Below are 278,131 nucleotides of genomic sequence, written 5' to 3' on the forward strand. Positions count from 1 at the left end.
GAAGCAGGGCTCAGCGATGCTGGCTAAATCAAGCGCCCACCCATGCGGGCACTCACCCCTTTCCTTCAGTTAAATATTTCAGTCAATCAGGGCACAGTATCTAAGAACAGCTTTTCAAATAAAAAGTAAGAATTAAAAAAACCTAAAGGTGAGTGAGAATCCAGAGGAGATTCTTTTACTGACTAATGAAATCAAGCTATGAGGTCAGAAGCAAGGTGGAAAGGTGGACAAGGCCAGAAGATGGTGGAAACCTGGCTGGGTGGCAAGAAAAATGCCACTAGGTCCACGCCTTATAATTAAACAAAGGTCTTCTTTTATCTTCCCCCTCTTTTCCCCTTCCTTCCTCCCTCCCTCTTTCTCTCTCTCCCTCTCTTTCTCCCTCCTTTTATGTTTGAGGCCAGCATTATGTTTGGTTCAGCATCATGAAGACCAGGCTGGCCTCAAGCTCACAGTGATCCACCTGCCTCTGCCTCCTATCTTATTTTCTTTTTCAATAAATTAGCAAAAATGTGGTGCTTTAGAAGAACACGAATTTGTTATCATACCCATTCTAGAAAACAAACACAGGCTGGTTGAGCGAGAATCAAAATGTCATCAGGGTTCTACATTTTGAGGGATTTTTCTTCCAGCCCCCAGACACTGCATTCGTCCCTTCCTCCTACAGAATTCATCATTCTGTCATTGTGTCTCCTTTTTCTCTGGCTCTCCTACCACCCTCTTCTGTGGCCTTGTGACTGGGGCCAGTCAGATGTCTCCCGGGAAAGCTCTGCTGCCTGAGGTGGATCCCAACAACCAAACGGTAGAAGGGAAGAGCTGCTGTGAGCCCCTGACGGCCACACACTAGCTGGAGAATGCCTCTGTGTGTGCCACACAGTGAAGTGGAAAAAGTGGAAATCCTTACTCTAACCACATCTCCCAAGTCCCTGTCTCCACTTAGGGCTTCATAGACATTTGGGCAGGGCCCATTATTTACCTGTCACAAATCCCCTTTCCAGTCTTGTGCGTGACTTAGGCTGAGGGAGTCGGATGGGCAGAGCTGGCGCTGGCACCAACAAGGTGGGAGTTCTCTGCTCGTCTCTCGTAATCACCTGACACTGAGTCTGAAACCAGGGGACTCAGGGTGGTGATGAAGCTTGCAGAAGTGCTAGAGGGTGTGGCTCAGTGGGAGAGCCCTGGCCAGCAGGCATGAAATCCTAGGATCAGCCCCCTCCTCCCACCCCACCCCCAAGCCTGCAAACCTATAGTCCTCTCCATGGCAGGGTCCTGATGAGCCAATTGGAGCCACAGAGCCTAGGGATTCCAAAAATAGTTTAAACATCAGGGCTCAATTTAATGAAAAACAAGATGGCAACAAGAGGAATGCTAATAGAACTCAGTGGACAAGTGGATTGCGATGTGGAAAACAACACACACCACAGAACATTCCAGAAGGCTGGAAGAGCTAAATATTGTAAAGGGATCCCAGAAAAGACAAGAAGAAAGAGTGGAGAAGGAAACCATTTGTCCCAGTTCTAGGGAACAACATGGATTGTTTCAAGGTGTCTGCCCCACACATGGACTCGTCCTTCCCTGAGGGGGCTTCTAAGATCTGGTCCCCTGGGCATGAAGGACTGGGTCATGCTGGATACTGCATTGGTTTTCTAAATCTGCCACCACAAAATGCCAAAACACATTGCTTTGGGCACGGACACTGCTGCTTTCTGACCGTGGAGGCCAGAAACCTTTCAGGCAAACCTGAAAGCGAGGTTTGCCTGGGTCATGTACCCCCAGAGCTCCTGAGGCAAGAACCTTCCTGCCTCTTCCAGCTTCAGCATCTCAAACACTGTGCATCCTTGAGGGCCATTTTCCCATCTGCATCTGTGTTCCGGTTTTCCTCTCCCTCACATGGACACTAGACCAAGGTGGTGTGTCCTCATTGCATCTGCAATGACCTTTTCCAAGAAAGGTCGCATTGTGCATTGGGGAGGTAGGATGTCTTTTTAGAGAGGACTACTTTATGCCGTATCAGATACCTTGTACAAATAGTCCCAGAGTCTGTTTCCTCTTCTCCTGGGACTTTGGCTCTGAGGATGAGATTCTAGTCTTAAAGGGAAATTGAAGGCCAGCCCTCTGACAGCTCATGGACTAAACAGAAGAGAACATGGATTTGCCAAGAGAACGGAGCTGAGTGAGGCCTGTGGGGAGGCAGAGGTGGAAGGTGGAGCGAGGAGCCCCTGGAGCAGCTTCCTCCAAGCTGCCTTTTTGTGGCTCTTCTGCTTTTCTACCGTGGGTCCCTGAGGTGCCCTGTGTGTTCACAGAAGGCCTGTTTCCTTTGCTCCGGTGTGGGAAATAAAATTGGTGTTAGCAGATGGGAAGAGAAGGAGGAGGAGGACTCCATGATGGGTTAGTGTGGAGAAAAAAAACACATGGGCCAAGAGGAAGGACTCCAATAATGGTGTGAAAAGGCCCAGATGAAGAATAAAAGCAAGTATTTATAAGATTATAGATGGAAGGTAGCCCACATGAGGAAGGTTAAGGAGGATGGCATTGGATGGGGGCTGAGAGGTGGATGGTGATGATACTGAGACAGAGTAGGTAAAATATCTGCTCTCCCCAGGTTAATAAGGCAATTATAAATCTAACAGGCATCTGTGTCTTATTATTTGTGACAGCGGGTTAGATAATACAGCCGTGATAATCTTAGGGCTGATAATAAACGTTATATAGCCCAACACTCATTTTTAATTACAACACTCAAGGAAGCTCAACTTGGTTCTTCTCGCTTATAAACAAAAATAATTTTTTAAAAACACTAGAAACAAACGAAAGGCCTGTGATTACTCCCTTTGGATGTTCCAGTACTTTTTCATGGACTTCATGCAAAAGATACCCAAAGCTTTTGCCTTGCAGTTTGGGAGGGCAGAATTCTGACAGGTCTCACTGGGCAGAAATCAATGTGTCAACAGGGTTACTGTCCTTTCTGGAGTCCTGACTACGGGGCAGAATCTGAGTCCTGGTCTCTTCAGTTTCCGCAGGCACCTGCATTCCTTGGCGGGTAGCACCTCCTCCATCCTCAGAGCCAGCACCGGTGGCCTGGGTCCTTGTAGTCCTCTGGCTCTGCAGCTAAGAGAAGTTTAAAGTTTTCCATTTTTAAAGGCTCATATGATTACCTTGGGCCCACGTGTATAACCCGGTCCTTTCGCTCTCAGAATCTCAGCTACTCTTCATCCCACTGACAGGGTCCCTTTTGCCGTGGTTGCTTGTGTGTGGTAGGTGGAGATTTGTAGGGTTATTTTGTCAAGCCTATGAGTACAATGAAACATAGCAAGAGCATTTGTTGTGAGCTGGAAGGCCAATGTTTTCACCATTTTACTGTTCATCCCGACAGACAGAACTGCTTCCCTCGTTGAACTGCTCAGTCTGAAGCTCTTTCTGAGGAACACAGGGCCAGCTCCATCAGAGTCCAGGACCTTTATTTCGCTGCCTTCGCAGACCTGAAGTTTCAGAAAGACATTAAATGAAGGCATATTCGCAAACAGCCTGGTTAGAGGCAGGGGAAATGGAAAAGAATGGGATGAGATTTGTCCCCCTACCGAGATGTGAATAGTTTAGCTGTCACTCGGCATAGAACCACCTGGGAAAGAAACTGACCTGCTTTTTGGTCACCTTATTGGGTTCTTACATTTATCACCCTTCTCCACCCCAATCCTTTCCAACACCCCAACACTGGGTGAGAGATAGGTAGAGGGGAGAAAGGTAGCCATCCTTTGACCACTTCCTGCTGATTAGGGCCCTCGAGTTCTTGGGCAGCGTGGATCTTCACACCGTCTCCCTGTCTTCTCCTGTCTTTGCATAGGGCCGCCTGACAAACCACAGCAAACAGCAACCAACCAGCGAAGGCCCAACCACAGCAGCCTCACCTTAGCACTTACACAGCCTCAGAAAAGCTCCCAGCATTCCATACGTCACACATCGCAGGCCTCAGAGCCCAGAACAGTGTGCAGCTGGCAGAACCCTGGCCCTCCCGTTCACTGCTCTGCGTTCTGAGCACTAGCACGCATGTGCATGCACGCCCCTGCCCTCCTAAGTCCCTGGAATTGTGAAACAAATGAACTCCATCTCCCTCCAGCTGCTTTTATCTCAGTCTTTTGTCACAGCCGAGGGAAAGGAAGCTTAAGACATTCACTAACAAATTGCGTTTATCAGGATGAAATCACTGAAGGGAAGCAATTTGCACAGAAATTAAAATCTAAGCCCAGCAAATCTCCACACTGAGGATACAGGATTTCAAAGGCATCTGCAGCTACATAGTGAGTTTGAGGCTAGCCTGGGCTACCTGAGACCTTGCCTTAAAAAACAAACAAGAGATGGTAAACATCCTCTGAGCTAAATCTCGAGGGGGATCTTCATCACGGCTGAGTGGGCCTCGAACGCGGTGCTGACTCAGCAAACACGACCGGCCAGGTGTCCTTGGAGTGCTAGGGAGCCACCAGGACAAGCCTCGCCCTGTTAACTTCATACTCAGCCAGAGGAGACAGATTTATTCAGCCCTGTGTCACAGCTCCCGTCCTCAACACACCGCAAAGCTAGAGATGGAGGCTCTGGACAAGACCAGCGAGGCTAAGAATGCACTGAAGGGCACTGTTCTTCACAAGGCTTTGAGGAAACGCTGGTGAGCCCAGCAGCTGGAAGGCTGAGGTCGGAGGAAAACAGTCTGAAGCTGGCCTAGCTCAGGGTAGCGGATGCCAGGCCAGCCAGGACTACCCCAGTCTTCACAAACCGGGAGGAAAGCTTGCTGATTGGTTGCCTCCACACATGCCTGGTGACCTGCAAGCTGTACCAGCCACTTTGCTCTCTCCTTTCCTGATGTCAGAACCCAGCTTCTCTGGGCTTCCACACAGCAAAGACCAATGGTGTGCAGGAAGCCACCAGACCCTCCACACCAGGCTGGCTGTGCTGCGGCATCCAGCCCTGTGGCCTCAGCACACACACACACACACACACACACACACACACACGTGCACACAAAATTTAAAAAGCTGTTTCAGCAGCTAAGATCATGTCCTGGCTTTTCCCTAGGACCAGAGTTTGGTTCCAGGACCAGCACGGAGCTGCTCGCAACCATCTGTAGCTCCGGCTTCAGGGCATCTACCTGATGCTCTCTTCTGGCTTTCAAAGGCATCAGTGAGCATTTCCACAGACATACACATAGAAATAAATAATAAAATATGTGTTTATTTATCGTGTGGCCTTTTGTTTTTTGAGACATGGTTTCTCTGTGTAGCCCTGGCTGTCCTGGAATTCGCTCTGTAGACCAGGCTGGCCTCCTGCCTGCCTTTGACTCCACGGGCTGGGATTAAAGACATGTGCCAGCACTGCCCAGTTTGTTTTGTGTCTTTTCAAAATGCCTCTGTTTGCCATGTGCTCGTGGGTGGCCACAGAAGCCTGAAGAGCTCCCTGGGTGCCTTGGGGTGGGAGCTACAGGCATTTCCAGGACCAAGCGAGGTGCTCGAGGAGAGCAGCGGTGCTCCCAACCGTGGACTCAGCTCTCCATCCCCCACGCATGTTTAATTAAAAGAGGAAGGCAATCGTGGTGTTGGTGGCGCAGTTGAGTGGCACACGAGTATGCAGGCGTCTAGGTACCTTTCCAGCCCTGGAAGAGACACAGCAGCAGCAAGAAAAACACCTCAACTGTGTCATCACCCAAGACACACGGGTGTTGCCCTTTTCTGGCCACACCCTTCTCTCCCTGCCATCACCAACCCCCGGCAACCACTAATCTGTTCTCCATCTCTGTAATTACGCTATTCCACAATGATGCAGAAACAGAACAAGCCGGGAAGCCAGCCCGATCCCTGTGAGACTTGGTTACCCTCTATAGTTTCTTTACCATCTACCCAAGCTGTTGCTTGTATCAATAATATTGTCCTTTTAGGTACTGAGTGCTATACGGTAAGGACAGACAAATCCCAGCTCACTTAGCCATTCATCCATTACAGGGTGTTTGGCTGGTTTCCAGTTTGAAGCTATTACGAACAAAATTGCTATGAACCTTTGTATACAAGTTCCTGCACGCAAATAAATCTTCATATCTCTTGGATAAATGCCCAGGAGTATATTGGGCATTTTTGTTTGTTTGTGTTATTTGATTTGGGGAGCAGACATACTGTTTTCCAGACAGTATCCTGTTATCTATATATCATGTGAGGGACCCAGTTTCCCTGCAGCTTTGCTAGCATTTGGTGCTAAACACGAGGTGCGTGTGTGTGTGTGTGTGTGTGTGTGTGTGTGTGTGTGTATGTGTGTGTGTGTTGGGAAACCCAGGGCCTCATATATGCAAAGCAGACACTCTACACATTTTGATAAGTGTGTGCTGGTGCCTTGTTATGCCTTCATTTGCATTTCCCTAATTGCTACTGGTGCTGAATTTTTGTATATCTGCCGTCTAGAAGTTCTTAATCTCCCCCCTCACCCTTTCTTCTGCTCCTCTCTCCCCCTTACTTCCCCCTCCTTCCTCTACCCCGTTAGGATCTTGCTATGTTGGCCAGGCTGCATTTGTGAGATGGTCCTCATCCTCCCAAGCGACAGGGACCTCACCTTCACACCCGCCTGCTACTTACTCTCTTGCATCAATGTGCTTCTTTGAATTTGTAATTGAGTTGTTTCATTCTGTTGTGATTTTGTTTTGTTTTATTGTGTGACAAGGACCCACACTAGCCTCAGATTTGATGTATGGCCAAGGATAACCTTGAACGATCTTCCTGCCTGAACCTCCTGAGGGCTAGGATTTCATATGGATATCCACTCTGTTTTAGAATTGCTGGCCTTTAAAAAAAAAATTTCCCCTTTTGTTTTGTTTTTTAAGACAGGGTTTCTCTGTGTAGCCCTGTCTGTCCAGGAATTCACTCTGAAGATCAGGCTGGCCTTGAACTCACAGAGATCTGCCTGCCTCTAATTGCTGGACTTTTTAATGTCATTTTGTAAGTTCTTTATATGTAGCTCAAATACAAGGCTTTATTGAACATGTAATGTATAAATATTTCCTCTTAGCATATAATTTGTCTTCTCATTTGGGTTTTTTGTTTGTTTTGTTGTCGTTACTTTGTTGGTTTTTGTTGTTACTTTGTTGTTTGTTTTTGTTTATTGTTTTTAAGACAGGGTTTCTCTAGGTAAGCCTGGCTATCCTCAAACTTGCTCTCTGTAAATCAGGCTTCAAATTCAGAATCCACCTGCCTCTGCCTCCCAAGAGCTGTGATTTATTTTATTTTTATTCTTTTTAAGAGCTGTGATTTAAAGTGTGTGTCACTATGCCTGATTTAAGCCAGAGGAGGTCCCAGTGCTGAGAGGAGAAACGTGCACAATCTTTATCCCTAACCCAGAAGCCATTCACTGATAACCACTCATAAAGAAAAAATTAGTTTTCTCCAACGGAGTCTCCTGGGTATTCAAACCACATTTAAGGGCAGGCCCCAGGCACTGCAGGAGATAATCAACACAAATGAACTCAATGTTGTTCTTAAAGGCTTTTTGTTTTGTTTTGTCTCATAATGAATGCTTTTTCCCACCTTACAGTTCTTTTGATATATATTATGGTTTCTGATTTTGTGTCTTTGTGGGATTTCTGTGTGTGCTAATGTGTATTTCTGTGCCAATATGTGTTTCTTGTGCTTTTTCTTTGACTCCCTTTCTCCTATTTCTTTGTTCTGTCCTATTCAGATTTATTTGTTTTCATTTTATCTTATTTTCTTTTAGATGTGTTTCTTTTCTAATGAGAGAGGGGACAAGAAAGGAAGTGGATTTGGGAGGGTGGGGAAGTAGGAAGGAAGACTCTGGCAAGAGGAAACCACAATCAAAATACATTGTTTGAAAAAAAAATCTTTTTTTCTTTTTTGGTTTTTTGAGACAAGATTTCTCTTGGCTATCCAGGAATTAGTTTTGTAGACCAGGCTAGCCTCGAACTCAAAGCAATCCACCTGCTGGGATTAAAGGCATGTGCCACCACTACCTGGCCTACCAAAAATCTATTTTTTAATAATAATAATAATAAGACAACGAAGAAGAACTCTGCCAGCAAAAGTCCTAAATATTTTCTTTTATGTTCCTTTTTAAAAGTTTTGTAGGTTCTCCAGGCCACAGAGAAAGAGGACCCAGGCAGTCCTGATGAGACTTGATAGGTTATGGTCAGAGAGTTGGGGAGGAGAATTCTCCCTTTCATTGGACTAGGGGAGGTAGGGGGGGAGGGGGAAACCTGGAGAAGATGAGGGAAGGGACTACAATCAGGATATAAACTGAATAAATTGTAAAAAATAAAAAATAAATTGGAAAAAAAAGTTTTGTAGGGGCTGGAGAGATGGCTCAGAGGTTAAGAGCGATGGCTGTTCCTCCCAAGGGCATGAGTTCAATTCTCAGCACCCACATGGTGGCTCCCAACCATCTATAATAGGATCGGGTTCCCTCTTCTGGTGTGAAGACACACATGCAGTCAGAATATGACATACATAATAAATTAAATAAAATAAGAAGAAGTTGTTGCCAGGGGTGGTGGCACACGCCTGTGATCCCAGCACTGGGGAGGCAGAGGCAGGTAGATCACTGTGAGTTCAAGGCCAGCCTGGTCTACGAAGTGAGTCTGGGCTACATAGCCAAAGCTACACAGAGAAACCCTGTCTTGAAAAAAACAAAAAAAGGGGGGGGGGCTGGAGAGGTGGCTCAGAGGTTAAGAGCACTGGCTGTTCTTCCAGAGATCCTGAGTTCAATTCCCAGCACACACAGGGTGGCTCCCAACCATCTATAGTGAGATCTGGTGCCCTCTTCTGGCGTGCAGGCGTACATGCAGGCAGAACATTATGTAGACAATAAATAAATCTTAAGAAAAAGAGTAGTTTGGTACCTGGGGGCTGGAGGGATGGCTCAGCGTTTAAGAGAGTCCTTACTTCTCCTGCAGAAGACCAGGTTTGGTGTCCAGCACCCACAAAACGTGGCTCAAGAGCACCCGTAACTCTGGTTCCAGGAGACCCAGCACCCGGCCTCTATGGACTGCTGCAAAGATGCGATTCACCTGAACTCAGGGGCACACCCACCTATCCATAAAATAATAATAATAATAATAATAATAATAATAATAATAAAGCCTGAAATGTTTGGTGGTTTTAAATCTATGGTTCTTTTGGAATTTATTTTTGTTTGAGCTATGGTAGTTAGGTCCAGTTTCTCGTCCTTTGACCTCTGGGTGCCTATTGTCAGAGCAATCATTTTTTGTTAAGAGCCTCCTTCCACCATTGCTCTTGCTACTTCATAAAAACAAACAAACAAAGAAGAAAAGAAAACAAACTGGAAGGCTGGAGAGAGGAGTCCACTCTCTTAAGATTAAGAGTCCACTCTCTTAAGATTAAGAGCACTGGTTGCTCTTCCGGAGGACCCAGCCTTGATTATCAGCCCCCACACGGCAGCTCACAACTTACCTGCAACTCCAATCCCAAGGCATGCAAAGCCTCCTCTGACCTCCGCAGGCACCACGCAAAACTTTGAAAAAATTAACCAGAGAGCAGCCAGACAGATGTGGTGGCGCATGCCTTTGATCCCAGTGCTCTGGAGACGGAAGCAGAAGGAGCTCTCTGAGTTTGAGGCCAGCTTGGCCTACATAGCGAATTCCAGGCCAACGGACAGGAGGGGCCAGGAAGCTAGCCTATCAGGCAGCGGTGCTTGCTGTAAGACTGATGAGCCGAGCTTGGTGGGGGACCCAGGTGGGGGAAGGCAAGACTGACTTCTGAAAGTTGTCCTCTGCCCTCCACACGTGGGCTGTGGCATGTGTGCATGCACACACTCACACACACACACACACACACACACACACACACAGTTTCTGTTGCACGGAGGTATTCATCTGCCTCCAGCCCGTGCTGCACTGCCTGGTGCCTTTTGTGTTCAGACAGGATCTCACTAGGTTGTCTTAGGACTTGTTACCAAAGATGTCCTTGAACTCAGCCCCTGATCTTCCTGCCTCTGCGCCCCAGCGCCCCCAGGCTTTGTGTGAAGCAGTCAAGCCCTCTGCCAGTGAGCTGCAGTCCTCTTCCTGCACTGTCCTGATGATTTATTTGCATTAATTTTTATTGTGCATTTTGTCAGATATAGACCACCTTCAAAACACAGCGGCCTGTCCGGGAACAGTGCGACTTCCTTCTTTTGCATATGCCTATTCAGCACTATTTGCTGAAAAGACTCTTTTCTCCTTAGCTGGTATCGGTACCGTTGTTACAACAAAGTGACAAAGCAGGTCACGCAGCACACACCTCCAAAACCAGCATTGGGGAGGAAGAGGCAAGCAGATCTGTGAGTTTAAAGGCACCTAGTTTACATGGAGAGCCAACCCCGATGTACATTGAGATCCTGTCTCAAAACACCCCCCCAAAAACAAAACCTTAAAGAAAAACAACTGGCTATAGATAAAAATAAACCATAAAGAAATGGTTTTATTTTTAAGCTTTCTGTTCTAGTCTGTCTTATTCTAATACTTTTTTTCCCTTCATTTGTTTGTTTAGTTTGGTTTGGTTTTTCAGGATAGGATTGCTCTGTGTAGCCCTGGCTGTCCTAAAACTTGCTGAGATCCACCTGCCTCTGCCTCTCAAGTGCTGAGATTGAAGGCATGCACCCCACCACCCAGCCTGATACCACTTACAAACAAACAAACCCATTTACTTATTTTGGGCTAGAGAAATGGCTCAGTGGTCAGGAGCGGCTTCTCCTCTCCAGGGCCCTGAGTTCTGTTCTCAGCCACACAGTGGCTCATTACTGCCTGTAACTCTAGTTCCAGTGAATTCGTGTTTCTCTCTGGCTCTGAAGCACCAGGAATGTACACAGTACACAAAACACACACAGGCAAAAGCCCGTACATGTAAAATTCAGAAACAATTGTAAAAAGATGTATTTGCACTTACTATTTTTAGGCATGTAAGAGTTTGCCTGGATGTGTGCAGGCGCCATGTTCACGCCAGGTGTCCGAGGACTTCGCATGAGGGACTCACGTCCCCAGGGGCTGCAGTTCGGGGAGGTTGTTAGCCACCGGGTGGGCTAACTCTTGAGCTACCTGCACCCTCCGTCTCCACTTCATTTTAACCAGAAGAGCTCTGTATCACACTTCGGTGGCACGTTTTCAAGTTGAGAAGGGCGAACCCCCCAATCTGGCTGCTCGGAGCCCCCCAAAAGTCAATGAGGATTTGAAGTCTGGCTTTTCTGTCTCTGTGAAAGACACTGTTGGGTTTTAGTCAGTTACTTTTCAGTACTGGGGATTCTGGGCAGAGCCTTCCAGGTGCCAGGCAAGCACCACTGAGCTAGTCAGTAGACCTTAAGGAGCGTCTTTTAAGATAAAGTCTTTCCCTTGGCCTGAAGTTACTCCGGAGCCCAGGCAGACCTTGTCCCTCTGCTCCTCACACCTCAGTCCCCTGCGGAGCTGACATCTGCAGCCCACGCAGGGAAGGCTGTTGGGCTTTCGACAAGGGAGAATGTCAAATCTGCACCTCAGGTTACGCAGTATTGACACAGCAACCATGTTGACATTTCCCAGGCTCCACACGGATCTAAGGCTCTTTTAATTCCTTTCACTGGCATTTTAGGTTTTCCAATATTTATTTTTTGTGTGTGCATGCATGTCAGAGTGTATATGTGTATATCATGTGTGTGTCATAGCTCAAGGGAATCAGATGAATGAACTGACTTTTCTGGAACTGGAATTTCACCATGTGGGTGCTGGGATTGAACCTGGGTCTCTGCCAAACTGCTGAGGTAACGCTCTCAGCAAGTTCTCCATTTTGTGGTTCTGTATGCACAGGTCTTTCACTTTCCTTGGTCAGTATTACTCAAAAGTATTTAATTCTTTTTAAAATTAATTTTATGTATGAGAGTGCACTATCTGCATGTACACCTGCAGGCCAGAAGAGGGCACCAGATCTCACCATAGAGGGTTGTGAACCACGGTGGGGTGCTGGGAAACTCAGAACTTTAGGAGGAACAGACCATGCTCTTAACCTCTGAGCCATCTCTCCAGCCCCAAAGTATTTGGTTCAAATGGAATCAGTGTCTTAAATTCCTTTTAGGGTCGTCTGTTGCTGCTTTATGGAAACACAACTGACCATTTCTTTATTTTTGGAAAGGCACAAAGGGAGCTGCAACTGGGGCTCAGTGAGTAAGGGCAAGTTTCAGGTTCGCATCTATGCTGCAAAGGCCTGAGGCTGCTTCCTCCGCCTGGGTGCATTTCCCCTTTCCTTTGCTCAGTGCTCTCATTTGAAAAACAAGAAACACTAGGGAGCCAGAGAACTGGAGGCTGCAGCCGTTATGCTCCAGGGTCTGGCCAGCGCAGCAACTGAGCTGTGAGGACGGGTCCCACGGAGATCTGAGCTGTGAGGAGGTCCCATGGTCCCAGGATGCCCACGGAGATATGATAGCTTTCATGTCAGCCCTCCCGAGCGAAGGGCCCAAAGGCAAATCCCGCGAGTCAACAGTGATTATGTGACCTCAGAATGCCAAGATATTTGAAGAGAATGACTCAGAAATCAAGAAGCTGCATGTAGCAAACCGAGTCCTGTAATGCCTGTTGCCCCGAGGAGGCGTCTCACGGCCCCTGACAGCGGAATTGTGCCAGGACACTCAGACGTGCTAAGACTCTGGAGCTGGCATCCTAGCCAGCCAGGGGCCGGAAGCACACGGAGCCTCGCTGCTGGGCCTTCCCCAGACTTTGGCAGTCTTGGCCGTCTGCAGGAAGGGATGGGCCGGCTCAGGCAGACTGAGCGCCCCAAGGACCGCCGGAAGTCTCCTCCGCCGTCCTCCATGAGCACCGCCTTTCCCACAGCCACTTTCCGCTTCCTTCTGTCTAGCTGCAGCTTTGCCTGGCGAGAGAACTCGGTCGCGGAGCCGTGGACACGCAGCAGTGCCTTCCCACTCGCGTTTGTTAGGCCCGCAGAGTCCCCCCAAACGAACGAACACTGAAGTTTGGGGAATAGAATCGCTCACACCCAGAATGGCTGATAAGGGAAAGCATCTTGCACCTCTCCCTGTGGAGAAGGACGTCTGGCTCAGAGGAACATGTCAAGGCTTTAAGAAGAGAAAGCCTCTATTATTTAATGTGTACGGCTGTTTTGCTCACGTGTGTGTCTGCGCGCCACCTGTGCCTGGAGAGGCCGGAAAAGGGGGTTTGACCCCTGGGACTGGAGTTGCAGATGGCTGCGAGACTCTGGGGAGTGCCGGGAACTGAACACCTGTCCTCTGGAAGGACAGCCAGCACTCTGCTGAACCACCTTCCCACCTGTCCTTAAGCTCTGCTCAATTCCTTCCTCTAGCTGCGCCTGCAATCCCAGCTCTCAGGAGGCTGAGGCAGGGGAGATGCCAATGTTCAAGGCCAATCAGGGCCAACTAGCAAGACTATCAATAACAACCTGAAACAAAACACCCATCTTTGATTTCTGGTGTAAAGGGACTACAGCATCTTCCTGTGGTTTGAGACAGGGTTTCTCTGTGTCTCCCAGGCTGGCCTTGAAGGCATAGAGATCTGCCTGCCTCTGCCTCCTGAGTGCCAGGATTAAAGGCGTGTGCCACCACTGCCCGGGCTCACCTCTAACTCATTATAAAGTCTAGGATGACTTTGAACTGCTGACCTTCCCACCTTCACTTCCGGTACTGGTATCACAGGTCTGTGCCACCTTGCTTAACCAGGAATTCTCCGTCCCTACCAAGAAATCGCAGGCAAGGAAAGGTAGAGCCTTCCTTCATAACTTGAAGAATTGCCTTTGGGAATTTTTATGGTGTGGGGAGGGGGTGAAGAGGGCATCTGCAGAGGCCAGGAGGTGTTTAACCCACTGGCCTGCCTGACATTTCAATGCAGAGACAGGGGTGTGCAATGTATGGACACTGAGTATTCCACAAGGAAATGCCACCAGCCTCAAAGCTGCCATGGTGCTGGGTGTGCCGGCAGCTTTGATCCCAGCACTTGGGAGGCCGAGGCAGGCAGATCTATGAGTTCGAGGCCAGCCTGGTCTAAGCAGCAAGTTCAGGCCACGCAGAGATACACAGTAAAAGCCTGTCCCCAAACCAAAATGACCCACGTAACAACCAGCCGGAAAAGAAGTGGGGGAAATTGACGGAGTGTGGGTGTGAGTTAGGCTTTGGGATAGTTTCTAGTTTCTGTGTAGCACAGACAGGATGGGCTATGACAGCTGCTTCATTTCATCGCAGAGTAAAAGAGACCCTGGAGAGGATCATTACGTCTTAGATGAGATTTTTCCTGTGGGGATGTTACGTCCTGATGACACAGTCTATTTTACTTTTTCCATAAATCTCAAATGACTTCTTTCCAAGTGGCTCCTTGCTCCGGCTTCTTACCTTCATGCTCCCGTCACATCACCGTGTTACGTAGGAATGATTAATGTCACTCCCCAGATCATCTGCACTTTTTATTACCAAGAGAAGTAAGTATTAACTTCTCTCCACCTGAGGCTTTTTATTAAAAAGTTTCCTTGTTTGTTCTCAACTGCATCCGGTTCCCAGGCCGACCCTGCCCTGGGTTGCTGTCATGGTTTCCCCATGTTCCGTCTTTGTTTCTCTGGTCCCTGCTGGCCACACCCCACTCCTCATACTGCTTTCTCTCTGCTGTGAACTCCCAGGACACACTCAAGTAGTCCTCATCTTTAGCAGCTAATCATGTGATTAACATGTATATACAACTGAAATAACGGCTATGTGGATACAAAGAGTATAAGAAGAAAGGTCGCGGTACTGGAGGAGAATATTTTGCTGCTTCGCCATGAATGTGGCTGACAGGCGGGCCTTGTCAGCACAGTAAGCAAACAAACAAACAAACACCGCTCAAGTTCTACAAGGATGCCATCCCCCCATCTCAGGGCACTTCTGTTGATAGTTTTAATTGTCAACTTGATACGGTCTGGAATCCTCTGGAAAGAGTCTCAGTGCTGCCCATCGGTGTGTCTGGGTGTGTCTGTGGGGTCGTCTTGAGCACACTAATTGAAAGAGGCAGCCCCGCCTGCCAAGGGTGTCCCTCACCGTGTAAGCACAGAGGTGAAGCAAACCAGTAACCAGCAAGGCACGCCCGGATTCTTTTCTCTGTGCTCTTGATTGTGGGTGCAATCAGCTGCTTTAATTTCTTGCCCAAATTTCTCCACAGTGGTGGACTGACCTGGAATTGTGAGCCCAGAACGAGTCCCTTCTCCCTTAAAGCCACGTCAGGGAGCAACAGGAATGAAACTGAAACACAAAGCAAGCCCCCAAACTGACTTAAATCCCCGGTAGAACTCCGGGGACTCAGGTGCCCAGGAAGGGCGCATCTGAAGATGAGTAGCTGATTTGCCCCGAAACGGCTGAGCTGACAGAGCCCACCTACTTCTGCGGGCTGGGCTGTGAGTGCTGCGCTCTTCTCCCGTCACAAGGGAAAGTACTCAAGGTCTCCTCGCCTACCCCTGCTGGAGGCAGCTGTGGCTTAAAGGGTCTGCCTCAGTGGTGAGGAAAGCAAGCGGCGCGGGCGGAACCGCCGGAACTCCATGGAGCAGCCGACAACCAGGATTCCTCCAAGATGGACCAAAGCCGAAGGTGCCCGGGAGAGAGCGGTGGAAATCAGGCCAGACTTGACACATTTGAGCGATAAAGGCTGTTGACATCTGTTCCCACAGGTAACGGCAGCTGCTCTGGGTGGCTCAGAGCTCATTTCCCCACGTTTCTAGAGATTTAAAAAAATAAAAATATTTTTTTTTTCTTTGAAGAAGCAGAAACCCCAAACTCCGGTTCGTCTTCACCAGGGCTCTAGGTTAAGCTGAGCGACCTAACAAGAAGCAGGAAAGGTTGGCGGGGCGGGGGACCTGGGTAGGGACGGAGTGAAAACTGGCGCCTGCCACGCTACGCCGGGAGGAAAGTCTCCCCCGAACATCACCACGTCGAACGACGGAGTGGCCCGGCGCCTGGCGGCAGCTCTCGCACGACCTGCACGCACCCCCGTCCGCTCGGCGCTGTCGACGGCGGGGGAAGCTCCTTCCAAACGCCCGGATCCCGACCCTGAGGGCGCGTAGGCCGCCGGAGCTCGGCTCCTCCTCCCGGCCCCACTCGCCCCGCTCCCCCTCGCGCAGGCCCTCCCCCGGCCTCGGCGGAGGGGGCCGGGCTTGGCTGCTCCGGGCCGAGCATTCCAGAGAGCGGGGCAGCGCGAGCAACAAAGGAGCCGTCGGCGGGGAGAGCTGGGCGCGCGGAGGGGGCGGAGCCGGCCGCGTCCCGCACCCCGGCCGGCGCCTGGGCTCGGGCGAGGGGCTCGGGGGCTGCTGCGAGCGGCGGGAGCGGGGATGGCGCCGCGGGCCGGGACCCCGGGGGCCGCCCGGGGCTGAGGAGCGCGCCGCCCGCCGGGCGAGGGGGCCGGGCCCGCGCCTCGCCGCCGGGGCCTGCGCCGCCCAGCATGGGGCCCGGGCTCCGAAGTTTGCAGAGTTGCGAGCCGAGGGGCCCGGGCGCGCGCGCCGCCCGCCGAGAGCCCGGCCCGGACGCGCGGGGCGCGCCGCTCGCCTGAGCCGCCCCCGGGGCCGCGCGCGCCTGCGGCCGGGGGCTCCGGGCACCGCGGGGGGGCGCCCCGGCGCCCGCCGAGCTGGCGGGCCGGGCCATGGCCGCCGTGCGCCCCGCGCTGCTGCTGCCGCCGCTGCTGCTGCTGCTGGGGGCCCCGGGCCGGGGGGCGGCCCCGGGCGGGAACGCCACGGCCGGCGGCAGCGCGCGGGCCGCCGTGCCGCCCACCAGCCCGCCGGCGCTGAGCCGCTGCGGCCGCGCCGCCCCCTGCGAGCCGCTGCGCTTCAACGTGTGCCTGGGCTCGGCGCTGCCCTACGGGGCCACGTCCACGCTGCTGGCCGGGGACTCGGAGTCGCAGGAGGAGGCGCACGGCAAGCTCGTGCTCTGGTCGGGTAAGCGCGGGCGCTCGCGGGGCGCAGGCTCGGGCCTGGCCCGCCGGCGGGGAGGGACGGGCCGGGGCTCGGGGGCAGGCCGCGTGCGGGAAGGGGCCTCGGGGACGCAGAAGGGGCGGGAGGGCCACAAAGGGCCTGGGCACGCGGCGCCTGCGAGGAGGGAGAAGTGCTCCCGAGGGTCCCAGGGGCCCCGGGCCGTGTCCAGACCCTGGGGAAGGCCGAGTAGGCGAGAAGAAAGGCGAGGGGGAAGGAAGACATTTAAGGATTTGGAGGGGAACGGTGAGGAAGAACTTGCGAAGTTTGTGAAGGAGAAAAACAAAGCCCCGCTGTCGTAACTGCGCTAAAGGAACATCGGTAAACCTGCTTCAGGTCGCTCCAGGGAACCAGTGATTTTGTCGTGCCTTTACACGTCTCGTTTTCCCTATCTGAAAAATAATGGAAACTCTGACCCACTCGGGCTAAGAAGGAAGGAGACGGTTTTAGCAGCTGTTGGTGGCTCTTTGGAAGCGTGGAGCCTCGGGCCCGAGTGCTGTGGAAGAGCGCTGAATGTGGGCTGTGGAGAGGCGGTGGCGCCAGGCTGCAGTCCCGCGCTCCTTTCCTTGGGGTAGGGTTGTGGCAGAGCCCGGAGTGCAGGCTGTGCCCCCCCCCCGCCCCCAGGTTATTCGGGATGGCTATCTATGGCCACCTGTCTGTCACCCATTTCAACTGAGAGCCTGGAGGGTGCTGGGGAGGGAAACCGGCTAGTCATCTCCCCATCCATCATCCCCACCCCACCCCCACCTTAGTGCGACATGAAAGCTGTCCTTGATGGGAAAGGAAAATAGGGAGCCAGGAGCAAACCAGAGGCCTGACAGGCCTGCAGCGCGCCCACCTCTGCAGGCCGAGGGCGGTGCAGGCTGCCTGTCAGCTGTAGCTGAGGGTTCTCGGCTTGGTGCAGATGTGGGAGGAGGAGGAATTTACCCAGGAGGTGGAACCGCATCCCACGGAGATAAGGTTCTAAAGCAGCAGTTCGAGACCCCGTGGGTCGCGACCCCGATCCCAAGGCCATCGCAAAACACCGATGTTTACATTACACTTCCTAACAGTAGCAATGTCACAGTTATGAAGCAGCGATGAAAAATCATGAGGAACTGTACTAAAGGGTCACAGCGTTAGGAAGGTTGAGAACCTTAGACTCAGAATCCATGGTAGAAGCTGTATGTAATGAACAGTAGCTTTGAAAAAAAATCCATAAATTACTATAATGTAAGGTCTGTGTGATTTCACACATACACACTTATGATAATATGTTTGCATAAATGTAGTATAGAAAATATAAGAATGGATGTACAGAGGGATATAATTGTAGTCTTTAAAGCTATATCTGTGCAGAAGACTGACGGAATGAAAAAGGAACATGAAAGAAAGATTAACAGGCAGGCAGGCTCCAGTAGAGGGGCCTGCTGTGCAAACCTGTGATCTGAGCCCCATCCCCAGAACCAAGATGGAAGAAGAGACTGAGTCCTGAAAACTGTTGTCTGACTCACGTATGTGCGCCATGGCACCCATGTTCCTTCTCTTTCACCGATAAATTAAAAAAAAAAAAAAAAAGCTTATAAAGATGTTCAGATGGGCATGATGGTTCTCTTAATCCCAGCACTCGGGAGGCAGACGCAGGAGGGTCTCTGTGAGTTTGAGGACGGCCTAGTCTACAAAGTGAGTTCCAGGACAGCCAGGGTTCCATAATGAGACCCTGTCTCAAAACAAAACAAAAAGAATAAAAAAGAAAAGAAATACTCAACAAGGCATCTCTGAATACCATCTGAAGTGACTTGAGTTTCGGAGGCACCCATATAAAAAATCCAGATCTTTCAGCGCCAGATGATCATCAAGCTTTGTGTTGCTGAAAGGATGCGCCCGCTCTCTCTCTCTCTGACTCTCTGTGTATCATAGTAATTTATTTGTGGGGCTTATGATTGAATTCTCCCACGTGGTATGTGACGTTGCCCTCTGAAGTCGCCATCAGATCAAGGAGGAGAGAGCACACCTAGTCCCTGCCCATGTGCCCAAGAGTGGCTGTGAGCTGCCGAGTGCTCGTGAGTTAGAACCAGCTGCTGCTTGGTCAGGCTCGTCTCACTAGCTGCCTGGCAGGGTCGCACAGAGGTGCAAGCTCTGAGCCCAGAGCGGCTGTCACACTGAACGCTCCTGCTGCTGCTCACTGTCCGTTTACAGCTTATGTCTTCTCTGTGTGAGGACCAGAAGCTGGGCGGGCACAGGCTGGCGATGGGGAGGTGGGAGTGAGGCAAGTGTGAGGATCCCGGGCAGGTTTGAGCCGGGACTAGTGTTTGTTCTGTCTGGAATTACTGGTGATTTAGCGTTAGGCGGTGGTTGTGTGGGTGATGAAGATGTGCTAGCTTATGCTCGGCATACACGTTTGAGGACAGAGGTCTGATCTGGTGCTCTTCAGGCCTCTCAGGGCCGAGCACACAGCCATCCACGTGTTCACTCTGTTCTTCACTGAATACACCACATCCCGGGGCGGGGGCTGGGGTGTAGCAAGATGGAGATTACAGAAGTGAGCGCTCTGAGGTCAGGAGGAAAAAGGCCAATTAGGCAGCTGTCGCCGTACCTGTGAAAAGTGTGGTGACGTCGTAGGGTTTGATGGTCCATGGAGAGCTGTGGGAAGCAAGCGAAGAAACCCAAGAAACTGACCTGAGGAAGCAGGAAGGCCAACGGAGGCTTGGCAGAAGGGGCAGAAGAGCTTTAGAGGAAGACAGCGTGGCACTTAGAAATACAGTAACAGCACAGACCTGAACCAAGATTCATTAGAAGCAGAGCTGGGACTGAGCAAAGGCTTCTCACCCCTTAGTGAGTTGGGATGCCAAGCCATCAAAAGACATCAAGGAGAAAGAAGGTGTTTGGGCAAGGGAGAAGTGAAAGCGCATCTGCAGTTTTGAAAGATTTGTTTGGGCTGGGTGTGTATAATTCCAGCTCTGGGGGGCAGGGAGGCTGAGACAGGAGGAGTGCTAGGTCAGTCTGTGTAGATAGTGGGTAACAGACAGGTAAAGCTCAAGGCCCTGTTTCCAAAACCAACAGCAAACACAGGGACAGGGGAGGACTGGGTTGCTCAATGGTTAAGAGCCTGGCTGTGCTCCCCACCACCTTCACCTGTAAGTCACTGCAGTCTTAGCTCCGCTTCCGGGGGATCCAGCGCCCTCTCCCGGTCGCAGCGGGCACCTGCGTTTGCGGCGCACACGTAGGCGTCTGAGGGCCGGGCGTGCCCTAGGCCAGCCGAGAGCGGGGAGAACCTGGCGCGTGGTGACCTGTCCAGGACGTGGACGCGATGGGGGGAGAGGGCGGGCGGGATGGCGGTGAGGAGCGAAGGCTGGACGGCTCCGGTGCTGGAGGCAGGCGGGCTGACGAGGTGGATGGCGGCCCCAGCAGGAGCAGGCGTGAGGTGCGGTGAATGTCCGTCCCCGCCTGCCTGCCGCCAGGGGAGGAAGCTGAGGGAGAGCGCCGGGTCGGCCCTGTTAGCTCTCGGTGCAGGTCCAGGTGGAGATTTCCAGCAGACCCGGGAAGAAACGTTGCCATGGGGAACAGGCCGCTCTGTGCTTCCTTTGCCCACACCGCCAAATCCAGGGATGACGCTTAGAGCGAGGTCGCTCTGCTTCCTGGGTGTGTGCTTTTCACCCCGTCGGACTTGGGCTTCTTTACTCGCTTACTGTCTCTGCCGTCACAGCCGGAAATGCCTCTTCCACGTATTCCAAGGTGACCAGACGAACATAATGTCCAGGCCGTCGCCCACCTTGGCCAAGTCCGCTTTAGTAAGTGGGGCAGGAAAGCAAGAAAGACTCGCCTGCGGCTGGTGAGGGGACAGGTCCCTGAGAGCCTGCACAGGTTCCTGAGAGCCGGCACGTAGGCGCTGTGTCTGTGTGTGCGCTGTGGCCTAGCCAGGGTCCAGCCAGCAGGGAAAAGGCCGAAAAACAAAGAAGAAATTCTTACTGGTCTCTCAGACCTCAGGCTGGGACGTCACTGGGCATGGTGGTAATTGCAAGGACAGTTCAGGAAGAATTTTGTTCGGGCTGTTTCTAAAACAGGTTGATCCTGAAGGCAATTAAAAACTGTGTGTGTGTGTGTGTGTGTGTGTGTGTGTGTGTGTGTGTAGAGTATGCAAATACAGAAAACATACCATAGGCCAGAGTTTTCAGTTTTGCTTCACTTTTTAATTTTTCTTTAATGGTTTTTGGAGACAGGGTTCCTCTGTGTGGCCCTGGATGTCTTGGAACTTACTCTGTAGACCAGGCTGGCTTCAAACTCAAAAAGATTTGCCCACCTCTGCCCCCAAGTGCTGGGATTAAAGGCTAGCTTTGCCTTACATTTTATTCTGTTAATTGTAAAATGTTCTAGGCATACAAAAAAGTACGGAGAACACAAAGATACTGAATAAAAAATAATTACAAAGCGACCCCTCAGGGCTGAAGCCAGGACTGGATGGAGTCTGCTGTGAAATGCTCTGCAGCTGAGCTGTGACCTTCATGTTTGCTTCCCCATCCGACCCCCTTTAATAAGCTGGAGATCAAACCCAGGGTCTGGCGTGCCCCGGTTCCCAAGCCTTGCCAGCTGCCTAGCCTTTTCTTTGATAGCTAGGCTTATTTTGTAGCTCTGGCCTCAGACTCACGGTGATCCACTTGCCTCAGCCTCCCAGATGCTGGACTACAGGTGTTAGTCCATGCCCAGATGCCTTCCTTCTTTCACTTCACTGTGTTACCTGAGGTTCACCCATGTTGTTAGAGCTTTTTCACTGCTCAACAGTGTTGCGTTGTTTCATTGTAGGAGCACACTGCAATCTATTTGTCCGTTTTGTTTGTTTGTTTTGTTGCTGTTGTTGTTTGAGACGTGGTTTCTTTGTGTAGTCCTGGCTGTCCTGGAACTCACTCTGTAAACAGACCGGGCTGGCTGCAAACTCACCGAGATCTTCCTTCCTCTGCCTCCCAGCAGTTGGGAGGAAAGCCCTGCTAATGGGGTTTTAATTTTGAGTTTTCTTGCCATGCTGGAATTCGAACCTACACCATTAGTCCTTATTACTTTAATTTGCATTTCCTTGATTGTTTGTAAGAATAAATGCCTTTGTAAATGATTGTAGACCATTTGGATTTCTCTTGTGAGGGATCTTTTTCCAGAGGGCTATCATCTTTGTTAGAATGATGAAAATTATTCATATATGCTGGATAGGGCCCTTTGTTTATTGTGTTAAAAATGTTTCCATTGCTTACTTTCACATGCTCATCTTCGTGTTGTCTCCAGCTGAACAGAATATTTGAACTTTAATGTAGTCATTTATCAAACATTTTATGACTTGTTCATTTTTGTGTCTTGTTTAGAAAAAAATCCTTTCCTCTCCCCAAGTCATTAATTTACTCTTATGAGAAAACTTTATAGATTTCCTGCTCACTTTTAGGTATATAATTCACCTTTCTCTAAGGAGCTTTAGTTTCACTTATAGTGACTCAATATCATTTGTTAAAATCAATTTCTGGTCTCTACTGCTCTACCATAAATCAAATGTATGTGCGGCTGTTTCTGGTCTTTGCTCTGTTCAGATATCACACGTCTTAGTTGCCATGTCTATACCAGAGTCTCCACCCTTCTGACAGCTGGTAAACCCACACTCTCAACCTAGTATTTTTAAATCTATAAAGTAAAACACGTGGGATTTAAATTTTAGAGTAGGATCATATATCCGGAATATACTAAGAGCTTCAAAATGCATTACATGTGATAGAAAAACCAAATGAAAATAACCCAGCGTACGCAGGCTGTCTTGAGAAGGCGGTGGTAGATCTAGGCAGACACGCCTTAAAAGAAACGAAAGAAGACACAGGCGGTAACCAGGGCAGGACGCCCGGACCACGCTCGCTCGGAACCACAGGGCGCTGTCACTTCACCCGAGTAAGAATGGCTGATTAAGAAATATGAGACGGCACGGTGCTGGCGAGAGTGCGGAGGAAAGGACAGGAACCCTTCCACACGCTGTGTGCCTGTTTGTGTGTGCGCGCGTGTGTGCATGTATGTGTGAGTTCGTTTTGCCCTTCGTGGAAATCACTGTGGAGGTTCCTCCAAAGACTGAGAACATCCCGCGCGCAGATACCCCCGTACGACACTCGGGCCGGGAGCGAGCTGAGGAGACAGCTTCCCGCCCCCGCTCATTCACACAGCTAAGACTGCAAACCAAAGCGGCCACAGCTGACGAATGGAAAAAGAAACTGCCCTGTGTGGTGACGCCTGGAACCCCCGAGCTCTGGAGACAGGCAGGTGGGCCTCCATGGGTTCAAGTCCAGCCTGGTCTACATAGTGACACCCTACGTTGGAAACAAGCCAAAGCATGATGCAGAGTCAGAATGAAATTCTCTTCAGTCCTGGGGAGAATGAGACCCTGTCATGTGAAAACACGGATACGTTGGCGATGACAGGAAGGCAAGTGGTGTGTGATCTCACGCCTGTGTGGAATATGAAAGTTGGTTGGATACAAGTTGAGAGTGGAGCTGGGTGGCACAGGCCTTTAATCCCAGTACTCAGGAGGCCGAGGCAGGAGGAGCTCTGAGTTCAAGGCCAGCCTGGTCTACAGAATGAGTTCCAGGACAGCCAAGGCTACACAGAGAAACCCTGTCTTGGGGGGAAAAACTTACAAGTGGAATTGTGGTTAGCAGAGGCTAGGGACCTCGTTGGCGTAGGAGGGACGGGTGCTAAGTTACAGTTAGGAAACACAGCTCTGCTCGTCTGAGAACACTTAACTACCGTGGATTTCAAAACAAACAAACAGAAGAAAGGATTCTGAAAGTTCTCCCACAAAGAAACGGCAAAGGTTTCAGGAGAGAAGTGTGTTTAACCAGATTTAACCAGTGTATGCACGTCTCAGGTTACGTTTCCTGATGGATACACATATTTGTGGGGTTTGTGTACCAATTAAGATTCTACAAAACTGCTGGGACCCGGGGCTGGAGAGATGGCTCAGTGGTTAAGAGCACTGTCTGCCCTTCCAGAGGACCCGGGTTCAACTTCCAGCACCCACATGGCAGCTCACAACTGTCTGTAACTCCAGTTCCAGGTGGTCTGACACCCTTACGCCAATGCACATAAATGAAATTAAATCACTTTTAAAAGACTTAAAAAAAATTGTTGGGGCCCAGAGAGAATGCTCAGAGGTTAAGACACTGGCTGCCCTTGCAGAGGCCCCAGGTTGGGTTCCCAGTGCCCATCCACAGCTCCAGTCTTGGGGGATCTGACCCCCTCTCCTGACCTCTACATGTAAAATGAGTGAATAAAAGTAAAAACAGGGCTGGAGAGATGGCTCAGTGGTTAAGAGCACTGTCTGCTCTTCCAGAGGTTCTGAGTTCAATTCCCAGCGTCCACATGGTGGCTCACAACCATCTATAGTGAGATCTGCTGCCCTCTGCTGGCCGCAGGTGTACATACAGATAGAGTACTCATAAAGTTAACTTTAACTTAAGTTAAAAATAAATATATTTTTTAACTTAAAATAAAATAGACTTACAAAATTAGTGAGGCATGTGGGACCACGGAGAGAATGCATGATGTCAAGGTCCAGGGCTGGAGCTGGAACGCAATGGAATGGTGCCCATATGAGGCCCCAGCTTCAGTTGCCAGCATGTGGGAGTGCGGAGCTTGCTTGCGCTCGCGCACACACACAAGTATAAAGAAAAGGGTTTGTGAGCTAATGCGGGTGTGCTGTATCAGCACACTAAGTAAGACCTGGACGGTAGACTAGCCGCCGTGACGCCCAGGGGGTGAGCTGATGCTGATGGTGTCTGAGGCCCCCGGAGCAGCCAATTCCACTGTGGTGAGGCTCAGCTGCCAGCATTACTGGGGTCCCCGGCGAAACACAAGTCTCCTGCGCAGCTCTCTGTCAGGTATGCCCGAGGGTGGACAGCCGGGGCATTCTTGACTCTCTCTCCTTCCTTCCCCCTTCCTCTCCCTCCCTCTCCCTGTGTGTGTGTGTGTGTGTGTGTGTGTGTGTGTGTGTGTGTGCACGCGTGCATGTGTGGTGTTTGAGACAAGGTCTCGTGTCCCCCGTGTTGTCTGGGAGCTCTCTCTCGTGTAGTGTGGAGTCACCGTGTAGCCCAGGCTTGCCTTGAACTCTTGGCAGTCCTAACACAGCCTTCTGGGCTCTGGATGACTGGTGTGGGCTGCCACTGTTAGCTGATACAGACACTCACATGCACGCACAAATACTGCAAGATGAATTCTCTTATTATCTTTAATACTCGTTTATTTACTGTGGAGCGCGCCTGTGTGCGGCACACTGAGTGACCTGAGTTCTGTCCCCAGGAAAACCAAGCGACCCTCCCAGCTTTTCCGCCAACCTCCACAGGTGCACGGTAAAATGCACACAAGAAGTGATGAACGTCTGAATCAAGTCGTAGAAAATATTATTTTAAAATTCTGTCTTGGACATGGTAACAGCCTCTTAAGCCCGGTGCTTGGGAGGCGAAGGTAGAGGAATTTCCATGAGTTCAAAGCCAGCCTGCTGTATGCAGTGAATTCCGAGTGAACCAGGACTGGTCCTGTCTCAGTAACTAAATAAAAGTAAACTTCAAAATTCCATGAATATAAAGACTTTCATGTGCTAATATTGTTATTATAGTACTGTGTTCTTATTTTTCTTTTTGTTTCATATTTTACTAAAGTATAAGAGAACCACGTATGGTAATAATGCTTGTAATTCCAGTTATTCTGGGGAATAAAACGGGAGGATCCCGAGTTGATCGCCAGCCTGGGAGGCATAGCGAGACTCCCACCCATAAATAAATGATAAGTAAAGCAAGTACAGAACATGGCTTTGGTGGTGGCTGGGGTAGAGCCGCTTGGGCCCAAGCCTGGTGATTCCGTTTCCAGAAGCCACGAAGTGGCAAAGAGACAGCCAATCCTGTGAGTTTTCCTCCGGCCACACACATACACACACACACACACACACACACACACACACACACACACGTATTACAACTTCTAAAAATAAAAGTTAAAAAATTAATAGATAAAACTTTTCTCTTTCTGGATTCCTTTCCTTCTCTGGGAAGTTTTCCTCATCTTAGTAATTTATGTATGTATTTATTTTTAAGCTTATTTGCCGAAAACAAAAAGGAAAAAAAACAAACAAACAAAGCCAAAAGCCAGACCTGGCACCGGACAGCTGTGATCTCAGCGTCTGGGGGAGAGGGAGCATGCGGAGCAAGGTCATCCTTGGCTACTTGAGACTCTTGCCCAAAATGCCAAAAATATATACAATTTAAAAACAAATAAAACCAAACTGAAGCTGGCTGTGTGACGGGGCTTGTCTGGCCTGAACTTCCTGTGCACGGCTGGCTGGGGGCGGGGGGGGGGGGGAAAGGAGCTGCCTCTGCCTCCTGAGTGCTGAGATTAGGGCTGTGTGTCCCATGCGTTGGGTTTAAGGCGGTACATACCTGTGGCGTGGAATTGAAGAGAACAAAGAAAACCTCACTTCCCAGCACCCTTCTCCCGCAGAGGCGGCCACTCATACTGGCTTTTTGTGTCCTTTTAGCAATGCCCGACGTATTTCTGGATGTCCTTCATCTGTGCTCAGTTTCCCCAACAGCTTCCAGTCAGCTGTGTTCATTTAACAATGTGTGCTGGGCCACACTGGCCATCGGCCCATTTCAGTGTACATGGTTCAGTTCTGAGTTGAGTTCTCCTGTGTGCACGCGTGCGTGCGTTATGGATATGCCTGAGTTACTTTCCTGTTGCCGTGAAGAGACACCACGAACAAGGTATAAAAGAAAGTGTTTCCCTGGGGTAAAGTTTCAGGAGGTGAGTCTGTGGTCACACAGCAGAGAGCACTGGCAGGCAGTGTGCCGCTGGACAGCTGGACAGTAGCTGAGCGGTGGGGCCACCACGCGAGCATGGACACGCCTCCAGATCCTTCCCAAACACTTCCACCAAGGCAGCCTCCAGCAGCCATTCTCACTTAAAGCACCACAGCGTGTTTTGCCTGTGAGCAAGTCCTGTGCGCTGTGAGATGCTTGTGCACTGCCATGTGGGTCCTCGGACTCAAACACTGTCATCTGGAAAAGAAGCCTGTGCTTTTCACTGCGGATCCGCCTTCCCAGGCCTGTGCTGCAGTATAGTGCTCGTGTGTGTGTGTGTGTGTGTGTGTGTGTGTGTGTGTGTGTGTGGGATAACGCTAAGTGTTCTCCCCAGGGTGTAGCGATGTCTGTTCCTTTGACAATACACAGAAGTGCTTCACACACACACACACACGCACACACGCACACACGTACACACGTACACACGCACACACGCACACACACGCACACACGCCTGATGAGTCAGCATTCTCATGTGTTTGTTTTCATTCCTCTAAAGGACTAATTTACTCTGTTAGAGCAAGACTGAAGACTCATGCTCTCAAAGGCCACACATTCCTCTCTGTGATTTACTCGGCCTTTGCCCGTTATTCCACAGAACTATGCATTTCTTGTTGATTTGGAAATCTTTCCGAGTTTAAGATGATTAACCTCTTTACCATTGATACTGGAAATATACTTCCTCAGCAAGCCACTTCTCTTATAACTTAAAAAAGTATTTATGTGTGTTTACATGTTTGTGCACACATGTGTATTGGTGCTGGGAGGCAGGAGGGAGTCGACTGTCCAGGAGTTGGAGCTACAGGCTGTTCTTAGTTTGCTGATGTGGGCGCTGGAAATATAATTTGGGTTTCTCCTGTCAGCTGATCTGTCTCTCTGGCCCCAGGGTTTTGGATTTTACTCTATTGAATCGATCAGATTTTTTTAGTTTCTTTCATAGCTTCAAGTTTTTGTGTGTATATCATGCTTCAAAAGGTCATTCTCTCTCTCAGCTTTGAAAAAAAAATTTCCCCAAAGCTAGACTTGATGATTTTAAAATCCCACCTTGGGAGGTTGACTGGTGTGGATTGTCATAAATCTGAGGTCAGGTTCGTCTCTTTAGAGTTGTAGACCAGAAAAGACTAGATAAAGAGATGCTGTCATAAAAACGAGCAAACAAAGCAGGGCCGGTGTCATAGTTGCTGTCCTATTGCTGTTCAGACGCCAAGACCAAGGCAGCTCATGGAAGAAATTTATTTTGGGCTCATAGTTTCAGGGTGTTGGGGTCCATGACTATCGTGGGTGGCCTGGCAGTAGCTGAGAGTTTACATCTTGATTGTGAGGAAGAGGCTCACTGGTGAGGACTTGTTTCAAAGCCTGTCCCCAGTGACACACTCCTCCACCAAGGCCACGCCTCCCAGTCCTTCCCAAGCAGTTCCACCAGCTGGGGAACAGGTATTCAAACATGAGCCTAGAGGGCCGTTCTCACCCAGACCAGCACAGGTAGAGAAATAGCTCGGTGGGTAAGGGGCTGTGCAGCCACGAGGGCTTCGTCATCTAGGTCAAAGTCGAGTCATGGAGGGGCACGGCTGGAACCCCGGCTCTGGAGACCTTCAAGAGCAATTTGCCCTCTCAGCCGCTGAACTGTCTCTCCAGCCCAGTGAATTCTCCTTTATGTAGGAATTGGTGTTAAAAAAATTTCCCCTAGGTGGCACCTCAATTGTTTTTAAGATTTTTAAGATTTATTATCGTTTGCTAAACATATTGGCACACGCCTTTAATCCCAGCACTTGGGACACAGAGAAAGGTGGATTGGACCAGCCTGATCTAATATCGAGTGTAAGACTACGTAGTAAGTCTTTAAAAAGCAAAACCTTTTCTTTTTTGTTTTTTTGAGACAGGGTTTCTCTGTGTAGTCTGGCTGTCCTGGACTCAGTAGAGAAGGCTGGCCCAGAACTCAGAGATCTGCCTGCCTCTGCCTCCCAAGTGCTGAGGTTAAAGCTGTGTACCAAAACAAAAACTTAATTAGTTTTCCTTGGAGAATTTGTTTTTAAAGTATGAAATAAAATATTTAAAATTACAAAAAAGGGAAAAATGCCACAAAATCCAGAAAAAGTAACTGTTTTAGGAACTCTTGACGCTTCTTAGATGCTCCAGGTAGCTTTCCCTGTTGTGTTTACATGGATGGTTTAATAAGCATTGAATACACTCCACCCTCCTCTGAGGCAGGGTTCTCGTGTATCCAGCCGAGCTGGAACTTTCTGTCCGGGTGAGCATGAGCCTCTGGCCACCCAGCCTCTGTCCCGCAGGCAGGGAGTTCAGGCGAGCTCCGAGGCTGGGCTTTGAGCTGCCGAGGCCAGACTTCGGACTTGGCCTGAGCAGGCGGGCAGCCTACGAGCTGAGCGGCAGCCCCGGCGCCGTGCTCCTCTTCTTGTACAGCTCTGTGAACTTAGACAAAAGCAGAGCGTTCTATGTTATAAAACACTTCCCTTATAAAGAGCACAGGGTGGTGGAAGTAACCAGCCGCCATGTTCAAGATGGAGGATAGTCCCCTCTGCTTTAGTTTTTTAAACAAGTTTTATTACGTCGTTTGTGTGTGTTTGCGTGCGTGCACATGTACGGGTCACGGTAGACATGCGGCAATCAGGTGACTTCTGGGAGTTGGCTCTCCTTTCCCCACGAGGCCCCAGAACTCACTCAGGTTGTCGGGCTCGGTGGCAAGCCCTCTACCTACCGAGCCACTCAGTGTCCCCGTCAGCACTTGCGGGGTTCGGCTTCAACAGTTCTGCTGCTGTCGTCTTAAAGGTGGTGCAGAAGTGACGGGCGTTAAACAGAAATCACACCGCGGCTCCTGAATTTGGAGCCTTGCCCGGGCTAGCGGTGTGCGGCCTGCCTCTCCTCTCTAGGTGCGGGGCAGCCCCCACACAGCCAGTTGCTTGCTGGGAAACATCCAACATGCTGTAAACAGCACAGTGTGTTCAACCAGACTGCTCGGGGGTTCTGAGTGCGTCTGCTTCTTAGAGTGTCCTTAGTGAGGACACATCCTCCTCGCTGCGCAGCTCACAGTGGCCTCCCAGCCCTCCTTCACTTAAAACCCACAGGCTGAGAATTGCCAGGGCCAGGCCCTCCCTCTAGGGGATGGAGGTTCCCGGTGACTCTGCTGGCGCCGGAGCAGGAGCTGTTTCCTGGGATATTGCGTCATAACAGACAGGAACTTTTTGGCACTTTGGAGTATTCTTGGAGCTGTGAAGCCTGAGGCTAGGCCTTAGCCTAGTAAGGGTCTTCAGCGCCTGAAACGTGCTGTGCCAAACATGTATGTTGTACCATTTCTCACTCTGCCCCGTGTTCCAGGGGGTGACTGTCACCTCTATTTTCTAGACGGGGAGACGGAGGCTAGAGATAAAGTTCAAGACCACGGCCGGGTATGGTGGGCCAGGATGGGGCCCAGGCAGGCTGAGCACAGTGTCCTTCTGCCTGTCCTCTGTAGCCAAGTTACCTGCCCACCAGACAGCGGCGCAGCCGTCCAGAGCGGCGCCCACATCCTCAGCAGGTTCTCCCATACGGCGTGCCTGGAATGTGGGTGTTCTCAGAGTGTGGCTGAGTTTAGAAGGGCCGCAGAGCAGGAAGCAGAGCTCCGGGCTGAGCAAGGGTAGACATCGGCTGGGCTGGGGCCTGGGAAGACGTCTGTCTGTACTGACGGGTCTTGTCTTTCCTCTCTCTGCACTGGACAGCCTCTTCTGTTTCTCTCCATCTGACCTGTTTCCTCCTCTGGTTTTCGAGTTCCTGGCTCCTCTGGTACCTCCTCTTATGCTCCCATCTCTCCTCTCTCTGCCTCAGCTTGGTAAGAGGAAAAGGACCCTGGGGGTGGGGGTAGGGAACCTCTCTTGGTCCTCGGGAATGGGTCCCTCCTGCATTAGGAGACAGAGGCCTGAAGACGGGTTTAGGAAACGCCCTGAAGAGCTAACCCCAACCCCAGGCCCTCAGCAGGGTATCCAAGGGGCAGCTGCTTTTAAGGATGGTAACTGAGGTGCAGCAGCGCACACCGGCTAGTGAACGGACCACACATTGGCTTGCACATGTGACCAAGAGCTAGACAGTGTGGGGCTGGAGAGATGGCTCCCGCAGGGATTAGAATCCCAGCCCCCACGTGGCCGTCTGTGGCTCCATTTCCGGGGCTGCGATACCTTCCCTGGCCGCTGAGGACCACAGGCGTGCACAGGTGTGTGCAGGCAGGCAGAGCATCCTCACGCGAAATACAACATGGAAATCTAACAATCCCTTTCGGAAGGGTAGACTGCCCAGCGATTCTGGCCCTCCCCTTCCAGCCTCTTAGAGCCGACGTTTCTGGGGTTCGGGGTGCAAACTTTCGGCTGTCACGGTGACTTTAGGGTTCTGCTGGCAGGGTCTAGGGGTGCGAGTGTCCTGAACGCATGGGGCGGCCCTGTAGCACAGACTGCCCTGTCCAGTGTTCTCCTGGCGGGGCTGCGGCTCTGTCGGGGCCTTTGCCGCAGCGGGTGTGCCGTGCTGTCCCCCAGGCCTCCGGAACGCCCCCCGCTGCTGGGCCGTGATCCAGCCCCTGCTGTGCGCTGTCTACATGCCCAAGTGTGAGAATGACCGGGTGGAGCTGCCCAGCCGCACCCTGTGCCAGGCCACGCGCGGCCCCTGCGCCATCGTGGAGCGGGAGCGGGGCTGGCCTGACTTCCTGCGCTGCACGCCGGACCGCTTCCCCGAAGGCTGCCCGGTAAGTGCTCTGGGCGAGCGGAGGCTACTCTCCCAGGAGCCCCTGCCGTCACGGGACGGTGAGGCACACATCCACGCGGCGACCCCGGCCTGGGTCTGTGGACCTGAGGAGCAGGTTCAGCAAACGGTTTCTGAGTGCTCACGGTTAGGGTGTGCTGTCCAGGGGTCCCGAGTGACGGATTTTTGTCGGCTGTAGCAGGAGAAGCAGAACCCTGAGGAGTGTGAGCTAGCGGGGTTGGGAAAGAGCCACCTGCGGGGAGCAGAGTGACTGAGCCCGTGACCGTTGACACCCACAGGTCCGTAGAGGTTGAGCCTTTTTGGTCCCGGCCTGAGGGGGCTGCTCTCTCAGCAGGGAGCCGCAGAGGTCACGGAGAGGTCACGTTCGCCCCACTGCCGAGGCAGGGCCCAGCCCGGCCAGCCCACTGGCGCTTCGCCTCGTTACCCACGGTTTCTCCTCTGCTTCCCCGCCAGAACGAGGTGCACAACATCCGGTTCAACAGCTCGGGCCAGTGTGAGGCGCCGCTGGTGCGGACGGACAACCCCAAGAGCTGGTACGAGGACGTGGAGGGCTGCGGCATCCAGTGCCAGAACCCGCTCTTCACGGAGGCGGAGCACCAGGACATGCACGGCTACATCGCGGCCTTCGGCGCCGTCACGGGCCTCTGCACGCTCTTCACGCTGGTGAGCCGGGCCGGGGCGGCGCGCGCCCGAGCGGGGGGCCCGGGGGAGCCGGGGCGGCGCGCGCCCGAGCGGGGGGCCCGGGGGAGCCGGGGCCGGCCCGCCCCAACGAGCCCTCGCCTCTCCCGCAGGCCACCTTCGTGGCCGACTGGCGGAACTCCAACCGCTACCCCGCCGTCATCCTCTTCTACGTCAACGCCTGCTTCTTCGTGGGCAGCCTGGGCTGGCTGGCGCAGTTCATGGACGGCGCCCGCCGCGAGATCGTCTGCCGGGCGGACGGCACCATGAGGTTCGGGGAGCCCACGTAAGTGCCGTGGGGACCCGGCGGCGAGGGCGGGAGGAAGAGGTGGCGCGTGGTTTCCCCGAGAGGAGGGGGCGGCTGCAGGCCAGCGTGCTGGGCGTGCAGAGCGCAGGCCCTGCCCCTCCCCAGGCGGAGGCGGCGCGGTGGAGCAGCCTCCCCCGTGACAGCCACGTCTCCACAGCTCCAGCGAGACCCTGTCCTGTGTCATCATCTTCGTCATCGTGTACTATGCCCTGATGGCCGGCGTGGTCTGGTTCGTGGTCCTCACCTACGCCTGGCACACCTCCTTCAAGGCCCTGGGCACCACCTACCAGCCGCTCTCGGGCAAGACGTCCTACTTCCACCTGCTCACGTGGTCGCTGCCCTTCGTCCTCACCGTGGCGATCCTCGCTGTGGCGCAGGTGCGGCGGCTGGGGGGTGGGACCCGATGGGGCGAGCCTGGAGGAGGGGCCGGACGTGACCGCCCCCCCCATGCACACCCGTCTCTGCCGCAGGTGGACGGAGACTCCGTGAGCGGCATCTGCTTCGTGGGCTACAAGAACTACCGCTACCGTGCCGGCTTCGTGCTGGCTCCCATCGGCCTGGTGCTCCTCGTGGGGGGCTACTTCCTCATCCGGGGTGAGTGACGGCGGGGGCACCGGGCGCCCGCTCCACGGTTGAATCCTGACAGTGTAGGAGCCGCCCCCGTGAGCGGGACAGCACTTGTGTGAGGACGGAAAAGCGTGCCTCTTCCTCCAGAGCCGAGCCCTGGGCTCTTTTGAGGGAACCTGGGCTGGGTTCCAGACCCTCCCACCCCTCGCCAGGGTCTCCTTGTGTGATGAATTCCCCGGGACACCCACCTGGTTCTGCGTGGATGGGGTTGGGGCCATCGCGTGTGTGTTCACGCTGGTTTTCTATATGCTGTTCACTCCAAACCCTAACATACACAAACAGTGTTCTCGGCATGTACAGATTTCCCGGCCCCTCGTTTCCCCGTCTCGGTGTGATTCGCCTTGGTTTCTAGCTCGTTTTCCTGGTCAGCTTTGCTCTCTTCCCACTGAGCTGTCAGCGTTCTGTGGCTCTCCCCCTCGCCTCTCTGGCAGCGCACCCAGGCCTCTGGTGTACATTTCACGCCTGTGCCTCCCAGACGGTAAAGTAGCCATGGGTGTGGCAGCGAGAACACAGTGCGTTTGACCCAACATGAAAGAGAGAGGGAAAAAACGGATATGAATTATATTGCTAACACTTTGTTGTAGGGGATGTAGAGGGGGTTCGATTTTGGATATATTTGCTTTACAAGATACAGTAAAACCGTAGTTTCTTTTTAACGTGGCTACTAGGAATTTTAGCTTTTCTTATATGTCACGCGATGGATTTCTCCTGGGCAGCACTGCCGTGGATTCCTTCAGAACAGCTTTGAGCTGGTTTCCTCTCTGTCCTTGACTGTGGTCTAGGCTCTGCCCCAGTTACTGCAGTACATGGCAAGTTTGCTCACAGCCGCCCTCTCACTCGCTGGCTGCCCGAGCTTTAGCTCAGGACGGGCACAATAAGTCGTAGGACTCCAGTGCTGGGGGACCTCCCTCCCTGCCCCCCATGGCCTCTCCCCTGCCAATGCCTGAGCTCTCTCTGTCCAGGGGTCATGACGCTGTTCTCCATCAAGAGCAACCACCCTGGGCTTCTGAGTGAGAAGGCCGCCAGCAAGATCAATGAGACGATGCTACGCCTGGGTGAGTGCTCGCAGACGCTGGGTCCCCGGGGCCTCCAGGATGCAGAAGGGTGGGGAGAGTCGAGAATTCAGGGGTCAAAGCGAGGGTGCGGGTGATAGGAGCCAAGACTCCTCCACAGGCCCTTCCCTCACTGCAGCCTCCCATAGCTGGCTCCAGGACCTGGGTTTGTTCGGAGGATGCAGTTCTTGGCCTGAGCTGAGCGTGTGCCACCCTGGGCCCAGCTGTCTTCAGGGCTCCGTCGGGGGCAGCTGGGCCCTGCTCCACTTCCCCCCTGTCTGTCCTGGTGACGGTCCTGCCTGAACCCCGCAGGCATTTTTGGCTTCCTGGCCTTTGGCTTTGTGCTCATCACCTTTAGCTGCCACTTCTATGACTTCTTCAACCAGGCTGAGTGGGAGAGGAGCTTCCGGGACTACGTGCTGTGAGTGAGGGGCCCTGGGCTGGGTCGTGGGAGTGGTCAGAACCGCATCACCAGCTCTAAGGCAGCGTTCGCATACCTGCCTGTGGCCTCCCAGGGCCCTGCCTCGGCCATGAGCAGCTTTCAAACTGCTATTCAGCTCCACATGTCTGTTGGCACCCCTGGGCAGGATGTCCACACCTGCTCAGAGGCCAACCCATGCTCCTCTGCCTGGTTCTGATCTGTGTGCCCCTGCCTTGTGTGGCTCCTCTGAGTCAGTGCTCAGGGGCACCGACCGTCCGGTGACCTGTCAAGGCTGTCAGTTTCGCTTGAGCTTTTTTGTATCCCAGTGAAGGTGAGCCAGAGCGAGCAAGGCATCACTGCTAACAGGATGCCTGCTGCTGTGGGGGTTAAAATGTCCCTTATGAGGGAGGCGCTGGCTGGAGGGTGGCCCTGCCTCAGGCGTGCTTGCTACTCTCCGTAGGACCCAAGGTCAGTTCGCAGCATCTGCTCCTGTAGCTCACTCCAGACCCCAACACCCTCTCCTGGGCGCTGCAAGCACCCAGACATAAGTGGCGTACACACACAGGACACAGACAGACACATAAATACAGACAAATCTGAAGAAAGTGCTGGTAGAGCGAGAGGCAGGCATGCCCTGCTTCTGGCTCAGTCTGAAGGTTTCCCCTTTCAGCCTGAGAAGCCGTAACCACCCTGCTGCCTTCCTGTTCCGGGGGTTTGACGTGAGACTCAGACTCCGTCGTTTATAAAAGCTCCCTAGATGGTTCCAAGGAGTGTCTGTGGGGCTAGCGGTGTAGCTCAGTGGGGCTCAGCACTCTGCTGTAGGGGTGTACGTTTGGGGGCCTGCTTCCTGGATTCCGGTGGCCTCAGCTGTTGACTGTCCCTCACCGTAGATGCCAGGCCAACGTGACCATCGGGCTGCCTACCAAGAAGCCCATTCCTGACTGCGAGATCAAGAACCGGCCTAGCCTCCTGGTGGAGAAGATCAACCTATTTGCCATGTTTGGCACGGGCATTGCCATGAGCACCTGGGTGTGGACCAAGGCCACCCTGCTCATCTGGAGGCGGACCTGGTGCAGGTGGGGCCGGCAGCTGTCTGATCTCGTCCTTCCCGTCCTCCTGTCAGCCTCAGGTCCTCACTGGAGGCTTTGTCTAACTTCCAAAACACTGGCCGGGTCTGTGTGGGCAAGAGTGTGGCTCGGAGCTCACCGCTGCCCTCTAGTGACAGCGTCTGTCCCCACGCGGCCTAGGCTGCGTCTGAGAGCAAGGCAATTGGCCAGGAGGGCCTCCCTGTGCCAGCCAGCCCCACCCTTGTCTTCTCAGGTTGACGGGGCAGAGTGATGATGAGCCGAAGCGGATCAAGAAGAGCAAGATGATCGCCAAGGCCTTCTCTAAGCGGCGTGAGCTGCTGCAGAACCCGGGTCAGGAGCTGTCCTTCAGCATGCACACCGTCTCCCACGATGGACCCGTGGGTGAGCCTCCGTCCGTCCTGCCGAGACACTGACCTGCACAGCACAGGGCCCAGTGCAGTCCGGTCACGTGGGCTCTTGGCAAACTGCGGAACAGGGCATTCCTGCTCACTTTCACTCTGAGGCCTTGTCTTGGGTACCGAGGCCCCCGCAGCCCTTTGCCCGCCCCGTCTTCCCTCTGCCTTCCTCCGGGCCAGAGTAAGCCAGGGTGTTGGCGCTGCCCTTAGGGTCTTGCTGTGTCTTTGGGGGATCGGAGGCTGCTTCCCTCGGATTTCCCTGCTTCCTTCTGCCGCTGGCTGGGAAAGACAAACAGTGCTCCATCAAGGGGGACTCACTCTTCTTTCTTTCCTTTCACCCCCAAAGCGGGTTTGGCTTTTGACCTCAATGAACCATCAGCTGATGTCTCCTCGGCCTGGGCCCAGCACGTCACCAAAATGGTAGCTCGGAGAGGAGCCATACTGCCCCAGGACGTGTCTGTCACGCCTGTGGCGACTCCGGGTATGCGGGCTCTGTCTCCTGCAGGAGGTGGGAGGGGGTGACACAGACGTTCAGAGCTCCTGGACCAGAGCATATGGGGCCAGAGGGCCTGAAGGGGGTGCCAAGGCATGGGGAGCCCGAGAGTGGGGCTGTGGGGAGGGAAGGGTGGCGCACACAGAGCTCAAGCCCCCTCGGCTGTGTGCTTCCTCCTGACAGTGCCACCGGAACAACAAGCCAGTCTGTGGCTGGTTGAGGCAGAGACCTCCCCAGAGCGAGAGAAGCGCTTGGGCCGGAGGAAGAAGCGGAGGAAGAGGAAGAAGGAGGTGTGCCCCTTGGGGCCCGCCCCGGAGCTTCACCACCTCAGCCCTGGCCCCGGCCCTGCCCCCAGTGCGGTTCCCCGGCTGCCCCAGCTGCCCCAGCAGAAGTGCCTGGTCGCCGCCAACGCCTGGGGAGCGGGGGAGCCCTGCCGACAGGGAGCCTGGACACTCGTCTCCAGCCCCTTCTGCCCGGAGCCCAGTCCCCGACAAGACGCTTTTCTCCCTGGTGCCTCGGCCCCGAGGGCCTGGGCTCAGGGCCGCCTCCAGGGCCTGGGGTCCATTCATTCCCGCACTAACCTGATGGAGGCTGAGCTCCTGGATGCAGACTCGGACTTCTGAGCCCGCAGGGCAGGGCAGATGAATACACACCTTTCTGCGGTTCTTCTGAGAGCTCACCTGGGGTCTCGTCTGACTGTGGCCCAGCGCCTGCCCATGGGAGTTGTGTGTGTCCGGCTAGAAGCAGCCCGACTGTGGGAAGCTGTATCAATGGATAGAACGGTGCTCGCTCCCGTCAGGAGGCCTGCAGCTCAGGACCCTTGCTTCTGCCCACCAGCTAGAGTCTGGCTGGCAGTGCCGGTCTCCAGCAGAGCTTGCACCAGGGCAGGAATGGCAGAGGCAGGGGGGACGGCTGGCAGGTGAGGGCTGGCTGCCCTTCTCTCTGCCAGGATTTCCGACGAGTGTTTGCTGTGTCTTTTGTTCTTTGTCTAAGTGGGGACAGGACTGTTCTTCCTCTTTTGGGTAGTTGTAAGGACCACTCCCATAAGGGCTATAACTGCCTTCCACAGGAAACACATCCCGTTTTCCTGTGCTAGCTCCCACAGTCGCATCTCAGTTCCAAGCTCTTCCTTCTAGCACCCTAAAACTGCGGCGAACACGCACGCACACACACACACACACACACACACACACACACACGTCCCTTACTGCTGAGCTTGGTCTCCAGGTAAGAGACTGGTTCAGTTCCAGGCCTCTGAGAACATGTCCGCTCTTCCTCACAGCCATGCGGTGGGGACTTACGGGGCTCCCTTGGGAGGCTTCTGTTGCTTCAGCCTGGCAAGGAAGCTCCCTCCAACTTCTGTATCTGGTGGGAGGGGTACCCCCCACTTTTTACAATGTCTGGTCACATTCCTAGTGCCCCACATCAGGAGCCAGGCAGAGGGTGCCTTAGAAGCTGGCTGGGTTCCAGGTCGGGACTGGTATGAAAAGAACTATAAACAGCAAATAAAACATTTTTGTATAAGCTCATGTATGTTTCTTCCCCGGCTCTGGCTTCTGTACCTGCCCAGGAACTGCGTGTGCTCCTGAGGCTTTTTTTTTTTTTGCTTTTTTTTTTTTTAACCAGCGGAGAGCTTGCTGATGAGCTCAGGCAGGCAGAGCCAGGGCTGAGTCAGCTAGTGTGCTGGCTGCCCTCCCAGCCCCTTGGCTGTAAATGGACAAAGGTTCCCAGTGGCCACGGTCACATCCCTGAGCCCCCAACATTAGAGTCCAGGACAGACATGCAGGAGGGAGTGGCAGTGGGAAGTGAGAGTTTTCCTGGGGTGTAGAGGTGGCCCAGGTCCTGGCCGTCCGGGTTCCAACACGTGGTGCGCCCTGCCTTCCCCCGGAGGTGTTAGGTCAGGTGCATTCTGACTTGCAGCTTCCCTTCTGAGCTGTCAAAGAAACAAACACGGGACACTTACTGGTTTTGCGTCTTCGCAATTTCAGAAGATTGGGGACTGTATCAGGGGCCTCTAGACTCTGAAGCAGGGAGGTCTGCGGAGGTGGGCAGGGAGGGGGTGCCAAGGCATGGGGAGCCCGAGAGTGGGGCTGTGGGGAGGCTGCTGTGGAGGCTGACCTGGGTAACGGGAGCTGCCCTTCTCCAGCTGCCTGTGCGATGGGGAGAACAGGGTTTTGACCAGAGTCCAGGGAGGGGGAAGGGCATGTTGATTTTACCCTTGGTACCTTGTAGACATGTTACCCCACTGACGGGGACACCGAGTGCTGGCTTGGCACTCCTGTGAGCCCCTACAGGATCAGCTCACAGAATCTCGCCGCCCTGCAAGACAAAAGGCTTAACAGGCTGCTCCAAACTGTCCGGCTACCCTACCGGCAACCCTGGCATTCAAGCCGAGCCTTCTGGTTTCAGTGTGGTAGGGAGACACCCAGAGCCGCTCTCTGCACGGAAACAAGCTCAGCAAAGCAGAGCCATGTGCATAGCACCTCACAGCTGGAAAGGTGCAGATGCCGCCCGGCGTTTCTGATTCTCAAGTCCCAGCCTTCCAGCTCAGCGGAAATGCGTTCCCAGCTGTCCACTTCACGTCCTTCCAGGCCAGCCCGTCCTCTGCACGTACACGCCATGTTCACGCTTGACCTTACAGCCCTGTGCGGAAACGTGGCTCAAAAAGTTGTCGACAGCATTTAAAACAACACCTGTCAGTGTTGGGTAATGTTTTCTAAAATAAAAATTGCTATGGTTTTCTTCATTTTATGTCCACGAACACTTAACTGTCTCTCTCCTCTCTCTCTTTCCCTCTCTCCCCTTTAGAAAGATTGCTTTTGTGACAGAAGGAGTATTGAGTTCAGTCTGGCTGGGCCTTCAGAAAGCCGAGAAACCTCTGTAGCTGCAGTGACAGATTGTGGGCACTAGAGGGCAGTAATAACTAGATTTATTTTATTTATTTAATTTTCTGTGTATGTGGACTCAAGCTGGAGCTGATGTCCAGGGACGTGACACCCAGGCAAACAGGCAACCTCACAGGACTTCTGTTCACGCGGTAGAAGTCCTGCTGGACAACAGCGACCACCATTCTGTCAAAAAGTCTTGAATCCCATTCCTAAGAGAACGCAAAAGGTGCTCTTCAACTCTGAGCCATCCGTCCAGCCTGAGACAGGGTCTTTTCTCTTTCTTTTCTTTCTTGATTTATTTATTACATATATAATGCCTGTCTGCATGGACACCTGCATGCCAGGAGAGGGCACCAGATCTCATTATAGATGGCTGTGAGCCACCATGTGGGCGCGGGGAACTGAACTCAGGACCTCTGCACGAGCAGACAGTGCTTTTAACCTCTGAGTCGTCTCTCCGGCCCCACTAGCAGTCCTAGAACTTGCTTTGTAGACCAGGCTAGCCTCCAACTCTGAGTCCCAAGTGCTGAGTTTAAAGGTGTGTGCCACTGGGCAGCTCAGGTCTTGTTACATAGCTCAAAGTGGCTCATAATCCCTGTGTACCTCACACTGGCCTTGAACTCTCAGCTCTGCTTCAGCCTGCTGATGAGTGTGACTACAGGCAGGAGAATTCTCCAAGGAATTCTTGTACTTCGGCTGTTACAAAACGTGAGTGTGTGTGTGTGTGTGTGTGTGTGTGTGTGTGTATACGTGTACGAAAGCCTGTGTGGGTGCCACGTGGAGGTGCACAGTTCTCTTTCGACCCGGGGCTTGAGCTCAGGTCGCCGGGCTTCGTGGTAAGTGCCTGGACCTGCTGTTGTGCTTTGTCTCACCAGCTCCTTTTCTGTTTTTGAGACAGGGTCATGCTGTGTGGCCAGAATGAACTCACATTCTCTGTGTGACTCCAGACATTTGAAAGACATTCTTTTGTCCACAGTATCTTGAAATTCCACAGTGACACAAATTAACAGGTCTTATTTTCACATGCTGTGTTAGGCTCATAGTGGCTCCTTCCATTCTCACACTCGTGTTCTTATCCAGGGTTTTTGTTTGTTTTTCAAGGGTTTCTCGGGGTAAAGCTGGTTGGTGGTGGCACACACCTCTAATCCCAGCACTCGGGAGGCAGAGGCAGGCAGATCTCTGTGAGTTTGCAGCCAGCCTGATCTACAAAGGGAGTCCAGGATACCCAAGGGCACACAGAGAAACTCTGTCTCAAAAAACCAAAAAGAGAGGGGAAAAAAAAGGAAAAAAAAATGGTTCATCTGAAAAATTATTCCTTTTCCAGAACACTGCAGCTATTCAATGCATTGTCTGTATTATACTAAAATATACATTAAAATGCATGCAATGCATAGGCGCTCCCGTCTCAGCATCTGAGCAAAAGCTAGAAAGCGTCTTGTCCATAGAGGAGTGCACAGAGCATGACCGCAGCACCCTTAGGAGGCAGAGCAGGGGGCTTGCTGAAGTTCGGGACCAGCTTGGTCTAAATGGGAAGTTCTAGGCCAGCCGGGCTGCACAGGAAGATCCTACCTCAACAAATAGCAACCACAAACAACCACAACAAAACTTTTTTGCTTAAAAATTTCTGAGGAAAAGTATTCTGCTAGCAGGCTTTCATGTAAAATGTTTTTGTTTTCTGGAAGTTTAGTCCTTGAAACCGTACGCTCCTTCACAAACACGGTATTGTAAGTCTCCCAGCGTACTGGTGATTTGGCGGTCGAGGGGCTCGGTCTACACAGCCTGGGCAGGCTTTGAACCTTCCCCGTAGCTCAGGCCAGCCTTGAGCTCACAGTCCTTCTTCCTCAGCCTCCTGTGTACTGGGATGTGTACCCCACCAGTTGATTTATGGTTTAAGAACTCCGGCAGCCGCTGCCTCTTTAGCTGTGTTGCTGGAGCAGGAGCGCAGGGCCTCACAGAACTCTAGAGCGTCGCTTTGCCGTCCTGCTGTCGTTGGAGGCTGACGTCACAAGGCTAGTGGTTTGTCTGCTTGTGGTGCGGCGCTGCCCATTTCACAGCGCCGTCACTGTGTGCTGTAGCTAGCCGAGTCCCTTGACTTCAGTGGTAGCATTTTCATCTTCTCTCTGGAACTGGTCAGACACCTCAGGAAGATTATTACTGCCTGCCAGGCTTCTGGAGGCTGAACGACCCAGGCGAAGGAAAAAGTCCTGCAGGCTTAAAATGTCCTTAACTATAAGTGAACAGACTCCCTGCTTCCGGTGTGGCAACCCCCCTCCGCCTGTGCTGGGTTTGCCTCAGCTCTGCCCCAGAACCAGCAGGTGGATAGGAGGAGCCGGAAGGGGTGAAGAATATGATCTGATTGTTGGTTCCAAGTACTGGCAGGACCTGGACAAACAGCGGCTAAATTTCTGCCTTTCAGGGCTCAAGCTCCTCATGTTTCCTTACCGCATTCCGCCGAAGGACTGGTTCTTCCACTCAGTAATCAGTTCCAGCGGCGGCCAGGTAGGCAGCTGCTGGGCGTGTGTGCCAGGTGGCTGTGCTAAAGTTCCCTTGTGCATTAGCGGGAAGAAGGAAATCAGTTCTCAAGCGTCGGCCTGTGCGAGCAGCTGGAGGACGAAGCTCTGGGTCATTCCTTCCTAGCAGGAAGGAAATTGTCAGAGCCGACACGTGGCAAGAAAGCCGAATAGGCTGTGTCTGGCAGGCTCTGGAACAGCAGGGCTCAGGTGCCTTCCCGCACAGATTTGGAGCCGGGGAAACAAAAGCTCCCTCACGCAGAGACTCCCACGGAGCCAGGAGGAGGTGCAAGCTGGGCCTCCCTTTGTCTTCTGTCGCCCAGGAACAAGGAGCTTCTCCAATGACCGGCTGGCCGGCGGCCCACTTGAGCAGTCAGGGCTGCTGTCGTTTTCTGAGCAGCCACAGAGTGTGATCTCTCTCTCATGTAAGAAAAGCCTACCTCACAATGTGTTAAGCGTCAACTGCATTTTAACACATTTCCCCTTTAGGTAATATCTACATGAAAGGTTAAAGAATGTGCAGTTAAGAATAATTTTTAGGTCCATGTGTATGTGTGTGTCTGTAGGGCCAGAAGAGGGCATCAGAGCCCCCGGAGCTGGAGTTGCAAGCACTTGTGAGCTGCCCAGCTAGGCTGTTGGGAACGAGCTCCAGCAAGGGCCCCTGGTCTGAGCCAGCGCTCTAACCCCGAGGACGTGGACCGTTAGCTTCTGCTTTTTAGTCTAATTGTTTTTGTTATTGTTGTCCTTTGCTTGTTTTCAAAACAGGGTCACCCTGTGTAGCCCTGGCTGTCCTGGAACTTGCTTTGTGAAGAGATCCACCTGCCTCTGCCTCCTGAGAGCTGGATTAAGGGTATTTGCCACCTCTGCCTGGCTTTTAGTCTAAGTTTTTAATCATGAAAACTTCCTTTTATCTTTAAAAGATTATTGGAGGGGTTGGGGATTTAGCTCAGTGGTAGAGCGCTTGCCTAGCAAGCGCAAGGCCCTGGGTTCAATCCTCAGCTCTGAGAGAAAAAAAAAAAAAAAAAAAAGACAAAATATAATTCTATTGTCCACAGAACATTAGTTTCAGGTAAGTTTCTTACTTTTGAGGCAGGGTTTGCTAAGCAGTCAAGGCCAACCTTGACAAATTCCTGATTCTCAGGTCTCAGTTTCCCGAGTGCTGGGATTACCACTACAGCCTGCCCAATAGTTTTATTTTTTGTATTAAAATTTTTTGTATTAAAAATAAAACTGCCCAATAGTTTTATTTTTTGTATTAAAAATAAAACTGAGAGGCCAGGCATGGTGGCACACACCTTGTTCCCAGCACCCGGGAGGCAGAGACAGGTGGATCTCTATGAGTTCAAGGCCAGCCTGGTCTACAAATTGAGTCCAGGACAACCAGGGAGACACAGAGAAACCCTGTTTTAGAAAGAAAAGAAAACAAAACAAACAAAAGACCCTGGAAGCTGGTGACCTGGCTTAATGGTTAAGAGAATTCATTGCTCTTTCACAGGACCCAGGTTCGCTTCCCAGGGCCCACACACCATCTCACAGCAGTGTGTAAATTTAGTCCTACAGGACACAGTGCCTTCTGACCTCAGCCGGCACCAGGTACCCACGTGTGCACGGTGTGTGTGCAAGCAAAACACCAACACCCATAAAACAATAAGTAAATCTAAAGAAATGTTCAATAAAAAAATGAGCCTGGGCCAGCAAAATGGCTTGGTCATTAAAAGCACTCCCCTCCAGGTGTGCTGACTTACACTGAATCTCTGGAGCTCACACGTCAGGAAAAGAATGAACTCCACAGCGTCTACGACTTCCGTATGTGCACCGTGGCAGAAGCTGCACACGCATCCCACGCACGCACACAGCACCCAAGCTTTCCCATAGCTGGGGTGCCTCCAGCACTCGGGAGGCGCGGCAGGCAGGTCGCTGTGAACTCAAAGCCAGCCTAACCCACAGCGAGAGCTCTAGGCAGCCGGAGACACGCAGTGAGACCTTGCCTCACTAAGTAGAACTTGTACTCATGTTTTTAGAAAGTAAATCAGTTTGTATCACTTAGGGAGATCAGTATTCCTATTCCGCCATGCTGCACGTGTGCCCGTGGCTCGGAGTGTCCGATTATTTCTATACAATTAATAGGTCAAGAGATTTGGCCTCATTTAAAAGCTATGTGTTAACTCTCAGCATGGTAATTTCAAACTAGTGGAAACTAACTTTTTGTTTGTTTTTTCAGACAGGGTTTCTTCTGTGTAGCCTGGCTGTCTTGGACTCACTCTGCAGGCCAGGCTGGCCTCGAACTCACAGGTCTGCCTGCCTCTGCCTCTTGTGTGCTCGGCTCAAGGGCATGCCCGGCTTTTTTTTTTTTTTTAAGACAGGGTTTTGCTGCAGGTTCAGCTGGCCTTGAACTTCTAGAGACGCATCCGCTGCGGATGTTCAAGGGCGACGGTGTACTCCACTGTACCCTGACGGAATTTCTTTCCTTTGAGGTTTGACTTTAGTTTAACTCGGATTATGGCAGGAAACGGCGTCCCTCACTTCTTCTGGAGATCAACCCGCCGCAGACAGGTTTCGGGGAGCCCGCTCCAAACCGGGACGGCCCACGCCTTCCAGCCCGCAGCCGGCGGTCGGCTCACGCGGCGCGCCGCGTTCCCTTTAAAGGCCGCCCACGTGACCGCACGCATGCGCGCAGCGCGGAGGACGGTCACGCCGTCAAGGGAGCGAGCCGGGAGCTCTTCCCCCGCTTTCCCTTCCGGAAACCGCAGCCCCTCTGGAGACGTTTTCCTTCTCTATTCCGTCGCGTCATGCGTTTCCATACTTTTCCGTTAGTCGCTGTCCGGGGAGCTCCCTCTCCCCAGAAAACTTCTTTCCGGAGGAAGGCCGACGGGACTACAAGGTCCAGGGTGCTCTGCGGCCTGCCCCGTCGCGCGCAGTGCATCCTGGGTGCTGAGGTCCCACAGTCGTCCGGCCGCGCGCAGCCCGGGGCAGGCGCACTACAGGTTCCGTGGCACCGCGCGCGGGAGTCCGACGGGAGCGGGGCGGGGCTGGCGAGGCCAGGCTGGCGGCGAGCGAGCGGGCGGGCGGGCGGAGGAAGGGGGTGGGAGCGGAGGCGATGGAGGGGAGGAGAGGGGGCATGGGGGAGGGCAGGGGCAGGGAGGCGGGAGGCGGGGCCGGGCGGGAGCCGGAGCCGGCGGTCGCAGCGCAGGCGGTGATGTCGGTGCAGGTCGTGTCGGCGGCGGCGGCAGCCAAGGTGCCTGAGGTGGAGCTGAAGGACCTGAGCCCCTCCGAGGCGGAGCCCCAGCTGGCACTGAGCGCCGCGGCCGTGGGCGCCATGGTCCCCCCGGCGGGCGGCGGGGACCCGGAGGCTCCGGCGCCGGCTCCCGCGGCGGAGCGGCCCCCGGCCCCCGGCCCGGGCTCGGGGCCCACGGCGGCCCTCAGCCCCGCGGCCGGGAAGGTGCCGCAGGCGTCGGCCATGAAGCGGAGCGACCCTCACCACCAGCACCAGCGGCATCGCGACGGCGGCGAGGCCCTGGTCAGCCCCGACGGCACGGTCACCGAGGCGCCGCGCACGGTCAAGAAGGTACGGGGTCGGGGCGGGCGGCGGAGCGGCGGCCCCGCGGGAGTGGGGCGCGGACCGAGCGGAGCCCCCGGGGCCGCGGCGCCCGCCCGGCTGGCCTGCGGGCAGCGCGCTTCGCCTCCGCTGGACGCGGCCGGGAGGACCGGCGCCCGGGGCTGCGCCCTCCGCCCCCGGCGCCCTCCCGCGTGGGATCCCGGGCTCGGCGGCTGGAACACCTTCCCCGCGGCGATCGGGCAGGACGGGAGGCGCCCGGCCTCCGCTCGGAAGGTGACTCGGGGCCTCTCGTGGCCCACGGCGCCCCGCGGGCGAGCCGACGCCGTGCCCTTCCTCTCTGGCCGGCGCACCCCCTTGCACCGTGGCTGTGGAAGGGTGGGGAGACGCTTCCTTCGCTCCCGGGTCTCCGGGAACTCCAGGTCGTACACGAGAGAGTAGTTAGTTCATTCATAGCTTCATTGTGAGCAGCGAGTCGGGCAGGCGAGCGAGTGCGGGCTGTCTCAGCTCCCAGCTTCCCTCACACATAGTAACGAGTGAAGCGCGCACCCGCGACACTTGAGTGCTGGCGAGCCTTTACCCCTCTCGTCGGTTTTTCTCCCCTCTGTCGACGCTAAGTCAGCACAGGAGGAAAAAGACGAGATGTGGATCAGCTAAAAAGAATCATTTCCTAAACACGACATGAACACCGTGATTTACGTACTTTAATGATTTTTTTTTCCCTGTCAGGACAACAATTAAAAAGGACGTGGAGTATACACTGGGTTTGCTGTGTAGGGTTTAGGTGAACCTTGAATCCAGCAAAACATTTTGTTGTAGCTACCTCATAACTTAGGCCAGTTAACTTTTTCATTCCAACTTCCCAAATGTCGTGATAATGATGTCAGGGGCAAGACTGAAGGAATTTCACAGGGCTTTAGGACGCGTTTTGTCTGTCTTTCATGCTTTGTTGTCGTCATCTCCCCCTCACTCCCCGCAATTATAGGTAAGTGGAGAAATTACAGTTAAAAGAGGTAAAAGAGGCAGCCAGGCCAGCTAGGGCTGGAAGTACTTAGGTAAAAGTTAGGAAATCCAAAGCATATTTCTCCCTAGTTAAAACGCTTTGTAACTTTGGGCAAGTCTTTTTCTTGTGATTATTTTTTTCTGAAGTTTCTAGTTCAGTTTTTTTAAGGGTAAAATTTTAATAAATTACTTTTAGAGTGTGAAGTTTATACTCAGGCATAGTCCTGGTTTGAAGATAGTGCCCCTTCCATAAACTTTTACATAATTTGCAAATTCTGCAGGTAATTTCTTCTATAAAATGAGGGTAGTAGTTATGGTTAAGGATTAAAAATGTTTGTGATTTTCACATAGAACATGGTACCTGTAGTAGAGTCTTAAATAATAGCTTTTATTAGAATTTATTATTTCTCTCTTCCTGGCGTAAGGATATGTCATTGTGACCCCCTCTGAAAGGTGCACATGTTAGGTAATGGTTCAATAGATTCTTCAATATAAAGAAGTTAAAAACAAAAAGCACAGAGCAGTACCTTAGAATCTGTTACTTAATTCTAAATGTGCTTCTTGGACTATTTCCTTGTTGCTGAGCCACCTTCCTGCTTTCTTCAGTATCAAAATCATGGTCCATGATTCTAGATTTACTCAGCAGCCTCGAGGCCACGGAGACAGGGCTGAGCTTGCCTTACAGTGCTAATTACACCAAACCATCTCTTTGCTGAAAGTTAAGCAGGTGAAGCCTTGGGCAAGGACACGGCTGCATGTCATAAGTGAGGACACAGCTGAGCTTAGCTTGTCTTCCTTTCTCTCACTCCTCCTCCCCCTCCTCTGTTCTTGTGAGGGTCTCAAAGTATAGCCCAAGCTGCCTAGAACTGTGTAGCTGAGGCTGGCTTGTATAACCTCCCTGTTTCAGCCTCCTGAGTACTGAGATCACAGGTGTGTGCTACCACACCTGCCTGAACTTTTTTTTCTTTTCTCTCTTTCTCTTTCCTTTTTTGAGACAAGGTTTTTCTGTGTAGCCTTGGCTGTCCTGAACTTCCTTTGTTGACCAGGTTGGCCTTGAACTCACAGAGATCCACCTGCCTCTGCCTCCCCAAGTATTTTTTGTTGTTTGTTTGTTTTTTTTTAAGACAAGGTCTCAGGGGCTGTATATGTGGTTCAGTTGGTTGAGTGTTAGCCAAGAAGGCAAGAAGCTCTGGATTTGATCCACAGTAACACATAAACCAGGCATGGTGGTGCTTGCCTGTAATCCCAATGCTGGGGACCTGGAGACAGGAGGATCAGAAGTTCAAGGTCATTCTTGGCTACATAGTGAGTTTGAGGCCAGCCAAACAAGCTGGCTTTGAACTTGTGATTCTTCTGCCTCAACTTCCTGTGTGCTGGGATTTGAAGTATATACCACCACATTTGGCTTGCAGTGTTTTGTTTTGTTTTCCCTCAGACAAGGTTTTTCTGTGTAGTCCTGGCTGTCTTGAACTGTAGATCAGGCTGGCCTGGAACTCACAGAGATCTACCTGCCTCTGCCTCCAAAGAGCTGGGATTAAAGCCATGTGCCACCACGCTGGTGGCTTGCTGTTTTTAAAGAGCACAATCTTTAGCTTTCTTAGTGAATTGACTAAATTTTCTCTGAGTAGAATGTCACCCCACGAGGAAGGACCGAGTGATGTTTTGATTTGCTGAACCTTTCTTGCTTTTAGATTGTCTAGTTAAGTCATTCTGTCCTTGATTCCCTTTTGCTTTATGAAAAGTGTGTAGAGGACTGGGTATACTAGGATGAAAACAATCGCCTTTAGCTATGTAAAAGGTGACTGTTGACTTTTATTTATTTTATTTTTTACATTTACTTATTGATTATGTATACAGTGCCTGCAGGGCAGATCTCATTACAGGTGGTTGTGAGTCACCATGTGGGTGCTGGGAATTGAATTCAGGACCTCTGGAAGAGCAGCCAGGCCGCTTAATCTCTGAGCCATCTCTCCAGCTCGACTGTTGATTTTATTTTGTAACTACCAGACAGTCTTCATGTTATCACTTTTCCATTGATGGCTTCCCTTTTTTTATTTGTGTATCATGGTTCTTACTCTGCTCAGCCGCACAAGGGAAGTACACAAGAGTCCCACAAAAGAAGTACATAGGTTCAGTAGTCACAAAATGAACACAGTGGGGTGCAGGTTACTTGGCCACATTTTCCCTTTGGCCCTGCCTTCATCTTGTACCTTGTGGTATGATAGATTCATATTTAAAGTTCTTAAGACTGCTTTCAGGGAACTCGGTAACTATCTCAGCAGTAGTAGTTTATAAGATGGGAAAATAAGTTCCACCAGGAGGGAATGTGGCAGCAGTTAAGAGCACTTCTTCCGTGTGTCCTTAGAAATGGGTGCTAGCGCTGCGGAGAAAACACGGCTGAAGAGGGTTTTCAAAAGTTAAAACGCTCTGACGGTAAGGCTACAAGCCTAAGAACTTCAGCTAGTGTGTGCTTGCGTTACTATTGGTAATGACCATGTTCAGACAGACTCCATATTGTTCTTGGCACACATGTCTGCATTGTACTTGCTTGGTTGCTGTCAGGAGAGAATGAGTTGAGCCATGTTAGTGCCTTCTTGCCCTGAATTGTTTAAGCTCTTGATTTGGTTAATTATAGATTACTGAAACTGCATGTTTTGGATAGAGGCATGGGAATGGGAGAGCAGTGTGGATCCCTTGCCAGTCAGAAGAGTACAGCTGGCAACATGTTCAGTGAGGCAATTGGCAGCTGGGCCCTAATAATAGTTACTATTAATTGGTCTTTTATGTGCCAGGAATTGTCCTAGGTATCTCTGTAATCCTGACAGGAACATTATGAAATGGAGATGGCATTATCCGAGTTTCCCTGATGAGGAAGTGTGGTTCAGAGAGGCTGTGTGCCATGCCCAAGGTTATCCATCTAAAAGGTAGCAGAGGGAGTATCTAAACTGTCTCCAGAGCCCGCGTCTTTTCCACTGTGCCACAGACTCTTTCTGAGCTCGTACATCTTTGCCTCTGGTCTTCTCCCAGAAGTCTGGAGATTTCTGAGGGAGCTCTAGGGCGTGTCTGCCTGGCTGAGGCTTAGGTCATTCCAAGACCGAAGTGAGGGGAGTGAGTCAGGCTTTAGGAAAAGGATGGGGGAATACTGTTGAAATGTTGAACCTCAAAGAATCAAAGATAGGAACCTCAAAGAGAAGATAGGAAGAGCGTTTTCTACAGGGAAGCATTTTCAGATCAATGGTACTAGCCTCCTATTTGCAATTAGCCTGTAACCCTGCCTGCTTTTGTTTGTTTAGTTTTGTTTTGAGATAGGGACTTACTGTTGATCCTAGGTTGGCCCCATAGTTCCATTTGTCGCCCAGGCTAGCCTCAGACTCGATCTGTTTATCTCCACTTCCTAAGGTTAGGAGTATGTGCCATCATGCCTGGCTTTATCCTTATTTTTAAAGTTATGAATCTGGTTCGTTTTTTGTTGAGCTAACAGTTTCCTCTGATCGTTAAGTCCCTCCTCTCTGAATCAATCTTTGGCTAACCCTTTGAGAATGAGAAAGGGAGGTATACTGTTCAATTATATTTATGTATATAGGTGTTTTGCCTACATTTATGACTGTGTACCACTTGTGTGCCTGATACTGAAGGAGACCAGAAGGGGGCAGTAGATTGCCTGGAACTGGAGTTGCAACTGGTCTCTTGAGCCACCCTGCAGGTGCTGGGAATGAAAGCCTCTGGAAAGCCCCCAGACCACTGGGCCGTCTCTCCAGCCCCCTTGGCAGATGTTTTCACTCTGTCCCAGGCCTTGTACTTACAGCTTGATATGTACTATTTCATTTAATCGTTTTAAGAGCTCTTAGGATAGTGTTATCCTTGTTTTATTGAGGAAGCAGAGATTAAGAAATTTGTCTCAAAGTAACACAGTAATGTACTAGATGGAACAGTATTCTAATCTCTTTGGCTTTGGAGACCAAATTGTGTAGGTTTTCACTTGCATGAGGTCTAGGCTGAAGTTCCAGGTGTGTATTCATTCCTTGTGGAAGACACCCAGATTAAAAGTTTTCAGCTAATTGAAGAAGTTAACAAATGCAAGTGCTCCAGTTTCTCTTAATGAGAAAGAGGGAAATAAAGTTTGCCGTCTTTTTTCAGAGTCTTTGCTGAGTTGAATTTCTAAAATACTCTTCTGTTTTCATGGTAGGACTTTAAAAAAAATGAATGGTGTGTGTGTGTGTGATGGAGAGGCAGGTGTGTGTGCAATGGGGTGAATGCAGAGGCAGTGGCCCACCTCATGGAACTGGCTCTCTTTTTCCACTTTTGTGTGGATTCTAGATACCAAATTCAGGTTCCCAGGCTGGCACAGCAAGTGCTTTTACCTGCTGAGCTATAGTATTGGCCCTTAATTTTTTTAAAATACTGTCTTAGGTGAGTGCTGTATATTTGCATGTTTATTGTGTGCATGCTTGGTACCCATGGAAGCAGAAGAGAGAGTCAGCTCTAGAACTGAATGGAGTTATAGGCTATTGTGAGTCACCATGTAGGTGCTGGGAACTGGACCCGAGTCCTGCAAGAGCAGGAAATGCTCAGCTATGGAGCATTTCTGCAGCACCATAATTAGCTTATTTTTAAGACAAGTCTCCTTTATGTTTAAATCTGACTTTAACCTTGGTCCTGCCTTAGTCTTCACAAGTGCAGGGATTATAGCATCATGCCTGCTTGGCTTATAGTAGTTCTTATTAAATATTCAGAGAGGATAACTGAGATGCTTGGGCGGAGAGCCTTCTTGGCTGTTGCCTAGACCCTTCAGCTTGCCCTGCGTTCATGTGGTAGACACGCCAGAGGACCTAACGTCCACTCACCAGGGAGTGGTTTCAGGCAGCCCGACAAGAGCTTTACAAAACTTGCAGGAGCTTTTTATAGTCTTAGCATTTATGGCTAGAAACTTGATGAGAACAGAACAAAGGAGAAAGTTTCTTCTGTCGGTTCTTAACTCTAAACATTCTGTTTTTAACTGTATATTACATGTATATCTTGTGTGTAGTCATGTGCGTTTGGGCATGTATGGAAGTCAGAGGACAGCTGGCTGGAGTTGATTCATAATGTATGTTCCTGGGATCAAACTCAGGTGTCAAAGGTGGCAAACACCTTTACTCACTGAGCCATCCTGCTGATCCCTCTAATTGGCTTAAGACGGGCATTATTTTTACTTCTTCTTGCACAGCTGAACAATTACCTAGTTTCTTCTTTTTGGATACTTGTATTAATATCTAGTGATTTTTAAAGTTTGTTTTCAAGGCTCTGTCAATCAGAACTGTCATTTTGGGCCCTGAGTTCTTAGCACTTATGTAAACAAGGATGCTAGGATTCTAGTTGAGTTAGACTTTCCTTAAGATCTTTCTGAATATTGCGTATCTGAGTCCCAAACTGGCTTCTCTAATACCCTCAGTGCTCCAGTGTGGCCTTTTGATTAAAAGATGAAGGCTGGAGAGATAGCTCAGCAGTAAAGAGGTCTCTGCTCTTCCATAGTGCTGAGTTCAATTCCCAGCACCCACATGGTGGCTTACAATCATCTGTACTAGGATCTGATGCCCTCTTCTGGCACACAGGTGTACGTGCAGATAGCGCCCTCATATAGGTAAAATAAATAAATCTTTAAAAAACAAAACAAAAAATGAACAGACCAGCAAGATGGCGCCATAGGGCAAGGCTCCTGCTGTGAACCCTGACGACCATATGCAGGAACCACATGGGAAGAGAGCCAAGTCCCCAAAGAAGGTACTCTCTGACCTGCACAGGAATCTCTCTGTCTCTCTGTCACACACACACATACTCACACACACACAATCAATTAATAAATGCGATTTTCAAAGATTAAAGGAGAAAGAAAATCTTAACTATTAAAACAAAAGCTGTAAAAATGTTCTTGGAAATTCCCTTCTCTGTCTTTGTGATGTCTACAATTTACTTAGTACACACTCCACGCCAGCTCTGTCTTGTCTATTAATCTTCATAATAACCTTTATCAGGTGAGTAGCATTAGCTTTATTTTACAGACGAGAAAATGCAGGCTGAAAGAGAGTAATTAACGTGCCTGAGGCTTGGCTAGGCTGTGATGCCTTTGGGATCAGTGAGATGAAACATTACCCATAGCAACAGTGGGCGGCGTTGTCACATTGCCAACCCCTACTGCTCTGATGACTCCCATGTGATGTCTGTGTGAGCGTCTGCTGAGACTGCCCTGTGTGACCCTCTGGACAGTAGCGTCTGTCCTGCACTGGAGGAGGCAGAGACCCCATGCTCGCTCACATCCTTGTTGACTGCTCTCTGAGGTCTCATCATCATAGATGCCACCGCTGTTGACTGTCGTCTTCTTCCTTTGTGCTGACTCAGCTCCCCAAGTCTTCCTGCTTTATTTTTCTCGGCATCCATAATCAGCAAATCCCCATGTAGCAGCAGCCTTGAGGCAGTAAGGTCAGGTCCTGGGCTGACAGTGGCAGTGTTGTTGGTGTTGGCACATGGTGTCCCCAACTGTGACATGCGTCAAGCTGTAGTGCCTCTTGCTTGTCACCATCACCCATAATATCTTTCACAAACTAATTTTATAATTCTGGGTGGGGTGTGTGTGTGTGTGTGTTTGATTGCTTGTTTTTAAGCTGTGTATCCTTGAAACAAGTTTTCCACCTTGGAAGCTACTCCGTAATCTTTCTGTAATTCCCTTCCTGTTTATTTCAGTCCAGATTGACTTTCAGTGCTTGTGAAACTGGGGATTGGACCATTTATACTAACCCTTCTCCCTTCCTTGTTGCCTCAACCCATGGAGCTGAAAGCTCTGAGGAAAACCTGAGAGCCAGACAGCTCAGTGTCAGGGTGAGTCTGTAAGCAGCAGGCTTGTGGGAGATTGGTGTGTCTAGCAGTGTGAGGCCTGTAAGTCACCTTCCCAGCACAAGTGACTTTCGTACTGGATTTCTGTTCTCCATGTGCTCTTCTGTTTAAACCAGCTGCATGCTTTCTCTTTCACTACAAACCAGAAGACACCCCCCCCACCCCTGCCCCATGGAACTTGTGTCTACAAACCTGCTTGTGTGGGAGTCATCCTTTTCTTCATACCGTTAAAGTAGATGTCCTCTTTCTTCTAAGACAGGTCTTGCCATGCTCTTTTCAGTAGTGTTAGAGAGGTGTTCTTCTGCTCGTTTCCTCCTTCTCCAGCTCTTTGTTAGTTTTCAGACTTGCTTTGCCTTTTTCATTTTGGTAACTCTATTCTTCAACCTGGTGACTTCCTTTCTGGATTCCTTTCAGAATCCAGCTTTGTAAAGAATTTTTCTGTGTGTACATTTTTAGTCCTTACAAATGAACTCCTTAGCCCATTGTGATATTCTGACAGAAAAAAAAAAAACTTATTGCTAATGTCTCTTAGGTTGGGAAGCAGTGCTTTCTGTTTTGTTTGGTTTCCTCGTCTCCTGAGACTTGGCAGCGTTGGTAGTCCTCAGGCATTTAGGACACTGCTCTTTTGTGTGGTTTGGAGGCAGCTCTTCTGGAGCCTAGCAGTTTTTACAGAGCCAAGGCTGCCCTTGAGCTTCTGCTCCTTCCATCTCCGGCCTCTACCTCCCTAATGCTGGGATTACAGGTGTGCCACCACACCCAGCTTTACAACACCATTGTCTCTTTACTAGTTTCCATTTCACTTTTTTGGCTGCACCTCAATCTTTGTTGACACTTCGTTCTTGGTCTTGGGACCTCTGTTCTAGTCATTGCTTTTACCCCAGGCTCTCATAGCCTCACTGTGTCTGTTAGTGTCATCTATTCCAATAACTCCCAAAAGGATTCCTTTAGCCAAGATCCTCTTCTGAACACTAGTCTTAGATTTGTACAACTGCCCATTTGCAATGAAACACAATGGTTTTGTGTAAACGTGGATCTTGTCTGCTTTATTTATTTTATATGTATAATGTCTTATGTGCACCATGTGCTTTTGTGGTGTTTGTGGAGGCCCTTGGAATTAGAGTTAAGGATGGCTCTGAGTGACCGTGTGGGTGCCGGAATTGAATCTGGGACCTCTGCAAGAGCTTCCTTGTTGTTACTGTGTTGTTGAGACAGGGTTTCTCTGTGTAGCCTTGGCTGTCCTGGGCTCACGCTGTAGACCAGTCTGGCCTTGAACTCAGTTATGGACACCTGTGTGTTGCCGTGTGCAAGAACTGCTTTAACCATCTTGCCAGCGCTTTTCTCCCCTGATAAAGTGCTGGAGTACTTACGTGCGCGCACTCTTTGTGCTCGTGTAGCGCTGTCTCTCTAGGACAGTTACCTAAAAGGAGCATTTGGGTCACAATGCCTGTTAGAGCTGGAAGGTTCACACATAACCTGCAGTGTGGACCAGGGTCTTGGTGTGCCCTTCCTGCCTCAGCCCCTTGCGTACTCAGGTCACACTGTGCGTTACCATGCCTAGCTAGGCAGCCGGAGCCCAGTGTTTGGCAAGTGTGCAAAGGTCCACAATGTAAGTACCATTGCTGCAGATCTGCTAACTCTGACAGGACAGCTACTACCGTTAGTCTCCAACAGCACCAGGGTTATTTTTATAAAATTGTTCAAAACTCTTGCTGATTTGCAGTCTTCTCTCAGAGTAAGGTTGAGAATGTTTTCATGTGTGTATCGACAGTTTGGATCCCTTTTCTTGTCAGTGCTTGCTGATAATCATTAATAACGTGTTTACAGCGTGACTAGCTGCTCTGTGCTGGCTCCTGAGGACGCAGCTCTGATTCAGATGGGTGAAACTCTCTGTACTTCAGGTGGATGATCTTTTTCATTTTTTAGGTATTTATTCTTTTTGTTTATGCTGCAAATATTTTCCCTTTTGTGTGTTTGTGTGTGTGGTGTGGAGATCAGATGTGTTAGGCAAGCTTTGTGTCACTGTTACTAAGCGGTAAACCCCAATTTTCCTCTTCTGTTTGTTACTGGCTTGTAACTATAGTTTTTAACTATAATCTTCATGTGCCTTAAACATTTTATGTCTGAGTTGACCTTTTCCATTCATGATTGTATTTGTTGTATTTTGCTTTCTCGTCCTTCTAAAACCTTTGTTTATGATATAAGTCAAGGACTATTTGTAATACAAGATGGCATTATTGGTCCCCAAATAAAAATCTGTATTTTACCTACTTTTAGGTAGTTCTGGTGTTTCTTTTCCTTTAATTTATCTTTTTTAGCTAGATTTTTGTTTGGCTTTTGAAGTAATCTTATGTAATCCAGGCAGCCTGAAACTTGATGAGCTGCTGAGCTGTCTTTGAGGTCCTGGTCGCCCCACGTCTGCCCCCGGGTGCTGCGGTTACAGCGAGCCAGCGCGCTCAGCACTTTTCCCTTCAGCTGTCAGCGGGATGCGCTGTAGTGCTGGAGAGCGTGCCGGCGTGGACTCGGGAACGGCGCTTCCTGAGGGCTTGGTTATTCTTACAGACATCTTAGCAAGTTGCCCTTGTTTGTTTGATAGTGTATTTTTTCTTTTAGAAGATTTGTGTATTAGATGCAGTCATGTTTTTATGAGTGTTTGCTTGTGTGTTTGCATATGCCCCACGTGCGTGTTTGATGCTCACAGAGGTCAGCAGAGGGCATCAGAGCCCTGCAACTGGATTGCAGATGGCTGTGAACCGTCATGCAGGTGCTGGGAATCGAACCCCCGGCTCCTGTACAAGAGCAACGAGTGCTCTGTACCTCTGAGCCGCTTCTCAGCCCCATAGTTGTTTGGATGGAAATTGGAGCCTCAGCGGCTCCTCAGGTGCAGTAAGACCCTGTGCACTGGTGCTCGTCCCCAGAGAACCCTCCCCTGTGCACTCTGACAATCTGGAAGAGTGGCCCTGCCTGACCTTCTCCCAAAGCATCATCTCTTTTTTAAAGGCATGACCAAGACTTGAGTATGTGTGATAAAAGTGTAGGAAAAAACTTTGGTTTTCCCTGGTTACGTGGTGGTGCGTGTATCTGCCTTTCAAAGTTGACATTATACGCTCCAGGTTTAAAGAGGGGCTTCTTTCCCTAGAACATAAATGAAGATTTGTCTTCCAACAGAGCTGTATTTGCTAAAGCTTAATAGAGTTCAAGGTTACTTTATGCTTCGGGACATAGAAGTAGAACAGAACTTACATGATTTCACATTCTTTATAAAAATAAAGGGCAGAATATGGTAGCTCATGTCTATAATTTCAGCATTTAGAAGGATGAGGCAGGAGGATGGTTTTAAATCAAGGTCAGCCTAAGTTGCAGTGTGAGTTTGAGGCCGGTTTGGAATAAAGGGCATATACCAGACCGGGGATAAAGGTCTTCTACCCTGTCCCTGTGGTGTGTGGCCCTCTCTGGGTGTGTTACAACTCTTGCTTTCCAATACAGTGAGCTACTTTTTGCAAACCCATTTATTGTGTGCTAAGCCCTGCTTACACCCAGGGTGATAACATCAGGAAGTCGCCATTCTTGCCCTAGGAAAGAGGGTAGGAAGTGTATGCAGGGAAGCGAGTGAGTATGATTTAGTTTGCTGTGGGCAACAGTGAAAGCAGGAATTGGGGATTTTGAGGAGGGCAGCGGAAAGCAGTTGGAAGCACAGTGATGTTTTCCTTGTTCTAGCTTTGAAAGTCCGGACACTCACACTCTGTATTTAGAAGCCTTTTGCCTCGTAGGGCTTGTGCATGCAAACCAAACTCACTCCAGGCTTCTTCCAAATAAACTGGTAACTTGTAGTGTACGGTTAGATCGTGATGTGCCCTGAAGCACAGGTGTGGCAGGGAGCACTCGGGTTTACAAAGTTTGGAGTCATCAGGACGGACTCCCGCTGCTCAGCTGACTTGCTTCTCAGACAGGCAACTCTGTTTTGTACGAGGAACGCTTGCCAGAATCCCAGGTTGTGACTCACTGCTGACTTGATAGTTCTCTTTATAAAACTTTTAGAGAGGCAAGAAAACTCATTTTACAGTTTTGAGGAAGGGTGGAAACATTGTAAGAAAAGTAATAGAACATTTTACAGACACAGATGTAGAAACTAGGCCTGGGTACCCAAAGAGATGAGATCCAGAGTGAACTGGACACACAGACTGAGAGACGATCACACACGCATTTTCCGTGTGTGCACAGATGCGAACCCTCTGCTGAGCCAGTTCTCTGACAGAACTCCGTGTATATCCACAGTCTTGTGTGCACTAACAGTCGTCACACCCGCACATCCGCACCCTGATCCCTGCCCTTTGACACCCAACAGGTGTTGCTTAAAACAGACTTTTATGGAACTTCAGAGTGTTCTCCATACTCCATATTCACAGTTATTTTGAGAGGGAACAAATGTTTTCTCTAAGGTACTTTTAACTGAGCCAGAAAATGAAGCAAAAACAGCAGGGCTGGCTGCGGGTCTGTAGAACAGTGAATTCAACGAAGCCAGTTCTATTTGAGTTCCTGTCTCTAGAACCTCTTGTTCCTGGGTACCATTTTCAGTTTGATGAACTCTTCCTCTCTCAGGAGCGTGTATCCTAGGTTGCTGGTTAAGTGGTGTTCCGAGCTCAGTTTGCCTTGGTGCACATTAACATTCTTCCACGGGGCTGGAGCTTCACGGCGTACCTGTGTGGGGAGCCTGCAGTGAGATCCCTGTGGATGTGCAGAACTGAGGAGTGTGCACGGGAGGCTGTAGAAAGACCTGCAACTCTGATAGAGTTCTGTTGCCGTGGTATGCATGGTGCACACATAGTAGGTCTGCCTGAGATTTAAGGGTAACTGAAGGAAGCTGGTTGTGCTGGTGCCTGCGCGTAATCCTCGCACTGAAAGTAGGTCCAGGAGGGTCAGGATAGTTCCTGGTCATCCTCGTCTGCATAGCAAATTCCAGGCCAGCCTGGGCTACAAAAACCCTATTCATAACAACACAGGGCTGGAGAGATGGCTCAGAGGTTAAGAGCACTGGCTGCTCTTCCGAAAGTCCTGAGTTCAATTCCCAGCAACCACATGGTGGCTCACAACCATCTGTAGTGAGATCTGGTGCCCTCTGCTGGCATGCAGGGGTACATAAAGGCAGAACACTGTACACAGAATAAATACATAAGTCTTTAAAAAAAAAAAACAGACAACAGAACTGAAGGAAATTAATACTAATTTAAAAATGTTTCAACCACTGTGATGTGTGGGAGTGGCACATGGGATTGTATTGATTAAGCTGAGCCTGGTGGTATAGATCAGTAATTCCAGCCATTGGGTGGCTGAGGCAGGAGGATCAGAAATTCAGGGCCTGCTGTCCTTTAGAGGATGGTATGAATTGATAGATAACCGGCAGTACCTAGCTAGATTTTGTTGTGAGTGTCTCTGGCAGCATTCTGTGGGAAGTATTTTACTAGTAAGAAGGAAGCCTGGCACCCCGGCTTCTTGGGTGGCGCACTGCTTGAGGCTCTCCGTCACGCTGAGGGTGTTGGGGTAGGGACATGGATAGTTTTACAAATCCAGCTTCTCAGACGAGGTGGATTTTAAATGGTTGCTTGACAGCTGGCTATCCATTTCAACCAGGCGGCGGTGGCACAGGCCTGTGCCCAGCATTTAATCCTAGGCAAAGGAAGGCAGCTCTCCAGGCCAGCCTGTTCTACAGCACAATGAGCGCCGGGACAGCCAGGGCTACACAGAGAAACCTTGTCTTGGAAAGATAGATGTATCTCAGATAGAGAAGATATGGAGAAACTTGTACTTTTTACTTTTTCCAGACAGGCTCTCCTGTAGTCCAGATTAGCTAGCTGTGAATTTACTGAACTAAAGAGGACTTTGTCTCTTTTTTCCAAGCTGCTGCACAGGCTGTACATTTTTCTTACATTAAAACAAAATCAGGACAGCCAGGGCTACACACAGAGAAACCCTGCCATAAACAAACAAACACACAAACAAACAAATACCCATATAAAAATAAATAGTGTTTTTGGTAGTAGAGATTCATGACCTTATGTAGAGAAGCCTCCAAAGGCCTCCAAAGACTGCTGGAGCGTGGTCAGTGGTAAGAGATGCTTCAGCATGCACAATCAACACAAAGGTCATCATAGCTTTTCTGCATAGCAACAGTGAGCTATCTGAAAACACAGCCGAGGAAGGACTTCAGTTTACAGTAGGAAAAAAGGGTCTAGGGATACATTTAAAAAGGGGATAGACTGCTTCACTATTAAACACTAATGAAAAAATGGAAAAGGACATTCAAAAGAGGAAAAATTTGTATGTTCATAATATGTTGAAAGAATAAATATTGGGTTTTTTGTTTCTTTTTTAAAAACTTTTTTAAAGGTCTATTTATTTTATATGCAATGGTATTTTTCCTTCATGTATGTGTGTGTGAAGTTGTCAGATCCCCTGGAACTGGAGTTGTGAGCCACCATGTGGGTGCTGGGAATTGAACCAGCGTCCTCTGGAAGAGCAGTCAGTCCTCTTAACCACCGAGCCATCTCTCCAGCCCCTAAATATTGTTAAAATATCTATATCATCCAAAGTTATCTGAAAAAAATCAAGCAAAAGCCAAAGTGGTTTATAGATTTCTGCAGTCCTTATCAAAATACCAGGGATATTCACAGATACAGAAAAAGAAATCCTTGTAAAATCTACATAGAGCCATGAAAGACCATTGAATAGCCAAAGGATGAGGCTCAAAGAAAGCTGGAATTATTACAGTGTCTTTGTAGAATATACTACAAAATTAAAGTAACCAAAACAGTATTTTACTGGTGTACAAAAAGACATGAGCCCGGTGGAACAGGACAGAGAAACCGGAAATAAGCCTTGTCTGTGCACAGCTAATTGGTTTTCAGAAAAGGTAGCAAGAGTATTTTTTGGCGAAAGGACAGTCTCCAGCAGTCTTAAGCCGTGCTGGGAAAACTGGGTGTCCCTATCTAGAAAAATGAAATGGGACTTTTAACAATATGTGCAGAAGCCACCTTAGAAGTAAGTCCCCCACACTGTGAATCTACTAGAAGAAAACACTGAGCAAATATTTCAGACCTTTGTTTGGCTGAAGATGTTTCATGACTCCAAAAGCCAGACAACAGCAACAACAAAAAAAGCAAATTAACAAGTAGGATCTTTAGACTAAAATTTTTCTCCATAACAAAACCATCAACAAAGATGACAGCTTATAGAATGGGAGGAACTCCTTACAGATGATTCATCTAACCAGGGAAAATACGTAGAATTTATAAGAAATTCCGTCAACAGTGAAAACAAAGTAAAGAGCAAGTGGGCAAAAGGTGAGTAGGCGGTTCTCATGAGAAGATGCGTAAGTGGTGAGGAAGGGTGGGAGGACGGCCAGCTCAGTGTCATGGTGAGAGAAACGCCAACCACGAGGACCATCTCACCTTAGCCTGAGTGGTTACCAAGCGCTGGAGTAACGGTGCTGGCCCAGATGTGGAGGAAAGACACTGCTGTAGTGTTGATGGGGATGTAAACTAATACAGTCACCACAGACAAGAAACCAACTTCCTCAGGAAACCGAAAATAGGACCAGATTTGGTCAAGTAGCCCACTGGTGAGTGCACACCAGAGCTGGTGAAGGCCAGTGCAGCCGTGATGTGCTGTGGAGCCAGTCAGGGAGTCTGTCAGTGGGTCAAATTGATAGACCGCCATCTAAACACATCCTGCACTCTATGATGTGTGCTAACTACAAAAAAATCCTGTTGTTGATGGCGACGTTGAAAGAAAGAAAAGCAGACAGGCACAGAAGGAAAAGCCCTGTATGTTCTCACACGTGGGAGCGCTGGGTTCACGCCTGTAGTCGCAGCATGTGAAAGGCCGAGATGAGAGGGGCTGGAGTTCTCGGCCAGCTGTGCTGCACTGTGAAACCCCAGCTTAAAGCCGGCGCTCAGTGTGGAGCGTGTGCCAGGCTGTGCAAGTCCTGTGTCTGCTCCTTAGCCCCAGCCTAGGGAGCGAGGTCCAGGGCAGCTGCACAGACAGACCCTCTCTGTAAACTTACTGCTTCTCACATCCCCATCACAAACGCACACCACCGCTACGCAGCCTTTTCTGGCGGTGAGTTCTTGCTATGGTGGATTAACAATTGCAGTTTGGTTGTTTCTAAGTTGTGTGTAAGGCAGTAAAGACTCTTAGACAGCCTGCGTTTCCCTCTGCTTTCGGACCAGCATGGAGGACTGTCTGGATTTTCTCAGGACTTCAACTGGGGCTTGGCCTGCAGTCTTCTCTGTCCTTCACCTTAGTGATGCTGCAGTGAGCTTGTGGTTACATTTTCTCATACTGCTTGGTGACAGCAACTCACATCATGTGATTACTTCACACACACAACACGCCATTGCTTCCTGCACACCCCATAGTATGCTCAGCGAGGCTATATTTTTTTCTATTGTACTAGCTTTGAGTTATAGTGACTTATATAAATTTATAATCTTTAGAACATTTTGGGGTTAGGGTTAGAAATAATTTATTGAATTTTTCTCTTACGTTGGGTGGTATGTTTTATTGTTATAATTTTTCACTGTTTTTCATTTGTTCTTTTATTTTGAGAAAGTCTTTCTCTGTGGCCCAGGCTGGCTTTAAAGTCAAGCGATCCTCCTACCTCAACACCAAGTTGAGAGAACAAGTGTGTTGTGTCATGCCCGGTTTAACAGTGTGTTTGCATGTCTTGTGTCTGGATGAACTGTTGGGTGTGCTCAGCAGGCTTGTGGGTGGTAGACTGCGTATCACTTTACACTTGCACATAATAAACACTTGATGCTTGCGATTTTGGAGTGAGTTAGCTATGAGCTGTTGATTGATAGCACAGCTTTCTCCTCTTAGGAAACTGGCCTCTCTGTCCCTTGGATGTGGTATGTGATGCAGTCACATCTGTGGACGTTTTAGTTTAGTATTTGGTTTTCAGCTGTTTTAAAAAGACAAGTCCTACATTTCCCAGAGCCAACTTTAAACAGCTATGTAACCAAAGATGACCTTAAACTTTAAAAAATAATTTATTTATTACGTGTGTGTAGGTCAGAGGCAGCACATGTGTGTAGAAGTCATGACAACTTGTGGGAGTGAAGTTCTCATTTTGTGGATTCCAAGGATGGAACTCAAGTATCTAGTCAGTGCCCTGACCAGGTCTTGGCCTGACCCTTGAACTTTTGACCCTCCTGCCCACATCTCTGGATTGCTGGCATTGTAGGTGTGCATCTTCATACCTGTTTCATGAACACAGGGCATTATCAAAGGCAAGACAGGTATTTCACCAGCTCAGCTGTATCCCAGCCTTTTCTTGTGTATCACATTCTTTGGTTGCCTCTGGCTCAGAACAGCACTGATAACTACACTTTGGAAAGAGCCCATGTGCTCCCTGGCTAGGCATTAGCAACAGAACAGGGATATATGTGGAGTGTGTGTGTGTGTGTATTAAATATATAGAGATATATGATATAGGTAAATATCCATGGATATATGTATCTATAGATACACACACTATATCATACATACACAGTGATATATATGTTATATAATACATTACGATCATACTACATGTACCAATGTAAGGATAGATTCTTGACAGTTCTATATCAACAGTGGTTTTACTGAGGAGCACCCGGTGACTAGTTAAGATATTCTGCATTTTTAAAGTTACTTTTAGATAGTACTCTTGCCTTAGACTACTTTGTAGATGTATTTTTTTTTCTTCAAAATGGTTATGAAATGTGTGGTAGCTCTGTATCTCCACTTGAAGTCACAGAATATTCAGGGTCTGTTAACTTTGAAAGGCAGTGAAGCGATAGGGTAGTGTTTGGGATCCACCGTTGGGTTTTCCAGGCGTCTGTCCTCTTGCTGAGGAGAAGTGGGCTTGCGGGTGGCTCAGCAGTTAAGAGCACATGGCTGCTCTTTCAGTGGACCCAGGACTGGTTCTCAGCACCCACACAGTGGCTCATAACTGTCAGTGACTCCAGTTCCAGGGGACCTGACAGCCTCCTCTGGGCTCACATATGTACCTACACACAGGCACCCTTGCACGCACACAGCAAAGAGCACAAGAAGTCTTAAAGAAACCAGCCTGGGTGTGGTGGCCGGATCTGTAAGCTCAGCGTGTGTACAGTTATGTTGGAGGTGGAGACAGACTGGAAATGTGTGGCCAGCCAGCATGGCAGAAACAAGGGAGGTCACCTTTCCAAGGAGAAAAGAGAAAATCCATCTGATTCCCTCATCTTCTGATTTTCACACATGTGACGTGGCCTCAGTGTCCTCCATTGTGAGTCTTTCGTAATTGCAGGACCAGTTGCTCGTGGTGTCAGCTTTGCCTTCTTGAGCTCTTGTCAGCAACACAGAAGGTTGTGTGAGAAGCCTGGACCGCAGCTCGGTGGAGAGCGCTTGCCTAATGTGCGGAGTTGATCTTTGACATCAGGAAAAAGGATCTTGTGGGCATTGTGCCTTTGCCACTGGGTCCTTTCTCTGGAGTAGAAACCTACATCACACTTGAGAGTTGGAAAAGCTCACACACTGTCTCCAGAAAACGTACTGTATTAATTTATTTTATTTCTCATGTTACTTCTTATCAAGTGTCTGCACGTTCCTGCCATCCTTACAATGTTCCTTTTGGAAAAAACAAGTCTCTATTTTACTTAATTTTGAGACAGTTTAACTATGTGGCCCCAACTGATGACTGGCTCGGTAGATCAGGCTGACTTTTTTTTTTTTTTGCTTTTCTAGACAGGGTTTCTCTGTGTAGCCCTGGCTGTCCTGGACTCACTTTGCAGATCAGGCTGGCCTTAAACTCAAAGAGATTCACCTGCCCCTGCTTCCCTGAGTCCTGGGATTACAGGCGTGCTGGTGTGTACATGCCAGTGCAGGTGCTCAAGGGGCCTCAAGGGAAGGGCATTGGGTCTCCCTGGTACAGATGAGTGTTCGATGCCGAGTGTGGGTGCTGAGATGTGGACTCTTCTGGGCTGTTTGGGCAGTGCTTTGCTATTACTAACGATTCCGTGCTGCTCGCGTTGCCAGAAGGATGTGTGTTGTAAGTGACAATTCATATCTACTATTGGTTTGTCTTTTTAAAGCTGCTGTTAATCCTAAACAGCTGTATAACCAAATCACACAGAGACTATGATTTATTTAATTAACCTAGAACACAATGCTGGGCAATAGTTAGGCCATCCTAAATCTCCAAGCCCTCATAGTTTCCTAACATTCAGATTTCCCACATTATATTTGGTTTTAGTGAAATCTTAGGTCTGGTTCATTCTCCACATTGTTCCAGGACCTCTCCTGCCTCTGTTCTCCCAGCTCTGCCCCCCCCCTTTTGCCTCCCACTCTTTTCCTGTCCTCTGGCTCCTCCCTTCTTTCCTGTCCTCTGGCTCCTCCCCTCTCCTGCCTACTCCTCTATTGCTCAGCACTGGGCTCCTTGTTTTATTTTGGCATGTTTACACAAAGTTGAGACAGGTGATGCTTAGAATAAATATCACAATGCAATGTCCGGATTGAAACCAGAGAGTGAGGGAGAGAAATCAGCATTGAATGAACAAGGGTAAAGTGTATACATTTCAAAAGAACATTATACCAACATATATGCTACCACTTTTAGAAAATAATACCGACAGTTTATGTAAGAGACTTGATTTTTGGTGTTGCTGTTTGTTTTTTTGATAATGATGCCTTTTCTTAGTAAAGCCTAGGTTAGTAAATACTTGGAATCAGCGATTACTCCTTTGATTCATTCCCTTAATAACACACATTATTTACTTTGTTGTTGTTCAAGAAACTATTATGACAGATAAAAATAATGACTCCCAGAGAGTTCCCTGGGCTAACAGTAAAATCTTGGGTAGAATAGACTATAGAAAATAAGCCTGTACCTTTCGGCAGTTTTTGTTGCAAGCACAAAATCCTTTGGTAGGTCGTAAATTTATGAGTAGGCTGAGTTTTGAGTTAGCCTCAATTAAGATTTTTGGTTTTTAACTTGTACCACCCAAACTCCAGATTAGCAATTAGAGAGAGACACTGTGATGGAATTAATGTAACCATGGCAACCATTATCATGTAAATGTGTCTTCTTGGGAGAAAATAGCGTGGGCACTGGTTAGGGTATTCCTTTATCACATTACAGCCGGAGTGGACTAGGATTTTGCTGTTTTCAAATAATGGTGTAGCTGATCTTTGGACATTTTGAATCATGTGTTATCTCAGTCTTCAAAGTTTTACCAGCATTGTAGCACCTTGTTTTAATATGTGCGGGAAAGAGAGGATACAGGTCTAACTTTGGTTCTTCTGCTCCCTTTACTGACAGTACCCTTCTCCCTGTTCTCTGGCACTGATACTGTTCTGCACCAGCTCTCTCAAGAGACAAAGGAAACCACTCAGGTTTCCAGAGAAGCAGCTTCCTGGCTGATGATGACCAATGTCTCGTTTATGGTAGAACTGTTAATCCCAAAGATTTGCGAAGACCACCGATCTTCATGGCCAAATTAATTACAACAAGCAGTTTATTAAAGCAGTAGTGTGTGTGTGTGTGTGTGTGTGTGTGTGTGTATGTGTATGTACGTACATACGTGGGCTGTCTCTTAAGAGCAGGTTTCAAGAGATCAGCATTTGCCATGTGGAAGATAAGGGCTTTATAGATCAGGAGTCAGAGGTTTCCAAATGCGGGATTTGGCAGACAAGTAGGTGGGGTTACAGAAGCAGACCATGAGCATGGCAAGTGGTCAGAGCAACCTGAAACATGGTCATAACGAGGTGGTCATGATAACCTTTTGGAACAAAGGCATGCTTGCTGTTTCCTGGAATGGGCAGAACAAAACCATTTGTAGTTATGCTCAGTCCTTGAGAAACAGGTTTAGTAATAAACAGGACTGAATCTAGTTTATCTTTACTGTAAGACGGCTGTTAAGCCTAAGATGGAGACAGGCTGGTTCTGATTGTGCCAAGTCACAAGAGCAACAGCTTTACTTTCAGGTCTTCTTTCTTTGTTTTAGTCTTTCAGATTTAAGAAATAAAGTGTCCTGTTCTATAATTTTAATGAAGATATTCTTTCCATAATAATCTTTCTAGATATTATATGACTTGAAGAGAAGATAAAACATGAAGCCAGAGTAGTTGCAGACAGGCTGAGTTGCTAAGTTGAGTTCTGTGCTTGTTTCCCCGGGAGCCCAGTGGCTTTCAAAAAGGGCTTGTTAGTGAACAGTTTAAGGTTCTTACCCAAGGTTAGTGGCTGGCATGACGGCGGTGGCAAGATAAGTGGTTTCCCGCAGCCTGGTTTTCCTCTTGGCAGAAGAAGAATGAAGATTCTGTTGCAGGGAATGCAGGTCTTTCTCATCATGAGCTCTTCCTGTGTCCTGAGGGAACAGGACTGAGAAGATTCCCTGATAGGCAGACAGAGATCCACCTGCCGGGACCACAGGCGTGTGCCGAGGAGTGGTGAGCCTATGACCTGACTAGCAGAAGAAACATTATTTAGGTTCAACAATATGTATTTGATCTTTTCTACATTACTTCTCAGTCACACATGTGTCAGAAAAGTAAAGTTAGGTTTAGCATGGTTTATTTATTAATTTACTTGTAGTGAGTCATTTTCACTTCTGGTTCTTTTCCTTATCTGCCTCATCATAGGCCAATGTAGGACTTTTCTGTAAAACTCTTTTAATGTATGCTAAATAGTACAGTCGTCGGGCACTGTAGTGCATGCAGAGGCAGGCGGATCTCTGAGTTCAAGGTCAGCCTGGTCTACTAAGTGAGTCCTGGACAGCCAAGGCCTCACAGAGAAACCCTGTCTCAAAACAAAAACAAAAACCAACCAAACAAACAAAATTTTAAGTGGAATGTTGTTATTTTCAGTTCTGTAACTTCGTTTCTTTGGAGCTCTCGGCGCTTGAGGTGTGGTTATCTGGACCCAGGGGCCTGCCAAACTTCCCAGAAGCTACCGCCTGTTCTTTTTGCTCTTCTGTTGTCTTTTTTTCCCTCTAATTCATGGTCTAGTTTGTTCTTAACCATGTATATTCTTTTTCATTCTAGAATTTAAAGTTTATTTTTAAGCTCCCCTCTTCCTCAGACAGGGTCAGGGTCCCATTGTGTAGCCCACGTTGACCCCCTCTCCAGTGCTGCGGTTATTACATATGTGCTGCTAAGCCTGTCCGGAAATTATTCCCAATAAAGAAAATAAAAGCAAGAGCTGGGCGTGGTGGCACACTGCTTTCATTCTAGCAGAGGCAGGCGGATCTCTGTGAGTTCAAGGCCAGCCTGGTCTACAAAGTGAGTCCAGGACAGCCAAAGCTACACAGAGAAACAACAACAACAATAAAAAGAAGCAAACTGAGAGTTAAATAGGTTAAATTTTCTGTAATTTTTTTAACACAATAAAAAGATACGTCTTATATTTTTGTATACAACTTTGGAAAAAATACAATTTGGATTTTAGATATTTGGACTCCAGAGATGAGCAAGACATATTCTGCTCTCAAGGAGGTAGAGTAGAGCTGGAGAGATAAAGTGTGGACTCTAGAGCAAGGGAAGGCATGGAAGAGGGTCCCGGGCATTCTGTGATGAGGCTGAGGAAAGACTAGGGGAGTAGGACTCCTTGTGTGGACTTAAGTAATCCTCTGCAGAACTCTGTTGACCGTCCTTTCTTAGGCCAGTCGTGATGGCATATGTTTGTAGTTCCAGCACTTAACGGAGCAGCAGATGGTTGGAGAATTTGGGGTCATCTGGACTGTAAGAAAAAAAAGATTTTTGATAGTATACAGTTAAGTTTTAGGGTGAGATTGGAGGTGCAGGAATTATACTTGTCGGATTATAAACAGGAAATAGAATTAAAACCAAACTAACCTAGTCTTTGTTACGTTGTGGTCATAAGCAGCTCCCAGATTTCAGTACTTACTAAACATGGTTTGTATTTTTGCTCAGGCTGATGTCTTTCATGTAATTTTGTTCCAGAATTCATGCTGGAGATATACCTTTGGTTTGAGGTGTTTCTTTTGTGCCAGAAGGAAATGAGTCTGTTTGCCCTGATCTCAGCCATTTCCTCCCCTCTTCCCTTTCCTCCTCCTCCCCCTCTCTTTCACTTTCCAGTGTACGTTTATTTTTGAGACAGGGTTTTGTTACATAGGTTTGGCTCCGTGGAACTTCTTATGTAACCCAGGCTGGCCTTGACCTTGTAGCAGTGCTCCTGTCTCAGCCTCCCAAGTGCAGGGATTACAAGCGTGAGTGACTGCGTCCAACATTCATTTAACAGTGTATCATTGACTGAGAAAGTGTAGGCAAGCTGACCGCAAGGTTTTAGAGCTGCTCTAACCCCCACCAGGGAGGAACAGGGAGGAATTTGAATAACAAGTAATCTGTGCGTACGCGGCAATGCTTCCGTCCTCTTGGGTTAGGCTGGGGGTCTGATCGACGGCACGCTGTACGCGTTATCCCAGTGTGCTGCTGCAATAGCGTGTGAGGGGACGAGGGACCAGAAGTTACCCTGGGCTGCTCCAGTCCTGAAACTCCTGCTTGTGTCTGGTGCTAAAAGGAGCATGCCGTGGTTTACAGTGTGAATCTGCAATGGCCCTGTAGGCTCATGCGTTGAATTCCTGCTCCCTAGCTTGTGCTGCTACTTTGGGAGACTATGGGACCTTTAGGAGGTAGGACTTTGCTATTGGGAGGTTTTGTTTAGACCTTTGAACGTTTACCTGGCCCTTGGTTCCTGCCTTACTCTGCTGTCTGCTCTGCTGTGGTATAATAGCCTCCGCTCACCTTCCTGCCGCCACAGCCGGGCTCTGCCTGCCTTTTGGGCCCTGATGTGCTGTGAAAGCCTCTCAAACCGTGAATCAAGATAATCTTTCCTCTCTCAGGTTGTTTCTGTCAAGTACTTTGTCACTTTGCAAGTCGCACAGGGACTGGGGAGAATGAGCGAGTAGGAGCGGTGGGCTCCTTCATGCAGAGAGAGATTTTTTGTCACTCTGGGGTCTGAGAGTGGGCATGGAAAGGTGGAGATGGGTTGCTTTTGAGTTACTTCAGGTGTTTGTTCAAGTCCTAGTTCATTGTGAGTAGGAATAAAAGAAAGGGAAGATGGAAAGAAATACACAGTTGTCTACCATGTGAGAGAGTGGTGAATTGGTCAACATAGGAAGTATCAGTAATAGAAGATATTAAAATGCCTTACTTTCGACATGCTGACTTTGGGTGTTTGTGGGCATCTAAATGGAGAAGACTAGTAAGCAAATTGGATAAAGGGAGTAAAGCTCACAGGATGTAGAAAGTATTATTAAAATGGTTGAATAGTAGGGCTGGGACTATAGATCATTAGTAGATAGCTTGCTTGTCATGTGCAAAACCTTGGGGTTTGATCTCCAGCATTACCAAAAAAAAAAAAAAAAGAAAAAAAATCATGGAATGTATGGGCAAGAAATCACGGATAAACAAAAAAAGCTAAAGAGGAGAAGGCTAAGGCCAAAAGTGAGAAAGTAAAGATTGAGCTATAGCCAGTGAGGTCACTGCATAGGTGACAGATTAAGCAAGCAAGCTGAAAGCAGCAGTCAGAAAGGAGGACACTTAATGCTGTGTTGGAGATGGAGATCTGAAATGTATGACCTTGGGAGTGGTTAGCTGACCTAGAGTGGAAGAGAATATCATTAGAACTGAGATCTAGGAAGTCAAGGCTAAAGCTTCATGAGCTGCTTGAATCATCCAGTATGACAGAAAGTCCTAGCTGTTGGATCTGTGTTCAGCAATATTCACTGAAAAAACTGTTTAGAATTAAATTCACCTTTGCTTAACAGTAACCATCAATATTATGATTTTTCTTTGTATGTGGATTTTTCATAAACTGTGCTTCATTGTTCAGATAAAGTAATCTTTATTTTAAATAAAAATAACATTTCACATAATTTACAGCACTTGTTGCATTTATTTTGTTCTAATTTAAGTAAGATATGATTTATTGATCCTCAGTTGTAAACCTTGGACTGTATATATTACATTTGATTTATGAAGAGAGCTACAGAGATAAAGCTATAAGATTGATGTAGTAGATTCACAAAGAGGACTGAGTGGCCAGGATTCTTAACCACAGCTCATGTTAAATATATCTCCACGATTAGGGGCTTTCATGTTTCTTCATGACTGTTGGCGCTCAGGGGTGGTATTTCTTATATGGACCAGCCAGGAAGGACAGAGAGTAAAGGACAAAAACAGTCATCCCTAGATGCTCCACCCAACTTTCTCATGCATAGACTTGGGTGGAATTTAGGGTAACAAGGATCTAAGAGGGGTTCGGATATGTGGTAGCAGCTGGGAGGAGAGATGGCTGAGTGGTGTGACCTTGAGAGGAGCTGCTCTTTATGAGACCGAAGAAATCTGTCAGACAATACAACAAGCAAAGGTTCTCAGTGTGTCACAGCACTTGTGAGGCATTTTAAAGAGCTAGCAAGGAGCAGTGTGGTTGGAGAAGAGTACATGGGGGCTGAATTGTCCAGACGAGACCAGTAGGTGGAAAGGAGCCGGGTACCATATGTGATCTTGATGGGTCATAGCGAGGACTTCAAGCTTTGGCGTCTGCCAGATTAGATGGGAATTTCTGAAAGATTTTAGACAGATCCTAAGTTTTAAGTGTATTGACTGCAAGGTTGAGAACAGACTAAAGGGGTCAAGGGTGGTAGTAAGGAGATCACATAAGAGATTTTTGCAGCCACCAGATTAAAGTCAATGACACTTTGGACCAGATAATTGCAGGGAAGATGGGGAAAGTAGATTCTTTCTTGAGTGTGGACTAAGTAGGATATGCTATGTGCCCTGTGGATTTGAAATAGAAAAAGAGCAGGTTTAGATGTTCTGGCCGTAATAATTGGAAAGATGAGTACGGAGGGGAGCAGCTGTCCAAAATGTATATTGGTGTAGGGCCCTCCACTGCAGCGGTCGGATCTGTATTCATTTCCTTTCTCTCAGTGTGTGTTTAGCTGACTTTCAGAGCATGCATTCAGTTTTGCTCAAGAAATGATTGTTTAACAACTAACTAAGTACAGTTAATTTCAGCAGCTTAGCCATTGTCAGATAAGATTATTTGGTTACAGAGCAAACCAAAATAGATTTTGCTTAATTTGCTGTTACAGAGAGAAAGAAAGTGTGTGAGCAGGTTAGAGAAGACATTGTAAGGATGATGGGATGCTCACAGGTTCTAAGGAAGAGGCATGAATTGTCTAAGGTCTAGTGGCCATGGTGTCTCTGTCAGGGCCGTGCTGGGGTGTCTGATTTAGCAGGTATGGGAGACGGGGGTAGGCCAAAGTGGAGCACCTTAGAGTGCGCACAGTTCAGAAGAGCGTTAGCACACCAGTGAATGACAAACATTCTTCTTGCTGTCCTGTCTTCCAGTCCCAACTTCTTGACTTTCTTTCTGGGTTGTGTTTGTGTGAGTGTGCGTGTGTTTTGAGATTGGGATTCTCAATGTAGCTCTGGCTGTCCTGGAACTTGCTAAATAGACCAGGCTGGCCTCAAACACAGAGAGCTCTTGAGTGCTGGGATTAAAGGCGTGCACCACAGCTCCTGGCTTTGTATTCTATGTTTTTAAAATTTAAGTTTACAGTCTTTGTACCCATCTTGCCTGATAATTTTACATGGTTAACTTTTTTTTTTCTGAGTAATATTTGGTGCTAATGGAAAGTCTTTGAGTTAAGCTCATTTTATTCTGGTAGACTTATAATATACACTATTTGGTACAAGGTCAAAGCTTACTGCAGCAGAACTCTGTGCATGCTGCCATAGTCTGGAATCTGTTGACTCTGGGGTTATGGTCGTTGAAGATGAACAGGCCTCAGAATGCCGAGTGAAGGCTCGGAGCACAGTGAGGAAGGGGTTACTGAAGGCCCGAGAGAAGGAGCCTTTACCATGCCGTTTGTACATGGTGTATCTTCTTTATTGACACCGACACGTGTGGCCGGGAACATGGAGGTGACAGTGTAACGAAATGCCTTGGAGGGAAAGGGCTTGGTGATCCGGGTTCCATCTGGAGCTCGTGGGAAGAGCTGCCCCACACCCATCCGAATCCCAGCTCCCCCGTGGGACGGGAGGGGCACAGTCACCTGGAGGGCCCTGGGTCAGCTAGTCGACAGTGTGGTGGAGACTGTGAGAGAGATGTGCCTCAGCAAGGTGGAAAGAGAGCATCGACCCCCAAAAGTTGTCCTCTGACCACACCCTGCCAATGGCCCTGCCCCTGTGTATGTCACACACTCATGTAGGCAGAATGTTGGAAAGTGCTGTCTGCCTTCTGCTAGTTGCCTATAAGGTATAAAAATAGAGATAAGCAAAAATGAGCCAATAGAAGGAACTATTTCTGTTGACTTACTTGTTTATTGTGAGACAGTTCTGCAGTCCACTCTGGCCTTGAGCGCTCGCTCCTTCTGCTTTGCACCCAGCACTGGGACCGCAGGAGTTAGCGCACACCCAACTACTATTTGTTTGAGGGAGTCTGCAGTCCAGGCCTGCCGTGGATCATGGCAGTTCTCCTGCCTTAGCCTCCCAAATGCTAGCCTCACTGGCATGAGCTTCCGTTCCGTATTGGAGTAAATATTTCCAATTCAAGACTGGTTGTGTTAGAAAAGAAAACTTTCTCATTCCTAGTAGCTCCAGGTGAGCAATAACTTAAAAACACGGCTTCAAAGCACAGATAAAACTCAAGGTGTTGTGAGTAAATCCTTTTTTTGAAACTTTCCTAAGATTTAGGCAATACCACATAGACCCTTTCCTTAGAGGAGAGCAAGTCTAAAGGCCTTCAGAGAGTATCTCTTAGCCCTGTCCTTAGACAGGGGGACACTTGAAGATCGAGGTTATTTTTTCAACATTAGCTTCACTTGACATTTATTTAGCATCACATTTATTTGAGAAAATTAATATATTGTGTATTATAATATTATGTAGATAAATGTCATACACCCACATATACTAGGTCTCTGTCTACATAGAATTTCTTGGAGAGTATACAAGGCTTTTAAGAAATTGCACACTAACCATCTGTTCTGTAACAGTAACCCGGAGGCTGGAGCCAAGAAGTTAGAGAATAGTTACCGGGGCGGGGCTTCGTCACCACCGAGGGACTGGGGAACTAAATATCAGAACTGAAGGGCCAACTCCGTGCTTTCCCCACTTGGCCTCACGTTTGAATGGGAATGTCTGCTGTGGTTACCCTAGCCAGGCTCGGTACCCTGTGTGTGTCGAGTGTGTGGGAGCAGATAATTTGTCTCTTTAATTCAGATCAAGAGGAACTAGAGTGCAGTAGCTGTACAGAGGAACTGCATCTGAGGAGCTCCAGCCACACCTGGACCTGACTTAGATATGGACAGACTGACGTCAAGCTGGTGCCACAATGAGAGGAGAATTTGGAAGGTCTTAGGAAAGGGTGAGTGTATTTTGCATGTGGGAGGAGTTGTTGGGCCAAGGGGTGGTGTGTGGCAGTTAGACTCCAAAGTGGCCTCCGCACTCCAGAGTGACCCTCCTGCCCTCCAGGGGTAGTCTTCTGTCCTTGCTTTGAACGGGGGCTGGCGGCAGCGAGCCGGTTAACTAACAGAGTGTCATTTGTTGGGCTGCTGGGATAGATCCTGGGAAGCAGCACAGCCTCTCTGTGTGGTACCTGGGATTCTTCTTGGAGTAACTCACTCTTGGAACATGGCTAACACGCTGTGAGAAACCGCAGCCAGCGGGAGAAGTCCTTACTGACACCCCAGTGAACGACTAGCGAGCAGCCAGTGCCAGCTGCGCCTGCGCCAGAGTGCGTGAGTGAAGAGTGGTGTGCAAAGTCTGTCAGTCTCAGTTGGACCTCTCCCGGGACCAGAGGCCAGCGTGTGAGTAAGGCTGTTCTTGGAGAGGACCTGGCTTTGAGTCCCAGCAGCACGTGTGGGCTCACAACTGTTTGTGACTCCAGTTCCAGGCGAGCCCACTTCTTTTTTCCTTCCGGGAACACTAGGCAGTCACAGAGCACAGGAATATTTATAGGAAACACCTAAGTTTTAAATGTAAGTTTGTGTTGAAGAGTCTAGTCTTAGCCGTTCAGGTCGGCCCAGCTGGGGCTTCATTCATCGTTAGGAGGAAGCCGGCCCTGCAGTACCTTGACCCAGTGTCCTCCAGATCAGTAGAGCAGCAGGGCGATACTCACTGAACGCCGCTGCATTTGGGGAGTTGTTGTTAAGAATTTATTTTTATTTCATTCGCATTGGTGTGAGGGTGTCAGATCCCCTAGTACTGGAGTTACAGACAGTTTTGAGCTGCCATGAGGGCTGGGAACTGGACCTACGTCTTCTGGAAGAGCAGCCAGTGCTCTTAATCACTGAGCCATTTCTTCAGCCCCTGTTTTTTTTTTTTTTTTTTTTTGTTTTTTTGTTTTTTTGTTTGTTTGTTTGGTTGGTTGGTTGGTTGGTTTTTGAGACAAGGTCTTACTATGTAGCCCTGCCTGTCCTGGAACTCACTATGTAGACCAGGCTGGCCTAGAACTCACAGAGAAATGCCTGCCTCTGCCTCTTGAGTGCTGGGATTAAAGCTATGTGCCACCACACCTGGCTCACTGGACTTTTTTTTTTAATATCAGTAAATAACTGGAATGTTGTTGGACAATCAGAAAATAATCTAGCTCTATGCAGTCTGTGAGAGAGATCTCTGTGTGAAAGGAGGGGGCATAAGGAGTCAGAGAGATTGGAGGTAAAGGTGTGGACAAACCTAGTCTTACAAGTATTGCTAAAGCCTACTAGTTGTAGATAAAATTCATTTGAAGGCAAAAGTCATTATTACAGTTAAAATAATGAGGAGAAATCTAAAGAGATGATGAGATGAGCATGACATATAGACAGGCTCCAGGTAGACTTGAGAATACATAGATGAGCTAGAGGAGTCTCAGCTGCACAGGAGAATGAGGCAGGAGGAGTGCCTGAGCCTGCATGTGCGCCTGCGCACCAGCAGAGGGCAGCAGATCTCACTGTGGATGGTTGGGAGCCACCATGTGGGTGCTGGGCATTGAACTCAGGACCTCTGGAAGAACAGCCAGTGCTCGTAATCCCTGCGCCATCTCTCCAGCCTGTAGTTTGGTTTTTGATTTTTGTAACTCTAGCTGTCCTGGCACTTGGTAGTAGATCAGGTCTGCCTTATTTCTGCTTCTGCCTCTTTCAGTGCCGCCATGTCTGACTAAGATATCAGTCTGTTAGAAAGTGAAGGGGAGGAGACGGGGTCGTGGTGAGAGAACAGGCGCACATAATACAGGAGGACGTGTGCGTGTAGCTCTGGGAGTAGTTTGGTAGTTCTGACTTTTTTCTGCCAACCTATGGTCATGTGGGCAAAAATTTTTTTCTGAGCATATGCTAAAAATTGAATAACCAGCAAGCTTCATTTGATAGGCATGCACAGAGTCTTAACAGATGAAGACACTTAAAAACGTTTAAAAATACTAAATATGCTAAGGTCAGGGTAAGCCCCAGCAACACCAGTGAGTGGATTTAAGCCCATTACAGCCCATAAACGCAGGTAGGGTTAAAACAGCAAAAGAACAATCAAATAACCTCACTGTGACCTTAAAGGCACACAGCTAAGAAACTGGTAGGTGAAAGAGGAGAAAATAACCAAAACTGGAAGTACAGCTGAATTCCAATAGAAACAGTTTGTGGGCTATCTGAGAGCAGTACCCATAGGGAGATTACAGCCTTTTCTACTTTGTTTCTTGGAAGTTTGATTTGAGCCCTTAAACATATCTTTTATCATAGCCGGGCTCTGTGGCGCACACCTGTGATCCCAGCACTCGGGAGGCAGAAGCAGGTGGATCTCTGTGGGTTCGAGGCCAGCCTGGTTTACAGAGTGAGTTCAGGACGCCCAGGGCTGTACAGAGAAACCCTGTCTCAAAAACCAAATATCAACGAAAAATGTCTTTTGTCTTTTGGTTTTTGAATAAGATATGTTGTAGTGCCCTTATTTGAACATTCCAACATTTATCTGTTGTTGTTGGTTGTAGCTGTGCGTCTTCTTGTCTGTGTGGGGCATCACCTTCCCACGTGTGGTAAATGTGTTAAGATTACAAACAGGAGTTGTACTCTCCTGAGCACGTTGGTCTTTCCCTTTGTTGCACACAAAGCCGAGGCACCAGCACTCTGGGGCCTTCCTCCGCTCTCTTCACGTGGCCAGAGCAGCTGTCCCCAGATGCGTTGGGCTACTCTGCCAGTGCCACGTGGCTGTGCTCTTGAGTGGGGGAGACGGTTGTCCTGCGCCGAGGGCCGCTTCATGTGCCTGTTTCAGTCCTCTGCTGAGCACTGAGGTTCTCCGCAGAATCTCAGATGCTGCTGTGCAGCCCTCCGCTCCCTGCTCACCATCCTGCAGGCTGTTTGCCTCGGTTTCCCCAGACTCTCAACTCAAGGTGACGGGAGACAGTAGCTTTCTTTCACCTTGCTTCCTTTCTCTCAGAGCCCACTGTTCTGTGTTGCTGGGTGTGCCTTGTTTCTGTGTGCTTGTTTCAGGTATGGCCTGGAACTGTCTTTGTAGCTCACGCTGGCCTTGAACTTGTGGCAGTGTACTTGCCTCATTCGACCTCTTGAATGCTGGCATTGTAGATGTGAGCCACTGTGCCTGATTGGTTTGTTTTTAAATGTCCTTAAACTGCTTCACGAAAGATATATCTGTCAGTTGTGCAGGCCTGCCAGGGGAACAGCATGAGTTGACGTTTTCTACACATAAGTTTCTTCAGGCACTTTGACAGATTGTTTTACATTTTGTTGTAAGCGGTGATTAATACTTACTATTGATTTATCTTCTGGTAATGCTGCTGTTAATCCTAAGCAGCTGTATACCCAAATCACCACCCAGAGACTGGGTTTATTTAGTTAACCTAGAACACAATGCTGGGCAATAGCTACTCCATCCTAAACCTCCAAGCCCTCATAGTTTCCTAACATTTAGATTTCCCACATTATACTTGCTATTAGTGATATCGTGGGTCCAGTCCATTTCTCCACGCTGTTCCAAGATCTCTCCTCCAGCTCTCCCCTAGCTCTCCTCTCGAACCCCTCCCTGCATCTGGCACCTCCACGCCTTAAGCCTGTGGCGGGACGGGCGCAAAGGACACATCTGACCGCAGGCAGGGGGATTGGCAGCATTGGGGGAGCAGGGACATCAGAGCGGATATGAAGTTCATCTGGTGAGCTGGATGTCTGCTGGTCCCTGCCTCACCTGGTGTCAGGACAGTACACACTTGCAGCTCCTGCTCCCAGGGCCACTCTCATCAGGTGGGTTCAACTTCCTCAGTTTATGCTGCCAAACCTCACATACTAACGAGTAGAAAGCATCCTCCACACCCTGTCGGGTCTTAGCTGATGTTTCAGTGTATGGGACGCCATAGCTGTGAGCAAGGTCCCGGGCCTGCCCAGACTCAACTGTGCTAGCGGCAAGGTGACACTTGTTCCCCACCAGCACCATTGGCACGTTGTCTGAGTTCTTCACCCGCTTGATCTGCTCCCTGTACTGATGGATCTCTTCAAGTTTGGTGTTGTCGATGGCAACCACACAGAGGAAGCCCTCCCCTCCACACAGAGGAAGCCCTCCCCTGTGCGTATGTACTGGTCCCACATGGCACTGTAGTCTTCTTGACCTGCTGTGTCTAAGAGGTCCAGCAGACATGTCTCCGCATCAGTGACCACCTGTTTCCGATAGGAGTCCTCTATGGTGGGTCATACTTGTCCACAAAATGGTTTCGGATCAGCTGGGCAGTCAGGCACTCTTTCCCACGCTCCTGCGCCCACCACCACAAGCTTGTACTCTGTCATTGCTTCTCCAGGGGCTGCCACTCCAGGGGCTCCTGCCCCACCGCTTGCTGGCCGGACTGCCCCTGGGGCCAGGGCCGGGGCCGGGGCCGGGGCAGGGGCAGGGGCAGGGGCAGGGGCAGGGGCAGGGGCAGGGGCAGGGGCGCGGATGGGCGCCGGCTAGGCCCGTGCATGGGCTCCGTCCACTGCGGGTGCAGCTTGGCCTTGCACTCTCGCTGATGTTGGATCACTGATGTGCTTTCCTTTGGCCCAGTAGACGTCCTAAGTCACAGCGGTCCTCAGCAGGTCCCTTGGGTTTCGGCACCACCTGTAGTCACCCGCGACCACCAATAGAAACGGCCTGCACAAGGGAATTAAAAGAGACAGAGAACACGAAGAAGTTATGCCAAGACAGTGCTCTGATCAAGGCGCCATCTTTATTACAGAGTAAAGCACTTATATAGGTTTCCAAGTAAACATATCCAAGCAAAACAGGAGACTTAACCAGGCAAAACAGGAGACTTAACTGAGCAAAACAGGAGACTTAACCAGGCAAAACAGGAGACTTAACCAGGCAAAACAGGAGACTTAACCAGGCAAAACAGGAGACTTAACCAGGCAAAACAGGAGACTTAACCAGGCAAAACAGGAGGCTTAACTGAGCAAAACAGGAGGCTTAACTGAGCAAAACAGGAGGCTTAACCAGGCAAAACAGGAGACTTAACCAGGCAAAACAGGAGACTTAACCAGGCAAAACAGGAGACTTAACCAGGCAAAACAGGAGGCTTAACTGAGCAAAACAGGAGGCTTAACCAGGCAAAACAGGAGACTTAACCAGGCAAAACAGGAGACTTAACCAGGCAAAACAGGAGACTTAACTGAGCAAAACAGGAGACTTAACCAGGCAAAACAGGAGGCTTAACTGAGCAAAACAGGAGGCATAACCAGGCAAAACAGGAGGTGTCTGCTGAAAACAACAGGAATAGTGAGCCAGCAGGACTTGCACCCTCGTGACCATCTCGGGTCCAATGGAATGGCTACCTCAACATTTCTAGTATTTTAAAGCCTCGAATGGTGGTACACAGCTTTATCCCAGCACTCAGGAGCAGAGGTAGGTATCTGGTCTGTCTAGCAAGTTCCAGGCCACCTAGGGCTACACAATGAGACCCTGCCTTTAAAACATTTTTAAAAGCGTTTCCAGTTAATTCCTCTTGTTGTGATTTTTATTTGCAAAACAAAGATATTTAGTTTGTTCTATGGTTATGTAAGTAGAGAAATACTTTAGCAGCACAGGCCTGGGGTCGAAACTAAGTATCACAACCTCCTTTCTCGTATTAGTTTCCACACAGCATCAGGTGGTCATTTTTGTTTTTCTCTTTAAGAGTAATCCATCTCTCTAGTTTGACTTGATCTTGTGACTGTAGGGAAGAAACCTCCTAGGAACAGAATAAAGAAACTTTTTATGTTCTGAGGCTTTTAAAAACAAAATGAAGATACAAATATTTTTTTTTACATTTCGTATCTTTATGCACTTCCACAATGCAGCCATTTTTCCTTAACAAAAATGAAACACTGTCCTGTAGTCTAGTTAATGTTTTTTTAAATAAATAATTGATTCCTAAGATTTCCTATTAAGACTGTGTTCTGGATGAATAATTTAAGGGAAAGTGATGAGGCTATCAATTCTCTCAGTAAAATAATGAAGGAAAGAGAGATGTGGGGTTGGTTTTAAGGAGAGTGATCATGTGGGTGCAGATGAGGGAGTTGGCCGGTCTCAGGCTCATCTGACCAGCATTAAGAAAGCCATCTGATGAAACCATCCTGAGATAGTGTGAGTCCTACTTTTGGTGTGAAAGGTCATTGACGGATTCTACCTTGGGACGCTTACACTTACTTTCTCTCTTCCCTCCCTGTGTTCAGTATACAGTTGTTGATTAACTGGAAAGCAGAGTGAGGGGCTGGAGAGAAGGGCGCAGAAGACCTGGGGGGCTCACAAATGCATGGAACTCCAGTTGCAGAGGCCTCGGCACCTTCCTTTGGCCACGGGGCTGCACACATGTGCTCACAAACCCAGCAGGTGCGCACACACACACACAGTTACCTCCTTAAAAACAGAGAAGGAGAGACAGTCCCCTTCAAAATAGAAAAATCCAACTTAGGAGTTTCTAGAGCTGTATTTTTTGCAAACTGGAAGACTTTTATGGTGCCATTTACAGGATTGTATACTTAGGAGAGTCTGAAATTTTGCATTTCTGACATTATGTGGAAGAGATCCAGTTTAAATGCCCTGCAAAGTGAAAGTTGGAAGATGCGCCACAGGGCCATAGGGGCCTGGTGAGGATTGTGCACGCGTGTGCGTGTGTGCATGTGTCCAAGTGTGCGTGCAAGCTTGCTCACGTGCCCATGGCTAATATCATCTCCTTACAGCTCCACTCTTTGGTCACAGCCTCCCTCATGTCTCTGTGGCTCATAGTTTTCTGATTTTGCATGTATATATTTATAGGATCAGCTCTGGTTAGGACCATATTATTTTCTCTCCCTCCTAGCTAAGGCTCCCTGAGTCATCCTTGTAGGAGCTCACCCAAGTTTGTTAAGCTGAACTAATCTACAGGTCTGTTTGGCAAACTGGACAAAAATCAGAGCACAAACACACCTAATGGAGAATCTGCGAGGCAAGGAAATGGACAGATCTCTGTGTCCTGGAATGACCAGCTAGCTTCTCCTGCCCAGATCAGGAAGGCATGCTTGCACAGTCTTCCTGTTCTGTCAGGGTGTGGGGCTTTGGGACTCAGAAGATCCAGGTTTGGCAAGTTTTAATGAAAAGGAGAAAAGATCATCAGAGAAAGAACTTAAGTCCTTGGGCTTGCTGCCAACCTCCGTCCGGACCGTAGAGCCACAGATAGAGTATGTCAGGCGCCCATCAGCGACAGCAGGCCACATACATGAAGATGCTCAGGAGTCCAGCTGTCTGAAGCTTTCAAAACAGTTTCTTTGTCAGTTTCTGGAGTCTAAAGGAGGGGGAGGAACTGATTAAGGACATACATGCATTGAGTGCTTGTCTATCTTGATAGAGTTATTTACTACTTTAATCTACTGTGTATGCTCTTTCCCATAATGACTGACTTCAATCATATACATAAGGCATAAGATGGAAAATAAGGGTTTATTTCTAAAAATTGACTTTGGGAATCCAGTTTTTTTTGTTTGTTTTCTGTTTTTTTGTTTTGTTTTTCATTTTTGTTTGTTTGCTCTTTGGTTTTTGTTTTGTTGCTGTTGTGTTTTTTTTTTTTTTTTTTTTTAAGACAGAGTTTCTCTGTGTAGTACTGGCTGTCCTAGAACCTGCTCAGTAGACCAGGCTGGCCTCAAACTCGAGAGCTCTGCCTGCCTCTGCCTCCTGAGCACTGGGATTACAGGCGTGCCCCACCACCTTTAATCCACGGGGAGTCCAGTTTTACTTTACCATGCATGCGCCCAGCCTGGGCTGGCTCCATCTTTCTTCTTTTGTACTGGACGTTTGAAGAGTGTGATTGAGTAGAGCCTGTCTAAATTGGAGAGCTGTTAAGTTGTTGGGAGTCTCTTGTTTGGAGTGGGGGGTGCACACACGGTACATGCAGGTTAGGGCCTACTCTGCTACGTGTGTCAGCACCAGAGTGTGCACATAGCCCAGTCAAGGGCCCCAGTGACTCAGGTACTCCTGTAATGGGGAGACTCACAAATCCCTCTGTCTCGCCTCCCAAGAGATAGCTGGGATTGGATCCGTAGCCTTTGCCATCCCACCCCGTTGAAGGTAACTTTATACAGTATTTAAACAATTTATTCACGTGTGCCTATGTGCACACGCGTGACATGCTACACGTAAAGGTCCCAGGACATGTTTGTGAAGTTGCTTCTTTGCTTCTACCTTAATATGGGTTCTGGAGCTCAAGCTCAGATTCCCAGGCTTGTGTGGAAAATGTGTTTACCCACTATGCCATCCCACCAACTCTTTAACGGGGCTTTAAAAAAAATAATCCTATATATGAAATAAAAGTTCCGTGGTATAGAATCTTCCACTTGTGCCATTGTGTCCAGGCCTTTTCAGATCAGGGATAGTAAACTTGTGTTGAAGGAGCTAGGGAGGATACTTCAGGGTTGGTGTCTTACAACTATTGCCCGACTAATTGTATATGGCAAAGAGAAACACAGCTGTTACTACACACATGTGACTGCCCACGTTTGCAGCCTGTTTAACCGGATTAAGCAACATCCAGACTCCAGACGTGAAGTGGGTGGTACAGCTGATCTCTCCAAGCCCTGAAGTAGGAGTTAGTCCTGGCTCGTGTGCTTTTTCAAAGCATTTGCTGTTCAGCCTTAAAAGTTGTTTGTTTGTTTGTTTTAACATTTACTTTCTCGGTGTGTGGGTAACACAGCTCGTGTGTGGAAGGCGGGGGACAGCTTTCAGGGGTGCATGCTTGTCTCCCTTCACGTGGGTGGCAGTAGTAGGCCCGGGCAGAGCTCGGGCCGTGAGCTAGGCAGCGAGCACCTTCACCCGTGGAGCCGCCTCCCCAGCCCCCACTAGCAGTTTCTGGAGACCATGGCTAATCTCCAGGAGAGTTCAGGCCTGGGAAGAGAGCTTCAGAGGCAAAAATGACCTTTGAAGAGAGTTGAGTCTTAGAATTGGGGACTTTAGGATTTGGAAAGTACTTAGCACCATCTAAGCTGGCAAGATACTGATGACTCGTGTGTGTAAGGAACAGCCCTCCGTGGCCTGTTGGGGTCTCTGCCGCCACTTCTCTCCTTTATCTCCGCCTCTGTTTTTATTCTTTCTGTGTCTGCCCTATTGATCTTTATTGGTTTTTCTTTTTAAAATTCATTAATGACTGTGTGTGTGGGTGCACATGCTGACGTGTGGAGCTCAGAGAACAACTCTGAGGGATAGGTTCTTCCGGTGTGTGGGTCCCAGGGATAGAACCCTTACGTTATCTGCCCAGACACAAGCCCAGTGTAATGAACATGGCTGTAAAGTAGAGTTTGACATAAGTCATGTTGCCTTAGACACTCACAGTGCAGGGGATGGAGAAAAGACTGGTAAGAAAACGTGCTGCTCTTGCAGGGGACCCAAGTTCAATTCCAGCACCCACATCAGACAGCTCCAGGAAATCCAACATCCTCTTCTGGCCTCCAAGGGCACCTGCATCATATGTGCACACACACACACACACACACACACACACTTAAAAAATAAAAATAAATTTTAAAAAGAAACACTCAGTAGAGGCCAAATATCAGAGCCATAAGGGCATATTATGACCACAAGACATCTTTCTGCACTTCCCAAATAGTGTTATATTTTAGCTATGAAATCAGTTTCTACAGCCCAAGTTTTTTATTTTTAAGGCCAAAAGAATTTGGTAGATTTATTTTTCAAAAATGAGTTGTTAAAAATTGTATTATAACAAAGCAGTTATAGATTTGGATGGCAAGTAACATTTAATAAAGTAAAAATAACTGATAAAATTTCTCTCACCTATTAAATGTAAACATATATATAATTTTTATGTGCATTAGTGTTATGCCTACATGTATGTCTGTGTGAGCCTGTCAGATCTCCTAGAACTGGAGTTCCAGGCAGTTGGAAATTGAACTTGGGTCCCCTGGAAGAACAGCCAGTGCTTTTAACTGCTAAGCCATTGCTCCCAAAAAACATTTTTTTTTAAATTGGAATAGTGTTATATCACTTTCTCTCCCTCTCTTTCTCTAGCCCGTCCCATGTCCTGTACTCTCAAATTGATAGTCCCCTTTTCTTTGGCTATTATTGTTACATACATACACATGCATGTATCTGTGTATACACAAACATACACAAATATAGCCTGCTTCGTTAGTTTTTGTTGTTTGTTGCATATGGTTTCAGGCTAAACACTTTGCATTGGACAGTCAATAAAAGGCTCATCCCCAGGCAAGGCTAGTTCTGGAACAGGCATTAGTTGTCTGTAGGGCATTGCCTAGGACCCCAAAAACCTTCCCCTTCCACAGTGACATCTTCATCGACACGGCCATTGTTCTGTCTTGCGCTTGCAGCTTTTTCTTGGAGAGACTGTTTAACAGCCAACTTCCTGGCACTCTGATTTTACAGTCTTTCTGCCCCTCTTCAGAGATGTTCCTTGATGCTGGCGCTGGGGTGGCTGGACTCCCACAGTCTTTTGAATGAGGAAGGAATGAGGTTGTTGATAAAGCCTTAAGGAACCATGTGCTTTTTTTAAAGATTTATTTATTTTATACATGTGAGCACTCTATTTGCTCGTATGCCTGCATGCCAGAAGAGAGCATCAGACCCCATTATAGATGGTGGTGAGCCACCATGTGGGTGCTGGGAATTGAACTCAAGGACCTGTGGGGAAGAGTAGACAGTGCTCTTAACCACTGAGCCATCTCTCCAGCCCGAATTATATGATGTTGTATTTACTAAAGTTACACACAATGCATGTAAGTAGTATGTATAAAATATTTAACAGATGCATAAAAGAAGGTAAGCTACTTGGGCAACCAGTGCTCTCCACAAGAACTATTAACTAACAAAACCCCTGTACCAAGCATGAGAAACCTCCTTCTGAATGGCTGATAAGGATAGTCCAAATGATTTCCCAAACAGTGTAGACTGTGGATATAGCCCTTGGTTGTCTTTCAGGGGCCAAGAGGGCCGTATTGCTGAAGACATAGGAGTCTTTTTAAGAAAATCCTTTAGCCTTTATTTTATGAGCATGAGTGTTTTGCCTGCTTCATGTCTGTGTACCATGTGATGCAGTGCCCGTGGTGGCCAGAAGAGGCCATTGGATTCTCCAAGACTAGATTACGTACAGTTGTGAGCATTTTGTGGGTGCTGGTAATCAACCTTAGTCCTCTGCAAGAGTAGCCAGTGGTCTTGAATGCTAAGATATCTCTTCAGCTCCATAACCTGTTCTTTTAAAAAGATTTGTTTGCTTTGATTTTATCTTTATAGTTATTTTGCCTACATACATGTTTGCACTACTTGTGTACCTGGTTTCTGTGGAGGCCAGAGGAGGGTGTTGGATCCTATGGAGATGGAGTTACGGATGACTGTGAGCTGCAGTGGGTGCTGGGAATTGAACCTGGGTCCCCGGGTCCCCGGCTAGAGCAGTTAAAGCCAGTGCTTTTAACTGCTGAGCCATTTCTCCACACACCTTAACTAACCTTGTTTTTAACAAGTAGAATTTTTATGTACATTTGATTAGTCTTTGGGCCAATAATTTGCAGGTAGGAGAAATGATAACCAGGTTTTTCAGGTCCTGAGTTCACATGTGATTTTTGGTCTTCGTGCGCTGTCCGGCTTCTTTAAGATAAGCGAAGGGCCGCACAGCGCAGCCGTGTCTGTGTGGAAGAAAGGGCATCCTCTTCCTTCTTCGGTTTCACCTTGTCCTTAGCCAGCCTCAGCACAAGGCGTTGATTTACAGCACTGGGGCTCGGCCTCAGCAGCTTGGAGCTGCTGCCCCCTGCTTTCCCACCACAAGTCCCTGGATTATTGACATGAAGTCAAGGATTTTACAAATTCATCTGTAAACATACCACTCTCAACTTCATCGTTTCACTAAAAAGTCATAGCTCTTTAGTAATATTAAAACAATGTATGTAATTTCTCTAGTGCCATTCATATTTTTTTGGTATATTTGAATCAGGATGCAAATATATTTCAGTTATTTGATTTGTTTCTTTACCAATTACATTTTTTGCAAAGTGAGTCATTTGCCTTTAATTTCCCTGAGTCTGAATTATATTGATTACATCTCTAGTGTTTTTCTTTGTTTTAAACAAAAAATGGTACTTTTATTTAGAGCTTGCTTGACTTTCTGCATCCTTTCTTCCGTTAAAAGTACATGATGTGTCCTCTCTGTCCTTGTGACATTAGTAGCTATTGATCTTTGCACTCATCCATTAAATCGTTAAGGCTACAAAATGGCACCGTTCCACCTCTGCAAAGGTAGCTCTGTAGTGGGAGTCTCCTTGTGCTGCTCTTTGAACACCCAGGGCAGGCCCAGGGTCAGGGCAGGTGAGCACTTCCCTCTTTGTTCCTTTCGGCAGTTTTCGGGCTAGCGACTTCACCAGCTTTCTCTGGCAGTGACCGGTCAGCGCTGTTTTGTTAGGAGGGTTGGGTATCGCTGTAAACTCCTGGTTTAAACAACCGTGAGTAGCTTTCAGCCCAGCGCTGTTATCTTCACACTTTATTTTCTCTCTTACAACTTAATGTCTTGTCTGCTAGTAGAGTAGGCTTGAAAATGAGGACATGTCTCACTGCTTTTGTGTCCCCAGAGCTTAGTCTTCAATCATTTTGTTTGTTTGTTTTTGTTTTTTTTTTGAGACAGGGTTTCTCTGTGTGTAACCCTGGCTGTCCTAGAATCCGTAGACCAAACTGGCTTCCAACTCTAGAGATATCTGCCTGTCTCAGCCTCCCTAGTGCTGAGATTAAAGCCATGTACCACTACCGCCTGGCTCGAAACAGATTCTTGTGAGAGAGTCCAGGCTAGCTGTAGATCCTCTGTACAGCCATACTGGCCTCGAACTCAGCGTCCCCCTGCCTTAGCCTCCAGAGCAGTTACAGACATGTGCACACTCTTAGCACAAGTACAGATTCTTAATTCTTGTTTCAATCAGTCAGATGTGTTTAACAATGACGCTGTCTGATGAACTATAGGGTTAGTATCTTACAAAAAACCGCTTGGAGCCAGGCATGGCGGTGCGTGCCTTTAATGCCAGCATGTTGGAGGCAAAAGGAGGCGGGGAGTTCAGTGCCAGCTTGATTTCTTTAATGAGTTACCGGCCCAAACCTGAGAGCGTACTGAGCGTTGTGTCGGTGGTTAGAAGCCGTGAGGTTTCAGACCTTTCTTTTGAGTTCAGGTTGCTCAGCCTGGCTAGTGTGATTTCAGAAAAGAGATGGTTTGGTGTGAGTTTTTATATGGTATTGAGGTTACACCTCCAATGTGACCTTATCTAAGTTAAGAGAATTAGTTCACTTGTAGGAATGCGAGACCTTGTCAGCGTGACTCACTGTTCCCCTGTTTATGGAAGCCGAGAAGCCGTGATTTTACAGTGCTGTTGAGGAGTAGTGGAGAAGGAGTACTTTCATTGTAAGGATCTAGCCAGTCGTTTTGTAAGAAAAGAATGCTTAATTCTTTTCGGGAAACTGAATAGTTTGTTCTAGCTGAATTCAAATAGATGTTTAGTTGGTAGAACAATTACTTTGTGTGCACACGGTAAATGTTATTTATTTGGACACATTTGCTTTTTTCTCTTTTATTCTTAATTGGTTTGACTGCATCCCTCAAAGCTGCTCTTTCGACTGGCAGCCAAAAATCCCACATGTCTGAGAGAAGTGCCAGGAAAGCATTCATGCTCCAGTTTCCCTAATCTAATCCTTAATTTTTAGAGGTCATTGAAATCACCATTATCTAGAGGGTGGTAGTGTGTTTGTACTGTGGCATGGGAAAAAAATTAACACTTTAGTTGTCACTCCCATACCACCCCCACCCCCACCTGTAGCTGATGCTAACCAGCAGCCTAAGAGGGAGAATGAGGCAGGACCATGGGGAACAGAGCCCTCAGGTGGAGAGCAGACCCTCAGCTGAGGGGACAAAGGCTACTGAAACCTTTGGGGAGTGGGTAGAGGCTCTGGTCAGGCCCAGGTGCTGGGAACGCCTTATTTGCATGAGGAGGAATTCCAAGTGCTTGATAGCCATGACCTTATCAGGAAAGAGGAAGTTTAACCTGTAGCCTGGCCACTAGGCTCTGTGTGTGGCAACACGAAGGCCCAGGGCAGGGAGGGAGCAAGCCTACTCCTGCAGGACTCAAGATGGGGTCTGGACACACCTCCGCCTCACTCTTGCTCCAGGCCATCTCCCCTAGTCACGGGGTTCCTCGGCCCCATGGTTAGGGACTTATGTGTGAACTAACTTAGTTTCTAGAATTCTGTGAGGTGGAAAGCCTATTGGTTTTATACACAAAAACTGAGGTTAATTAGCCTGTCTCAGATTTTCAGTGTCAAGACTGAGCTGAAGCCATCTTCATGTCCATGCCTTATTTTCCCCATTACACCACGTGGATCTCTTGTCCACAGTACATTGCAGCTGTTAAACCGAGCAAGGTAACCCTGTCGGGTCTCAGGGAGATGAGGCAGGTGACCGGGAAGTGGCGTGCTGAGAAGACTGCACTTGACAGGCCTTAGCGAGCTAAGTGTGTGGATCTGTGAGTGTGTGACAGCTCACACGCTGTCTTTTTTGTAGTTTCCCAGGCTGTAAATGAAGATCATGTTTGTTCCACATTTCCAGTGGTGTGCGTTTGTCTGTGTGAGCTCAGAAACTGAGAAAATTTATTAGTGTAAGGAATTACACATTATGATTGTGGCACATCCTGTGGCTGGGTGAGTAGTACCGTTCTTTTAACCAAGAAACCCTTAGTTGATCTTGGCCGTAGGCCGTTGAGACCGAGAGAGGCAGAATCTGTCAGTCACAGTCATTTCTTGGAAGGAAGCATTGAAAATGGCACAGCAGTTACTCTCCTTGACCTCTTTCTCTGAAAGGGAATTGGATTGGGCAAGCTGGTTTCATAATAGGGTAGAGCTTCTCTCTTGTCCCTGGGGAATTGAAGCTGAGCGCCAGCTGTGAAGCCAGTACAATCAGGTTTTAAAGGATTTGACTGAATTCACTGTGATTAAGGTTTTATGAGGGATGCACGTTGCAGAGAAGCAGCTTTAAAAATGCTGCACATGAGTCAGTACGTGTCTGTAGATGGAGAACAATGAGGAAGTTCAGGGAATGGTCCTCAACAGCTCCATGCTGTCTTACGGAGAAGCCTCCATTTTGAAGCTGAAAACAGGCAGAAGGGGCCTGAGTCCTCGTGGAGGCAAGGCTTGAGGGTGCTCTGGGTCCTAGCTCACTTTGTAAGCTGACCGAAGGACTTCATTTCACTGTACGGAGAGAGAAAGCCATGTTGGGCATAGTGGCACATGCCTGTATTCCAGTGAGCAGCAAGAAGCAGGAACATTACTGCCAGTTTGAGGTCAGCCTGGTCTACATAGTAGCCCCAGGCCAGTCGGGACTACATAGCATGACCTTGTCATGAAAAAAATATGACCAACCTAAAGGTAAAACACACACACACAGCAGGAAAACAGTATGTATATGAATAAGGACCCACCTGTAATCTCAGGTCCTGCGACACAGAGGCAGTTGAATCTCTGTTAGTTCAAAGCCAGCCTGGTTTATGTAGAAAATTCCAGGCCAGACAAGAGTGGGTACACAGTGAGACCCTGCTTTAGAGAAAAATAGCAGTGTTTCAACAATTGCCTTCAAAATGAAGGCAGATACTGTCAGAGGAACTACTTTAATTGGCTGTTGTACTTACCAGCCTGCTGGAGAGGCCTGTCTACTAGAGGTGGAATCAGCATTCTCTTTGAAAGGCTTATCTTCCTTAGTTCCTTTTACAAACAGTGGCTGGTTTTGCCAGGAGTTGTATACAATGCAAAGCCTTCGTGATTATCTTTAAGTGGTTATTAATTAGACTGGCATCCTGGTCCAACCCTTAACTCTCAGCTTGCAGGTAGCTAGGGCAGAATGATTGAAGTGAGTTTGAGGTCACACAGTGTGACCCTGTTTCAAGAACAAACTAGGGCTGAGGAGATGGGGTAGTGGTTGAGAATGCTTGCTCTGTAAGCATGAGTTCCTGTCTTTAAATCCTGAGTACTCGCTTAAAAAGCTGGGGTACTTAGCTTAAAAAGCCTTCAGATGCCTGCGGCCCCTCCTGGCACTGCGGGGCAGGAGCAGGCAGGGTCTGAGCCAGCCAGTCAGCTTAGCCTGAGACCCCGGGCTTCCAGCTCTGTGAGAGGCCCCGTCCTAAGACCCTGGGCGGCCTTTTCCGGCCTCATGCTCACATAGGGCGGTGCACCCTCACACTTTAAGGAACCACATGAACACGCACACCTGCACAAGCACGCACAAACACTAGCAACAACAAGGAAAAATGCTGATTATCCTAAATTGGTTATTTAAGACCCTTTATAGCTGGGCGCAGTGGCACATGCCTGTAATCCCAGCGCGCAGAGAGTCAGGTGACCTCTGAATTTGAGGCCAGCCTCGTCTAAAAGCGAGTCCAGGACAACCAAGGGTACGAAGAGAAACCCTGTCTCAGGAGAAGAAAAAAAGGAAGACCCTTTTGTAGTGATTTATCACCACACTTCGGAGACAACAGTTGGGACTCCAGGTGCGGCATGCCTTTATGTTTTTAAAAGATGAGAAAACTATTTAGGAAAGATGTTTTTATGCATGAAAGTATTTGGTGCTTGATTAAGTGATTTGGAGCTATTACAACCAGTAATAGGTGCTGAGCAGTCTGTCAGTCCTTTCCCGTGCGTAATTAGAGAAGAGCAAGAAGAAAGCCTTAGTTTTGATTGATAGGAAAGATGGTAATCTCACTGAGAAAAAAAATGGTTTGAATCTTTTCTAGTGGCAAGAGAAGAAAAACTTGAATACACACACTGTCTCTCTCAAGAGGGAATGGAGAGAGTTCACCAATAGGACACTGTTTTTATTGGTGAGTTCTGATTTAGGAAATATAAGATCTTTTCTTTTTAAGGCTTTTGTGAGGGTGGGGGAGGGATAAATCATTCTGTTCTATCTATTTAAGTAAATACTTGAAGAAAAGGCTCAGGAACACAGGGCAAATTCCCACGAATGTCTGGGAGTTTAGTACTCTGGCTTGGCTCGGAGCGGTCTCCATGTCCTGGTCATGGAGGACTGCGGCTGTGTGCAGCTTGGTACTTTCCCCTTCTTCCCTTCTGTGTGGCCGGCGCTCAGTGATGCGGCTTTAGAAGCTCTAGACCAGGAGAGAGTGCTTGCCAAAACTGAGAGCAGTGAAAGGCCTTCAAGAAATAAACCAAAAAGTTGAACTCTGATTAGTCCTTCATTTGTGTTATACATTTGGTGTTTGTCAATTAAGTCTAATTTATGAATTAAATGACTTAAGTGTCGCCAGTTCTATTTGGCCAAGGGAATCAGTTCCCAAAGTGCTGTTGGTCCGATTTCTTATGTCCCTTTAGAAAGGGTTGTCACTGTCATTACCAAAGTACACAATTTAAAGAGAGAGGGATATGCTGGGCGTGGTGGCATGAAGCTGTAATTCTGCCATCCCAGAGGTCAAGGCAGGAGTAGGAGCTAGCTTTCAGTTATTAGTGAGCTTAAAGATGGCCAGGGCTGCATAAGATATTCTCTCAAATTAAACAAACAAAACTGACTATGGACAAAGGTCAGCAAAGTTATTTTAGGTGTTTCAGGCTACATGGTTTTCATTGTAGATGTTCAACTAGTGACATACTAATGTAGCCATAGGTAATACACAAATACTAAGTATAGTGCTCTTCTAAAAATACATTTAATCATGGAATCTGAAATTTGTTTGCCATAATTGCCATGTACCAGATACATTGTTCCTTTGTATTTTCAGCTATTTAAAAAAAAAAATTAAACATACACTATTTTTTTCTCTTGTTTTTCTTTCCCTCCTCCAAACACACATACATATATATATGTAGGAACTTGTCTTAGTTTTTGGGTTATGGGGGAAAAAAATGCAGGGGTGGAGAGATGGCTCAGAAGTTAGGAGCACTGGCTGCTCATTGAGATGGCCCAGTTTGGTTCCCAACACCCACCTGGAGGCTTGAAGCATTTCATAGCTCCAGTTCCAAGGAAATTGAGCATCCTCTTCTGACTGAGGCACCAGGCACACATGGTACACAGATACACGTGCAGCCAAGATCCGACACATACACGTAGTGAAATGGTTCAGGTTCACCAGGGCCAGGAAGATGGCTGCGAGTGCTTGCTGTGCAAGCTCAGTCATGAGTCTGCGGCTCAGAACCCAAGGTGGAGAAAGAGAACTGAAGCTTGGAAGTTGTCTCTCGACTTCCACACGACGCTAAAAATCAGGGTTGGCAGTTGTCACCACAGTTAAGGGACCTCACTCATTGTAAGGAATACTTCTGTTTTCCCAGTTTTAATATCTCTGAGATTGGGATGTCAGTTTAACTGGTGTGACTTTTCCTCGTGTGGATCTTACTCTTGTTCTTTCTCCAGATCCTTCTCTACATTTATAAATGAACTGTCACCCCTCTTCTTTGATCCAGCCCTGTGACCTCCTCTCATTATTTACACACTAGCTTAGCATTCCAGCATCTTCGCTGATTTCCAGCACTAAGATCCTGCTGTATCTCCTGGCCTTGCCTGTATGCTTCAGTGTGGCTATGTCACGAGTTTCCCACCACAATGGTATATCCCCTACTCATTATTACACCGTGTTGTAAATGTGCATTTTTAAGTGTCGGGCCAGGGAGCTGGCCAAAGGCACCTTGCTGCCCAAACTGACGAGCTGAGTTCCGTCCTTAGGATTCACAAGCTGGAAGGAGAGAGCTGACTCCTGCAAGTTGTGTTTGGACCTCCACATGCATGCCTGGGAGTGTGTGTGCACACGCATGCCGCACATTCTCATGCATGCACACTCTACATAAAGTGCAATAAATCAAAAGTCTTTCAGATAAAATTATTAGTTGCTTAAGAGTGCTTAATAAAAGTTTATTAAACTAAAGGAACTATGAAGATTAATGTGGTCTAAATTAGTATAGTTATGGAAGAAGGAGATAAAGTTTGAAGGAAGGTTTAGCAAAGAAATATCTTAGGTAGTAGTTCAATAGAGGGGAAAACACCTGTCAATCATGAAAGTTATCAGCAAGCTATTTAAGTTCTTGGCAGGGTAAGACATGTACAATATTAATCTGTCTGAAAAATTAGCATTGAGACATAATTCTACCTTTGTTTCAGTGGTTGAAGAGGAGATACAAGAGATCTGGCAGGAGAAAAATAATTAAGTGAAACCCCAGAGGGCAAGAGAGAGACAGTAATGGCAGGTAAAGTTGGCTTGAGCTTAAGTGTGATCTGGTAGTCCAAGAAAAGCTAGTACTGTTCAGCGCAGCTAACAAAGAGGAACCCCGTTGCAGGGTAGGGAGCAGCTCTGACCCACTGGGAACGCACGCACGACAGAGGCAGAAGGTGCCGGTTCTGAGTGCCGACCGTCCAGGAAGGTAAGTTAGATTTCGGAGCACACACTGCTGGCTGCACTCTCTTCAGGTCCAGGAGAGGACGCGCCCAAATATCTGGAATGTTAACATTAGAGCAGGAGAAACAGTATTTAGCCTAGACTGGAAAACTTTTTTTTTTTTTGACACAGGGCTCACTCTGCAGCCGTGGTCTGGAACTCACTATGACAGACTATTCTGTCCTTGACCTTGTAGAGATCTGCTGGCCTCAGCCTCTCTCACGTGCAGGCATTAAAGGTGTGCACCATCACACCTGCCCTAACAGGTTTATAAGAAGATGAAGCTAAGGACAAGTAAGGAGACGCCCCCTGCCGTTGCCTTTGTGGTTCTGTCCCGTCGCCCCGCAAGCTCTGCGGGGTGAGCCGCAGGCCTCAGTTAGGATGCAGAGCGCTTCCTCCGCAGAAATGGCTGAGAAGCACTCTGGCCTCATGGACAGGCTTTAGAAAGGAAGCCGCGGCAGCTCCACATTTGTGAGCGGTGTGTCGAGTGCCGTCTACAGCAGGGCGCATGGGTTTTGAGGCCCTGAATTAAAGCACTGGCCAGGTCAGGCATTACAGACTTCATGCATCTGAGCTTTTCAGTGAAGAACTTCAATGACTTTGCTAAAATTTTGTAATAGAATAGTAGTAGAAATAGGCCAAATGTAAGCTGTTAAAGAAAGCAAATGGGTCCTGTTTAAGTGGTCATTGCCTGTCATGAGATGGCAGGCAGCACGTATTTTTAGGTAAAGGTATTTCTTGTTAATAGTGATAAAGAAGCCTCAAACTGATAACATATTTTCCAGGGCTTTTTAACTGCCAGAGAGAAGTGTTATCACCTTGCTTGCTGCCATAGTCTCTCAGTTATTTTTCAATTCAAGATAGGATGAAGATGGCTCAGTGGCTAGGAGCATTGATTGCACTCACAGAATCCCAGATTTAGTTGCAAGCACTTGCGTGTGAACTCACAGCCTCTAGCTCTGGGGCGTCTGACACCCTCTTCTGGCCTCCAGGGGCACTGCATGCATGTGATAGACTTAAAAGCAGGCAAAACATTCGTATATGCAAGAATAAATAGATACAGCAGAGAAAATCATGATTATTAATTCAGAGATAAGCTCTATTTTCTGAGGCAAATATCCTCAAGTTTTAAACCAAAGGAACCCACAGCATACCTTTACAAAGCAAATGACAAAAGAGAAAACCTCTTGTCCTTTTCCTTTCTGGACGGCATGGTTTCCAACTACTTGCCTGTAAGGAGCTGTGATGCAGCGCCAAAGACAGTGTGGGCTGTGAAGAACACGTGCCAGGGCCTGTTGAACAGGCAGCTCAGTCTTGTCTCAGCAAACTAACTTATGCCCCCATCTGGGTGCCCCCTTTAAGTGCCAAATGTCAGGACACACCACTCTGCAAGATGAATGGGTTTAGCACCTATGAACAGTGAGGGAAGAAGCCAGAAGTAGCAGCAGGAGTTTTCACAGTGGGATTCAAGCCCGTTAGCTGTGGACGGGCTAGAGGGGCGAAAGTGGACAGGAGTGTTTCGTGTGTGGCCGGTTGACAGAGCCCCAGGGAGCTCACGAAAAACCCCAGGCAGAGCTTGTTCTGAGGAACCTGGAGCTCAGTGGTTCTCACCTCCCCAGCTTGGCGACCCTTGAGTGTGCGTCTGTGGGGAGCCCGACCGGAAAGTCACTTTTGTGGCTTCTTCATCGTTGTGACTTTGCTCTGTTGTGAGTCGTGAGGTGAAGGCCTTTTTCCGATGGTCTCAGGCGGGCCCTGTGACAGTTGTGGGTGTTGCTGGCCCTGCCAGGCGCAGACACTCGGCTGAGTGTGGCTTAGGGAGAAATGTCTCAGTGTTCATGGGGGTGACAGGTAGTGGCAGCTTGTAGGAAGGAGGTCTGAGTGGCACGCTGCCATGCCCGGCAAGCCTCCCTAGCAAGGTCTATAAGGTCCGGTGCGTTACAGAGCAGCACTTCTCAACCTGTGCGCCACAGCCCACTGCGGGTCAGATGACCCTTTGACAGGGGTCGCCCAAGACCGTCGGAAGACAGGCGTTGGAAATAAGTTGTAGCAGGCTAAACATCGTTTGCCCTAATAATCATCATGGCAGCATTATTTAACCGGCTATCACAATCAATAAGACGCAGATAGCTGTTAGAGTTTATGACTGCCTTATATCACCCCGGCCTGGGCAGATAATTCCATCTACACTATCTTGTGTCTTTTAGCCCCAACCCATTCCATCCACCTTAACCATTCCTGATTAGACCACCTCCCATCCATAATCCTAAATTCTTGTTTGTATTTTTCATCTGGGTCTTTCCGAGCCATTTCGGAGTTCTTTCTCGAAGCGCAGGCTAACCCTTCCTCCTCTCTTCCCTGTCCCCACGGCCCTGGAACCTTTGCCACACCTACTCCTTCTGCCCTGTCCAGGTACAGGCCTTTTCTACTGAGAAGTCAGGAATAGTGTCTTAGGCAGGTTAAACAGCAGGACTTGGTGTGTGACAGTTTGCTGGGAAACAGAATCCCAGGGGCAAGCAATTAACAAATACAAATCACCAGCCATACCTCAGCAGCTGGAAGTGGGCCGACAGGAACGCTCAAATCTCCTTTGCTGTCTGCCACGTCCTCCAGCCTTACCTCCTGACAGTGCCATAATTTCCCAAAACGGATTTTCAACTTACTGAAGGGGGGGCTCAAGTGACCCTTTCACAGGGTCACACATCCTGCATACCAGTTATTTACATTACGACTCATAACAGTAGCAAAATTACAGTTAGGAAGTAGCAACACAAGTGATTTTATGGTTGGGGGTCACCACACACGAGGCACCGTATTAAAGGTTGAGAGCCCCTGGCTTAGCGTGTCACCGCCAGCCAGGCCGCAGGTGTGCAGAAGTGGGAGGCGAAGGGGGAGATTTGGCATTTGAGCCACAGCGTGACACCGTGCTGCCCGGGACGGCCCCAGACGCCTGGGTGTCGCTGACTACAGTTAGGCTCTGCCTTCCGCCACCCAGCCTCTGCTTGCCGCTCATCTGGTTTCTGCCTCTGGAGGTGTCGCTGACTGCAGTTAGGCTCTGCCTTCCGCCACCCGGCCTCTGCTTGCCACTCACCTGCTTTCTGCCTCTGGGCTGCTTATCCAGATACCACTGTGAGTGTAAATAGAATTAGACAGCGTGTGGTCCTTCAGAAATCTGGCTTCTCTCACTTAGCACACTGTGTGTTTCCAAGGGTTAGCTAAGTCTTAGGTGTAGTTTTACTTATTTTATCTCATTAATCACATAAATGTAATTAATTATGTACTATGTATACTTTATTCCTTATTGCTAAACAATGCTACGTTGTATGGGTATTCCATGTTTTGTTTGTAGTCATCATCTGGCCGACCTTTGTAAGAACTGAGAAACTTTGTTTCCCTTGAATCCTTACCATGCTAAAGGCTTAGTGGTTTTGTTGTTGTTTTAATGTGTTTGTGTGTTTTGTCTACATGTCTGTGTAGCACATGGATGCCTTATGCCCAGAAATGCCAGAACAGGGCATCAGATCCCCTGAGACTAGTGGTATAGACAGTTGCCAGCTGCTGTCTGGGTACTGGGAACTGAATCTAGGTCTTCTGGGAGAGCAGCCGGGTCTCCAGCCTATCGTTAGTATTTTCAAAACCAGTTCCATAGATGATCATTCCTCTTCAGGTAAAGACTAGTTTTGCGTATTTTTTTATTGCTCCGGTTAGAGCTTGCTGTAAATGTTGAATAGAAACAGAGATTCTCATCTTAGTGTTAAGTATTTGCCCTTTGTTCTAATTTGCCTTTCTATTGTGATAAAATACTCTGGCCAGAGCTCCGTGGGGAGAAAGAGTTTGTTTGGCCTACACAGTTGCAGTGCGCCGAGTGTGGTCCTGGAGGGACAGAGCTCGCAGGCTCCCTCACTGGCCAGGGTCAGCTTTCCTGAGCACCCCAGGCTGCACATGCGGAGGGCTCGGAGGCTCCGCTCATCCACCAGACACTGTGTCCGCCAGGGCGCTTCTTCAGCCGACATTCTCTTCCCAGGGGCTTTAGGTCGTGTCAGACTGCCGTGAAGACTAAGTGGAGCGCTCTTCTGTGGAGAAGTCTGACGGTAGCTCAAGTCTGACTGACGGTAGCTCAAGTCTGGCAGTAGCTGAAGTCTGACTGATGATAGCTCAAGTCTGACTGACGGTAGCTCAAGTCTGACTGATGGTAGCTGAAGTCTGATGGTAGCCGTCCGTTCTGGTTAGAGGCCCCTTCGAGGTACAGAGAGTTCGGTTACTCCCTTTCCGACACTTCATCAGCAATATAGAGACTGTATAGACTGCTTTTTCTGTTTTGTTTTGTTTTGTTTTGTTTTTTTATAAAATGACTTTTTAAGAAAAGTTTTGTTTTGTAAGTAAGTGTGTGTGTGTGTATGTGTTCTATGTCTGTGCACACATGCTATTGCACAAGGGTGGAGGTCAGGGGACAAGCTTGGGGAGTTTGTTTTCTCTTCCTGCCATGGGCTTTTTAGATTTGCACGCATGGCAACTGCTTTTGCACACTGAGCTATTTCAGGGGCCTATTTCTTTGGCTTTCTGGAGACAAAAACCTCACAGTGGAGCCCAGGCAAGCCTGGGACTTACTGTGTGTCCCTAAAGTTAGCCCAACATGGAGCTGTAGCAAGCCTCCTGTTAGCATCTTCATCACTGCTCCGTTGCTGTGAAGAGACACCACGACCAGGGCGACTTCTAAAAGGAGACACTTAATTGGGGGCTTACTTAAAGTCTCAGAGGTTTGGATCTTATGATCATAGCAGGAGGATGGTAGTGTGCATGTGTGTCGGTGTGTGTGCGTGTGCGTGCGTGTGTGGAGCTGGAAAGTGGCTGAGAGCTGCATACTGATCCATAAGCAAAAAGAGATCTGAGCCTGGAATGTTTTTTTCCCCTTTTCTTTTTAAGTTTTATTCATTTATCTATTTGCTTGTTTATTTGTTTCAATTTATTCACTTTGAATTCCTGCTGCAGCCCCCTCCCTCATCTCCTTCGAGTCCCATCCTCCCTCCCTCTTCTCTACCTATCCCTCTCCCATAGACCATTGATAGGGGAGGTCCTCCTCCCCTTCTGTCTAACCCTAGCCTGTCAGGTCTTCTCAGGACTGGCTGCATCATCTTCCTCTCTGGACTGGCAAGGCTGCTCCCCCCAGAGGGAGGTGATGAAAGAGTTAATGCCAGAGACAGCCTCTGCTCCCAGTACTAGGGAACCCACTTGGATACTGAGCAGCCTATGGGCTTCATCTGAACAGGGGGTCTAGGTCCTCTCCATGCATGGTCCTTGGTTGGGGTATCAGTCTCTGCAGAGCCCCCTGAACCCAAATTCTTTGGCTCTGTTGGTCTACAGACTGGGAAAAGTTCTTCACCAACCTTACATCTGTCAGAGGGCTAATACCGAGAATATATAAAGAACTCAAGTTAAACACCAACAAAACAAGTAATCCAATTAAAAAATGGGATACAGACCTAAACAGAGAATTCTCAACAGCGGAATATAGAATGGCAGAGAAACACTCAAAGAAATGCTCATCGTCCTTAGTCATCAGAGAAATGCAAATCAAAACGACCCTGAGATTCCACCTCACACCCATCAGAATGGCTGAGATCAATAACTCAAAGGATGATGTACGCTGGAGAGGACGTGGAGAGAGGGGAGCCTCCTCCATTGCTGGTGGGAATGTAACCTTGTACAACCGCTTTAGAAATCAATCTGCCACTTTCTCAGACAATTAAGAATAGCACTTCCTCAAGATCCAGCTATACCACACCTGGTCATATATCCAAAAGATGCTCAGGTATACAACAAGGACGTTTGTTTAACCATGTTTATATTTGTAGCAGCTTTATTCGTCATAGCCAGAATCTGGAAACAGCCCAGATGTCCCTCAGTTGAGGAATGGATACAGAAATTGTGGTACATTTACACAGTGGAATACTACTCAGCAATTAAAAACAAGGAAATCATGAAATTTGCAGGCAAATGGTGGGAACTAGAAAAGATCATCCTGAGTCAGGTATCCCAGAAGCAGAAAGTCACATATGGTATAAACTCACTTATAAGTGGATATTAGACATATAATATAGGCTAAACATACTAAAATCTGTACACCTAAAGAAGCTAAGCAAGAAGAAGGACTCTGGGTAAGATGATTAAACCTCATTCAGAAGGGCAAACGGGATGGACACTGGAAGAGGAAGGAAACAGGAAACAGGACAGGAGCCTACCACAGAGGGCCTCTGAAAGACTCTACCCATTAGGATATCAAAGCAGATGTTGAGACTAATAGCCAAACTTGGGCAGAGTGCAGGGAATCTTAGGAAAGAAGGGGGAGATAGAAGACCTGGAGGGCACAGGAGCTCCACAAAGAGAGCAACAGAACCAAAAAACCTGGCATAGGTTTTTGAAACCCCAAAGCCCCCCCCCCCCGCAGTGACACAAGTTCCCCAACAAAGCCACACCACCTCATCCCTTGCAGCCCCCTCTCTAATGGCTGAGCATCTTACTCAGAGCAGCACACACAGTCCCAGGTGCTGGCTTACAGTGATCACTGCAGCTTCTCCCGGGCTTGTTGGGGGCCTGTGATGGCGGAGCAGTTGAGGGCACTTGCTGCTGCGCTTGCTGCCGAGTTCTGTTGTTGAGAGAGGACAAGCTCCAGCGGGCTTTACCTGACCCCTGTGCATGCCTCACCTGTAACTGTAACTCAGAATCCTAAAGTGGTGGTTCCACTGCGTTACGGTGGCGTCTCCTTGTCCCACTCACGGCAGAGCTTCTGGAGTCTCCTGTCACACGTGCGTGTTCCGTCAGGTGTAAGCCTCTCACACTTGTCTGTTAATGACCTTAAGCAGTTGAATTGCAGGGTTTCTTGGTGTGATTTTGTTTGTACCTTTATTACTTGGATTTGGTTAGGCCTTTTGAACCTGTATGTGTGTAGTTTGATAAGATTTGGAAGGTTGAGCCATTGTTAATCTGTCTTTTCTGACCTTCGGGACCTCGTGTGTTACAAGGCTGCTTGAGCTCCCTGCAGCTCACTGCTGCAAGCCATCTGCTGTGGTTTTGTTTCTGAAGATTTGTTTTTATTTTTAATTACGTGTCTGTGGAAGGGAGCTGTGTACAGGTGTGTGTGGGTGCCAGCGACCCTCTGGAAAGCTCTGTACCTGTCAGGTCTCATGGATCTGTGGGGTCGTCAGGGTGTAGGGAAATGCTGACGGGGTTCTGGAACTTGAACTCAGGTTCTCTGAGAGCAGTGTGTGTTCCTAAGTGCTGGGCCGTCTCTCTACTCCCTGCTCTGTTGTTTGTTCTTGTTGGTTTCGTTAGTTAGGGTTTTTTGTTGCTGTTTTTCTTTTCTTTTCTTTTCTTTTCTTTTCTCTTTTCTTTTTTCTTTTTTCTTTCCTCCCCCCCTTCCCTCCCCTGTAGACACACTAGAAACTGAAGGTTTTTTTTTTCTTTTCTGAGACCGTACCTCACTCTGTAGCCATGGTGAGCTGTGGACCGCTCTGTAAGCAGCCATGCCCCTAGCTCTGCATCCTCTACCTTCCACTTCCAATTGGTTACAAGCCATGGGGCTGGCAAGATGGCTTAAGAGGGTAAGGGTGGCTTACGCATGTAAAGGTGAGAGGAGAGCCAGCTCCTTCCTACCAGCTGCCTTCTCACCTCCACACGGGGTCTTCCTCAGACATCTTTGCCTGTTGTTGATGCAGTCTCTTCATTGAGCCAGTGCTGGCCCCAGACGAGATTGTCACTGCAACATGAACTGTCCTGAAGGACTGCAGCGTTAGGAAGGTTAGGAGCCACTGGTTTATGGCGTGAGTTCCCGGCTAGGCATAGGGTATATCGAGGCGCTGTCTCAAGTGAGTGACTGGGGTCTGGAAAGATGGCTCAGCAGTGAGGAACACTAGTGGTTGTTCTGTCACCCATGTGGTGGCTCACCGCTGTCTGTGATTCCAGCCCCAGGCAGATGGATGTCCTCTTCTGGCTTTCACAGCCACAGACATGCATGCGGTGCGCAGACATGCCTGTGGTGCGCAGACAAGCCTGTGGTGTGCAGACATGCATGCGGTGCGCAGACATGCCTGTGGTGCGCAGACATGCATGCGGTGCGCAGACAAGCCTGTGGTGTGCAGACAAGCCTGTGGTGTGCAGACAAGCCTGTGGTGCGCAGACAAGCCTGTGGTGCGCAGACAAGCCTGTGATGTGCAGACAAGCCTGTGGTGCGCAGACATGCCTGTGGTGCGCAGACATGCCTGTGGTGCGCAGACATGCCTGTGGTGCGCAGACATGCCTGTGGTGCGCAGACATGCATGCGGTGTGCAGACATGCCTGCAGACAAAACAGCTGTGCATAGCAAATCAGTGCAAACAAACAAGCAAAATGCTGAGGGCTGCAGATGGCGTGTAAGCTAACGGTGCATGTCACCCAGCCTGCGAACCTGCAGGGTGGCATGAGAGAGCTGTTCCTGCCAGCTGTCTTCTGACCTTTCCCAAGTGGCGTGCTTGGACTCTGTGCAGGCACAGTGAGTGAAAAATAAAGAGCTTTTGGGTGAGTGACTACATCACAAGCGTGCTTACAGAGGCTGTGCCGTCTCCCGTTAGGTTAAACTTGTTCATTCCCACCCGTCTTCCCAGGGTAACTGCTGTGAGAGGCACGGTCTACGTGTGGAATTACATGCAGTGTATTTTCACCTAATGCTGACCTGAGATGGCTTGATAGTTGCTTTGATCGTTTTTAAAGGTCCATTATGAGTTTGATTTCGGCAGTGCTAGAGCGCAGACATGGGTCTCAGGCCTCATATATGTGTTAGCTACAGATCTGTCTTCCCAGCCTTTGGATCGTAGCAGTAGGGTAAATTCCTCTTGGAGGCTTTGGTACATTACACACTGTTTTCCGTGTATTGTAGTTTTAATCTAAATTTGCAGGTATATGCTTACCACCCCAGCTTTTTGGAAGCTTACACAGTGGGATTAAGATCTGAGCCAGCCTGTGTAGCAAACCTCTATCTGAGAAATAGTAACAATGGGTAGCAAGATGGCTCTCCCAGGAGAGGTGCCCGCTGCCAAGCCTAGCAACCTGAGCGCAGTGCCCGAGACGTCTGTGGTGGAAGGAGAGGGCTGACTCCCACAGATTGACCTCATCATTCAGGTGTGGAGTTCTTGAAGGGTTTCAGTCCGTTTGTTCCCCTTTCACAATTTCCCATCTTTAGATAATGTGGCTTAGGGTGGGTGTGGGGGGAGTGTAAGCTTGTAACCCCAGCACCCAGGAAACTGAGGAAGGAGTTTGAGCAGTCTGGGACCGGCCTGGGCTGAGACCCCTATTTCAGACAGACAAACGTTGATGTATTAATGTGGAGCAACATACATTCAGTGTTTGTGTCGCACCAAAATGTATGTATCTGGAGTTGTTGTGTGTGTGTGTGTGTGTGTGTGTGTGTGTGTGTGTGTGTGAGTGAGTGTGTGCGCGAGATGTGTGGAGGTGAGAGCACAGCTGATAGGAGTTGGCTCTCTCCTTTCACCTTTCCATGACCCCCTGGAGCCATCTTGCCAGCCCCGTGAGTCTGAACTTCTGACTTTTGGTGTGGTGGTGGTGGTGGTGGTGATTGAGATAAACTCCTGAGGGGAGGCGTTCTTGACAGGGCTGGTGTTCTCATGAGAAGCACCACTGCTTCCTCTGTCCACGTGAGGCTGCTGCGCAACAGAAACGTCAGCGCGCTGTGACGTGAACTTGACCTGGGTCTTTAGCAGCGGACGCTGCAGCACTGATTTTGCTTATCTTCGGCCACAGAGCTGTAAGATATCCATCCCCAGTGTGTAAGCATCTACTCTGTGGGATTCTGTTGTACAGCTTGAACAAAGTGAAACACCTAAGGAAGCAATGGCTAGTTATATTGTATTTCCCGATTTGGCTTTCTAATCCTACGTGAAAGCTGCTTGTTTCCCAGTTTTCTCCCATTTGTGACATCTTTAGTCAGGGTTGGCTTTAAGCATTTGTCCTCTACTTTGCTTAGATAACTCATTTATCTGAGTTCTTAAAACATCTTTATTAGTTGATTGTTAGGTGTGGGCATATACAGAGTGTGTGAGGGTCAGAGGACCTTGCTGGAGTCCGTTCTTTCTTCCTGTCTGTGGGTCCTGGCCTCAGACTTTGGCCACTAGGCTTGCTGGCAGGTGGCTTTAGCTCGTAGGCCTGCGAGCTGGCCTAGGTTTAACATGTGGAGGTGGTTGTTCTCCTGTGCTTCTAGCACAGTGCTTCTCGAACAGGAAAGCAAACTTGTCACTTTCATGTCGGCTAAAACCTTCTTTTGATAAGCTAAGCCAGAGTGATTGCTAAAGACTCATACTCAACAGTGAGCGAATTTGTTGCAAGAACTCTAGACCTCTAATGAATGTTTTTAGATTGATTTCTTAAGTAATATCATATGTCGCTGGACATGGTAGTCTGTTGCTCAAGAGCCCAAATGCAAGCATTGTAGGTATTTATTACCATGTCCATCTGTCTTTGCCTTAAAAAAATGATGTATGAAGCCAGAGAGATGGTCAGCAGGTAAGATCGCGGCCCTGCGCTTCAGAGGCCTGAGCGCGGCTCTCAGCGCCCATGCCGGGTAAGAGCACGCGGCCCTGCGCTTCAGAGGCCTGAGCGAGGCTCTCAGCGCCCATGCCGGGTAAGAGCACGCGGCCCTGCGCTTCAGAGGCCTGAGCGCGGCTCTCAGCGCCCATGCCGGGTAAGAGCACGCGGCCCTGCGCTTCAGAGGCCTGAGCGCGGCTCTCAGCGCCCATGCCGGGTAAGAGCACGCGGCCCTGCGCTTCAGAGGCCTGAGCGCGGCTCTCAGCGCCCATGCCGGGTAAGAGCACGCGGCCCTGCGCTTCAGAGGCCTGAGCGCGGCTCTCAGCGCCCATGCCGGGTAAGAGCACGCGGCCCTGCGCTTCAGAGGCCTGAGCGCGGCTCTCAGCGCCCATGCCGGGTAAGAGCACGCGGCCCTGCGCTTCAGAGGCCTGAGCGCGGCTCTCAGCGCCACTCGGGGCCGTTCACTATACATCCGGCCCAGCGGCTCTGCTGCCTCTCGGCTCCTTGGGTGCTGCGCTCACTCGCACACAGGCACGCACATACCATATGCTTCAAATATGTCAGTTTAAAAGAATTAGTATGTAAAGCTATCTATCAGTGAATTAATGGTATGGATTTGGAGGGTTGTTTGTTTTTGTTTTTTTTGTTTTGTTTTGTTTTCTGGTCTCACAGCCCTTTGTGTGTGCACTTTGTTTTGTTTCCCACACATTACAGCTCTTTTTGCGTATGAATTATGGTTTGTTTTTGTTTTTGCTTTTCGAGACAGGGTTTCTCTGTGTAGCTCTGGCTGTCCTGTACTCACACTGTAGACCAGGCTGGCTGAACTCAGAGATCTGCCTGCCTCTGCCTCTCAAGTGCTGGGATTACATATGTATGCTATCACACTCGGCTTCTATATATTATATTCTAAATAAGCATTGAATAACATATTTTAAAACTAAGATCATGAAAATATTGAAAAAAAGTCATAATGGCATAAAAATTAACCTCCAGAGGAACATTCAGTCCTCCACAGGGGCGTGCCCATTTTTTCTTTTTTCTTTTTTCTTTTTTACCATGTCTCAGTAAGGCCATGAAGGTGAGTTTTCCTCTGGCCCCCACACCTGCAGCATGCCTACACTCACACTTACACACACAGACACACACACTCACACTCATACAGGCCGCTGCTGCTGCTACTACTACTAATAATAATAATAAACAAATGGTTGGCCTACATTTGGCTAAAAAAGATGGAGGAGGAGAGGAGCAGATGCTTTCCAGAAGCCCATCCTGTGACAACGACGCCTCCAATACGAGAACCCGCTGTGGACATTTCCCGTCCAGACTCTAGCAGGGCAGCGGCGGGCGGCTTTTTCTCTCTTAGAGATGAAGGAAAGTGCGCTAGGGCTGCAGCTTAGGTGGTGCAGAGTGTAGTTCAAACCCCAGGCCTGGCGTATCCTAGTCCTCAGGATGAGGACGACCAGGAGCTGAAGGTCAGTGTCCGTGGCCACTCAGCAGGCCTGGAGCCAGTCTCAGCAGGAGACGCTCGTCTTACGTGCAGAAGGCCCTGGCTTCCACTCGCCACCACACAAACAGTGTCACAAGCCTGTGACCCCAGCATTAGGGAGGACCAGAAGTTCCAGGCCATCCATGGCTGCGTAGTAAATTGGAAGCTAGCCTGGGCTACGTGAGAGCCGGCCTCATCAAAAAGAACAGCAATGAAAAGTTTTACATTTCGTGAGTAGTTTTGGTGGTATTTATCTGTAATCAGAACTTTTGAGGCTGAGGCAGAAGATCTGAGTTTGAGACCAGCCTGGGCTAGATAGCATGTCCAGTCCACTGTTTTAGCCGCATAGTTAGGTTCTGTCAAAAATCAGGACTGGAGCCTGGGAAATAGCTCAGTGCTTGAGGTCCTGAGTTCATTCCAAGTACTTAGAAAAGAGAGAAAAAAAAGTTAGTGTGTTCAGTTACTGATCATAATACACACTTAGAATCAGGAGAATACACGACAATTGGGATTTTTTTCTGGAAAAAATAGAGAGGGATTTTTAAAATTCTAGTTTCTTGACTTTTTTTTAAACCTTTTTTTTTTAGTTTTTTTTTTTGTCTTCAAGACAGAGTTTGGTTTCTCTCTGTAACCCTAGCTGTCCTGGACTCACTCTATAGACCAGGCTGGCCTCAAAATCACAGAGCTCTGCCTGTTATTTTAATCTTATGTGTATGAATATTTTTTTCTACATGCATACCTATGCATTTAGGAGGCAGAAGCAGGAGGCTTTCTGTAAATTCAAGGTTGCCCTTGTTTACATTATAAGTTTCAGGCCAGCTGAAGCTACAAAGTGAGACCCTGTCTCCAAAACCAAAAAAGAGGAAGGGCTAGGACTCGGGTTTGTTTTGTTTCTTTATTAAATTTCTTTCTGTCTCTCCTTCTCATACACACTCTCTGCATGTACCTCATGTGTACCTTTGTGTTTCTGTCTTTGTGTGTGTGTGTGTGTGTGTATCTGTGTCTGTGTGTGTGTGTGTGTGTATCTGTGTCTGTCTGTGTGTGTATCTGTGTCTGTGTGTGTCTCTGTGTGTCTGATGTCTGTGTGCGTGTGTCTGTGTGCATCTGTGTGTCTGTGTCCATGGAAGTCAGAGGATGGGTAGGAGAGTCGTCTTCCACCATGTGGACACCAGGGACTAAGTGTCCAGCCATCTTGCTGGACCTAGGACTTGGGGTTTGTTTTGGTGGTGGTGTTTGTGACTGGCAGATTTGGCTGTCCTGGAACTCCCTGTGTAGACCAGGCTGGCCTCGGAGATCCGCGTCTCTGTGCCCCTGCGCACACAGTTTCTTTTTTTGCCTGTAAAACTTCCCTGTATTAAAATGTCATCAGTGGTACTTGTTGGGTGCTGCCGAGATAAAGTCTTGTGTTTTTAAATTATCTGCAGAAAACATGGGTGACTTTTGAAAATGAAGTTTTTAAAGGACATCCTTCTATGCTATAACAAGAGGGCAGGGTGGGGTACGAGAATAGCCTCCCCCTGCTGTGGTTGTTGTTGTTGTTGTTGTTGTTGTTGTTATGTTCTGAAGACATGTTTCTTAGTTTGGTGTATTCATTCTTGACCCCTGGAATGCCCTCTTGGCACTAGTTTATGAAAACTGGAATGTTGAAACAGCCGTGTTAGCTTGAGATCTGAGCTCTGTAAGTGACCCCAGCCGCTCAGAGGCGAGCTGGGCAAGCGGGAAGCTCACCGCCACTCGGTGCAATTCCTGGCTCTTCTCCCAGCTTTTACTAGAAAATTCTCCTTTATCTGATTCCTTTCTGTTGATTTAAAGTCTTCTTACTTGAACCACTTATAAGCAAATGACTCTGTGCCTTCCTTTATGTGTGTTTCTGTTGCCATGTCAACCACAGACAGCTGACACTGCATCAGGCACCGCTGCTTGTGTGCCCCGCCCTAGAGGAAGCACTGTGGACGGAGAGCCAGAGGGGCCAAACTGCCAATGAGCGTGTTTCCTGCCCTGGTTCCCTGCTTGTTGCTTGTTTGGGCCCTTGCTCTCTTTTCAGCTGCTCACAGATAGAGCTAGAGTATTTGTCTTACTCTTGCATGTTGGAACTTTGTCACTGTAAGGTGCAATCATTAGCTCAAAAACTACCCGAACAGCTCTTGAAACTGACTGCACTTACAGCAGGGCTGTCCGAAAAGACCCCTGTCCAGACACAGTAAGGGTCCTTTAAAACAGAGCAGATATTTGAACACCAGGCAGCCGCTTGACAGGTGGAGGCAGGGTGTTGGGAATTTCAAGACAGTGAGTTTGAGCTTGCCTGGGATACTCACTTGATGCTCTGTCTAAAAAACAAAAACAAAAACAAAAAAAAAAAAACAAAAAAACAAGAACTCTGGAATTTGCTGCAGGCTTGTGAGAGGCAGAGACTGGTATCTGTGCCTGCTCATGTCTCTAGTCGTTATGAGTCCACCTACCTGTCCACCTCTTCAGTGTGGCTGGGAAAATTCACTGTATGGTGACTGGTTTTCACTGTTTTTCCTTTTGTGTCTCCTATTTCCTCATTCGCCATTTTATTAATATGTTAATGATATTAATGAAGGAGGAACAAACAAAAGGTTATTAACAGACAGAGGGTCATTAAGATGTCCGTGCTATATGCATACAGGAGAGCTCAGTGGTGAAATAACTCAGCAGGGTAGTTCCAGCTTAGATCTGTATCACACTTCAGCAACAACAGGAATTTTGTCAAGAAGTGACCAGACAGAACAAAAGAGCTTAGATCTACCAGGGTGAGTGTTAAGAGAAGACAGATAGGGAAACTGCTGGCTGATAAGCCTTGTTTTTGTGACCTCTTGTTGCTGTCTTCTTCCCTGGCAAGGGAAGTGGTAGTGGGGGCCATGTTTAAAAAGGGAATTTGGGGCTGGAGGGATGGCTCAGAGGTACTTTCAGGATGCTCTTCCAGAGGTCCTGAGTTCAATTCCCAGCAACTACATGGTGGCTCACCACCATCTATAGTGAGATCTGCTGCCCTCTTCTGGCATGCAAGTGTACATGCAGACAGAATACTATATACATAATAAACTTTAAAAAAAATAAAAAAATAGGGAATTTATATTCTGTTTTTAGATAGTGGGGAGGAATATAGAAAACCCACTCTATGTCTGCTTTTTCTCAGTTGCTTTCAGCTTAAAGTAGTGCTGTGCCAGCCTGTATAAATATGCTATGATGGCACCTTTCCTTCTCAGAACTCACTACCACACATCTGCATTCCAGCACGTGGGAGGCTGTGGTCGTTAATATTCATAATCAGCTGACAGGCTCCCCTAGGGCAGTGCTTCTCAACCTTCCTACGCCCCGACCCTTTAACACCCTTGCTCAAGGTGTGCTGGCCCCAACAATAAATGATTTCATTGATACCTCATGACTGCGGTTTGCTCCTGTTAGGACTCGTAATGTAATCATCTGAGATACAGGATGTTATCTGCTGTGCCGGAAGGTTGAGAGCCGATGACGCACAAGGCGTGTCTGTGATGCGAGACTTGTCAACTTAGCCTCTGGGCATGCGTGTAAGGGATTGTCTAGACTAGGTTCACTGAGGTGGGAAGATTTACCCTAACTGTGGGCCGAGTCCTGGACTGAAGAAGAAGGTGGACCAGGCGTTAGTACTGACCGCCCTCTGCTTCCTGAAATGCAGTTCCCGCTGCCGAGACTTTCCTGCCAGGAACCCTGGTCCCAGATGACCCCATCTCCCCCGAAGTGCTTTTGTTAGGTGTTTCAGTCAGTGAGAGAGCTAACTAAGAAGGTTGAGGCAGAAGGTTGCTGAGAGTTGGAAGTATGCTTGAGACACTGAAGGCCAGGCCAGCTTGGACCACAGTGCGGCCACTCTAGACGTGCAGCAGGTGCTGTGGTGCAGGAGTGGGATGGAAATGAAGAAGTGAGTGTGGTTTAAGTCATGGGTAACAATGAAAATGGCTGTTTGTCCTCAAAGCTTTCTTGTGGAATCTCTATAAATGTCTAGGGTAGAAATAACACGTAGTTCTCCTGTGACACTTATTTTCAGTAAGTCGGCATAAATAAAAAGAAATAGAGATAGAAAAATTTTATAATTCTGAAAGTGTCTTCAGAGTCCGCAGGTAGATCCAGTGTGAAGGAGTGTGGACTGTGAGTGCAGTTGTCAGCACGCCAGTGGCCCTGGGCAGAAAAGACAGTGGAAAGGAAGTAGGACACAGAGAGGCGTGTTTATTTCCTGCGGGGGAAGGTTTGTGCAAAAGTCTGGTGGCAAAGGAAACACGTGTTCCCAGCCCTGGCTAGAGCCACGACTGTCCACCAGTTGGCCACAGACTGCCAGAAATCTAAGTCTTCTTACATCCCTGCACTCTGCTGAATTAACTCAAAGGTAATGTCGAAAGAATAAAGGTGAGATTTAAAAATAAACTAAAGATGAGGTCGTTTGAAGAGTGTTGACAGAGACTAGTTCCTTCAAAATAGGAACGAAAGCCAGGTGTGGGCCTGGGATCTCAGTGCGAGGGAAGCTAACGGCAGGAGGGTCAGAGTTTGCGTGCGCCTGGGCTCCAGAACAACTAAATACGAGATGAAGAGGGAAAGGGTTGCTGAGTATACCAACAGGTTTTGTTTAAAACATGAAGGGATGTATAGGCTCTCCATGAAAATAAACTTAATGACTAGGAATGAGAATCCTGGAAGGAGAGAGATATAACAGGAATGATGATACCAACGCTAACAGGCGTACAGACTTTCCTCCTCCAAATGGAGATGTTAGAGAATATGAAAATATCCAGAGGAGTAAGCTGTAGAGCAGCACTGATAAGGGAAAAGCCTCGTCATTTGTTGCATTCTTCCTGTGTGTTCGAGTGTGCTGCGGTGTGGCTGTGTGCCTCGGGGGACCCAGCAGAGGTTGGTTAATTACAGTTCACTGTAGAGCTCGCCGTTCTGAGCAAGAATTGTTCACATGGTGCCTGTGTGTGTTGTTCATGTGTAAGCATATAAAATTACTATTTGGCTATCTACAATGGCCTTCAATTTTAAAGAGTATTCTTTAGTTAAAATATACCGTCTCTTTCTCCCTACTCATTCTAGCTCCAACAGTAATCTTTGCTGCCAGCTTCTTGGGCTCCATTCCAGAGAAATGTGGTTTGTGTGTGTATAATATCATACATATAGTATACATATATACTGTTACTTGTATCTTTACAATGTAATCAGAGTATGTATTTTTAAACTCACTTCATCTGCATTTTTTTCTTAATAATTGTCTAAAATCTTGTCTCTCTTCCTTTGGACTCTGGCTTCGTTGCTCTTGTATAGGAAAGTATCCAAATGCTGTTTGTTTTTATAACTGATTTTCTGTTTCACTCTATTCACACTGGGTTGAAACACCAAAAACCTTTCTTCCCTTTTTCTTTTTCTATGAGACAGGGTTTGGCAGTGTGCTCAGGCCCGCCTGGAACTCAATCGCAGACCAGGCCGCTTTCAGTTTGTGGGGCTCCTCTGCCTCCTGTGGTGGCCTGGGCAAGCAAGGGCTGGGACTGCTGGCCTGCGCCACCGCACCCCGCAGCCCCCGCCTCACCTTCGTCCGCCCCTCTGCTTGGATCCCTCCTGTCCCTCCCCTACACCCTTCCTCCTTGTGTTCAAGAAGTCTAAACTAGACTTGAATTTGCTAAGTAGCCAGAACGACCCCGATCTTCTGACCCTCCTGCCTTCCCTTCCTGAGTCCATTCACTCCCACACAGGCCTGCAGTGCCTTTGCACATGGCAGGCGCGCTGTGTGCGGAGCCCATCCAGCCTTGTTTATCATCGTCGTCACTGTGTCCTCACTGTGTGCGCACTGTGCACGCAAAGATGAGACGACACCGTGTGCAGTCTGTTCTCTCCTTGTACTTCAGCGTTCTCTAGGGATGGACGAAGGTCGTCACGCTTGACAGCTCTGCCTGCCTAAGCAGCTTCGTTTCTAATGAAGTTTTTGTATTAAAAGGGTTGAAAAGATGGGTGTGGTGGTACAATGTCGTGAGAGACAGAGGCAGAGGGGTCAGGAGTTCATGGAAACATCAGTCATATTGGTGTGTTGTATTTGTGAAGTGTTTTCTTGCTTGCTTGGCAGGTTCCTACTGTTTTCTGCCAGTAGGGGGCACAAAAGTACTGTTTGATTTCAGTGCTCTGTTCCTAGTGAATTCAGACTCCCACAGTTTCACACTGTTTCTCTTTAGGCCTGTATCCTATCCTAAATCTTCATCCAGGGATGACTTTGTATTTGGTTATATACAAAGTGGGTATACATAGGTGTAAGCATGTTTGGCCTTAAAGGCTATTTTGTGCTAAATGTGTAAGGAAGAAAAGGATGGTGATGTCTGATGGGAAAGGTTGTGCAGGGTAAACTCACACCATGATAGGCACCTACCTAGAGGGAGCAGGGTAGGCCTGTAGGTCACTGTGCACACAGATAATACAGAAGTAGACTCTATCCTGTGAGTTGTTTTGACAAAAGAGTGAAGGTTTCTCACTGAGAAGGAATAGTATTCTCGGCAAATGGTGCTAAAGTGATCTTTCACTGTCACCTCATTCCATGTATAAGAATTAGCAAAAGAAGATCGTGGGTTATAGGAGAAAAGCAAAGGAGAACATCTCCATGACCTTGGTAGAGACGACAGTTTCTTGGTACATGAAGAAACAAGCTGTGAAAGGGGCTGGGGCTCCTTTGGCTCAGTAGGCAAGTGCTTGGAGTTTGAACTTCTAGAAGCTGCTAGAAGGAGGTGGGAGAGTTTCCTGAAGCTCAGTCCAGCCACCTAAGGAATACAGCAGAAAAACAATAGACCTCCACTGTGCAGCCTGTGTGCGCACGCGCGCGCGCACACACACACACACACACACACTTTTTCCATAGGGCCTCAACAGTGTAGCCCAAGCTAGCCAGTAGCTCCTGGCTCCGCTGCAGTTAGAGACAGGAGTCAGTGGGCCTTGCAGATCCTCTGCAGTAATCCTTGCATTACCTTAGCCCCGTTGCCTGTGGATTCCAGGCAGTTTCTGAAATGGTGGAGAGATCTTGGACTATAGTCATGTGTACATTAGAGCATGTAAAACTGGGTGAACACGTTAGCTGAAATTCTCTGCCTGACGAATCCCTCTTTTCATTTCTCTCTCTTTTTAAAATTTTTAATGATTTATTTTTGTTTCATGAACACTGTTGTTCTTCCTGCTTGTGTGTGTGTGAGAATGTTGGATCCCCTGGAACTGGAGTTACAGACAGTTTTGAGCTGCTGTATGGTGCTGGGAATTGAACCTGTGCTCTTTGGAAGAACAGCCAGTGCTTGTAACTGCTGAGTCACCTCTCCAGTGCCCTCTCTCTTCATTTCTAGCTGCATGTAGATTTTTTTTTTAAGATGAAAAGGCAAAGAAAATTCTGCTCACAGAAGGGGAAATGGCCTTTTGGGAATGTGCGCTGCAAACGCTGTCGCACATGGGCCAGCGGATGAAAGCCCTTCCAAGCGTGACGTCTGCGGTGAGCCCTGGCATCTGTGCGGCAGAAGCAGAGAAGCCTCTCCTGCAGGCATTCCGACCTTCGTCCACATGTCATGGCGAGGGTTCACGTCTCCTTCGTGGACAGCAGACAGCAAGCAGGATGACTAGCTGCTACTTATTATATAGCCAAGGCTGTCCTGGAACTCACTATGTAGACCAAACTGGCCTTGAACTCCTAGAGCTGTATATGCCCCTGCCACCCAAGTGCTGGAATTAAAGGTGTGTGCCACCACGCCTGCCAAGCATTCTCTTCAGAATGTTAAGCGTTCCATCGTAGATTGTAAAGGTAGGAACAGTTGGAGCGTCTGTGGCTTGGTGACTGGCTGAGTAAATGTTGGCTAGATCTATAACATGGAGACAGACTCTGCAGATGCCCAAGGAAAAACCGAGAGTGGCCTATATGCTGAGATACTGATGTCTGTGTAGGGAAAGAAACCCAGGCCCCTCCACACAGATGACGTATGCAGTGGGGCTTCTGGAAAGGGGCCTGGCACAAGACTTCCCTCCAGAGAGAACAGTCAGCTGTGGAAGGAAATGGGTGGACATGGACCGACCGCACAGTACATGCTCAACCTCTTGAACTTTGTGCCACAACCCTGTTATATATATACAATAAAACCCAGACCTTAAAAACGTAGTTTGCAGATTGTGAGAGGATTAAGTGAGTCACGTGTGTATCCATGGTGTGCTTGTCACACAGTTGGGGAGGGTGGTTATCCTTTCACCGGGTTTTCTAAAGCAGATCCCTTGAATTTTACACAGGGATGAAGTAGCTCAGTGGTGAAGAACTTGCCTTACGAAGGACCCAGCCCAGCAGGCAGATTGCCATCTGTAATTCCCGCTCCACTGAGCCCCCTCCAGCCCCAGTGAGCCTCCTCCTGCCTTCTCAGACATCTGTACACACATGCACATACCACATAAGTTGTGGGTCTCGGTTGCTTACCTGTAAAATGCAGTGAGAAGGTTGAACTTTGGCTTCATTCTCCATTTGCCATGTATGGGCCTTTAAAATTAGAGCCATTGTTGTAAACCAAGAAAACTCTTACACTGAGAATAACCCTTAGGCAAAGCCTAAGTGTGAACCCAGGAATGAAATGGTAGATTTTGTATACAGACACGTGGGGACACATATCAGCAGCCCACGTCTGAGCTGAGTAGACAGGATTTGTTTTCATGCTGGGAGGAAAGCCAGGTTACTGAGGAGATAGGCTGTCCAAGATGCTCCCGGCGGCTCTGTGGGGCAGAGGTGACCCTTCATGAAAGAAACAGAGAGGCAGAGCCTTCGCTGTGCTCTGGCTCATGGAAGGAGAGGACAGCAGACACAACCCTGTGAGGTACATTCTACTCAGATAAGACTCGCTTTGCCGTCTCTTTCTGTTTATCAGAAGGTGGAATTGCGGCCTGCTTTATTTACTTCAGCCCACACACTTTCACTGTGGTGTGCATTTATTTATTTACAGTGCTCCTCGCCCAGGTGCTCAGCATCACTTATCTCAAGTCTCTGGCTAGCCATTTTGCCCCTTGCTTCACAGTGCTGTAGCAGATGGATTCTTGGCACTAAGGGAGCTCGAGGTAAGAGGAGCACGTACATTCAGCAGCATAGGATAGGGCCTCTCAGGTAGAGAGGGCAAAGGTACCTGGGATTGGGTCTTAGGGCTGCCTCACAGTAACTCTGTTCTCGGGTTAGTCGCTTGACAGGCCTACACTTGTTTCCTCAATTGTGAGATGCTGATAACGAAAACGCTTGCCACGTACGTTGTTACGAGGATTAAGTGAGGTAGCACGCGGCCAACTGCGTTGTATTCGAAGGCACTCCATAAAGAGGCTCCTCTCAGCATACGGCCTTATCAGACTCAGAGCTCTTCCGCACCGTCATGTTTCTGGAGCTGTAGGGAGTCAGATATACCTCATTATTTCCTCAAAACCCCAATCCAGTGTTATTTCCTCAGCGTGTCCCAGAACCCAGAGCCTGCCAGTGTCCCCAGCTCTTGCCTTGTTCATTTAGTCTCTCTTGCTCCAGAGCTCGGCTTTCCATGGCAGATGCTGTATCACTTGCAGCAGGTGTGTATTATCAGAATATTCTAGGGCCACACAAGAGAGTAGTGAAAGTGAGGTGTTCTCACGGAGCTTAAATTCTGAAGGGAAGGTGCGGAGTGGTTGTTTCAGGTAGTGAAAACTGACTGAGGAAATGAAGGAAGCAGGTGCAGAATGATGGCCTCAGCTTCACCAGGGAAGACCTAAAAGAAGGGCTTGCACGGGCGTCTGCAGAATCCGCTCTCTGGGATGAGTGATAACTTTTTTTTTTTTTTTGAGGCAGGGCCTCATGTAGTCCAAGCTAACCTCGAGTTCCCTGTCCTGCCTCCATCCCCCAAGCGCCTCGGCGTGTACGCCTGTTGTTTGCTCACATGCATGCCTGTCGCTCGGGGAGGCCAGAACAGGGTGTCAGCCTCCCAGAACTGCAGTCGCAGACAGTTGTGAGGCAGTGCTCCGCCGCTGAGCCACTCCCCAGCCCCTGGGTGTGACACACACCTCACAGTCCCCCCACTTGAAATCCTGATTGCCGTGGCCACGCTGAGCCACTCCCCAGCCCCGGCTGTGACGCACGCCTCTCAGTCCCCTCACGTGAGATCCTGATTGCCGTGGCCATTTCTTAGGTGGGAGGCCGCTCGTTAGGCTTCAGGTTGGACGTCGGCTGCATTTGTTGCACTCCGACGTAGCTCTTCTTTCCTCTCCATCCAGGGCAGCTTCGGTGGGTTGTTTGGAGTTTGCATTTATTTACTCATTTTGAATTTGTATTCTTCATAGCTGTGTTTTACTTTGTCATTGAGGATTTTATAAGCAGAGAACTTTAATCTGTAGGCATTCTATTTTAGTGTGTGTCATTCATTTACTTACACTTCCTTGACTATAAAAATTCTGGATTAACTTCATTGTAAATGCTAGGGATGTGTTAGTCACCGTAACAGATGACGACGAGCACCTGACAATAGGCAGCCTGAGCGTCAAAGGTCACTCAGATAACACAGGTAACCTTGCTGGGAGAAAACTGATCGAAAGTGAACCCGAGCCATGTTCCTTTCCTTCTCAAGGAGGAACTCGGGGAAGAAGGGTTTAATTTAGCTTAGTTTGAGGGATACAGTTCAGTGTGCAGAGAAGAACATTCCCCCTTCACAGGGGCGTGCAGCGGGATCACTCCTCAAGGCTTTGGCAGGTTAGGAAATAAAGCATTGATGGTAACCTGGGCCTAACGGTAAAACCCAGGGCTCGCTCCCACCACCTCCCTCCCGGCGCTCCTGGCAAGGCTTTACCTTACCTTCTGCAGTCTTACAAGACAGTGCCCAGCCGGAGAACAAGTGCTCTCACCCTTCAGCCCAAGAGACACTGCAAACCACAGCACCCTGCACTCTCCCTGGCGGATGGTAACCTTTAAGTCAGTGCCGAGAGCTCGCGCACTCGTGACCCTGTCTTTGGTGCTTCTGCGCTAAGGGACAGCTTCTGGTGCACTGTGGCAATAAGCTGGCTTCTGTGTGTCTGGAAGGACCTCGTTGGAGGGAGGCCGGTTCAAATGCACTTTTCCGTAGAGACATGGGTTCCTTAGGTTATGCCGACGCGCAGGTAACACAAGCACGTTGCTGTAGCAACGACTTGTTTTAATTGCTTTTGTCACAGTCAGTTTTTTAATGATAAAGGGGAGGGCCTTTTATCATTACAGGGAGACGCCTGAGTAGGCGAGGGGTCCTGTGGTGGGGGGCTGAGTGTGAGCTCCCGGCACCTCTGTGAAAAGCCACACACCCGGAACCCCAGCGTGGGTGGCAGACACAGGCGGGCCCTGAGCACTCTGGCTGGCCAGCTAAACTCACCAATGGTGAGCTCCTCATTTGGTGAGCCTGTCCCGAGGCAGCCATGTGGAGGGCAACAGAGGAAGAGACAGTCTGCCCTGCCGAGGCCTGTGGGCAGCTTCCGTCTCCGAACAGTGGGCAGAGCTCCGGCTTCCGCCTTCTCAGGCATGGGTTCGTGCGCCTGCGTGTACCACACATTCGGGAGATGGGAGGGCGGGAGAAAGGAAGAGCAGACCGGCATGGTCATGTCTGCACTTAGAGCTACAAAGCCACAGAGAAACTCAGATTTCATTATATTTTCATTACAGATTTTGTCCATTCTTTTTCATCAGTCAGAGAATTCACCTTATATGGTAGTCTGCTCTTTTTTGGTACCTTTATTTTTGGAAAAGCCTTTAAAATCTCTTGCTGTGGGTTGTAAAAATGAAGTCTTCTTAATGAAAGCTTGGGCTGTGAGTGTGTACTACCCTGGTTCAAGGTGGTGCCAGGAATCAACCCCAGGGCCGCTGGTATGCTAGGCCAGCACCCTGTCACTGATACACAACCACAGTACTAGATGTTACAGTTGACATTTGAGAAGATAGCATTTGGCAGCTGCCCCAGACAAAAAGGAAAGGCTCGGTAAGGAGATGCGGCGGCCACTGGTTGTAGTGGCCTGTGTGCTTGGGTTGTTTCTGCAGCTGGACACCGCAGGCACAGGTGGGACTGCTCGGGTGGTCTTGGGCTTGAACACGGGTTTTCCAGGTCTTCACTGTGGGCAACACTAAGACCTTGTCTTGCAGCTAGGTATAGCAATGTTATGTTAGCTCTAAGGTGAGGAGGTTTGGTTTGTAATGCTGGGGAGAAGTCCCAGTGCCTCATGCGCGCCAGGCAAGCTCTCACGGCAGGCAAGTTTGCCTAGAACATCTTTATTATAGAAACAGTTAAGATGATTGATGGGCCTCATGCAAGGGATTTGTAGCCCTGTCAGGCAAGAGTAAATTTGCCCAGAGCACGGGCCGTAATGTCAGCCAGCCCCGTGTTTTCCATCTTCATTTGCTAATGTGTCTACTACCCTAGTTTGGTTTCCGTCTTAGTGACTCCTCTGTTGCCGTGAAGAAACGTCATGACCAGGAGAACTTAGGGAAGAAAAAGTTCATCGTGGCTCACAGTGCAACAGGCTTAGAGTCCATGACCTCCGTGACAGGGAGAATGGCGGCAGGCAGGCAGCCATAGTGCTGGAGCGTCGGCTGACGGCTTATGTCTGGTCACAAACATGAGACAGAGAGAGAGAGAGCTAACTGGAATAGAGGCCATTTGAAACCTCAGAGTGACGCTCCTCCCCCAACAAGGCCACATGTCTTAACCCGTCCCAACCAGTTCCACTGAGTGGGAACAGGCTATTCTAATGTGGGAGCCTTCGGGGAGCCATCCTCATTCACACCGCCATGGTTTCTGTTGGTAAAAGTGACGAAAGCTGGAGAAGGAAAGGGTTTATTTGGCTCCCAGGTTCTACTTGATCATCGCTGAGGAAGGCCAAGGCCGCAAACTTGAGACAGGAACCTGGAGAGGAGCTGAAGCGAGACCGTGGAGGATGCTGCTGTTACCTGTTCCCCCCGCCTGCTCACGTGCTTCCCTCACGCAGCTCCAGTCCACCTGCCCAGGGCTGGCGGCGGGCCAAGCTCGCAGCTTCTCGGGCGTTTCCTTTCTCCCGGGCTTCCAGTTTGTTTCAGGTTCACAGACCCATCAGCACAGTTGACCTCTCTTCAGCTCAGCACATACCACTGTCCAATCACAGCCGTTCCGTCTGTCCCCCCAGAGCTTCTGTTAACGTCACAATATAAAACAGTCCAACTTGCAAGTTCAGTAGTCTGTAAATTTTTCAACGCTCTAAAAATTCCAGATCTTTAAATTTTTCAGTGTTTCAACTGTATGGCTCCTGTAGAATCTAATATAAGTTACATACTTTGTAATTCCAAGAGAGACAAATAGAATCGGGCACAGTTAGAATAGAACCAAAGCAAAACCAACATCTAGCAGTATAAACAACCCCCCCCTTCACTGTTGAGCATCTGAACTCACAGCCCCACAGAGTGTGGGCAGCTTCGCCGTCTGCCCTGCTCGGGGCTTGTCTGGGGGCTCAGGCCGGCAGCACCGCCGCTGTCCGCGCTGGGTCTCCACAGCAGCTAATGCTGGGACTGGGCAGATGTCGGTGGTTAAGAGCATTTGCTCCTCTTGCAGAAGACCCGGATGCAGATCCTCACCCCCACATGGTGGTTCACAAGCGTCTCTCACTCCAGGTAGTCAGTGCTGCTTCTGACCTCCCTGGGCACCAGGGGTGCGCATAGTGCACAGAGATAATGCAGGCATGACAGCATACACATAAATGCCTCCAAAACACTTTCCAAAGGAAACGAGTTAAGTGTATAGTGCTGTTGACTATAGCCATGAGCCTCATGAGTCTGTATATATTTTAAATAAGACGTCTTTAAACAGAAACACCCATGGAGCCAGGAGCGCGTCAGGTGACAGTACATGGAAGCCTAGTGTGCCTGACACTCTTGTTGAGCCTCCACCATAGAAACACACAATCCCCAACAACCGGAAGTGCTCCCAGAAGGTTCTCTCTAGCTACATGTGCCTGTCTTTCCTAGAAGCAGTTTTTCATTATTGTGAAATTTAGTGTTCATGCCAGGTTTTTTGGTTTTTTTTTTTTTTTGAAAGGTTTCTCCGTGTAGCCCTGGCTGTCCTAGAACTCCCTCTGTAGACCAGGCTGGCCTTGAACTCAGAGCTGCACCTGCCTCTGCCTCCTGAGTGCTGGGATTGGTGGTTGCGTCACCACTGCCCAGCTGCTCCTGTCAGCGTCATGGGATGGAACTACGTCAAACAGTAAGAGTCAGTGTGCTCTGCATGTTTGTCTCCATGGATTTTAAAGCCCCAAACGAACATGTTAGCTTATTTATGAAGAAAAGTTTCAGAAGTAGGCTGCTAGACAGTGAGTGGTTTTTTTTCGTTTCTGCAGTGCTGGGGATTGAACCTTGGGGCCTTGCCCATGTGAGGCAAGTGCTCTCTACTACCAAGCTGCGTCCCAGCCCTTGCGCAGGTCTTTAAGAGTCAATGGTTTCCCGGCTGTGGTGGCACAGGCCCTTAATTCCAGCAGAGTTGGAGGTCAGCCTGGTCTGCATAGCGAGTTCCAGGACAGCCAGGGCCACATAGTAGACCCCGTCTCAACAAAGCAAACTAAAGAGGGAGTCAACAGTTTTTGTTTCTTGTGTTTTTATTTTGTAAGTAAGCAATAGCTTATCCTAAGGTGCAAAAACAGCCACTTTTCTAGCGATGGCTATGTCTGAGTGATTGCTCTGGAATGCGCTAGACCATTGTATATTTGGTTAACGTAAGGAAAGCTGAAAAGGTAGTAAGTTTTTGTAACATAGTGAGACCCATCTGATAAGAGAGTGACAGGTAGAGATGACAGTCGTGCCTGTCACAGACAGGAGGAGTCTGGGTAGAACCTGAACAGCCCATGGGGAGTGCTGACCGCTAGTTCTTCCTTCTGCGGATCCTTGTTTGCCATTTCTTTTTCTTTCCTATAGTCTGGGGAGCCAGGCTGCCTCTACTTTGAGGTTGACCTTACATTGCCCTCACTCCTGCTGCAGAGTGCTCCCTTCAAAGTCTGGCTTACCCACAAGCCACCTTCCCTGAGCTTCTTATCACACCATCCTGCAGAGACACGGCTGCCCTCCTCAGACGCTCACTGGCTGCTGCTTACCTGTCCCCAGCCACTGCCTCCCACCCCTGCAGCCCTCCTCTCATGAGCCCTGTCATTGTCTTGTGATTCATACTGTGGAAGGAGGGTCATCACATTGGCACTAAATCCATAAAGCTGTCCAGATTTACTCCTGCTATCCTCCCATTACATATAAATATATTAACACATAATCATCTATAATAAAATAAGTGTATTATTGGAACATTTTTCTGTCTACCACACTTTTTTTTTCTCCTAATAGATGGTCAATGTTGTATATCCTTAATGTAGAAAAATTGGAAAATGCACCAGCAATTTTGGAACCCTTAAATTGTGTTAGTTTCTCTCTCTTTAAACTTTTTATTGATTCCTCGAGAGCTAGACGTCATACACTCCAGTCCTGCTCATCTCGCTGCTGACTCATCGCAATGGACGTCTGCAAGTGAAGATGTGTGGACAGAGGGATGCACTGTGGGACACACTGGGACACACTACGGCTTCCACCAGGAGATGTTTTTTATGCTTTGGGTTTTGTTGGTGGTGTTTGTTTGTGCGTGTGTTTAATTTTGGGGGAGGGAAGGTACAGGCAAAGGGTGGATGGACACAAGGGGACGGGGAGATGACCACGACAAGCTTGTTCATGGTGTGGCCCTGCTGCAGGCATCGGCGCAGCAGGCCCCTGGGTGACGTCCTCGTCGGTGCAGCCTGGAGTGGTGGCAGGTGGTGTCTGGGCCCGCCTGTGCAGTGTGCTGGAGGCAGGTCTGGGGTGGCATGGCAGTCTGCCCTCTGTCTCCTCCTCCTGTGCTCTGCTGCCTGGATTTGGTTTGGGTTGGTTTTTCTGAGTCTTGAGCTTAAAACAGCTTTGTCCAGCCAGCCTATCTTTTCTTTTTCCTTCCTTCCTTTCGTTTTTTTTAACTTTCCCCCAAACAACACAATATAACTGCCTTAGAGCCTTTACTTCTTAGTAATTATTAGGAACCACCTAGAGATGAATTAAACAGATGTGTATTCTCTATAAACACAAGGCCATTTGTTTACTTGTCAGATTTTGATATGGGAGAGAGGGAGGGTCCCGGAACTAGTTTCCACCCCCACTGTGGAGGGGCAAACTGCCTAATACGTGTGGGTTACAAAAGGTTTCCAAAGACTTCACGTACCCCAAAAGCCTTACCAGAAGTCAGAGACAAAGCTGGGCGTGATGCTCTGTGCCTCCCTCTTGGAGATCAGGAGGCTGAATTGTCATGTGCTTGAAGCTAGTCTTGGCCAAATAGCCAAGCCATCCAAGACTGCATAGTAAGATTGTATCTAAGGAAAACAAAACAAAACAACAACAACAAAAAAAAAAACTGCAGGCAGATGTTTCATTCCCACCACCACCCCTATGAGTGATACAAGACTCCGAGAGAAGTTAGCCATTTCAGTTGTGTAGGTCCTGCAAACGTGCCAACACTCCTGAACACAGGGTGCTGCGCTGCTGCCCTGACCGGGTAACTGGTGGTAGAGATGTTTGTCTGTGAGCGAGGCACAGGTGCACTGACTTCTCACGTCTTACCAAGCTACAACCTCTTGATTTGTTTACTTATGTAGGTAAACGATTCTTCTAGGTTTATTTAGAAGATAAGAATATAGTGAAAACTCTGTACTTGACGTGCCCAATTCTGTAATGAAGTCGAGAGCCGTGACTGCGGAGTCTCTGTCTGTTTCTCAGGGTTGAGGAGGCTGCAGGAAAGCTCGACTTCCGGAGGCGGGTTCCTCTGGCTGTGCCGAGCGCGCACGGAGCGCGCACCGAGCCGCACCCCGACCTGAGTACATCTGGGTTGCTCTGTCAGGACAATTGTGGGCCTAAGTCCACGCTCCACTCCCAGGTGAAAAGTCTGAGCAGGAAGTGCAGACGGTAGCTCGCCGCTCAAGTGGACAGTCTCTGATTGCTTAATTGCTTCTCTGAGAAAGGTGCTTAGATGAGTAAGTGGCAAGACGCCACCCTGAGCTGAGCCAGTTACAGCTTGGATATGCTTGTGTCTATTTGTCTTGTCACCTCTCACTCGCACCCGTTCCCCTTTGCCTTCCTTCCCTGTGAGGCACCTGCGCTGTAATTGTCTTCTCTGGAGTGGCTACTTCCTCTTAGCAGCACACACTCACTGCTGCTTCCCTAAACACCAGACACTTGTAAAACTGGAAAAAGACACCAATCTCAGACCATAAATCCTTATAACTCTAGTTACAAACAAATGACCAGCCAGAGTATCAACATTAATAGGTACTACGGCAGGGGTTTATTCAGTAATTTGCAGAACTGAGTCTTTGCTAAACCTCTTTGTGTGGGGTGTGTGCGTGCGGGGTGTATGGTGTGTGCAAACACGTTTGCCATGGCACTGTGGGGAGGTCAGAGGACAGCTTTCTGGAACCTTCTGAGACAAGAACTGCCTGTGCCTTGCCGCTGCCCTGCTGCCTGCAGCTGACTAAGCCTCTGGGTGATTCTCCTCTGCTTCGTGTTTTTCTGGGGTAGCATTGGAATTGTGGCTGCTCACTGCCGCGCCCAGCTTTTTATGGGGTTTCAGGAGTGCAAACGAAGGTTCAGGCTTGCATGACAAGCACTTTTACCCACTAAGCCTTCTCCCCAGCTCTGTTGGTTTGATGTTTTGAGAAGAGTGTTTTTGTAATCCAGGTTGACCTCATCCCCTGTACAGCTAAGGCTTCCTAGAATTCATCCTTAACCTAGACTGGGAGCTGGGAATGTGTGCTGAAGGAATTACGGCCAAACTGGAAAATGAGAGATGTGCTCTGTAAACCTTGACTCACTGCAGGGGAGTAAGAGAGCATGGGGAGCCAAGGCTCTTGCCAAAGCCAAGTCAACATACTAAGGACTTGGGACTTTATTTTGAGTACAGCGGGGCATAAAGAAGAAAGCTCTCTTCGTAGGCTGTAGACACCTTGAAGGCAGGTGTTAGCACAGGATGGGCATCCATGAACATTTGTGGTTTGATTAAATGGAGGGATTCATTACATGTGAGAAGAAGAGCAAGATTTGGGGCCGAGGTTAAGGTTGGTAGAATTCTTGTCTGGGTGCCCCAGCTTGATTCCCAGCCACTTAAAACTTGGCTTGGTGTCACGGCCTGCAGTCCCAGCACTCGGGCGGCGAGGCAGAGAGTCAGAAGTAGAGGGTCTTTCTCAGCCATGTGCAGATAGAAAGTTTGAAGCCAGCCTGGGCTACCTGAGACCCTGTCTCCAAACAACGAAATTTCAAACGTGGAAAACAGACCATACGTGTCAGCGACAGCAGTAAACTGCGAACAGCCCTGGCAGCTTCTGCTGTGCTGCTGTTTCAAGTGCTTTTTGACCATTGTTTGTTTTGATACAAGGGTTCATGTAGTACAGGCTACCCTTGAGCTTCTGTTCTCTAGCCTCTGCCTTGGAGTGTGGAACTGCTGATGTGTCTCACTTGCCCAGCTCTGCTCTCTTGCTTTTGTTTTGTTTTCATTTATCTGTTTGCTTTGTTTATTTGGTGTGAGCATGTGTGTGTGTACACATCACACATGCAGTGGTACTTGTATGGAGGTCACAGTACAACATCCAGGAGTTTGTCCTCTCCTTCCACCGTCTGGATCCCAGACATTGGGCTCAGGTTGCCAGGCTTGGCAGGAAGCAGTTCTGCCCATTGGGCGATCGCTCCAGCACCCAGCTTTGTGGTTCACCTATTGGCTTACTTGATCCTCCCAGTCTCTTCAAGCTACACAGTGAGTGGAGGGGTTCACCCAGGCAGCGTGATGCCACCCTGCTGTACCTCATTCGGGGCAGTGGCTGCTCGCTGCTGGGTTTATGGAGACATACATATTAATCTTTATTTAAAAAGCATAAGCCTTAGAAAGATGGCTCAACTGTTAAGAGCACTGACTGCTTCCCCAGGGACCAACGTTTGGTTCCCAGTACCCAGATGGCAGCTTACAACACCTGTAATCCTAGTTCCAGGGGATCTGATGCCTTTTTCTGGCCTCTGCGGGCCCTGGCTACATACATACATGGGAGCATATTCATACACATAAATACATGCACATAAGTAACTTTAAAAAGCCAGCACTAGAAGAATGGCATTACCATGTCTTAACAAATAAAAAAACAAAGGCTGTAGAGAGTTTATAGTTTGCCTGAGGATAGCCCATTAAGTGTTGGAGCTCTTTCACCGCCCTGTCTTTCCTTATCCTGAAAGTTGTCAGGTGGCTTGCCTGTGTCTAATAGAGTTGCAGTGGTAGTCCCAGTGGGTTCTTGAGTCCGGTGCCCTGTGCCCCTAGCCCCACGTTCTTGACACTGGAGCACACTGACCTCTCTGCTGCGAGTGCCTCTCTGGCTTTGGCCTCTAGAAGGCTGTGCTCGCTCTGACTTTGGATTGTCCGGCCTCAGAATTCTGGTTGTACTGTTAAGTCCCCACTGGTAGGCATGCAGCTAGCATGCAAGACATTTGGCCATTCTGGAGTTCAGGCGCGCTTCTTCTGAGCTGCTTTGACGTAGATGGCCCTGAAGTAGCCGAGGGTGTTGAGGCTGGCGACACCGGCCGTCCAGAGGCTGGAGCTGGTATCGTGTGCCGTGCAGTGGTGTCATCGGGCACATCACAGCGAAAGTGTGAGTAGGCGGGGACCCGGTTTCCATCTGGTCCACACATCTGTATGTTGCGCCTTCCACAGTTCCGGTCAGTTAAGTTCCCAGGTGTAACAGCCACTGTTTTCATTTTAGAGCTAGCACAGAAGGGGAGGGTGTTAAAGTTGTAGCTCTCAGATGAGGACTATTTCAGTTAAAACCACACGAAGAAAACAAGCTAGCCAGGCACGGTGCCGCACGCTTGTAATCCCAGCACGCAGGGAGGCAGAGGCAGGCAAATCTCTGTGAGTTCAAGGTCAGCCTGGGCTACTGCAAGACAGCCAAGGCTACACAGAGAAACACTGTCTCAAACAAACAAAAAGTTACGTTCAGGATGCCAATGTGATATGTTTTCTTGGGTTTTCTTGCTAATCCCAGTTTCCTTCAGAGCCATTTGCTTCCATGGTTTAGCATCCCATAAAGGCAGCCATCTGTGCCCTCAGTCATTGTGCAGTGAGTGTGAACAAGAGTGCCTGGCCATCTGCTGGCCATTGAACTTCGGAACTCTAAGGGCTCGGCTCCCCGTCAGCAGTAGCACAGACTTTTGACCTTGATTTGTTCTCAAAGGCTCCAATGTAGCGCAGACCGGAATGGTTTATGAGTGCTTCGGATCAAGCAGTGGAGAGTAGATCATACTGCAGAGATGAGATAATTAAGGATTAAATGCCTTCAAAACCTCACCGTGAAATAAGTCAGAGATTAATCTTTATAGATATGACATAATGGACCAGATTTGTAGAAGTGAACATAAACATTTTGAATGTATTGACTTTCGCAGGTTGTCCGTAGAGCGTTGTAAGATACACACACAGCATACAGAACTGCGTGACGTATATGATGACTGCTTAGGCTCCTCCTGCAAGCCAGGCACTACCGTCAACTCAAAGGTGGCTCTGTCCCTGTGGTGTCGTGAGGGTGCGCACGTGGATCCGCAGCCCACGAAGGAGGCTGGGAATGGTCTGTGGCCATGAACAACATTAACGGAAAGAGGCATTCCCGATTTTAGGTTTCAGGAGAACACCGAGATGTCAGCTGACTCTTGAAGAATTCGAGTGAGTGAGGGTGATGGAGTACAAGTACAAACTAAACACAGTTTGCTTAGAAAGCGCCATGAGCAGAGGCCTGAGGTGAGAGAGAATATGGCGCAGTGATGACACTGTTAGAGGTGTTGCAAAGGCCTTAGTGTGGGCTCTTCCTGAAGCCTCCATCAGACTAGGAGATGGCAGGTTTGTTTTCCTTTTTAGACTGGAAAGCTGGCGGGGTAGAGAGGGCAAGTCACTGGTAGCACCTCTATCCAAGGCTGCGTGGCTACAGAACCAGCCTGCTCATGGGGCCAGCCAGGAAGCAGCAGGAAGCGCAGCTCAGGTCTAGGCTGCCGCTCTGGTCCTCCCCCGTCCCTGGATCCTCCAGCATCCTTTCTAGGTACTACCATCCTTTCCTGTGCTCCATAGCCAACGCGTTCATTCTTTTAACTTGTGAAGCCCAAGGAGAACAAGCTTGTGGTCAAATTTTATTATGATTAATTAGCTTCAAAGAAATTACCCTCTGCGTCAGAAATTAACCTCGACTCCAGGCTTCTTGCACAAGCCTGGTGCTCTGAGTTCAGAAAGTTGTCCCCTGACCTCCACCCGTGTGCTTTGGCGCGTGTTCCCTACACACAGCCATGCATAACAGTAATGAATATTTTTCCTTTAGCTGGGCTCTCACTGTGTGGCCCCAGCCGGCTTGGAACTCACAGTAGACCAGGCTGCCTCACACTCACAGAGATCTGCCTGGCAATCATCTTTTTAAAGAGCGCCTGGTGGTTTCAGGTGTATGCTGCTGGTCCCTGTGGTCGGGGCTGAACCTGGTGCCTTGGACAACCGCTTTATCACCTACTGCCAACTCTCCGCCATTTGTGATATTCTTTCTGTTGTCTTGAAACTGCCCTAATACTCACCATGAGCTAAGGGTAGTGTTGAGCTGGTGACCATCTATACTTCATCTCCTCCTCCTCTTCTTTTTCAAGACAGGATCTCGCTGTGTAGACCAAGGTGGCCTCAAAGTCGTAGAGCTCTGCCTGCCTTTGTCTCCACACCCTGTTTCCGGCCTTTACAGTACTCCTCTTGGCTCATGCTCTAGGAATGAACAAAGACATACATCTGCTGAACATATATACTGACATAATCAATCACCTTCTTTTCACGTATGTTTTATTTCCAAATTCAGAAGTGTGCAGAGAAGAGGAAACTTGGTGGGGACTGTCATACAGACTCGCCCTCGGTCCTGACCCTCGATCTCTGAGGGGAGATGAGCACTGGACCTGAGGCACTTGTCTGGGCCCCCTGGGCTCCCTATACCCCCACACCCCTCGGGGGAGGTGGGGGTCCTGACTAACCTGTGCTGTGGTGGGCCTCCCTGCCATCCCACGGGGAGCCAGCAGAGGGAGCTGTGCTCCCGAACTTTGTCAGTAGTCCGTGTTTTCACTTTGCTAAAAGCGCCCTGCTTTACCCAAATGCCAGGACAGTAAGAACTTAACTTGAGCTCTCTCTGGCTCCCTCTCTCTCCGAGTTCCTCGGTTTCTCTCCTTTCTTTCTGGGGTGCCCCTCTCCCCTTCCCTCCTTTATAATAAATTTCTTTCTTTATATTAAAGAAGAATTTAACTTGAGATAGGTGTTGGTGGGAGCCCCCTGGTGGGAGCGGACACGGAGCTTCTGTAGCTGTTTGAACTTGAAAACCATAAGGAACTCTGATTTCAAGGAAACGCCTGTTTACTGTACTGAGCCAAATCAGCAGCCCTCAAGAAAGGGGCGTGCCTGCTTGACCCCGGTCTTTATTGACCTTGGTATCAGTGCTTCCAGTGACGTGCCCTGAGTATAAGCCAGGCCTTATACTCAGAGGCAGGCCAGCCTGTTGCTTCGGGAAGTGCCCACAGAGGAGGTGGGCTGGGCGCCCCAGAGGAGTTGCAGCGCAGGGCTGTGCAGCCGCTCTGATTCTGAGAAACGGGCAGAAAGGAGGCTGCGAAGTGGACTGCTCAGAGGCTGGCCAGGTGGTCTGAGCAGGAAGCGTCTGTGAAAAGAGATAGCAGCTTCCTTTAACCCCTCAGGACCTCCCTTGCCCGAGCCTGCGCCATGGAGAAGTGGGACGGCAATGAGGGCACCTCTGCCTTTCACATGCCCGAGTGGATGGTGAGTCCTGCCGCGCAGCCCTACATACGGGAAAGCCCTGTCCTGACAGTGACAGGGAGCCACGGCAGACAGCTGGGGAGCCGCCACTGCCCTTCTGATCGGCCCCTACTCACTGGGTCCCTCCTGACTGCCAGGGAAGCTAGGGAAGGGCAGGCGGGCGCGGGCAGGCCACAGGCAGGCGGGCGCTGACCGGCTGTGGGCACGGTTATCCTTTGATTGTTTTCTGTTCTCCTTCAAGTTAATGCTAAGCTGGGCCTCTTGGGTGTAAAATAAAAAAAGAATATGGGGAAAGTAAGACACAAAATGAAAACCTGTAAAAATGTTGCATGTTCCAGTTTCTGGAAAAATTGAAACGTTTCTGCCTTCCTGACTTTTTCCCTTCAGTCAGCTTCTCTGAGTATGTCTGTTGCTACAAGGCTCGAACTTCTTCATACAGTTCTCTCAGGTGCCACATTTGCATGATACGTAGTTTATTGAAATAATTATTACATTGATATTTGTTGAGAAGAACTAGCACATAAAACCAAACATTTTGGGGCACGGTGGCACAGGCCTGAGTGGCAGAAAAATCAAGAGTTGAAGGCTAGCCTCAGCTAAATAGTGAGTTTGAGCCCAACCTGGGCTATAGCTGATCCTGGTTCAAAAACAGATAATGACAGTAGATTGTAACTTTTTGGATTCAATCCCAATCGTTGGTTTTAAAAACTTCTTAATTGCATTGTATTTGGGGAGCGGGACACGGCCACATCGCACGTGGAGGTCAGAGGCCAGCTTGCAGGAGTCCACTCTCCCTTCTTGGGAATCGGTCAGGTTTGGCAGCAGGAGCCACTACCCAGTGAGCTCTCTCCAGGCCTTACCTGTTGACCTGAAAACATTCCTTAGTGCCCTGGCTGGTTTCCTCTGACTGTAGTCAGACTTCCTGACCCTGTCTACATATTTCCCTAGTGTAAAGTTGTTAGACTTTCATAACACATTCTGAGTTCTTTTTAATGTTCGTAGCGTAGGGACTTGAAGAAATAACAGCACCAGCCAAGGACCATGCGTGGACTGGACCTAGCCCCCCACACGGATGTAGCCGATGGGCGTCTGGGGTTCTTGTGGCTACCTAGTAAGGGGAGCTGGGGCTGACTCCGACAGGGACTCTGCCTACTCTTTGCTCACTCCCCCCTACCCTCGCCAGGCCTCAGGGGAAGAGGATACAGGCAGTCCTGATGAGACCTGATGAACTGGGATGGGTGAGGAGGGGGCTCTCTCCTCTGCTGAGGAATCTGGGAGGAGAGACGGAGGAGGAGGAAGGGGCTCCAGTCAGGGTGTAGAGTGAACAAATAATTAATTTTAAAATAATGAGATTAAGCATGTACCATATCTAACAAAGGCCAGGTAGAGAATTTTACCTGCATATTGTTTTGGTTCTATGTCTCCCCTGCCTCCTCTTTGGCTTTTCCAGACAGGGTTTCTGTGTGTAGCCCCTGGCTGTCCTGAACTCACTATATCGACCAGGCTGGCCTCGAACTCACAGAGATGCTCCTGCCTCTCCCCTCCGAAGTGCTGGGACCACAGGTGTGCGCCACCACTGCCTGGCTACTATATGCCGTTTTATAGACTCGGACGCTGCTGCCGTTTGATGTTTTAGAGCAGTGTGCTCATTTAAAAGATAGTTGACAGGAAAATTCTGCTCATCCACAGGACTGTTTCAGGTGTAGTGGTTTAGACTCGTGGAGATGATCCGTGTGATTATGCTGGCTAGCTTTTTAACTCTTGCTTTGGTTCTGTTTCTTTGTTTTTGAGCCTCCAGCAGCTTAGTACTAATGAGAGCGGAGGAAAGTTGGGTTTGTTTCAGGAAGGGCCGTAGTGAAACACTAAATGTTGTTGTTTGTGAAAAGGAGAACTGCAGAAGGAGGAGACTGAGCACAGCTGCATCACTCCGAAGCAACAGTTCCCTTCACTTGACATTCTGGAAGGGACAGTCCCCACTGTCCCCAATGAGGGCCTAGGACCTCAGCCGAGGGTGTGACTAGGGCTTCCTGCTGTGTGGAGACCATTTTAGATGTTTTCATCTAGCTCTCTCGTGTTTAGCCTTTACTTCAAAAGCCAGGAGAACGCCTTTAATCCGTAGGAAAGCCGTGAGGAGCACTGGGGAGAGGCTTGTCTTCCGTAGTGCCCTGAGCTCATTTGCTATCTCATTTGACTTTGAGACTTTCTTACAGATACCGCACAGGGCATTAACTTCTAACCTGTGCTGAGGTGATCCTGATAGCTGCTTATCGGCAGTCAGCCACTGTGCGCCATTCCTGCCTTGCCTATAGATTGATTCCCAGATCTTGACTGCAGACCTCAGAGTGCCTTTTAATCTCCCACAGAAACTCTGGAGCCAGCTCCCACAGGGGGCCAAAAGAGCAGGGAAGGGCGCCAAATACCTGCCGTACATTTCAGTGTAGACAGTAGTGTGATGAACCCAGCAGTCGGTGACCTGCTACCAAAGGGCACAGAGGCCTCTGACACAGCTTTCCTGGGAGAGTAGAGCCCTCCCTCCCCATCCGTTGTTGGTGATCACCAGCCCAGGGGGCTGTGTTGCCTGAGATTGGGAGAGGGCTCAGGCCATACTCTGCCAATCTTTCTTGGGCCTTTGCAGGAATACAAGCCAGGACAGAGTATGAAGGACCCCAAGCTCAGTAACTGACAAGGTCGACCTTTCTGGTGATGTTGCCATCACTCGATTGCTGCTGCAGCCTCCACTACTTGGCTGTGTTCATGTGAAGTGTCTTTCTATCCTTAACCAAGCCGTCAAACTGCTAGGGAGAACAGAGCTCATTCTGTAATGGGTTATGTAAATATTTTAATTTATCTCTGATAATTTTTAAGCCCTCCTGTCATGTAAAGTACCTATGTTGGATCCACGTAGCTAACAGTAACATTGTTAAGTTTTCACATTTTAGTATTTTTCTCTTCCTGCCCACTCTCTCTGCAGTGCTTGGTATTTTTCCATGTGAAATCTGCTTGCTTATTCTTTTTGAGCACAGAGCCAGCTTCCTGCAGTATTCTTTGAGCTAAACCTGATCCCTTTTGTAGGTAAAGAATTTGTTCAGACTGCTCATTTGGTTTGCAAAAAGATGTCTTCAGGAGTAGTTGAACTATCTGTACTTGGCAATGAAACCTAAACTTCTCTGCTATCTCTTTTAGGGGTTATAGGCATCTGTGTATTCTAGATGATGAATTTTTGCCTTAAAAGAATAAAATACTAATATTTTAGATTTGCATATTATTATGTAGTCTGCAAAACCTTCTTGTGCCCTTATTTTGTCTGGACACATTCGTGTGTGTGTGTGTGTGTGTGTGTGTGTGCGCGCGCGCGCGCTGGAGGACAAATTTGGCCAGTGCTCCTCAAGCACTGTCCACCTCTTTTTTAGACAGGCCTTCCTTGCCTCGAACTTACCAAGTGAGCGAGGCTGGCTTGCCAGTAAGACCAGGGATCTGCAAGGTGTTGCCTCTCGAGTGCCGGGAGTGAGAACTTGGCTACACGCCTGTTCTTTATGTGGGTTCTGGAGCTGGAACTGAAGTAACTGAGGCACGAGTGCTGGCCTGTGAGGCCGGAGGCTCTAGCTTAGGCCCATCACCACCTGACAGCAGAACCACGTTGCTGTGTGTCAGGTGAGGAGAGTAGGGCCTACGTGGTGGGTTGTTGCGCTGCCCAGCAAGGCGGCTCAGCGTGACAGGGCGCTTGTCCGAGCCGAGGGGTGGAGGGTGGCCACAGACCTCATCGCACAGGAGACTCTGCCCCAGGCTGCCCTCTGACTCCAGCTCCACATGAAATGAATGTAACAAAAAGTCTTCTAAAAGAGCCTTGCATTCACTGGTAGAAGTGACGTGTGGGTGTGTGAAACACAGTAGCAACCGCCTCTTCCCGGAGAAACCAGGCAGCTTTTCTCTGGAAACACAGACTACCCTTGCAGGACAGGCTCTCGGTCATTCTGGCCTTCACACCCAGCAAGCACTTTCTCCTCCTCCTCTGTTCTTCCTTCTGCCCCTCCCAGATCTGGGACATTCCTTGGGCTCCTTTCAGAAATTAGAATAAATGGGACAGTTCTGTTTCTGTTGGGTTGCATCTTTATTTGGCATGTAATAAGGTCTCTGTGATTCTGAGAGCTCACTGATAAACTCTCCCCTGTGAGCACACCTTCCAGGAAAAACTTTTTTTTTTTTAAATTTTGTGTGTACATTACATTGTGGTGTATGTCTGTGTGGGTGTGCCTAATCACTGTATGCACATAGGCACACCCACTGTGTGTGCGCAAGCAGAAGTTAGAGGAGGATGTTGGGGTCTTTTCTGGCCGTCTGCCGTGTTGCCTTGAGACTGGCCCAGAAGCTTGGAAGCTGGGCATGTCCACGGGGATGGCTGCCCAGTGAGCCGCGAGGCCCTGGCTCTCCTGGCCCTCCACAGAGTGCTAGGGCGGTAGTAGGGCACACAGCCATGCCCAGCACTCTGCCTTTCTACATTGGTACCAAGGACTCCAACGTAGGTCCTCGTGCCTTCTCCCCAGAGCATGCTTTTTATTTTTATGTTTTTAAGAGAAAAGTGAAGGGGATCACTCAGCACTCAGTAAGCATCAGTCTTGAGATAAAACTAGACACTGAATGTAAAAACCTATCTGGAAAGTGTGCAAACATAGCCTCTCGCGTGTGGGGCATCTGGACGACTGAGGCAGGAGGGTCTCGGCCCCAGGCCAGCCTGAGCTGCACTGTGAGATTGTGTCTAAATGAATGTGCAGATAAGTTAGAAGGAAAGAAATGAGAGTAAAGAAGTGATGTTTTGGTGACGGCTCGAGTCACCTGCCTACCTAATCCAAGGAGAGTGTAGACCAGGCTGCCTGAGTACCCCCTACCACTAATGTGTGTTCTTCTCTCTCGAAGCCCCACATTGTTCCAGGGCTCTGTAGTTATTTTTTTTTTCTAATGAGATGAGGTTAAATAAAACCATCTGACATAGAAAGGAGGAGGTAAAGTTAAAAGGGAACCTAATTAGCAAGTTAATTATAGCAGGAAAAGTGCACTGGTTATATAAAGACTCCGTAGACATATGCACGCATGCTGGGCCTTGTCTTGGGCCTTGTTAAGGTTTAGAGGTCAAAGGAGCTGTGTAATGATGTGTTAGGAAAAATAATAATAAAGCAAAACATCCAGAGTTAGGAATGGCCGGCGAGCCAGTAAGAGCGCGGCCGCATTAAACCCTGCTGTACGGCTGAGAGGGTTGCTGGAGCTGCTTCAGAGACGGCCACCCCCCTCAAAAGAAAAAAAAAAAGGCTGGAGCCAGAGCCAACGGACTTGCTGATGAGGAAGGTTTAAAAGCCGGAGCACAGGGTCCTTGGACCACAGAGGTGGTCTGCCGCCTTAACCACTGTCAGCACCGCCATGCTGAGCAGTAAGAAGAAATACATTGTCAATAGCAACTCTGGGATTAAAGCCCAGGTGAGGCCAAGCTCCTGTTCGCCAGGCTGGCTGCGGCGGCCATCACTGTCCCAGGCAAGCTGCTTGCACCCTCCTTCCCCTCCTGCCCAGCCTCCAGCCTTCCCACCCACTTCTGCCAGGCTCTTTCCTCCCTCGCCTTAATGGTGGGCAGTGCTGCCGAGGAAGAGGAGGGTGTCGGCAAGGACTCTGGCTTCTCACAAGGTAGGAAAGTTAGGCAGATTGTGGCCGAGGCTGCCAAGCTGCTGTGACCGGCCCGGATCATTGCTTCACAGAACAGAGTGTATGAGTGAGGAGGGTACTGGTGAAGCCCAGAGATGCCTCTCGGAACTCACAGTTCGGTTATCAGTGATAACTGAACACTTCCTAATTGGGAAAATGTATAAATTACGATATTAAGTGGTTTCTCACTACTGTTCTTGTGTATTAAAAACTTGGAGGGGTGGCTTGGATGTCGCAAGACCCATTTTTAACGTGAGGCCTGCTTTCTTGCTGGCTGAAGAGCCCAAGGGACGAAGGGATGGTGACAGCCTCACCACACTGCCTGAGATGACCATGCTGCTGCCTTCCTGCGGGGCGCTGTTGCTGGGCCACCCTCAGCCCCCTCGGGGACCCACGGGCCCCTCTGGCGGTCGATCTGCACACATGTGTGCCGTGCGCACTCGCGCGCACACACACACACACACACACACACACACACACACACACACCGCTAGCTGATATGCCAGTGTGTATGTTGAAACAGGAGGCAGAGGTGCGTATCTGAGGTTGTCCTTTTTGGAATGAATGAAATCACTACTTTAGCAAAAGAACCGAGCAGGCCGCTTTCCACTCTGCAGTGAGCTTCTGCTGCCGTGCTGGCCCTGTGACTGAGGTGGTCGGTGACCTCAGGAGCGCCGTGCACGCGTTTGAGGCTGCGTGTGCTTTGCGCTGTAGCTGTGGGCAGTGGGACCCCAAGCCTCCGTTTGGCCGGAGTCTCAGTGACTCAGCTACCTCTAGGAACAGGAAGACCTTGCTAACGTCTTTCCGCCCACGGAGGATCGTGTCTTTATCACTGAAGGTCGAAGCAGGTGTCAGCTTTCCCTTTTCTGTAAACTTTTTTCTCTACCACTGTGGTCCAGAAGAATCACCTAAGCAACTGTGTAAGTGCTTAGGAGAAGCTTATTAATAAAGTAGGTGATAGGAGCCCTGCTGGGTAAAGCGGAGCAGCAGGAGACACAGACAGAGTTAACAGGCAAGGCACTGTCACACACTGCAGACAGGACCCGCGGAGTGGGATCTGACTGCAGTTGTTGGGTCACCCCCTCCTGCCACACCTGCCGGGGTGTTTAATGATCAAGCCCATGGCTTTTAAAGTGGCGGTGGTACTGAGCGTTAGCACTTCGCTCACTTACTGGCCTCTAAACAGCGGACACTGTAGACACTCATTAGCAAGCTGAAGTGGTCACCTGCTGTGGGGGATTGGTGAGCTGGCAGATCACGCATGCACCGTGTCGCCCAGCCCTCTCTGAAAGCTGTGATGCAAGTGCTTTTATTTCTGTTGTTCTTACGGAAGGAGGTTCACAGACTCATCGTAACCAACACTGCAAACCTTAAGAATACCATAGCTGAGATTTCAGTGAAATGCAGAATGTTCTATGTGAATGTAAAACCTTCTTCAAAATAAGCATACCACGCTGAGAATCTCAGAGCTCAAGGCAAGCCAGTCTTTCTGTGTCTTGCTGTTTTCTCATCCAGATATGTGGATGTACAGAGAATTCCAAAGGTTTCTTTTTCCAGCTTGCATTTTCAGTGAAACAATAGAAAGTGTTTCTGAGTATGACTTGCCTTCCTAAAACTTTAATTTAATCACAATTCTGTTCTCTCTGTCTCAGTTATAATGTACAAAGTATATAGACATTCAATCAAAAACTTAAATTTGATAGAAATTGGTAAAGATTGAAAAATTATGCTTTTCTTCCAAAAGAATCCTTTTGTTTGTTTTGTTGCTTTTGGAGACCCGGGTTTTCACTGTGTTCAAGGAGACTTTGAGCTCTCTGTGTTCTTTCTGTGCTGGCCTCCTGAGCTGGGATTACAAGGGTGTACCACCAAAGAAGTGTCCTCCTCCCCCCACCCCCGTGCTAGAGGCCCATCCCAGGGCTCTGTGCACGCTAAGAAAGCACTCTATACGTGAGCTTCCTGAGGGATGGAGGGCTTACACTCCCTAAGTAGTTGACTATGACTTTGAACTTGAGGTTCTCCTGCCCCTACCTTCAGCTGAATTACAGGGGTGTGTCATCACTCCCAGCCTATGCGGTGCTAGGGGCTACACCAAGGGGTTGGTGCACACAAGACGAGCCTTGTGCCTACAACGCCACATCACCAGCCTCACAGAGTCGTCCTGCTGTTTGTTTTCAAGCAAATAAACTTCACAGGAAAGTAACCATCTATAGTAATTCAAGCTCTTAATGAATCAGTTCCTCAAAATAGGGGTGTGTTTTCTTCATATAATGTGGTCTGAATGAGAGTGGTCCCGAAGGCTCACGTGTTAGTGCTCAGGCATCGTTTGGGAAGGATTGGGAGGTGTGGCCCTGTGGAGGAAGCTGTCACTGTGGTGGGCCCCTCTTTCTCTGCCTGTGACTCAGGGTGTAGCTCGTGGCTCCAGGGCCATTCCCGCCTGCACTTGGCCGTGATCCCCACGACGATAGTGACCTAGCCTCTGAAGCTGTAGGCAGGGCCCCAGCTCTACCTTGTCTGGTGTCTGCTCACAGCAGGGGAGCACTGGCTAAGCTGTATAACTAGAGCTCCTCTTCTCTCTGTAATGAGGGTCTTCTCTCAGCAGATCCAGTTTGCTGACCAGAAGCAGGAATTCAACAAGCGGCCCACCAAGATCGGACGGCGCTCTTTGTCCCGGTCCATCTCGCAGTCGTCCACTGACAGCTACAGCTCAGGTGAGTGCTGAGGGCCCCAAACCCTCCCGTTGAGGTTAGTTGGTATTTGCAACAGGCCTCCCATCTGTCCAAAACCAGTCATTTTTGCTAATAAGCCTTGACAAAAATACTTTGAATGAAAATTTAAACCAAAATTTTGGACAGAAATTCTGGGTTTCTTACGAACTCAGAGCAGGGTTTTCCTGAGGCCTCAGATTCTGACAGAGGCAAAAAAGGATGGGGAAGGAGCTTGAGCACTTTGATTTACTAGGGAACTTGCATTCACCAATCACCTCCCTCAGTGACATGTAGAAAGACAGTCACTATTTTTTTTTCCTTTCTTAAAAAGGGGGGAGGGGGCTAGGGTGGTGGTTTCCATCCCTCCAGGTGGCACTTGCAACGTGAGTGCCAGGACTAGGGACCCATCCAGGTGTTCTGCACGCTGAGGAAGTGCTCTGTTCCCCCACTCCGCTTCTTTCTCAGGGAGAGGTGGGGACAGGGTCTCGGCCTAACTCCCTGTGTAGCTGACAATGACTTTGAACTTCTAATTCTCGAAATTGCCCCAAGAAACAAGCTGCTCTGTGAGGTGAGCGGGCGCTTTGACACCCTAATGCGTGTTACTCCTTCCTGCGGTGACAGGACCAGTTACCACCCAAGGTCACTGTCACTAGGCAGGAGCCCTTTGGGCACTAGCTGCTTGTGAACACAGTGGCCCAGTGTGAGTCTGATCTTTTGTGGGCTGTTGTACTTTGCTCTTCTGTTAGAATGTGGTAGGGAGCCAGGAGTCTGTCCTGGTTACTTCTTAAAGCTGTGAATGGTAATACTAGAAACTTGTTTTGTTTGGTTTTTTTGAGACAGGATTCCTCTGTGTAGCCCTGGCTGTCCTGGACTCACTTTGTAGCTCAAGCTGGCCTTGAACTCATAGTGATCTGCCTGCCTCTGCCTCCCATGCGCTAGGATTAAAAGTGTGTGCACTACCCCTGTGCTAGAGAACTCTTATCATAACTAAAATTGTATTCATTGTCACACAGGTAAGGAGTTTTTACTCTTCTGTACAGTTAATGAGTGGTTGGTCGGGAAGCATAGCCTTTAGGATGGGTAGTTTGGTCCACACTATTTACATTATAACAATTGGAAATGGTGTGCAGTGGGAATGTGTGCAATGAGGAGCGTGTGCAGTGGGAAAAGTCTTACTGGGTTGGAAATTCATGATCTGGTTAATTTAATTCTGGAAGCCATATGTGAAAGTGAATTGTCACATCGCCTGTAATATTTAAGGTATGTGTTCGGCACGTTATCTAATGATCTGCCTCTGTCACCTGAGCACATGCCTTGTCTTGCCTTAGTTGTGTGCCACTAGAGACAGAAAAATCATCCAGATTCTGGAAAAAAGATTTGACACTTCAGAATATTCTGAATGTGCTCTTTTTTTCAAATCCAGGTTCCTTGTGGGTTTGGGTCAGGACTGGGAAGCTGCTGTCGTCTTTTCTCTTGGGTGCTGGAAGCATGGTCCCATAAGCCTGGAACTCCTTAGCTCCATCAGAATACTGACTGATGAAACAGACAAACCCAGAAAGCTGTTCTCAGCTCTGTTGCCAAAAGTACTTTGAGCTCCCTTACCCTAGGAGAGGAACCAGAAAGTTTTTATACAGATTAGTTCCGTGTAAGAACAAAAGTCCCTTTGGAGGTTTACTAATTCCTTCACCTCCCCTGGTGTGCACACTCATTCCCATGCCTTCATGTAGGACTTTGCTCAAAAGCAGTTTTCCAGAGAGAGGGAGAGCCTCAGCTCCCTCACCCCATGGTGTGTCCCGCTGTGCCTGATTAACTGGGCAAGGTCAGGCTTGCCTTTCCAGTGTACCCCCCCCCCACTCTGACCTGGACAGACCCTCTGCTAAGAAATCCCAGAAATGCTTTAATGCGCGAGACTTGAGTGGCTCAGAGCAGGCCCACAGGCGCGCTGGGCTTTCGCGGTTCTCTCTGGTGCTAAGTGCTCTGGGAGGTGCACATTCTCTCTGGGCCATGTTTTATGCCCTCCCCTCTCCCGAAACTGCGGGAGCTATGAAGAACTACCCTCTGTTAGAGATCAGGAGAGAAAGAGCTTCTGATCCTGGAGCAAATGACTGGCAGATCTGAAAACTGAAAAGCTCTCTTTGAAGGCTGTGACTTGGGCAGCGACTGTCTGCTGGCCACAGTCAAGGGCGGCCTTCACCCTCAGGCTGTGGGTCAGTGTGCCAGCCTTCACGGGGCTCACCTGAGATGGCCGGAAATGTCGGATGTTCCCACCGTAATTCATAGCAGCAGCAAACTCACAGTTAGAGAGTAGCAGCGAGACTAATTTTGCGGTTGGGGTGGCCGCAAGATGCGGGACTGAGTTAAAGGGTCGCCTGCTGCACTGGGGAGGTTGGGAGCCCCTGCGGTAGGGTGCTGCCGTTAGCTCGTCAGGGCATTGGTGTGCCAGGAGGCCATCTCTCTGCTGCTTAGGGAGCCCAGAATGCTGAGGACCCCTTCTTACGGAGGCCGTGAGGAGGATAACACGTTGACTTGTTCATTGTCAGAGTCTAATTGGGTCTGCAAAAATAGTTCTGCCTCCTCGGAGCCAGCGCTGAGAAACACAGCGCTGTTTTGTCAGACAGACTCCTTTTGTGTAGCTCTTAATTGCTTCCCATGAGTTCCTTTTTAGGTCTTATCTGTGCGGTTATTGTCCTACAAAGCCAATGACTTCAGGCCTTTAAGCAGCGGGCAGGGGGTCGTGGTGAGGCTAGACTTCGGTCAGTGTCTGCCTTGCTTAGGAACGTTAGCCTGTGGCTCTCACAGGACAACCTGACACACATCCAAGTGCCGTGTACCTGCCCGAGCTCCGCAGACAGAGCCAGCGCTAGGTTCCAGATGAGCGCTGCGGAGAGAGAGGGCCTGTGCAGCCCTCTCGGCTCGCCCTTTCTGAGCGGCGAGTGTGCCTGGCCCCGGCCACGAGGAGGGGCGCAGCGCCGTGCCGGCGTGCTGGCGGTCCTTCCCTGACTGGTCTCGGCCTCTGTGTTGCAGCCGCTTCTTACACGGACAGCTCCGACGACGAGACGTCCCCCAGGGACAAGCAGCAGAAGAGCTCCAAGGGGAGCAGCGACTTCTGCGTCAAGAACATCAAGCAGGCGGAGTTCGGGCGCAGAGAGATCGAAATCGCTGAGCAGGGTAACGCACGCCTTTTCCTGCCCGTCCTTTTGTCATGGTAATGAGCCTGGGCCAGCAGCCTGTCACATTTCAGTGCAGTCGACACCATAGTTTTTGCTTATTGACCTGAGCCGAGTCACTGGCCGAGGCCGACCTCGCATTTGAGACAGTTCTCTGTCAGCCTCCCAGTGCTGGGATTGTAGCTGTGAGGCCACGTGTCTCCTCCTGACAAACATGTGGAAGAGCCCAGGCTTAGCAAACCCTGCGGGACTGAGCCCTGCCGGCTCTGGAGGAAACCCTGCCTGAGAAGGATGGGCACTGGAGGCCGAAACTGGGAGCGTTTGTCTCCAAGAGTCGCAGAGGACGTTCACAGCACCAGCTGACCCTGACCGGGGAGCCTGCCTGCGCCGTTTTTAGGTCTGTTCCTTAACCCTTACTCCCTCTGCTTAATATTCTGTGTCGGGCCTTTTCAGAGATGCCTGCCCTGATGGCTTTAAGGAAGAGAGCCCAAGGAGAAAAGCCTCTAGCTGGAGCCAAGATTGTGGGCTGTACGCACATCACTGCTCAGACCGCTGTGAGTTCTGTTCCTGTCAATACCGGTGAATAATTGCACCTGCTTTCAGCCGGCCAGCACCAGGCTAACGGCATTATTTCTTTAATCCACGGAATGCTATGTAGACAGGTATTCCTTTTCCACTTTGCAAACAAGGAACCTGAGGCCCAGGATGCTGGGTAACTTGTCCAGGGTCATACAGCTAGGAAAGCACAGCTCCATGTGAACGTGCGTGTGTCAGGTGAGCAGGTGAGTCGCATCTTCCCCGTCTCAGCCTGTCCGGTAGCCTCCCCGAGGCAGGCTTCCCACAGAGCTGCCTTCAGCAGCCAGGAAGAGGACACTGACCTCAGCACGGATGCCGTACATTATGTTGCTAGAGTCCATCTGGAAGGCAGGCTGTGGGCATGGGTGGGGACCTGTTTTACCTCACTGTGACCTTTGGGGAGCTGTCTCCAGAGGTTGCCTACTTTACCCTCAAGCTGGGAGAACAGTGCTTACAGCTGCATAGTCACCAAGAGCAGCTGTGGAAAGAAGGACTGCTTCCTCTGCTCTCCTCAGATCAAGGACGCCTTTGCCGAGGAGCTGCAGGGCAGTCCACCTGCCACCCTGAGCTCCCAGAGGCGCGCCGGGCTGCCTGCCAGGCATTCCTCAGGTGTGCTGATGAGAGCTCAGGCCTCTGCGCTCACACGGCAGGCGTGTTCCCACTGTGTCTCCAGGCTTCTGTCTTTATCTCCCTCTCCTCCCGAGACAGGCCTCCCAAGCTAAGGCTGGACTTGCTGTGTGGAGGAGAAGCTGCTGTTGATCAGACACCTGATCTTCCTGCCTCTCCTTCCTCGGGGCACCGTGCCCAGTTAGCTGCTTAGCCAGCTAGTTAGCACCACACCCGTTAGGTAGTTAGGTAGGTAGTTAGTTAACTAGCTACTTAGTTAGCTAGCTAGTTAGCTTGCTTTGTCTGTCTCCTCAGTGCTGGAGCGGCACCCAGGGCCTCAGACAGACCGCACAGGCATGCTGTCCCTGAGTGCTGCCCCAGCACGCCCTTCAACTTGAAGGAGGCTCTCGCCAGCACACACTTCCACAGTCACATTGTTAGTGGAGGGCAGACAGTGACTCTCCATGAGACGGGAGAGCGTCTGCATCTCCTCCAAGGCCTTGCTGAGTCACGTGCTCTCCGAGGACACGAGGACCCTGAATCCCTAAAATTGATACAATAATTAAAACGTCGTTTCTTTTTGGAGCTACAGGCTACTGAATTGAGGCAGAAACATGCTTAAACCTTTCCTGGGCCTCTCACAGGAGATTCAGTGTGGAAGCCTAAAGTAGGAAGTGCTCCTCTACTTACTGCGGCTAAGTTTTGTCTACCTGAGCAGCAGCCCTGTGGGCCTCCCTGAACGAATTAATCATTATTTGTTTACCAATTTAACTATGTTTTATTATTTCCACCCTAATTTTTTCTTTATCCTAAAGGAGTTTTCTTTTTGTTTTTAATCTCTGTAATTTTTCTAATTATATGTTCTTGATAATTATAGAATATTCAAATATTACCCCTATATAATATAGAAATACAAAGGCTGAGGACTAGAGATGCAGCTAAGTTAGCAGCATGCTTACCTAGCACCACAAAGCCCTGGGTTTGATGCCCAGCACCATATGAGGTCAACATAATGGTGCATACCTGTAATCAGCTCTAAGGAGGCTGAGGCAAGAACAGACATTCAGGGGCCATCCTCCACTACATAGTGAGCTGGCTGGTGGCCAGCCTGGGACACTGGGTTACATAAGACCCTGCCCCTCCCAAACGAAGGCGAGGAGGGGGGAGGGAGGAAGAGTCTCCCATACCCTTTTAGGATGTAGTTACTCATTTCCTAATCCAGGTGCACCTCCACAGTTCTTCCAACCTAATTTCTCTGCTGCCTCTTCTAAACGATGAGAAAATTAAAGTCAAGAGCTGGCTCAGCAGCGAAGAGAGCTTGTTCCTGCAAAGGGGCAGGGTTTGGCTCTCAGCTCCTGTGTTGGTGGCCTCCGGGGCATCCGCGCCCTCTTTAGCCTTGGCGGCACGCGCCTGCACCCTTGGACCCATCTTGCTGGTCCCTTGTCTTAAATTTTGTAGGTGTCTCACTACCTATATAACCCAAAGCAGCCTGTGTGGCCCCAGCTGCCTCCAAACTAACCATCCTCCTGCTTCCTGAGCGCTGGGTTCTAAGTGTGTGCCACACTGGCGCCGAGCACTTTGAATGTGTGTTCTCAGTGTTTGTTAAGCTCACAGTTGTGCCAAAATTACTGGACAATCCCTCAGCCTTTCTTCCATGCTTCCCATTATAAAGAAGAATAGGAGAGCCATTGTTTCCTAGTCTTATTTAATGAGTTATAATATATTATTTTCAATATTTTGATGTTTATTTTATCCTCATTTTGGCCAAAAGAATCCCCAAATGTGGCTTATGTGGCTTATTTTTAAATTTCTAAAAATTTGTGTGCGTGTCTGTCTGTGTGTGTGTGAGAGAGAGAGAGAGATCTATGTGTGTGTGCTTTGAGGTAAAATTTCACTGAACCTAGAGCTCACTGATCTGGCTTGACTAGCTGTCTGTCTGTTAGTAAGCCTCAGGCCTTTCTGGCTCCGCCTCCCAGTGCTGGGATACAGGGCCACTCCTCCTTGCCAGCCTTTAAGTGTGTGCTGACATCCTTGCACTTTACCTAAAGTGACATCTCTCCACCCCACTTCGTGTGTGTGTGTGTGTGTGCTCACACTTGCCTGTATGTGCACATGTGTGTAGAGGACAGAGAACATCATCAGGTGCCATTTTCCCTAAAAGTCACCCAGCTTGAGTTTTGAAACAGGGTCACTTCACTATCCTGGTGCTCTCCAAGTAGGCAAGGCTAGCCCGTCACCAGGCTTCAGGGCTCTGCTGTCCTCAGCTTTGCTTAGCTTTGTTTTACAAGCGCATTCTGGAGACCGAGCCCGGGCCCTCATGCTTGCGAGGTGAGCATTTATTGTCTCCGGCCCTGCTTTGTCCTTTCCTCGAGCGTTTCCTCGTTCTGCTCTGTGATGCTCCGCTCCTGCCCACTCCTGCCCTCCCTCGCCTTGGAGCCAGGCCTTTCTAGGGACTCGAGGCCGCTCTCCGTGGGTCTCACCCATCTCAGATGTTCTCCCGGACCTTCCTCATCCGGGAACATGTCCGTTCACCAGCTCTGAATGGACTTCTTCTGCCCTGCTCTCTCTGTCTCTACTTGGGGACGTTGGGGACGTCGTGTCTGACAGTGTCCCGCTCACCTCAGGAGGTCTGCCCTGCTTCTTGGCGTTGGTTTTGTTTTCCTGCTCTCCTTTCAGTTTGCATTTTACTTTGTAATCTGCTCTGCTGTCTTCGAGTTGACTCCAGAGGGCCCGTACTGGAAAGACGCTTACAGGGAGTCTCAGCACCACAGATGCTTTTCCACTAAGCTGTGTGTTTGTTTCTTTGTGTTTACTTGTCTCTCTAGTTCCCATCTCTGTGCTAACTTCCCTGCTTGTGAATATTCTTATCGCTTATTAACAGCAGGCTCTGCTGTCAATCATGGTTTCCATTGTTTTGGTTTTTGAGACAGTCTCAGTGCAGCCCACTGCCCTTGAAGGTGAACTCAGCATGTAGCTGAGGATGACCATGAACTTCAGTTCTGCGGGGGTGATGGACATGTGCCACCGTACCTGACTTACGTAAGGCTAAAGACCAATCCAGTGCTTCAAGCATGCTAGGCAAATCACTACCAACTTTTGTTTTCACATCTGGAAGGTGTTTGGTTTCTTAGTCCGTTGGTGTCGTGAGCGGCAGGGCACCTTGGCAGGTCGGCTTCACATTTCCTGAGCGGCGATGCATGCTACAGCTTACCAGGCTGCCTCTGAGTTCCTGAAGAGCAGCCCTGGTGTTTCCTGGTTCGTCCTCAGCTCTCAGCTGCTGCGCACCAGCGTGCCATGGATGGGGCCCTCCTCAGGAGCCTGCCCTACCTGTGGACTGTCGAGGTGTGCTAGGGCCAGCCTTCTTGGTGAAAGCAAGTGAGAGTCTCCAATCTTATGGTCCAGCCAGGACTAAGCAGGCCTCTGAGGGAAGGACTTTCCTAGTGTCCCTATTGCTTTCTGTAATGGCCACTTTCTTTCTTTTAGTAGGTCTAGCAGAAGATATTTTCTTGTCTTCTGTGGAAAGAGAGGGTCTTTCCTATTATAAAGGTGACTCACCCTGGGCCTTTTCGACCCTCCAGCTCTGCTTTCCTCTCCATGAGCAGCGAGTGGGTCTCTGACCCTCATCCCAGGCTTCAGTACTACGCCCTGTCACTCAAAGCTTTTGCCTCCCAGGAGTGGCTAGTGCGGTGGCGTCAGCCCCTGACTCTAGTTTTCCCCGTGAGGACGGGGCAGGCTCCCGGAGCGGAGCTTGCCTGTGAGTGGGAAATCTTGTGTCTAGTCGGAGCAACAGGAAACTCCAAATTACACAGTTCTCCCTACATTTGGCCTTTAATTTACATGTTAGCTAATTTTTCTCAACCTTACAAACGCAGCTACCTTTTCCACCTGCGCTTTGCCAAAAACGAACCAATAGTCCACATCGGGGTCTCCTACTCCACACTGACCTCAAACTTTCAAGAACAGCCTTGAACATCTGGTTATCTTCCCTCCACTTACCCAGTGCTGGGATTCCAGACTTGGTGCCACTGTGCCTGGTGTTGGCATACTCTTTAAAAACTCCTTTATTCATGTTTCTTACAGCTCTTTCTCCCTACTCCACCTCACTCCCTTCCAACATCCCAAAACGAGGTAGGAGAAAGGGTTAGTGGTAGAGGGGAGGAAGTTCTCTTAGCTGCTTCCTGCTGGTCAGGGTCATCGGGTTCCTTGGAGCCAGTCCAATCCTCGTTTCAGGAGATCTCCAGCTTCTTGTCTCACAACAGCAACTGGAAGTTGCAAGGGAGACGCAGCAGCCTTGTTCTTTCTCAGAGCTCCCCAGCATTCTCTGGGCTCTGGCATTTATTCTCTCCCAGAGTCCTCCGATTTAATCTCTCTGTAGCTGGCCAGGAGCTCCTCTCAGAGCCCACACAGGGAAAACAGTCTGCTGCTGGGGACCCTCTGAATCAGGCCCACGACCCACGCCTGGGACCAGAACCTGTTTACATCCACAACAGCCTGGTCTGATTGGGCGCTGGGAACCTGGTCAACCCAGGGCTTCTTGTGTACACGGCGAGGACTCTACCAGCTGAGCTGCATCCCTGGCCCTACCTGGCTTTTCACGCTGGAACTCTTGCCTTCTGTATCCCGAGTAGAAGCAGAGCTGGACGTGTGTATTTTGATTTTAAAGTATTTTTTTCTCTGAAACTCTTAATTAAATCTTACTGGGGAAAATATAGAATCCTAATGGACCTGCTTCTCTGCCCCGTGTTGAAAATACTGAAGACGTTTTATAAGACACAACTTGGTATGTGTATACCAATCAAAGATAAGGCTTGGCCCTGAGTGGTGGCCCTTAGGAAGGGGATGTAAGGACAGGGTTGCCTGGGTTACCAGAGACCCTGTCTGGAAATAAAGCACAGGTGAAGTAAGTGTTGAGCAGCTGTTTGAGCAGGCCTGTTTGTCGCCTCCCTCCATCCACAGGTGCTCATGGAGACGCTGGGCGCCCTGGGGGCGCAGTGCCGGTGGGCGGCCTGCAACATCTACTCCACGCTCAACGAGGTGGCCGCTGCTCTCGCCGAAAGCGGTAAGAGCTGCCCTCCTCTGCCTCTGGTAAGAGCTGCCCTCCTCTGCCTCTGGCGAGGACAGAGCTTCAGGAAGTTCCAGTGTTCCGTATGAAGCCTTAAGGAAGGCTGGCAGAGAGGCAGCTGCCTCTGAAGAAAGGGCTTCTGACTGCTGAGTCTGCTTCTTTTGGGAACTTCTGTCAGACATGATCTAGTTAACCCTGCCTCTTAGGGCTGGCAAGTAGCTGCCACGGTCTGATTTCTAGTCATCACTTGGCTTTGGCTCGCTAATAGACAGCCAGTGAGCACCCCTCCCCACTAAGGCAACATGTCTGCCTGAGCTGCAGTGTGCGGCTCTGCAGTCCGCTCGGCGGCCGGCCCTGCGTTAATGTACAGTCCGCTTCAGCAGGGGCAAAGAGCGGCCGGGGAGCGTAAGTGACCACGGTGTCCGCTAAGGTTTGAAGGACAAAAGAAAGGGAAAGTTGGATTCTGCCAGCCTTCTGTTTCCCCGCTGAGTAACCATGCCCACAGATCTGGGTGCCAGCACTGCCTCTGAGCTCTTAGGAGATGAGAAATCCCTGCAGAACGCATATCCCTCTCCTTTTACTAGCGCTCAGGGCATTTCTTCAGCTCTTTAACTTATTTACAAAAATCTACTGCTTGGATATGATAGAAAGTTATGCAAGTATTAAATGTATATCCAGTCAACTCTACATAGGCATTCATTTCTTTCTCTTTTTTCTAGCAAATGACTATTGACTCTTAAGAAATAATGAGAAATGTCTTTGCTCTCAGAATGTTTATAAATGATAATAAAAGACCAGTTTGACAAAATGCCCCAACTACTTATAAACCCATATTCAAGACCAGGCGTATTCCTGTCATCCTGGCTTCTAGGAAGGTTGAGGCCAGAGAATCATAGTTCAGGACCTTCTTGGGAAACTTAGTGAATCTTGTCTTAAAATAAAAAATTTTAAATAGAAAGTTGGGGATCATGGCTCACACTTACAATCCCAGCCCTCAGAAGGCTGAGGCATGAGAATGACTACAAGTTTGAGGCTAGCCTGGACTCCATGGGGAGATATCTCAAAATGACCTGAATGAATGAATGAATGAATGACTAGGGCTGGGGTGAAGTTCATGGAGAGCACTTACTTAGTATACTCTGTGAGCCCAACTTCATTCCCCAACACTGCAAAAATAAGTAAGTGTACGTTCCGTCAGTCATAATGATGGCATTAGCCGAGTTCAGGCTGCTGTGCTCACACCAGCTAAGTTAAGCTGCTGCAAGGTGGACGAGGCTCTCAGCTGAGGTGTCGAGCAAGCGCGTCACTAGACAAGAGTGACAGCCTTCTCCAGTGAGCTGTCCCAGAAAGAACAAGGGGTCTGGGAAGTGAGGAGACTGGCAGCCTGAAGGACCAAGCGCCCCTTGCGCTTTGCCTTTCCCCGCTGCCCCCGTTGTCAGCAGCTCCCGCCTCGTTCTTGCCCTTTTCTGAGCCGGGAAGAGCAGAGTAGCCACTACAGGGAGACAGACGGACCTGACCGGGAAAGAAGCTAGTCCATAAACACAGCAAAGTGAGAAAGTCTGGCCCGGGCGGGATTTGCTGTCTGTGTTGATGAATTCCCTTTATCACCCGCAGGGTTCCCCGTCTTTGCCTGGAAAGGAGAGTCGGAAGATGACTTCTGGTGGTGCATCGACAGATGTGTGAACGTGGAGGGCTGGCAGCCGAACATGGTGGGTCACACTGGCCGCTGCAGTGCAAGGGGCAGGCATGGTGCGGGAAAGATGGCGCGGGAAAGATGGCGCGGGGGAGGCTTTCCAGCCGAGCGCACTGAGTGTGCGTAGGACACTGATAGACACCAAACTCCTCAATTCCTCAGGGCGGGGTGTGCGTTGGATCCCCACCCTCTGGAAGCTGACACGGGCAGGTCACGGGTTTGAGGCCAACCTGGAGGCACTCGCATTTGTCAGTAACAGTCAAGAGCCAGCCATCATTCATACGTGCCTGCCTAAATGCGGAGGTGGCACGTTTCTGTCTCCTGCTGCTGCTCACTGTTCACATGCCTGGCTAAATGCGGAGGTGGCACGTTTCTGTCCCCTGCTGCTGCTCACAGTTGCTCCCTAACAGTCACCATCAGCACCAACAAACAAACATGGGAAGGCATGGCTGCCTTTGGCTCCTGAGGCACTGAGCTTTCTGGGCTCATATACTGAGTGCTTAGGGTGCTTGGAGCACTTTCAAGTGCAATATCTTCTCTCTCTCTCTCTCTCTCTCTCTCTCTCTCTCTCGTAAGATTTCATTTCTACTTCATTTTTGCATCATTGTTTAAAGGACCCAGTCTGAGGGGCTGTGGGTGTAGCTCTGTGGCAGAACCTTCGACATGCATAAAGCTCTAGGTTTAGTCCTCAGCACCAAAGAATTTTTTAAAAAATTAAATGTAAGGCTGAGCTCATTGGGAGAGCCCTGGTCAGCATGCTCAAAGCCCTGGTTTTACACTTTTTAAATATATATATATGTACAAAAATCTGATACATTTCTTGCTTTACCAACATTTCTTTATTATTATTAAGAAATTAGAGAATCAGCTAAAAAAGAAAAAGGAAGAGAAAAAGAGAGAAATTGTAGTAGGTATCATTGGTGCCCACAGAGAAGCAGTTCTGCTGAAGCCTGTGGTCCAGGTCACATGACACCAAGTACTGGCTTGAGGGAGGGGAGCGGGTGCATATCTCTTGGCTTTAAATCTAATTTCATAGTCATGAACACAGGGATTGTGTATTGTGCCCAGAGAGCCTTTAGTCTGCACAGCTGCTGGAAGGTAGTGAAGACAGTTGCAAGGGTCAAGGTAGTTGTGGCCTCACAAACCAGGGGTCGTTGCCCAAGACCTAGCACTTTTCCTTACGTTACAACCTCAGGAAGAGGAGGGTATCCGAGGCCAAGAAATTTCTGACTTTGTGCAGTAGGACAGCACTGGGAGTTTCTAGGCTTTAGTCATTAAATAACACCTATAAATAGCAGCTCCTGGCCTGTGCCAGATACCTTTGTGCGAAAGGAAAGTAGCACAGAGACATAGCTCAGCTGGCAGTGTTTGCTGGCGCGAGCGAGGCCCTGGCTCTGACCCCAGCACTGTGGGAGGTAGCCGTGGCCATGCACACCTCTGCTCCCAGCAGGAGGATCGAGGCTCGCAGGTCAGGCTGGAGAGATGGTTCCCTGGGTAAAGGCTGCCGCCCAGACCCGGGAACGGAGTTAGGGTCCCCAGCCAGGCTGATCCAGTCAGCTCCAGGTTAAGACGCCTGTCTCGGAAGGCACGGCGGAAGGTGGGGCTGGAGAGTTGGTTCAGCAGTTAAGAACTCTTGTTGAGCCAGCTGTGGTGGCACCCACCTATAGTCCCAGCCCTCGAGGCTAAGGCAGGCGGATCTCTGAGTTCAAGGCCAGCCTGGTCTACAAAGCGAGGCTACACAGAGAAACCTGTCCCAAGACACTAACTAAATGACTAAATAATAAAGAGTACTTGTTGATCTTGGAGAGGCTCCAAGTTTGGTTCCGAGCACCCACATGGCCGCTCACAACCGTCTGTAACTGTAGCCGCAGGGCTCTGTTGCCCTCTTCTGGGCTTCACAGGCAGCGAGCAAATGTGGTGTGCACACATGCGCATACAGGCGAGGCACCCCCACCTGCCATCCTGCGCTGGTGCCTACTGCTCCGACAGACCCTGCCACGGTGACTCCATAAGGGAAGCATCTCACTGGGCTGGCTTCCTCCGTTACCATCGCGGGAGAGCGTGCAGGCACACAGGCAGACGTGGTGCTGGCGAGCTAAGTGATCTGCAGGCTGCAGGAAGAGAGGCCGGGCCTGACCTGAGCTTCTGAAGCCTTAAAGCCCACCGCAGTGACACACTTGCTCCAGCAGGGCCACGGTGTAACCTTTCAAATAGTGCCGCCTGCCATGAGCCAGTGGGGGAGCATTTTCACGCAGATCACCACACATCGAAAATAAAAATCTCAAAAAACAAAAACCATCAACAAAAAATGTTAAGGTAGAGAGTGGTAGAGGAAGCTGCTCAGCACAGATCTCCGGCTTCTGTGCATACATGTACAAGTGTGCTACACTTGTACACACACAGGAGTTCAGTATCTTCAGACACACAGTGAGTTCAAGGCCATCCTGGGCTACATGAAACTCTGTCTCAAAAATAAATAGTAAAGGAAAACATAAGCGAGCGCATCGGGACTTGGCAGAGAGTTTCCAGCTACTCCGTGTTTGCTCCTCCTCATGTGGAGGGTCGGCGGCAGCAAGGGGAACTCCAGGAATCCCTGCACAGGGCAGCAGAGGGCGACTGGTTAGTTCTTTTGTGTGGGGAAAGTTGGAGGCCATGATTGTGTGCGCACAGCTGTGAGGCCGGGAGGCTTCTCTTCTCAGCAGCCTTCTGTGCGCTGAGGCCGGGCCTCCGAGACCTAGGGGGCAAGCTGGACTGCTCCCCCCTGCCTCGCTGGCACTGCCTTCAGACATTGCAGCACCGTGCCTGGCTTTCTGTGTGGGGCTGGGGCTTGAACGCAGGTCCTCCTGTTTGTAAGGCAGGCACTTGACTAACTAAACTGTCTCCCTAGCCTTTTAGGGGAGCCAGGGAGAGGAATGATACCTTTGATCTGTACCCTCAACCTCTCTTTTGGGTTTCTTGGTGACGTTGGTTTGTAGGTGTGTAGCAAGGCTAAGAGTTCTTAAGAGAGTCCTACCTTGGTCCCTACCCTCAAGCAAGATTTGATTGAGTCAGACCAGATGGATTAGTGTAGGAGCTCAAGCAGCAGGTTAGATGACAGGCCTGAGGTTGGGCGTTTTGTGTGCCCTGGGATTCGGGGTGGCGTTTTGTAGTCCTTGTAGTGCTGATACACTGGAAGTTAAAAAGAGTCGCCAGCAGAGGGTGACCGACTTGTGTCCTGGAGAAGTCCTGATGCCCCCTGCAGGGCTACCTGCCGCTGCCTGTGCTCGAGTTGCGTGCAGAGGCCTCCCTGCCGTGGCAGCTGGAGTGGGCGCAGCCTGGTGTTCCTCCAGTCCCACGCTGAGGTAGCGATGAGCTGTTGAGACGCACGCCTGTGCACCTACGTGCTGCACGGGTCCCAGCTATTTTTAATCTGGCTGAGGCAGAGTGCGAGGTGGAGCTGGGCAGAACCGCCAGCGCTGCCTGATCCACTGGGGAAGAGTGCCCATGCTTCATGAGAAGTAACAACTTCAGCTTTCAGAGCCATTGTTCAGAGAGGGAGACTAATTATCTTTCCTCTTACGTAAGCTAAACCTTAAAGTGCTAAAACCAGCACTTAGAGCGGAGTTTTCTGAAGATCCACAGTGTACTCAGGAACTAGAGGAGAGGTCTTGGTGGCCTCCGGAGCTTTCTCTCCATCAGAAACTGTGGGCTGATAAAGTAGATCTGTGGCAGGGTCATCTGCCTGAGCGACTGGGAGCTGGCCCTTCTCCCCTGCTCTTTTCTCTGAATATAGTGACTGTCCTTTGGTGGGAATTGTGTTGACTCTGGTTTCAAGCTCCTTTCCATCACAAAGTGGGAAAGTTGCCTGTCTGTACGTTGGTGATCAGGGGTTGGGATAGATGACCTCACAGGCTCCGAAGCTTCAGCAAGACAAGTCGCATTCTGACACTTCTGTTGCAGATCCTGGATGATGGAGGGGATCTCACTCACTGGATTTATAAAAAGTACCCCAACATGTTTAAGAAGATCAAAGGCATCGTGGAGGAGAGCGTGACTGGGGTCCACAGGTGAGGCTTGGCCGTCCTCGGGAGCTCGGGCGCACACGCACACGCACAGGCCTGTAGAACACATTCACTTGTGCTACAAATGGAGCTGTCCGTGAGGCAAGGGCTGCCACCTGGACACTAACGACACAGACTGCAAACCTGAATCCGTGAGCAGCTCAGATGGAGAAGCGAGGAGGGTCCTCGTGTTTCTTCTGATTGATACAGTGGCTCCTTGCTCTTTGGCACAAGTTGAATTCATTCAGTAAATGTTCATTGAAGTATTACAGTGAGCCAGGTGCCATCCTGCGCTAGAGACCCGCTGTAGACAGGACCTTTGCCCTCACAGAGCCAGGTCTCACGGACAGCGAGGGCTTTGGGTCCCATCACAAGGGAGCAGTGATTCCTTGGATAACATTGAAATAATTTCTGTTAGTCTTATTCACCCATAAAGAATTGAAAGTCTGAAGAAGAACTTTTAGGGAAATCCATTTGAACAAGCCAGCATAGCCACTTTAATATTTTCTAATCTTTTTTTAATACATAAAACTATAGCTTGGGGATGGAGAGATGGCTTTGCTGTTAAGAGCACTGGCTGCTCTTCCAGGGGACCCAGGTTCAGTTCTCAGCACCCACATGGCAACTTACAAGTGTCTGTAATAAGTCCAGTTCCAGGAGACGCAACCCCTTCACACAGACATCCGTGCAGGGAAAGCACCAGTGCACCTCAAACAAACAAATGGACAGACCAAACACCTATGGTTTACAGCATGCGTCTGTGTTCATAGAATGGGTACATATTTAAATTGTGTGTGTGTGCCCACACGCTCACATACTTGCTCGTCACAGGCGTGGACACAGGGAAGGAGGGCTGTGGAACTTAGTCTTTCCAGCCCCTGAGCTCCTTGGATTGAACTCATTGCCAGCCTTGGCGGGAGCCTCCACCCACTGTGCAGCCGCCAGCCCCAGGGGTGAATTTTTAATAAAACAAATATTGCTTATTTCTGATGGACTTAGTTTTTGAACTTGTGTATGTGTAGCTTTGCAATGTGTGGGTTTGTATATTGTTACGAATTTGAAACTATTGAAAAGTCAAAGTCATTAGGGGGCTGGAGGGATGGCTCAGAAGAGCACCGGCTGCTCTTGCAGAGGCCCTGAGTTCAATCCCCACACCCACACCGCAGCTCTCTCTCTGCGGAGAGAGCCGGCGTGCAGGTGCCCGGGTAGTCAGAGCCCTGTGCACATAATAAATAAATGCATCTTTAAAAGAGTCAAAGTCGGTACCTCCAAGTAGTGGGATTGTGCCACTATTTTAAAATTAGTTCTATATTTCTAAAATTAGTTCTTTTTAAGATATTTTTACTGTGTTTTTGTATTTATGTGAGTGTGTGCTGTTTGTGGGTGACCATGGAGACCAGATGAGGGGTAGACTTCCTGAAGCTGGAGAGTAAGCAAGTTGATAGGACCATCATGGCCTCCTGGCAGAGCAGGAAACACGCTGCCAACCACTGAGCCACTGCTCCGACCCCAGTAAAAGCCATAAAAATGTATATGGTGGTGGGAGAGAGTGCTCAGTGGTTTGAGAGCTCTTGCTACGTTTGCACAGGACTCAAGCATAGACCCCAGCATCCCCCTGGCATCTCCAACGCCCTCTTCAGGCCTCCACAGGCGCCAGGAACCCATGCGTTACACATACATGCGTTCAAGTAAGCACTCATACACGTTTACAGTCTCAGTCTTGCAGTGGGCGTGGTGATGCATGCCTTTGATGCCAGCAGAGGCCAGTGGATCTCTGAGTTCAAGGCCAGCCTGGTCTGCATAGTGAGTTCCAAGCCAGCCAGGACTCCACAGTAAGACCCTATCTCAAAACAGAAGTCTCAGTCTTTAAAAATAAAAATGAAAGTATTTATACATAATCTAAATTTTTCATTTAAGATCTGGAAATTTAGTTGGATAAAAGATTTTGTCTACATGACTTTTTGAATGTGAGCTTTATTGCAAAGCCATATGTAGCCTCCAGAAAGAAAAATTACTCTGTTTCTCAGTATCTGTCTTCTAGGATGAAATTGGTCATGTCCATCAGTATGCTTCAGAGATAAGACATAAAACCAGTTGGATTGTAATGTCTCATTGTTTTCCATTCTTCTTGCCTTCTCTCATTCCCAGGCTGTACCAACTGTCCAAAGCTGGCAAGCTGTGTGTCCCAGCCATGAATGTCAATGACTCAGTCACTAAACAGAAATTTGATAACCTCTACTGTTGCCGTGAATCTATTCTTGACGGGTAATGTTTGTTATCCCTGAGGTGATCTTAGGTTTTGATTGAAGGTTCCAGCTTCTTTGGTTTTAGTTATTTCTGGAACTGTTTCATGTTTCACCACATCACACCCAGGACTTGTAAGCCAGAGCTCTGTTGCTATCACCATTACAAGAAAATCTCTTTCCTGGGGCTGGAGAGATGGCTGTGATCAGGAGCCCTGGCTCCTCTTCCAGAGGGCCTGTTTGATCCCCACTCTTCACATGGCCGCTCACAACTGCCTATAGTTCCAGTCCCTGGGGACCTGGTGCCCTCTTCTGGCCTCCACAGGTACCAGGCACACACATGATACACAAACATACATGCAGGCAAAGCACTCGTACACATGAAGATAACCAAAATTTTAAAAAAACAAATGAGATTAGGTGCTTTTGGTAGGCAGAGTTCATATTTTGTGTTATTAAAATGGCATAAAGATTATTTTTGAAGGAGGGTTCAGGTGATTCTGTTTCAGGTCATGGTTCTCATAACATACCATGTAGTTCTTAATGTTATTTCAGTCGGAACTTCTTGACCATCTAGAAACTTGTGGAGGCGGTTCCGCTTTCTCTGCGCTGTGAGGGCTGCCAGGCTGATGGACCCAGCCCCGCCCCCACTGCTGTGTTCTGGCTTTCCTTCATTGCTGCTAGGGAGACCCCGAGTGTAGTCGGATTTTGAAAGTGAGCCTAATTTTGGCTCGGGGTTTTAGAGGTGTTGGTCTGTGGGCAACGTGTGGTTAGATAGGATCACGTGATGAGGCAAAGCCAATTGCCTTCTGACTGGGGCTTGAAGGGAGTAAGGGAGGGGCTGCGCCCCCCTCCGCCTGTAAGAGAGTGTTTCCAGTTTGTAGGGAGCCTCCCACTAGGCTCTTAGATTCTCAACGCGTTTTAGTAACGCTAGCAGGGGGACCACGCCTTGATCACATGAACCTTTGGGAACATTCTAGATCCAGATCATAGCCCCCAAGTGATTGTCTAGGAAACCGTCAAGGTAGCTTCGGCTGCGCCGCGTGCAGCGTGCCTGCCACACACGGGTTAATAGCAAGAACGAAGGAGGAGTGTGCACCCTGACCCAACTGTTGGGCCGGGGTGGTGAGGCCCCGGCACTGCGTTGGGAAGGACCTCAGCTCAGAGCCCCCCCCCCCGTTATTTATTCACTGACCTCATCCCTTGTTTCTCCTCATCTGCAAAATGGCAACTTCATGACCTACTCCACAGAGTCAGTGCAAGGGGTAAGTGAGACAAGGCGAGCTGTTGAGCGCCGCCTTCACCCTTTAGAAAAGTCAGGGCCGTATCTCGCTGTGGAGAGCTGGCCGACCTGGGGCTTGATACACGGCCCATGGCCTCCGGAGCACCCTTCTCTTTCAGTCTTCCCACGGCAACACAGGCCTGTGCTACCAAGCACGGCCTTGCCTATCTTTCCAGAACCCTCTGTAGAGGAAGTGTTAGGATTAAGTTAGACCCGGGGAAGGTTTTTGCTGTTTTGTTTCGTTCCCATTTGGTGGAATGTTCAATGCGCATTATAACTATTGTTACCAAGTGTATTACCGTGGAGTCAACAGTATTGGCTCGACTGAGCATTTTAATAAATTCTTAGCCCAGTAGTCAGCCATTGAGTGTCTGTCTACATGTAAGGGTCACTGTGAGAGACACCTCAGGTCTGACCACATTTATAGTAACTTGTACATATTTCATTAAAGTGCGGGTCTACCCACAACTGTCTTTGAGACTTTTCAAGTGCCAGATCTGTGAACCTAACGCTGGCCTATACCAGGATAGTAAAAGATGCACGAAGATAGCTCCTAGTTCAGAAAGTGGATAGATTCCCTCCCAGCCGTAGCTGGCTCCTTAGGTAAGAAAGACTCTTAAAGCCAGAAAGTATAGAAGCTACAGGAGACACGCAGAAGAGCAAGAGTTAAAGTCTCACAGTGAAGAGACAGGGCAGCACCAAGTGCTCGTCTAAATTTGCTCAGCGGTGAAAGCGCCTTGGTACTTGCACACAATGCAAAACCACAACTGGGTCAGGGCAGGTGTTCCCTCTGCAGAGAAGAGAGCGGAGAGCGGAAACAGAGGTGACCTGCTCCAGAGAAAGCTGTGCGGTGGCACACGCCTGTCATCCCAGCACTCAGGAGGCTGGGGAGGAGAACCGAGTGTTTCCGGCTAGTCTTCTTTATGTAACAAATCTGAGGCCAGGTTGTGCTGTATACGATCCTGTCTCAAGACCAGAAAGAGAAGAGCGGGGTGTAGAGGAGAAGCTAAGGGGGCATCCACGCGAGGAAAGTGTTAATGTTTACTCCTCTACAGCTCTGAGATGGTCACGTGTTGTACTAGTTACTGTACACGTTGCTAGGACCAGTGACCTGATGAAAACCACTCAGGGAGGGTCACTAGGTACCGTCAGATCACGGCAGGACATGGCAGCAGGGTCACTAGGTACCGTCAGATCACGGCAGGACATGGCAGCAGGGTCACTAGGTACCGTAAAATCACGACAGGACATGGCAGCAGGGTCAGTAGGTACCGTAAAATCACGACAGAACATGGTAGCAGGGTCACTAGGTACCGTCAGATCACGGTAGGACATGGCAGCAGGTTCACTAGGTACCATCAGATCATGACAGTGTGGCAGCAGGGTCACTAGGTACCGTCAGATCACGGCAGAACGTGTCAGCAGGAGCTTGAGGCTGCTGATGATGTCGCCTCCACAGGCAGAAAGCAGAGAAGTGGCTGCTGGCGCTCCCTTGCTCCGGTTTACGCGGTCCAGGACCCCATCCGTGGAGTGGGCCACCTGCACTGGGGTCCCACACCAGTGAACCTGACCTGGAAACCCCCTCCCAGACATGTCCAGAGGTTTGGTGCCATCATGCTGACATCACGAGTCACCACACACCCACAAGGGAAGCCCTGGGACTCCTGCTTGGGCTGTGCTGAGATTCCGCTTTGAGGAAGAAGAGAGATTGCACAGGAGCTCCAAGGGAACTCGGCCAGGAGCTCCAAACTATAAAATAGGGTGTCAGCTCGTCCAGTACTCTGGGGCTAGCAGAATCCAAGAGAAGTTAAGAGCGTTCTCATGACTCCTCCACAGCGCCTTACTGCCCCCGCCAGTCCTTCCTTGAATGGAGTCTTTTCTGTCCTTCATCCTGGAGGAAGATCCTGAGCTCACAGGAAAAATCACTGCCTAGCTGGAATCCGTCCATGGCTGTAGCCTGGCTGTCATTTGCAGAGGGAGCTGTGTAAATGAAGTTCCCACGCCACCATAGCTATGTGTAGTTTCAAAGAGAGGGTCCTTCCCCAGGGAGGGATGAGGAAGAGCCTGAGAAGAGTGGTCCAAGGAGAGGCGGTCCAGAAACAGATGTTTTGGTTCTCTTTGCTGTGCTGACCACCCTGCAAGACCACTCTGCGAACCCTGCCTTGTGAGTGGCGGTAGCCTCCAGACTCACTCTTCAGCCATGAGCAAGCATCCTCACGCTCAAGTATAAACGAGCTCTAGCAAGGTGCATGCAGCTGTCAGTGGAGTAGACTTAGCAAATCACTGTTGTTGTTGTTGTTTTTAAATGGGATTCTTACTTTCCTCTTGGCATTTATAGACCCTTTGCACCAGAGGAGGTAAGCGTCTAACTAGATAAATAAGTAGGAAGTTTTACATGTGTTTGGAGAGAATGTGTGTCCAAACACAGGCTGGATTTTACTGGAAACCCTTCGTCCTGACCAAGAGTCTCAGAAAAAGTAATCTCATTGCAGCCAAAGAGAAAATGGGACTCGTTCCTACACATTCTTCCCAGAAATCTGAGACCACAAGGGTCAGCTTCCTAGAGGAGCAGATACAAAGCTAGACTGTGCCTGCCCCGCATCAGCCGCAGGAGGCTTGCTGTGTACAGCGCCAGCAGACCTCAAGGCCTCCGCACCACTGTCCCGTGCTTTCCCTGCTGCGTCAGTGCGGGACCCACTGGCCGTTCTGACGCTGCTGAATGCTTACGGTGCCTCTGAAACCGTAAGCTAGTGTAATGCTTCCACTAAGCCACAACTCTCACACTTCCTCCATATTTGTGTCTTTTTCCTCATCGCTATTCAAAATATAAAAGTGTACATTGCTTTTGTGTTTTCAAGCTACCGGCTAATCTATACCTTCCTTTTGCACTGCCAGAAAGAGGAAAATTAAAGATGGGGCAAAGTCACGTAGAGCTAGAGCTGGGTAGATGGACAAAATGAGTACGGGATTGCTTTCTCTCAAAAATGAAAAAAAAAAAAGTCAAAAGAAAAGCACAAGCGTCGGGTAGAGACAGAAGACTGTTTTTTCTGACGATGGTGTTGGGTTTGTTTCTGTTCCCCTCAGGCTTAAAAGGACAACAGATATGATGTTTGGTGGAAAGCAAGTGGTGGTCTGTGGCTATGGAGAGGTAAGGAACCTGTTACTGGCTGGCTGTTGGAAGTGTTTTCTGATTTAAATGTTCAAGGATTTTATGTGCAGCATAAATACTCTCACCCACGTGCCGCATTAGATGAGAGCGTGGCTTCAGTTAAGCACCTTTCTTTGCGCTTTGTGTTTTTCTCAGGTTGATTTTCTGACTTGTTCCCCCCCCCCCCAAGGCTTGTGGTGTTCTTTTAGCTCGTGTTTTGGTTAGAAGTCAGGAATGTGGGTGTTCTCATGCATATGAATGCTGAGCAGGGGCCGGGGGTTGTTTATGAACTACACTTACTTGTTTTTCTTGCTGTTCCCTAAGCACGAATCTATTCAACAAGCTTGCTTTGCGGGGAGGGAAGAGGGTGCGCGTCCTTTATCAGAAACGTTGAGGAGCATGTTTCCCTGACTTGGCGCTGTGCTCTTTCCTGCTCAGGTGGGAAAGGGGTGCTGTGCTGCCCTGAAAGCCATGGGCTCCATTGTCTACGTGACCGAGATCGACCCCATCTGCGCCCTGCAGGCGTGGTAAGCGTGCCAGGGCGCCCTGCCCTCCTGCCCTCCTGCACATTGTGTCTGCCTTGTGGGACTGCCATGCCACGGCTTACCTGGTCCCCACGGAACCTGCCAACTCCGAGCTTCTTTCTGGCTTGCAAGGGCGAGGAGCTCTGCTCTGAGAGAAGTGAAAATTTAGAATTCATGTGGAAATAGTATCAGGGAATGCTTTGATGTGAGGGACAAATATCCCATTAATGCCTCTTTTCCTATGTAATCCCTTGCCCCTTTGAAAAGGCAGGCCCGGAGGCTGGTTCACCTGACCAGGTGCTGGCTGCTGCCCTAAAGTCAGTCTCAGCCTCACACAGCTGTTCTCTGACCTCCACGGGTGTACCCTCACACATGCATGCAAACACACACACACACACACACACACACACACAGATATGTTTAAGTTCATACCTGTAATCTTAGGTTTCCTGAAGCTAAGGTAGAGAGACTGTGAGTTCCAGGCTTTGGTTACAGAGTAAGACCTCGTCTCAGGCTTTGGTTACAGAGTAAGACCTCGTCTCACCAGCCAGGGCTACAGAGTGAGATCCTGCCAGGAAGAGAGAGGAACAGAGACTGGCTCGAGAGTGTGCTGAGGTTGGACATGGGTCAGGCTTTGGCAGGAGGGAGAGTGTGAGGGAAAAGCAGTTGCCTGTGTCAGAGGCCTTCTGATGTAATTACTACACTAAAAACACTTCTGTGGTTGTCCTCCCAAAAGTGTGCAGTGGGAATCTGAGAAAATATCAGTTAAATCTAAGCTAAGAGTGAAATCTGCTAACTCTTGTTTCAAGACAGGGTTTCTCTGTTTAGCCCTGGCTGTCCTGGACTCACTTTGTAGACAAGGTGTCCTTGAACTCACAGAGCTCTGCCTGCCTCTGCCTGCCAAGTGCTGGAATTACAAGTGTGCGCCACCATCTCCAGCAAAATCTGCTAATTCTCATGAAGAATATATGGGAAATGGTTTTGGAAATTTAATTTTTTTTTTTTAAGTTTCTTTTTCCTCTCTGAAATGTGGATCCTGGCAGGGCACACCTATAATCCCAGCACTTGGCAGGCAGAGACAAAAGGATGAGTCAACACCAGCCTGGTCTACACAGTGAGTTCCAGGCCAGCCAGAGCTTTGTAGTCAGGCCCTGTCTAAAAATAATAATAATCAACTACATAAAATAAAATGCAGACGATCATCCTTACCTCAAGTAATTTTTAGATGCTATCATACATTAAGTAATGAGCATATTACAGGGCTCAGAGCTGTGGTCAGAGAACGGATCCTTACTGATAACTGTTACTAAATTAACTCTACCTTCTACCGAATGAAAAGTGCCATAGCCACTAAAAGCTACTTCAAAGTCCAAGTTTATGTAGTGTATCTCTTATGTTTTATGTTTTCTGTGCACTGCTGACCACCAAACCTCTGGAAGAAGGATACTGAGATAGAATGAGGTTGGAGCAAAGCCTTTTCCATCTGTCCTGCCACTCACAGAGCCCAGCCGGAAGCACCAAGGCAGAGTTCCGCAGTAGAGTCGTTGGCTTTCTGGGGGTGGTTTCAGAACCGAGGGCCATCCCCTTCCTAGGACTGTGTGCTCCGTACAGAAACCTGAGCAGGACACTGATGACCCTGCAGCACAGGCTGTCCCACGGCCACGATCAGTACCTTCCTGTGGGCCCAGGCCGTGTGCTCGGGGGCAGTGAGAGCAAAAGCTGCGGGAGCACACGTAATTCTTGTGCTGTGTGGCCAGCACTGTGGGCAGCGTGCACGGAAGGAGTGTCCTGGCACAGACTGAGGCACTGTAGAAACAAGTGTGTTTCCTGTGCAAGGAGTAAGCGCACAGCCTCCAAATAGAGGCCAGCGCAGCGCAGTTAGGGAGCTCACAGGGGATAGAGCTGCGGAGTGGAGATATCCGAGGTTAGCGTCACATGACAGCCTCTTATCCTGAAGTATTTTAAGCACATAAATGGTATGTTCCAAATTGCACTTAGGGAAACCACTCTGCAAAATGACTTTGAGAGATGTAACCTAGAGACAGTGAGAATGGGCCACGTGTTGCTGACCCAAACTTAGCAAAGCCAGGATGTATGTGTGAAAGGGGCAGAAGTAGGCACAGCGGGCAGAAGTAGGCACAGCAGCGCACACTTCTGCAATCACACACCACAAGAGAATCGCCTCAAATTTAAGGCTGGCATGCTCTACAGAGTAAGTTCAGACCCTGTCTCAAAACCACCAAAAAGCTTGTGTGGGGCTATAAATTCAAGAGACTTAAGGAACTCAGAAAAACGATCACAAAGGTTCGACCACAGTTTCAGTTACTTTACTTGGCTCATACACTTGATAATGCTGTTGCTCGGGGTAAACAGAAGAAAAACAGGAGGGTGTGGAGAGGGTGCTGAGCTTATTCCCAGACAAGGTTGGGGCCCTTGTAGGGAGCCCTTGAGATATCCAGGGGAATGTTTAGCCCTTGGTGTAGCTCAGCGGTAGGCTCTGCCTTGTTTGCCGAGCTCCCGACACTAGGAGCGAGAGGCGTATGTGCCTGCCGTGTGAGTGATGGTTAACAGCCAAAGGCAGGATAAGCAGGAGTGTGAAAGAGCAGAGAGGAGTCCAGCGAAGACCCCACACAGCACCCGTTTAAGTACGGGGAAGCCTGAGAATGGAGCCAAGTGCCCCGCATGGGTGAGGTCCTGGCTCAGTCCCCAGCACTACAGAAAAGAAGGCAGTTAGGTTTTAAGAAACTGAATCATGCTTAATGTGGAGAGACATCAAATACAATAAGGCACTAAGGAAAAACATTTTGTTTTTGTTTCAGAATTTAATTGATGACCCTACAAGAACAGGTTCAGTGAGAATAGACTCAATCAATGGCCAAATGTCAATTTCTAGAAATTTAGTTTGGGAATCTCATGGCAGCCCTTACTTGGCTCCCTATTATTAGGAAAAAATAGTTTCAGGGATGCAAAGGGAGCTTTTACATTCCTCCACATAAACTAAGAAAAGGATTTGGATTTTTGACTGATGGGGAGCCCCAGGCAGCTGTGGCAACTCGTTCCTGTAATTCCAGCACTAGAGAGGAAAAGGCTTTAGGATCCTGATTTTGAGGCCAGCCTGGAAACACTCCAGCCATCCTTGCAGTGACTCCGTGGCTCCCTGAGGAACTTGGAGATGGCTTTGGGGGGAGACTGACCATCTCCTGGCTGAGCTGACTGACCCGCTTTATCTCTGCAGCATGGATGGGTTCCGGCTGGTGAAGCTGACTGAAGTCATCCGACTAGTGGACATTGTCATCACCTGTACAGGTACGATGTGCTCTATCTGGTGAGGTTTCCATGGAGCAAGTGAAAAGTGGTTGAAAATATTGAGGATAAAGCCAGAGGCAGGGGTTGAGAAGGCGGGGTGGCTCATTTGGTGAGAGACTTGCCTTAATGATTCCAAGAACTCGTGTAAAGCGGTCAGGCCTGTGTGGCTGCTGAGTTGGCTCAGTGGTTGAGAGCATTTGCTGCTCTGCAGAGGACCCAGGTTCCCAGACAGGACCTAACCCACATGGTAGCTCTCAGCTGTCTATAACTCCAGTTCAGGGGATCTGACACCCTCCTCTGACCGTGGGCACTGGACATATGTACATCAGGCAGGAAAACACCCAAACACAGACAATAAATGATCGTTTTTAATGCCAGACACAGTGGTGTGCACTCCTGATTTCAGCACTGTGGAGTCAAACACAACAGGCACGCATGCAGACAACAGAAAGAAAAAGTCTGTCTCATTTTCCCACACAGAGCTCTACCGAGCACAGACCTTTAAGCGATCCCTACAGAAAAGTGTCTCTCCATCCTCTAGCTGTGTCTCTCCATCCTCAACCTCCCAGGCATAGCTAGAAATCAGACTGAGGAGCATGCACCAGCGATTGCTACCAGGACCTCGGGACCGCTGAATATATGCTCTGCCATTGAGCTCCTGTCTCATCCTGCCATCTTTTGTTTTACCCTAAAAGCACAGGCCATTAATCCTAACACTAGGGTTATAGAGGCAGGAGGATCTCTCTGAGTTTGAGGTCAACCTGGTCTACATAGTGAGACTCTGTCTCCAAAAGCAAAGAAGCAAAGCAAATGTGCATATATATAGTCCCTATGAATTATAACAGAGAAAGAGCAAAATTCTTCATGGTTAGAAAAAGCAGAGTCAATTCTAAAACAGGTAGATTTTTAACGTTAGGGAGCAATGTTGAAAATGGCTATTTTTTTCAGACTGAGAAGCGTATTATAATCGTATACTAGAACCATAAACCACAGGAATACTGGTTTTCTTCTATATAATTCTCTTCAAGAGAGGAAATAAGTGTTTACAGCTTCAGCGAGAACTGGGAGCAGAGGACGGGCTGTGGGGAGCGCCTGCTTCATTCCTCATTCCTGGCTCCCCTCCTCCCCATGCTAGGGACTGAATGAACTTATTTTAAATAGCGTGAGTGGGATGTGAGTCCATGTTGTGCTTTCCACCCATATGTGTGCAGTTCTGTCTGTAGTTACAGCTCAGGGGGCCAAGGGGTGATCACCAGCACCAAAGTGCAATACTTCATAAGAAATCCATAGGGTGGTATAACTGTTACAACAACTTTTTATTGAAATTCAGTTTGTTAGCACGGTGTTTGCCTTTGAAGAGTGTACAGGGAAGTGGCTTTTACTAACATGGAGCATCCTGTTACCTAATTCTAGAACACTTCATCACACCCACAGCCCTCTGTCTAAATGGTCACTCCTTATGACCTCCTTCACACACCTGTGAACATGAGCACCCGCTATCCTTCGGTCTGCATATTTGCTTTTCTGGACAGTCCATGTGAAATAAAGTCATACCGTATGTAGTCTTTTGTGACTGGCCTCTGACTTAACATGCTCCTTCCAAGTTCCATCCGCATAATATCTGTGGCTGTACCACAGTTTTTTTTCTGGTGAAGATAGGTGGATGTTTGGGTTGGTTTCACTTTGGGGTGATTGTGAATAATGCCGCTGAGAACATTGGCTCCAAGTCTTCGTGGGGACATATTTTCAGTTCTCCCGTCGTGTGGTAACTCTTAAGGGCCGAACTGCTGTTCTCGCGGCAGCATGGTTGCACAGTTAGGCCCGCCGTGCCTGGGCTCCCCGTCCCTCTGCACCCTCAGCAGTGGATTACTGTGGGCTCTTTTGTTTTTGTTTTGTTGGGGCTTTGTGGGTAATGGGGGAAGAGATTTGAGACAGGGTTTCTCTGTGTACCCTGGCTGTCCTGGACTCACTCTGTAGAGCAGGCTGGGCTTGAACTTGGAGATCCACCTGCCTCTGCCTCTGCCTCCTGAGTGCTGGGATGACAGGCGTGAGCCACACACCTGGCTTATTATTAGTTTTTCCATCCAGTGAACATGAAGTAAATGCTTTTGATGGCTGGGGATGTTTTCCCTTCATCCCTGTGCTTCTTGGCTATTCGTATCTTCTCTGGAGAAATATCTTTTCAGGTCCTCTGTCTTTTAAACACTTCCTTAGTGGGGTCACTTACAAGGACTTGTATGTTTATTGATGTAGTCAGTCTCTATTTTTCTTCTGTTGCTTACGTTTAAAGTGCTGTATGGAAGTAGAGTGTTGCCAAACCTGAAGCCACCAGGATTCCTCTGCAATTTCTGTAAACAACTAAAAACTCTATAGCTTTTGCTCTTAATAATATGATGAATGTGGGATTTATTTTTACATACTGCATTATATATGTGCACGTGTGTGTCCTGTGAGGCAGGGGTCTAACTCCGCTCCTCCCGTGTGGCCTCTCCCCTGCGCTAAGGTAACAAGAACGTGGTGACCAGGGAGCACTTGGACCGCATGAAGAACAGCTGCATCGTGTGTAACATGGGGCACTCCAACACCGAGATCGATGTGGTAAGACGTTGCCGCCGCTTTTCATCCGGCCTCCCTCCCGGGTAGCAGCGCGGGAGAAGAAAGGCAGGGTCACCAGCCAGCCCCAACGTAGTAGAGTATCTGTCACTTAGCAGCCTCACAGCCTGTGCTCAGGGGCAGAGAAAAGCTCTCCGTTGCAGTCTCTTCAGGTGACTGTCTCCTTCCACCCAGGCCTGACTGCCTACCGCACCGTGAACCATTTCTCTCCCGTGTTCCGAGAGAAAACTGGAGCTGGATGGACTCAGCATGATTCAGAGCGGCTGTCAGTATTTGGGGATGCTCAATTTTACATCAAGATGCGTAGGCTGGTCCGTGGGAGACACTGCAGGGAGAAAGCTGTGGGCTCAGATGGGCGCACTGCCGTTGATGGGCCATGTCTGTCAGACACCGCGGTCTCACCTTTTCTTTCTGGCCTGGGTCTGTCCTAACGTCCCTCTGAGTGGCAGTAGCTGCGTCTGCAGGTAGCGCCTTCCGCCCAGAGCCCCTGTGTGATGGCAGGCGTCCCTAACCTGGGGGTCCGTCAGTGTTCCTCTCCACTCTGATCATGCTCCTCCAAGCCGCTCACAAATTACAGGCAATAGAGGTGCGATGACTTCTTTTCAGACTTACCAAAATATCTCTCAGTATGACTTTGACTCTGGCGTTAAGTTTTTATGGCATTGTATGACACGTCTGTTTTTATCTCTGTGGGTAATGGCTCAGGCATAGCATGCTTTCATCTCCACCGAGGGCTGCTGTGGTTGAGCTTCGGCATTTCAGGAAAGGGCCAGCTGGCACTGAGAGCCTTGCTGGACCCTCTTCATTTTCTGTGGTTTTTCCTTCTAACCCTGTGTCGTTCTTTTGTTCTTAGAAACAGCTGACTGGGGATGTAGCTCTGTGTTAGTGTTGGCCACACACGCACACGCACACACACACACACACACACACACACACACGAGGCTCCGGGTTTAGTCCCTGCACCCCAGCACCAAAGAGAAGGAAGGACATAGCTAGCAAGCTGACCTGCCAAAGCCTGTTGCTAGCCTGGGGTTCCTAAGGTCGTCCATCATCACTCCATCTTGTCACTGTAGTGTGCTTACAGTTGATAGGTGGTTCTTGGCAGCAGGGTCTGGTGGGGATCCTCTTAGGTCTCCCCTATGTGCCATGAGTGAAGGGGCACCTTTACTGATGATCAGAGATGGAGGGAGGGAAAGACTGTCTTTCTACAGCCACAGGGAGCTCTGAGGAACTCTCGTGCAGCCATCTAACTTTGTGACTTCCCCTTTCTCTCATTCCAGTCTTTGACCCCCTGTGGGGAGTTATCTGAACTTTAAACCGGGAAGCACGGACAGTAATACACTAATAAGCCAAACAGTTGATGCAAAATAAAATTCAAGCACAACATTCCAGTGTTTGAGCCGGTGTGTGTGGTGGTGCACACCTTTAATTCCAGCATTTAGGAGGGAGAGGCAGGCAGCTCTGAGTTTGAAGCTAGCCTGGTCTGCAGAGCAAGTTCCAGGACAGCCAGGGCTACCCAGAAAATGATGATAATAATGATAAGCTACAACTATTTCAGAAAAAGAAAAGATTTCAGGTGTCGACTCCAAGGCTTTGTTTTCCATTTAAAGACAGGCCAGACATGAGTAATTGCTTAGAATAAAGGTCAAAGGCCGTTTACCTTGCATCACAACCATTATTGTGTGATTGCTATACACCAGCCGCACTTGCAGATGCTTAGAGTCAGCAAACATAGCAAATTCCCACTTTTCTTTAAGTGGGAAGAAAACTAATCATAATAAATAAGCAAAATTCTTATGATTAAAAAGTCAAAAGACAGCAGGAAAAGGAAGTAGAGCATGGCAGAGGACGGAGCACTCCTCTGGAGGTTGTTGTTTTGGTAGAAATGTCATGCTATGGGCCTGATGCTGGGAAGATCTTCAGCAGCAGCAGCAGCAGCAGCTGGGACATGTCTGGAGGCAGAAGGGACCCTGCTGTGTCTGGGGATAAAAGGAGCACAGGAGGGGAGAAGGGAAGGTGGGGGCTGAGGAGGAGTAGGCCAGGCCTTTCAGGGCCTTCCAGCCCATCCCGGGAAACACCCTGCAGGTGTCTAACGTGGCGAGTGTCCGTCTGATGCCTTACTTCAGAAGGACCACCCTGGACAGCATGCTGAAGCGAGGCCTGCGTTTGCCATTACTGCTAGGGAGACCCCAGGCTTGCTACACCAGGAGCCAAGAGATGCTCTCTTTCTCCGAATTCTTCATGGCGTAAAGTATATGCCAGATTAAATGGTCTAGAAAAGATGCCGCTCAGAAGGTTTTTGAAAGTTAAATTATTAGTGTTTGATGGTGTGTCACAGAACATGTAAAACAAAATGTAAAGTAATAGAAAACTCCTGGTTGCAATCCCAACACTTCAGAAACTTACGACAGATTGCTGGGGATTCAAGGCCAGCCAGGCTGCGTAACAAGCTTTACCTCAAACAAAACAAAACAAGAAAACAGCAAACTCAGCCAATAATTAGAACCAGGATGTTCATTCATTATTTAGCGAGTGTAAGCTGAATACTTGGCCTGCTCAGTCCCAAGTTTTAATTGAACAGCATCTTGCTGCTTGAAGAGTTTATATTCTGTGTGGGAGATGGATGATAAATAAGTCAGCAGTTACTCTCTGTGCCGTATTGAATGGAAAACATGATGAGGGTGTTGAGAACACTCTTCTAACTGAAATGGTCAAGAAAGGTATTTTTGTGGATATAATATTTGGGGACGGGGAAAGATGAATGAAAGATAAAACAAGATATCTTAGTAGTGTATATTCAGAGAGAATGGTCAGGCAGGGATGTTGCTCAGTGGTGGAGCACCAACCCTGCAGACCCGAGCTGAATCCCTGGAAACCACGTGAAGGAGAGAGCCAATCCCTGTACATGCATGATCCTCTGACCTCCACACACATTCCATGTCCGGACCAGCAGACACACCAAGAGGCATAAGTAGATCAATGGGGAAGTAAATGGAATCTTTGAAAGATGAAGTCTGGTGACAGTGACAGAGTAGACAAGAAAGGGACATGAGGGTAGAGGAGGCAACTGGAGGAGGTGAGGGGTAAGGCAGAGCCTTGGGGCTCATAGTAACTAGATTTTTTATCTACATAGGAAAGAGGCTGCTGGATAGTTGGGAACAAGTGGATGACAAAATGTATCTGGTATATTTTTAGAGTGTGAGCCTGGCTCTTGTGTGAGGGTGCCCCTCTGGGCTCAGGGAGCGTAGGGACAGCAGGAGGCTCTTGGGAAGGTGCAGGTGGGCTTAGTGGGCAAACAGCAGAGGGTGAGACTCAGGGTTGTGACCACGGGGCTGCTCACTCAGGGAGAAAAGAGGTTCTCCAGAAATCGCCTTAGTGTTACCACCTAGACTTACCTTGACTTACTCATTCAGATAGATAATTGATCTTTTGTAACCAAACTTTAGAGAAGAAACTCTCTAGAGTGTTACTATAGAATAGTTACCCAGCCAGGTGTGTATTTTTTGTTTTGCTTTGTTTTGAGACAGTGTCTCACTCTACAGGAAGTCAAAGAGATCCACCTGCTGGCTAGCCAGATAGTTTTATGATCCCCCCTAGTCTTGGGGGTTGAGGTTGGGATTGAGGCCTGCCTGGGCTGCCTGTTTGGAGGGCTGTGTGCAGGAAGAGCCCCTGAGGCTGTCTCCCCAGAAATTCTTAGGGTTTTTTTTTTGCCTCTTTTGGGTAGGAATTTTTGGTTTTGTCTAACCGTGAGATGTTGCTTGCTGTATATTTCAGGAAAGAATAGTTCATGAAAACTGTTAGCCATTTAGAAAGCTGTACTTTTGTTCCAGAAAACTGAATTCTATGAATATTGGAGAACCTGCAGTAGCCTGCTTGCTGGCCAGCTCTTTCTTTCATGTATTTCCTGTCAGCTTCTTAGTTCAAGTGATAAACCATTATACACACATGCTTCCAGAGGCTTTTTCCAACCAAAGAATGATTTTGACTAAGCCTCGCTGCCGATGCTGTGCTCCCGGGGGGCGGTGCTGTGCACTGCCGAGAGCCACGGAAGGTCAGCATGTGCCGGCACGGTGCACGTCCGGGGTGTGTGCCCACTGTGGGAGATGGCGTCTGCCTGAGCAGCCCTTGTCCTCAGAGTGCCGAGTGCCAATGCACAGCAAAGCCAAGTTAGTGCTCCTCCCGCTCCAGCCTTTTCAGAGTGGTTCCAGAGACCGAACCCAAAGGCACGTGTTTTACCACTGGTCTCTCCCAGTCCCAGCTGATTGACTTTTAGTTATTGTGCCAACTGTAGGGTCGGAAACACTGGCAGGGAGTGCTGCCAGGTAGCTGTCTTCATCGTCAGAGCATTGACCCTCCCTGGAAAATGGTAGAGATAAATTAGCCAAGCTTCTCTTTAAACCTCCTTTTAAATTGACTATCAAGGGTTTTGCCTGCAGAGCAGCCATTCCTGCGCTTTTCATATGCCGCCTCTTCTCACCGTTGACCGTTTCCCTATGATCATAAACACTTGCCCATGCCATGGTTTCACCATACTCCTCCCAGGGAGCACTTCCTGAGATGGTAGACTCTCAGTGTCCCGTCGTCCGCTCTTTGCCCCCATCACCAAGATTGCTTTTCCTCTGGAAGTTAATGATATAGAAACAGTAAAGTTCTGAATTCCTTAACGTCTTGTCTCACAGGAAATGCCTGTGTTACCACAGAGCTGCATGTATGGCCAGAGGTGGTCCCATCCCTCCATGTGGTATTTTCAAAGTCTAAAGGATTTATTTCATATATATATGACTTCTCCAGTTGTCTGCTTGCTTCACTTATTTTTAGCCCTGGTCACATCATTTACTTACCGTATACTTACCTGTGGTGTGGAGGATCAAGTCCGGGATTTCCCACACGCTGGGCAACAACAGTACCGCGGAGCGACGTATCAAACCTGTTACTGTTGTGACGCTTGTTGTTATCATTACTACTATTTCACCCGCTGTTTCTTTTAACATATTACATAAACCTGCTGGAGCTGACTTGCTTAGTGATTCCCTTGTTGGTTTATGTTTATTTGCTATTATAAATAATGTTAGAATGGCCATTCTTGGTTTGCTTTTGTTTGTTAAGACACAGTTCTATTCTAGCCATGGCTGGCCTTGAACTCTGGATTCTCCTTCCTCCCCCTCCCAAGGGTTGGAATGGAAGCATGCACCCCTACACCTTAATTAAAATTCTTAGGCACTTAAATTCTTGACTTGAATAAATACTTGTGGTAGGACTCTAAAATTAAATTAATTGATAAGAATTACATACCTATAACATTTTGGTAGTTATTGTGAAATAGCTCTTAAGAATGAGTGAACCAAATTATGAAACTTATGTCTCAAATTTTACATTTCCAACATACCTAATAAAGAAATGATGATCAAGACCATGAGTAGATGCAGCCCTGAAAACACTACAATGTAATCACATGCCTTCTTGCACCGTTAGGCCGCCATTTCCTTAGAGGCAGAGACTGTGCTTGTCTAAACATCTAAATGAGCACCATCGTATGTCTAGAAAGAATTTGGAGATTCAAAAATGAAAAGATACTGTCTATGTGCAGAAATTGCTCATATTCTCCTCTCAGTGTTTGTCCTTTATTACACCGCCTAGAATTCCGTGTACCTCAACGTGTTTCTCTTGTCTGAGGACTAGTGTTTGGCAAAGCTTTTCAGTTTCCCCAGATGAACTGATGGGGTAGTTTTGGATGTGGGCTCCCTTTGTGTTTCAGCTGTTGCTTTTTGAAGAGGGAAGTAGTTGTCCTAAGTCTGCACCCGCGCCTGTCCTTTGCTGCCGCTGCTAATAACTCACCACCTCCTCTCTTGCCCTCTGAACACTGCACAGAAGTGGAAAGAGGGTGAGCGGTCAGGCACGTCACTCTAGCGCTGGTGTTCCTGATGAAGCCACCTCACGCTTGCACTTAGGGCACAGAGCTGTAGGGTAAACCAGCCTTTGGAGGTGTGACCGGGACACTGGGCCGAGAGGGCAGAGCCTTGGTCCCCAGCATGCCGTGTTTAGGACGTCCAGCTAATCCCACCTGGCTCTGCTCTTCTCTTTTTCCCTGTCTCTTCAGCACCTATGTGTTCGGTTTGCACCATATTAATCTGCACCTGTTTGCATGTGGCTTTGTACTTTCTTCTCACATGTGTATTGTTGTGTCCCCAACTGAAATGTGAGCTTTCTGAAGGCAGAAACCATGCCTTTGGTTTCTTTTGTATTTCCCGTAGCACCTTTTACTGTGCTCAGCAGAGAGCAGGCGCACAGTATATGTTGTGGAATGGCGTCCTGAGTGATCCCTCCCTGGCTGAGCCTAAGATTAAATTCCCTGAAATGGAACGGTCCTAACCAACCCAGGACAGGTATTCTCCATCTGGCATGTTGGTTGCTTTCGACTTGCTATTTGAAATGGCTCCTGCAGCATCTTTCTGTTCCCAGTGTGGAGGCTTGCCACAGCCAATAATGTTCTTACTGTATGTTCCAGGCGAGCCTGCGGACCCCAGAACTGACCTGGGAGAGAGTCAGATCCCAAGTTGACCATGTGATATGGCCTGATGGCAAGAGGATAGTTCTGCTGGCAGAGGTAAGCCTGAAGCTGAGAGAGAGCTCCTCACCGACAGGAGACACTGCCGTCCCCGGCCCGCCTCCTCCTCATGTTCCCTGATCCTTCAACCCTGTCTCTGCAGCACAACTTTAACTACTTTACCAGTGGAATTTACTTCTGACTGTGAAAGGTCCTTTCATTCAGCAATTAAGAAACTATTTTGGTCCCTCTCTTTTCACCAATTATCCTGCCTCCATGTCGTCTCCAGGCTGAGTCAGGAAATGGCTACCCCGTGGAAGGAGTTAGCAGATAGTCAGTGCCCGTGAGCTCACAGAGCGACTGTGGTGGGGTTGGATCAGTAAGCACATAGGTATTCCTGGCTGTAAGTCAGGCTGTCTGCGAAGCTTGGGGCAGTCGTGTCTTCACTGATGCATCTCTCTCTTAGTGTCCTTTGAACCGATGCGCTGAGCAGACGTATGGCAGGACCCAGCTTATTCTGTTAATGTTGCTTGGTGGGCAGTCCCCGTCCTGTCCCTCCAGCCCACGCAGACTGCTTTTTCCCAGTGCAGTGTGCACATGTGCGACAGGAGCTCCACCGCTGAGCTGTGTTTCCAGTGCTGGGGGGGGCAGTCATGTGCATGTTCTCCCTTGTGCGTGTGGAGGTCAGAGGGCAGCTTGCAAGGGTCAGCTCTCTACCGTGTGGGTCTTGGGGATCAAAATGAGGTCATCAGGTCGGTGGGCAGCAAGTACCAGTTACCTGCTGAGCCCTCAGAGTGTTGACTTTCATCCCTTGTAGGCTTTGTCCTTTTCCGGCTGTGTTTCCTGTAGTGAAGGCCCTGCCTATCTGGCCAGGGTTCCTGGGTGCTGGGAGTGCTTCTTGTTCTTCCCGTGAATCTTTCTCTTTCAAGGAACAACTCCAGATATCGAGGGAATAAAAAGACTCTTCCTGAGTTTCAGTTTCCTTTGGTTTATTTTGTACATTGAAGAAACTGAGTATGAAAATGTAAACCGTATCATCTCCTTACTTAGAGTCACATAAGGCCAACATTACGTGTTCTTACTGTTCTTTTTCTCCCTTGCCCTCACTTAGCTAACATTCTTAAATGCTTTAGGGCATGTCTGGAAAGGCATGTGTACGGATAAAAGAACAGGTTGTTAAATGTTTATTAATAGCCTTGACGTCAGCCCCCTGTCTGGCAACATTTCTAAAGTGCCCTAGGAGGTCCCTCTCGGCAATTTTGGTGACAAAAGTAGGCACTAAAGGTGCTTTTAGTAGTCAGGCTTCCTAGGAAACAAAGCAAGAAAGGCCAGCATGGGACAGGTTTTCACTCCTTTACTGTCCTTATTGTACACCCAGTATTCAAGGCCTTTGGAGCAGAGAGAAACTGAGAAACGCAGCTTCCTAAATCTACCGTTGTTCTCTTCCCAGCCTGGAGATTTCCCCTTGCCTGAGACAGGCAAAGGAAGGTCAGCCCTCAGGAGAAGGGTATTTTGCTGTAGAGAATGGGAAATTGAGAGAATTTCACAATCCGCACGGTCATAAGACTGCCCTTATTCTCTTGTATATAGTCCCAGAAATTGTTTAAGTAGAGCAGTTACCAAATTTTCAGTGCTTTCCTTTGGATATCAGTTAATTCCAAAGAAGATGTGCAAATGGCCAACTAACAAAGGGGAAGTATTCAGCATCACTGATCGTCAGGAAAATGGTAATAAAGCCACGTTCCAAAGAGGTGAAAGATAACAACCTAGGAGCACTAGTCCGAGCCTCTCACAGCTTAACCACAGAACTGCTGTGTGTCCAGTGGTCCTGTTGTTAGACATCGAAAGGCCTCAAAGCAGTATGTCGGGCACGGCAACGCCTTCCCCGCCGCAGGCGGTCCCCTCAGCCGTGTGGTGGGGCTGGCTGAGGAGGGCTGGTGCTCACACGGTGGGTGTGTTCCGCCAGAGCGATGGGCTCCTGTCGTTATCCATGTGGCGTCATCAGACACACAGCGACAAGCAGCGCATAGTCTCAGTCCTGTGTAAGCTAAAAACATCTGCTGTGCGGCCAGAGTAGCCGTGCCTGCCTGTGGCCTTAGCACTTAGGAGACAGGCAGGAGCATTAGCAGTTGAAGGTCAGCCTTGGCTGAGGCAGGAGAATTGAGAGTTTAGAGCCCAGCCTGTGATTCCACAGTGGGTCTCTAGCTGAAAACAGTGGTGGCCAGAGGCCCACAACTGTGGGGGTACTGGGAAGAGGTTGGTCAGCGAATGCTGGGTTTCATGTAGCTAGGAGTGTAAATAGTTCTGGCATACTGTCACCATGCTGTGACTGTAGGTAACAGTTATGTGCTGGACACTTTAAAAAGCTGCAAGAGAAGGTTTACAGAAATAACTGTTTGAGGAAATAGATATATGTACTCTTGTGTGGTAATTTACATGGTACCCCATAAATGTATATAATTTTTGTCTTGATATATCAGTTAAAAAATAAAATTTAGATTAAAATTTTTTAAACATTTAAAATATGGTTACTCATGTATTTGATCCCAGCATTCGGCAGGCAGAGGCAGGAGGATCTCTGTGGGTTTGAGGTCAGTCAGCTATGTATAGCAAGTTCTAGGGCAGCCAAAGCTATACAGAGAGACCCAAATGAGGTGGTGGGCAGGAGAAAAAGGCTATGAATGAATTCTTTTTCTGAGCGCCTGCTTTGTCTGGAAGCCCTGTTGAGAAGGAACTGGAACTTGGCAGCCATTCTTCCTCAAAGGCCAGCAAGTGTCCTAACGCCCTTTGTCTCCACTTTGGATCACCAGGGCCGTCTGCTGAACCTGAGCTGTTCCACAGTGCCTACATTTGTGCTCTCCATCACTGCTACCACTCAGGTAAGACCTGCAGCAGGAAAGTGATGGGCCGAAGAGGAGCTCAGACAAGCAGGTCCCGTGGCTTCGGAAGGTAGTAGCGCGCGTCTCTCTGCTTCCCTAGGCTCTCGCCCTGATAGAGCTCTACAACGCTCCCGAGGGGCGCTATAAGCAGGATGTGTACCTGTTGCCCAAGAAGATGGGTAAGCTGCTCTTCCTTACCAGAGTGGTTCGCTGTCGGAGCTGAGGAGGCTGGGAGGGGAAGGGAGGGAGGAAAATAGATCCTTATCATAAGGAGTAGGAGCTTGGGCTCTAGACTCTATTCCAAGGGGATGCGTATAATTTTCCACATAGGTTTTTCTAGAGAGGTTCTTGCGTTCTGCTGCGATTTAGAATACCTGCATGAGAACTATTTTGTTATACCCTATTACACTGCATCACATTATATGTTTTGAGACAGGGTCTCACCATGTAGTCAAGGCTGGCATTGAACTCACTCTTACTTCCTCTCTGGGATTATAGCATGTGCCATCATGCCTGGCCTACCAATTCAATTTTAGATACCATGTATGCAAAAATCTCAAAGGAGGGCAAAAATATTCCCCCCAAAAGAGAATATCTCTGGCCTCATGATGTCCGGCTTATTTCAATTCTAAGATACTAAATGCCTCTCCTTTGAAGGGATACAGGCTCCTGTAATGAGTTAATTATATGGTTATTGGTGTAATAGAAACACTAAACTGTCTTTAATTGTTGAGCCTATCTTGGGCGCGCAGGGGATACATTGTGTTTATAAACTCAGGAAGTAAATCAGCTCTGGTTTTGCTATTACAAGTTGCTATATTTCCTCTTTAATAGTGTTTGGATGGGTCTGGTGTGGTGACACAGGTCTTTAATTCCAGCACTGGGGAGGCAGATGCAGGTGGATCTCTGTGAGTTCAAGGACAGCTTAGTCTACATAGTAAGTTTGGGGACAGCCAGGGCTACATAGAGAAACCCTGTCTCTAAAAAGGAAAAAATCAGAAAACAAAACTACCACAGTTTGGAAGGCTACAACATGAACAGAGCAGTCAGTCTGTCCTCTTTGGATTTATGATGAGGCTGTAAATACAATGAATTCGAGGGATGTAAAATTACTAAAGCAAAGCACACAGTTTTAGGTCCTTTTTAGTTATTTCTCCCCAATTCCCATGGGTGTTAATTTTTCTGGAATGTATATTTAGCCTTTCTAGTATTTTCATAATATAATATAGATATTGAGGCAAAAGTAAAGGTGGGCTTCCCAGGTCTAAGTCCCGTATATCCCATTATCTCTTTCTTTTCTGGGGAACAAGCTTCAGGGTGGAAAGAGTTACTGGAAGAAATGCTTGGCTTTGAAAGTCACTGGACTCGAAGCTGAAAGCAGTCATTTTTTAGAATTGAAGACCTAAGAGCAGAAGTCAAACGTTTTCCCATTGTCTCCAAGAACTAGAAATGTCTTCCAATGTTTTAAGGCTGGCTTGAGGAGAACAGCCAGACAGGAGCCATGATTGCTTACCCCATGACTGGTGTGGTCTCTGCAGATGAGTATGTGGCGAGCCTCCACCTGCCTACCTTTGATGCCCACCTGACAGAGCTGACAGATGAGCAGGCCAAGTATCTGGGACTCAACAAGAACGGGCCCTTCAAGCCCAACTACTACAGGTGCCTTGGGCTCCGGAGACCAGGGAAGGTTGGGGGGTGAAGAGCTGATCCATGCATGTTCTACCACACACCTTTCCATGAGCTTGGAAAAACCGGTCTCCCAGCTCAGAATATTCTGAGAGCTTGTTTAAACACTGGCGCTCTCACACAGACACACCAAATATTAGCCTTTTGAAATGACATCTTTACCTGTTCGTTTTGTGACGTGTGTGTTGGGGGAGGGGGTCAGAGGATAACCTGTGGGAGTGAGTTCTCTCTCCCATAGTCCCGGGGAGAGTGGCAGGCATGGTGGCAGGCGCTTGTGTCCGCTCAGCCTTCTCGCTGGCCCATGATGTCTGTGCGTGCCCTAGAAGAGCCCTGGGCCCCTGTTTGAGCTGTGGGCAGGCCCCTTCTGTTCCAGCCTCACCAGCAGATAGCATCAGTTTCATCTTCCTTTTTCCCTCCAGGTATTGAGTTCCTGTAACGCAAGCCCATGGACGCGTTACAGAACAGAACCAAGCCTTTCCTCAACTGCTCTCCAAGGAAGAAGCGGCCAGCTGCCCGCCGTGCTCCCTGTGTTAGGATGTTTATTTATTAAAACCTAGATTCCTGTGCCTGTAGCCAGGGCCCAGAGCGTGGTTACTCCTGGGACCCCGAGAGCGCAGACGACAGGCTGAGGAGGAAGGAACCAGCCGATCTTCTAGTGCTTCATTCACGCCATTGCCCGCTGATGGAGTCCTCAGCCATGACCGCTTTTCTTTCTGGGCTCAGGAGTCAGTTCAGGGATGCCAGACTCCTTGTTACTTAGGGTTTTCTGGAATAAATTTTCAGCAGCTGCCTTTCTCAAAGCTTTGGTCCTTTCCCAGGTGAGGCCTTTCGGAAGCCGCTGAATTGACAGGACCTGACTGTCAGGTCAGGTCGCAACCTTGATAGTTACTGTCACTGCCTTCCTGATAAAAAGGCTAGTGAGGTAGGAGTGGGAAGATCTCGAAGCTGCAGCAGGAGCTCAGCTGTGCCTGTGTCCGTGCCTACTGGGGTCTCTTGTCTTACCCAGGCTTCTTTCGTCAATACTATGTCCGTTTCAATGCATCCTGGTTCCAAGAGGGTTGTGCCTCCATGATCTTGTAGCTCTGGTGCTGGCCAGGCATTTGTTTTGCTTTCTGACCCCACTAACCTCTGCTCAGGAAGTAGGGGACCAGCTCCACTGGCCCATAGTTTTGCTTCCTTGTAACTTAACTGGACCGTTTCCTGGGAGGCCTATCTCAGAAAAGGGGCTTGAAGGGGCAGTGCTTCCTGACACTTGGGTTGTTGCCTGAAACGGCCTCTCAAACTCCGCTGGCAAAGGTGATTGGTGGAGATTTGCAGCGGGTACACCTTGATGTCCTAAAGAATCAAGTCTGCCTGTTTTCCAGGAGATTGTGGCCTGCCTGCAGAAAACGGGGGACTCTAAAGAGCATCCACGTGGTGAGGACTGGTTTGAGGGCTAGGATAGCGCAGTGGCAGAGCACTTGCCTGGCCCTGAGCTGGGGATGGGGATGGGAACCAGTTGGAACCTCATCAGACATTCCTGCCTCTGGCTGTTGCCGTTGGCGAGAGTGAGATGTGCCGCCGGGTGGCTCATCTGTCCCTGCTGCTGCTGTGTCTTTATGATCTGGCCCCTTCTGCTTAAGGCTTCTGTTTCTTAAGTAACTCCAGCATTGTCAAATAGTAACGTAAACTGTGGTTTTTCTCATTCCACCCAAGAGTTGGGTTTCCTTTGGAGACAGACTGACTGGTGTCAAGAGTTAAAATCCAGAGTGACCCTAGGAATCTTGAGTTGAATGAGTCTCTCGTGGCCCGCCCTGTTTCAAGTCTCATGTTTGTTTCCCACGTATTTCTTATACTGTTCTGCTCCAAAGTCCAAGACCAGTCTTTCAGACAGAGGACACCCAGGTCCCTGGAAGTTTCCACCCCCTCCTTCCCCGCCTCCACCACCACCACCACCCCTCTCCCCGCCTCCATCTGCAGTGTCCCCTGGTCTTGGTGTGTACCCTGAAGCTAGTCTGGAAGTGTCCTTATTTTTTAAGACAGAGAATCAGAGCTGGGGTAGGTGGCTGTTGGCCTTATTAAGTGGTGGACAGGCTTAGCCCAGAGGATGGCTTCCTCTCAGGCATCATCTGTGACTGCATTCTGTTTTGTAGGCAAGATCACAAAGGCCGAAGATTCCAGCAACACCCTCTAGTCTGTTTGCCTCATTCTCACTTTTGTATTAATAGCTGATTGTATCCCTCTCCCACTACCACCTCTGTTTTGGTTTTCTGTTCTTGCTGTTTTGAGATAGTGTAACCCAGGCTAGCCTCAAACTCATGGCAGTCCTCCTGCCGTGGCCTCCTGAGGCATGTGCTGGCTTGCCTGGCTGCCTCCTAATTGGATCTCTTTAGCAAAAGACTCGGATCTCTGTGCCTCATCTTGCATTCAGAGCGGATTCTGTTAGGCGGGCATCTGGCTTGGCCGCATGTCATGACCTGCCGGTATTCAGCAGAGCCTTGCTCTCTGCAGCTCCCTGCGGCTGGCACTTAAGAGTGTGCCCAGCCACAGCCTAGTGACAAGAGCCATTCCAAGTCGAGAAGGGGCCACATGGCCCTCTAAGCTGGGCAGCTTGCACTCGGCTGCCCATGCTGGGGTATCTGCCTGTGCGTTTCAGATGACATCTGTTCCCTTCTCTCTGGAGACTTTTGTGTCAGCAGTCATTAAGAAAGCAGATGTTAATAGGGATGTAGGTCAGTGACAGATACTTGATTAGCATGTGCCGGGCCTGGGGTGAATCCCCAGGACAGAGGGCTTGTGAGGAGCTGGGGAGAGAGAGGGAAGGTAGCCCAGAACTCACCTCCAGGCGTTAGGGTACACTCTCCTGCTCCTGTCTGTCTGTCCTGTATGCTGGCAGCAGGTTGCAGCTCCTCCTCTTAGATGCACCCTGGCTGCCGGGAGGCAAGGAAGAGAAGGTGAACCTGGCCGGCTGCGTGGCCCTGGCCCACGGGATCCATTTATCTGCAGTGAATTTGTGCTGCTGCAGGGCCTTGTCGCTTTCTCACTGGAAATACTGTTTCTTTTTCTTGTTCAACAAATGCCTCTAACCTACCCTCCCTCGGCCCTCCTCATGTTTCCCTCCTGTGAGAGCACAGAGCACGGCTCCCCACAGCCACACACTCCTACAAAGCTTTTTTGCTGCTTGGCTTTTCTCTGAACAGATCTAAAATTGCTGCTCCTGTGGTTTCCTCAGAATTAACTTTGTCATGGTTTAAAAAAAAAAATCACAATGCATTGTTGCATTAAGCTTTTTTAATAAAGGAAAATTATGGAAAGAAAATAGGAAACACCAGCAAATTCTATATTGACAAGTCTAAACTATCTATCTATCTATCTATCTATCTATATGAATAATCATCTAGTTCTTACTGTCATCTTACTGAAAGGAATGAAACCGCTAAGGATCACCAGTTCTGAGAAGCTCTTGGAAATCTTTATGTCTAAGTGATTGTATTAGATCAGCAATAATGACTATGTAATCTCAAAAAATAAAGTATTCTTAAAACTCATCTGTGTCTTGAGACCATCACTTGCTTCTGTGAACTAGGAATGCAGAGATGCGAGCAATGTGGGCAACAGACCAGCAAGGCTCCCTGCCCAGGACGGAGGGGAAAAGCTGATGCGGTTTCCAGCAGGTGTGCTTGAGTGACCGGCACCCTAAGAGTCTTGGGGTTTTTTTGGTTTGATTTGGTTTGTTTTTCGAGACAGGGTTTTTCTGTGCAGCGTTGGCTGTCCTGGAACTAACTCTGTAGACCAGGCTGGCCTCGAACTCACAGCTTCCAGGAGCTGAGAGTAAAGGAGTGCACACCGCTGCCAGGCTGTCGTGTTTGACACTGAGACAGTCTGCTGACAAGTGCTTTGCCCCTCCCACCCTGACCTCCACCTGACTGTGTAAGGAGCCCACCTCAGAGGCGCAACCTCGAGGAGGTGAGGACTGTGAGGTTAAGATCTTAGAAAGTTAAAGTCTAAAGTGTGGCTCTAGGTCACCCAGTGCCGCTGCGTTGCCCTGCTGATGCGACCGAAGGTCTGGGTATACCCGGCAAAGAGGGAGCGGGTCCCGCGGGCTAAGCTCTAAGTCAGTAAGTGGACCGTGAGGGCTGCCTGTCCATCTCACACATTGGTAGGGCAGCCACTGGGGCTGATTTTCTCAGAGTTTACTTGCTTGTGAACTGTGTATTACTTTATGTTAATGTTTTATTAGTCTGTTACATTAAAAAATACTGCTTAAAGGAGGGCTGGAGAGATAGCCCAGTGGTTAAGAGCACTGGCTGTTCTTCCCGAGGCCCCGGCCCCCGGATGCTCACGCTGATCCTGGGTGCCCTGCCTCCTCCTGCGCCCCCCCCCCCCCCGTTCTGGGTCTCCCTCGAGGGCTCTCTTGCCACACGTGCTCTTTATTATCCTCTCTGCCTGCTTGTCTGAAAACAAGGCATTGAAGACTGCCGCCTCTTGTTAAGCCTAGTGCCGGGCGCTATCCAACGGAGTGTTTTACCTTCCTGAGTCACAGTGCTTAAGTGCAGAAAGGAATTTGCTTCTATCTGTCCCATCAACCCTCTGTCCGAAGCCTAAGTTTTGGGACAAGGGAAGTTGGCAGTATAGTGTCGTGGGCTGTTTTATTATTAAAGACTGATTCTAGCTATATGTATCTGTGTGTGGGTGTGTGGGAGTGAGTGCTGGTCGCCTGCTAGGGTGCTGGAAGAGCAGCTAGTGCCCCTAACCACTGAGCCATCTCTGGCTCTAGCAGTATAGATTTTAAAATGCTGGCAGCAGCTCTTAGCAAATGGAAAGACACAGACCAGCCTGACAAAGCCCCTCCTGGGTGCTTCAGTGGCCGGCAGTATCCATGATTGTCACTCTTCGGTGAACAAATAAGCTGCCGTCTCAGAATTTTCGTTGATTGAAGTTTCTTGTGACCTCATGCAGTCTTTCTTCAGACACTTTCCTTTTCATGAAAAGTTCTGAACATACGTGCGGGCTCACACGGAGCAGACAGATGTCCAGCCATTGCTGGTCTCCAGTCCACAAGGGAAAGATCCTTTGCAGTCTTCACATGTTCAAGTCCCATCTCTGGAAGCAAAGCCAGATGGAGCTCTTAGCGGGGAGTGCCTCAGCTCCACCCCCAGCAGAAGTGTTGCCCTTTGCCCTCAGGACAAGCAAAAGGAGGAGGAAGCCCTCACACCTGGCCTGTGAGGCTGTTGCTGACTGGCTGGGCTCTCAGGAAAATCACTGCTGGGACTGTCAGTCCTAGAGCCTGGCTTCTCAGGAGGGAGCACACAATGAACTCTTTAGAAAGAAACCCGATGAGCTGTGCTAATGGCAAGTCTGTCACACAAAAGCGGGGGAAATGAGGCGTGGGTTGTGAATCTTAATGTAGATTGTACATTTTTAAGAGTTTAACAAATTATACCCTGAAAAATTCCAAAACTGAGTAGTTGTGCCTTGAGCCTCAGACTTTCTTGGAAATTCACATGAGTTTTTTTACAAAGCCACAGTATTGCAACGGAGATTTTGCTCCCCAGGGGACGTATTGCAATGTTTAAAAGCCATTTTTTGTTTTCATAACTAAGGGGAAAATGCTCCTGGTATCTTTCAGGAGCACCCAAAAGTTCTGCTGACCAGCTTAAATAATAATTTTTCTGCCCAAAATGTCAATAGCACATACATTGTGAACCCCTGTGTTAAACATACAAAATGTGGCTGCAAAAGCCAACGAAGAGCCAGGCATAGTGGTGCACACCTGTAATCCCAGCACTCTGGAGACTGGCGGGTCAGGAGTTCAAGGCTATGCTCAGCTAAACCTTGTTTGAAGCCGACCTGAGCTACGTGAGCCCTTGACTGAACTCAAGACCACACTGAAGCCTGGCCCTCTAGAGGAGCCTACATCCACGGTGGAGTGAGAGTGGGGAGGGAAGACTGGGGTGCTTATGAGATACTGGGGGCCAGGAGAGGTACCCAGAAATTTCCAAGGAATGGGGTCTTGTCCAGTGCACCCCTCCCCTGCCACCTTCCAACTAACAGAAAGGTAAGGGAGAAAGAGAGCTGAGGGTCTGGGGAGACGGCGCGGTGGTTAAGAGTACAAGTTGCTCTTGCAGAGGACCCGAGCTCAGTGTCCAGGGCCAGCGTGGCGGCTTCCAACCTCCTGTGACTCCAGCCCCGGGGAAAGGCCTGTGCTGTGCAGACATACATATGGACAAAACATTCAGAGTAATAAAGCTTTTTTTAAGAAATTGGGGGGGGGTGCTGGAGAGACAGCTCAGAGGTTAGGAGCACTGGCTGCTCTTGCAGAGGTCTTCCAGAGTTCAATTCCCAGCAACCACACGGTGGCTCACAGCCATCTACAGTGAGATCTGGTGCCCTCTTCTGGTGTGCAGGTGCACATGCAGGCAGAACACTGTATACATAATAAATCTTAAAAAAAAGAAATTGTGTTAAGATATGCACAGTTTCTGGTGTCTACAATGCCAGTATTCAGGAGCAGGACGACCATATGTTAGAGACCAGGCTAGGCTACACAGTTCTAGGCTATCCTGGGCTACAATGTGAGACTCGTGTAAAGACTAGAACCTTCCCTAAGATAGAGGAAAGGAGGGAAATGCCATTGTTTGAGGAGAATGCAAATACTACAGTTCCAGATCCCAGCAAAGTTGGTTTGACAGCAACACAGCTGAGTGGAGTAAGGACACACACACACACACGGTTTTTCCAGAGGAGGAGGGTCCTAAGTAGGAACTGAGGAGCAGTAGCTGTGCTGGCTAGTTGTGTGTGGACCTGACACCCGCCAGAGTCCTTCTGGAAGAGGGAACCTCCACTGAGCAGACTGACCTGTGGCCAGCTTATGGGGCATGTTCTTGATTGGAGGTGTGGAAGGTCCTGGCTCACTGTAGCCAGTGCCACCGAGCAGGCAGTCCTGAGCTGTATAAGAGAGCGAGTGAGCGAGCAAGCAGGCAAGCAAGGAAAGGAAGGGAGAGAGAGAGAGAAAGAAGAGAGAAGAAAGGAAGAAAAAAAGAAAGAAAAGAGGAAAGGAAGGAGGAAGAAAAAGGAAAGGAAGAAAGGAGAAAGGAAAGAGGGAGGGAGGGAGGGAGGGAGGAAGGAAGGAAGGAAGGAAGGAAGGGCGAGCAAGCTGTGAGGAAAAGCCTGTGAGCAGCTTCCTCAAGGCTTCTGTAGTTCCTGCCGCAGCTCCCCTCGGTAACAGACTGTGAGCTATCAGGTGAAAGAAGTCCTCTCCTGCCCAATTTGCATTTTATTGTATTATTTTATTTTATTTTATTTATTTTATTTTATTTTATTTATTTTGGTGTTTTATCACAGCAGTGGAAAGGCTAAGACTATTAAACCAAGAGAACGGGCTTCTTTCCTAGAACAACATACTCACCTCGCTGACAGAAAGCGCAGGCGTTCCCTGTGCTTCAGAACTCCCTCCTCGGTAAAAATCGGGTTGGTGACAAGAACCCGGCAGAGGCGGGGGCCGGGGAAACGCTGCGGTGCTTGGCACAGCCCCGCCCGCTCCCCTCGGCCCTCCTAAAGCGGTGGCTCCCGGCGGCGGCTCCCCGTCCTCCGGCCAGCGTCCGGCCAGACCGGGAGCGCCGGCCGCGGTGGAGCCGGGCCGGACGCCGGGCTGGGGCCGCGCCGGGAGGAGCAGGCCGCCCGGGCTCCGGGGCCGCAGACGCGGGGCGCGAAGCCTCGGTCCAGGCAGCCGCGGACGTCGGGGGCGCGGGGCGCCGATTCCTTGAAAGAGCCCCACCTCCGGCTGGCCGGCCGGCCAATCGCAGGGCGGGGCGGGGCCGCGGGGAGCAGGCACAGCCAATAGGAGCCCGGGGGCGGGGCCCGGCTGCGGGCGCGCGCGGCGGCGGGGTCGCCCGGGGCAGAGACCGCGGAGCCGTTCGAGCGGCTCGCCCGCCCAGCATGGACGACCCCGCGGCGCCCGCCAGCGACGGCGGCAACGGCGGCAGAGGGAAGGCGGCTGCGCCCAAGGGCCGGGAGGCGTTCCGCAGCCAGCGGCGGGAGTCGGAGGTGAGGACCCCGCGGAGGTCCGCGGGCGGGAGGCGGCGCGGCCCACGGCCCGCTCCCGTCCCGCCGCGGCGCCCGGGCGCGCGGGGAGCGACGGGGCCTCCGCGGAGCCCCGGGGCTGGCGGGCAGCACGGCCCCTGCGGCGGCCCACCCGGCCCGCCCGCGTCCCAGCCCCCGGGCTTAGGGAGCGCCTTCCGCGCGCACCTCACCCGAGCGGCGGTCCACGCTGGGGCCGGCGCGGCCCTGAGTGCAGCTGTCCCAGGATGCAGCGAGAGGGTGACTGTTCGGCTTCTTCCTCCTCTTCTTTGAAAAAAAATGTAACTAGGACAGCGCTCCCCCCCCCCCCCCCCGCACCCTTATCCGTCTCCTCACTCAGAGCCGAACTGCGTCCAGCAGGGATTCGCGGAAGGAAATGTGTGTGGAAGGGGCGTGGGGGCCTCCTGGTTTAGCCGTTACTTTATTTGACTCCTTCTTTAGTCATCTGAGACAGTCCATTGACAACAAGCTTTCGTTTGCCCTGGCTGGGCTTGAACTCACTGCGTGGCTGAGGAGAGCCTTGAACTCCAGATCCTCCTGCCTCCGTTTCCCAAGTGTTGGGATTACGGCGCCTGCCGCCACGATGAACACAACCCATTCATTTGACTGTGTAACAGACACAGGGCTGGGGCTGGGGCTGGGGCTCAGTGGTGGCCTGCTTGCCTCACCTTCCCGAGATGACAAACTTGAGCCCCAGCCTAGGTGTGGGGAAACTGGGCCGGGGCGTTTGTAGAGAGTGAAATAGATGAAACCAGCTTTGCTAAGATCAGACACCTGGCCGTGTGTGTGTGTGTGTGTGTGTGTGTGTGTGTGACTAACAACGCCACGTCTCTGTCTGTTTTGTTTTTGTTTCTTTGTTTTTTCCAGCACCTTCATTATCATCCGTGTGGCTTTGGGCAAATTAACTAACCTAAGCTCCAGTTTCGTTTGTAAAACGGGCTTAGCACTGCGTAAGTGAGAGAGTTGAGGTGATTGAACATACAGCCTTTAGCACGGTTCACACAATTAATTGCTCGGGGCTTAGAACTGTCATCGCTATCACTGAGAGGGAGTCCTGCAAACCACGGTTCACCCTCAGCTCCAGCTTTCTAAAACCTAAAAGTACAGGGCCGGTGCCCCCAAAGTCACGCCCTTGCACAGGCAAGGCTCCCTTGTGAGGAATTTCCTCTTACAAGTACCTGCACCTCGAGAGAGACATTGGTCTTCTTTTCCTTGAAGGGAAGATTTATTTGGGTTCCTGGTTTCAGAGGTCTCTGTGGAGGTGAGGGAGGAGGGGAAGTCTTGGCAGCACAAAGCAGAGGGAGGAGGACGGTGTTCTTGAGCAAATATTTTGAGGAGGTGACAAGGAAGTCATTAGATGCTGACGGTGTGTCAGTGGAGAAGCCAGCATTCTAGGAAGGGTGGCGAGACAGAATATGTGCAAATGAGTGAAATGACTGCAGAGTGATAAGTCGGTCTCCCCTCTGGAGTAGAGGCTTGCTTACCACATCTTCCTTCAGGAGAAGGCTCTCCTGCTGCTCTGCTTTTGCCAGTGAGCTCAGTGTTGATAGCCAGACTTTTCCTGGGATACTGCTGTTTGCCTGCTGCATTTCTGCAGCTGCATTCTGCATGCTTGGAAATGAAGGACTGCAGTGACCTCGCTCTGGGCTCACTGCCTCCAAGCCCCTTGCTGAAAGAAAAGCCTTTCCTCCACCCTCCCTGCAGAGGAAACGCTTGTCAGTATGCCCCTGCCATCTCTGCAGTGCCAGGTCCACTTTCCTTCCCTCTGTGCTTTCCAGCAGAGGGCAGTCCTTTGAGAAGATGCTTTTCCAGGACTTCTGAAAAACCTGCTCAAAGACAGCAACCATTGGCACAAATCAAGAGAGCTATACAGTAAGGGCGTTCTTGTTCCTAACTCGTTAGTCCTTACAGTAACCCCCTGAAGAAAGTCTTACTGTTGTCCCCATTTTATGGATGAGAAAGCGAAGCATTTTCCAACAATAGTTACTGATGCCAACCGAATGTCCTGCTCATGAATTCAGTTCTGACACTAAATCCCCAGTTAGTGCACACACAAGATTGTCCCCTTCATGTGCCAGCCACAACTGAGGTGGCTAGGTTGTACAGATTCCTACTTGCCATCTGCAAACTATTACTTACCCCTTTCAAGTTTGATTGATAATTTGCTAAAATGACTGAACCCAGAGGTGTTTATACTTAAGAGTCTAATTTTTAAATAAAAGGTGCAAATCAGAAACAACCAACTAGAAGACTCCTCGACAGGCGTGGACTTGGAATTGTTATGGAGACTCTGCTCCTCTGAGGTCACCACCCTCTTAGTGCAGCCATTTGGTTTGGTTTTGTTTGTAGACAGGGTTTCTCTGTGTAGCCTGGAACTCACTGGCTCTCCTGGAACTCACTCTGTAGACCAGGCTGGCCTTGAACTCAGAGATCTGCCTGTGTCTCTCCCGAGGGCTGGGATTTCAGGCGTGAGCCCTCGTGCCTGAGCACAGCCATTTTTTCCATCAGTACCACGCTGCGTGTCACTGTTTCAGGCTCTTCTCACCCTCCCCAGCCCTCTCCTGTGCACACGGATGTGCATCTGTGTAAGGCCAGAGGGGAAGCTCAGGAAGGTTGTCCTTCCCAAGCCGTTCGCCTGGGTTTTTGAGACGGTCTTTCACTGCTCCAGAACTAGCCTAAACTGGCCGGGCACTGGGATTACAGACATGTATCATGGGTTCTAAGGACTGGCAGCGCCTCATGCGTGCACAGCAAGAACTTTATTACCCAGCCAAGCTAGCCCCTGAGCCCCCGACTCAGGGTTTTCATGTGGGGCAGATAGGGACCGGTTAAGCCACTGGCCTTGACTGAACTCAATCGGGTCCACACCCCCATCATCACAGTCATCACAAGAGCAGTGTGTAACTCCAAAGCATGCTTAGTGGTTTTTGGTTTTTGTTTATTTGGTTGTTTTTTGTTGTTGTTGTTCTGTTTTGTTTATTCTCCAGTCCCTTACTTAGCACTGTGTAAGGGTCCACCGTGAGCTGGCACAGTGACCCTAATTCTGATATAGTTGATGGGCCCCCGAGTAGCATATGCGCCATCAGAAGTTTGTGAGATTTAGAAACACTGTGCTAGGAACCCAGGACAAAGACAGACGTGTGCTTCGTGCTGTGCTGAGACGCGGAGAAGCACATTTGCCAGGGTCACACAAACAGGCAGAATGGAGACGGAGAACGTCATTTGTTGAACACGGTCTCTCTGGAGCTCTGGCAGACTAGGAATTCAGTACGTAGGCCAGCTGACCTCAGACTCTCAGAGATCCCCCTGCCTCTACATCCTGAGTGCTAGGAGTAAAGGCTTGTACCATCATGCTGGCAAAATTCAGAATATTCAGCATTCATATGGGAAAAAAATTCGTATGGGCTGTACACAGTGAGTCTTAACTTAAATCCCAGATTGGGAGCTGAGTTCAGAGCCGGTCTGGAGTACAGGAGTTCTGGGCCATAGAATTACACCCTGTCTCAGGAAACAACAGTGGAAGTTAGCTAGGGATGAGGCACATTTGGTCACGTGCCCACCTAGCACGTGGAAAGCCCTGATGCCCAGCAACTCAGATACAAGGTGGGGGCTGGTGTCTGCAGTCCCAGCGTTGTCTAAAGAAACAGTTCATATAGAGTATGCTAAAGGAGATACTCGTAAAATCGTAAGAGGTTAATGAGTGAGGGTGTGCTAAAATACTTTAAAGTGGATTATACGTATGAAACCATAGGAAATTGAGCATTTGAAGCAACTTGGAAGGAAAGTGCACCCTTGTTTACACCAGCTGTGGTAATCGGGTGTTGCGGGCGAGCGCTCGGAAACCTCTTTCCTTTTCAGTAGGCCAGGGATCTCCAGCACAAGACACGTTTAGGTGATGACAGAATCGGGGCCAGCTCCATCTCTCCTTTTAGTTCCTGCCTGTATTTTCCAGACGTGAACTAGATGTTCCCTGGTGTCTGTTCCCGTGGATGGAGGCTCAGTCACCGCTTTCTTTCTATTGGGGGGGATGGTTCTGTGAGGCGGTCTTATGCGGTCCTGACTCAGACTTGGCCATGTAGCTGAGTGCTGGGATTGCAGGTGTATACCACCAAACCTTGTTTGCGGGGTGCTGAGATCAAGTGCAGGGCTTCGTGCACGTTAGGCAAACATCACCAACTGCAGCCCAGTCCCGTTTGTTCCTGAGACAGCGTCTCACTGTGCAGCCCAGCTGACCCTAAACATGGCTCCTCCTGCCTCAGCCTCCAGAGCAGAGCATCATAGGCACGTGTCGGCACCTCACTTCAGATGGCAGCTCCACTCCTATTTACAGCCCTGTCCTGGTTCTGGGTGCGAATCCCCGGCCCTTCCCCGCACCAGGCCTCACACTTGGGCGTGGAAGGGGGAGGTTGTCTCTCAGATTCAAGGGCCAGTTAGGACTTTCTAGATGCCTCTCTGATTCGACCTTGGCCTCCAAGAGGGGAAAAAGGTGAAACTGGGGTATAGTCTTTTTTTGGCAACCTCTTTCCCATTACACAGGTTTTCTTTCTTGCAGGGCTCTGTGGACTGCCCTACCCTGGAGTTTGAATATGGAGATGCAGACAGCCATGCAGCAGAGTTGTCAGGTATGAAAGGCGGTCGGCAGTGAGTGGTGTGGTGGGGGCCAGGGGCCAGGCCTGTATCTCCCTCACAGCCCTGAACAAGGGCTGTCACCATTGTGTGCCTGTCCCCAGCCCCGTAACAAAGACCTCTTCTACACTTACTTTTGTGACTTCTCCTCGACAATGCTGGTCCCTTCCTCTCTCCTGGTAGTCCTGTTTCTTCCCTGCGCTCTGAAATCAGCTCTCTCCTCTTTCCCCTATTCACCGCGCTGCTTGTAGTCCGTGCGTGCGCATGCCTGTTCTCCCCGCCACCCTTCTCTATCACCGTCTATCTCCCTCTGTCCACCATCTTGCCCTGGGTAAAGCCCCAGGCGCGCTGAAGGAGGCTGTGGGTGGTCACTGGCCGAGGAAGGCTGGGCTAGCCACCCGCAGCAGTCACAGCCATGCTCTGCGGCGGGGACCTGTGCACTGCGGCGAGCTGATCCCAGCTCAGGCTGCTCCTCCCTGGAATTCTAGAACAGGGCAGACGTGCTCTCCTCACGTTGAGGGACTCCATAGCACACGTGCTGTGAATGCTAGTTATTAATAAATGAGCTTTGGGTGGGGATGGTGTGAAAGTTAAATGTTCTGTCACATGGAAATGACACTCTGAGACATGCTTTTTCAGATAAAAAGACAAACGCTTCTGCAGAAGTTCTCGTGAATAAGCACAGGGAATAAATTTTGCAGTGAGTGACAGAAATAGCTGGGTTTAACAATGAACAAAGGGTTAGAATCTAGAATGTGAATATGTGTAGAGAAAGAAGAGAGATAAACAGAGAGACAACTAAGAAGAAGAGATATAGAGAAGTGGACCAAAGCTATGAACTCCCAGAAGAGAAAACCAGAAAGTCAGTAAATGTATGATGAAGGGGCATGCCTGAGGCTCTCAGTCGGAGCCACAGTGCCGCAGCAGAGTGTGTGTGTGTGTGTCTGTGTGTCTGTGTGTCTCTAAACGATGGTCAAGGGTTTGTGGGGTTTTTTTCACTTTGTGTGTGCATTGGTGTTGTGCCTGCATGTGTGTCTATGTGAGCGTGTCTGCTCTCTGGAACCTGAGCTGCAGACAGCGTGAGCTGCCCTGCGGGTGCCAGGGCCTCTGGAATCGCAGCCAGGTCTCCTAACCACTGAGCCGTCTCTTGAGCCTGGGCGTATTAATTAATAAAAAGTATTTTTAAAACGGTATTATTTCACAGTCATCAGCCCGAGAGGTGGCCCAGCAGGTGAGGCCGCTTGCTGCCTCGTGCCCGTGCCGTGCCAGCCTCAGACCCACGTGGTGGTGGAGGGCCAGCTCACAGCTCACCTCTGCACGTGGCACGCGTGGGTCCATACACACAGCCAATTGACTAGTTCATCCAGTGTTTAAAAACCTCAAAGCCTGGTGAGCATCTTTCTGCACGGTGTGTGTAGCAGTGTGGAGGGGCGGAGTACCGAACTGGAGAGCGATTCGGTCAGAGCTGCTCAAGTTGAAGGTCTGCACCTATCATGACTCAGTCATTTCATTCCTAGATGTTCCGTCAAAGGAGCTTTATACTCGAGCACAAGAGTATTTCAGCCTCTTTTAATTATGAAAAGTTGAAAACAACCTAAAATTCCCAACATATAAGCCAGCATATAAGCACAGTATTCATATAGCCATTAGTGTCATTGCTCTGTATCCGCACGCTTCAGTGTGACTAAATGCCCAAAACAAAACCAGGGTGAAGAAGAAATGGCAAGAGAATTAACACAACTATGATAATGTTAAGAGTGAAAATAGAACAGGGGGCTGCAGAGGTGGCTCAGAGGTTAGGAGCACTGGCTGCTCTTCCAGAGGTCCTGAGTTCAAATCCCAGCAACCACAGGCTGGCTCCCAACCATCTATAGTGAGATCTGGTGCCGTGTTCTGGTGTACATGCAGACAGAACATTATATTAATAATAATTAAATCTTCAAAAAACAAAAATAAAACAGCAGCACAGATACATTGTTTAAATTTTTTGATTTATTTTTCTTTGGTATGTATGAATGTTTTGCCTGTGTATCTGTAGGTGCGCTACACATGTGCCCTGGACCTGAGGTAATGGGTACTTGTGAGTCACCAAATGGGTACTGGGAATTGAACTGGGTCCTCTGCAAGAGCCATCTCTCCTGCCCTGGGATATTGTCTTGACACATACATATGTAATAAAAATCTAAAAATGACCATGTGAGGAATACATGCCAAATTCATGATAGTAGTTACTTTCAGAGAAAGGAATAACACTGGAGAGTAGTTATATGACAAATGTTATATTTGTTTAGCCTGAGTAAAAGATACATGGGTATCTTAAATGTATCTTATAATTACCTGCATATAAAATTCCATTATCTAACATTTTAAAAATAAGGACAAAGTTCAGCACTGTTGCCTTCCTCGCCTGACTTTCCTGATCTAAATAAATAAGTGCATATATAGACATAATCACATTTCCATTAGTGAAGTAATGACTGACATACCTAAGGTTTAAAGTTGAGGTTTGTCTCTGCTGACCCTTCTGCTGACCCCTGTTCTAAGACAGGAGATTTGAGAGTCCTAACTCCTAAGTGCTTCTCAACCTGTAGCTAGTTGGCTGGAGCATACATGAATTATGCTCTATGGTACAGAGGGAATAGATTTTGAGATAATCTGTTGGTTTTAGTTGATTGTAAAGTGCAGGAGCAGATCGGATGTTCTGGGGCAGGGGCATTGCTACCCTGTTTTATGGTCAGACTACGATCAAGAATGTTAGATTTTCCTGAGCACAAAATCCTAGCAAAAACCTGACAGCTGTCCACATGACTTGCCAAGTCATCTGTCCAAGCGGCCATATGTAGGAACCTACATTTCTGTCCCTTCCAGGGCAGCTCAGTGTGGAGGGGACAGACTGGCCCCAGCCAGCTCATGATTTTTTAGGCCTCATCCTGGCGTCCTAAACATGATAGAATCTTGCCTCCCAGACCCTGGGTTGTTGCCCCGTCCTTCTCGACAGTGGGGCTGGTGCTGGCCTGGGTTGACCGAGTGGATTGCAGCCCCGAGAAGCAGAAGCACTGACCTGCAGCCCTCCTCCTGCCCTCCACTCCAGCCCTCCACTCCAGCCCTCCACTCCAGCCCTCCTCCTGCCCTTATCAAGTGTTGAAAGCTGTCTTCCATCTGGCGGGGGGACAGGTTTGATAGTTTAATCACCCGGGACACATGTGGCTATTTTTAACTGTTCTGGAAGGAGGGAGCTGGCTCCAGATTGAATTAGACACAAGAATGCTAGAGCCTTCAGGCAATCCTCTCTACTTCTTCACTGGGGTTCTAAATGTGACTCTGGTTTGTCTTTCTGCTACAGAACTGTACAGCTACACAGAGAACCTGGAGTTCACCACAAACAAGAAGTGCTTTGAAGAAGATTTCAAGACTCAAGGTGATGCCATGTCCTCACGCACAGAAACGTGCTGTTTCCCACCTATGTACTGAAAGGCTAAGTCAAAGTTGGCTTCTCCGCTCCCCTCACAGTCACACACCTTCATTTCTTGGCCATGGAGCCAAGAGGAGTAGCCTTGCTGAGCCATCCCTCTGCTTTTCCTGGTTTCCATAGCAGTTTCCATGCCCTTCCTCTGACCCCTTCAAGATTGTTTCACTACTTTCTCAGTGGCAATTTAATTTTTAATTCAAGTGTGTGTTGAGTATCTGTTGTGTCAGAGATACAGGAGGCAGAGGTGGAGGCCATTTGCAGCTTCTATAAGTAAGCTCCTTAGTCTGGTAGCAGTGCAGAGATGTGCATAGCACAAATGTAGCCACAGCCAGAGGAAAATACAGGGTGTCAGGGCAAAGGAAAAGAGTGTTTGCGGCAGTGCTTTGGTTTGGCCATCAGTGAGGAGGAGGTCCTCATGTATTGGGCCTGTACAGATTTAGAATGGGTGGAGACAGAGGGACTCCTTGAGGAAAGGCAGAGGACAGAATGTGCTGTGTGGACACAAGTGGGAATGGTGACGATCGGTACAGAGTAGGTCCAGGTTAGGACATTTGGGGCCCTTTTCGTATCCCTGATGCGTTCTTAGCTAAATAAGGAAAGCTTGGGCTTAGTGTTAGAACTTGCCTAGCATGTGAAAGGCCCAGGGCTCAACCCTCAGTGCAGCAAAAATTAATGAATAAATAACTATATTAATCTAAAATCAAAGAAACAAAATAAAAAGGAAAGGCTTTGGGTAGAAGAATCACTTGGAGCTAGATCCGAGGTGTGTTTGTTGTCAGGGCTCTTTCCAGGAAGAAGCGGCAGCGGCCAGCATTGGTGTGTGGCTTTGTATCCCTAGTGCAAGACACCAAGGAATGGCTGGAGTTGGAGGAAGATGCCCAAAAGACCTATGTGATGGGACTTCTGGACCGCCTGGAGGTGGTCAGTAGGGAGCGCCGGCTGAAGGTGGCCCGGGCCGTCCTCTACCTGGCCCAAGGTGAGTCTGTTCTTGCTGATTGATAGCGTAGAAGCTTGGGGGAGGGCGGGGCGTGCACAGCAGCCCTGCCTGGGAGAGCAGGGCCCCTTGCCCCCCAGTGGAAGGTTGTACTGCGTGAGGAGTAGCCTGTCCTTGGAAGGACGGCCACAGATAGTGTTGGACACTGCTCTGGGTCTCTTGGGCCTGCTCTGTCTCCCAGAGCACGGCAGGTACTGCTTTTCTTTGCTCTTCTTTTAAAACAGCAGCTCACTTTGTAGTTCTGGCTAGTCTTGAACTCACAGAGACACACCTGCCTCTGCCTCACAGATGCTAGAATTAAAGATGTGTGCTGCCATGCCTGGCACTCTGTTTTCTATTCTTTCTTTTTCTCTGAGAATGACTGCGAACCCTTGATCCTCATGACTCTGTCTCCTTAGTTCCTATCACAGACACAAACCAGACCCTGTGCATGTCAGGATTTCCTACATGGATTTCCTTCCCTCTGATCTGGGCTATAACTGCATGTGAAGATCCCCAAGAGAACGCATGTAGAGAGAGCTGACACGCTGGCACCTGCGCTGAGGCTCCTCAGGAGGGGCTGCTGTGGTGATGTGGAGATAGCCAGAGCTAAATGAGGGTAACTGCGGAAAGCGTCGCAGAAGGAAGCCATTAGCCAGGTGTTGGAAGGGGCGCTGAGGTAGTCTTGCCAGAGTAATGAAATAAGCTCTGAGCGTGTGAGTGTTGCCAGCAAACCAACAAATTGGGAACTAAAAAGCTGTAAAATAATAAGAAGAAACAATAAATGGGGAGTGAAGACTGGGAAAGGGAAGCTCGCAGGACAGAAGGTGGCACTTCTGTCTGTCTGCAGTCTGTGCCCTCAACCCGCTGCCAGCACAAAGGTCCTTTTGCTTAAAGGCTCCGTCTGCAGCCCGCACTGGGCAATCAGGAAGTGGAGGGAATTGATGTCCTCAGCCCTCAAAAAAGTGCCTAACAAGACTGAGAATATAAGCTTGGTTATCTCACCTGTCGCGGTGAAGTCCCTGGGGGTGAGCTCTTCCGGCTGCCCCACTTCTCCCTCTCACCCCACTGTTTCTCTTCTGGTGATTCCTGGAGTCCATTCCCAAATAGACTGTTTATTTGTGTTTGAATCCTTACCTCAGGATCTGCTCCTGGGGGGTTTAAAGTTGGCTATTGATGGGGCTGGAGAGACCCCGTCAGTAAAGCGGGCTGGCTGCTCTTCCAGGAGACCTGAGAGTAACTCCCAACACCCACACGGCAGCTCACAACTGTCTGTAATGCCTGTTCCAGGGGATCCAACTCCCTCACAGATACACATGCAAGCAAAACGCCAGTGTCCACGAAATAAAATTAAATAAATCATTTAAAAAAGACTGACCACTGATGAGCACACTTGACTTAGGAGACACCGTTTCTCCACTGGCTCACTCATTTAAGGAGGTTCTCAGGGACCCTGCCCGAATCCTGTAAGCCTCTTTATTCTGTACAGCATGAGAGAGTCTTAAGAGTGTGCTGGGTAGGAAGAGCTGGCCCTCCGCTCCAGCCCTAACCTGTGGCGGTGTGTGCTCCTCCAGGCACCTTTGGGGAGTGTGATTCCGAGGTGGACGTGCTGCACTGGTCCAGATACAACTGCTTCCTGCTCTATCAGATGGGGACCTTCTCAGCCTTCCTGGAGCTGCTTCACATGGAGATCGAGTGAGGAGCCGGGGGGCCTAGAAACACTCTGGAAGGAGCCCCACGTTTGCCATTTCCTCAGGAGCATCCCTGTGGGAGCTGAGTCCCCACCTCCACTCAGTGCTCACGGCAGCTCCCCTACCCAGCGTCCTCTCCTGACATGCTCCCTCCTCGGGGTGAGCTAAACAGTGACTACACCCTGGCCTCACAGGCCTGGCCAGGCTGGTTTCCTTCTTACCCCAGCACCTCTCCGCTGAGCCTGGTGAGTTCAGAGGGAACTTTCCATCATGTACTCAGCAGGAGCAGACCAGCCTGTCACTGCCTGGCTGTGCCCCTCAAGAGTTACTAGTGCAGGCGTGCTCTCTGCTGCTGCTCTGCACTGAACCGTCCTCTCCAGGAGTCTGAGACACACTGAAGTGTGCTTCCTATCTCACAGATACGGCTCGCCGTCTGTTTGACATGACAGGGCGGACTGTTTGCCTGTCTTCACCGGGGTGAGGATTTGCTGAGGTCGCAAGGAAGAGCCTTAGGTCCCTTCCCCTTAGAGCAGGTTCACTGTAGCCGCCCTAGGCAATAGCAGAGGTCTGTGTTTGTGCACAGGGAGATAAAGGCTTTTACTCGTTCCTGTCCTTTCCCTCCTGTCCACAGCAGCGACAGCCAGGCCTCTCGTGGCGTGCCTCGGAAACCAGCCGTCTCCATCGCTGACAGCGCTGAGCTCAGGCGAGTGAGGGCGACCAAGGGATGATCAGCACGGTTACCCCCTTTCCAAGCCCTAGCCAGAGCGGGAGGTTGCCTCTAGCTAATTTGATCTGATGGACATCATCTCTGGAGTCTGTAACCGCCGCTGGGGATGACTCAGGAATCTCTTACGGCCTTCTGTAACTCCAGGGTGCTGCTGAGTGTCATGTACCTGATGGTGGAAAATATCCGCCTGGAGCGAGAGATAGACCCCCGTGGGTGGAGGACAGCCCGAGAGACCTTCCGAACTGAGCTGAGTAAGCCGTGGCCCTAGGGAGGGCCTGCAAGCATGCTGAGCATGAGCAGGGCAGAGCAGCTGTCATCCAGTGCGGGGAAGCGTCCTTTCTTGCTTTCTTTTTCTTTTTCAAATTAGCGTATTTTTTATTTATTTATTTTTAAGACCAGAGCTGTTGCATGAGGCATGAGGGCTGAGTTTGACTGCACCCCTGTGTGTCTTGGTTTCCTTGGTTAGAAATGAGGATAAGCCATTCCTCTTTCATGTCGTCATGAATCCCATATGGGGAAATGAGTTGAATCGCCTTAATGAACTGTGTTCTAATGTGAGTGGAAGTGGCCATCTGACAAGGGTGAGATGTGAGAGCATTTTAAAAATATGTCTTTATTGATGTAAATACGTAAAGGTTGAGGTCTGGTCTGCGAAATATCCTGATTCCTTTATCACGCCACTACCGCCACTTCCTGTTTGGTATGACCTCAAGCATTACCTTAACCCCTGGGGTGGGCACACTGTTTTACCACAATAGCCTCAGTCCTGTCCTTTGAGGGAATTTCTTCTGGGGGGCACTGTGCCTCCTTGTAAGTGCTCTGGAGTTTCTCAGGGGAGGTGAGTGCCTTCCTCAGCGTGCCCAGTCGCAGGGATCTTAGGGCAGCATGCAGCTGCTTCATCACGCTTTCTCTTTATGTCTCAGGCTTCTCCACGCATAATGAAGAGCCTTTTGCCCTCCTGCTGTTTTCCATGGTTACCAAATTCTGCAGTGGCGTGGCCCCTCACTTCCCAATAAAGAAGGTTCTGCTTCTGCTCTGGAAGGTCGTCATGGTGAGTGTGTGATCTTCTCCATCCCTCTCGCCCGATCAGATTCTTCTAACCTGGGTCTGGGAGCAGGAGCTAGGCTGCAGAATAGGGCAGCTGTTAGCCCCAGCTAATTGAGAGGCGCAAAAAGCCCTCCTGGAGCCATCAAACATTGTGTGTCGCAAGGCTCCTTCTGGATGAGTGTCAGATGGCACTCCCCGAGTTGACGATGTCAGTGGCTCACTTCCCTGACAGAATTGATGTTTCACAAGAAGCATGCTGGCTGGCAACTGGGAGCCTGGCTCTCTCCATCACAGTGAGCCTTGGACAGTTCTGTGCCTGCTTTTGTAACTACGAAACGTGAAGATTAATGCATGCCTTTTCTACTGGTAGAGAGTGGGCATCCTTACAAGCGTATAGCTGATGAGTTGTTATTTGGTATTCATCTGGATACCTCATCCCGTAGCCTCCCCTGGCTGCCATCCTGGGTAGCTAGAGAACCGTACCCTCTGAGTGGGTCTCGCTGGGTGAGCCACCTCTTAGTTGCAGAGGAAACTGTGTGACTCTAGGACATTGTAACATCCGAACGTGCACCCACATGGCGGCTCACAACCGTCTGTAACTCCAGTTCCAGGAAATCCAAAACTCTCACACAAACATACATGCAGGCAAAACACCAATGCACATAAAATAAAAATAAACAAATCATTAAAAGAAAAGAAATATTTTTAAAAAATGAGAGATTGTACCAAGGATTATGGCACGTGGTTGTAAACTAGCCCTCACAGACTGAGGACGGAGACCGCAAGTGTACGGCCAGCTTGGGCTCCACAGCGAGCCCCTGCTCAGGAAGCAGAAGGAAAAGGACATTCTGTTTTTCTAGGGGAGCTGCCCACCCTTCTAGTGTCTCGTGCCGTTTCCAGTCCTGGGTCAATAAGTAATGCTGGTTTTATGACCCTGATCCTCAGGCTGACATCGTGACCGTGTCATTTTCCCTTCCTCTCTCACCACCTTCCATGTACCCACCCCTTGCTCCTTGCTCTCTCTAAATTTGTGGCCTGTTATTTTTAGATACTGGGGTGTGTGTGTGTGTGTGTGTGTGTGTGTGTGTGCGCGCGCGTGTGTGTGTGTTTCTGAATACATAAAGGCAATGTGCTCGGGTTGCCCACTTGGTCTCAGATAACCTCCCCTTTCCTTTTCACTCCTTAGTTTACCCTGGGTGGGTTTGAGCACCTGCAGGCTCTCAAGATACAGAAGCGTGCGGAGCTGGGCCTGCCTCCTCTAGCTGAGGACAGCATCCAGGTCGTGAAGAGCATGCGCGCCGCCTCCCCGCCTTCCTCCACTCTTGATCTGGGAGAGTCTCAGCTGGCCCCGCCACCCTCCAAGCTGCGGGGCCGCCGGGGTTCTCGAAGGGTATGGAGCAAACATGCATATTAGGGTGTTGGCTGGTCAAAAAAAAGTCAAGATTCTAAGATATTCTGGCTATGGTAGGAAAGGGCAGTGCATGGCTATTCCAGGTTGATCCTGAGAGTCCATGCTTTGGCCTCTCCTTTGGCCATGCATGTGTTATTGGCCTGGACCTCAGTGACTGGAGTTGCTTAGCATCCTAAGTATGAGTTAGGTTAGATTCTGAGAGTAGGGACCCTGAAAAGAGCATCAAGCAAATCTACATGTCTATTATGAATCACCATTTTCTTGGCAGCAAGAAGTTTTATTTTGAGCCACCACCATCCTCTGTCTGGCCTTGCACCACTAGCTTACATTTCAGAGATGGCTGGTTCAGGTTCTGGGCAGTGTGCAGTCTAGAGGAGTTCTCAATCCGTTACATTGAGCCTTGGCCACATGTTTGTGAGCTCACCAGCCTGACCTACCAGAGTTTACCACTTAAAGATGGCAGGCCACACAATCCTGCATTGTAGGCAGTATGACTGGTTTGGTTTTTTTCAATCTTTTTTTGTTTCATAAAGTGATGCTTACTCATTGTAGAATATTTGGAACAAATATAAAAATGTGATGAAGGGAAAAAAAAATCACCCACAAGCTTAACAACCAAAGGCAGTGACTGTTAACTTTTTGGCCTATTTCTGTTCAATCTTTTTTCTTTATGCAATAAAGAAAACTTTCTTCTGCCTGGCAGCAAGATCCTGTCATCTTCCTCAGGCAGGCAGCTGGTGTGCCGCTGAATGTTCTCCTAGGCAGAGCGTCAGTAGGACAGAATATGCTGTAGGGAGAGCGTCAGTGTGTTCTGTGAGCTGGCTGGGTATCACACTGGTCCTGTCTAGCTCTGCTTCTTGGTCATGGTCATCTTTCCCAGCTCTTGTCCTCTGATTGAGTCTAGAGAGCTATAAGACTGAGATGGATAATGGAGTGTTCTCATCGTAGATGGCTGTCAAGCTCATGTTTCCTGACATCTAGAGAGATGACTTCACACCAGGCTGCCCTAAGCTCTATATAATTTCCTCTCTCCCCCCGACCCCCAGCAACTCCTCACCAAGCAAGACAGCCTGGACATCTACAATGAAAGGGATCTCTTCAAGACTGAGGAGCCGGCCACGGAGGAGGAGGAAGAGTCTGCAGCTGACGGAGAACGAGCCTTGGATGGAGAGTTAGACCTGCTAGAGCAGGACCCTCTGGTGCCGGCTCCCCCCTCACAGACACCTCTCTCTGCCGACCGGGTGGCCTTTCCCAAGGGCCTTCCCTGGGCCCCCAAGGTCAGGTAGGTTAAATGGCACCAGTGACCCTGAGCCGTGCGACTCCGGTCGCTGAGGAGCCAGGGCGCAGCAGCACATGTCCAGTGCTCACTGACCTCTGGTCAGAACCCGGGTCAGAGGGTCCTTCTGCTGGCCGCTGTCTTCCTCCCCGCTCCATCCTTCCAGAGGAAGGACATGGGCCCTGGAGAGTTCTCTCTCTCAAGGCTCTTTTGTTTTGTGTTCTCTCTCTCTCTGATATTGGTCTCCTCACCATCATCTCAGACAGAAGGACATTGAACACTTCTTGGAGATAAGCAGAAACAAGTTCATTGGATTCACTCTTGGGCAGTAAGTGATGAGATAGTCACAACTGGATATAAAGATTATCACAGGAGGCTGAGAGCCCTCCCCACTAGCCTCCGTAAGGCTAGAACGGATTTCACTGCCAAAGGTGTCATTAGGCTGCCTGTCCCACTAAGTGGGAAACTGTCCCTTACAGACCAAGTGAATAACTAAGAGACGTGACACACTCTCCTAGTTTTCAGAAATGCCTCTGCATGGCATTGCTATTTCTGTGGTGGAAAGCACGAAGACGGACCGGGAACCTTAAGTAGGAAGGTGTAGGAGTCCAGGGGTAGGGGTCCCCGCGATTCCAGAGTGCACGGGTAGTTTTCTCCTCCGCGGAGCTTATGGGCTGGTGTTCTGCGCCTCTTACAGAGACACCGACACCTTGGTTGGATTACCTCGACCCATCCATGAGAGTGTGAAGACTCTAAAGCAGGTGACTAGGGTGGCTGTCATTCAAAGTGAGGGTTCCACTGCCCAGTGCTGGACAGACCTCTTCTAGATCCGCTCAGGACTTCTGCAGGCCTTCCGGTCAAGTAGGAAAAGTCAGGTCTCTCTCTGTTTACCCAGTTTCCTGCATTCAGGCTGATGACACAATAGTTCCTTTCTCTTGTTCCTTTTCCCTCTTTCTGTCGTTCTCTATCTTTTCCCATTCTTTGTTTTTCTTTTCTCTCTCTCTCTCTCTCTCTCTCTCTCTCTCTCTCTCTCTTTAGGTCCACTGGCTTTTAAAGGCCAAAGACTAGGTAGGGATTTTTATATCCAGTGTATGTATAAACAGTGGAGTCAAACCTGCACGCATACATGCGTGTGTATCGAACATGTGTGAGCGGTAGTCCAGGGGCACAGGTCTACTCTTGGCTCCCCTTGCACTCTGACACACATGACTAGGCACCTGCTAGTATCCACAAGTAGGAAGTGTAATACACAGAAATTGTTTACCAAGTGCTGCTTGATGCTAATCATGCAGAAGTCAGTAAGATGCTTGCTTCCAGAGGTTCTCTGTGTATTTAGGATGCTAGCCCCATGGACTATTTCTTTATGAACAAGGAAACTGGAGGAGGAGACTGGGCCAAGTGTGCTCAGGTTCTCATCTCCTGTCGGTGTTTTCTTGTCTTTCCAGCACAAGTATATCTCCATCGCAGACATACAGATCAAGACTGAAGAGGAGCTGGGGAGATGTCCCCTGTCCCTGGTGAGTCGAGGCCCAGCACGCAGGGGAGGGCTGCTGCGGAGCACGCGCTGCACATGCGCTGACTCAGCTGGTTAGGCTCTTACTGTGCCATGCACTGTTTTCAAGTTAGGGAAGGCAAGTCGTTAAAAAACTAAAGACCATCACAGAACGGTAGATTATAGAGATAATTTAAATAGGATAACATTATAAAAGTGTCTGTCGATTATTTCATTTGGTGTCTTGGAGGGTGACATCTAACCAAGCTCTGAAGTCCGGAAAGGACCTAGCCATGGGAGTATCAGAGGAGAGAACACTGAGTAGAATCGGGGAAAGGCAGGCACGGGGTGGAAGAGGCAGCAAAGAAAGCTGCAGCAACAGCCCACGGGTGAGAGGTAGACTTGTGGGATGAGGTCAGGCAAGTGACCTGGGGACTCTACAAAGGGCCCGTTAGCGGAGGGAGGGAGCTCGGAGTTGGTTCAGGCACAAAGGGAGACCTTTGGAGGTTTGAAGCAGAGGAGAGACATTAGTCTTGGGTTTTAAAAAGCACTGTCTACTGTACAAAGATTACAGCAAGCAAAGAAGGGAGGCATGAACCCATCTCGGCCAGTTGTGAAAGTTGGCAGTTACCTGGACTAGAGGAATTTGGATTGTTGTTTGTCTGCTTGTTTAAGTATAGCTGATATGCTTGCTAGAGGTATATCCAGAGGCAAAGAGAAGAACCAAGACTGACTGTCACCTGGGGAATAAGAAGAGCACCAAAAATCCCGTCTGGACACACTAAGGCCCAGCTGTCCTTCAAGTACTTTTGCAGAGCTGCGGGGCAGTCAGGTGGAGAGGTCTGCAGTTCTAGGGAGAGGGCTGGCTTAGAGAAACCTGAGAGTCACTGATCTGTTACATTGGTAACACCTCTCTCGTGGCTAAGAGGGCCCAGGGAGTGGGCAGAGACAGAAGAGGATGGCACCGGGATAGGCCCCAGAACACACCAGTGTATTGACTGGCAGTAGTCATGAGAGAAAACACTCAGTGACATGGAAGGAACTCTGGAAGCCTGATACAACAAAAACAGAGTTGTAAACAGGGAGTGAGTGACGTGCTGGGCGTGGTAGGGCACACCTGTGATCCCAGCATTCTGGGAGGCAAAGGCAGTGGTTCTGAGTTTGAGGCCAGCCTGGTCTACAAAGTTAGTCCAGGACAGCCAGGCTACACAGAGAAACCCTATGTTGGGGAGGAAGAAAGCGGGGAGGGCGGTACTCGGCTGTGTCTGTGATGGGTGATGCATGGTAAGGCCAGAAGTGCCTATTGGGTTGGGCAGCATCAAGGTAATCGGTGACTTTAAGTATGATGACAGTGAAATGGCCAAAAGCCTGCTGCAAGTACATTGAAAAAGAATGTGAAGAAAAGAGGTAGAAAACCAACAACTAATGAAAAGAAGCAGAGAGAAATGAGATGGTAGCTACAGGAAGATGTGGGATAAAGGGGGAGCATGATGCTAAAACATAAATTATGGTGTTTGTGTAATCCCAGTACCTGAGAATAGAAGCAGAGGGTCAGGAGTTCAGAGCCATTCTCATCTACTTACCTTTGAGGCCAGCCTGGGCCACATGAGACCCTGTTTGGAAAAGAGAGAGAGAGAGAGAGAGAGAGAGAGAGAGAGAGAGAGAGAGAGAGGAGAAGAGCAGAGCAACTAACTAAAGGTCTGATAGATTTTATCAAGAGAAAGGAAAGAATATGTAGGCTGGAGAGATGGCTCAGTGATTAAGAGTACTTTCTGTCATTCCCATGGACCTGACATCAATTTCTAGCACCGTCATTGCAGGGAACCTCAAGACCCCAAGACCAAGTTCTCAGCACAAAGGAGATATATTTGCTCCACAAGGACAAGGGGCAGGGAACAAGAGACAAGGACATAAGGCAGAGGACGAGGGAGAAGGGCTAGGGATCTCTGACCCAGAAGGAACAAAGCACGGCCTCTGGGCAGAGGAGAGCAGGCCCATGGCAGTAGCGTGAGAAGCCCTGTGTTAGGGTGAGGTGTTTCATTTTAACTGGGCATGGTAATTAGGTGAGCCAAAAGGGCTTTTGATGGCGTGCCTCCAATACTTTGATAGCTGAACCGTGGTGGTCAGCTTCAGGAGGAGGAATTGGACAAATAAGGGAACAGACCTTGGTGGCTAGCTTTCGGAATGTGACCTTACGATTTTTAATAAGGCAGAGAGTCAGGGAGAAGAGCGAGGCCTCCCAGACCCATTCTCACACCCCGGAGCTGGGCAGATTCTCTTCCTGCCTGGCAGCTTACAGCCATATGTAGCTCGAGAGGATACAATGGCTCTGGCCTCCACAGGCGCCTCACTCATTCAGATACCCACGTGCACACACCCATGCATAATTAAAACTAATAAAAGTAACTATGAAAAGGATCCCAAGCCTGAGCAGAGGCTTGGTCTGTGTCCTCAGCTCAGGAAGTTATCTCGCATGCCAGAGGCACACGGACACTGGCAGGTCTTCTCTTCCAAAGATGGAGTCTTTCGGATAGCTCTGCCTTTGCGTGAGGCGGAGTCAGTGACGCGAGGGCTCTGGGGGAGGAGAGGGAAGGTAGTAAGCCTTTTGGGGAGCAGTAAGGCACACAGGCTAGGATCACTAGGCTCTCTTAAATGCCGGTTCAGGACTTGTCTGGACTGGCTGTTATCCCCGCTTCCTCCAAGTCTATGGCAGTGACGCTCACTGTAATAGGGAGGCCTGGGCTGCCTGGGCAGCATCTGAGACCCCTACTCCTTCCCTTCTGATAAAGGGATTAGTGAGGTCATGAAGAAGCAGGTGTGCATGGGGAAAGTGCAAGAGGATAGTGATGTTGACGAGAATGCTGGGGAGGGAACAGCAGCTTTCGGAGGTTAAAAGTCTCCTTCTGAGCTCATCTCCCTACTCCCCTGTCTTTTCCTTTCCCCTTCCTAGATTGATGGGAACTCTGGAGCTCTTGGTTGATCTCTGATTAAGACCATGGAAAGAGCCTCAGTGTGGTGTATCTTAGTGTTGGGTGTGTTTATACTTAGGGTACAGCCGTGTGGATCTGGGGCGGATTTGTGTGGCTGTGTGCACCAAAGCAGCAAGTGGTTTAAGCCAGTTCCCAGGTTGAAGTCCTGGCTCCTGATAGAGCACATGACATAGAGGAATTAATTGCAGATACTGGTGAAACCAGGCTCATCAACAGTTGAGACTGGGAAAAGACAGCAGAGATCATCTAAACCAGCTCAAAGGAAAAATGAGAGCCTAAGAGGAATGGTCGCTCACCCAGAACCGTGTAATGAGTCGTGAATGCAGTTAGGGTAGCGTGCCAAGGCGGCTCCCAGTGCAGCTGTCCCTCACCAACCAACAGCAGGAAGGGTGGCCTGGGTAAAGTGTGTGCTCTGCCGCAGGGAGAAGAGGTGGTGCCTGAAACCCCGAGTGAAGTCCTCTACCAGGGCCTGCTCTACAGCCTCCCCCAGCACATGGTAAGAGCCGCTGGGCCAGGCCCCCCTTTCACCAAAGGGCTCCGCTAAAGGTGCCATTCCCTAGCCCTCCTGCTGGGCCGGGGGTGTAGAATCAAGCCAAAGCTATCTGTATGTGAGGCCTCAGGGCCATTGCTCCTACTAACTCCCACTATGAGGAGTACTGCCTTGTCCGCATGCCTGTGGTTGCCACTGGATGGGGATGATGAAGAGGCTGATAGTGTGAGAGGGAGGAAAAGTGGGGGAAATGCTGGCTTATCTCCCACTTAGGTCTCTGCATTGCCCCTCCCACCTTCTCTGCATTGCCCCTCCCACTCTCTCTGCATTGCCCCTCCCACTCTCTCTGCATTGCCCCTCCCACTCTCTCCCCCCACATGCCCCTTCCACTCTCTGCATGGCCCTTCCCACTCTCTCTGCATGCCCCGCCTACTTTGTTCTGTTCTCCCTTTGGAAGGCGCGCAGCCCTGAAGCAACACAGCTTGCTTTGGCCTTATTCCTTGGCCTCACAGACAGGCCTCAGGCTAAACACCTGCTTGCATTCCTGTATGCTGGCCAGGCTTCATCACTGTAACTTAGATAAAGGCTTTGAAATCCTTCCTTTGGGCTGGAGGCGTCTGGAAGAGTGTCTTGCTGAGTGGGTAGACAAGGGTGGGTCTCCTCTCTTTCTGTCTCCCAGATTGCTCTGCTTAAGATTCTGCTGGCTGCAGCCCCCACCTCCAAGGCTAAGACAGACTCTATCAATGTCCTGGCAGATGTCCTGCCCGAGGAGATGCCGTGAGTGCTTCCACTGGGGCAGCTGCTGGGCACGAGTGTCCTGTGTTCAGGGCCTCCCCGCGCCCCTGCTCACTGTTACACCTACAGGAATCGGCTTCTGCATGCAGCTCCTGTCCCCTGCAGGGTCTTCTGCTGCTCTCTGTGTGTCTCAGAGCTAGGGTCCGGCAGAAAACCTCAGTGCTAGTGCCGGAGCTGCTGGGTAGACGGGTAGACAGTGCCAGTGGACGCGTTCACTGAGAGAAGACACATGAGCAAAGAGACCATGAGCGCTTTTTCAAGGACACATTTCTAAACGGGGTCCTTAGAGATTTCTCCAGCACAGAAGCTCAGGTTTCCTAAGTTCTGGCCACGTACATGCATGCATACATACATATATACATACATACAGAAAACCTAGCCCAACTCCTTGGGTCTTCCTCCTAGGCCTTACTCCATCACTCCCTTATCCCCCTTGTAGCGTAACTGTTCTCCAGAGCATGAAGCTCGGCATTGACGTGAACAGACACAAGGAGATCATTGTAAAGAGCATCTCTGCCCTGCTCCTTCTGCTCCTCAAACACTTCAAACTCAACCATATCTACCAGGTGAGCACTTGGGAGTGCTGAGTTATAAGCTCCAAGTGCCCCTCACGCTGTGGGGCAATGCAAGAATCCTTGTACTGCTGAGCATTGTTTGGCTTTTTCTTTGTCCTCCATGAACGAGGACATGTTGCATGAGTGGATGGTGAGGATACGGAGTGGGATGTGGGGAGCCATCGTAGGAGGGTGCAAGTCTCTAATCTCAGCAAGTTAGCTCAGGGTCTGCCTGGGATTCTTAACATTACTCCTACCAGTCAGAATCAATTCAACCATTCAGGAAAGGTCCCTGCTGTTGGCTTCAGCTGTCTGTTTGAAGCGCTTCCCTGACATCTGAGCGCTAGCCCAGTGAGGCACAGTTCAGGCTCTTAGAGGCCGCACAGTCTTGCAGCAGATACGTAAATGCCCAGCTGTAGAGGGGTGTGACACAGAGGCATTGGGCTGCAGAAATACCTGACCCAGCTTTTAACTGGAGTTCCAGAGAACCAGAACTGGGAGTTACCAGGGAAGATAAGAACCCATTCAAGCAGAAAGGCTCCGAGGAGAAGGAGAAGAGGACTTTGGAGAGCAATTAAATGTTGCAGGAGCTCTGGCTCCGAGTGGCGGTGACAGGCGTGTCCTGGTAGTGCATGAAGCCATAGGGCTTGGCAGGAATGCAGCTGCTAGCACACAGTTAGGGAATAACTGACAGGCTGCAAAGCCTTTGTGAGCTGCTCAGTCCTAGGAGCCCTATTTTATCCCTGTTTTCTTGGGAGGGAGTTGGCGGGGGTTTGGGGTATATTTTTCTTTAATTATTGTTGGTTCTGTTTTGTTTTGAGGCAATCTCACTGTGTAGCTATCCTGGAACTCACTATGTAGACTAGGATGGCCTTGAACCCACAGAGACCCTCCTGCCTCTGCCTCCTGAGCACTCCAGCTTTCCCTACTTTGTAGGCGAGGAGAGTAGGGTTAAAGGTCAAGACTCTGCTTTCCCATAGAGCCATTGTTTGCCTTGGGCCTGGAGGCATGACCAAGACAGAGGGACAAAATGAGGACAAACGAATGGCTGCTTCTCAAGTGGGCGCTCGGGAATATGGACGCCTTCCCATTTCTGCCCTGAGCTTTACCCATTTTCCACCCAAGCACCCAGAATAAAGCCTGATAGAAGAGTGAGTCAGTGTACCAGGAGGGGCCTACAGGCTCTGTGACCCTGACCGGGTGTGGAGTTTCCTGAGCAGCATCAGGCCTGGAAAGAGCAGACTGGTGAGGAGGCTTTGCTCCCCTTTCCTCTCGGATGCATTTCTCAGTGTTTCTCTTGGGAGGCAGACCCACGGAGATCCTGATGGGCCTGGCCACACTGTGTGTCAGTGTGGCTAAGTCCTGACAGAGCCTGGGCATAGCTCAAATTTTAAAAACTTCTTATCTTTTGATAGTAGGTATGTACTGGCTCATTTGCCTGGAACTTTGGAAAATCCCTTTGGGTGGCATCCAGGGAGAAAATACTGAGCAGAAGAGGAAGTGGTTATGGCACAAGCTGACTCCACACCTCTAACCAGGCACTGGGGAACAGAGCAGCTTACCTTTCTGCCATGGCTATTCTTGCTGATGACACAGAGATGGGGGTTAAAACAGCCTTTTCAACCTCGTTTCTGTACTGTCCCAGCATCCCAAGTCTAATTGGAGGCTGCCTTTTCCTCGGCGCTCCTCAGTGTGTCATAAAAACCCCGGGTGACTGATTCTGTGATTTTGCTTCATACCCCAGAGGTCTTCCTGGACACAGACCTCGTGTGGATTTAAGAGAGCCGAACAGACCCATAAGTACTGGTGTTTGTCTCATCAGAGACAGCCTGGATTTCCCAGTGTCTGCTGGCCGAAGAGGCTCTTGCTCATCCATTCATTGATACGTGGATATTCTGGGTGTCAGAAATGACCGCATATAGGACAGGCCACGGAGACTGACAAGCCAGGATCACTGTGGGCTGTCTCCAGCCTGACTGCTGCCGGCAGCTGCCCACTGCTGTCCCTGCTCTGTCGGTCACAGCTGAGACATGGCGAGCAGAGCTCCACTGGGCCACCAGCTCCCTCGGAGCCTTCTTTTGCAGCGAGCTTAGGAACAAAACTCACAGCAGTTCTCGCTATTTGTTTGGGCTATGTTTTTCTTTCTAGTGTGTTTGCTATGTGTTTTTGATCATCCACTTGCAGCAGATTATAAGATAGTCTGTATGTAAGGTAGGCTGGCGAATGTGAGTGTGCCCATTTCAGAGACTGGCAGGCTGATGTCTGTATGTAAGGTAGGCTGGCGAATGTGAGTGTGCCCATTTCAGAGACTGGCAGGCTGATAACACGGAGACAGCAGAGATTTTTAGGAAAGGTGCTCTACTTGTAGTTCTCGTCTTTTTAAGTGTTTCGTGTCTCCCCCAAGTAAGTGACCTCCTCTGTTTGATGTTTTGACTCAGTTTGAACATGTGTCACAGCACTTGGTGTTTGCCAACTGCATCCCCTTGATCCTCAAGTTCTTCAATCAAAACATCCTGTCCTATATCACTGCCAAGAACAGGTACGGCTCTGCAAAGATTTCAAGGGAGCACTTTGGAAAACTGAGAAACCCCACGTCTCGGCACGCTTCATTTCTTCTGGCGCCCTTAGCCCCTCCTTTCTCGGAGCTTTCCCAGTTAGCGCTGAGCTTGGCGTGCTAACGATGGGGATGTGTGGACTGCCCTCGGTGCGGGTTTTATCTGTTAATGATTTCAAAAGCTGAAAATACTCTGAAATGAGGCCGCAAGATGAGACTTTCTGTGACAAAAGGCTCCAGGAGACTTCTGTGTTGTGTAGCAGCCGTTTTGTCTGGACAGCTGGGCTCTGAGGAGACTCTAAGTTCCGTCAATTTGTAGTTGAAAATACACTTTTGAAATGTGTTACTTTTTGAAGTCTGCTGCTCATGCCTGTGTGGGTGTGCACATGCCAAGGCGTGGGTATGGAGCTCAGCACAGCCTGCAGGAACAGACTCTCCTCTTCACCCTGGTGTCCTGGGGTGAAGCTCAGGTTGGCAGTGCTGGCATTAGGAGCTGAACTATCTTACTGCCCCAAAATACGTTCTTACATAGTAATTCCAGGGAGATAGTTTCTCTGAACCCCACGATATTGCGCATTTAAAATAATGACACTACTTTGTTGAACTCTATCAGAGAGCTAGAATTCAGTTCACTGAGCAATTAGGACAAATTCCGAGCTTTAGGTTCTGTCCCATTTCCTAGTTGCAGCGCCTGCTTTGCCATGGTTCTTTATAAGTGGGAGATAGGTAAGTGGATGAATGAGCCAAGAATATTCATCCTAATAGGGCAATCCAGAGAACCCAGAAGGGTAATTAAGATGATGAGCACTGTTACAAATTCCTGCCGTCTCCTGAGCTGACCTTTCTCCACTCACACACAGCCCGCGCTTCGCCAACATCCTCACCATTTTAACAGCTAGTTCAGATGGCACTGCGACTTCACTGAGTGTCAGAAACAGAAGGGAGCCTAGCAGTTGGCTAGCCCAGGTTGTGCATTGCACTAGCGGAGAGAGGAGAGGAGTGGTAGCTACATGAGGAGTGAATGTGCCCTCTCACCCCACTGTGGTGCCTTGTCCTTCCCCGGCCCATGCCAGGTTCCCTGGGTTCACAGCGGAGCTGTGGCTTTCTTGCAAATATTATTTTGGGGGCAGACATTATTATATATCATTCCTGAGCTGCTGCCTGATTAGCAGTGCCACAAGAAGGCCGCCCTGTGCTTCAGGCTTCCTCTTGGGTGGCTTTGGAAGCTACCCGCAGAGCTCCTGGCTTTCAGAAGGATCAGGAGAGAAACCAAGAGATCTTGTCTTCATCTTCACACCCACGGCTGGTGCTGATGGTGGTGGTGATTTGGTGGCGGGTGTTCACACAGCATCTCTGGGCACACTGCTGTAGTCACAAAGACACTTAACTGCAGAGGCAGCGCACTCGGTTCCTCGTGTCCCTAAAGAGGCTGAGCGCAAAGGAGGAAAGGAGCCGCCTTTCTGCCTCACCTCGGGTTGCCTGTACCGGGCAGCCCACCCTAAAAGAGCCCATGGCTCCTCTGTCACCGAGGAGGGGAGACTGCAGTGGGCGTGCCCTCAGTTTCAGTGACGGTCACTAAGCATCTTGAATGGAGTCTGCCGGGAAGGAACAGTCCCTGCCCTTTTCAGAGGTGGGAATTTCCTGCTGCTGCCGTTACCTAAAGCTTGCTCTTCTCTCCGCGTCTTGCAGCATCTCGGTGCTGGATTACCCATGCTGTACCATCCAGGATGTTCCAGAGCTTACTACCGAGGGTCTGGTAAGCAGATGGGATTTGTGGCCTTTGAAACTGGCTGATGGCAGAGGCTGGCATTTGCTTTTTGATGTCTTCTCCAGCCCCATGATGCCGTGGTTTGGGAGGCTCGGATCAATGAAGGCATATTGGCAAGAGCACAGAGGCAGCAGGGGTTTAAAGGATTTGGAAAAGCTGAGCCTAGCATCTTACAGAGAAGAAGAAAGTCAGTGAAAAACATTGAGGAGGAGAGGGAATTGAGAAAGCTATTAAGACTGAAACACAGTATGTCTGCTGATTGGCAGGACAGTCTCTTCTGATGTGTCTTAGACACACTCATCCCTCATCTCTGTAATGCGCTGTAGGCAGTTTACTTCTCATTTTCATGTTAGGTATCAAGCCTAGGAGCACATATGTCAGAAAATTCCTTACCTAGGAAGACCTTCATCCTGAAGCAGGGCCAGGCAAATCAGAGCAGTTCCTTCTGGATTCCCTGGACCTGCCTGACCAGAGCATATATAAGATAAGGCATCTGCTCCACCCCGCGTTGCCACAGCCCTTCATCCTGTTGCACTGTAACAACTTCTCTGTAACTTTGTCAATTTGAGTCTAAATTCTTTGATGGGAGAGAGAGTACCATCTTCTCTTTCCATATCGCTAGCGCCTAACCCTATCTAGGGTATGTTACAGACCTCAGCAGTGCTAAATGATGTTACCCATGGGTGCTGTAGCCCTTGCTCCCCAACTTTATGTGTGTCAGGAAAGTACATTTTGCAAAAATCAAACAGTTGCTCCTGTAGAGCGGGTTTTATAGGCCCAGTTGGGGTTGGTTTGCAGGGGAGGGGTTAATGTCAAGATCCGCTTGACTCCCTCCCTTAGTTTCAGAGATGAGAAGCATCAGTGACTGTCACAGTCCCCTTCTCATGGGTGACTGACATGGAGACCCATGGCCTGGAACATCATGGCTAGCACATTGTGTGCTGCTTGAGCAGAGTCCTGTCTTAGCTGACATGGTCTCAGCAGCCATGGAAGCTGGAGGCCTTTAGTCCTGCAGGGACGTGAGCACTTACCAACCCTTACTGTTAACATGGCGGTGCTGAGGCTGCAAACAACTCAGCAGCTAATGTCACCACTTTGTCTTCTTTGTTGGAGACAGGGTCTTTCTGTGTAGCCCTGGATGTCCTGAACTTGCTTTGTAGACCAGCCTGGCCTTGAACTTAGAGACACCTGCTGTCCTCCGTTTCCCTGGTGCTGGGATTAGAGGCATGTGCTATCATGCCCTGCCTAGTATCACTGCTCTATATGGAGAAGTTAGCTGCTAAGACTTTACAGCTGTGGATAACAAAGCTGGGGTTGGAGGGTGGCTCAGTACTTAAGTGCATTGGCTGCTGGTCCAGAGGACCCAGCTTTAGTTCCTGGCTCCCACGGCAGCTCACAGCCATCTGTAATTGTGTTTTCAGAAGACCTGATGTCCTCTTCTGACCTGCAGTGGCATGAGTGTGGTGCACGGAATACATATGCAGCAAACACCCGTACACGCAAAGAAAATTTTAAAACAAAGTAGAAAGGTGTGACTCTGAGATTAAAATTTGGAAAGAATGATATATTTTAACCTATGAACAGTGGTACATAGTAGCATTAAAATCCTACTATTGGCCTGGCATAGTGACGCACACTTATAATCCCAGCACTCAGGAGGCAGAGGCAGGTGGAGCTCTGAGTTTGAGAATAGCCTGGTCTACAAAGTAAGTCCAGGACAGTCAGGGCTACACAGAGAAATCTTGTCTCAAAAAACAAAACAAAACAAACAAAAATTCTATTAGTAGAGTATGTAAGTTTTAGTTGGTTCTCACCTTCCGTCATGTGGGTCCAGGGATCAAACTCAGGTCCTCGGGCTTGGCAGCAAGTGCCCTAACCACCTGAGCCACCTTGCCAGCCCTAAACTTTTGCCTTGATAACAGTGTGTATCCTGTCTCCAGTCCAACTCCGTTAGTTCCTGCATGGGAACTGGGGGGAACTGTATTTCCACGCCACTTCAGCTGACCTTTGGGGATATGAGCATATAATTGTTTATATGGTTATGCCTTCTGTTAAGACTTTATAACTGTCAGGAGAGGGCAAAGGCATGAGTGTAGTGAGTTAAAAGGCTCGTGAACAGTTAGTCTTTTGGTGAAACAATAGTGGCCCCTGGTGGTTTGGTTAGGCACCACAGACTTTTTAATGTCTGTGCTTCTCCAGCCCAATGCAGCTGTGGCACCCAGGAGATCATTCCACAAGGTCCTCAGTCTGCTGATTTACTTCCCTAACTAATAACTCTCAGAGCCAGGAAAGGACTAGTGAGCTTTATTTCTTTTCAGGCTTACCAGATTGCAAGCACAAGAAATATACTGCCTTTGATATGTGTTATTTTCTTTCAATAACTTTAAGGTTTTTTTTTCCTGAATATAAAACTTGTAGTATGCTTACAGGAGAAAAATAAACAGAAAAGTATGAGGACTAAAATAAAAACATTGTTTAGTTTTACTGCGACTGGAATGCACATACTCATTTCCATAAAATGTCTGAGCAACACTTAGTTATATATTGCATCTATACATGTGTGTTCTACTTAATGTAGTTAAATTTGCATGTTTCACAGTAGGATTTCACTAAGCAATTCCTTTTTCAGTGGTATTGGATATAAACCCAAGTACATGCTAGCAGATATATTACCACTGATTTTTTTGGCAGATATTGGATCTTTTTATGTATTCATCATTTTTATGCTGTATGCATTATAACATATTACCCTAATAGTACATTTGTGAGCAAACATACAATTTGGAAGTATACATACACTTTTTTAATTTTTTTAATTCTTATTTTAATGTTTTTTTTTAAAGATTTGTTTATTTTGTACCCAATGTTCTGCCTGCATGTGCACCTGCACACCAGAAGAGGGCACCAGATCTCACTGTAGATGGTTGTGAGCCACCGTGTGGGTGCTGGGAACTGAGCTCAGGACCTCTGGAAGAGCAGACAGTGCTCTTAACCTCTGAGCTGTCTCTCCCTCCCCACATAAAATTACTTTATATGGTGTATGTTCAATGAAATGTGTAGAATCTACTGCCTCAGAGTATAGTGAGACGAGAGTGAAGCTGCAGCCCGTGTTTTTGTGTAGGCCTATTAACTCCGAAGAGAGCTCCTCCTGCATGTGTCTCGTCTTGGTTTGTGCATTTGTTGTCGACACGGGCTTACTTGTGTAGGCAAGGCTCACCCAGAAACTCGGGGTCCTCCTCTCCCCCTTCCTGAGTGCTGGGCTTGCAGGCAGATGCTGCTGTGGCTGGTGGCCTTTCCACTTCTTCATAGAAACCTGGGAAAGTTGTGTCACCGCTGCAGCCGAAGACCCCTGCGGCTCGGTTTCAGAAGCGACATTCAAGGGAGGGGTTACTTGTCGCTTTGCTGTGGTAAAAAGAGCAGAAGCTGACAAGCAACTTAAGGAAGTGTGGGGTCACCTGGGTGCAGCGTTCCTGCAGGAAAGTCGCGGCAGCGGGAACTTGAGAGCTCTGCGGTTCAGGAAGCGCTGGGCCATCAGTACTAGTGCCCGGTCCACCTTCTCCTTTCACCTGGTGCACGCCTGTGCTGGAGCCACCACACTGAAAGGAGCTCCTCTCCCAGGCACGTCAGAGGCTGGCCTCCAAGGTGGTTCTCCCTGTCAGGTTCACAGCAGAGCTGGAATAGTGTGGGGTTGAGGTGGCCCACCTAGAGATTGAAGGCGACAGGGTGAGGACAAGGTCCTAGTTATGAAGTGACAGTGCACTCCCGTCGGCAGGTGTCCTTGCCTGGGGCCACCTTTCAGTGAGGGACTCGGTGGTGGCAGGAGGGCCAAGTCCTTCTAAAGCGCTGTGGAAAGTTAGCAGTGAGTCAGAGTCTGCATGACCAGCCATTTGCAAAGAAATGTTTGGAGTTTATTTTTAGAGCCAGGGAATGGAATTTTTAAATTAATGTTTAAAAGGTGGATCATTACATAGTTGTTCAAATTTGGGCTTAATTTTTGTTGGAAAAAAAAAGACATAAAATGTGTTTACTTCACTTAAATTTAAATACCAAGACCTCTCATCCATCCTTATCGAAGTTTTTACAGCTTCCTACCTAAGTGCTCCCAGATGTTGCAGACGTTTCTGTTAGTGCGGGTTTCTTTGTTTGAATGTTGCTGTTCCCAGGCGGCAAGGTGTGTGGCATTCCTTTGAGACACTGTTTAACCAGCTATGATCCTAAAAGAAAGGTTTTGGGGGGAAGTGAGATGGCTCAGCAAATCAGGGCATTTGCTGCCGAGCCTGACAGCCTGAGTTCAGTCTCGGAATCCACGTAGATAGGTGAGCTGCTTCCTCAAGTTGTCCTCTGACACACACACACGCACACACCCACATACAAGCACTCCAATTAAATATGTGCAAAAAAAGTTCAAAAGGGTGATTGTTCAGTCAGGCATGCTGGTACACTTCTACAATCCTAGCGTTCAGTCAGCAGAGGCAAGAGAATTCCACAGAGTTGAGGCCGGCATGGACTATGTAATGAACTCTACACCAGCCCAGGCTACATAGTGAAACCCTGTGTCTGAGAAACAAAATAAGCCAGGTCCTCATTCCCTACCAGCATCGCTACCTCACACCAGCAGCACCTTAGGGCCGCTGCCCCCTTAGTGTGTGTGTAATGTGAAGACACCATTCATGTTCATTTTCCATAAGATGTTCATATGGAGGAAGGCCCGCAGATAAAAACAAAAAACAAAAACAAAAACAAAACACATTTTAAGCAGTTGATTATTTTTTTTCTCTTGGTTACTTTTTTTTTTTTTTTCAAGTTTTAGTTTCTTGAGACAGGGTTTCTCTGGGTAGCCTGGCTGGCTGTCCTAGACTCACTTTGTAGACCAAGCTGGCCTCAAACTCACAAAGATCCACCTGCCTTTGCCTCCTTGAGTGCTGAGATCACAGGTGTGCACCTCCGTGCCTGGCTGTGTAACGGGCTCTTTAGATGTGAACGGCTGGGGTGATTTGCTGGGGAACTGTAGATGGGTGATCTTGAAGCGTCTCTGTCCCTCTGCTTGGAGACCATTTCTCTTTGTGTGTGGCTCTAGGTCCTTTACCCAGCAGCGGCCTGCCAGAAGCCCACACGGTAAGGGGCTGTCCTGTCATGGTGTGGGAAAAGAGAACCTGAAATGGGACTTCATTTTCAGTTATACGAGCCCTGGTAAAGAAAGCGATGAACAATCGTTCACAAAAGCGTTTTTAATTTACAATCAATAAGGATTAAGACTTAGCCAAAAAAAAACATTCTTTTAGTAAGTGCAAGGTAGACGTGAGCAAAGCGAAAGAGTAGAAGTAGGACACAGCCCTGGCGCAGCCACGTGGGCCACATCCTGAGCAGTTTTCCCACAGGCTAGAGAAAGCTCCTCAGTCAGGGGGTCAGGGCATGGACACTCAGACCCCTGGCTATCCACGTCCGGATTTTTTATAGAACACAAGTTCATAATGACAGCATCGGCTTCTTACCTTCTTACTGCAGGGCCGATCTGCAGTGTGAAAGCAAGAGCCAGCACCGCTGGATTCCAGGCTCTGCAGCGCAGGGTTCCAAGTGCGGATTTCACCTCACAGCCCTCTTTAGAAGCTCCGTCTGGTTGTCACATCAGCCAGATGTCCTGCTTTGCAGCAGGGAAGCTCGGGCTGAAAAGATGGCCCAGCAGTTCCGAGCACGGGCTGTCCCTGCAGACGACGGGGGTTGAGGTCCCGGCACCCACGTGGCGGCTCACAGCTGTTCACACTGCAGGGCCGGGATCTGACGCCTTTGTACTTCCATGGGCACGCAGGAGCGCACACGTGCGTTGGGGCACATACACACACTCAGGCATACACACAAGGTTTTTAAGAAAATAACTGTTTTTTTTCATTCTTGTTTTTCTGTAGACATTTACCTTCTGCTGATTTGAAGAATTATAGTAGGCACGAGGCGGGCTTCTCCACCTACACAGAAATCAAAGCCAAAGTCCACCCTTCCTCCGTTAGCTTCCTCCGTTAGCTGGGTTAGCTACGTAACTGGCCTGGCCTGGGGGTTGTTGGTCAGCTGTGCTGGGAGCAGACTTGTTTTTTGTTTTTATTTATTTATTTTGAGAATAGAGGCCCAGTGTTGCCTTGGTGATGCCCGAAAAGCTGGGCCAAACCAACTTCAGACTGTAGACGCTCTGCAGTAGTCATTTAATTGTGAGGGCAGAGCACAGGCAAACTTTGATCTGTCGCCTCAGTGACAGGGCCAACAAAGCGCTCTGTGCACTGGGCAAGCACTGTGCTGCTGAAGTGGGCCCCGCCTTGTCTGTGTCTGTGTGCCACATGTGTATGTGTGCATGTATGAAGAACTTGCAGGAGTTGCTCGCTCCTTCCGTTAGCTGGGTTCCAGGGATCAAACGTGGCCAGCGTGCTTGGCGGCGAGCACCCCCACAGTTTGACTTTTCTTCTTTTCTTTCTTTCTTTCTTTCTTTTTTGAGAAAGGACCTCGCTGTCCTAGAATTCACTATGTAGCTCAGGTCAGCCTGAAACTTGGAATTCTCCTGCCTCTGCCTCTTAGGTGCTAAGATGATAAGCATGTTATATATTGCATACAATATATGTGAGTGTTATAATATAAATATGTATTGTGATATAGATGTATACACACACACGCACATACCCTATAACCCTATAAAACCACTTGAGAGGCCTTATTTTTGCTCCTGAAAAGTGTTTCTGTGAGTAGATACTTGTTTCTATCTGATAGAAACGCCATTGTCTCTGGTTAGGTACATAAGCTTTTTTTGTTTTTGTTTTTGTTTTTCAAGATTCTGTCTCTGTGTAGCTCTGGCCATCCTGGATTCACTCCATAGACCAGGCTGGCCTCGAACTCAGAGCTCTGCCTGCCTCTGCCTCCTTCCTGAGTGCTGGGATCACAGGCGTGCACCACTACCATGAGCAAGGGTGGAAAGAGCAGTGTGGGAGCATGTGCTGCTGTCCAGACCCCGAGCTCAGCTCCCGGACCACATCAGGAACCTCACAGTGCTGCAACCTCCCTTCCACCCCTGCGCTCATGTGCACACGTGTGGGCATGTGCTCAGACACAGAGTAAAGACAGAATCATAAAGGGCTGGAGAGATGGCTCGCATGTAGAAAGCGCACCTCTGGGCCCAAGCTTGACGTCCTCAGTTTGCTACCTGGAACCACATAAACGTGGAAGAGGGCCAGAGAGACAGCTCAGTGGTTAAGAGCACGGTTGCCCAACAAACAAACAAACTTCAGACTGTAGACGCTCTGCAGTAGTCATTTAATTGTGAGGGCCAGGGTTCAGTTCCTAGCACCCACAAACAGCTAACAACTGCCTGTAACTCCAGTTCCAGACATACATGCACACGAAACGCCAATGAACATACAATAAAAATACTTTGTAAAGTAGAAGAGAGCCAGCTCTGTAGTGTTCTGTTGTGACCTTTACAAGCACACAAATGCACATACACTCTCTCTAGAAATACTAATAAATAATACAGCAGAGCATGAGATACAGTCCCTGGTTAGAGTGAGCCAGCTGCTGTTTTCTGTCACTCTCCTGCCGCCCTGATGCGGGCAGCTTAGGGAGGGAGGGTCTGCTGGGCCCACAGCTCCTCACAGCAGGGGGTCTTAGCAGCAAGCAGTGTAGACTCAGAAGGGGCTGGGAAGCACCTGGGCTTTGCCGGCTTTCTCTCTCCTTGTGTGGCCCGGAACCTCAGCCCGGAAACGGCACTGCCCACTGTGAGAGTGGGCCGTGTCAGTCAACCCAACCAAGGTGACCTGAGGGCCGGTCCACGCTCGACCAGGAACAGCACTTGCTACAAACAAGTCTGACCACCTGAGCTCGATTGATAGACCCCCCTAGTAGTAGCAGAGGCCAGCTGTGCCCAGTGCAGTTCAGGCTCCCGGAACGAAACCAGACTCCCAGCGATTACAGGCGTTACTATGTGAGCGCCAAGTACACGGTAGTAAGCTTCTCTTCAGTTCACAGCGAGAAGCGCGGAAACCTGGCCGAGTCAAGGTCCTGGGTTCAGTTATCACCTTCCAACCAACGATTGCTCTGGATGGAGTCTTGTGGGGCCAGGAGGAGGTGGCGCACACCTTTAGTCCAGGCAGGCAGATCTCTGAGTTCAAGGCCAGCCTGGTCTACAAAGAGAAACCCTATATCAACACGCCCCCTTCCCCATAGTTTTTCAGGATTGTCAGTTAAGTGTGTGTGTGTGTGTGTGTGTGTGTGTGTGTGTGTGTGTGGCTGGGGTTCAGGCACACAGCCCTTAGGCCCCCTTACTGGGCTCCACACTCAGCTCAGCAACAGGTTGTCAGGTGAAGGATAGTTTGGCCTCAGACGTGAGACCTGGTGTGTAAGGAAGTAAAGAGTCAGCCTTTCCTACTGGAGTGTTCACCCGAGCTGAGCAGCAGAACCACGCAGTCTTCTGGGGCGTGGAGGCCGTGGGTGTGAGGTGACGCGCGCGCTCCCTCTTTCAGGAAGCTGGCGACAGCAGCCAGTTCTGCTGGAGGAACCTCTTTTCCTGCATCAACCTCCTGAGGCTGCTCAACAAACTGACCAAGTGGAAGCATTCCAGGACCATGGTAAGTGGGGCTCTGGGCTGCAGCAGAGCCCATCCAACTGAATTTCCAGTCATCAGTGCTTGCAGCTTGCCCACTGGGAAGGACGAGTAGGTCACGGATGGGTGCCACGGTTCTGCACTTCCTCATCCCAGGCGCTTGTTCCGTAAACACCACGCTGTCCCAGTCCTTCCAGGGAGCGAAAGGTGGAGACACTGTAAGGCGGCTCCGACGGGGGCCGGCCGTGTTACAGTTACACACCCCAGACAGTGTCAGCCCAACACTGTTTGCAAAGTTGCTGCGACAGTGTCTGCGCACAGCCTCGAGGCTCGTTAGCAGAGACCAGCTGCGTAAATGAATCTTGACGCGCCCGACGGTAGGACATGATAGAACTAAACTAAGAAACTGAAAGAATGAGGCGCTTCCCTGCTGCTGTGGAATAATTTTCAAGGTACATAATTAAACTAAATAAGGCCTTTAACCCCACACTCAGGACGGAGAGGCAAGGAGCTCTGGGGTTTCCAGGCCAGATCTAGAGTGAGGTCCTGAAGGAGGCGGGCTCAGTAACAAGGGCGGGCGCTGTTCTTGCAGGGGGCCCAAGTTGGGCTCCTAGCCCTGTGCCAGGCAAGTCACGCCCGCCTGTCACTGCAGCTGCAGGGAGAGCCAGTGCCCCTGTCTCCGAGGGCACCTGTGCTCACACAATTAGAGGCGCTTAAGCACGACGTGGAACCATGTAGTTGGCCATTTCTTTGTTAAGACATAAAAATAATATGTATGTGATAGACCTATCGACAGTTATCTCTAGGGCCAGTGAGATGGCTCAGCTGGCAACGGCACATGACGACTCTTGAGTCAGAGTGGAAGAGAGAACTAAAAGCTGTCCCCTGACCTGTACATTAGTGCTATGAAATATGCACACATGTAAAAACACATACATGTATACGTGGGACAAAATTTAACTAAAAAAAAAAAAGAAAATAACAAAAAGGCTAGCTGGTGATGGCTCACGCCTTTAATCCCAGTACTCAGGAGTTTTGAGGCCAGCCTAGTCGTCTACAGAGCAAGTTCCAGGACAGCCAGGGCTACACACTGAAACCCCGTTTTGAAAAACCAAAAGATAAAATAAAATTATCTCCAGTGATACATAAGAAACTAGAGCAGTGGAAATGGTATATGTGGCAGATAATTTTTATTTTTAGTTATATGTTCTAATCTTTAAATGTTTAAATTATATTCATTTAGTTGGCGTTTTGCCCTCATGTACGTATGTGTGCCATTTTGTGCAGCGGTCAGAAGCACTGGATGCCCTGGAGCTAGTTACAGTGTGAACCACCGTGAGCCCGTGAGGAGAGGATTCTGGGAGCTGAGCCCTTGTCCTGTAGAAAAGCGACAAGTGTTCTTTTCCTACGCCAGTTCTCCAGTGTAAATATTACACGCTTTAAATGAATTTGTTCTTGACTTTTTGTATATCACAAGACTGGCTTTGGACTCATGGTCCGCCTCTGAATACTGTGATTACAGGAATGTGCCAGTGTCTGGCTTAATCCGTGTGTGTGTGTGTGTGTGTGTGTGTGTGTGTGTATGTCTGTCTGTCTGTCTGTTTCTTGTGTAGTCTTGAACACTAATCTATGTAGGGTTTGTAGATACTAGGTTCTCTTAGGATGGCCAGGGTTGTCTGTATTGCCGGTTTGAAAATCCCGAGAAACCTCACACAATGACTGTCGGCTGTCCCTGTTGCCCTGGGCAGATGCTGGTGGTGTTTAAATCGGCTCCGATCTTGAAGCGGGCCCTCAAAGTCAAGCAGGCCATGCTGCAGCTCTACGTCCTGAAGCTGCTGAAGATCCAGACCAAGTACCTCGGGCGCCAGTGGAGGAAAAGCAACATGAAGACCATGTCCGCCATTTACCAGAAGGTGCGCCACCGCATGAACGACGACTGGGCCTACGGGAACGGTGAGCTGGGAGAGCATCCACTGGCCGCTGAGCTCCGGGCTCTGCTGCTCCGCGGCATGCGGGCGCGTACCGACACGCTGGCTTCCGTAGGAGCTAGGGCACTAGGAAACCTAGGCGGGTCCTCCTGCCGTCTCCCAGCCCTACGTATAATACAAACTGGATGACACGGTAAAGTGTTGGCCTACTTAGAGTTTTGTTTGCTGTAGTTTTTTTGAGACGGGGTCTCACTGTATAGCCTGTTTGTCCCAGAACTTGCTATGTAGACTAGGCTGACCTCAAACTCAAGAGATCTGCCTGCTTCTGCCCCCAAAAGGAATGAAAGGCATGTGCCACCATGCCCGGCTGAGCTGGTCCAGGTTCTTCTTCACATTCTGCTCCAATCTCTCCTTCCTTGAGAGGCGATTCTGTTCATCCCCTAGCGAACGCTCAGTAAAGGGAATTTCATCACTCATTTGGATGACATAATAAATTACTAGAACGGCATAAACAAGGAAAGCCCTCCAGTTTCCATACTGCCAGAGATCATTTCTGTATGTATTACTTTATATGTGAGCGCGTGTGTACTCTTTAAACCTGGGAGCACACTATGTATACTGCTCTTGAAAGGACCTGAGCAGTTTCACTGGTGGGATCCCACAGACCGTGCCCTGGAAGAGCAGAGCCTGAGCCTATGCATCTTTCTCTCCCTCTCTCCTGTGTCAGACATCGACGCCAGACCGTGGGACTTCCAAGCGGAAGAATGCACCCTCAGGGCCAGCATCGAGGCTTTTAATAGCCGCCGGTACGATAAGCCCCAGGACTCAGAATTCTCACCCGTGGACAACTGCTTGCAGAGCGTGCTGGGGCAGAGGCTGGACCTGCCTGAAGATTTCTACTGCTCCTATGAGCTCTGGCTGGAGAGAGAGGTGTTTTCACAGCCCATCTGCTGGGAGGAGCTGCTGCAGAGCCACTGAGCTCTCCTCAGCAGGGCGGCTGAGAGAGGGAGGTTGGCTCGAGAGCGTGCACCCAGCCTGTTCTGCGCGCTCGCTCTTCGTGTGAGCTCCAGGGCTGTTCCAGCCCAGCATTTGCGAGACACCCTCTGCTTCAGCTCTGTCCTGGAGGTCGTGGGGCCTGCAGGTGGTCACAAGACTGCACTCCTGAGTCAGAGCAGCTTGCCATGGCTCAGCTGCATGCCCAATTAGCCTCAAGTCTCCCAGTGGGGCAGTCCTGGGCAGACTTTGATGAAGCCTGTTTCCATCTTGCCTAGAATGGGCTAGCCTGTTGTCCCCTGGTCAGCCTTTGTTAGCCACAGTAGGGAAAGGAAATTGGTTATGGCATTTCACCCATGACATTCCTCTCAGCCAGTGGGTAAGACTGACCATAAGATGGTGTTTTCTTCTTGATCACTCTAATGTCTTGGACTTATCACTTAGCAAAACCAACTTTAGCTGTATTTCACAGTTAAAATGCTGACACTCAACTCTTTCTAAGTAATCATTGGCTCTAAGATGACTTCAGAGCACTGCATCTTCAGAAAGGATGACTGTTTCCAAAACACTGCATGTTACAGATCGTGCAGGGCTTTTCCTTAAGAGAATCTGTGCTCAATGTAAAAAGTTCCCCGTGTGTTCTGTATGTGCTTTGAATGCTTTGCCGATTGGAAAGAACCACACCAATATAGCTTGGCCTTCTCTAAGACTGTCTCGTGTTTTTCGCAGATTACTTCATTTTTCAAATGGCTGAGCACACTGCAGGAAATTATGTTCTAATACAACCCCAAATCTTCACGTGAGTGAGGAGTGCTGTTTGAGACGGCCTGGCTGCGTAGCCCTGACTGGGCTGGAACTCACTGTGTGGCCAGGCAGGGCTTGAACGCCTAGTGACTTTCCTTCCTCTGTTTCCTGAGTGCTGGGACTATAGGCGTGGGCCACCACCTCCAGCCAATTCATTTTTAAACGACAGGATTTTAGCCTTTATTTACTGAGATTTGTTCATTTGTGCTGTTTTGTTGTTGTTGTTGTTATTAAAAGCAACAGCATCAGTTTGTATATTTTTCTTTCATGCTCATTATTGTTTACCCTTCTTTTTAACAGCAGTTTGAGTATGGTTTGTACTGGAAGTATCACACATTTCGTGGAGGATGTTTCTACTCCTCCTTTATAGCAAAATCACATACTTCCAAAAATAAGATGTTTTTTAGAAATCAATTGATATGGTCAATACTATTTTCCCTTCTGCACTTCAGTTTAAATCTTTGAGCTTTTTTATTTTAAAGGGCCAGACACTGCTGAATCTCTTACCATAGCACAAGGACAGCTTATCCCTAGGGAGCTGGTCCAGACTGGCTCAGTACTCTTCCCTTTGTCACCCATAGTCGCATCTAGACTATGATGGAGACAAACATTATCCAAAGGAGCAGTCAGTTCCCCTGTGCTTTGGGCATCAGGGTTTCTACCTGTGGAAAGTGACAACAAATGTAAGTATGTAACAGATTAAATGTCTAAAATAATATGCGCGTTTCATCAGAGCACGACGCAGTCCTCATCTCAGGCAGTTTACTGAGTGTGCTATCAGGCAATTCTGTTAACCTAGAGTCAGGCTACTATGCTTCTAATGATATTTGAGTGAAAAGATAATTTTCCAGGAAAGAGACTTTAAAGTTGTATCATATTCAATTGTGTAAAGAAAAAAAGTTGCCTTTTAAAAAAGCACGCAAATGCTTTCTGAGGCACAGAAGTATACTTAGCTTTAATATATCGTATTTTATTATTTATAACTCTTGAGAAGATGAATTCTCAGTGCAGATGAAGAAACTATACTAGAGGATGAATGATTAGTCCCGGATCATATCATTTTCCTACTACAAGCTTTCTGGGATCAACAGCTAGCCCCATGTCTGGGGTAGCTGGGTTAGCTGGCCTGTGTGGGAGCACGCGTGTGTGGGAGCACGCGTGTGTGGTTAGGAACAGCTTCAGGTTGACCAGGGATTGGTGGCGATTACAGTTTCTACACAGAAGCATGCCATTTAGGCAATTTATAAAACAAGGACTTTATTTGTGAATATTCTAGTGAAGTTTGTGTGGATTGATAATATTGTTCATCTCACCAAACACCTTAATAAAAAAAGAAAACCTGGACTTAAAAATTTGGTCTTTGATTCTTTAACTCAAGATAATCTTAAAGGCTATGAGCCTCATCATCTGCTTTGATACCCTGCTAGGTAGTGTCTTTCAGAGGCCCCCTGTGGTAGGCTCCTGTCCTATTCCCTGTTTTCTCCCTCTTCCAGTGTCTGTCCCTTTTGCCTTTCTGAGTGAGGATTGATAATCTTACCCAGGGTCCTCCTCCTTGCTTAGCTTCTTTTTAGGCATACAGATTTTAGTATGTTTATCCTGTGTTATATGTCTAATATCCACTTATGAGTATATACCATGTGTATCTTTCTGCTTCTAGGATACCTTACCTAGGGGAGCTGCCTTACCAGGCCACAGAGGAAGACAATGCAGCCAGTCCTGATGAGGTCTGATAGGCTAGGGTCAGATAGTAAAGGAGGACCTCCCCTATCAGTGGACTGGGGGAGGGGCATGAGAGAAGAAGGAAGGTGGGTGGGATAAAATGAATAAATTGTAATTAATAAATTGTAATTAAAGAAATAAGTAATTTTTAAAAAGATAAAGGATACAGGATAAATATAGAACTCCAAATCTCAGTGGTATAACAAATGTTTATTTCACTGTCATGGGTCTGGAGCCAGCCACTAGACCCACCTCAGGTTTCTAGATTGACTTTTCTCTAAAATTATTCTTACTCCATATCACACTGTGTCACAGTGAAAGGCAGAGGCAGAAAGCAAACCACCATGCAAGTCCACTTCAGCTGCTTGGGTCTGGCTGGGAGGAAACTGTTGAAGCTGCCGCTGCCGTCACGAGGTCAGCTCACGTGGACAAGCCTTACACTGGGCTAGAAGAGCTTATCCTGGGGAAATGACGGGTCTGTGGTGGTGCAGTGCTTTCATGGGCATGCTGGTGAAGGTGTTCCCACCATACACAAAAGAGCGCATCCCAGGAAGGCTTCCATCTTATCCCGTGAGATCTTAAACTCCAGGATTTCATCAAGTCTTTCCTTTTCAGAGACACAGGGTTCAGGCAGACCCTGACACATGCACAAGAGCTGAAAACCGAATAGCAGTAACCTGTCTGACTGAACTGTAATGATCATATGCCAGAACATAGTTTGGGGGGGCTTTGGTTGTTTGGTTCCGTTTTTGTTTTTTCTTCTGGTTTGCAAGACTGGGTTTCTCACTGCCCAGGCTGTCCTTGAACTTAGAGACCCGCCTGCCCCTGCCTCCTGAGCACTGGGGTTAAAGGCGTGCGACCAACTGATGGCACCAGGACATCTTTGTCTGTCTTAAACATATGGTATCTCAATAAGGCTGTTTCCTTTGTTCTGGTTTTGAGGATCTCGAGCAGCTCGGGCTGGCCTTGACCTTACTGTGTGCTGAAGAGGAACTGGAACTTTGGTACTATCAGTCCATAGTTACTCTGAGATCCCACTGAGCAGACCGAATGTCCTGTTCTGGACAGGGAAGGTGCTTAGGCTGCTCTGTAGAAGGAGTTCCCTACCTTTCTGGGGTTAGAAACGGAGGCAGGAAGATTGCGGTTTGGGGTCCAGCCTGGGCTACATAGTGAGGCCCTTGTCTCCAAAAAGCAAAAAGATGCATGCTGCAGGAGGGAGCCCACACCAGCTGTAGTCTCCTCTTCCTCAGCTTCTGTGCCTGAAGGGTCGCCAGAATCCTGCTTTCTAACAAGCTGACTGGGCGTGACAGGGCGCGACAGGGAGGCGGTTGCTGGAGAGCAGGCTCCAGTGTTCCTGTGAAGGACAACCAGACACGAACAGCCGGAGGCCTGGGCTGCTGTTGAAGCTTCGCATCCGCGTGGAGGTGTCCTGATGGTGCTCCCACGGGTGACGTGCTCCTGGCAGCAGCTGCTGCAGAGCTCAGACGGCTGCTAGGCAGGAGTGTTCTGTCCCTGACGATTGTGTGGGCCCAGAAACAAGCCCCTGCCAGCCAGCAGCTGGGTCTCATCCCGCTGGAGGAAGGAGGGAGAGAAAGACCTCTGGGAACAAGGTTAAGGCTAAGCCAGACCAGATAGATGCTTTCCAGACTGCACGGAAACGCGGGATGTCTGTGTCAGCGACGCTTTGGGGACTGCGCGCTGAGCCCACAGTTCCCCAGTGGCTGTGACTCTGCCACAGAAGGCTGGACGGTTTTCATGAAGAAGCTCAACTACTTTGCCAAGGCTTCAGAGTTTTCAAAGTGACCCTGGCCATCTTGGGCAGAGCTGAAGTTGCAAACAAGATCCAGCCAGTTAATAGATGCTGAACAGATCCAGTGAGACGATCACTGGCTGGGCGGCTTTACCTTCTCTAAAGTAAAGAGCATGGAGGGTCTCGCCTCTCCCCTTGATAAAGGAGCCAGTATCACCAAAGGCCTCATGCCCAAAACAAAGATGGCGCTGAGGCCTCGCCTGCTGACCGTGGCTGCTGACCGGGTGCATGGACTCGGGCACTTCCCCAGCTAGAAGCATCCTCGACTGTGGCTCCGGGCAAACATCAAATGGGAAGCTTTTTCCAGGGAAACCGAGTTCCTCGAGGAAGCGGTGCTGAAAGCCACTTCCGGCCTACGTTGCTGTCACAGAGAGTGGGACCGCGGCACCGCCACGCAGATGCCGGATGGGCTGGGCCGTGACCACTCGGTGGTGCCGATCTAGCCCCTGCGAGGTAAAGGCCTTCTAGGATAATGCTCGCAGCAATGTTTGGTACTTTCCCGCCTTTGAGTTCCTGCGCAGTGTTTTCTATGTCTCCGTTTGGAGTTGGCGCGGGTTCAGCGACAGTCCAGGGGTGCAGCTCCGGGACCCTTAACAGTGCACGGCATCTCGGCTCATGTGGGCGGCCCTGGACTCCGCTGTCTCCCCCAAGATCCCCTTTAAGCTCCTTACGACCAAACCACTACCGTATTCTGCCTGTGACAGAAAGGCAGCTGTCACAGCTCACTCTTCATGTGAGTTACTGTCCCTGCAGGATCACGTGGTTGCATTTACGGCCCACGCGGATAAGCTTCTCTCAGGAAGTCCTGAACTCAATCACAGCTTTTGTCATAGGCAGTCACACTCAAAGTTCTGCTATACAAGACAATATTCCCAGCTCCTGAGGGCTACAATGTGGACAGTCTGTCTTTGGGGCCACGATCCAGCTCACGTCACCAACTAATGCTCACCAAAGTCTAAATTACAGGGGAGAGTGCTTGGTCTGCAAAACTGAGGAGCCGGTACCCACTGGAAGCCAGACGTGTGGCCCTGTGATAGCCTTCACCGGGTCCCGGGGGAGAAGTGTAACTGTCAGCGGGCCCAGGCCCCCGACAGACCGTCTCAGAAAGTGAGGTGAAGAGCAGCTGAGGGAGACACCCAACACCCCCTCAGCCTCCATTCATGCCCACACACGTGTTCATGCATACTTCAACATATGTGTGCACACAACATACTCCAAAACAAACCCATAAATCACAGCAAAATTCATTATTTGTCTTTTACCATTATTAGAGATAAGGTAATTTATTTTGTTTAAAAATAAAAGTATTGCTGGACTTGGTGGCACATGCCTTTGATGCCAGCACTCAGGGAGGCAGAGGCCAGCCTGGTCTACCAAGAGAGTCCAGGACAGCCAGGGGAACGAGCCAGCAAACAGGGCCCCTCCATGGCCTGTGCTTCAGTTCTGCCTCCAGGCTCCTGCATGAGCTCCTGCCCTGGCTGCCTCCGTGACAGACTTCCAAGATGGAAGGTGAAGCGAGCTCTTCCTCGGGTTCCTCGTCAGGGTGTGCCCTCACAGCAGCAGACAGGCGCGGTTCAGGATTAAATCACTCTTCCCTAAATCACCTTTAGGTATTTCAGCAGAAAATGGTGTGGGTGGAAAAACGAGATGTGCGTTTGTGTGGGCCTGAGCAGGAGGCTCAGTTCCCACAGCAGCGACAGGCCATCGCAGCCTGAAAGACCTCCTCCGGGCAGGGCTGGGAGTCCTGACCGCCCAGTCCTAGGAATGCCACGAGCTTGTGTCTGAGTGTGCTCTGGGAGGTGCTTCGGCTTTTGGCTTTAGTACTTGCACAGATATAAATTTGGCAAACAGGAGTTTAATAGGAAATGCCAAGTCTCTCTGAGGCAGAGAACAAAAGTCATTCCCCTCTGCGAGGGCAGCTTTGACGGTGGTGACTTCTTTTTGTTGTCGTTTTGTTTTGTTGGTGTTTTGAGACAGGGTTTCTCTGTGTGGCCCTGGCTGTCCTGGACTCCCTCTGTAGACCAGGCTGGCCTCGAACTCACAGAGATCCGCCTGCCTCTGCCTCCCAAGTGCTAGGCTACAGGTGTGCGACATCGCGCCCTGCTGGCGACAGTGACGCCTGTCCCCTTGCCTCCACATGGAAACCTAACTTTGCGCATTTGGGAGCTTTCTGACCGAATGCCTAAGGCCTGGCAGGACAAAGATTTTTCGCGCGATAATATTTCTGAGCCCCAGTGTTTTCCCCAGAAAGGCAGCGCAGCAAGCTGTGACAGCTGGCTAGGGACTGGTCCTGCCTCCGAGGCGCGGCCAACGGTTTAGTGTCTCTGTGCCCCATCTACCCACCTGCACAGTGGGGACAACACCGAGTCCTACGATGTGGATCCTGACCACCCCCAAAGCCTGTGTTTTACCCGGGAGGTGGCAGAACCGTTAGGAGGGAGGCCGAGGGGAGGGCACGCCCTTGAGAGACCCCTGCCTGCTTCTCGTCCCTCCCAGGCACCAGGAATGGAGCAGCTCTGCTCTCTCTGCTCGGTCGCTGTCACTCTGGCCGCGGCTTACTGCCTCCCACCTGACTGTGTGAGGCTCCCTCCGCCCTGACCCCCTGCAGCAGGCTCCCTCCGCCCTGACCCCCTGCAGCAGGCTTCCTCCGCCCCCAGCTGGTTCTCTTGGGTTATTTGTCACAGCAGTGGAAACCTCCTGAGCAGCTACTTTTCTGGCCGAGGGTTCAGTGTGTGCGCTAGGGTCAGAATAGTGCCTGATGAACATAACTTGTGGCTTATTTTTCATGTCTCTCCCTCTCAAAGACTAACCCCCCACTCCCCCCAACCCCCGATAAACAAAGAGCACTTCAAGTTTCTACCTCCGGGGTCAGCTCGGGCTTTTATACAACCCATGAACTTGGGTGACGTCCTTTTGTTCTTGTGTTTCTCGGACAGGATCTCATGCGGAGCCACCTGTCTCAGGCTCCCTCTGTAGTCCAGGGTGAGCTGGTGTTCCAGGGTGCCAGGCTGAACACTCATGCTCACACGGAGGCCAGAGATTAACAGCGGACCTTTACACTCCACAGGCTGAGCCTGTTCCTAGCCCTGACCTTCCCATGCCTCCACCTTCTGAGCTGAGGTTATCCACAGGTGCCGCGATGGCCAGTTTACTCGATGGACTTAGAGCCTGGTGTGGAGGAGGCAAATACTGAGGACTCTGCAGCACACGGTCCTACTGAGCCGAATCAACGACCTCGTTTCACAGTTTTAGGTGAGAGGGGGGGGGATCATTTTCTGACATGAAACATTTCCCGACATGAAGATCCTATGAAATTCAAAACGTCACTCTCCACACACTTTACTTGAGTGTCCACTCGGGTGGGTGTTAGATGGAGCTGCTTGTGTGTTTCTCGGGAGAGTTTAGTATTTACCAAAGATTCAAGGCCCTTCAACTCGGACATATTGATGCCGATCCAGGACGGGGTGTTCCTCTGCAAGGCCGCCCTCTGCCTCACGGTGCCCTGAGGTACTGAGGAAGACCCCAGGAGGCACTGTGGCTTCAGCATCTTCCGCCTTAGTGTTGGGACCATGGTGGACGTGGGGGTCTAGTGAAGTGAGCACTTAAGGAAACAGAAAAGAGGAAGAAAAGGCAGGAGGGAACAGCAGAAAGGAAGAAACAGGATTTTTCAAGTGGAACTTCTAAGAAAGATAGTGATGAAAGGCTATAAATTTAGCCCTTCTAAGAATGCACACTTCAGTTCTGGTAATGTTTTAACAACAGCAAGTTAGCGTTACTATTTATAAAGAAGACATAAGGATGTGTATCCTTAAATAGACAAAATGAACCCTAGCTTTTTTGAGGTGAGGTTTGATAGCTACCCAAATTTAACGCCTTCCCATTTACACTGCAGGGTTTGTTCTGTTCTTGTAAAAAAGAAAAACACAGTTCTATCTTAAGTCCTCGACCTTAAGTGCTTTTCTTTTCTCTTTCTTCTTTCTCTTTCTTTCTTCCTTCCTTCCTTCTTCCTTTCTTTTTCTTTCTTTTTTTGAGACAGGGTTTCTCTGTGTAGCCTAAGCTAGACTCGGTCTCTCCAGCATTAGCCTCTCACGCACTGGTACATGTAACAGCGTGCCTGACTCCAAATGATGCCTTTTGCTTTTTGTGTCATGAGGCTTGGCGCGTGCTAGGCTGGTACTCTACCACTGGGCAGCACCCCAGGCCCACGCAACTCTTCTATGACCTGTCACTGAAGAAAACAATGCATAGTCAGTGACATCATCTTCTGATTCTACCAGTAACCTTCAGTGTGTGTCCTGATAAAATCTCCCTTCAGCTAGCCACCAGAGCAGCCCACCTCCCACAGGTCAGCAGCAGGCTTTTCCCACGCAAAGGCTAAGCAGCCAACGAAGAGCCCTTCCAACTGCTGTGAGACCACTCTGTGCCCTGGAAGCTTCCCCATGCTTTGTAAGAAACATCTTTTTAAAAGATGTTTTTCTTTAAAATTTATTTATTTATTTATTTGTTTATTTATTTATTTATTTATTATGTACAGTGTTCTGCTGGTCTGTATACCTGCAGGCCAGAAGAGGGCAGCAGATCTCACTATAGATGGTGAGAGCCACCGTGGGTGCTGGGAAGTGAACTCGGGAACTCTGGAAGGGCAGGCAGTGCTCTTAAGCTCTGAGTCGTCTCGGCAGCCGCTGCTTGTTTTTCTTTTACAACTGTTTGTCTGCATATGTGCTCACGTACCACATGCGTTTGCTCCTGGAGGCCGGAAGAGGGCATTCGGTGGAGCTGGGGTTACAGATGATTTTGAGGTGCTCTATGGGCGCCCTGAACCAAACCCAGGTCTTCTAGAATAAGAGCATGTGCTTAACAGCTGAGCCATCTCTCTAGTCCCAATATGTTTTGTTTTGTTTTTAAGTAGGGCTTTCTGGAAAGACATTAAATTCAAAGGCATTTTCACCTTTATGCTTTCGTATCACTGCCATAGGAAACACACTTCAGAGAGTTTCTTCAAATCCCACAACTATTAAGAAGACAAAGACTTGACTCTGCATCTCCGGCCTCAAATCCAAACACCTTCTGGGATAATTTTGGTCGTTAGCAGCTCAGGGTGCTGATTCCTTTTGTCAACTTGACACAAATATATATAGAGAGATAGATAGATAGATATATAGATATAAAATCTAGGAAGAGGGAATCTCGAGGAATTGCTTCCAACAGATTGCCTGGGGCCATGTCTATAGAGCATTGTTTTAGTTAATGGTTGATGTGAGAGGGCCCAGCCCCTGTGGGTGGTGGCATCCTTGGAAGTAGTTCTGGGTTCTGTAAGAGGCAAGCCCACTCCTCCCGGGCCCTGCCTCTGGTCGCATTTAAGCTCCTGCTCTGACTTCTGACAGTAGCTTCTGTTGTGCTACTAAGAAGCACACACAGAAGAAAGAGAGGGAGAGAGAGAGGGAGAGAGAGAAAGAGAAAAGAAAGAAAGAAAGAAAGAAAGAAAGAAAGAAAGAAAGAAAGAAAGGAAGGAAAAGAAAAGAAAAAAAAAGAAAAGAAAGAAGCAGGCTGAGGAAGAGTATGAAAAGCCACAGATGCCAAACCAAAGCATTCAAAACTCTTCATAGGAAATAGTCACTGACAGTTTTTGAAAATAAATGAGCCAGGGTTAAATCTGTGCCTTAACTCTGAAGGAGTAGAAGACTCCATAGAAGTCACAGGGCACAAGGGCAGCAGGACACTGGGGCCGCAGTAGCCCAGGCAAAGACCACACACACTGGGACAGGGTAGTGGTCTGAGGACGGGCATCGGGCTAGATCGGTTTGGCAGGGTGTGGGGTGTGCCCACTGCAGGTCTGAGGCTCACTGGGGTCTGCAGGTGCCATATAGAGACCCGAGAGAAAGTCAGGAGGTATGGGGGGGGGCATTAATGGTTTCTTTTCCTCTATGTCCATTCTGCATTCAACTGTTCAGATAGAGCCCTGCATTTGTGTAGCTGGAGCCTCCCTCAGAATGAAGGCTGTCACCATGTCTTCCTCACTGCTCTACTGCTGTGAAGAGACACCACAGCCAACTTAGACAAGGAAGCGGTTAGGTGGGGGCTGCTTGCAGCTTCAGAGGGTGAGCTGACCATCATGGCGCAGAGCGTGGCCTCAGGCAACTGTGGTGCAGGAGGACGAAGAGGGAGGGCTGGAAGAGGGAGGGCTGGGCCTGGCCGGGACTTCGGAACCCTCATGAGCCCAACCCCTAATCCTCAGCAAGGCCGCAGCCCTAATCCTTCCCAGAACAGCCCTACCAACTAGGGACCAAGCATGCAAACACCCCACCAGCCGGGGGCGGGGGTGGGGGGGTGTTCTCATTCACACCACGTCATCATCACTCCAGATGCTCTTCTTGACCTCCTCGGTACTCAAGCGCCCACTTCGCCACGGCTCCACACAAGCTGTTGACTGCGTGAAAAATGGGAACAATTTTGGAATGATCCCAGGAAGAGTTAACTTTGGGTTTAAAAAAAAAGTCCATCAAAGTAAAAAAAAAAAAAAAAAAGTCCATTGACGTATAGTCCGGGAAAGCGAGCCACCCCGTCCTGGGTTTAGGGCCAGTGCCCACGCGGGAAGCACAAGCAGGGCTAATCATGCAAGGATACGGCAGTTCGGAAAAGGCAAAACAAGGCAACGATCACCTACCACTTTCATTCACTTTAGGCGAGTTCTGCCTGCGTGGGAGCACAGAGGCCGGAAGAGGCATTAGTCACGGAGGCTGCAACCCCCGGGGCCGCCACTCCAGACCCCGCCAGAGCAGCGAACGCCCTCAGCCTCTGACCCGTCTCTCCGGCCCCAAAGGCGTTGTGTCTAAGACTTACTCATTTTCTTTTACGCGTACGAGAGCCTTGTCCGCGTGCCTCGTGCCGCGGGGGTCGGAAGAGGGCGCGGGCTTCCCCGGGACTGGACGGTGTGCGCTGCGCCGGGCGCCGGGAGCCAAACGTGGGTCCTCGGCAAAGCTCCAGGCCGCTCCAGCCGCCGCGCCAGCTCCGCACCGGTCTCCTTCAGCGTGGCAGGTGCCTCGCGTCCCTCAGCCTCCGCTGTCCCCTCCATTCCCTCTGCTCTCCTCGCCTCCACCTCGCAGCCTTTCTTCCTGTTTTCCGGAGGAGGTCAAGGAGTTCCGACGTTTCAACGCTCTACCCAGCTTTCTCACCTCACCAGCCTGGCGTTCCCAGAGCCCAAACCGCGAGCCTCGGTGGCCGGCGCTGCGCGCGCCCAGTCGCCCCGCCCCGGAGGCCAGCCTGGCCCCGCCCCGCCCCGCCCCGGACGCCTGCCTGGCCCCGCCCCCGCCCTGACGCCCCGCCCCGGACGCCAGCCTGGCCCCGCCCCGCCCTGACGCCCCGCCCCGGACACCAGCCTGGCCCCGCCCCGCCCAGTCGCCCCGCCCCGGTGCCATGGCAACAGGTAAACAGTGCAGCGTTCGGACGCGGTGGGGCGCTCCGCAGCGGGCTCGCCGAGGGAGGTGAGCCGTGCCCCGTGTACCAGCGGCTTGCTGAGCTCGTCCACCTTCCCCGAGAGCGTCTGCGCCTCCGCACACCGCGAGGGCGCCGACGGGAGGTACGGCCACGGCCGGGCCGAGCGGCAAAGCGCCGGTGAGAGCTGCGGGAAGCCGGGGGGGGGGGGGCGCGAACGCGGGGCCGGGGTTGGCAGACTGGGAACGGCTGTCGCTGCTCTGCTGACGAGTGAGGGGTCTCCCTCCTGAAGTAGGAGGTTCAAGCGCGGGGCTCGGCCCGGGCGGCCGTGGAGATCCCGCCCGGCCCACCCCGCGGTCTGCGAGTGCCTGACAGCAGGTTGAGGCTGCGCGCTTCCTGCCACGCTGCTTTAGTCCCTTGGCTCTGCGGAGTTGAGTGTGGAAAATAGAGGGAGATCGGCACCGAGCTCTGGAACCCCAAAACTAAGGGCCGGCACCAGGGGCGGTCCAGGCTGGCCTGTGTTGCGTGGCCGCTTTCTCTGCGTGTAACAAGGTTGGCCCTGGGGCGGGGGTGGGCGTCGGGGAGCACCCTACTTCCGCCAGCGCTGCTGTTCAGCTCCTGCTCCTGGTGGCCTCCTTCCCAGCCTCAGTGTTCTTCCTGGAATGGCCTTTGCTGTCCCTCTCTGTTGTCTGCGTTGTTGAACTTGCCGCTCAGCACCGGTGGTCAACGGGCCTCAACTTCCGGCGTATTTATCGGCCCAGTTCCACCTCTGCTTACGAAAAAAAGTATTCCCCACACCAGGCCCACGTTCTTCTTGCGCCTCTCTGTCTCCGCGACTAGCAGCCCCTCCTGAGTCCCCCCTCTGGTTCCCGAAGCACCAGAGCCCTGCCTGCCTCGCTGGAGGGGCCTGCCTGCTTTGCTTTTCCTTAGCCTGCGTGCGGAGTTGGTGTGGCAGGCCTGTGCTCCTTCCACTTTCTTCTGGAACTACGCACAGTACTGAGCCTTGACTCCAGTCTCCAGACTGACATACCGCTGCCCAGGACCGCGGAGCAGAATGATTTACAAAGCCCTTGGCACAGATGGCTTCTCCGTGCTTTTGTATAAACGTCCAAGTTGTTAGTTCGCTGCCTGAAGGCCAAAGCGGCTCTTCACTAGCTTTGTTCGGTCCCTTCATCTTTGCACATCCTCTCCAACCTCAACGTTCAGGCTGTTTGTTCCGCCTGCAAACTCCCCAACCTGTCCGCTGCTCCTGAGGACCACTCCATAATATCCCTGTCTGTCCTGCCTCGTGGTGCTGGGCCTAATTGTTCCATCAGTGCGTTTGTGAGAGAGGGCTGGTGTCTCTTCCCCTCCCTGGGCTGTGGGGGCCCTCCTGAGGACAGCAGTCCAGATCTGCTTTCCTGTCTAGGAGAGAGAGAGGACCACAGCAGGTATTTGAAAATACTCGTTAAATGGATGACAAGGGCATCTTGAAATTGAGAGGTGCTAGCTTGCCCTCTCCACCGCGTACCTGGTTTGCATGTCTATTCATTAGTTCGCAGGTAGCTGTGACCAAATGCCTGAAGGACTTTGGTTTAAGAAAGGAAGGGCATTCCCAAGTTCACACTCACACGGTTCTGTCCTCACTGTGGTAAAGGCAGGGGTGTGGAGAGTGCAGCAGCAGCTGGTCACAGGGTAGCAGGTCAGAAAGCAGAGAGGGGAGGGCCAAGCATGACTTCCGAAGACCCCCGTCTAAAGGCCTGCTTCCGCTCCCCAGCCCCTCTCCTACAGGCGCCTCAAGGCCCTCTTGGGAGCAAACACTGGAGACATGAACCCTTAGGGACATTTCAGGTTCAGTTACTCGTGGGTCAGCAGTTCACCCTGTGGTGTGCGGGTAATGGCGTGTCCGGGAACTCCTGGCAAACTCCAGCTGCTCTGGATTGCTGTCAGTCACTGTTCCAGTGCTACCATCTCAGTGAGGAACGTCCCCCTACCCTCAGATGTTTGAACACTTGGTCTCCTGTTAGCAGCAGGAGGTACCTCCTGTGGGAGGGCTTTGAGATGCCCTCCCACATGCTGGGCAAGGGCCTTATCCAGGCGCCCCAGGAGCCTAGGGAGGTTTTTGTAAACTGCTGTTTGAGTAAGTCAGAAGGAAGAGATAAAACAAATGGTTCTTCAGTTATGCGAAAGAGCTTATAGGGAGAAGCCTACCTACAGGAAAAGTAGAGCCAACAGAACCGGGAGGAACTGGGTTGGGGATTTAGCTCAGTGGTAGAGCGCTTGCTCAAGGCCCTGCGTTCGGGCCTCAGCTCTGGGAAAAAACAAAAAAGAAATGGGAGGAATGTGGCAAGTGTGGGCGCTGTCAAGAAAGCCTGCAGCTGGGGCCTAGCATTCATCCTACGGCATTTGTTAGGTGTGAAACTGGTTTGAGTCCAAGAATGGAGACACAGCTGCCCTTAGCCATGAAGGGATGGCCGGCTACCGTGAGGGGTGGCCGGCTACCGTGAGGGATGGCCAGCTACCGTGACGGAGGGATGGCTGGCTACCGTGAGGAATGGCCGGCTACCGTGAGGGATGGCCGGCTACCGTGAGGGATGGCCGGCTACCGTGAGGGATGGCCGGCTACCGTGACGGAGGGATGGCCGGCTACCGTGACGGAGGGATGGCCGGCTACCGTGAGGGATGGCCGGCTACCGTGAGGGATGGCCGGCTACCGTGAGGGATGGCCGGCTACCGTGAGGGATGGCCGGCTACCGTGAGGGATGGCCGGCTACCGTGAGGGATGGCCGGCTACCGTGAGGGATGGCCGGCTACCGTGAGGGATGGCCGGCTACCGTGAGGGATGGCCGGCTACCGTGAGGGATGGCCGGCTACCGTGAGGGATGGCCGGCTACCGTGACGGAGGGATGGCCGGCTACCGTGAGGAATGGCCGGCTGCCGTGAGGGATGGCTGGCTACCGTGAGATCCTCATGGCTGACAGGTCACAATCATTCTCCATATAGGATATGTGTAGCTTTAGGGGCTGCCTTTTATGTATGTCAGTATTCGCTTCTGAGATAGACCCTCACTGTGTAGCCCTAGCTGCCTTGGAACTCACCACATACACCAGCCTGGGGCCCAAACTCTAGACATTTGCCTGCCTCTGCCTGCTGAGTGCTGGAATCAAAGTGCAGCCGGCTGGTTTGCATTCCTTGCTAATTAGGTGTTCTCCTTGCTCAGTAGTTCCGTCTTTTGGCTAAGCCACGTGCTTACCCATTTACTTGCTGAACATCTGAGAGTGTTTCAGCTTTGGCTATACAAATTCAGCTGCTTTGAGAAGTCACGTAGCAGAATATGCTCTCGCTTCTTTGGGTAAATACGTAAGGAGCAGAGTGGCCAAACGCTCAGGTGTGTTCAATTTAAAAAGAAACAGCCCCACTCTATTCCGAAGTGGTTCCGTCAGGTTCAGACTCCACCGCCGGCCAGTGAGAGTCCAGCTCCTCGGTTTCCTCAGCATTGCGAGGTGCAGCCACCTAACCGGCGTGTGTTGCTGTCTTTGCAGTGGTAACTGGATGGGCCTAGTGTCTTAACAGTGTGTCTCTTCCTGTGCTTATTTCCCAGGCCTCTTTTTCAGGAAGTACTAATGGAGATATTTGGCCGATTTTTGCTGGTGTCTCTCTTACCACTGTGTTTTGTGCCTGTCACTGCTGTAGAAGTGTTTTCCCAGCCGCTGGCTTCGCTCTCCTCCTAACCTCTCTTGGAGGGCAGACAGCTTACATCTTGACTGTGAGCCTAGCGCCTTGCTCTTCACGGCTTGGTATCTCCTTTCCTGGTGCTGTGACTGAATACCACAGCAAACCTTAGAGGAGAGAGGGTCACCATGGGGGAGGCATGGCTAGAGGAGTGTGGAGCTGGTGGGCGGCTGTAAACCCACCCGCAGTGACACGCTGCTCCAGCAAGGCCCCACCCTACCGGAAGCCGGCGAGGGGCCTGTCCCAAACAGCCCCACCAGCTGGGAGCCAGGTGTCCAAACACGGGGACCCACATGGGACCTTTCATAGCCAAACTGCAGCACGTGGACTTCCGATGTCACATCCAAACGAAAGGTCTCCAGTGGTTTTGTAATTTGGGGTCTTATATTTGGGTGTGTGATTTGCTTGTTGATGGCGCGGTTCCGGGACTAAGCGGGGCTCTCTGCTTTTGTGCTTTGCTGATAGAGCTTCATTATTCCAGCACCGCACTGCAGAGCAGGGCGCCACACCCTTCCCAACGATTCGGCCCTATAACACATTTCCCGAGCTGTGGTGACCCCCCCAAACCGTAAAATTACTTTTGTTGCCACTTCATAACTGTAATATTTTGTTGTTACGTATCATAATGTAAAGGACTCTCTGTGTTTTCTGATGGTCTTAGGCAGCCCGCAAGGGACTGTTACCCACAGGCTGCAAACCGCTGCTCTGGGGACAATTCTTACTTTGAAGCTTCCCCCAAAATCAGTGTGTTACAGACGTGTGCATCTGTCTGTCTCCGTATTCTGTTCCCCAGTGCACTTTTCTTGACAACACTAGCACCTGGCTGTTCTGATGCTGAAATCAGCTGATACTAACCCTCTGACTCCACCCCTCTTCAGAGTCCTTTGCATTTCTATATGCATTTTGGAAATGTCTACAAGAAGATGAGAACTTTGAATAAATACTTAAATCCCTTATCTTATGTCCTTTGCAACTCCATCTGAATCTTGGAATCGGTTTGCCAATTTTTTACATTTGTTTGTTTGTTTGTTTGGTGTGTGGATGTGCACACAGGCCGGACATGACACACTTAGGGAGGTCAGAGGTCGACTTGCAGGAGTCAGTTTTCTCCTTCTCCGATGTAAATCCTGGAAATGTGACTCAGCTTGTCAGGGTTGACGGCAACTGCCTTTAGCCACTGAGCCAACTTGCCCACCCCAGTTTGCCAGTTTCTACAACTGTCAGACTTTGCTGAGCATTGTGGAGAACACCTCTAATCCCGCACTCAGGAAGAGGAGGCAGAGGCAGCTGGGATATGGGGGCCAGCCTGGTTTACCTGGTAAGAACCGGTCTTAAAAAAAAAGAAAAGAAAAGAAAAAGAAAGACCAAACTAAAAATGTTAAACTGTTCTCAACCCATTTTAAAGATTAAGACCCACGTGCGCGCATGCGTGTATACAATGAGACAGGTTGCTTCGGTTTTCCAAGTACGCTGGCTTCAAGGAAGCAGAACGTATAAAGGAGTGGCAACCTTCAAAACCTTAAAGGACCTATTTCCTGTCTTGTGTGGAGATGTCTTAGCAGCAGAAAGCAGTCTTCTGGATTCATGGTAGTTGTTTTCCTCTTTTGAAGATCTGCTGTTTATGTGTGTATGCATCCTTCTATGTGGTTGTATGTCCACATGCTTGCAGGTGTCCTCAGACGTGGGGGGGGCTGTCCCATCCCTTAGAGTTATAAGCACTTGTGAACTTCAACCCCATTTGGGTGCTGGGAAGTGAACTCACCTCGGGTGAGCAGCCGGTGCTCTGAACCACTGGACCTCGCTTTGGCCCCGCCAGGCATATTTTCTCGGTGTGGTTATTTCTCCTGTGCGCTCCCCAGTACAGTGTCTAGGAATATAGGCATCTTACCCGAAGAAATACTTCACTATTTTTGAACACATTAACTGTTTTGTTTGCTGAACCTGGGACATTTTAAATGAAATTTTAAGAACATCTTTTATGTAAGTATTTAGCCTTGCTAAGCCTCGGTAATCTGTCTACTCTCCCTGTTCCCCTGGCTAGAAGAGGCACGTTAGTAAGACTCACCCATCCCTCACCTTCTGCGTGTGTGGGGTGAGCACAGGATGGAGAGAACTCAGCTCAGGTGTGTGCACCCATAGAAAACTTCGAGACAGTTCATTGCCACAGCAGGAACGCCCTCGCCGGCTTCTCCAGGGCGGGTCTGACCTCCTGAGCTGGTCAGAAGCAGTGTGGGCTCTGAGCCTGGTGCCACTCGGCAGCCACCACGCAGCCTTGCCGAGCCTGCTGCTTCATGCTGAGGACAGACTGACCCCTGCCTGCCTCAGCACAGCTTGGTGGCCGTCACGATGATGTAAGCGCTGGCTTCAGAGTCTGTTGTCTTGTCCCCATATCTTTCTTAAATCTCTCCACTGCAGAAGCAGAAAGTACTTGCATAACAAGTACCAAAATATGCATTTATCTCCTGACTGCATGATTTGTTTCAAATTTAATTTTCAGTATGCCACCTCCAAGAAATGTGCAAGAATAGTGCGGTAAAGTAAGCCCCTCGAGGTGACTCCTCGGGTGCGGCGAGCGGCAGGGGGGCAGCGGGCCTGGGGAGTGTGCTCTTCAGCAGCGCGTGGAGCCATCAAAGCGCAGCTCCAACCTCTGAGACCGCGTGCACGCCACATGCCCGTGTCGGCCCGACTGACGGATCTCCCTGTCCGCCTCAAACACGTCTTTTTGCAGTTTATACAAATAAGAATAAGCCGTGTGTGGTGGCACAGCCTGGGACCCCGGCACTCAGGGAGGCAGAGGCAAGCAGATCTCTGAGTTCGAGGCCAGCCTGGTCTGGAAATTGAGTCCAGGACAACCAGGGCTACACAGAGAAACCCTGACTCAAAATAACAAGAAGCAAATAGGAATGCAAGAAAGTGCCACACAAGAAAGAGCAGGCACGTCATTGGGTTGGGTTTCCGTAAATATGAGCTGGTTAGTGAGCACTCGTCACACTAGGTCACATTTGGTGTGTCCTACTCCAGGCAAGCGTTCTTTTTAATGATATATAACATTTGAACGTATTTGTGGGGTGCAATACAATAATGTGATATATAGATAAGGGGGCTGGAGAGGTGGCCCAACAGTTAGGAGCACTGGCTGCTCTTCCAGAGGTCCTGAGTTCAAGTCCCAGCACCCACATGGTGGCTCTCAGCCATCTATAGTGAGATCTGGTGCCCTCTTCTGGCACACACAGGCGTACATGCAGATAGAACACTCATCGTAAAATAATCTAAAAAATATCAAATCCAACATTAACCAGCAATCTGTGTTGGTAACCTTCAGGCTCTTCCAGTTATTTTGAACACTTTTGTTGTGGCACTTTGTTGTTGTTGTTTTCTTTTTAGGCTTTTAATCTTCTTAAAGTCAGTAAGGAAATGTGGAAAATTACTTCATGGCAGTGTTTGATGGCACATGCCTTTGATTCCAGCACTTGAGAGAGAGAGAGTCAGGCAGAGCTGTGTGTGTTCAAGGCCAGCCAGCCTGGTGGCAGATCCTGTCTCAAAACAAAAACAAACCAAACAAACAAACAAAACCTCATCAAGACGATAGTAATTTTCTCCCCGTGTTTGTACTTGTCTTTGAAAGCCAGATAAAGTGAAGAAAGTCCTGGTCAAGAAGGTGAAGCAGAAGCAGAAGGCCAAGAGGCAGGAAACAGACATCCTCAGCCCGGCTGCCATGCTGAACCTCTACTACATCGCCCACAATGTCGCCGACTGCCTGTACTTCCGAGGCTTCAACTGGCCAGGCGCGCCCAAAGGGAAAAAGGGGAAAGGCAAGTTCTAAGTGACAGAACTCAACGCGTGTGTCCTGGTTTCGAAGAACAGGAAGTGGGAGAGCTCCCCCAGGGTAACTCGATGGCTGCGGGTGAACTGGCCCCAAGACAACTCTGTGCTCTCCTATGGCTGAGAACGACACAAAAGCCTGTTTGACACAGCTAAGCCAGGCACTAGGTAAGCCATTTTGGCTTTTCAGAAGTAATCAGGAAAAACAGTGGTTCTTAAGACTGCGCTGACACCAGTACGGATTTTTTAATTATGCTCTAGTCCTTAATTAAACCTTGTTCTAGAAAGCATCCAGGTCGCATGGGTCGTGTTTGGGAGAGGGAGGCTCAGAAGCAGACGTCGAGCGCGGGCCTTGCTGGTGAGTGCCTTCCTCCGGCGCTCTTCTGCCGTGGTTTGGTTTGGATATTGTTTTGTTGTTGTTTGGTTTTGTTTTTCAGTGCTGGAGATAAGCCTGGGGCCTTCTCTCTCTCTTTTTAACAAAATGGAAAATAAATAATTTGTTTTTAAATGTTTCCACTGAGCAGTCTTTTTCTGATTCCAGCAGAGGCTCCGGCAGAGACTGAGTTGGGAGCTGAGTAAAGTGGCTCTGGGTGTCGTCCTCGCCACAGGAGCATGAGGCCGGCGCTGTGGCACATGCTCACTGCTGGCGCTGGGGAGGCGGAGGCAGGGGGATCCCTGGGCTTGGGGCCAGTGAGTCCAGCTGTATCTGTGAGCTCCGGGTTCACCCTGTAAGGAGCAACCAAGAATCACCCCGTGTCAGCAGCGGCCTCTGCACTGTGCAGCCGCGCGTGTGCGTACACGCGCGCGCGCACACACACACACACACACACACACACACGCACACATGCACACACTGGAGCGTACACACACACACACACACACACACACATACACACATACACACCCATGCGCGCACAGCCTGCCCCAGCCTCCAAGCCAGGCCCCCTGCCACCGCTGTCCTGGGCCTCCGCAACTTCGGTTCAAACCCACCTGCCCCTTACTGGAAGCCAAGGTGTGGCGTCTGTGCTTGGCACCCACTAACCGGCGCCTTGCGTCCTCCGGGACTCGTTGCCCTGTTTCCTAACTGTTCCCGTCCCTGCTGGCACAAGAATGCGCTCCTGAGACCTGAGAGGTCCGGTTGTGCCAGAGCCTCAGCACGGAGATGGAAGACCGGGCCTGCCAGGCCCATGGCCCTGTCAGTGTCTTCCTGCCCCTGGGCCTGGCCACAGCTGTGACTGTCACCAGAGGGTGCTAAGGGCAGCAGCGACCCGGCGGCCATCCCTTGGCCTTGGAAGCTGGGTTGTCACCACCCTCATCTCCTCCCTGTGTCCTGCAGCCGGCTGAGAGGCTGGCCACGAGCAGCGTCTTTTGGGTTGGTCGGTCAGATGGCTGAGCTCCAGGCACGCTGTCCACACCGCCTCCTGTCTGCAGGATGGCCGGGCTCTCCGTGGGCTCTCTCTGCGTGAGTGCCACCAGTGTCAGGACAGACTGGGAGGGAGGGCAGAAGGGAGGCTGAGCAAGTGAGGGAGCCATCTCTGGAAGCAGCAGGCCCCTGGGCCAGCGCTGCCCCCGATGGCAGAGTCGCCACACTCCCCTCTACAGCTCTGCAGAGAAGAGGCCGACTCCCTCAGACGAGGCTAGCCCAGCGCGTGTGCACACAGAAGTGGCCGGACAGTCAACTGGGAAGGGGACCCCAGCGGAGGCTCTGCGTCCCTGGCCCTGGCCTGCCAGCATGTTGGGAGCGTGTTCCTGATTGGGCGGACCCAGCACTGAGGGCAGTGCCACCTGCGGGCGAGGGCCTGGGCTGGGTAGGAAAGCCGGCTGAGCCAGAGCAAGCCAGGGAGCCGAGATCCTCTGCCCCAGCCGCTGCCCGGCGCCTCTGCGGCTTTCCCCCGGGACAGAGCTGGAAGCCCGACAAAGCCTCCTTCCCCTAGGCTGGTTTTGGTCGGGGTTTTATGCAGGGACAGAACGGAAACCAAGACAGCCCTCCTCCACACGACATCAAGTGCTGGCATTATCCCAACAGCCATACAGTAGGTCCCTGAAGAGGAGCTGGTAACTCGCAGAGCTCAGGGTGTCGCTGTGTAGCCCTGGCTGTCCCGGGATTACTCTACAGCAGCCTGGCTTCGGAATCACAGAGCTTTGCTTGTTCTCACCACCCGCACACCTGGGAGGGGTCCACAACGCTTGACCCTCACCTGTGTGAGGTCAGGGTTGGGGAAAGTGGCTCAGCCACGCTTGGCCCCAGCTGCCTTTTCCTCCTTTTCTCTTTAGCATGGAGCTGTACTCCCAGCCGCTTTTCCACCTTCAGGCAGTCACAAACAGTAGAGATACTATTTAGAGCTTTTACTTTTATTTTTGTATTTTTATTTATGTATATGTCCATATACACGGAGGTTGGTCACCTGTGTGCATATGCCCCTAGAGGCCCCAGGTCCTCCGGAAGAGCAATGCATGCTCTTAGCTGCTGAGCCCCCATTTTTACTGAGATATATTGTTGGTTTTCACTTAGCATTATGAATATATATATGTACAGAAAGAGAGAGAGCACACTGACATGGGCTCAGCTGTAGAGTCACTTTCAGACACTGAACTGCCTATGTTCGTTTTTGCTTTTGTTCCTGTCTCCTCCATAGACGCTGTGTTTTCCATTCAGTTGGTACTGTAATTTGCCCGATTCTTTTGTGGGACATTGATGCTGCCTCCAGCTTTCATAGATTCTTATTGGTGTTTTAGCTCTGCTGGTATTTGGGGTAGGGCTCTCCTTCCATGCCCAGTCTGGCCTCAGGCTCGCTAGCCTCTTGCCTCAGCCTCCCAAGGGCTGGAATTATAAGCACGGAACATTACATCATGGTTGTCTCTACTTTCACTGTGTTTTAGAATACATTCCCACACTTAGGACCAAGCATGGGAATCATACTTTGTGGTCAGACATAAGGACCGTGCTGTGGGCCAGGAATGGTGTTCGGGGCTGGCAGTCTCTCGGGTCCCACCCTGAGGCCAGCTTGCTTCTGCCTGGCGGGTGCGTGAGCGGCTGAGCGGAAGGCCAGCGTCGGGGTGGACAGCTGAGCGGGCCTCCTGCGGCTTCTGTGCTCTGAGTTTGCCCAGACGTGCGAGCCCCATCCGGTTGCCTTGGACTTAGACATCTTTCCTTGGTTTGAAGGCTAAGTCATAGGTAGCACATAATTCGTATTCTACACCCACATTCCCTGGGATTGTCAAATGTGTGACCTTGGGCAAGCTGCCTCGCTATCTGTAGCAAGATGGATGAGTGAGAACAGACCCTACTTGAGAGGTATTGTGAGAGTTAAGCGAGATAAGGCAGGTGCTGTGTTCAGCTCAGTGCCTCTCGCATGACTGGCATCGGGGGTGCGTGTTTCGTCAGTGGGATTCACTACAGGATGTGTGGGTGACAGGCTGCCAGTCAGTCACACTGTGGGCTCTTCCCCCACCCTCAAATTTGTTCCCTCACACAAATCTGGTGAGGTTAGCTGACTTCAGATTGTCGGCGGAAACTTAATTCTGTCCATGAGAACGGAAAGCTGAACACAACTGTCAGGCAGCACAAGCTTTGCCCATGAACCCGAAGGTTTGCAGTTCTCAAACACTTGGCTTGAAGGGAAGGCCAGAACACGGGTCTGAAGCAGCAGGCGCCATCCGGTCCTCGGGCGAGGTCAGGTGGGGTCACGGTGAAGTCCCCACTAGGGAAACGACTTCCTTCCAGAGAGGTTTGTCATCGAGAGAGGAAAGTGGCACCATAGCACTAACTGCAGACAGGGTGCTCTGGTGCCTGCACGGAGGAGGGAGCCTGGGAGGTCAAGGCTAGGCTCAGCAAAGTCTTGAAACCCAGAGGCAACACAACAAAACAGCAGGGGGGGGGGAGGAGAGGCGGAGCCTCGGCGGGCTGCCTGCTTTGAGTTCCAGGACATCCAGAACTAAAGTGAAACCATGCTTAAAAAAACCAAAAAAACACAAAAGCCCAAATCACACAAAATAATCCAAAAACAAACAAAATAATCCAAGCCTAATCGAACCAAAATTCACAATGAATACAGCACCTGAATCTTTTTTTTTTTTCAAGTCAACAAATAAGTAAAATACCTTCTTGGGGTTTTGCTTTGTTTTCATACAGAACCTCATATAGCCAGGCTGGCCTCAGAATCACCCTGTGGCAAGAGTGGCCTGGAGCTGCTGACTGCCCTGTCCACGCTCTGCTGGGCAGCACACCAGGGCCTTGCGGACGCTGGGCGAAGGCCCTACACCCGGGACACTCCCCACCTCACAGAACAAAATGCAAACAGCAAGTAGAACCCTAGTCTGCTGGCTTCTAGGTCCCACTAACCCCGGGCCTGTCACCCTTTGGCTCTTCGGTTCTCTGGGATGAGCTGGTGTCTGTATGGGCCTGGATGTTGCTTTTCATGAGACAGGAAGATAAGCACCAAGATTCCCTTTGTGTAATGCCATTCCTGTTCTCATGGTAACGGACATCCATACATGGCACCGGCAGCGTGCGCATGTTACCCCGCCAACTGCAGGTTAGCGTTTACATTTTTGAAGGCTTGTGGGAGGGCTTGATTTCGCTTTCCCCCAGAACGCCTGTGGGAAGTGAGCATGCGGGGAGACCTGGAGACGCTTATTTAGCCGCTGTGGCATTTGAAGGCACGAGGGGGCCAGGGGAAACCAGCTTGCAGGGCTAGAGACTGGCCCCCGAGCATGAGGACCTGAGAGCAGGCCCCAGCACCCACCTAGAAAGCAGGAGACGGGCGAAGCAGCACCCCAGCATCGTGCAGGGGTGGCTGGCCGCTTGCCTCATCCAGGCTCAGTGAAGCAGAGACAGATCAGAATGCTCAGGCTCCGCCTTAGGCATGTCCACACAGCCATCACACTCCAAGATTAACAGTAATAATAAAAGAGGCCTGCTCCATGGCCGGAGAAGGTGGCATAGCCCGTATTCCCAGCACTTGGGACATAAAACAGAAGGATCAGAAATTCAAGTCATCTTTGGCTACATGCAAATTTGAGAACAGGTTGGGCTTCATGAAACACAGCAACCTTAACAATTTTTTTTGTCCTTTTTTTAAGACGGAGTCTCACTGTGTTTATTTAGTCTTAGCTAGCCTGGAGCTTGCTATGTGGATCAAGTTTGGCCTCGAACTCACAGAGATTCCCCCTGCCTCTGCCTGTCAAGTTCTGGCATAAAAGGCATGCTTAGACAAGCTCACACCTAAGGAGTTTGAAAATAAGAGCATATTTCGATTTTCCCAGAGGCTGTGCAGTCCGTTCTCATCCTGAGCTCAACAGGGCTGAGACTGTCTTTGCTGTGTGTTTCTAGGACCCCATTTCTTCTGCAGTAGGGTTACAGTGCTGTACAGGCCGAGGGATGCCAGCCTTCTGTGTATGCCACTCAGAAACAGGTGCAGAAACAGGTGTTGCCAATTAAAGAATTAAAAGTCAGGAAAAGTTTGAAAGCCAAGCGAAACTAAGATTTCTCTGAGAGAACAATTTTATTAACCTTAAACAAAACAGAGCCAGGCAGCGGTGGTGACAACTTTTAATCCCAGCACTTGGGAGGCAGAGGCAGGCAGAGCTGGTCTACATAGTGAGTTCCAAGACAGCCAAGGCTATACAGAGAAACCCTGTCTCAAAAAACCAAAAAGTAAAAAACAGGACCCAGGCAAGGTGGTGCCTGCCCTTGATCCCATCACCCAGGAGGCAGAAGCAGGTGGATCTCTGTGAATTCAAGGCCAGCCTGGTCTATGTAATGAGTTCTGGGCAGCAAGAGCAGCATAGGGCGATCTGTTTCAAAAAAAGAGCCAGGTGCAGTGGCGCACACCTGTGGTCCAGCACGGGGGGGGGGAGGCAGAGGCAGGCGGAGCTCCGTGAGTTCGAGGCCAGCCTGGTCTACAGAGCTAGTTCAGCACAGTTACAGAAGAAGAGAATGGAAAAGAAAACAAAGCCGTTTGAGTTAAGCTGGCACGGAGGTCACCCACGGCCAGAAAGCTGACCAGCGATTCTCAACCTGTGGGTCTCGACCCCTCTGAGGGTCCAACGGCCTCTTCATGAGGGTGGAATGTCAGACCCTGCATATCAGATATTTGCATTACAATTCATAACAGCAGCAAAATTGCAGTTATGAAGTAGCAACAAAAATACCTTTGTTTGGGGGTCACCACAACATGAGGAACTGTATTCAAGGGCTGTATCTCAAAGGTTTAGAACTGCTGCTTTAGAGAGAGAATAAAGACTCTCAAAGGAGGGGCGGGGGAGCTTACTTAGGCTCTGTCCAGAATCAGAAAGAAAGGAGCAAAAAGAACTGAGAAAGGCAGACAGACCCAGCTCAGATTTCATGGCAGCTCGTAGGGTCTAGGAATTCTGGGTAGGAAAGGTAGAGTGTCTCATTAAAGAGAGAATTATTCCACCTAGCTCTTTAGCGTGGCTTTAGGGGAGCCTGCCTTTCCAGGGGTGGCCCTGCCTTCATGGGGGGGGGGGGGTTCTGCTGGCCAGACGGTTGGCTGCTGAGCTGGATGAACTTGTTTATATTTTGAATGGCTTGGAATACTAGCTCTCCACCTAGGCCGGAGATTTCATCCTCTTGTTCTGAAGGAACCACTGGTCTCCTAATTGTAGGGTGACTCTGTCCAGGGACCAGATGTGTAGATGAGGGTTTGTTTCTGGGTTCTCAGTTTAGTCCCACTGGTCTATTTGCCTGTCTTCATTTTGGTACTGTCGCTAAATCTGCCTTTCTTCCTTCCTTCCTTCCTTCCTGCCTTCTTTCCTTCCTTCCTTCCTTCCTTCCTTCCTTCCTTCCTTCCTTCCTTCCTTCCAGGTTTGTTGTGGTTGTGTTTTTGAGACAGGGTTTCTCCTTGTAGTCCTGGGTGTCCTGGAACTCGCTCTGTAGATCAGGCTGGCCTTGAACTCACAAAGATCCTCTTGCCTTGGCCTCCTGAGTGTTGGGACCACCCAGCTTGGTCTTTTCTTACAAGGATGCTCTTCCCATCGGTGAAGCTCCGCCCTCAGTTTAAGACTCCAGAACCTCCCTTGGCCAGCAAGGTCACACTAGGATTAGGGTTTCAGCATTGGAGTCTGGGGGCAATATAGGCCCAGCCCCTCAAAGGTTGCTCCTGGGGCCCCAGGGAGGCAGAAATGGCTTCACAGAGGGAGGGGCAGCTATTGTATTATGGGGGGGTATCTGCAGGTGAAGGATGAAAGCAATGGTTTTCAAAGTTTTCCAAAAAACACTGGTAAGAGCACTTCCAGAGGACAGGAAGATCTTGGCCCTGCTGTGTGGGATGAAGAGGCTGTTATCTGGAACCCCCCCAGGTCCCTGGACCCTGGGTAACTGCTGCTCGTCCTCAAAGCCTGAGGGCCCTGTGAGCTCCCATACCCTTGCTGCTTTCCAGCGCTGTCTGTCTTTGTTCCTCTCGTGGATCTCACAGGCAAGCTCATCTATCCTCCTCCTCGGCTTGCACACTACCCAGCCGGGGTGGTGACAGTGCCTGCCAGCCACAGCTGCTGGTTTTACAGCCTGCCTCACACTCTTGGCAGACTGACCTAATTATAAAAAATAATAAGGCATGTTTATAACGAACAGAAAAAAGTTTAAAAAATATTTAAACTCCCCTCCCTGTAATCTCACCACCCAGAGGTGGTCCTTGTTAACATTTGGATATATTTTCTTGCTGGTTTCAAACACACTTTTCTGCAGTCGAGATCATGTGATATATAATTTCATCTCTAATTTTCTTCCACTTATAACAGTATTTTCTCTAGTCATTAAATTTTGTTGAGGATTATTTTCCCTTACCGCATGAGGATTTGAAGAGTGCTGTGTTTGCTTGCCTGCCTGCTTGCTGAGTCTCACACATCCCTGACCTTGAACTTGCTGTGTAGCTGAGAACGATCTTGAATTTTTGCCTTTACTCCCAAGTATAGCACGACACTCAGCTCTGTATTAGTGATTTGAATTATGAAAACAATAAATTTCATTGTAGAGAATTAAAATAATTCAGAACTAGAAGAAATCACTTGAAACAGTTTAGTTTTGTCTTCGAAGGCCTCATAGCGATATAAAATGCAGCTGTTTTCAGACAGGCTTACCTAGCATTCGCTGGCCTGGAACTCACTGGCTAGTGCCAGCACACAGCGGCTTACAAACATCTGTAACTCCGGCTCCTGGGCTGCCCAGCCCTCCTCGCACTTCTGAGAGCACTGGGCTCCAACAGGGTGCTGCCTGCACATACGAGAGACACACACTCACACATCCTCACAAAAATCATCTGAAAAATGTTGAGACCTAGTTGGGCATGGTGGTGGCACACACCTTTAATCCCAGCACTCGGGAGGCAGAGGCAGGTGGATCTCTGTGAGTTCAGTCTGGTCTACATCCAGGACAGCCAGGGCTAACGTAGACGGAGACCTGTACCCCCCCCCCCAAAGAAAAAAAAGAAAGAAAGAAAAGAGGAAAAATACCTAAGTAGCTGTCCTGTTTGCTTGCTTGCTTGGTCAAGGTCTCACCGTGTAGCCTCGGCTAGCCTGAAGTTCCCTGTGTGCTCAGACTCATCGAGGTCAGTTGTCTCTGCCTCCCCACATGCTGGGCTTCAGGGTGTGTGCCGCCGTCACAAATACCAGGCGGCCTCTGATCCCGTCTCGCCTTCCTGAGGGCCGGGATTACACGCAGTGCCCCACGCCGCATGGCTCCTGCGGAGAGAACGAGGAAAGGGCAGGCCCGCTGACCCACACCCAGCTGGCATCTACTGGGGTCCAGCCCCGAACCTCAGTGCAAGACCTCACAGGGAGCCAGCTCAGGCTGCAGCCACCGGGAACAGGAGGTGCAGTGGTCAGTGCCTGACGCCGATCATACACACTCAGACTCCAGAGAGAGGCTTTGCTCATCTATCTCGATCCTGGCCACAGGTCACTCACAATCACCGAGACTTCTCTCTCGGCTTCCCTCCGCTCCCCACAGCTGTGCAGCAGAACTGTGACCGAGCGGCTGCTCAGCCTTTCGACAGCTCTCTAGTAAACAGTCCTCTCGCTTGGCAGTGCCCAGGCAGGCACGCCCCTGCCTCCCCGCACGCACGCAAGGAGGCAGCGTTCACGGTTCCGAGGTCTACCACGTGTACTCCACCCTTCAGGCACAACCGAGCGGGTGTTTGGGGCAAAGACTCGGAAGTTAGGACATGGTGACAGCACAGAGGCAACAGAACCTCAGTTCCACCTGGACAGTGTCCGGCCGCCCTGGACAGTGTCCGGCCACCCCAGTCCACACGCCTGACCCCTGGACAGTGTCCAGCCACCCCAGTCCACACGCCTGACCCCTGGACTGTGTCCGGCCACCCCAGTCCACACGCCTGACCCCTGGACAGTGTCTGGCCACCCCAGTCCACACGCCTGACCCCAGGAGGGCTGAGAAAGTGCGGCAACCCTGGAATCATGGGGGTGAGCGGCACACAGGTGCTTCCTGCTCCGTTTATGGAGCGTGTAGGATCCAGCCCCACAGTGTGAGGCTGGAAAAAGTCAGTTTTGGCATTGGACTGACCCCTAATGAGGACTAAACAGGATGCCAAAGCCATACATATAAACATAGCCAGGTTTTGAAGCACGGTAGCCTGACCCCTGCCCTCTGGCACGCCTTGCCTCTGCACGTGCAGACGCCTGCCAGCTGAGCAGGGTTCGGGGTTGCCAGGACTGGGAGCACTCTTGTACTGTAGAAACAGTAAGGAGCCGGGCCAGGGCTCTACGTAGACCCAAAGCTCAGAAGGAGCCTGTCTTGCCGCCACCCCTCACACTGACACCCTGGCCCTGCCGAGGCTAGCCACAGCCTCCCTGAGCTGCCGAGGGCTCTGCAGCCTGCGGAGCAGCTAGCCGAGAGCTTGTCAGTGCGCAGTCACAAGGCGGCTAACACACAGGTGACAGTGTGAGCAGCCTGCATCCCAGCATCCAGAGCACCTGATGGGGACAGGCACAAAGATGCTAAACATCAGCGATGCTCAGAAATGTCTTCTCCGGTTCTCCGGAACTGTTTCACGGCCTCACACTCTAGGAAATGCACAAGGCTTTAGGGCGCGTCTAGGTGAGCCGGAGGGACATAGGGACAGCTCTGTGGAGGTTGACGGAAAAAGTAACTGCTTCCTATGAAATAATTGTAAAAATGAAAATAGAGAACACATTAAATACCAAAGTTGTACGGAATTTTCCAAATAAAACATTTTCAAAATTTTAATGAGAAACCTGAGCTTGCTTCCATGAGCATAACTTTTAAAAAATTTATAATGTATTTTATTCAACCCAGTTCACGTATTGAAATATTATGATTTCAACATGTCATCTGTATAAAAGGATAGTTGACATTTTTGCTTTCTTACTGTTTTAGCCAGGGTTCTGTAGTGGGAACAGAACCAAGGGAATGAACACACACACACCAGAATTTAATAAGTCAGCTTAAAGCAGTAACCACAGCAGGATCCCACCCAAGAGCTGAGCACTGGGTCTCTCAGTGCTTGAAGCTGAATGCCCGACAGGAGGGAAGGACAGCCCAGTGACTCATCCACATGGTGGGTGCTCGGTAGTCCCAGCCTGTCACCAGGTGCCCAGAAGGTTCCTGGAGAGCCGTGGGCGCTGGGCCCTGAGGAAAGCTTGGGAAACTGCTTCTGTCAAGAGTGAACGGGTGAGCAACAGCAGCAACAGGGTGTGAGCAGGGGTGCCCACACAGGCCGTGAGCAGGGGTGCCAAAGATGTGGTGGCCGGGGGCTCCCCACACTTGTCAGGACAGCCAGGGCGTTCTCCAGGCTCCCGCGATGGTGATCGTAATTCGTTGACAGCAAAACCAACAACCTATGTGTTAAGCTGGACCCCCAACATGTGTTTTACACACATCACACCTAAGTTTGGACCAGGCTTAGCTCAAATGCCCAGTGGGCACCTGTGGCCAATGGCTGCCTGATCAGACAGCACCGCTAAACAGCCAACATAGTGACTAGACTGTGAACATTTCTAAAATCCTTGCTTTTCAATTGTGTGTGTGAGAGAGAGAGACAGAGACAGAGACAGTTTGTGCTCTTGTGTGTAGGGCCTGCACAGGGATCCCTGGAGCATGGTTACAGGCCATCAGGAACCACCTGACATGAGCACTGGGAATCAAACTTGTGCTTAATTGCTGAGCCATCTCTCCAGCCCTACACATTTTTAAAAATGTTCTTTCATAAGCTTGAAATAGATACAAGTAATTAGCAGCGAGGATTTTTGACTGATCATTATTCAGGTTCGTGGTTCTTGCTCATCAAAGTGAAATATTGCCCTAGTAGATTTTTTGTTTTGCTTTGTTTTTAGAGTCAGTGTCTCTCTGTCCCAGACTTACTTTGTAAACCAGACTGGCCTTAAACTCACAGAGATCCACCTGCCTCTGCCTCCTGACACTAGTAGATTTTTTTAAATTAAATGCTTTAAAGTAAAACATTGTCAAAAGTTACAGTCATGAAGTCTGACCAACACGGCTGCACTGAGAGCCAGAGAAACTGTCTTCCAGGCAAAGGGCACACCCGCTGGTGATCCAGTACCAAAAGGTCAGCCCTGAAATCAGATGTGCTAGGAACTCTACACAGCCTGAGCAAGGTGTTTCTGTTTAAGAACACACAGACACACACACACACACCATACACACACATACACAGACACACACACACAGACACACACACTATACACACAGACACACACACTATACACACAGACACACACACACACAGACACACACACACACACACACACAGACACACACACACACGCCATACACACACACACCATACTTCGAAAGAGGCCATGGGTTTTAAAGAGAACAAGGCAGGGCTACATGGGAGTGTTCAGAGGCCAGAAAGGGAAGAGGGAAACGATGCAATAATCTCAATTTTTTAATTATTAAAAAGACTGTCCAAAATGGAATAAAGATGAAAAATTTAAAACTTGTATGTATTGCTGAAGTTAAAGTATGCTTGGCTACTAAGTAGATTTCTGTAAAATTTAGAAACTGAAATAATAAAGAGCACTATGTATGAAGAACACAAATTTATAAATACAAAAAAGATAAAGCACTTTTGCCACCTTTTAAAATTACACTGCAGTTGAAGCCAGGCATGGTTGGTCAAGCCTTTAATCCTAGCACTGGGGAGGCAGAGGCAGGCGAACCTCTGAGTTCAAGGCCAGCCTGGTCTACAGAGCTAACTCCAGGACAGCCAGGGCCACACAGAGAAACCTATCTCAAAAATCCAAATAATAAATATATAAATTAATTAAAATAAATAAGATCAATCTGAAGTTAAAAACAATTTTTCAAAAACTAAGGGCTCTTTTTAATATTTCTGATCTGGGCGTGGTGGCATGCACCTTTAGTCCCAGCACTCAGGAGGCAGAAGCAGGTGGATCTCTGTGAGTTCGAGGCCAGCCTGGTCTCCATAGTGAGTCCAGGACAGGCAGGGCTACACAGAGAAACCCTGTCTCCAAACTAACCAACTAACTAACTAACTAACGATTTCTTGGGGTTAGGTGAAGGATTTTCGTGCCTGGTCCTTGGGGATGGCGCTGGCCCTCTGGTTTGTCACACAGGCACGGGCTGTGGGAACCACCATGCAGCTGGCCCGGGCACCCTGCAAAGGCAGGGGGTGAGGCAGAGGGCTCCAGCTGGGCAGCATCTGTCCTCTGCCCCAGCTAGGGGCAGGGCTCCCTGAGCACCTGGGACAGGCAGCCCAGCAGCTCCGGAACCCCTTCACCTCTGCAGCGGGCAGGGCCGGTTTGCAGCAGCTTCTGAGGAGCCCACTTCTGTCCTCATCCCAAGCCTTCTCCACACACTGATGGGGTCGCTCTCTGAGGAGCCCAGACGCTGGTGGCCATGCTTGAGGTGCCTGCTTGCCCGCCTCCGAGGCTGCTGTGGTTTAGGCTAGCAGGTGTGCCTGGAGAGATGGCTCAGAAGCTAAGAGCACTGGCAATTCCCAGCACCCACGTGGTGGCTCAAGTGACAGACTGCTGGGACCTGACAGCAGGCCACACAGCTCCCATCTCCCGCCTCAATGTAATGCTGAGTTACATTTCCAGTCGTTTCCCTGGTTAGCTTTCCAGACAGGGTCTCACTGTGTAGCCCTGGCTGACCTGGACTTCTCCACATACATCAGGCTGGATTAGCATCTGCCTGCTTCTGCCTCCAAAGTGCACTCTCACACACACACACACACACACACACACACAACCACATAAAGCGATATTGAGATGACATTCACATAACAAACTCACCAATTTAAGATACACAGTTGTAGCTTAGCAGAAATTCCCCAAGTTGTCCAGAGACTTCAGTGTCTTGTCACATGGAGATAATGGCTCATAACCTCATGGAATTGCTGTGAGAGAGAAATGAGGTGATATGTAACATGTTTGGCACACTTCCCAGGGCATGGCAAACTGTAAATAAATTGCCACTGTTCTTCCAACAGTGAGGGTGACAAGGACGGCGTCAGGTACCCTGGCTTCGAGGGACGCTGAGCAAGGCGCCTGCCGGGGACCCTGCCGCGTGGAGCTGGGGTGACCTAGCTCGGAGCCTCTCACACCAGAGGGTAAGCTCAGGGGCCATGGGCACCTCTGTGTCACCCAGGGACCTGACAGCCCGCGGCAGCTGCCCAGGCTGCCACATGGCTTCAGGAATGCCACAGGAAGTACAGAGAATGCTACTTCCTGCTGTAAATTAGTGAAAAGAGGAAGCAAGTCAGAAAGAAGCCATTTCCTTCACTTACATTTGATCAACTGCTACCTGGCCTCAAAAGATTTACTCTCGAGATTTTTCAAATAGTATTTGTTATTCATGAGTCAGTAAAATCCTCTCCCTAACTTTATAGAGAGGAAAAACATTTTTTTGATGACTTTGTTTGGACTTTTGTTTTATTGTTTGTTTGAGACAGGGTTTCTCTGTAGCCTTGGCTGCCCTGGAATTCACTCTGTAGCCCAGGCTGGCCTCAATCATTGAGATCCGCCTGCCTCTGCCTCCCTAAAGGTGAACTAAAGGTGTCCTCCACCTCTGCCCAGCTTAGACGGAAGAAAATTTTAATGTTTTTTTTTTTTTTCCTTTTCTTTCTTTTTCTATTTATTTATTTGTTTGTTCTGAGACAAGGTCTCAGTGTGTGGCTCTGGCTGGTCTGGAGCTCACCTTGTAGATAAGGCTGGCCTCAAACTAGCAGAGAGCTGTGGGATGCATGCTTCTGCCTCCTGAGTGCTGGGATCAAGAACACCATGCCTGGCTCAGAGTGCGAATGTTCCTGCAGAGGTCCTAACTGAGGGGACGGAGGCGGGACAGCCTTGATCTTTCTACAAGCCAGCAGGATGACTCAGCAGGTGCAAGCTTCTGCCGGAAGTCTGACTGCCCCAGAACCCACAATGGCAGGAGAAAACCAACTCCCAAAGTTGTCCTCTGATACCCACACATGCATACAGTTAAGAGCAAGCACAAGATCACGCACACACATACAGGCACGCAGGCATGCGCACACGCATGCACAAATGACAAGTAAGCATGGAAGGAGGGCCTGGAGAGGCGCCTCATCAGCTAAGAGCCGGCGCTGCTCTTTCAGGAGACTCATTCGGTCCCAGCACTCACACTGGGCAGCTTACAGTTCCCTGTAACTCCAGGGATCCATCGCCCTCCTCCACCCCACAGGCCCCTGCACTCACACGCACAAGCCCACACAAACACACACAACTTAAAATAAACAACAATAAGAAGAAAACCCAGTGTGGTGGCCTGGGGAAGCTGATGCAGAGAGAGTACTCAGACACTGGAGCCTGTTCTGGCTGCTAAGTTCCAGGCCAACCTGGTGCAACCCCATCTTAAACACCAAAACAAAGCCAAAACAAAAACAAAATCCCGTAAATGTTTCTGAGCGTGACGGGCGCTCCTGTGGTCCTGTCACTCAGGCGGACAGCTGGCAAGTTCAAGTTTGGGGTTTTGTTTTTCTCTTGTTTCTTTTGTTGCAGTTGCTTCTCTGAGACAGTGTTCCAGGGAGGCCAGACCTCCAAATTGCTGGCTAACCAAAGGCACGTGACCCCCCAGCTTCTGCTCCGGAAGTGCTCAGCATCCAGCTGGACTGTCGGTGTAAGCAGACACTGAGGTGCTGGGGACCCAGGCAGCGCCCTATCAGCTGCTCTGCATGCCGGTTCCTGGGTCTTGTGTGGTGAGATAGTGTCTCACTATCTCGCCCAAGCTGACCTCAGACTCCCGGGCTCAAATCTCCCGACCTCAGCTTCCCAAGCAGTGAGCTTCAGGCTGCCCTCCTGCCTTGGCTTCCTGAGGGCTAAGATTACAAACATGTACTGCCATGCATGGCTACATACATGTATTTTCTGGGACCTGTCTCAAAATATATATAAATATTCACATCTATGTATGCATCCATATTTGTACATACGTGTGTGCACAGGAGTGTGTGTGTGTGTGTGTGTGTGTGTGTGTGTGTATATACACACAAACATATATATATATATGTTATATATATGTTGTTGTTTTTTTTTTTTTTTTTTTTTTTTTTTGAGAAAGGGTCTCCCGTGTCACCCTGGCTACTCTGTAACTCACAGAGATCCACCTGTCTCGACTCTACCAGGCAGAATCTCTTCTTGTTAGCCCTTCTCACACCGGGTCTCTTGGGAATGGAGAAGCAAAGCGAGGGTTTTTCCTAAAGTGGGCACCAGTGAACAAGGAAGAGAAGGGAGCTGGGCGTGGTGGCACAGGCCTGTGATCCCAGCACTCAGGGAGGCAGGAGGAGGAGGCTCTCTGTGAGTTCAAGGCCAGCCTGGTCTACAAAGCAGGTCCAGGACAGCCAAGGAAGGATTCTAGGGTGCTCCTTACACTAGCTGCACCTCTGTTGTGGGCGGCTCCCCAGAGGAGGAGCCAGGCTGGTGAGGAAGGAAGGGCCTTTCCCATCATGGCCATTAACGTACACTGATGCTGTTAGTGGATTCTCTGCGCTGTACCACGCCCAGCCCTGCTGTGGGCTGACCCTCCACTCCCACATCGTCTTGCCCCTCTCTGTCCTGCTCTCCATGTGTCAGGTGCTTTTGGTCACTATGACAGAATATGTATGTAGATGCTAGCTTTGGCTCATGGTCTGGAGGGCTCAGTTCTTGGCCGGGATATGGCATGGGGAGCCGCTGTCTATAGAGGGCCAGGAAGCCGAGGGAGGGCGCTGGCCCTCTCCAGCTTTCCTCTTCTGCCCCCTTGTCCTACCCAAGCACCCAGCCAATGGGATGATGCCTATCCCACATTTGGGGTGAGTCACCCTGTTCGTTCGTGCTTGTGAACACCCTCCTGGACACGGCCAAACTATGCCTGTGCTCCCGGGCGGCTGTGACCCAGCGATGCTGACAGTGGGTGTGGACCCCACCCCAGTCCCCGAGGGCCCCTCTTTATTTTTGTTTTACTTTCTGTAGTTTTGAGACAGAGTTTTGCTGTCTATCCCTGGCTGGCCTCGAACTCATGGTAATCCTTCTGCCTCTGCCGTCTAAGTTCTGAAATCACACGTGTGCATCACAAGCCCTGGCCTTCTCCTACGTCTTCTGGGTGATCTTTTTTTGTTTGCTTGTTTCCTCGCAGGATGGAAAACACATGGTACTCGTCACTGTGTGTGGCTTATTTTACCCGGCATATCCTCCATCTTCATTTAATAAAATGGCATCACTTCAGCCTTCTCTATGGCTGAGTGGTGGTGCTCCGCTGTAATAGTCCAGTCAGTGTCCTCCAGCTGTAAAGAGACACCATGACCATGGCAGCTCTTAAAGGAAAGCATTTACTTGGGGCTGGCTCATAGTCTCAGAGGTTTAGTCGGCTATCATCATGACGGGAAGATGGCGGCCTGCAGGCAGATGTGGTGCTGGAGAAGGAGCTGAGAGTTCTACATCTGGGTCCACAGGCAGCAGGAAGAGAGAGGGATGGGGTGGGGGGCACAGGGCCTGGCGTGGGCTCCTAAGACCGCAGAGCCCACCGCCAGTGACACGCTTCTTCCAACAGGGCCAACGTCCTAGTCTGTCTCTAGTGGCACCGTTACCAAGCATTCAAATGTATGAGCCCATGAAGGCCGTTCCTACTCAGGCCACCGCAGACCGTTCTCTCTTTATCCATTCATCCGCTGACACAGACTGACTCCGCGGCTCGGCTTCTGTGCACAGGGCCTCACCGCACGAGTGTGCAGACACTGTCGAGTGCTCGTTTCACTTCAGATGAATGCCCCAAAGTGTGGTGGCTAAAATCATACCACAGCTCTGTCTCCAGGGCGTAAGAAGGCATTCTCTTTAAAAGTTGGCATGTGTCTGTGTGTGGCTCTGTGAACAGCATTTGTCACGCGCGTGTGGGCACCTACAGAGGCCAAAAAGAGCACAGCAGCACCCGAGAGCTGCAGTTACAGGCAGCTTGGGCGCTGGGAGCTGGCCCTCTGCAAGAGCAGCCCATTTGTGGTTTTGGAAGACTCCCCATCCTGTTTTCACTAGTGGCCAGACTGACCTGTGTTCCTGTCAGCCCTGGACTTCTGGCCACGTTGAGACTTTGCATCCTTCATGAAGATCTCCCTTTTCTCTCCTCCGCAACTTTCAGTGAGTGCAAGCTGTGCCAACAGCAGCTTGAGGTGAGACAGAGGCAGAGGCCAAGGGTTGATGTTAGTCCCACCTTGAGCAGCGAGGGGGTTAGATAAGGGAGAGCAGAGGCCGAAACCGGGCCCTGAGATCTGAAAGGCCCTAGAGGTGTGTGAGTGGGTCACAGAAGGCTGGGGACCTCAGCTGAGGTGGGAGGAAGGTGCCTGCTCGTGTCACCCCTCAGCAGGCATGGCCTCGAGGAGGAAGTCCGTACCTGTCAGCGGGGTCTGCCTGCAAGCTGTCCCTCTCCTGGAGTCCAGAGCATAAATACTCAGGCCCTTAAGGTGGCACAGAGCGGGACAATGCAAGGGGGACAGCACCACAAACCTGAGGGAAGGAGAGCTTGTTCTGGGCCTCTCTGAACACCGAGTTCAGAGAGAGCTTGTGCTTAGTTGCCTCCGAGGATGTGCTGGCCTGGCTCACCTGTCGTAGTCATGTCCCCATGACCCCGGGCAAGAGGGTTGCTTTGCTTCGTCACCTGGACACATCAGCACGGCATTCCCATGGCAACCCTGGGCTCAGGCCTGGCTCTGATAACTTGCAACAGGATGAAATGTTTGAGCAAGTTATTTAACTCCTGTCAGGCTTTGTTTCCTTTGCTGAGAAATGGAGAAACGTAGACTCTTCTCCTGCACGGCTGTGCCTTGTCTTTGCTTTGTAGTGGGACGTAGCTGTGAAATACGCCGTGATGGGCTGGGGTGTGACTCAGGTGGTGCAGGGCCTGCTTAACACCCATGATGCTACGGGTTCAGCTCTGCACTTCATAAACTAGCCATCACAGCTCATGCTTCCCATTCCAGTCAGCACCACAGAGGCAGGAAGACAGTGATCAAGCGTTTAAGGTCTGGGGCTAGAGAGACTGCTTGAAAGAGTACATACTGTTCATAAAAGCAAAATTTCAAAAATACAATAAATAAGCAAAATATCTGTAAGGTAAAAAGAAAGAAAGAAAAGCAAAGGAAGAAAGACAAAGCACCATGAGAAAAAAAGCCTCTAAAACTAGAACATAGCCAGGCATGTTGGCACATGCCTTTCCCAGCAAAGGCAGGCAGATCTCTGTGAGTTCAAGGCCAGCCTGGTCTACAAAGCAAGTCCAAGACAGCCAGGGCTACACAGAGAAACCCTGTGTTAAAAAAACAAACCAAACAAACAAAAACCAAAACCAGCACTGAGGTGTGTGTGTGTGTGTGTGTGTGGCTATCTGCTGCTGGGCATGGGGCCTGCCCAGTGTAGTTGGCATACCCAGTGCCAGTCTGTTGGAGAAGACTCAGTTTTCCTTTATGAGTTAGTTATCACTTAGAGATGGCTTCTGGCTCAGGGATGGGGCTGTGTGCACTTCGGCTCTCAACGCTGGGACACCACCTAGCTTAGACCTGTGCACTGATCTCGCAAAGGTTCGGGTCCCAGGAAGTGAACACCCATGCCAGCTCACTCCTATGACTCCAGTTCATGGGATTCAACACTCTCTTTTGGCCTCCATGCTCACTAGGCATGCGTGTGATGAATAGACAGGACATCAAAATACCTACATAGAGGGGGGGGAAAAGACAGGATCTCACTCTGCAACCCTAGCTGTCCTTGAACTCACTATGTGGACTAGGCTGGCCTTGAACGCACAGAGATACACCCATCTTTGCCTCCTGAGCGCTGGGATCAAGGGCAGCACATGAGCTTGGTGAATACTCGTGATCGTAGATTCTCCCATCAATACAGCTCCACTGGTGTGCTGTGGGTGTGAGAGACAGGATGGCTGGTCCCGTGGAGGTGAGTTCACACATGCCACAGCTTTGCCACAGCTTCGGCGTGCCCCACCGTGCCTGCTGCTTAGCCCTTGTGGAACCCTTGTCTTGAGAGGAAGAGGCAGCTGCAGGCGGAGGGGACCTGACTCAGAGCTCTGCCTTCAGTTGCCTGATGCCCTCATGGGGAGGAGGGAGCTGTTGTATGCAGGTCTTTCTAGCCAGCCATCTCAGCCAGGAGCTGAAAACTGCATGGGGTCAGATTTCAAACGATCAGAGGGAGTCATTTCTGTCAGTGCCTGCGAGTCAGAACGGACAGGGTCACAGGCTGGCTTTTGGTCTGTTCTGTTTTCTCTTCTGTTTCAGTTTTGGTTTAATCAAAGCTGTAGGATGTATAAAATGTAAGATGTATAAAAAGTTATAGCCAGTTGCTTTCTTCATTCTTTCCCTACCCAGCAGGTTCCCTTGGGAAGGCACACGGAAGGCTGTTGATAAACAGAGAGTGCGTGCTAGATCTGTGGATTTACTGTGATGTAGCATTTGCTTGCTTGCTTGCTTGCTCGTTGCCACAGATGAAAACCCAGGTCCTCGCATAAGCTAGGCAACTCTCCTGTCGCTGGGACGCCCTCTGTTGTGGTTACCTTTTTGTTGCTCTGAGAAGACACCATGACCAAGGCAACTTACAGAGGAACAAGTTTACTGGGGCTCCCAGTTTCAGAGAGTGAGTTCCTGCGCATGGCGGCGGGCGGGAGGGAAGCAGCAGCTGAGAACTCATGTCTGACTACAAACAGGAGGCAGAGAGAGCTTGCTGGAAATGGTATGGGCTTTTGAGACCTCAGAGCCCACCGCCAGTGACACAAGGCCCTGCCCCCTAATCCTTCCCAAACAGTTCTACCAACTGGGCATTCAAATATCTGAGCCTATGAGAGCCATTCTCTTTCCAACCACCACAGCCCCCTAGCACTCACAATCCCCTCCCCGCCCCAAGTTAACATTTACTTAGGTCTTTCATTTACGTCCGTGTGCATCTCTGCAGCATACCCAGCAGCCTTGCAATCTAACATCCTCACACAAGTGACTCAGAAAAGCTGCCGTGGCTACAGTTCCCTTCTGAGCGCAAAAGCAATAATGTCGAGGAATAAAACGACTGCCCCTTAGGAAAGACAGGCTCCCTGCAGACACGGCAGACACTGAAAATATTATGAACCATTTCATATTTAGTTGTCTCTCAATACAGATGAAATGGACAGTTTCTGAAAAGACATAAATGTTAGAACTTAAGAGATGGGCAAATGGAGAGTCCCTGCTGTCTATTAAAGAAATTGAAATCTCAGTTACAGAAAGCTGTAATTTACAGAAGCCAGGAGCTGAAAATTCACCCTTACAGAAAGCTCCAAGCCCTTACAGAAAGCTCCAAGCCCGGTGACCTTATTGCTGAGCTCTGCCAAAGATAGATAAGAGAGAGGTCCTTGGAGGCTGGGGAGTGCAAGCTCAGGCAGTGGGACCACGTCACAGAAGCAAGTGCTGTGCATCTGAATCCCAGCGCTCCCTGGGCAGGATGAGAGCCAGAGACAGCAGAGCCCATGGGGGCCGTGGGCAACCAGCCAGGGGTGTGCAACTGAGCAACACAGGCTCTCTGCTCGAGCAAGGTGGAAAGTCTGAGCTCTTCACAGGTGCCGAGGCATGTGCCATGCCTGTGTGTGTGGACACCCCTCACACAGACAGACAGAGAGAGGACCAAAGTACAAGATAAGAGAGCACTGTATCACTCACTTTATGAGGCCAGCAAAGCCAGAGAACTTAGAAAAACAAACAAAACTTTAATATCCAAACTCCAGGGCTGGAGAGATGACTCTGCAGTTACAAGCACTCACTGCTCCTCCAGAAGACCTGACTTTGGGTCCCAGCACCTAAGCCAGGTGATTCGTAGTAGCTGTGACGCCAGTGCCAGGTGATCTGATGACCATGATGGCCTCTTTATGTGCATACTCACACACTTAAAAGAGTAAAATCATTTTTAAATTAGTGATAAATATTCCTGGGGCTGGAGAGATGGCTCAGAGGTTAAGAGCACTGTCTGCTCTTCCAGAGATCCTGAGCTCAATTCCCAGCAACCACACGGTGGCTCACAACCATCTACAGTGAGATCTGGTGCCTCTTCTGGTGCAGAGGCTCACATGCAGGCAGTATGCAATATAAATGATAAATAAAATTTAAAATCTAAAAAAAGATAAATATCCCTTAAGCAATATGTGAGCAGACTCTGTCACTATCTAATGAACTCTTCCCCAAGAATGAAAGGCCATTTTAACATCCAACACTATTCAAGCACGGGAAAGGCCCACGGGGCTCAAGGGCAGCGTAGCTTGTGTAGGAAGTTTACGCCACTGTGGGTTGTACCTGGAGACCTTGTCTTTATAAAGAAAAACCACCTACCCACAGCACTGCTTGGAGAGACGGCCTAGTGGCCAACACTCCCGCTGCCAAACCCGGCACCCAGAGTCACGGCGAAAGGAGAGACCAGTCCCTGCAGGCTGTCCTCAGCCCTCCACACATGCGGAGCCCCCCGCCTCGCCAAAAAAGTCAAAACACTAGAGCTCCTGTAACGTAACATGCTAACATGAAGGCCAGATGACAGGAATCACAGCGAATGTAGAAAGGTGCTGCTGGAGAGGGGTCCCCGAGAGCTGGCCCACGTCACAGCAAGGCTCAGCTTGTCCACGGACGCTTTCTGCCCTGTGTGTCTCCACGCTTTACGGCTTCCCTGCGACGCCTGTGGATCTGAGGAGGGAGGAGCAACAAGCGAGATTGCTTCCTCACACCCTGGACGCGCCTGGGCCTCTCAGAAGTAAGTGTCGAGGCTGCCACGCTCAACCTGGACAATAGTTGTATTCCTGTGAGCCCCGTCATTTCTCCCTGTTCCCATGGCCACCCCTTGACTTAAGCTGCCTGTCTCTCTTGGACCAGCCTGGGAATTCTCCCAAACCTGCTGGTGCCAGGGCACTGGCATTGTCGTGAGAGCTCTGGTCACGTTGTTTCTTCCTTCCGTCTATCAAGAAGTTCTTTGCTGCTTTCAGAATAAATCCCCAAATGTTGAGTGGGGGGAAGAGCACAGTTTGGGAGGTTTTAGAACACAGACGATAAACAGGATGTGCTGTTCCACCACACCTTAAGACAACAAGAGCCAGCTATGGGGTGCACACCTTTAATCCCAACACAGGAGGCAGAGGCAGGCAGATCTCTGAGTCTGAGGCCAACCTGGTCTGTTCCCTTGCTACATACGATGGCAAGACCCCGATTCTCTTGTATATACAATGGCAAGGGGCTGACACAGGAGCAGAGTCTCTGGAGACTGGACACGGCGCTGAGGAGCTTGCCGGTCCGGCCTGACAGCGAGGTGCAGGGTCTTTGTGCTGTCTGTAGCTAATGCAACAGGGATGGGAAGAGCTGAGTGAGGGCCTCAGCACGGTGAAGAAGACCTCGGTCGCTCAGCAAGTTCTTGGCCTATCCAGATGACAAAAGCTGATGAGATGCAGCCATCCCTCGGGGCACTAGAGCTCGCCAGGAGCTGAGGGGACTTCCTTGCAGAGGACCCGCCTTCAGTTCCCAGCACCCACAGGGCAGCTCACAATTATTTACCCACTTCCAGGGAATCCAGGGCTTTCTTCTGCTCCCACGGGCACCAGGCAGTGCACCGGGTGGATGTACAGACAAAAATGCAGGCAACACTCAAGCACATAAAATCATCATCGTCGTCACCTGACCTGTCAGAAAAGCTGGTTCTAGAAAAAAAAACAAACAAAAGTTCTGACTACTTCATCACAGAGAAGACATTGTAGAGGGTGTTATTAACAAATCCCTTCAGAAATCTCTGAAAATACTAACTACAAAGGAAAGAAGGCCTTGGAAGGGCCTGAAGGCAAACCTCTCGCCTGACAGAGGGAGCTGTCCCTCACAGAAGAGCCGCTAGGTTTCTGAGAATTTATTTGTTTATTATTTTGTTTTTTCAAGACAGGGTCTCACTATGTAGCTCTGGCTGTCCTGGAACTCACTCTGGAGACCAGGCTGTCCTTCACGGAGATCCACCTGCCTCTGCCTCTGGAGTGCTGGGATTAAGGGCGCATGCTACCACGCCTGGTGAGAATTTTTTTAATTTCATCTTTTTCTGTGTGTCTGTGTGTACGTATGCCATGGATGTGCTGGTGCCCTCAGAGGCCAGAGAGTGTTGGAATCCCTTGGAGCTGGAGTTGAGGACAGTTTCCAGCTGCCAAATGTCGGTGCTATGAACTGAATGCAGCTCTGCCAGAGCAGCAAGTGCTCTCAGCTGCTGAGACTGCCCTCCCTCCAGATCCTTTTATGTGTGTGACTGACTGCCCTCCCTCCGGATCCTTTTATGTGTGTGACTGACTGCCCTCCCTCTGGATCCTTTTATGTGTGTGACTGACTGCCCTCCCTCCGGATCCTTTTATGTGTGTGACTGACTGCCCTCCCTCCGGATCCTTTTATGTGTGTGACTGTCTGTCGGTCTGTACTTGTGTGCACCACATGCATGTCTGCTACCCTCAGTGGCCAGCAGAGGGAGGTGGGTTCCCCTAGACTTAGAATTCCAGATGGCTGGGCGCCTCCATGTGGATGCTGGGAACTGAGCCCTGATCCTCTGTAAAAGCAACAGGGGCCCTCAGCTGCTGGGCCATCTCTCCTACCTGAGTTGTTGTTTTTGTTTTGTGTTTTGAGATAGGTTCTTCCTATACAGCCCTGGCTGTCTAGATCACTGTGTAAGCCAGGCTGGCCTTGAGCTCACGGAGGTCTGAGTACCCAGAATTCTATTACAGCAGAAACACTAACAGCTTGAAGGAAAGAGGCAGGCTAAACAGAAAGAAGCCTAACTGTAGCGAAAGCTTTGGCTCTTTAAAAACTTAGTTAGGCTATGTAAATATGTTTTTGTTTTAGTCCCGAGTGTGGGAAGTGGGACTGCCTTAGTTTGTCACAGCTGATAACTGCCTCATGTGAGGTGTGGTCTTTGCCAGCTGGAGTTAGCGGAGTTCGGAGGACTCTGGGAGGATAAATGCCAGAGCCAGAGGGAGGAAGGGGCTTGGAGGAGACAGGTGGAGAGGAAGAAGGTGCTTGTTCATGCCAGGGCCGCTGTTTGCGGGTTGCCGACCTGCTGGATATCCTGACAGCTGATGTTGGTATTTTCCCACAGACCAGCTGGAACTAAGTCTAAGGAGATCTATGTCCCTTTTCTTCTCTAACTTTCTTTCTCTCCTGCCCAGGGTTGGGGGATCGGAAGGGAGGTAAAGGCTTTGGGAACTCTACACAAAGTTGAGTTAAAAGGTAGCGCCTACACCTCACGGACCCCCCCCCCCCCAAATTCTACTGGCAATGTTGTAAATATCAGATACATTTTTGAAAAGGGAAAAAAAAAAAACAAAACTAAAACCAGAGGATGCATGATGAAGAGGAAGGTCTGAGGTCAGAGGGGCCTTGAGCCAGAGAGGAAGTGTGGAAACACGCATCTGAGGAGAGCTTGAAGCTGAGGGGGACTGGGCTCCTTGCTCCTTCTGCCTTTCCTCTAAGCCCCTCCTTCTCTGCAAGCTTTCCTTAGCCCAGGCTGGCCTCACACTCGCTCTCCTCTGGAGGGGTGTGCTAGGATTTCAAACATGTGCACCACGCCTGGGGTATGCAGTCACGGGGTGGATCACGGGGCTTTGTGCTTAGCTCAGGCTGACCTTGACCTCACAACAATAATGCTGCCTCAGTTTTCCAAGTGCTGGGATTACAGGCATGCGCCATTACATGCAGGTCATGAGCGTATTTTTTTAAAGTGAAAATTCAAGATAACAAACCAGGTGTGCCAGCACACGCTTGTAATCCCATCACGCCGGAGATGGAGGCAGAGGGCAAGGTTATCCTTGCCCACATAATGAGTTCACATCCTGCCACACAGGAGACTCTGCTGAGAAAGAAAGGATGGGGACGCGAGGAGGGAAAGGAGAAAGATCAGCGTAAACTGAAGTGTACAGAATTTGAAGCTGGAGCCACCCCAGGACAGTCCAGGAGGCAGTGGTGGCTGCCTCGGGAAGCTTCCAGCCGAGCTGTCAAACACTGTTCTCCCGGATCCCTGCTGGAGCCTCCAATGGAAGCTGCCTCCTCTGTTAACCCAGCTGGTGAAAACAGCTAAACAGTTCTGAGAAATGCACTCGTGCACGGACAAGGCCTTCTCTGTTTACTGTGGGGCGTGCTGAGGCGTACCCACTCGTGCACGGACAAGGCCTTCTCTGTTTACTGTGGGGCGTGCTGAGGCGTACCCACTCGTGCACGGACAAGGCCTTCTCTGTTTACTGTGGGGCGTGCTGAGGCGTACCCACTCGTGCACGGACAAGGCCTTCTCTGTTTACTGTGGGGCGTGCTGAGGCGTACCCACTCGTGCACGGACAAGGCCTTCTCTGTTTACTGTGGGGCGTGCTGAGGCGTACCCACTCGTGCACGGACAAGGCCTTCTCTGTTTACTGTGGGGCGTGCTGAGGCGTACCGCCACCTCCCCCAGCTCTAGACATTCACACACCTGTTGTTGAGAAGTGGTTTCCTCTGGAGGGAAACACTCCCTCCTAGAGGGAGGAAGGAACATTTTAAGGCTCAGGAAGTAAACACAATTTACAAGTCTTAAAAAGCTCCTGAAACTTACAGAATTCATACCACGGCTGCCAAGGTTGTATGGACAGTAACACTTGCCGGAGTGGACATTTTGGAGATACAGCTGCTTTGAGTCATCCCTGTTATTGTAAATAACCCTTTATGCATGCTACTGTAGATAACGCCATAAACTCATCGTTTCAGTCGGCTGGACTATGGTGGAATCATTTCTTCCGTCTGTTGTTATTGCTCCAGCTGACATGAACACACAATTCTTTTAGTCTCCCAGAAGAAGTCTCACAACAGCAGTTCTCCATTTTTTTCCTCAAATGTAGTTTGGTAAGACTTAGTGCCTTCCTTGGGGGCCATTCTTCCTTGGGTATACTTTAATAACTGTAGCTGCGGGTGAAAGCCAGCGTGTGAGCTAGGAAACGTTCCACGGCCACTAGGCCCACAGCAGGTGCTGTTGTTTCCCAGGTAACAGTAACGGGAAAACAAGCACAGCTATCCCTCAGTCTCCACAGGGTCCTGTTCCAGGGTCCCCCGTGCATCCCACATCTACAGATGCTCTCCTGTCCCGTATATAAAATGGTTCGAATTGGTCATAAGCTCTCCCACATCCTCCTGTGTACTGAGTCATCTCTAGATTACTTACGTGTTGGTTTGAATGAGATGCCCCCAAGAGCCCTGCCTGTGAGTACCCGGGCCCCAGTCAGTGACTGTTTGGGAGGGCTCTGGAGAGGTGGCCTTGACAGGGGAAATATGTCACTGGGGACAGGCCCCGAGTATCACCATGCCTGCTGCTGCCATGCGTCCCTGCTACGCTGGTGATGGAGTCTTTCTTTAAAAAATCTACATACATGCGCTTTGCCTGCATGTATGCAACCGCGTCCTGAGCATGCAATGCCTGAGAAGGCAAGAGGAGGGCCTCAGGTGTCCGGAAACTGGAGTTACAGAGAGTTGGGAGCCAGCCTGTGGGTGCTGAGAACTAAATTCAGATCCTCTGCATGCTCCTAGCTGCTGAGCCATCTCTCCAGCTTGAGTGTGGGCCTTCACCCTCAAATAAACCCCCGTCCCTCTCTAAGTTGCCTTGGTTATGGTATTTTATCACAGCAACAGAAAGTAAGAAATATAATCCCTAATACAAGGCAGATGCTGTAAGGAGCAGCTAGACTGTGTATTTTAGGCAATAGTGGGCCAAAAAAAAAAAAAGGACATATGTTCAATACAGATGCAGTTTTCTTTTTCTGAATATTTTGCTCCCCAGTTGATTGACTCTGAAGAGGAAGAAGCCAGAGATACTGAGATGGGCAGGACGCCTCTCTGCTCTCTAGCGCAAAGCCTGCACATGCTGTCTGTTGATGAAACTCCTCTTTACAGTGAGGTCCTCGATGAGGAGAGGTGAGAAGAGACTCCAGCCAGGACTTTTGCTGAGGCACCTACTGTTGGAACCGCTCCTTTGGGGTGAAGTCTACCCTACCTGACCCAGGAGACAGAGAGTTGAGATCACTGCTAGGAAAAGGGAAAGACTGCATGTCCCTTGATTCTTGTTTGGTTGGTTGTTGTTGTTGGGGTTTTCGTTGTTTTGGTTTTTTGAGACAAGTTTTCTCTGTGTCACAGCCCTGGCTGTCCTGGACTCCCTCTGTACAGCAGGCTGGCTTGAGCGCAGAGATGCGCCTACCTCTGCCTCCCTAGTGTTGGGATGAAGGTGTGCACCACCATGCATTTGTTTGGATTTGAATTAATCTATTTATTCACTTTTGCCCCCTCCCTCTTCCTTCATCCCCTCCCTATTTCTCAGATATTTATGCTCCTTGATATTTGTTATAAAGAAACTTTTTGCTATTATTGTTGTTATTTAATTTATACATTTACTCATTTTATCTCCACTGCTTTAGCGCAAGCCCCAAAGGTCACACTACCCCAGGATTTCATTTTTCCCCCTTTCTCCTCGTCCAGTTCCCTGCCCTGTCCTGTGTGTGTACCCTCTAAAGGGATCAAGTAAGGCTCTATTCTTACTGAATTCTTCTTTTGTCTTGAGGATTTCAGACAGGGTCTCACTGTGCATTCCTGGTCTACACAGAACTCTCTATGTAAACCAGGCTGCCTCTCTCTTCCTTCTGAGTGCTGGACTCAAAGGCATACCTTAAACGGGGCATGGTGGCACACGCCTTTAATCCCAGCATTAGGGAGGCAGAGGCAGGTGGATCTCTGTGAATTCAAGGCCAGCCTGGTCTACAGAGTGAGTTCCAGGACAACCTGGCTTTAATGAAAAGCCACAGAGTTTTAAAATTTTTAATTAATGTTGATGGGTGCTTTACCTGCATATATATACACCTATATGTATGTGTGTGTGTGTGTGTGTGTGTGTGTGTGTGTGTGTGTGTGTGTGCGTGTGTCCCATTGGGATGTTTGGTGCCATTGGCTGGCAGAGGTGCCAGATTCCCTAGAACTGGAGTTCCAAATGATTGTGAACAGCCCTGTGTGCGATGGGGTTGGTGCTCCTTTGCCGTGGCACGCGGGTGGAGGTCAGAGGCTGGCACTGGGGGTGTTGTTGTTTATGTTTGAGGCAGGGTCTCACCAAGCAGCCTTGGCTGGCCTGGCGCTCACTATGTAGACTGGCCTGGTTTCAAACTTACGGAGACCTGCCTGCCTCTGCCTCTTGAGTGCCACCACACTGGCTTGAGAACAGCTTTATGGAGTCAGTTCTCCTTTCACCACAGTTTCAAAGACCTCCAGGCTGACTGCGGAAAACTGCCCTTCCAGACGAGCAGAACCAGGGCGACAGGCCGGAGATCCTCTCTGTTCAGTAGGCTCAGGCTGGGATGGGGGTGGGGGTCAGAATTTGAGGCCAATCTAAGCTACAAAGGTAAGTAAGTAAATGAATAAATAAGTAGAATTGTTGCATACTTCTTAACATTTTTATTTATTTATTATATATAGTGTTTTACACACATGCACGCCTCCACACCAGAAGAGGGCAGCAGATCTCACTATAGATGGCTGAGAGCCACCATGTGGGTGCTGGGAACTGAACTCAGGACCTCTGGAAGAGCAGCCAATGCTCGTAATCCCTGCGCCATCTCTCCAGCCCTGTTGCATGCTTTTAATCCCACCTCTCAGGAGGCAGAGGCAGGTGGATCTTTTTGAACTCGAGGTTAGCCTGGTCTAGTCTACATAGTGATTTCCAGGAAAGTCAGAACTAAATGAGAGACCCTGTCTGAAAATGAAATAAAATAAAATAAAATAAAATAAAATAAAAAAATACAGAGGGCTGGAGAGGTGGCTCAGCAGTTAAGGGAGCTGGCTGTTCCTCCAGACAACCTAGGTTCAAGATCCAGTCAGCTCACAACTATCTGTAATTCCAGTTCCAGGGGATCTAACACCCTCACACACACAGAGACACAGACATTCATACATGCACAGGCACAACACAAATGAACATGAAATAAAAATAAATAATTAAAAAAACCCCAAACAAACAAAGTCCACAAAACTATTTCCTGGTAGACTGAAAATGTGGCTCAGTGGTAGAGCTGGCATGAGTGAGGCCGTGGGGTCGCCCTCAGTGCCACCCTAACAAAGCTAGGCTGGCTGCCCAGCTGTTGGTGGGCTGTGTGGAAGGCGGGTCCTGACCTCCGCCGGGCTCCCAGCACTGGTGGGCTGCCCTCTCTCCTTCCTCTCTCCCTCTGCAGGGCCTGCTCTGACCTTCCCAGAGCTCCTGAGAAATCTGTGGACTGCTGGGCCCTTTTCAGGCTCTGTCAACACTCCCCCTCCGCCCTCCCCTCTGCCCCCTCCTTCCCTCTCCGACCCTTCTTCTGCTATCTCTTTTTCGGAAGCCTGAGGCATGTGGTGGGGGCCACCACCACAGGCTTTCCCCATCATAGCACTATTATTAATGTAACCCACCATTCCTGGAGGACCGCCTACTGCCCTGGCCCCCGGGGCTTGGGTCCAGGAACCCTGGCCAGGGGCAGCGAGGGGATGACTAGAGGACAGGCACACAGGCGTGTGGTGTGAACCTGGGCTCACAAGGGATTCTGAGCACACTGGAACAGCCTTCGGGAGGGAGGAAGCTGCAATTGCTGGTGAGTGAACTCAGGAAAGCTTCGCTGCTCCTCCTGGCCTGGCTCATGTGGTTAACTGTGGCCAGTTTTGCGCAGGTCTGCCGGCCTTCCTGTCCTTCACTAAGGACGTCATCCACCCTCTCAGAGCTCCCTCTGCTCCCGAAAACCTACTGTGGTCGCTCTTCTTTCCCTCCCTCTCCTGCTCCTTGAATTGACTTCTGCTTCTGCCATTTCAGTTCTAGCCCGGGGCTTCCAATAGCATCCCACACTGCCTGCTGTGGCTCAGGCTCAGCCCAACACAGCCTGCTTTTCCTCAACTTCTCTTCTTGAGTTCTTCATCTCTGCTGACAGCCTTTGTCCTGTAGGCTGATGGCTTGCTTTACGTTACAGGATGTATCCAAATGCTTCAGGGGTCCAAATATGCAAATGAACTCTGAAAAGACCCTCTCCCACTAATGACCTTGGATACACAGAGATCTCGTGCTTTGGCCTCCGAGAGCTGGGGTTAAAGGCGTGTGCCACCCCTGCCGGCCTGATCTTCTTAGCAGGCCACTGTTGCCATCACTTTGTGCCCATGTCTTTGGGGAAATAGAGTCAGACATCATTTAGTGATGGGCATGCTGGAAGAAATCCATCGTTAGGTGATTTCACAGCGGTGGGACTGTGACAGACACTGGTAACATGAACCACCATTGCACCACATCAACAGGCTAGGCTGTATGAACTTTGTTTGTTGTTGTTGTTTGTTTTCTGAGACAGAATCTCGTGGAGCCTTGACTGGCCTGTAGACCAGGATGGCCTTGATTCATGGAGATTTGCCTTCCTCTGCCTACACTCTACACCTGACTTTTTTTAATTTACTTTTGAGATCCTGTCTTCTGGTAGTGCAGGCTGGTCTTGAACTCAGCTGAGGATGACCTTGAACTCTTGATCTTCCTGCCTCCATCTCTCAAGTGATGAGATTACATGTTTATTAGCATATCTCAGGTATACACAGTAATTTGTTTTTTTGAGACAGAGTCGTGCTAGATAGATAGCCCAGGCTGCCTCCTCCTCCCTGATCAGGAATGCGTGCTTCACAGGGCTCACCTGGCACTGTGGACCATGTCTCCTCCTGAGACTGGCGTGTGTGTGCTTTCCTAGCTGACTAAACATTGCTGTGTGGTGCACAACTCTAGAAGGCTTTTGCAAATACGAGACAGTGTTCGTTAATTTACATGTTATTCTTTCCCTTAAAGAAAAAAAAAATCAGGTGCATAAGCCTGGCAGTGGTGGCGTACCCCTCTGATCCCAGTGCTCCAGAGGCAGAGGTGAGTGGCTTCTGTGAGTTCGAGGCCAGCCTGGTCTACAGTGCTTTCAGTGGCCACTGGGTAAGCTGCTGGCAATCTGTTAGCCAGGCAGCACTGTCTGCTCAAGATTAACCCTTTCTCTTGAAACAGGTTGTCACTCTTTAACTCTTGGCCTGCAGGCCTTCTGCTGCTTCTGGATCTCAGGTACCAGGTCTGAACCTTTTCCCTCCCTTTTCCAGCAGCGCTGTTCGCTTCCCGAGCGTTTCTCTACCCGAACACTAGCTGCACAGCCAACTCTGCAACCCTTTCAAAGGCGAGAGGATTGAGTGACGCTTCTGATATTATTTCATCCATTTTTTTTCTCATATCCCTCCATGTCCACTCACAAATTTTCCAATTGTTCAGCCGTTTTTCCAACCCCTTTTGAGGTGGAATATGGGGAAGATGAAGCGAAAACAGAAAATGGCCTCCGGGAGCAAAGCAGGAGAACCCAGCGGCAGCACAGTGAATGTTTTGCTCATCTCCCGAAGCACAGTCATTCCTTCATCCCTGCTGTCTCCTCTTCGGCATTAGAGCCCAGATTTTCCATCATTCCTACGTCTGGGCGTCACTTGTTAGCGTACTTTTACAACTTACGTTTCTCATATCTCTTTCTCCCTTCCTCACTCCAATCCCTTCCAACATCCCAACCCCAGGTAGGAGGGAAAGAAGGTTAGTGCAGAGATGCAGAGATGGGGAACAGTTATCTGTGGCTGCTTCTTGCTGGTTAGGGTCATCGGGTTCCTTGGGGCAAGTCCAATCTTTGTTTCAGGAGATCTCCAACTCCTGCTCATCAAACTGCACCAGCAGCCACCAGGAGGAACAGGGGAAGCAGCAGCCGCCTTGCTCTTTCTCTGAGCCCCTGTTCTCTGGGCTCTGGCATTCATTCTCTCTCCAGAGTCCCCAGATTCTGCAGTTGGCCAGGAGCTCCTCTCAGAGCCCACATGAGGCAAACAGCCTGCTGCTGGGGACCATCTGGATCAGCCCCACATCCCACACCTGGGATTAAAACAAAAAAGTGTTTACATAACCTAACTGAGGTGGTTTGTGTTGTTTTTGGTTTTTGTTTTGTAGTTTTTCAGCACAGGGTTCCTCTGTGTAGCCTTGGCTGTCCTGGAACTTGCTCTGTAGGCCAGGCTAGCCCCAAACTCACAGAGCTCTGCCTGCCTCTGCCTCCTGAGTGCTGGGATTGAAGTTGTGCACCAGCACAGAATGGCTCATAACTGAGTTTTTAAAGACACCAAACTTCCTACTACAGCCAGGTAGGCAGAGTCCTACAACTCAGGAGGAGAACAGAGCGGCAGGGGAGGGGGGAGGGGAGAGTGGGAGTAGTGTAGGGAAGAAGAGAGTGCAGGGGAGGGAGGAAGGGAGAGTGGGAGGAGTGCAGGGGAGGGGAGAGTGCAGGGGAGGGGGGAGGGGAGAGTGGGAGTAGTGTAGGGAAGAAGAGAGTGCAGGGGAGGGAGGAAGGGAGAGTGGGAGGAGTGCAGGGGAGGGGAGAGTTCAGGGGAGGGAGGAAGGGGAGGGGAGAAGGGAGTTTAAGGGAGGAGAGTGTGGGGGAGGGGAGTGCAGGGTTATAGGAATGTGAGGAAGTGCAGGGGAAGAGGACAGGTTGATTTGGTTCCTAGATTGCAGTGCAGCCCACCCTGCCAGGCCTGCAATCTGCAGTGAGGAAGCCACTCTTGCCTGCTCTTTCCTCTTCCTGGTACCCAGCCCCTGGGATGGAGCTGTCAGCATCCAGGCTGGGCCAGTCTACCCCATGTCTCAGTGAGGGTTTCTACTGCTGTGAAGAGACTCTTCACAGGAAAGTGTTTAACCGGGGCTGGCTCACAGGCTCAGGTTTAGTCTGTCATCGTCACAGTGGGAAGCACGGGGCCTGCAGGCAGATGTAGAACTGGAGTTCAACATCTCCTTGTCTGGGGGCTGCAGAGATGGTTCAGTGACTAAGGGCACTTTCTGCTGAGTTCAATTCCCAGCACCCACATGGTGGCTCACAACCATCTATACTGGGATCTGATGCCCTCTTCTGTAAATGAGCAAATAAACAAATCAGTCTTTAAAACTAATTTACCACTTAAAAACAAAAGAGAGTCAGGTGTGGTGGTACATGCCTTTAATCCCAGCACTTGGGAGGCAGAGTTAGGCAGATCTCAGCCTGGTCTACAGAGTGAGTCCAGGACAGCCAGGGCTACACAAAGAAAGCCTGTCACAAAACAAAACAAACAAAAACACTGGACACAGCCTGAGCATAGGAAACCTCAAAGCCTGCCCCCACAGTGACACACTTCCTCCAACAAGACCACACCTACTCCCTGGACACACCCACTCCCAGGCCACACCTCCTAATAGTGGCACTCCCTGAGCCAAGCATTCACACACTGAATTTGTGGGCCATTCCTACTCAGAGCAGCCCACCGAGCCTTCCTCTCTGGAGATGCCCCTACGGTATACCCAGAAAGGGTCTCCTATGTGGCTCTGAAGTCCAGTCATGTGATCTGGACGACCAAGCGGCACCCTGGGGAACCTTCTTTCCCTCCCCTCCTGCCCTCCTGCTGCAGCTCCCAAGCCATCAAGATGCAACTCAAGTACAGAAATGAGGGAGGAGAGTAGGAGGGAGGGAGAAAGAAAAGGGGAAGGGGGAGAGCTACAGCTTGAGCATTTTCAATTTCAGTTTTGAAATCTCTATGAAAGGATCTAATTGGCCCACTTTGAGCCAGAAACCTATTTTTGGACCAGTCACCTGTGATCAGACGGCAGTGGAGGAAGGAATGGGACAGTCTTGGGGACCTTGGTAGTGTTTGTGATGTTATCTCCAAGGCTTCATCATGAGTGTGCCTCTGCTCTCAGTTTCTGGTCTCTGTGTCTCAGCCAGAGAGTCTAAGTTCCCGGGACAGGAAATGCACAGTGACCTAGCTCTGGCCAGGTGACCGCCAGGAATGGGAGCCAGGGAGAGGGAGGCTTCATACTACAGGCACGATTAGGAGACATTCCATGTGTGAGGACACTTTCCAGAGAAGGGAAACTACTGAGTTTGTGAGTCATGCCTAAATGTGGCTGCTATGGGGTATTTGTTGGGGAAGAATTGTCTACCCCAATTCTACCCCAAGCTTCTGGCTGTGCCAGGGTAATCCTCAAGCAGCAGGCTTCCCTGTTGCCAGCCATCACTCAATCTGTTTGCAACCAGACACCTGCTGTAGCTGCCCTGACTTCCCTTCAGGGAACAGTCAGGACACTCCTCCCTTCCATCCTGAAAGAATCCCCTTCGACTCTGCCCTCTTCGCCCTTCAGCAGCCTCCTCAGCTACCAAGCAGTGTTGGGTTCCCTTCGTTTAACATTGGCCCTTTCCTTTTCATTTCTGTTAGCCATCTCTATCCTAATTCCCACCAGAGAGGAGCTTCAGAGCGCCTTTCAGTGACCAATATGGAGACAGTATGGAAAGGTATAGCCGGGCACCAGGAATGCTGGCTTCCACAACCAGCCATCTACTCAGTGAAGTCCTTGGGAACAATGAACAGCTAAACAAAAACTTGATGATTGACTGGACGTTTGCCCAGGCCAAGAGGACGGTCATTCAGCTGTCCCTGACCCCAAATAGGAATCCTTTCTAAAGATAATTTTTACTTAGTTATCTTTTAAAAATTGTATGTGCATTGGTGTTTTGCTCACATGGATATCTGTGCAAGAGGTTCAGATACCCTAGAACTAGAATTACAGACAGTTGTAACCTGCTGAGTGTGTGCTGGGAATTTGAACCTCTGGTCCTCTGGAAGAGCAGCCAGTGTCCTTAACCACTGAGCCATCTCTTCAGCCCCCTCAATGGTTGGCAATGGTGTGTGTGTGTGTAACAGTGCAGATGCAGGACCTGGCTGGCCTGCCTCTTTGAACACCAAAGGCAGCCGGTGTCACCTCTCTGGCTATAACAGATGACGGAAGGCTGGCCTCTAATCTTATCTGCCCAGGAAACTGGAACTTACTTCATAGTATCCCAAGTTGAGGTGAATTTTCTGCTGGCGTCGGGGGCCCTGGCTCAGCATGCTCAGGAGCCACACTAAGTGACGCGTCAGTGGGCTGGGAGGCCGTTAGGACTGTCCATCTTAAACAAAAACTATGTGTTCACGTGGAGGTGTGCACAGCGCGGTGGCCACGCCGTCAGAAGACAAACTTTGGGAGTACCGATCCAGGGAAGGGACGCAGCTCACCCTGTTTGCCTGACTTTCGCCAGCGGAGCCACCCTGCGCCTTCCTCATGTACCTTTTTCCTCTTATTGGAATGAGAAGACAAGACTGGGAAAAGAACCCCAAACTTAGTCTTCCAATGAGTCCGCCAGGTCTAACCTGGTGGGTAAGGTGTCGCAGGAGGCCTGCAGAACTGCCTACTAATCTAACCAGTTACCTCGGGAAGGGGCAGGAAGAGCCAGCACTGACTGGAGGGCAGCTCTCAGAACCTGTTCACGGAGGACTTGCACACAGAGGACTGCTGGGTTCGCTGTGGTGAGAGAATAAGCCAGGGTATCTTGGTGAAAAAGCTCTGGCCAAGAGGCCAGTCTGGCCTGGGGGCAGTGATTTCAATTTGTTTGGAATGCTGACGGTCATTAAATCCTAAGACTGTACAGAATCAATATAAGGACAAAGGACTATATAAGCCAAATCATGTATAGTATTCATCCCATCTTATTAGCCTTGGTAACAAATATTTCGTGTAATTCGGTATTTGTAAAATTAGAAAATTTATAGTAGAAAAATGTGAAAAGTTTCATAAAAGCCTAAGCTAATGGCGTCTGATACTGTCTCTCTTACAGAATGTTGGCCACAGCGGCTAGGTTTCTCCTGTGCTTTGTGAGTGAGTGGGAAGTGCCATCTAAAAGCTGGTGATGGTTAAGAGGGCACCTCTGAGGGTCAGGCTCAGGATTTGTTCCATCGATTTCTCTCGTTTTAATATTTACTTATTTTTATGTATACAGGTGCTTGCTCTGTCTTCACACACCAGGAGAGAGATCCAGATCCCATTATAGAAAGTTGGGAGCCACTATGTGGTTGCTGGGAACTGAACTCAGGGCCTCTGGAAGAGCAGCAGGTGCTCTTAACCGCTCAGCCACTTGTTTCCATCTCTTACTCTGATTTGGGGCAAGTAAAACCTAGCTGTTGTGTTTTCTTCATCTGTCAAATGGGAGCGTAGTGGTAAGACAGGCTCGGCAAGCACAGCTTTAAAGACTCCAGGGGATGGCTGGGCACAGAGTGCGTGGCTTTAACCCCAGCACTCGGAAGGCAAGGACAGGCAAAAACTTCTGAGTTAGAGGGCAACCTGGTCTTTATTTCGACTTCCAGGCCATCCAGGGCTACACAGTTAAGATCCTGTCTCAACAAGCCAACCAACAAACACCACACTGTGCACGTAAAGTTGAGGCAGGGGCGGTGGGGTCAGTGACTCCAGTTTTCGAAAACATCAAGGAAAAAAAGACGCTCAAAGAAGCTGGGCAGTGCCGGCGGACGCCTGTGATGCCAGCACTGGAGAGGCAGAGGTGGGAGGATCTCTGTGAGTTCGAGGCCAGCCTGGTCTACAGAGTGAGTGCCAGGACAAACAACAAAAGACAAAATAAAATAAAAGGCACTCAATTAAAAATGAATGCATCCTTATTTGCTGTTTTCTGACACCTCGTGGGCCCCCCTTTTTAAGATTTATTTATTTTCTATGTATGTAATGTCCTGCCTGCAGGTCAGAAGAAGGCTCCAGATGTCACTATAGAAGGTTGGGAGCCACCATGTGGGTGCTGGGAATTGAACCCAGGCCCTTTGGAAGAGCAGCCAGTGCTCCTAATCTCGGAGCCATCTCTCCAGCCGCCGTGGGCCATTTTATAACTAACGTAGCATAAAACCTCCGGGCCGTGTCAACACTTGAGGCTCTTGGGGCGCCCCGCTAAGGTTCGGGGTCTCTGGCCGTGGCGGTGAGTCCCACTGAGCCCCTCGTGCCTCCGAGCGCAACCATCTCCCCTGTCGGCTCCCCGCGTCAGCCGCCCGCCCCGG

The 278,131-nt window shown here is 49.8% G+C and overlaps 4 protein-coding genes, 2 long non-coding RNA genes and 1 pseudogene across 13 annotated transcripts; 4 read left to right on the forward strand and 3 right to left on the reverse strand.

The window, feature by feature from the left end:
• The first annotated feature begins 16,597 nt into the window (after window positions 1-16,597).
• On the forward strand, window positions 16,598-38,109 carry Smo (smoothened, frizzled class receptor). Its single transcript, XM_021641302.2, has 12 exons — window positions 16,598-16,904; window positions 31,297-31,502; window positions 31,973-32,182; window positions 32,311-32,483; window positions 32,662-32,881; window positions 32,975-33,098; window positions 34,094-34,186; window positions 34,496-34,604; window positions 35,495-35,680; window positions 35,925-36,073; window positions 36,434-36,568; window positions 36,764-38,109. Exons 1-12 carry the CDS (start codon window positions 16,613-16,615, stop codon window positions 37,201-37,203), a joined length of 2,337 nt encoding a protein of 778 aa, XP_021496977.1. The 5' UTR covers window positions 16,598-16,612; the 3' UTR covers window positions 37,204-38,109.
• Window positions 38,110-45,105: 6,996 nt separating this feature from the next.
• Ahcyl2 (adenosylhomocysteinase like 2) lies at window positions 45,106-179,520 on the forward strand. Of its 6 annotated transcripts, none has more exons than XM_021641319.2 (17): window positions 45,106-45,543; window positions 136,516-136,627; window positions 139,649-139,792; window positions 140,245-140,345; window positions 145,930-146,032; window positions 147,650-147,744; window positions 151,668-151,774; window positions 153,917-154,033; window positions 158,378-158,441; window positions 158,880-158,968; window positions 162,201-162,271; window positions 164,775-164,869; window positions 171,390-171,488; window positions 174,239-174,307; window positions 174,408-174,486; window positions 175,846-175,966; window positions 176,413-179,520. In XM_021641319.2, the coding sequence occupies exons 1-17, from the start codon at window positions 45,175-45,177 to the stop codon at window positions 176,417-176,419; spliced, it is 1,842 nt and encodes a 613-aa protein (XP_021496994.1). In that variant the 5' UTR covers window positions 45,106-45,174; the 3' UTR covers window positions 176,420-179,520. The 6 variants fall into 6 exon arrangements, with proteins under 6 accessions (XP_021496994.1, XP_021496995.1, XP_060229799.1 ...); XM_021641320.2 differs by having other exon boundaries at window positions 45,107-45,543; window positions 136,519-136,627; XM_060373816.1 differs by lacking the exon at window positions 45,106-45,543 and adding an exon at window positions 127,929-128,237.
• LOC110550988 (GTPase HRas-like) lies at window positions 77,611-78,197 on the reverse strand (annotated as a pseudogene).
• On the reverse strand, window positions 178,477-183,687 carry LOC132649681 (uncharacterized). Its single transcript, XR_009588165.1, has 2 exons — window positions 183,381-183,687; window positions 178,477-181,075 (listed from the first exon to the last, which is right to left on the reverse strand). It is a non-coding gene; the product is annotated as an uncharacterized LOC132649681 (long non-coding RNA).
• Window positions 183,688-183,851: 164 nt separating this feature from the next.
• Window positions 183,852-222,086, forward strand: Strip2 (striatin interacting protein 2). Of its 2 annotated transcripts, none has more exons than XM_021641297.2 (21): window positions 183,852-184,018; window positions 188,604-188,673; window positions 192,021-192,095; window positions 192,985-193,122; window positions 194,694-194,814; window positions 195,442-195,513; window positions 195,682-195,788; window positions 196,461-196,588; window positions 197,771-197,974; window positions 199,042-199,277; window positions 199,534-199,599; window positions 199,969-200,032; window positions 200,717-200,788; window positions 204,175-204,249; window positions 204,923-205,020; window positions 205,478-205,604; window positions 208,031-208,131; window positions 209,836-209,902; window positions 218,407-218,511; window positions 220,235-220,399; window positions 221,142-222,086. In XM_021641297.2, exons 1-21 carry the CDS (start codon window positions 183,911-183,913, stop codon window positions 221,475-221,477), a joined length of 2,535 nt encoding a protein of 844 aa, XP_021496972.1. In that variant the 5' UTR covers window positions 183,852-183,910; the 3' UTR covers window positions 221,478-222,086. The 2 variants fall into 2 exon arrangements, with proteins under 2 accessions (XP_021496972.1, XP_021496974.1); XM_021641299.2 differs by having other exon boundaries at window positions 183,853-184,018; window positions 220,235-220,439.
• Window positions 222,087-226,926: 4,840 nt separating this feature from the next.
• LOC132649672 (uncharacterized) lies at window positions 226,927-232,985 on the reverse strand. 2 transcript variants are annotated; one of them, XR_009588153.1, is made up of 4 exons: window positions 232,581-232,985; window positions 232,405-232,433; window positions 230,295-232,167; window positions 226,927-229,968 (listed from the first exon to the last, which is right to left on the reverse strand). It is a non-coding gene; the product is annotated as an uncharacterized LOC132649672 (long non-coding RNA). The 2 variants fall into 2 exon arrangements; XR_009588152.1 differs by having other exon boundaries at window positions 226,927-232,167.
• Window positions 232,986-233,167: 182 nt separating this feature from the next.
• Smkr1 (small lysine rich protein 1) lies at window positions 233,168-241,216 on the forward strand (the record flags this gene model as incomplete). Its single annotated transcript, XM_060373942.1, has 2 exons — window positions 233,168-233,351; window positions 240,512-241,216. Coding segments are annotated over 2 exons (378 nt in total), but the record flags the coding sequence as incomplete, so codon positions are not given.
• Window positions 241,217-278,131: the final 36,915 nt, after the last annotated feature.

This window comes from Meriones unguiculatus, chromosome 21 (genome assembly GCF_030254825.1).
Source record: "Meriones unguiculatus strain TT.TT164.6M chromosome 21, Bangor_MerUng_6.1, whole genome shotgun sequence".
Classification (NCBI taxonomy): Eukaryota; Metazoa; Chordata; class Mammalia; order Rodentia; family Muridae; genus Meriones; species Meriones unguiculatus.

Coding starts and splice junctions, on each gene's coding strand:
- Smo (XM_021641302.2), top strand. CDS start 16,613: ATGGCCGCCGTGCGCCCCGCGCTGCTGCTGCCGCCGCTGCTGCTGCTG. Junction 32,484..32,661: donor ATGAGGTTCGGGGAGCCCAC/GTAAGTGCCGTG, acceptor ACGTCTCCACAG/CTCCAGCGAGACCCTGTCCT. Junction 36,569..36,763: donor CACGCCTGTGGCGACTCCGG/GTATGCGGGCTC, acceptor TCCTCCTGACAG/TGCCACCGGAACAACAAGCC.
- Ahcyl2 (XM_021641319.2), top strand. CDS start 45,175: ATGTCGGTGCAGGTCGTGTCGGCGGCGGCGGCAGCCAAGGTGCCTGAG. Junction 140,346..145,929: donor ACATCACTGCTCAGACCGCT/GTGAGTTCTGTT, acceptor CTCCATCCACAG/GTGCTCATGGAGACGCTGGG. Junction 174,308..174,407: donor CCATCACTGCTACCACTCAG/GTAAGACCTGCA, acceptor CTGCTTCCCTAG/GCTCTCGCCCTGATAGAGCT.
- Strip2 (XM_021641297.2), top strand. CDS start 183,911: ATGGACGACCCCGCGGCGCCCGCCAGCGACGGCGGCAACGGCGGCAGA. Junction 184,019..188,603: donor GCCAGCGGCGGGAGTCGGAG/GTGAGGACCCCG, acceptor TCTTTCTTGCAG/GGCTCTGTGGACTGCCCTAC. Junction 204,250..204,922: donor ACAGCCTCCCCCAGCACATG/GTAAGAGCCGCT, acceptor TCTGTCTCCCAG/ATTGCTCTGCTTAAGATTCT.